The 288,358-nt window shown below is 45.5% G+C and overlaps 1 protein-coding gene across 4 annotated transcripts; it reads right to left on the bottom strand.

Moving 5' to 3' along the window:
- Positions 1-59,024: 59,024 nt before the first annotated feature.
- On the bottom strand, positions 59,025-230,321 carry IFNAR2 (interferon alpha and beta receptor subunit 2). Of its 4 annotated transcripts, none has more exons than XR_015299363.1 (9): positions 230,193-230,321; positions 161,026-161,128; positions 141,230-141,359; positions 129,754-129,935; positions 118,629-118,807; positions 111,167-111,335; positions 79,846-79,967; positions 59,384-63,068; positions 59,025-59,335 (listed from the first exon to the last, which is right to left on the bottom strand). XR_015299363.1 is itself a non-coding variant. In XM_086935319.1 (8 exons), the coding sequence occupies exons 2-8, from the start codon at positions 161,072-161,074 to the stop codon at positions 62,391-62,393; spliced, it is 1,509 nt and encodes a 502-aa protein (XP_086791445.1). In that variant the 5' UTR covers positions 161,075-161,128; positions 230,193-230,314; the 3' UTR covers positions 59,025-62,390. The 4 variants fall into 4 exon arrangements, 2 of the variants coding, with proteins under 2 accessions (XP_086791445.1, XP_086791447.1); XR_015299364.1 differs by lacking the exon at positions 230,193-230,321 and adding an exon at positions 230,090-230,160; XM_086935319.1 differs by having other exon boundaries at positions 59,025-63,068; positions 230,193-230,314.
- Between the last annotated feature and the right edge of the window lie 58,037 nt (positions 230,322-288,358).

Raw genomic sequence — 288,358 nt, 5'->3', positions numbered from 1 at the left:
ACACAACGAGGGAGAGGGTTCAGCCTGCCAAACAGCACATTACTCAGTACTTGTGGACACTGAGAGTATGGTTCAGCCTCCTGCTGTTGGGGAGGCTGAACCATAGGATAAGAGACAATGGTGACGAAGGCCCTTTTGCTGTTTTATTATTAAGAATTCCTGTACCTGTTTCTAGCAGGCTTTTGCGTGTCTCACATGGCCAGCATTTATTTATTTAAAGCTTTTTTATATAGCACAGATTTTACCCAAAGGTGTCAGAGCGCTTCACAATAGAACCAAGTACGTTACATGAGGAGATTTTCATACACACAGGTTACAGATACAAACGGAATAGTTGAAGAAGTAAAATAAATCACACAAAAAACCCACACTAGGATCAGGTTAGTCCAGGCATAGAATACATATTTACAACATTGTATTAATTCTGGAAGTGTCTGTGGAAGAGAAGAGATTTTCAGCATTACGTGAAGGTCTAGAGCCTCCAGAGATTTTAGGTTTATTCTCCAGGTATCGAGGGGAGAAAGTCTGCATACAGGCAGTCTTGTAGATTGACCTTGCTTCAATGGTTAGCCATCGAAGACAGAACAGTATGGACGTGATGTGATCACTTCTCTTGGCCCCATAAACAAAATGCGCCCCTGAATGGAGTACGGATTTAAGAGGGGAAAGGTGGGATTTGGAGAGGCCAGCAAGGAGAGAAGTGCAATAGTCCAATCTAGAAGAGAGAACCAGAGATTGGACTAAGGTTTTTAGGTCTTGCCCCAGAAATAAATGTTGAATTCCCCAGAAAAGACGCAGTTGATAATGTGGATTCCGTCAAATGGAATTGATGTGGGAGTGTAGATTGAGCCTTTTGTCAAGTATGACACCAAGGGATTTAGCACTGTCGACAATGATGGGTTTGTTGTTAGGTAAATTCAGCTTATCCATCCACGATTGAACAGGAGGAAGAGCGGGTGAGGTAGAGAGAAGGAGGAATTCAGTTTTGTAAAGTTTCAGAATGAGTTGATAAGCTGACATCCAGTTTTGGATAGAGTTGTGAGTAGTGTTGAGGATTGAGTTGTTGTGTGCGGAAGACACCTTAAGGTAGATTTGAGTGTCATCAGCATCGAGGTGGTAAAGCATCCCAGATTTACTTAGGAGATTTTCCAATGGTTCCAAGTAAAGATTGAAGAAAGTGGGTTCAAGGATAGATCCTTGAGGGAGGACTTGAGCTACCGCCATTGAAGACGAAAGGCTGTTAGCTATTTTAGTCACTTGAGATCTATCTGAGAGGAATGAAGCAAACCATTTAAGCACTGTGCCTTCCTAGCCCATTATCTGTTTTAAAGTGTTCAGGAGAGTATTGTGATTAACAGTGTCAAAAGCTGCAGAAAGGTCTAGAAGGATCAGAAGACAAGACTCCCCAGAGTCAAGTACACGTAGGGCATTGTCGATTACTTGCATCAGGGCTTTTTCAGTGCTGCAGTCTTGCATGAAACCAGATTGAAATTTGTCGGGAAGATTGTTGTCTTTGATATGTAGGGAAAGTTGTTTCGCTACACATCTTTCTGTGATTTTTGCAAGAAAAATAAGGTTGGTAATGTGATGGAAGTTGTTGAGGTCAGTCGCATTAGCAGAGGTTTTTTTTAAGAAGTGGGGTAACCTGTCATGTTTTAAGGGCAACATGAAGGTAGCCTTGGCTGAGGAAGAGGTTAACCATACTGGTCCAATAGGAAAGAGTGCGGGTGTAGAAGTCAATGGCGATGTCACTAGGTGACAGGTGGTTAGAGGGTTTTGTTTTGAGAATGCATTTGAGGATGGCCTCTACAGAGATGGCGTCAAATGTCTACCATATGACTAAGGATTTGCGCTCCTCTCGGGGGGGTGAGTAGGGTGAATGACCTGATCCACTAGTGATTTCACTTTTTCATCAAAGAATATAACAAATTCTGCTGCTTTCTTTGGAGGATCATCATGCTTGACGGTGAGGGAAAGAAGTTTGTATTTTTGATGAGGTCAAATAGTTTTTTGGGTCTGTTTATGGCTGAGTCAAGGAGGGTTCTGAAGTGTGAAGCTTTTTCATGGAAGATGTGTTTGTGGAATTTTGATTTTGCTGAACGCAGAGTAGAGAGATTCGTGATGGATGGAGATTTTCTCCATTGTTTCTCCAGGGATCTCAGATACTTTCGTTCTTCATAAAGGGATTTATTGAACCATGGTGCAGAAGGAATAGGCTTTTTTTTTTGGCTTTGAAGTGGAGTAACATTATCAATTTCGACTGCAAGATTGGAGAGGCATTGTGATGTAAGATCGTTGACATCAGCATTAGGGTCTAACATTGGAAGTGATAGCATAGCAGAATCGCAAAGAATGTCAAGATCAATATTTTTAGTGTTACGGACCAGGTAGTAGTGCTTTTAGGTTGGCTAAGAGTTACAGAGTGAGACAGGTGTAGAGAGAAAGGGACGAGGAAGTGGTCAGACCAGTCTACTTGAATAGGGTCAGCAATAGGTAGCATATCTGCTTTGGATATAACAATGTCAAGAATTGAGCCCTTAGAGCATGTTGGTCCATGCAGTGTTGGATAAGATCATTTACTGCGAGAAAAGTGGCAAGCCTATTGACAGCTGAGTCTTTCAAAGAGCCACAGCGAAGATTAAAGTCTCCCAGAAAAATCTGTCTGTCACTTTGAGTATATTGGTCGCTGGCAAAGTCTGTGAATTCCTCCAAGAAGGAGGAGCAGTCACCAGGCGGGTGATAGATGGCATGAAATCTGAAAAGAGAGCAGTGTTGCACTTGAAGCTCTAGAGAAAGGCTTTCGAATGTACGGAAGGAGCTGTTGGGAAAAACCTTGAATTGTAAGCAGTTTCTGAAGATGATTGCAACCTCTCCCTCAACTTTATCTGTTCTGTCATTTCTAAAGATGGAGTAGTCGGTGGGTAGCAGAAGATCAAAAATAGCATGAGAGGTGTCGTTGAACCAGGTCTCAGTGAGTAAAAGAATGTCAAGATTGTGAAAATTGATGGTGTCTGAAATTTCCAGCTTGTGTTTGATTGTAGATCTGCAGTTGTGGAGCAAACAGCGCAACTCTGACAAGACTGTTTTGGTGAAAGGGGCATTTGGGCTTTTAGGTGTGATAGGGATAATGTTCCTGAATGAGGGTGCCAAGGTAGAATAAACTGATGTTTAGTTCAGGCAGAGGAGATGGTCGGAATAGTGCACAGCGCAGACTTAACTGGAGAGGAGATAGGGAGAGGGATGGCGTTAGAAGTTTTGTAACTAGCAAATAAATTCTGAAGATGACAGATTGTGTGTGACTTTTTTGGGGCACGGAAGCAGGGTACTCCTCAAGAGTTTGGGGAAGTGAGTACTTGCCAGGGGGATTGGGTTGTTGGTAAAGGTAGATATTTTGGTACTTAGGAGTGAGATGGTAGCTTCAAGCTGGGAGATAGAGGAGATGAGAAATCCTGGTTTGTTTTCTAAAGAGAGTAGGGCTGAACACAGAATGTTAGGTGACTTGATGGGTTCCAGACGGAGTGCAATTAGCAAGGGAGGGCAGGGAGAGGTGGGGGTGAGGAAGAAGTATTGGGAATGAGTATTGGGGTGCAGGAGTAAAGGTTGGTGGAAGATTTATTTCTGATTTTGTATAGCGCCTGGTTACACTGTCAGTGTGTCCCCGCGCTGTCAGAAGAACTAGTTGCTCAGTCAGTAAGACAAAGGCGGGGCTATTCTTTAGGAAAGAGGAATGTTTTAAGTTTCCTGCGGAAGATGAGCTCCGATGTTTCCAATCTTAGGCTCAGGGGAAGAGAGTTCCATTTAAGTGCCGCTAAAGAACGAAAGGATCTCCCCCCCATTCTGGCTCTCTTGTGTCTGGGGACAGCTAGGAGGCCTGCTCCTAATGAGCGGAGTTGTCTGGTTGGCGTGTAGGGGCAGAGGAGGTTCCGAAGGAAGGCAGGGCCCTTGCCATGTACGATCCTGTGACCAATACATAGGACCTTGAAGTCGATCCTTTCATTGATCGGAAGCCAGTGGAGTATTTGTAGAGATTTTTAAGATGGTGGTTGGTACAAGTTATCTGTGCATCTGAGGTGGAAAGAAAATTATCTGGGCAGAATTTTAACAGAGGAGAAGTATTGCGTTCAAATTTATGAGGAGATGGGTGTGGGAAGTGGTGGGAGGGTGTAATGCGGGGAGGGGAAATAGGGGAGTCATAGAAGGGCAGGAGGTTGGGTGAGAAGAGAGGAGTAGGGACTGGAGAGCTGGAGGGGCTGGAGAGGTGACGTGGGCTAGGAGAGGTGAGTGTATGGGGACTGGCAACAAGCAGAGTGGGGGATTGACCTAGAGGGAAGTTGAAGAGAGAGTATGGTTCTACTAGGTCAGGGGGAGGGACAAAGAAAAGATTGCCATGGGGGGTAAAGGGTTGAGCAGCAGATGGGAGGATGAAGAGAAATGAAAAGGGTTTCTGCAGAATTCAGGGTACAAGGAGAGGGGAGAGCGGGTAAGGTACAAGAAAAGGGAGGGAATAAGGAGGAAGGTTCGCAGAGTTAACTGAGAGATCAGGCTGTTATAAAGATGGATTTAAAAAGGGGATGGTAAGCCTGGGGGTGGAGTGGGGTTACTTCGGAATTCCAGGAAGGTGCAGTGGGGAAAAGGAGAGTGCTGTGCTTCCTGGGAGAGCAGCCTGTTGGAATTTAAGAGGGCCCGGGGAAGAGAGAGGGAGTAAAGGGAAGAGTTAGTTGACAAATTTAAGAAGATCACAGTCCCAGGAATAGGGAGTAGGGAAGGAAAGAGGTGTCGAAAAGAGAGAGGCATTTGTCTTTAGCTTGAATCAGGACAGTACCATTGTTATAGACTGAGATAGTGAGAGAGTCATTGAAACAAGTAGGAGGGGGATGTTTAGCGGTTGCCTGTGCGGGAGAGAGGAGGAAGAGGTGACGTCGAAGGGGTTATTGAAGCTGGTGGTCCAGGAAGGGATGTCGTGAGTGAAGAAAATGAAGTCAGTTTTAATCCTCCGATAGTGACCACTATGGAAGTGGTCAACGAAGAGGGAATCAGGAAACCGTTCAATGGTGTTAGGTTTGAACCGTTTGGCTGAAGCTTTGGACAAGTTAGGGGGATAAATGATCTTGAAACTTTTAACCCCAGTCTTAATTCGATTGGTTGCCATAGTTGAAGAATGAGGAGGAAGAGCATGGTGGGGGGGAGGAGGACAGTGCCACTAGGGTAGCGACGGCAAGTAGAAGTACTAGCAGGAAAAGGCACATAACTCGGGGGGTGTAATTAATCAAGACATGTGAAAGGAGGGGAAAGGTATAGAAAACAACGTTGAAGGCACAGAACATGAATGGAGTGGCAATTAAATGCCGGGGGCCAGTTGTGATAGGATGCTGTCCCAAAGGATTCGAGGTAGTCATCTTGTGAGCAGTGGAATTGGACTACAGCACTCGGTCGAGTGCACTGTCTGACCCCAGACTTTCCTGTGAGCTGCACTACCAACCAGGAGCTTGTAGTAGGACTAAGAGTTGCCTCAGAATGTTGAGAGGAATAAAAAACAAAAAAAACAAAACACAAGATAGGGCCTTAAGGGAGAGTGAACTGCCTGTATAACAGAAGGGTCAATATGCTTCATTGGTGTTTAGCAGGCCTCCATTTGCAGGTCTGGCCACACCTCCGGACTTCTAGGGGCTCTTAACTGTATGATCCCCAGCAGGTGGCTAACTTTCCATGCTTCCTTAAATTCACTGATGGGAACTGAGGCCATATCCCTGTGGCAGAAGTGACTTAGTAACTCATCATTAAGTTACTCTGGTCAGGAACTGGGCAAGTCGGCCGCCATTTTAAGGTCAGGCAGACTAAGTAATTATTTGTAAGGGTATTCTGATAAGGAACGGGGCTGCTTGGCCGCCATTTTGGGGTCAGGCAGGCCAGAGCACTGGGTTGCTGTGCGCTCCCCCCATGCGAGCCCGCCTGTCACACCGGATTGGTGCCACCGAGGAACGATCTCCGACTCACCGCACTGCTTGCCGGGCAGCGCCGATCTGACGTTGTTCAGAAGCAGATCGGTGACATCAGATGTCGACGTTGTTCCGAAGCAGTTCGGGGAAATTAGGACAAAAACTCAAATCCCCAATGTTACAGAACTGCCACAGATCGATGCTGTGGTGGTGGGCTTCACCAGCGATCAGCAGCCTACAAGACGCTGTCTATGCCCTGTTCTGCAGCCGCAATTCCCCGCACCAGTCTGAAAGTCGCACCCAGCTCGGTCAGGTGAGGCATGCCAGCATGTTCTCATGATCTGGTATGCTCTTCTGGAATGTTCACATTTAATTTCAAATGCCAATAAAATGTTTTGAGGGGAAAAATAGGAAATACTCCATCTAAATGTTATATACAAGGTCTTTAGCTCTGGCCGTAAAAGGTCTTGATATGGTTGGAAAGATGTTGAGCATTTCATCTCCAAATAATAAAACATCTGACTAACTTAAAAAAAATCCCTCCCAACGGAGGTGCCAGAATGCCAGGGCCAGAAATGGCTGCACTACCTATAGGCTTCTTGGACCGGATCAGCATAATCTGTCAGCATCCTTTTACATTCTGCCCTTCTTCTTGTCCAACCTCAGAAACCTACAGGAGAGACTGGGCCACCTGCATTCAGGTATTTTGATCCTGATTCGAGGTGGTTACTGATGTAATCTGAAGCACAAGGCTGATGCAGGCTCCTGTGGTGCATGAAGATGGCAGTCAGGCCTGGGTGAGCTGGCTAGTGAGGGAGAAGGTGACCAGTGAAGAGGGCACTGGCTGATTGGTATCCTGTACCATGTAGTACAACATACCACCTGCTGCATGTAAGTCCAGCTGGAGAAGGTGTCCTGTGGGCGAGGGTATGGGGGACTGAACTGACCATCAGGAAGTTGTAACCTCTGAAGCCACCAAAGACACAGCAAGATGATCCGTATCTTGACAAATATGATACAGCATGGGTCTGTGGTGACGGAAAGCACCCCAGCCAATTTGTCGCAAGTGTGACCCTATCCTGATGGTGTTCAGGTGACATTGTAGCAGTGGTCCAAGTGCATAAACAAAAGTATGGGAACTGGCATGCTGAGTCCAATGGGGGCGTCGTCAGCTAGTGTGGGGGGCGGGGTCAGAGACGTGGTTAGAAGAACAAAATATTCCCTATTTTGTTGACCTTTTGACCTACAAGTCACTCCATATAAAATATGATACACATTTTCTGGTAGGACAGCTCAGTTAGTTAATAGGATCACTTCAGATGTCTCTAGGTGAAACCAGATAGTCACAGATTTGAATCCTGGATGGTGCACTGGATTAATCATGATGTGTATTTATAGCGTGAAAATGCCCAACCCTGTAAACATGTACCATTACTTTAAAAGTATAATACTCACAATATGAGGTAGCATACAGTATAAAAGAAGGTCACCAAATGTGCATGAATATTATTTAATTGTTTACTGTGCTTTCAAAGTTATGTATTTAGTATGATGCTGACTGCACCTAATGTAAACCTTTTTTATAGGTTTCTATTAAAAGGACAAATTCCGGATTCCATCAATAAAAGCCTGTATTGGCCCACAAACAGCCTTTATATTTGCTGATTAACCAACTGCACTCATTTACATTTCTTTCAGGCTCCAGGCACCCTGGCAAGAAGCCTTGTTTCTTGTTTAGCTGACTCTCTCTTCTCTCTCCTCACAGTGGGGGAGGCCCTTCTTCTCACCTTCCTTTCAATCTGCAGCAACCCAACCATTCAGGAACAGTTGTGTTTTTAAAACAAAAATAAAAAGTATAGGAACTGTTTTGGCTAAATTAATAAACCTTGGGAACTTCGTTCCCGCTCCCCTGCCCGCTTGGGCCTCTGCATTGTAGAAGTACGTACGCCTACCGTGGTTGTGCTGTCTATGACAATAATGGCAGGGGGATTAGCAAAATCACCGAAAAACATGTCAATGCAATACTTTCCTCCTTTTTAGAGACTCATAATCTTCTCCACCAAACCCAGACAGGTTTTCGCCCTCTCCAGGGAACAGAAACTGCCCTGATCTCGGTTGTGGAAAAGCTAGGAAAGTAGTGGAATCGGGCGGCACTGCAGTAATTCTGCTGCTCGACCCCAGTGCAGCTTTTGACACTGTTAACCATCAGATTCTAATCCAAAGGCTTCTCGCATTAGGTATCTCTGGATCCGCGTTGGCATGGTTCCAATCGTTCCTGGAGAACAGGTCCTTCCAAGTCTTCCATAATGAAGCTATCTTCAAGAGAACCCCTCTCTACTGTGGAGTTCCTCAAGGCTCTTCTTTGAGCCCTACTCTTTTTAACGCTTATACTTGCACTCTAGCGGAGGCAGTTCTCCCGTTTGGCATTCATATCGTCACCTATGCTGAGGATACGCAACTAGTGATTGGACTCAATACACCTTATAGTAACCCTCCTGATCCCTATAGATCCCTTCAAGAGGTAGCCTCTTGGATGAGAGACTCTTTCTTGAAACTCAATGGGGACAAGAGTCAAATCACGGTCCTGGGAAACCACTCACCGCTCAATGTGAAGGAGATTTGGCCTACCATCTTAGGTCCTGCCCCTTCGCCTAAACCCCAGCTTAAGAGTTTGAGTGTCTGGTTGGACCAGGACCTGTCTTTCAAATCTCAAGCTAGGAAGACAACCGCCATGTGTTTTGGCATCCTTCAAACTGCCCGTAAAATTCTCCCTATTCTTCCGTTTGAAGTTAGGAAAATCATGGTACAGGCCCTGGTCCTGTCCAGGTTGGACTATACCAATACGCTATACTTGGGGTCCCCGCTGGCCACCATTGCCAGACTTCAAACTACCCAGAACCAGGCTGCCCGATTACTGTTGAATGTCCCCAAAAAACAATCAGCCAGACCGGCTCTTAAGGCTCTACATTGGCTTCCTATCCAGGAGCGCATTAATTTCAAATCATTATGTATCGCTCATAAATCGTTCTATGATCTAGGTCCGCCTATTCTTAAGAACATTGTACAGCGGTATGAGCCTAATAGAACTCTCTGTTCCAACTCACTAATGCTGGCATCTGTTCCTAAAACTAAAAAAGCCAGAAGTGGAGGCCGACTGTTCTCTCTTAATGCTGCAAAACTGTGGAACTCCCTTCCACTTTCCCTCCGGGCCGAACCTAATCATCTTTCCTGTCGCAAATCTCTTAAGACGTGGCTATTCCCTTAATTCCCGCTGATCATCTGCCCTGGTTTCTACAAGCGCTGGGATGCCTTCGGGTAGCCATGCGCTATATAAATACGAATTCAATTCAATTCAATTCAATGTTAGGGGAATTTTCCACCATTTACTACAACCTACCTCTAGGGGTACTGCCCCGAAAGAGGCCATGCTGAACTACTTCGAGAAGTTGCCATTGTTATGGATAGAAAAAGCACTGACAGGATACCCGCAATAACCAAAAAAGCCAAGATCACTATGGTAGTTCCAGAAGCAAGGAAAATCTCTTGCCAACTGAATACCTGTTTAAAACAGTGCCTTAAGCTAAATAGTAAAGAGACAGAAGTATTAGTCATTGAAGCCTTCACACTGGCTTGAGCTTTCGTGGCCTGAAAACCTTGGTGGGCATCCCCACCCCCTCCGGCAGGTAGAAGCCTAGGTTTCTAGATTGACAATAAACTTTCCACGGAAATACAAGCCAGGAAACATGCTGGCAGCTGCTTCGGAATATCAAGAACTCTGAAAAAACTGTTATGCGGGTGTTACAGACTTTTCTCTCTATCTTTGCACTGGGGCCAAAGAAACAACAAATTTCTTTATCAATGTATTTGCTTTCCTTCACCTGGTCCCCCGATGGACCTTGCTCATCGCATTGAGGGGTGAAGGACTCTAGGGAGTCAATGTTGGCTACCTAATGAGGACCAGAAATTAGTAGCCAACTTATACATTTTTAGTCAAGTTCAAATTGTTAACTTTTAGTACCATACTGTATACATGCAAAATGGCGACAGGATTTCCGCATTTTCTAAAGAAACGCACCAAGATCACACAGACTAAAAGCACAGCTGCTGCAATACAAAACAATAATAGTAGAACCTGATGTTCTGTAAACAATTTGTGACTAGTTCTGCTAAAACATTTAGAATGTTTTATCTCTAACATACTGCCTGTGGAAAGAACAGTTAGGAGACTCATGAGACTCAGCCATTTAAAGATTTCAATTCAAGTTAATAATTTTAGTAAATATCATCAATGCATTATTCAGTCATTAGAAAATTAGTTGATGAATTCAAATAAGCCAAATACAGGTGTAGTATGCCACTGTATATTAATACAAAATCTAAAGGTAAAGTTCTCAGAGTCCCTAATTATAGTTAAATAGAGCAAAAATGTCTAGTTTGGCAAGTTCGGAAACAAAATCTGGAAAGGACATTTTTGGAATATGGTTCGGCCAGGAGCCCAAAGGAAAGTCTGCTAGGCAGGAGAATCTTGCCTTTTCAGGGGCAGAAAGAGTCAGTAAGTTCTCAGCAGTCTAAAGTGAGTCATCCAGCAAGCCAACCAGCTCTAAATCAGCAAAAGAGGTCAAACGAGACCGGAGAGCAAGGCAACCAGACGGTAGGTAAGAAAGAAGCCAAGGCATCAGGAAATGATCTCCTCGGTGCATTGCGATATTATAGTTCATCAGTCCGGCGGATGTGGCTCCCATTGTCACACCACCATTGTCCGCTTATGTGGTGCATAAGGGGCAACATGTGGGTATTCTCCCATGGTATGCATGGGAAAGGACTGCCCATCTCAGGCACACGGTTAAAACACAAAAGACTATTCATTGTTAGATCGTTCTCAGGTGCTCGTCGCAATCTCATAAAAATATGAATAATTTTAATACCTAATGTATCTAATCTCTTCAAGTCTCATGATAAAGAACAAAAGGTGTTACATGACTGGTAACTAGAACAATATACTTCTCACAGACCTCATGAGAAAGTGTAGGCCTGAAACGAAGTGAAGTTAATTTCATATTAACAGTAGTATAACAGGATTTAATATACATTTCATAAATAAGAAGTCAAGATTTTTTTTAATGCAATCGTTCATTCAGCTTAGATATCATAGATTTTCATAAGAGGCTTGACAAATAGGAAATACAGCCTGCTGCTATATTATTTGATAAACACAAACATGTAACATATATGCATACATTTATTATTCAATGTCGTTCTAGGAAATCTTATATCACTCTTACATAAGGAACATTTTTGGAAAGTTTCAACCTTTTAAATTGAAGCATGGTGGAATTACACCAACTTTTCAAAGGTCAATATTGTTTTTCAAAGTGACTAGAGAAATAGTGTCAAGCATTCCACGTTTAAATTCATCATTATAGATGTAAGAATTCTTAGTATTGTTTCATAATTGTATTTCACACATTTATTATTCTTAATTATTATATTTCAAAAGATTCAGTTTGGTAAGTAAATGTATAATATATTTAGCATGATCAAAACCTATACAAAAATCAACTGTTAGACATTTATTATTAGTAACATACTTTACATTTTCTTATTAATTCTAAAGTTTAAGCACTTTTGTACGTTGCATGTATTTTATTCTCTCATAATCATTGACATTTATAAAATTGGAAAGTTACAAGTCTGTGAAAAAGAGGCTGCAAGTTCTTCAAAATGCTGCGGCAAAAATTCCAAAGCACCTATTGGCAGCACTGGCTGTAGCAGCCCTGCACTGGTCGCCGGTGCAAAAAAAGATCGACTTCCAGGCACTTTGCTTTGTCCACCATGCCCAATTTGGGAGAGGCGCACAGCTCATACAGCAACTGCTCGGCCCTTATATTACCAGATGGTCTCTGTGGTCCGAGAATCTAAGGTTGCTAACAGTCCACAGAATAAAAAAAGGCAAGGATCGGAGGACTCTCCTTTGTCTACTTAGCTCCCAAACTCTGGAACGCCCCCCAATTGATGATCTCAAAAGGACCCAATCTGAATTCAGTCTTGGAAAACACCTAAAGACTCTTTTAGGTCTCCTTCCTGATTGTGCACTCGAGCGCTAGTTATCTGGCAGATGTGATGCCTTCAGCATTGGGAGGCCCTTTGGGTAGCTATGCGCTTTACAAGCTTGCCACAATAGAATGACGGGCTCCTTTTTGAACTCAGAGGTAATCATGTCACCTATCTTCAGGACTTTGTCAAATCTGGAGTTCTCTCTTGCCTAATTCCCCCTTTGGAGTTCTGCCAATATTGTTAATGGCCAACCAGGGATTTCCAACTCTTTTCAATTCTCCCAATCTCCCAATTAACAAGTCAAATGCTGCCCAGAAGTCAACAGAAATAACTTACCCTCTGTCTCTATCAATGTCAGGGCTATTGACTATATACTGAAACAATGGTCCTTTAAAACCACATTGTGCTATTGGAATTACAACTTTTATCTCAATTCATCCTTTCAGAATGTCAAGGATAAACCTAGCAGACGTTTTAGCACCTACATCCATGAAAGTTATAAGTCTACAACTTTTTGGATCCAAAGAATTATTATTCTTGTAGATAGGCTTTAATTATAGCCTCTTTCAAGCTTTCTGTGATATTTGCAATCAACGCTATGAATTAAAATACTAAAACAAAGAACTGTGCCCACCAATCAACATTTGTTTCAAATATTAGTGCTGGAAATGATCTGATACAGCTGCTGTAGAAAGCACAAGAGTCATAATGACTTATTTTGTATCTTTTATAGAAAGTCCACATAACCTCGTAGCCCTAAACATACACATATCCTGTTAGAGCAAGTTCACAGTAGCCTTTACTATAGGTTTCTTCAAAATGGTTTATCCATGACTGTTCTGAGATCATATAGTTTACTGTATTTTCCCTCCCTTCCATATCAAATTGAAATCATTTCCAAAATTTATTGGAAGATTACCAATATCATCTGTTCAAAATTGACACTATAAAAGTCCTCTTTTTGTCACAGACCTCAGAAATTAATCTCATTACTATTTTGCCAGTATGTGAATAATTAATAACAGCTCCTCGTCGATCCCAATAATGTTCAACAATTTAGAAGTCAGTTGTGGGGATGAAGATAATCATAGCTTTAAAAACCATTGGTCAGATCCAGAAGCGCTTTCGATTGGGCCATTTCTGGCATAAAGAAAATCTCTGACTGTATTTCCATGCTCAAATCCTTATTTGTAGGAGTTGTAAAAATATCTTCTCACCTTTTGGGCTTAAAATGCTTGCAACAAGCCTTTTAATAGAAGAGACTAAGGATGTAGAAGCTGATAGGTCTATAACGTCAGCGTATTCTGTCTCACAAACCCTCTGATCGCATGAGAAGTCAGGATTCTCTTTGAAACATGCTGCATCTTAGAATGAGACTTCCATTAAATCCATGGTCTTCATTTTAGACTTACATTTATTTTTATTTAATTTACTTATTTCATAATGAGTCTTTAGCAACACTACATATTTTAATAAACATTTTTACATTTCATAAAATATCTGTGTGATAAATCCTTTATTGCTTTTTATTTGCATGATCACATCAACCAATGCCCTTTCACACCCACTGTACAATGATATGATCTTGTGTTTCTCAGTTTAAAAAAAGATTTTAAACAATCTTTAAATGATAGCAGCAATTTACTGAGGGGGTATTTAACATTATCAATAGTGCTTCCTCATATGTTTTAGAGTTAAAATGTACCTTCTTCTTTGTGTAATCTTTGTCAACGTTCTCATGTGCACAGGCATTATCACAATATTACTTAATTAAGACTATCAAATTGGCTTGCCTGTCAGAAGATTACAAAATAATGCAAAAACAGTTTTCCAAGTAAAATGATCAACTCTGGTTCAATCTTCTCTGCTTTGAAGCTTAGTTGGTTATTACTCCTGTTTTAACCACATGCGCGCTGCTCTGATTCTGCTCATATGCTGACTTTTTAAAAAACGCACTTTACATGACGGGCTGGGCTCGTCATCAGTGTTTGAGGAGGCTACACCATGACGAGCCCAGCTCGTCATCAGCCTCGAAGGGGTTAACCATAGCAACTTTTGGGATCCCTTGAAACATTTAACTGGTACATTCTCCCCCAGTTATAATGCAGTGCTCACTACCAACAACTTAATTACTTATGGCAGAGCTAAGTTTTTACTTAAATCAACCCACACTACAAAATAACTTCAACTAGGAATCCACCAACACACTCCATCAGCACCTACCTTCCCAGGGGTGGTGGTAGTGGTAACCTGCTCATGCCACACAGTCATGGGAAAGGAGTGCTTTAATGTGACTCTACAAGCAACGCCTGGTTTGTTCATTATCAAGCTCTCTATACTTGATGCTTGACACTGTCTTAAATCTCCTGCCCTGCAAGCACACAATTGCAGCTACCTTCAATACCATGACCACCGCATTGTAGGATACACCCGAATGTCCATGCCAAATAATTTGTTATCAGTCGGCTTCCACTGGGCTTCCTGGAAGCTCCGAATAGCCAGAGGATGCAAACGGCCAAAAACCCAACCACAAGGACCACAACAGGCCTCCTGCTGTGGCACTCTTCCTACCAGTTGTGGATAAACATAACTGAAATGTAATTTAAAGTGTGATCCTAGGAATGTTTGGAACGTAGGCTATGGCTCTAGCGGCTTCAGCGACATGCAGCAAACAGGAAATAAGAATCATGGGAGGTACAAGCAAAAATGAACCATGGGGAGGGAGATGTGAGGAGCCTGTGACGTTTCTGGCAGTCCTGATTCAGTTTCAGTATGTTCATTGTTCTCTATTCTCCTCCTTTGATATGTACTTCATCCACAACTTGCATCTTGTGAGGATTTTCCGTCTTTGTAGTCTCTGAAGTAGTGAGGATTATCTTTATAACATGCTGCAGCTTGGATTGAGACATCCATTATATCCATGGTTCTCGGCTACATCATGGACAGCATCATGTATCCACCTCTATTCCCTCAGAGTCTTCTTTAGTGCTTCAAAGTTCTTTCTGTGTCTGTGCACATCCTGGCCAAAGTCGCACAAGATGAGCCCAGTTGCATATTAAAAAGGGATTGGATCATACAGTCTTGCCCCTTGCATAATGCCATCTCTGTCTCTCAAGTTCAATAGGCAAGCAATTATTGCCCTGGGGGAGCACCAGGCAGGGAAGGGAGGGCAGTTCCAGATCCTGTGTGCTGCCTCTATATTAAACAAAGATGACAGTGTTTTTGGCTTTAGGTTCATCAATATCCAATTTTCAAAGAAGAGTTTTATTTTTCCACTCCTCACCCTTCTCTGGCACCACAACTAGACCAACTAGACACAGACTTCCTCTTCGCATCCTCAACTCCCCATGCCAGGAGTTGTATTTCATTTGTACTTCTTTTTGAGGATTCCTGTAACTTCTTATCATCATCCACATCACTCATCAGGCTGCTATCAATATTTACTCTATTCATCTATTGCTGATCTCATTTCGTGTACAGGTGTGAGGATGTCACACAAGGTAGATACTGGGCTCTCCCTTTCCTACCCTCCCTCCTGGGTCACCACCCGTTCTTTCATAAAAGCATATTTGATGGCTGTGCTTCGGGTCCTCTTTAGAAGTTATTGCAGTTACAGATTATTTGAAACTGAGGCATTTTGTGGTTCAAGTACTCCCCAGGTAAGGGTCAGCACAAAGAGGATCCAATACTGCTCATACTCAGTCAGACAGGCAAAGTGGTACCATTCAATGCCTCTTACATTCCCACTGTGAAAGGAACCTGCACTGGTCAGGTCTACCTCTATTGGGGCAGTTCTTTAAATGCAAGGATTTAAGGGAGAAGACTCCTCAAGTGATCCATGTATATATGCCAAAATATTATGATTTTAAAATTTGAGAGCTTTTAAGCAATAAAGATAGGTAGGTTGAGCGAACACGTGTGGAAAGGGGATGCTGTATTTATGCAGACACCTCTGTTTAACTATTTTTAGTCTCCTTAAAAATTATATTATGTCTTAAATTGATAAAAACCCACGACCCCCCTCTTGTTTGTAACCCTCTGGTTTCATGTCTGCTTTAGCATCTCAATGCTCATTTACTTCCGCCTGCTCTTCTGGAAAGGCGTTAACACAAAACAGTGTTGAGGTGTACCAAATATTGTCTTCAATACAAAATGTTAGTGCTCCAGCTGTTCAGTAGAACTCTGTGGTGATGCTGTTGTTGAGTACTAGGGAGTTAGCTCATATCCTGCTGCTTGTGTTGAATGTAAATGTGTCACTTTGCATATCGGAATGTTCTAATGAAATGGGAGATGAAGATATATGCAAACTCATAAGCAATGTGTTCTCATTTTAGTTGCTTAGTGTTACTGTTCATTTCTAGAGGAAATGGTTTAGGTTCTAAATATTTTATTTGATTAAAAAGGGTGTTCAGTTGTTCCACAGTTTTGTCTAAAAAATTAGAATTCAGGCTCAACTTGCTCATGAGACCTTTGTGGTAAAGCTGTAGTTGATCATTAGGGAGTTATCTCTCAGGATGTTTCTGGTGTTAAAAGCACATGTTAGTCTGAATATTTTACGGAAATGGACGAGGAAGATATTTAAGAATGCTTAGAAAATGTGTCCTCATTTTAGTTTACTAGAGCGCTAACCATAATTTTCATGCCACAAGAACCCCCTAATCTTTGTCCATTCCCTAATGTGTGCCACAAGTGTATTATAAAATATGAATATAAGCACTCTATTTGGTCATTAGACCACTGTGGGAAGCTGCAGGGAGTTAATTGACAGGCTGTTGCTGGTGTTGAAAGTACAAGATACTGTCTGATTGCCAGATTGCCTTATTGAAATGGATATGCAAGATAGTTGAGAACTCATAAAAAATGTGTCCTCCTTTTAGCTTTCTAAAGCATTAAGCATAATTTTGATGAGAAACAGAACCCTCATTTTGTTCACTTCCAAAGGAAATGCTTCATATATTACATGGTTTGATTCCATCAAGATGGCTTCAAGTGTGCAGCACGTTTGTCATAAATACATAATGTTAACGCTCTAGTTGTTAGAACACTGTGGGAAACTGCAGTTGGTTAGTAGCAGATTAACCAACAGACTGCTGCTTGTGTTGGAAGTATATGTCTCACTTTGCATGTCACAATGTTTTGCAGAAAAGGATGAGGAAGATATTTGAGAATCAAGAGACTGTGTGACAAGAAACCTCTTATCACTGACGCATGTGCTCTTGTATCACAAAACTTTGTAATAGACCCGAAATGCATTGGGTATTGCCAATCATCAGCTTCAATTAACATGAAGATGTCATATGAATAAAATATGATGGAAAATGTATTTTGAAAAATAAAGACCTGTGAACTACGGATAAACATCGGATTACTTTTGTCATCATTCACAGTTTATTGTTGTGAAGAAACTTAACAGTTTCGTGATACAAGAGGGCATGCTTCAGTGATAAGAGGTTTCTTGTCACACAGTCTCTTGATTCATAAAGGCACCGCCAGACACAGTGCGACAGGCATAGCGCCAACTCTATTTATTGACAGAGACACTAACTTGTATATAGAGTGCACAGGGATAACATATGTTTTTGAAGATATTTGAGAACTCATAGACAGTGCAACTTCATTTAACCTTTCCAGAGCACTAACCATATTTTCTATAGCAAAAGGAACGCCCTCATTTTGTTAGTTTCTAAGGGAAATGATTTAGGTTCTACAGATAGGATTCCATAAAGATGGCGTTCGGGTGTTTTGTCTAAATATTCTGAATATTAGAGCTCTGGTTAATCATTAAAACTTTGCAGTAAAGCTACAGCTGATTACTAGCGAGTTAACTGACATGCTGCTGGCATTGAAAGTGCATGTATTGAGTCTGCCTGTCATTACTGACACGGATGGGAAAGATATCTGAAAACTCAGTCTAGAGCAGGGGCTCTTACCATTTCGACTTCTGTGGAGACCCATTTAATCATTACTGACATCCAGGGACCCCCATCGTGTCATTACAGGAAGCCGATGACCCCAGCTTAAGACATTTTAATGGCTTGAACCGCAAAGCAAACACAAAAATACAGAAACAAGCATTTGTCAAAGAAACACAAAAATTATGAAATATTTTATTTAATTTACAAACAAATATAAAAAATCTAACTTTTTATTTTAATAGGTCGTTTACATTTTTTTTTTTTAATTGAGGCCACCCATCATCCATGCTGTATTCAGTTTGATGCATTTTCATTGCTCCCATGAATCAATCTGAGGACACCAACTTAATTGTTAGCCTCCAATCAAAGTTCTTCACATTTACAGTTTTACATTTTGCCTCTTTATTTATATACACTTTAGTGATCAGTTAATATTATTTAATATTCTATACAGTCGCGGACCGCCTGAGTAGGCATCACGGACTTCCAGGTGTCACCAAACCACAGGGTAAGAAACACTGATCTAGAATGTTAACCATAATATCTATGACAAAAAGAGCCCCTACAATGTGTTCATTTCTAAAGGAAATGCTTTAAGTTTCACATCTTTGATTCCATAAAGATGGTGTTAGGTGTGCCACTCTTTTGTCATAAATATAGAATGTTAGCACTATTATTGTTCATTATAACACTGTAGAAACCTGCAGGCACTGGCGAATCAACTGACAGATTACTGGCGCTGAAGGAAGAGAGAGTGGGCAGGGATGTAAACTGCATTCTCTTAGTAAAGTCGTCAAAGATTTTTCCTAATTGGCCTAATTAATCTTTTTAGGTTGTAATGAAGCGCTGAAAGACAAGCTGTTGTTTTAAAGGATTTATTACAGAACATGTATCCATCCAGAATACAAGCAAATTAGCATTACGTTCAAAAGGTACAGCAATACAGCTGGTAAGATGAAATATCAGTTGGTTAAGGTGCAACAAGATACAGAATAGTAACAGCCACAGCAATACAGAAACTAAGTACAAGTAACAGGTGTTCCATAAAAAAACTCCCCTTCTGTCTCCTCAACATAAGTCAGTTATGGGATCGTCTATCAAGGGTCTCTAATTCGGGAGCATGGAAGAAGAAGGTGTCAGCATAGCTATGTCTTCAGTACAAGTCTTGAGATAAGGGAATGAGTGTTTAGCATAAAGTTTCACACTTGGAAGAATAAAGGAAGCTGAGAGGCATGTATCCCTCAAAGTCTAAAGGGAATCTGCTGTGACTCTAGCTGTGTGAACACCAACTGAAAACGACAAGAGTTTCAGCTATTCATATCTTTTCCCACACCACCAGGAACCAATTAAATCATTACTCAACTACATCTGCAACATCCTTCAGATTTCTCATCCCATTGAAATTCAGTCTGTGTTTCTCAACCTTGTACATTTCACATTCCTGATACATGATGAACAGAAGGTTTATTTTGCCAGTTTTTCCCTTCAAGCCTCTCTGTCAGTAGTCTAATACAAACAATACTCCTTTCTCTAGCTGTAGTCTCTACCAGTGATTACACTTCATAATGCGTTTAAATGCTTCACACTCATTACTAGGATTAAGGCACACAGTGAATGTAAAGTCACATATGAATATTTCCGTGACGGATCAGGGTGATCTGTAAAAGTTCACAAAATTATACTAAAAATATCAGAAGTGAATCTGCACCATTCTCAGACCTGGGGTCCTCAAAAAGGTTTTTGAGACCTTCATCAGCTAGTTACTGTCAGCAGCATATAATCTCTACTGCTGTACTAGTAGCCAATAGTGTCATCATACAGGCTTACCTCCACTGGAAGGAGGTCTAGAGACATGGTGGGATCTGTGAAGAAGTGTAGTGACATAAAATTTCCTCCTTCACCAAAAGTGTGTGATTTATGAAAACTAGGATGGAGATAGGATTAAAAAAGTGGTGAGATGTGTTGGGGAAGGGCTGTATATCCTTCACATCTAGTAAGTTGGTCAACATGTTTCAGCCCACTTGCTCCTCTGAAAGGTCATCAGCTTTCTTCACGACCAGGGTGTGCCAGATCCCTGATGGTTTCAGATGGGACAATACCCACTGAGACTAACAAGGTAAGTACAATTGCTTACTTAGTCTAGAGAGTATACTGCTATTTCCTGAAATACAAAAAGAGAAAGTGAGAAATACACATCTAGGTTCATGGGATTACTAACAGGTCATTGGTTTGTTATTTAAACCCCATATTCAGAAGAAGCTTGCTTTTCAAACCTAATGAGACACAAACAAGGAGTAATACCTTGAGTATATATATGCATAAAACACCCTGTCATGCACAGCGATGTGGAAACACAATGTATACTAGTGGATATCTGTGAAAGTAATAGTGTTTCTTAAAAATAATGGAGTGGTAAATAAAATTACAGTTGTGCTTAACAGAGTAGGCACTATATTTAAAAGAGTAGGCGCTATATTTAAAGTCACTATATTTCACATTCAATTGCTGGAACCTCATGAGCCTTGCTATATCTCAAGATATCTTGCTGCATCTCATTGCTGATATTGTTAGCCCAGACATAAATTACATCGTTAACAACTCACTGTCTACTGCCTACGTCCCCTCAGAGTGGAAACTGGCAGCAGTAAAACCTTTACAAAAAAAACAACTTCCCGACCCCACCACACTCTCAAATCTACGTCCAATCTCATTACTCCCGGCACTGTGTAAAATCACTGAGTCGACAGTAAACAAACAGCTGACACGCCTCTTGGAAGATAATGAAGCATGGCACCCCAACCAAGCTGGCTTTAGGACTCAACACTCCACCGAATCGGCTCTCCTGTTTACTACTGAAACTATCCGCTCAGCTCTAGATCAAGGCAAGAAGGCCGTCCTGATATTATTAGACCTGTCGGCGGCCTTCGACACGGTTTTACATGCTATCTTAATTGACCGGCTAATAACATCTGCCATTACAGGCATTGCCCTGGAGTGGATAAAAAATGTTCTTAGTGACAGGCGACAAGTGGTGACCTTGGGGGAATTCCGATCCAGTGAGAAGTCACTGTCAACGGGAGTACCTCAAGGCTCCAGCCTGAGTCCGACATTATTCAATGTCTATACCGCACCCCTGATACAGCTGATATCGTCCTACGGCATAGATGTAATAGCATATGCCGACGATACCCAACTGATCCTGGTCATGGACAAAGATAACCAGGTCTGGGAGGAAAAACTCAAGTGTTGCTTAACGGCCACCTTTGAGTGGATGCGGAAAACCCACCTAAAATGCGACACAGGCAAGACCGAGATCATGCCTATAGGCCCAAAAAACGAATTTATCCCCAGACTGTGGTGGCCTGAGAAGGCAGAGATACCACCCACACTACCTCCTCGGCCGCAACCTTGGGGTACAGTTTGACGCCGATTTATCTTTTAAACATCAGGCGTCAAAAGTGGCAGGCACTTGCTTTGGGGTGATAAAACTGCTCAGGAAGTTCTTTGACTTGCTGCCCCTCAAAGCTACGAAAACAGTCACGATTGCATTAGTTACTTCTCGCATTGACTATTGCAACAGCCTGTATGCCGGTACTAATAATGCAGTCACCCATAAACTCCAGATGGTACAGCATGCGGCGGCAAGGCTGGTTTTAAAATGGCCAAGAAAATCCTCAGCAACCAAAGCCCTCAATGTACTACACTGGCTGCCTATAACAAAAAGGGTCCTGTACAAAGTACTGACAATCACCTTTCGTGCTGTACACAACTCAGGCCCTCTATATCTAAGGAAAAAATTTGTAAAATATTGCCCAACTCGAGCACTACGGTCCTCAAATGCCAATCTTCTGACCATTCCAGGGTTCAGACTTAAAACCCGTGGGGGTAAATCCCTAGCGGTATTGGGTGCTAAAGCATGGAATGCCCTCCCCCCACCTTTAAGAGCACTGGACAAGGAATCTGATTTCCGCAAACAACTAAAAACCTGGATTTACAATCTTCCAGACTTAACCGCCAGAGCACTAGTGTGACTCCGGTCCTGGTCTCCTTAAGCAGTAAGGCAACTTTAACTTCTGGTTGTCCTTTCATTGGCGCCGAGATGCTCCTTGGGGCGATTGTTAGCACGGTATAAGTGGGCTTTACATTTACATTTACATTGATTGGAAAACAAAAACGCTCTGTACGAGTGTTAACTGAAAATGCTTTTGCAAAGGGCTCATAACCACTATTAGGCGAAAGGAAACTGCTTTGCAACTTCATAAAAATGTCTACTGATCCATATGTACAGTGATTCATATACACAGATGTATTAGTTAAAACAAAAATAGGAGTATTAGGCATGTTTCTATACATGCCGCCAAAATGCCTTACAACAAATCCGGTGTAAATGCAGACTGTGTGGCATTGTTTTTAGTGTGTATCCAGATAGACATGATGTGCAAATTGATGGTAATCATACCTTTACGGTTGAATATTAGGGCCCCATAGGTTGTGGGAAGGAAGTGGGTCAATTTGGAGCGTTCCCTAAAAATAATTTCTCATAAAAACGGAGAGGGGAAAGATGGAGTAGCTTTTGATTAACAACTTATAACAGACTACGCTGTGTGTATCAGTCTCCAGGGGTGTCTTGAAAGAGACTGGTACGTCCACTTACTCTTGAGCTGCTCACCCATACTCTGTTCACATCATCCTTCCCTACCTGAATGTTAAAGGGAGGTTGGTTCATAGGCATTTTTTAGGTCGAACCTGGGCAGCGCATGCACTGCTCTGCGAGCCATGCTGTATTGGAGCATGTACTTTAAGCCCCACCCACTCTCCGCCCCTATTTGTCATTGGCTTGTGTCAGGTTATATATTGTTTTGTAACGTTGAGCTCTAAGATTCGTGGACCGAAACAGATTTCCTGCCAATTCCCTGCCATTCCCTGCCAATTGTAGCGCCTTATCTAGATCCGCATCTGAATCCCCTAATTTCAACATCCATGAGGCCTTGACTTTATCCAGGTCATCTGGAAATGTAGATATTAATTCTTTATAGATCATGCTAATCTTAGTGCCCCCCCCACCCCAAAACATACTCAAACAAGTTAATTTTACATCCTGGGGTAATCCGAGGCCTGATACTTGATAGGGTTTGAAAGATTTGTACAAACTTGAAGCCTTCACTTGGCGGAATTCCACATTTACGCTGCACATCTTCAAAGCTCATCAAGTTGGTCCCCTCACAGAGGTCGTAAGTCAAAAAGGAATCCCTGGGTACCCACTCACTATACTTTCATACCACTCTAAATAAACAATCAGACTTAAACAGGGAATACTGGTTCAATACACTATGTAAATTAAATATTAATTTCCACACCGAAATTGGAACGTTCACAGTCTATTTTTAATAAAAAAACATGTACATAAAAAGTTTAGCGCTTTACAACACGATTAAAATTTCAAAGAAATTATTCTTTGAAAAGGGTAAAATAAAACAATTAATCATAACATTTCATTGCATATGTTGCCAAATTCAACTTGAAATTAAAAACAAAGAGAAACACAATTGTTACATTCAGAACTCATTCTTACCCCTTATTTATGTGGAAAAGTATCCGAATTGGTATATTTGTAGTACTCGGAATACTTCTTCAGTTTTTCAATTCAGGAAAATGGATGATCCTATTGGGGTATATCAGGAGGTTATTAGTATATACGGTCTATTTGTTTCATCTATTTCAGTAGATGATAACTGTTCGAACCGTTTACCTCTTTCACATATAGTGTGCTCCCTGTTATGGGGTATCTTCTCTGTTTTTCAAATCTTTGTGGTACTTAGCTGCATATCTATATGAACAGAAAATGGTATAAAGGTTTATATAACTCCCCTCTTTTAGAGTAGTACTCGGAATACTTCTTCAGTTTTTCAATTCAGGAAAATGGATGATCCTATTGGGGTATATCAGGAGGTTATTAGTATATACGGTCTATTTGTTTCATCTATTTCAGTAGATGATAACTGTTCGAACCGTTTACTGGTTCAATACACTATGTAAATTAAATATTAATTTCCACACCAAAATTGGAACGTTCACAGTCTATTTTTAATAAAAAACATGTACATAAAAAGTTTAGCGCTTTACAACACGATTAAAATTTCAAAGAAATTATTCTTTGAAAAGGGTAAAATAAAACAATTAATCATAACATTTCATTGCATATGTTGCCAAATTCAACTTGAAATTAAAAACAAAGAGAAACACATAAATGCCATTTCATCAAATCATAGATTACACATGGAAACAATTATCAGAGACCTATTTGTAAACAACCCCCTATATTTACTGTGGCCTATTGGTGTCTTTGCCACTACTGATCTCTGGATCCAAAGGCCTATAGTTTTTATACAGGTGTAAACAACAGTAACAATAGTACATGTATATCGGTTGTTCACTGGACCCTAGTTGGATTCTCTGTGTGAAAGAATGCGTCGACGCGTTTCGGTGCAGAACAAACGATACTGTGGCACCTTCTTCAGGACTTCTGTATTTGGGGTTACTCGCTTCAGTAAGTGGTGACTTGCACCCTCTCTGCAGATATACGGGGAGAAAGGTAGGATATCACTTACTTTGCACAAAATGTGTGAACATCACATGATCCTAAACTCTTCTCTTCACATACTATGCAATGACATCTTATTACAATATGTCTCCTACATCTTGTATCTCTTACATCTTGTATCTCTTAGGATACAGGTATACAGTTCCTAGTCTGTTGACCCACTAGAGAAATCTATCTAATTGTCTACGAGTATACATCATATTGTATTTACTCCATATTTTAAACTTCTCATTACATTAGTGTGTCTTGGCATCTCTAGTCCCTCCGTATCCATTTCGTTGTGGAAATTTCTAAGGGTAAATAGGGTAACTTATAGCAGACGCTCACATACTAATTGTTACATTCAGAACTCATTCTTACCCCTTATTTATGTGGAAAAGTATCCGAATTGGTATATTTGTAGTACTCGGAATACTTCTTCAGTTTTTCAATTCAGGAAAATGGATGATCCTATTGGGGTATATCAGGAGGTTATTAGTATATACGGTCTATTTGTTTCATCTATTTCAGTAGATGATAACTGTTCGAACCGTTTACCTCTTTCACATATAGTGTGCTCCCTGTTATGGGGTATCTTCTCTGTTTTTCAAATCTTTGTGGTACTTAGCTGCATATCTATATGAACAGAAAATGGTATAAAGGTTTATATAACTCCCCTCTTTTAGAGTAAGTTGAAAGATCTATTTATATGTTCTGACAGAGTTATATATACGTTGAAACATAGGATATAACCACCAAAAAGAGGGGAGGATCTGAAAATAAACATATATCACTATAAAAACAATAGTCTGCCCTAAGTTTACGCAATACGAGTGAATTATACGGTACTATACTGAAATAGATGAAACAAATAGACCGTATATACTAATAACCTCCTGATATACCCCAATAGGATCATCCATTTTCCTGAATTGAAAAACTGAAGAAGTATTCCGAGTACTACAAATATACCAATTCGGATACTTTTCCACATAAATAAGGGGTAAGAATGAGTTCTGAATGTAACAATTAGTATGTGAGCGTCTGCTATAAGTTACCCTATTTACCCTTAGAAATTTCCACAACGAAATGGATACGGAGGGACTAGAGATGCCAAGACACACTAATGTAATGAGAAGTTTAAAATATGGAGTAAATACAATATGATGTATACTCGTAGACAATTAGATAGATTTCTCTAGTGGGTCAACAGACTAGGAACTGTATACCTGTATCCTAAGAGATACAAGATGTAAGAGATACAAGATGTAGGAGACATATTGTAATAAGATGTCATTGCATAGTATGTGAAGAGAAGAGTTTAGGATCATGTGATGTTCACACATTTTGTGCAAAGTAAGTGATATCCTACCTTTCTCCCCGTATATCTGCAGAGAGGGTGCAAGTCACCACTTACTGAAGCGAGTAACCCCAAATACAGAAGTCCTGAAGAAGGTGCCACAGTATCGTTTGTTCTGCACCGAAACGCGTCGACGCATTCTTTCACACAGAGAATCCAACTAGGGTCCAGTGAACAACCGATATACATGTACTATTGTTACTGTTGTTTACACCTGTATAAAAACTATAGGCCTTTGGATCCAGAGATCAGTAGTGGCAAAGACACCAATAGGCCACAGTAAATATAGGGGGTTGTTTACAAATAGGTCTCTGATAATTGTTTCCATGTGTAATCTATGATTTGATGAAATGGCATTTATGTGTTTCTCTTTGTTTTTAATTTCAAGTTGAATTTGGCAACATATGCAATGAAATGTTATGATTAATTGTTTTATTTTACCCTTTTCAAAGAATAATTTCTTTGAAATTTTAATCGTGTTGTAAAGCGCTAAACTTTTTATGTACATGTTTTTTATTAAAAATAGACTGTGAACGTTCCAATTTTGGTGTGGAAATTAATATTTAATTTACATAGTGTATTGAACCAGTATTCCCTGTTTAAGTCTGATTGTTTATTTAGAGTGGTATAAAAGTATAGTGAGTGTGTACCCAGGGATTCCTTTTTGACTTACTGTCACTGTACCCTGTTCCCTGGAGATAGTGGGGTACCCTCTCTCTAGATACCCCTCACAGAGGTCCCCTACTCTTTTGATTCCTTAAGACTCCCAAGCTCTCCATAACCTATCACTACTAAGGTAAGGAAAGAGACTTGAGTTCCAGAGTGGTGTATAATAGTTATATTTCGGGATTACCAGCAATTTCTGAATAACTTTCCAGACCCTCCAAACGCTATCCAATACTTTATACCTTTTTTTGTTATAGAAGCATCTGTCTGTCGTACGCAAAAAGAGCCCCAAGGCTTCCCTACCTAACAGTAGTTCAAAAATGGATGGGGGACCAACATTCCCAGACGAGCTGTCAGACATATTAGTGGCGTAGCCCAATAGTATCGCCATGTGGCTAAAAATACAAGCCACAAGATAAAATGGAATATTCGGGACAGCTAGTCCTCCTCAAGCTTTCGGTAAAGACAAACATTTCAAGGATCGTCTTGTTTTCCCATACTGCCATATGTAGTTTATAAATACTGTCTCAATAGATTTTAACACACAATCCCCCACCATAAGCGGGATCGAACGAAAGAGATATAATACTTTCGGGAGCATAGTCATCTTGAGCACATTGGCCCTCCCTACTATAGACAGATGTATGGAGTATCATGTTTAACTCTATTGACATTGAGTTAACAAGTGGGACAAAATTCTCTTTAATAATTGTCTCCATTATGAGTCAGATCCTGACCCCAAGGTAAACTGCAGAATCCGTATATCTTTCATCCCGCTTTATAATATTCTTCGAGCAGATAATCTGGGTCTTGTTCTCATTAAGAAGATACCCCGAGCACTGACCAAACTCCGAAGTTATTCCTATAAGGGCAGACATGGCCATATCTGGTTCAGTAGTTGTTATAGCCAAGTCATCGGCATATGCCAGCAACTTGGTTTCTAATCCATTACAAACCACTGGTTTAATGTCCTCATACCCTAATATCCTTTGTACCAGAGGATCAATATAAAGGGAGAATAAAATTGTTGAACAGGGGCATCCTTGTCGGGTCCTCTAGAGTCTGTTTATATTGATAAGGAAAACAGAACTCTTCATAGAGTGAGGAACGAAAGAGATTACTGTAAGGGCGGAGTGTTGTCAAACGTGACTGATGTTCTGTTCAATATGGAAAAACAGTATTTCAAACTGTCAATCCCATGGAGCAGATTATAGGCAATGTAAAAAGACATCTGGTGCATACAGTACTCACTGACCAACTAGAAATGTGTAAGGAGGCAGAGTCGGAAGACGCCCTCTTCACAAATGGCCTCTATACTTTGGCAAAACCATGATAATTGTGCAAATCATGGCTGGTACTTATCGACTCAACATGGGCACTGGTACTGGACAGATCGTGGATTTTTATATAAGATTGCAAATGTCAGAATCTGTCTAATTTCTAGTCAGGATATGCGGTTCCACAAGGTACGGGGATCGTACTGAACACAGCGGGGGATCAGCGGATTTACGCGTGTTATGAAAAACCATTATAAGGCAATTTATTGGCCTTTATGCATCCCTCTGGTTCTCTTCTTACACCGAAAAACCAAAAGGAAATGATGGACAGAGCGTTGACAATACAAGCACTCACCCCCAGTCAACTTATCTGGGTTTAATCCATCACCGTTCTTTAGCCCACTCTGCCACCCCAGTTCAAACATGGTCATATGCAAATCAGTCTGACCCTGTGCCTCATGGGAACAGACCAGCCCGAACTGCCAAGCCATGCCTTCCCTGGACCGGAACCAAGCTACCGAGGACCGGTTTCTGGCATTTCAGCCGTCTTCAGCCCGGCTTGCTTGAATCCAGTGGCAAAGTGAGCAAGGGACTCACGTCTGAGCATACCCTGCCAACTTATGGCGAACAAAGAAAAACCAAGGGAAATGATGGACGGAGCGTTGACAATACAAGCACTCACCCCCAGTCAACTGATCTGCGTTTAATTCATGCAGATTCACCCCTCTTGATATTACAGGACTGGTATTCTCTGCTAAAGATCTGGAACATTAGGCAACATCGCTGTATCCACTATGAACAAATTATTCAGATCCAGAACCCATGCCTGAGTCTGCCAAAATGGGTCAACTATCACTAATTTTGTTTCTTCATTCACTATCTACAACACCTGTGAAATAATTGCAAATGGTGTGAATACATAATTGATCCTTTCCAAAACTGGAAAAAAGCATTCAACCCTTTTGCCTCCTGATCCGGTCTCCAACTGTAGAAAACCGACATATGAGCTTTCAACATGGTTGCAAAAAAATCTATGTTGACTGCACCCCATATCCTCTCCAAATGTCAAAACACTCACTTGTTCAACATCCAGTCTTTTGAGACGTTCAAAACCTCATGTTCCAGTCTGCCACCACATTCTTTACCCTGGAAGGTTTTGGTACTACACCACAATCCTCCTCTTCAGACACAACTTCCAAAATTCTCTTGCTAAATTTGGTCTTGTTCCAACTTGTTCACATATCTTGCAACTTTTCATTCTTGAGCAAAATCGACCAAGTCACTTGATATTTTGCCAGACTTCATATTGCAAATGAACCTGCCAGGAGTTTTGAGCAACTTATACGCAAACTTCTCCCTTTCTCTGACCATTTCCCTCTTGTTGACAATAGGCCACATCTTGCTCCCCAACGTTTCAAACTAGCGACTGACTATCTCTCAACAGTTCCAGGCGTCCAAATTCTACAACTACCAATCAACTCCATCAAACAATCCTGATTAAATTCTACCTCCTACCTTTAACTCATCCTTAGATGATACGCCTTCTATCTCTGCAACGCCCTATAATAAAAGGGAGCTGAAACAATAGCCTGAATTCAGGCAGATAGAGACCCTTGAAGTCTTGGTAACTGGAATAATGACACTGTCTGCCAATCTTCTTCACCTTATCCATTGGTAACCTCATGACACCATCCGAGATCTGTATTTGAAAACCTAAAAATTTCAAATGCTGACTTGGACCCAAACAAGATTTCACCCTGTTCACCACAAATCGAACATCGTCCAGAATTTTGGATCGCCAATCCCTTGTGCTCCTCTATTTGTTCCTTCATAACAACCATTATTAAGATGTCATCTAGGTAAACAATTTTAAAAAAAAACTCAATCTCAACCAGCTCACAACTGGTCTCCTCACCTTTGTGAAACACCAAGGAGCTGACATCAGTCCAAATGGGAGGCAAATAAGCCTCAAAATTTTCCTTGCCAACTGAACTGAAGATAGGCCCAGTACTCCAGAAACATTGTAATGGTTAGATAAGCATCCTTCAGATCCAACTTTGTACCTGCACAACACATCCCTTAATAAATGGATACCCAACATTTTTAAATGATTTTACACTACCCAATCGTTCAAACCAATGAGATTTATCACAAGTTCCCAACCCTTTGTCCTTTTCTTCCACAGAGAAATATTTCTCAAAATACCCTTTGCATTGTCCTCCACCATTTCTATAGTGAAAACAAAGCCTTCATTTCTTTGTCCACCAAAATCGCTCCCTCTGCACTAAACTGGAAGATCTTCAATCCAGACCCCCCACCCCCTTCATATCAGCAGGATTGTAATCTCCTGGCCTTCCCTAATCTTTCTGTTGAAATCTTTACAGACCTCTTGCAGGTAGTAAAATCTGGTTCTCCTCTTGACCAAACACCTCTGCCTATTCTTGGTCAGGGGTTGAAAAGTATTGCTCCCGTTTTAACTGACCAGTTAAAGTTATCTCTCAGTAGTGGACTGGTCCCTCCCTAATCGAAGCGGGAAACATCCTTTACGTTGCGGTGAGTACACCGCAATGCAGTTGCAACGCAGCTGTTACAACGCAAGTCGTTACATTGACTTGCACTGGATGGCGCTATAACCTAAGGAATAGTAAGATTTACTATTCCAACACCTTCCCTACTGTACGTAGACTGTTGTTGGAATAGTAAATCTTACTATTCCTAAGACCCACGCGCCCTCCAGCGCAAGTCATTGTAACGAGTTGCGTTGTAAAAACTGCGATGTAACATACTGCGATCATTTTGATTGTATGGATACATCACATATTCAATGGAAGCATGCAGTACTTAAACCGCTATTCAAAACAACCCAGCCCGGACCTCTGAGCTCCTGGAAAAGCATGTTAATCAACATCTTTCTGCCTTCCTTGAATCTATTGAAGTTCTCCACCCCACCCAAATGAGGTTCATACCATAGCATGGAAACAGCTTTGCGGGCAGTGGTAGAAGAGCTGAGATGTCGTCTGGATCAAAGAGGCTAGGCTGACATTATTCTCTTAGAGCTTAGTGCAGGCTTTCGATACGGTAGGGTATGCCACCCTCATTCAGAGAACATTGAATGCGGGTATCGATGGCATAGCAAAAAAATCACTTACCTAGAGAACCAAACCTTTCAGGTCCTTGATTGGTCCTGTTTTTCTGAAAGGCTTCACCTGAACTGTGGTGTACCACCGTGGTCTTCTTTAAGCCCCACGCTTTCCAATCTTTATATATACCCCCTGGCAGAGATTGTACGCTCTTATGGGTTGTCAAAGGATTCTTAGGCTGATGACACCCAGTTGGTCATGTTAATCTTCCCAGATCCAAGCTCAAGTCACCTCCAACTGACTCCATATCTTGTGGTTAGATGGATGACAAGTCTAGATTCAAACGTAATGAAGACAAAATCGAGGTCATGTTACTGGGCAATAAGCTGTGTAACAGGGCTTTGATCCCACCCCCTAGCGGACTGTCTGAGGAACTTTCAGACCCCCAAAAAGCTGGATAAAAAGCTTCTGAATACCGCTGGACCATGGAACACCAAGTTTGGGGTCCTGAGACTGTTAAGGAAAGTCTTTGACGTTCTTCCTTTTCTAGCCAAAAGATTGGTTGTCCAGGCCTTTGTAATATTGTGCCTCCATTATGACACTGCCTTATATCTTGGCTCACCTCCTTATGTTGTGATTAGGTTGTAGGTGATCCAAAACGCTGTTGCTTGCCTCCTCATGAACAGCCTGAGAAACCAGTCTGCCAAAAAAGCTTTGGCAGTGCTACATTGACTTCCGATGGAACAAAGAACCCAGTTTTAGGCCATTTGCATTCTGCATAGAGCAGTTCATTGTATGCCCCCTGCACTGCTAATATCTTTAATTTCCTTTTACATCCTCCGCAGGCTTGTTGGATCCTCTATGGCCCAATTGTTGAATGTTCCTAAAATACATAGATCCGGTGGGGAGGCCCCTCTATGGCCTATATGCAACACAAACTGTGGACCACTCTACCGTTAGAGCTACGCCAACTTGACAATGAACTGTCCTTCTGCAAGGCCTTCTGGTAGCCATGCTATATATAAGAATTGTTGAATTGAATTGAACTTCAGTGTCTAATGTAATTGATACTGTATGGTTTGCGACACAATCCTTATTATGTAACCTTGATTGTTTTTAAAATCCATAGATCTCCTTCCATCTTGTTATTGTTATTGTTATTTTTGATTAGTAGCGCGCTCAATCACCTACAGGCCTCTAAGCGCTCGGGAATCGATGGTAAACAACAACTTTGACAATACAGAGGGCATCCACTAGCCTAAGTGGCTCACAGGGCTCTCCTGAACAACAACGTTTTCAGCCCCTTTCTGAAACGTAGGAGGTTTCCTTCCTTACGTAGTGGCTCAGGTAGTGTGTTCCACAAATGCGGAACCAGCACCGAAAAGGCTCTTCCGCCCTTGGTGGCGAGTTTGTACCGAGGGCAGACTAATAGCTGAGAGTCTGAGGATCTAAGAGCTCTCTTTGGGCTATACATTGCCAGGCGATCTTTGATGTAAGCGGGTGCCATGCCATAGATGGCTTTATGGGCGATGCACAAGTTTTTAAATTCCACTCGCTCCTAAATAGGGAGCCAAGGGAGGCTTTGTAGCAGGGGGGATGCTTTAGTGTGTCTTGGCTGTCTGAAGATAAGACGGGCAGCATCATTCATCACCACCTGTAGCCTATTTATCAAGGTTTTTGGTAGGCCAAGGTAGAGGGCATTTCCATAATCTATGCGTGAAATCACAGTAGCTGCGACGATGGAACGTAGCATAGATTGGGAAATGATGGGCACTAATTTCCGTAGCCGTCGGATAATGTTAGTACAGCTGCCCACAACTGAGGAGATTTGGCTGACCATAGAGAGGTCACAATCCAATTTAATCCCCAGGCTCTTCACGTTCAAACTGGGTTTTGGGGCTGGACCTAACTCTGCGGGCCAATAGAGGTCACACCATGGTGAGGTGGCAGATGAAATCACCAGAACCTCAGTCTTATCTGGATTGATTTTTAGGAGGTTTCCTGTCATCCACTGGATCGTGTGTCTCAAGATATTCCGAGTGTGGAGTTGGGCGGTGTTTGTGTTGTCAACACTCAGCAGCAGCTGCGTGTTGTCTGCGTAGTTATATACTGTGCAGCCCATACTCGCCAGGGAGGCAATCAGAGGCTGCAGGTATAGATTAAACAGCAGTGGGGATAGGGCCGAGCCCTGAGGTACCCTACATTCTATTTCTCCCACTGTGGAGATTTCTTCTCCGAGTTGTATTCTTTGTGTCCTTCCTGACAGAAAGGACTGCAACCACTCGAAAGCCCGGCCTTTGATGCCAAAGTCCCTCAGCCTTTCCAGTAGCAGCGCATGGCTGACGGTATCGAACGCCGCTGAAAGGTCTAATAAAATCAGGGCGCTCGGTTTTTTACCGTCAGCCAAGCCTCTCAATTCATCCAGCACCGAGAGCATCACCAACTCGGTGCTGTGATGTGCTCGGAACCCTGCTTGTCGTTCGTGAAGCAGGGAGTGGGACTCCAAGTACGTGGACAAAGATTTAAGTACATGTTGCTCCAGTACTTTAGAGAGGAATGGTAGCTGAGAGATCGGCCTGTAATTTTTTAGTATTGCGGGGTCTGCACCAGGTTTTTTCAACAGCGGTCTTACACGCGCTTTCTTAATTGGCCAGTCTGCTTCCTAACTTTGTATGAATAGAAATAGGGTCAACACATACCTTGACATCATTTGGCTCTTCTTTCTTTATGGGAAATCGAGCCCTGCTTTGTTGTTCTTGCGGAAAATTTCTACAGATCTTTGCAGTCCATAATAGGGTCTGTAACAGTGTGCAAAGTATGCATGTGTAATACCTTGCCCTCGGCTGGAGAATCGACCCTGCTTTCTTCTGGCTGCAGCAAAAAAACCTTATCACCAAAAACATTCTTAATATGTCTTTGGACCTTTTGTATTCAATTAAAAGTCCCCACATAACAGACATATCTCTAAAGAAATACTCTCCAAAAATCATCCTGTTTCAAGAAGCTTCTACTTTCTTCCATGTCAATTCAACCAGTTTGGCAACAGTTTTCATCAATTAACTTTATCTTCTTTAAAAAAAAAAAAAGGATGCATTAGTGTTACCTAAAACACAGTACACTGGACTCAATGTTGGAGATCTCCCACGTTAATAGTAGCATCACCAAAATGTGCCTCCTCAACCATTTTATGTAGTTGGTGAAGGCAACCTTTTAAGCCTTTAGCTAATTCTTTCTGGGATCTCGTCCATACCTGTTTAAAATTACCTGCACTTTAGGATTGAATTCAGGAGGATAAGCCAATTTATTTGCCTGATTTGGCCTTGGACACTCAGATCACATCTGTGTCCTAACCCCTTGTGGAATCTCCCTTCTAATCCAATGTTCCAGATATTGTGCCATGTGTTGTGCAGGCTCCCATTGATGTGGAAAAGGATGCTGGGCCAGAGACAGGTCAAACCCATAACACTCACAAGGGTCCTTAAAACTATTTCTTTTTTGCTCTTTTTCTCCAACTTTCTCTTCTTGAATTCTTCCCAATTTGAGTCTGAATGAAAACTAGAGGAACAACCCGGTTCTATATCCCTATACTAGAAGGAACATTACATGCCACCACTTTGTGGCCCATCCTAACAGCCTTTATAGCCTTTTCTTCACTCGTTTCACTCTTCTTCACTCTGACCCCTATGTCTCTTGACTGCAGATCGCACCATAACATACTTTCTTTTATGCACAGCGTTCTTTGCCTGAACACTAGCTCAATGTTGAGTCTCAGATTCCCCTGCAGTCCAAAAGTTCTCCTCATGTTTACCCAGATCTCTCCTAGGTTTATTACTAACAGGCACAAATCTGTCCACCCAATCACCTAGTCTTTTCGCCTTATCCACCATTCTTAATGTATCTTCAATCTCCTTATCACCCCTTTCACTGAGATTCTTCTCACAATCCATGTTGTTATTTATTAATAAATTAAAAAAATATATATATTTCTCTAAAATAACAATCTTTAAAAAAAGAAACTAAATTATATATCTCCCAAAAGTATCAACCTTTGTTCCTGTCAGCAAAAGATCTAACTTGTTGATTGTGTCCGCAATAAATGTCTACTTACCCAAAATATGGCCGACAGAATGCACATAGAAATAAAAAGGGCTTTTGTAAATCCTTAAAATGGCCGCTGCAACTTCACGTAACTGTACAGCGACTGAAAAGGCTCAAAAAAGATTAACCAATGAAGAAGCGCTCATATGAACCTACCTTTCCTCAGCGAATGCAGCAACACTGACTTGATTATGTGCCCCCGGTAGCTCAAGGGGAAACTAAACAGGCATGTGCATTCTAATCCCACGGCAACAGTTCAAAAAACAACTGCCTGATCTCAAGTGCATGGTCCATCTATGGGAGACCGAGTGTGACCTTGATCTAAAACACGCTCCCCTATAGACTCATTGCCTTTAAACTGCGTTGGGCATCTACTGACTCGTATAGGAGCCGTACACTTGCCAAAACTCTTGATCCTGACAATTTATAATCTACAGAAAAAACACAATGTACTTAGTAAATAAAATCTAATTAAAATTCCTGTGATTACAGAATAGGGTTGTATCAAAGAGAAGATAAAAAAAGACTCTACCCAGCTGAAACTACTGTTCTTGTATTCATAATCCAATAAAATCAGAGAACCAGTGGTATAATTATCCGATGAGTGAGCAGCAACAAAAGAAGGAAGATCGCTGTGGGGTTATGTGGTTTCGTATGGATTTGAGAATGTTAGTATGTAGGATTTGTTTCTGAATTCTGCCCTTGTTGCTGCTGTATGAGTTGGCAATATTGGAGAAATGCATAATGTTATTCGACATGCCTTGCCATAAAATTTGTTTTAGATCTCCAGATGTAGCCCTGTGAGTGAATATCCCTGATGAGATGTGAAAACTGCTCCCAGAGCAGAGACAAAGGCCTGGGTGTGGGAAGATGTTTCAATACTGAGGCAGGAAGACCAGTTGGGGTGGAACCATGACTCAATTTGATACAAAGAGGCCTTATCACAAGCAAGTGTTAGGTGATATTGAAAAGGCCCTCTCATTGGTCATGCCAGTCAGTCTAAACTCAGTGGGGTGGGTGGGGTTGGATAAGATGACCCAGAACTGGTTTGGAGTGACCAAGGAGGAGCAGATTATTCATTGTCCTGTCCACCTCTCTGGGTGGGCATGGGTAATACTCTGCACAAGGGGACAAGGGTTTCATCTGCATCTTGAATTCAGGCACTCAAGGGCAGTGCTATGCTAAATTATTTGCAGTAGGGCAAACAAGAACTGCTACACTGTAGGTAATTACCTTTGGTAACTTTTACCCTAATTAGAAAGGGTGGAGCCAGGAGTCACCCTCACCCACTAGTTAGTGCCAGGCACAAATGTGGCGCCTCAATGTACTTTCTTCCGAACACTCTGGACCCGGGGAAGAACTGAAGGATTGCAGCTGCTGGTTGAGAACTGTGAGGAAACCTGAAGGGCCAGAACCTGCTTTCACTTGTACACAGGACTCCAAGGGTCAATTGGCTGACCTCCCTTGTAACCTAGAGGTCAACAAGGGCCCGACAAGCTGGAATAAGCTTTTCCTTGAAGTGCCCAGCTGACTAGTGCAATCTGAACCTGGCCTGGATCTTGCTGGTGGCCTCTGGTGGAGTGAGTATTGACCCCCCAAGTGCTGTGCCTGGGGTCTTGTACCCTTTGCTGTGGCAAACTAGACCTCCATAAAGCTCCACAACCTCTGGAGGTCCAGTATAGACCTGCTAAGCCAATCTGTTGAAGGTGTGATCTTGCTGTGCTGAACAAACATGCTTCTTCAGCTCAGAGCTTCTCTGCAGCAGGATATCCGGTTCAGCGGACCCTGAACACAGCCTTGCTGATCCCTAGCTCTGAAAAACAGAATTAGGGCCTGATTTAGATCACTCTGCCACAATAAAAATCCATTGGGATATAATGGGATTTATATTTCGGCAGATGGGATATAAATCAGGCCCTAAGTCTAAGGTAAAAACTTGACGGTCTAGGTGGCAAAAGTATCCAGCCAGCAAAAAGACTTCCTTTGGCACCACATTCTAATTTTCCTGCTCAGAGCTTTTCCTGCTTAAACCATAGGCTTTATCGGGACCAAGTCCAATGCCTATCCAACCTCATGAAGATTTCCCATACAGCCTGCAGCCTTCAGCCTGGCCCTGTGGAAAGATTTTGACTTCCATTTCAGAGGCTGAGTTTCAAGGTAAAACCTCCGACCGGGTCCAAACCTGGTTAGTGTATCTGACAAGCACTCCATCATGGTCAGCCTTAATTTGTGCCTAGGACACTACACTCCAACGAGTTGACTATCATTGTTGCTTAATGTTTTTGGTGCTATATTTACCTTAAATTTCAAAAATTCATATCTTCGGCTCCCCTTATTGAATTTTTATTTTTGTTGTCAATTTGTTCATTAACTCATTCTCTATTTACCCAATATAAAATGGGAAATTTTAATTGTTGCCTTTTTGACTTTTTAAATGTTTAGTTACTTTTAAATGCTTTAAAGATTGTTCTCTATGTTAAACCGGTCTTCTTTGTGGAATAGCTAACAGGGGTTGAACTTTAAATTACTGAAACCTTTAACTGGGCCTACTAGTATAGTGACATTATTACTTGCGGTGGTCTACCATCCACCCCAATAATTAATTCACTTTCTTACACTGGCGTTCAGCAGTGGGATCTAGCATTTATGTGTAGCAGTACCACTCAGCTATTAAGTTGGAAATAAAAAATGTCTAAATTAAACTGATGGACCAAATTTTGTTCTAGATTTTTATTTGGCATGAAGGCCTTAAGTATGCTAAACATAGAGGAGAGTAGGTAGAGGAAATCCCAGTGGAAGAAGGCATAATGCTGTGGTAGCATAAGCCCTTCAGTGCTGGGTTTCCACCAGATGGGGGTCAGCGACAAACAGACAGCAAAGGAGCTTCAGACCAAACTGACAGCCATCGCCCAGGAAGAAAAGAAGCTTGCATGGAAGAAAAAAAAGACTAGCTTGGTGTAAATATGAGCCAACCTAACTTAGTCCAACAAAGAAGGCCACCCTGAGTCTCCTATGGTATGATGTAGATGGTTGCAGCAATTATTAAGTGTTGATGAAGCGCAGCTACTAAAATTCTTTATAAATGGGGGGCGTGGCTTGGCGGGCGAAGATGGCAGTCGCAGCCTTGTAGAGCTCCCGCCGGCCCGGACTTAATCCGATCATTTATCCTGACCCCCGAGCCCGCTACTGGTACCCAGTGCTTGCTTTTGATCGGGTGGGGTCTCCTGCCTACTTTGGTGTGCCGATCCTGCATTTCTACCCTTCCTGTGATCGGAGGGAGGCGGCGACGAAGTGCGGCCTGGTGGCCGGCCGGAGGCCGGGGTCCTCGAGTTTCGCGACGCCTGGCGGTGGTGGCGATCTAGCGTGTGCGGGTGGCACCCGCCGCGCCGGCCTGGGCTCGTCTTATTGACTGCACTCGCCTGGAGGATCGAGACGGTGCCATCGGATCCTACCCGTCGGTTCTTTCCCTGTGTGGCCGACGAGCGGAGGCGGCGAGGCGTGGCCCCGCGACAGTCTGGAGGCGGAGGTCCCTGAGCCCCGAGGCGGCCGGTGACGACCTGGCAGACGGCAGTGGCATCGGATCTGCCCATCCTGGCCTGGCCCATTGCTGCGGCGGTCCACAGACCACGGACCCACAGCTTCTTCGATAGGTACTTTGGACAGCTGCCCGTGGGGGCGAGCGGGGGTGCGGCCTGTCCCGCCTGGGTGACGCCGGGACCTCGATTTTCGAGACGCCCGATTACTGTGGCCGGCCCGCATTTCTCCCTGGGGCCTCATCTGGGCCGTTCCGCTAGGGACTTGTGACAGTGTCCGAAGACACGGAGGTGGTGTCCGCCCTGCCTGGCGTGTGCCATGACCAGGGACAGGGGAGGTGGCCCGCCAAAACATGGCCCTATCGACAAATTCACTGGGCCGAGTGGTGGCGCCGGGGCGGCCGGTGGCAGCGGTGGCCCTGGGCCGGACAATGCAGCTCTACTGGCGGCCATCACCCAGTCCCGAGACACGCTCGATGCCAAGATCGGGGCGGTTGGGGCGGATGTCACGCTCCTGCGCCAAGACCTCCGCAACGCTGTGGAGCGGATTGCTGGGGCTGAGACCCGTATAACGGAGACCGAAGCGGACATTAGTGGCCTCAAGAAGCGACTGGCGGAGGTGGAGAGCGTTCAAAAGACGCTGGCGGCCCGCGTGGAAGATGCAGAAGGGCGCGCACGGCGCAACAACCTCCGCTTCATCGGTTTTCCTGAACGATGCGAGAAGGACAACATGGAGCGGTTCCTGACCGGGTGGTTGGAGAGCTGGCTCCCCGAAGGGGCACTGTCTACGTGCTTCGTGGTCGAGAGGGCACACAGGGCTCTGACCCAGCGACCACCGGAAGGCGAGCGCCCGCGGCCTGTTATCGCTCGGCTGCTGAACTACCATGACCGAGATGTTATCCTCCGGGAGGCAAGGAACAAGGGCTCCCTCGCCTTTGAGAATCACACCATCATGATTTTCCCGGACTACACGAAGATGGTTCAGCAACAGCGGCAATCCTTCATGGACGCAAAGGCTAAACTTAGGGGCCTCAAGATTCAATACTCGCTTCTGTATCCAGCTCGCCTGCGAGTCATATATCAGTCTCGGACCCATTTCTTCGACTCGCCGGAGGAGGTGTTCCGCTGGACTGATGAATAGGTGCGGCTCAGGCCCCATGTCCAGCCGGGGCTGGATCCAGGACGGTCCCAGGGTTCGTCGCCGGAGCGCACAGATCGCCCGAACAGGAAGGGCCGTCATCGGAGGTCCCGCTCCAAGAAGAGATCAGCCTCTGCCAGCGCGACGCGGCCGGGTGATGCCCGGGACTCGGAGCACTCCGACGCAGGCAGCTGAACATTGCTGGACCTGCATGCACTTTGTATGTTCCATCCTGAACTGCCCTGCTTTGGCCGGTGAGACTGTTTCATACTGTCCTTGATGTGCCGGTTAATTCCCTTGTGAGGACTTCAGTTGTTGTAATGGGGATGCAGTGGGGCTTGGGGGTACCACGTGTGGGCCTCAGACCCTCACAGATGTGAGTGTTGTTGGGGGGGGGGTGTGTGTGTCATTGCGGGGTTGTTGGGATCCATTGGTATGGTGGGTCCTGGGTCCTCAGTTTGGGACCCGGGTCTCTCCATGCCGCGACAGATACTTCAATGTTTTCTGAGGTATTGGGGTGGTGGGTGTGGGGCGTGGGGGGGAGTGTTGGAGTTGTACTTGTTGGGGGGGTTCGGGGTCGGGAAGGGAGCGCTGTGTTTGTGGGTTGGGGGGGGGGGTCCACACATGTCTGAGGCTTTGATTTTTGTCGGTTTGCGGGTTGCACCAGGGTGGGAGGGAGGGCCAGGTTTTGGACTGGGTATCGACAATGGCTGATACTGCGCTTATGTCTCCTTCGAAAACCCTGCGGGTGGTGACATGGAATGTGCGGGGTATCCTGGACAAGATCAAGCGTGGGGCTGTGCTGCGATGGGGGAAGAGGGAGATGGTGGATGTACTCATGCTCCAGGAGACTCATATGCTGGGCTCCAAGGCCCTCAGCCTCCAAAGGTTCGGCTATCAACAGGTTTACCATGCTGGCTTTGCGAGGGGTTCACGGGGGGTGGCCATATTGGTACATCGTAGGGTGGCCTATGTTCATGAGAAACAGTGGATTGATCCTCAGGGTAGATTTGTCTTTATTCAAGGCCTGCTGGGCTCCGAGCCGGTGGTTTTTGGAAGTGTTTACGCCCCTCCCCCCCTGCAGTGGGCATTGTCTGAGCGGCTGTTTGCACTGTGGGACGAAATCCCCGAGGTCCTGACCATGGTGGGGGGTGACTGGAATGAAGTCATGGATGTGAGCCTGGACCGCCGGCGACGAGTGCATGTGGTGCCTGCCCCCCTTCCCGCGGCTGCTCCCACCCGGTTGTGTGCGACAGTGCGTAGTCTGGGCTGGATTGATGTGTGGCGGCATTTCCACCCCGCGGAGCGGGCCTACACGTATGTGTCGGCGGTGCATGGGTCCTTCTCTAGGCTCGACTATTTGTTTGTGCCGGGTGCCTGTCTGAGCCGTGTCAGGGACGCAGCGATACTCCCCAGGGGCCTCTCGGATCATTCCCCTGTCCTGGCCACCGTGACCCTCCCCTCTAAACGGCAGCCATTTCGATGGCGCATGTCCGCCTGGCAGCTACAACGGCCGGAATACGTGACGCATATACGCCAAGCGATTGATCATTTTTGGCGCGAGAACCTGGTGGGGGGTGTCGATGCCATTGTTGTGTGGGAAGCGCTAAAGCCTACGATACGGGGCATCGATATAGCTTGGTGTGCGGCCGCTCGGCGGGAGCATCGGGAGGCCATTGTGACGGCCGCGGCCCGAGTGGAGGACCTGGAGCAGCGTAGCCGACTCGGGGGCGACGAGGGCGTCGTGCGACGGCTCCTGCAGGCCCAGCAGACTTATGCCTCGGTTCTATACGAGGAGGCCCGACAGGCGTGGCTCGCCACACGTAGCAGGGTGTACCAGTGGGGCGACAAGTCCTGCACAATGTTACATAGGCTTTGCCAGGCGACCTTCCAACCCCTAGAACTGCCCGGCCTTGCGGCGGATGACGGATCGGTCATGTCCGACCCGGGTTTACTGGCGGCGAGCTTTGCCCGCTATTACGCGGCACAATATGCTCCCCGAGACCCAGTGGTGGAGAGCGACATAGCCTCATATTTGGATGACCTACTCCCACGGGCGGTCCCGGATGAGACTAGAACGGCCCTGGAGGCCCCGCTCACCGCCGAAGAACTTGGAGAGGCCCTTGGCCAGCTGAACACGGGGAAGGTACCCGGCCCGAGCGGTTATCCTGCCGAATTCTACAAGAAGTTCCACGTTCAACTGGGACCCCATTTCCGCAATGCTCTGGAGGCGGCGAGGTCTCGGGGCGAGCTGCCACCTGACTGGCGCCACGCCGAGATTGTGGTCTTTTTGAAGCCGGGCAGGGCGCCGGATCGGCACGACTCTTACAGGCCGATCTCCCTCCTCAACATTGAGGCCAAGGTTCTGGCGAAAGCCCTTGCGAACCGATTGCTGCCCCACATTGCCGACCTGGTTCACCCTGATCAGGCCGGGTTCATGCCGCGCAGGGCTACCCGGCATAATATCCGGCGGGCACAGGCAGCGATCGACGCTATGGGAGCCGGGGATGAACAGGCTGCACTCCTTCTTGCGGACATGGACCGGGCCTTCGACTCGGTGAGTTGGACGTATTTGTTCACCTTGCTGGCCCGCCTCAATCTAGGGCCGGTCTTCCTGTCCTACATTCGCCTCCTGTACACCAATGTCACAGCCTCGGTCCGTGTCGCCGGCGCGGTCTCTGGGCGCTTCCGGATCGGCCGTGGTACCAGACAGGGTTGTCCACTCTCCCCCTACTTGTTTGCCCTGGCCATGGAGCCCCTGGCGGCGCGGGTCCGAATGGATGCCCATCTACGTGGCTTTGTCTGGAACGACCACCTAACTGATAGGATTGCACTCTATGCAGACGACGTCCTTCTGTTCCTTACTGATTTGCGGCGCTCGGGTCCCCGAGTCTTGGAGATTATGCGTGGGTTTGGCGAGGTCTCGGGGCTTCATCTTAACTTGTCCAAATCAACCCTGTGGGTTCTGCGTGGCGGAGTGGTTGCCGATCCTTGGGCCGCCGACTTGCGCGTGGCGACAGACGGCCTGAAATATCTGGGCGTCTTCCTCTCGACCTCGCGGGCCGTGGCCTGGACACGCAGTGTCTTACCGGTATGGGACCGAGTCCAAACCGATGTCAAAACATGGTCCAGGATGCCCCTTACAATCTATGGGAGGTCGGCCATCTTTAAGATGGTGGCGCTGCCGAGGCTGCTGTACCAACTCCAGAACTTCCCACACCCTATTGGCATGGAGTGGTTCCGCCAGGTGAACTCTGTGCTGGGCCGCTTCCTGTGGGATGGCGGAGCTGCCAGAGTGGCCCTGAGAACGTGCTTTCTGTCCACGTACTGTGGGGGCTTGGCCACGTCCGACCTCCTCTCCTACTACCAGGCGTCGCACCTCCTTGTCCTCAATGACTGGTGGTATGGAGATAGGAGTGATCCGGCCTATGCCCTAGAGAGACACCTAATGGGAGATCGTACGCTTCACACCATTCTTTATTCAGCTCGTATACGCCGTGGGTTGCCGTCGGTCACTAAAGTGGTCTTTGCCGTGTGGCGGCAGTCTCTGCGCCGTATGGGTTGGTGGGGCAAACTGACGGCCGAAACGCCGTTGTGGCACAATGGCATGCTCCCGGAATTGGCGGCTTTGGCCGGGTTCGAGGGCTGGGAGGCTATTGGACTTACACAACTGGGCCAGGTCATGTCGGGCACCGCCCTCAAGTCCTTTGAGGACCTCCGAGCGGAGTTCCAGATGTCTCACTCCCAGTTCTTCCGCTACCTCCAGCTGAGGCATGCCCTGGCCCCGAGTATCGCCGGCCTCGACTCCCTGCCCGAGTTCAGCCCCATTGAGGCGAAAGTGTTTATGGGTGACTTGGGTGACAAGAAGGTTTCTAAGATCTATCAGTCCCTTGTTACACACTGCTCCTCCACTCTCAGCTCCCTTCGGGAAGCGTGGGAGGTGGATGTGGGCGCCCTGGACGAGGATGATTGGAGGGAGGCACTGGAGTCCCCACGTGGCACCGCTGTTGCGGTTCGGCTCCGCCTGATACAATTCAAATACCTGCATCGTGCCTATTACACCCGTGAACGCCTGTGGAAGGCTGGTTTGATTGCGTCCCCGGAGTGCCTGCGTTGTGGGGAGGTGCCTGGCTCTTTGCTGCATACAGTGTGGTCGTGTGGTCGCCTGGCTGGATTCTGGAGGGGAGTATGGAGTTGCCTGGCTGAGGTCCTGGGATGGGATCTTCCTCGTACCCACCGATTAGGCCTGCTGCACGTTATGGAAGGGGTAGGGGGTAACGTTTATAAGCGCCACCTGTTGCTCCTGGGCCTGGTCGTGGCCAAGCGTGACCTGGCTCGGGCTTGGAAATCTGTAAGGGCTCCCCCCCTGTCTGCATGGAAGGCTGGGCTGGACTACTTCATGGGCCTTGAGAAACCAGTCTTTGAGGCGCGAGGTTGCCCGCGCAAACATTTCAAAATCTGGAAGCGGTGGGCCGACTACCGCGGCCTGTCCTTGGAACCCCCAGCGGAACAGGAGGAGGACATTTGATCGCAGTGACATTCCTGGCCCGAATGGCAAAGCCCTGGTTGCATCATACCTGATTCTTTTATGTGTACCGTCTTTATGTTGCCTCTGTACATGTGTGGTGGGGGGGGTGTTGGGTAAGGGGTGGGGGAGTAGTTGGGGTTGGGGTGGGCAGTTAGGACGTCTTTAAAGCTGAGCTTCATCATTTGATTCATGGATCAACGAATATATCACTGTGCATTGATACTGTTGTGGGGATCTTGGTATGTGAAGATACCACATTCTTGATACTCTTCTGCTCAATAAAATTGGTTTTGAAAAAAAAAAAATTCTTTATAAATGATGTCATAATCCACTATCACACTTACACTTACCAATCAATACCAGGCCCATAAGAAATCATGAGGTGAATAGATACTATATGTTGAAATTGAACTCTTTTCAATAAACAAAACCAGCTTGTCAATTTAAAAAGTTTATTAAAACATATTTAAGAAAACTTAGGTTTGGAACTTTACTAAGCAAGCATTAGAAAAAGTCATAAGAAAGATTTATTCAGCATTTATAAAGAGAGCTTAATTCAAGAAAATATTATTCATTAGCAGAAATAAGTGAAAAAGAGCATTTCCAAAACCTAACTAACTCTCTGTCTCTACCCTCATCGCCTGAAAACAAAGTCTTAAAAAGTTACATTTCTTACGTGTAATCATCGGACAGCAGAACACGTCCTTCTGGAATCAAGAGCGTAAGCCAAAAGTTTGCAGCTAAAGCCTATTCTTATACCCTAAATTAAGCTGAGCTAACTATTTTTCACATTCCATTAGCTGAATTCTGGCTCTCCATTGGCTAAATCACCTCACGCCACAGTAAACTGTGACATTTTCCACCACGAGATCAGGCTTTACACAGAGCCATTGTTCATGCACAGAATCCTGGCGACAGTTCCTTAGTCTGCTACATTTTGTATAGCAGTTCCTTTTTTAAAGATTTCACAATAAAAGTTTGTAGGCTTGCCATCTTTTTTCAAAATAAACTTTCTCCTGTGGCTTAGCATCAGCAGGCCTCTTTTAGAAGGCGTCAATTTTCTGCGCCACTTTTTTGCTTGCGTCACTGCGCCACTTTCAGCTTGCATCACTTTTTCAGAAAACTATTATTTAAACAAACACAAAAGAATAATTAATTCAGGTAAAATAAATCCTTCTGTTACCCACCCTTTCCCTGCTAGTAATTAACCCATTAATAAATGACAACTAGCAGAAGCAAACAAATAAAGCAACACATAAAATATCTACCATTCTTCATGTAATCCAGCCTTATGTTTCTGAAAGAGTAAAAAGATAATTAAATGATACACAGACAGACAAGCACAACATAGGACATACATGTAAGCACATATAAAAGCACATGCCATGAATGATCAGCTGCATATTAATAGTGACAAAGACAATAGGACAGACATAACAAACAGGACAATATTAATAATGTGTTACAAAAACAGACTTGCAAATGCAACAAGAGCACATGTAATTAGTTTCCCGCGTGTTCATGTGTGGTGCAAACTTAATCTAGGTTGTGTTAATTAAACAAATCATGCAACAGCTCATTAATTGATTAGTTCATGTTATGAGAGTATGACATCACGAGCTAGAATAAAATATTTTCTAAAGCTCGCTCCATCAGTGTCTGCAGGGCACACACCCTTCACGTGCCCCAATGCATTGTGTCCAACATTGTGGTGGAGGATAACACTGAAATATGGTTCGCCTCTAACGAAAAAGCATTGAGAATAGGCAGGGTAGGCCAACAGCACTAGTGCCTGTCCTGCGAAAATTAGTACCTGAACTGGGGAGATATACATTCCTGACTCTAGCAGAGAGGGTAGCTGGCTCACACACACATGTGAAGGATGCCCTGGAGCAGAACTTTGGGCTTACACCAGAGGAACAGAAGAAAAAGTTCTGGGACATAGACAGAGCTTCACAAGAATCCTGAGTGGATGTTGAAGATGTGCCATTGAAAACAAAGGAGGTCAGGGTGAAAGGCAATACAATAAATACCTATAATATGACATATAATAGGATCATGAAGGAGCACATCTTGATTTATTGTCAATCATAACCACATCAACATTTAGTGGAATCTAAGCTCTCTGGCCCCAGGCAGCTGGGAAAGGCAGCTGATATGTGGGTGCGCACTAGGGTGCCGAAGATGTCCCAGACGAATGTTCACAAGTAAGGGGCTCCATGCTCCAGTCCCTAGACTGGGAAAGAGGGGAGCAACAGAGATAAAAAAACAGGAGTCATCGACATATTGGCCTCCAAAGTCTAACCAGGTGAAGGAGTCCCATACCATTCCAAAATCAAAGTTGGTGGGTAACAGGGAATTGGGATAGAAGATGGCCCAAGGAAGACCAGGGAAGGACTAAAGTCACCTTAGTCTTCATGGGTGGGGTGGATGTAAGAGACCTGTCTGCCATATCTCCCAGCATGTCTATGTATAGGCAATGGCCAATCGTCAACGGGACCAAGGTGGAGGCTCCGAGGGACAAGAGCCAGCATGACCACAGTGGTGGACTAGCAGGTTGCCCAGAGCAGATTATCCCAGATGTTCTCCATAAGGTAGTAAGTGCTGACAATGAGGTTCGACTTCACCCCATAGCAATGATCTCCTTTGAGTGGGGAGGGGTTCCTGGCTCATAGAAGACAGCTGTGAGCCCTGCAATACCAGTGGAGTATCTCTTGGTAAACTACATAGGAAACTCTGCTTGGGTGGAGGGGAAAACGATGACTCATGCTGAAATATTGGTTCTGCCTGAGTGGGTTTGTGTAGCCACAAAGATTCAAGAAGCCAGTCAGGGAAGTCATGGGAGCCTGGAGTCTAGAGCAATGGCCCAGGTTCTCGCAACCAAGAATAATGCAAGGGGCATGGGAAGTCCAACTCAAAGCTTGCCATAGTCCAGAAGGAGTCTGACCCTCAAGGGGCATATCTGCCTAAAGGGAAAGAGGATCCTGCCTTCAGAGACCTGCCAGAACTCTCTGAGTTAGACAGAGCAGGAAAACCCTCCTGGCAGGTATTTTGCCAGGTGCCCAAGTTTAAAGGCCTTCAGGACCAGACTGGTGTTCAAGAACATGGGAATACCAATGGAACCCATGGGCTCTAGAGGGAAGAGGGTGTCATGTACAATGAGGCTAGGGATCTAAAACCTGACACAACCGGAAGATTGGTAGTCCCCAGCATTACTAAGCAATCCTCTTAAACTTGGACTATGATATCCCCTTGCCTGGGCATTTTGGGCAAACCAAAACGTGGGAGAGGTTGGCCAACCACTTTTACGGGCCCCAGATTTCAGAGAAGGTTATGGAGTTCTGTCACTCCTGCATCATCTATCAAGCCATTGGCAAGCCAGGAGGGCAACTCAGTGTTCCCAGATACCTCTTCCCATGGCGACAGACAATTTTTAAGAGGGTGGGATTGGCATTGTTGGGCCTGTAGTCCATAAACCAGTCTCAGGGATCAGTTGCATATTAGTGGTGGTGGACCAGGCCACTAGGCAACATGAAGTTATACCTGTGAGGAAGATAACTGCACCCATAGTGGCCAGGGCACTCCAGGACAAATGGACCAGGACTTACATTGTACTGAAGAAGATGGGGATGTCGACTACTTTGTGGACCTTGACAACCCCTCAGCGTGATCTATGTTAACTACTTGAAGTTCCGAAATTCTGAATGGACCTCAAGACCTGGCTGTTCGAATAAGCCTCTGGGAACTGAAAGCGCCTGGATACTCTGTTGGGTGATTAGTTGCTCTTTATAAATCCTGATTCATTAATTGAAGTTCCATTTTAACTGGGAAGACATGAGCATGTTGATGTCACTGATCGAGGGGAGGAGGTGGAATGGTGTGGTCTCCCAGACCTCCTAGTCCACAAAGCAAACAATGGTTTAGTGGTGGGAGCTATGCTCTCCCGTACACTGATGGAGCAGCAGCAGAGAGTATGTTGCCAATTGTTGAGCCAGTGGGCTAGACTGCCCTCCCTGATACTGCCACTGACCCAGCGGTGTGTTCATGACATTGACACTGGTGACAGCTTACCTGTCAGGAATAAAAATGTATAGGTTGTCAAAGTAAAGGCCAGCATCTAGGAGGACATTGCCAAGATGTTGTCCCTTGGGGTGATTGATCTCCCAAGTAGACCATGGACCAGCTGGTGGTGATGATACCCAAGGCCAACCTGAAAGTGTGACCCCAGAACAGCAGTTACAGAGGACTTAATGCCATCACCAAGACTGACCCACACCCCACCCTCAGACCTTATGAGCTTGTTGACTAGTTAGAGGCTGCCAAGTAGATATGTACATTTGATTTAACCTCCAGGTACTGTCAGATTGCTGTGACTGAGGGAGCTAAGGAGTAATCACCATTATCATCACCTGAGAAATGCAATTCTAGGAAATGCACTTTGGATTGAAGAATACCCCCACCAGCTTAAAGATGTTGACCAACTGGGCATATGCAGGTGCTTGAGACGTTTAGTGCAACATATCAGGGTTACTTTGCATGCCTCTAGTTCTACCTGGCAGGAACTAGCTTCAGACCATACACCAGGCAGGATTAACTGTCCATGGTAGGGCTTGAATCTGTAGTGTACAAGGGTTAGTTAGTTGCTGGGGGCATATGCAGCCTCTCCACCCTAAGATACAAACTATCCTGGTTCAGGAGCCTTCAAAAATAGAGATGTAGGTCAGAGCTTTCCTGGATCTGACATGGGAATTCAGGAGGTTTGTCAAGGGGAATGTATGTATGTATGTATAGGAATTTATATAGCGCACTACTTACCCGGAGGGTCCCAAGGCGCTTCGACCGCTGCGAAACCCTTCCTGGCTTCCCTGAGAGATGGTCCCTTAATGGGTATCTCCAGGGTGAGACCAGGCATCCCCGGCGGTTTGGTGGGGCCGTTAGTGAAGATGAGGCAAGCTAATGCCCAGAGTTGCCGAGTGTGATCGCTGATCAGAGTGGGCACCGAAGCGAGAGAATTATCGAGTCCGCTGACCCTAGTCCAGAAACCTGCCGCGCCGGGAATCGAACCCTGGTCCCGGGCCGTTCTCTGCTCTCGGGTCTGCCGCCTCTAACCAGTGAGCCACACTACTTGGAATGGCACCATTGTGACCACCCTCCTACAGAGCTGACGTCTGAAAAACCACCCAAGAAGATCACAGGGACTGGAGAGAATCAATAGGCATTTGGCACTCTGAAGGAGGCGCTGTGCCTGGCCCTAGCCCTTAAGATGCCTGATTTCAGCAAAGCGTTTACAGTCCAAAGAGATGCTTGAGAGCCTGATACAGCAGCAGTGTTGTAACAGCTGAATGATGAAAGTAAGTTCATTACCTTTATCAGCAAGCAACTACTCCTAGAGAGTAATATTGAAGTACATAGAGAGGCCTTTACTAAGGTTTGGGACTGAAGATTCAGAGACCCTACTTTTTTGGGACTCACTTCAAACCAACCACAGACCTCTTCGGTTGCTCATGCAGATGAGGAGAGAACCCCAAATGGTTGAAGAGGTCCATTTCCCTTCAGGGCGTGAACATTACAGTGGAGCAAAGGCCCGTAACTGGAACCGGAACTGGTGTTTCTCGTTCCAGATCTCCCTCCCAGCAGCACCCTCCCATATTTTTTCTCCTCTCCAATCTGGCCAGGCTGATCCTGTGATGTTAATATTCATACATAGTCGGTGCTACCTGAAAGTGAGCCTTTCTAAGGTACTTCTCCCTCATGGCACACCATGACAGTGTCACCAAAATGTCCTCCATAGAAGACCTTTGCAAATGATGGTTAGCATGAAAAAGTAGGTATCAGCTGCACATCTCAAAAGAGCAGTCATAGCTAGCCAAGAAGCTCACTTGCAGAATTGAACACCCCCCTTCACCTTTGGGACCTCCTGGTTGAGGTTTACCTTCTAGTACTGCAAAGGTGGTCCTTGTCCCGTACCAACTACTATTTCAGTTATGGTCCCAACTCCAGTCCCTTTAGCGGCACAAGAAAGTTTTACAATGGATCCTGCTTGTGTGAAGGAGTTTTAAATCAGGTTCAGTTGTATTTCATGGTCAGGACAACGCAATTCTCAGATGCACAATCTGTCTTGGCGTTCCTCGTTTCATGTGTGGCAGGGTATGTGGCATCTTGGGCAGTCCCTCAGGTTAGTTCCAATGATCCAATCTTCTATAACCGGGATTAATTAAATGAAAAACAGTTTGAAAATATTTTTGATTTAAGAGCCATCACAAAATCAGTCAACAGAGATATTTCAGTTTAGATAAGAAAACAAAGATTTAATTTCTTATCTAATTCAGTTCAAGCAGCTGAATGGAGAGACAAATAGGCTGGAAGAAAAGAGGGCCGTTATATATTATCAAAGACTAAAGGATGAAATGAAATATATCTTAGTAAGATAGCTCCTAGGCTCTCTCCTTGAGCACATCTAATCAGTCTCACTTTATGACTGTATCATCATCTGGCAGAAAGAAAAGGAAATAATACATAAAGGTCAGATAGTGGTAGACCATAATTTAGCTCTAAGCAAAGATCAGCTATAATAATTCAGAGCCTCCTGAACCCACTGAAATAAAGGTGGTCGAGGACCCCTTTCTCAAAAGCAAAAAAAACGTTACCGCAAAAATTGACAATGCCTCTATTTTGGCAAAAAAAGTCCACCATATCAGAGAATATTCTGTGAAACCGAACTGCTCTCATCCCAGGCTAACCACAGTACTCAGTAAACCCACTGGAAACTAGAGAGCTCAAGAAACATACTGGCTGATACCTTGAGCCACGGCCCTGGCATCCACAACAATTGCTAGCTAACACTTTACAAGTGCTTGTCCACACCTTATTCTCAACACCTGCTTAGAAGTTGAACACATTTGAGTGGATGTGGTTGTGATGATCATCTCTGTGGCCACAGGCAATTTCATTGATAAAACATATTGTAAAAAAAAACCAAAAAAACTTGGATTGCCCATAAAGTCAGACAAGACCAGATGCGTTCAGAGCTGTTGATGAGACATTGTTGACTTCTACTGGATTAGTTAATATGACTGGGAACCAAGGTCATGATGAAAAATTATGTTTTAATTTAATTGATGCTCTGGTATTTGGCATTATTTCTGGCATGCTACACATAATGCCACAATCAACGGGTCTGTGTGAAACTTAAATTACACTTCAAATTGGTGTAAAATCGCTTGCCATAAAATTGAAGTGAGGATTCTAACAGATCCAAAAATAACACAGTTTGTTTTTATGGCCACTAACTTTTTGGGTCGCCTCAGCAGGGAACCAGCTCCCGATTGAGCTACGCTCTGTTGGTAACTCATTGCTAATCAGGAAGAAACTGAAAACCTGGTCTTTGTGCAAATCTAACTGTCAGCCACCCAACATCTCTATGTCTGTGCCGGGACACTCCTGGGAGTAGCTGCTCACATCATAAATTGCTCATAACATATATGCCCCGGACCGACCACCACTTGCTGCTCTTTTTTATCAATCTCTTGCACACTCTTCCAGTCGTTATACCCACCATCAAGAGAGTGAGACCTTGGGCCAAACTAATAGAAGATACTTGGACCACAGCCCTAGTGAGTTTAGAGCCGGAACTTAACCCCAACCTAATGGCAAAGGAAATAATTTTTCTACCTGGATCAAGTCATCACTTGACATGTTCATCCCACTTAAAGCATGCAATAAAGTAAGGGAGAAATCCTCACCCTGGTACTCCCCCGCACTGCGAACATATAAACAGGAGTGTAAAAAAACTTGAGACATTTTGGAGGAAGGACTACATTGCTATTAGCAAACAGAAATATAGAGAAGCTATAAAACACTACCAAAGTGAAATAAAAAAAGCTCAGGCAGCACACTATGAGGAATACATTTACTTAGCAGCCAATACCCCTAGAGAAATGTTTCATATCGCAAAATATCTGTTAGAACTTCTTAGATCAGAAGCCCATCTTGTTGCCTCAAGCGAGCGATGTGAGGAATTGGCCCGCTTTTTCTTAGAAAAATAAAAATAATCTATTCGGCCTTTCTTATATCATCTTGCCCCAGGGATATTCTTGTAAGCACACTCTGGCCCGACACCTATCATATACTCATCGTACTTCCCTCGCTCACTTTAATCAGGCTCTCAGAAATTCTCCACCAAAGAAAATCCGGATCACCCGTGGATAAAGCACCACCCCTCGTACTAATTAAAGTTGGAAAAGTGATTCTCCCTCACATGCTCGAAATTATGAGCCAATCCTTGGTTAGTGGACTGGTCCCGGCACCTTGGAAGCATGCCACGGTGAAGGCGTTATTAACCCCTTCCGTGCTCCTGTCGGCCATTGGCCGATTTGAGCACTACCTCCCTAGTGTTGGCCGACGGCGTCCCGCCCACCTAATAGAATGTCCGCACTGAAATAACAGCCGCAGTTAAGGTGTTAAAACAACTAACTTGGATCCGGATGATCTAGGGAACTACCGCCCAATATCTCTGCTTCCTGTAATCATTAAGGCCTTAGAAAAGCATGTTTGAATTTCTGAAAACGAACGGTCTCCTGCACACCATACAAACAGGCTTCCGGCAACTTCACAGCATGGAAACTGCACTGGTGGAGGAATCTAAACATATCTTCGATCAAGGGGGTGCAATGGCTAGCATACTCCTAGACTTAAGTTTAGCATTTGATACAGTGAACCTAAACATATCAGAGGAGAGACTTAAGAGGAGAGGTGTCTCAGGGGAGGCTCTCAATTGGATTCAGTCATACATGGAGAATAGGACCTTTCTGGTTTTCTCAGGAGAAGCCACCTCTAAAGCCTTGGGACTTAGCTTTGGAGTCCCCTAGGGATCCTCTCCGAGTCCCACATTATTTAATGTGTATATGAAGCCATTGGCGGGTATCATCTTGCCTTACTGGACAAAAATTATCACCTATGCAGATGATACCTAAATGGTAATCTCCCTTAATGGCCCACACAACCACTCCTGTGACCTGTAAACGTGTCTGGAAGAAGTGGCCTTATGGATGGAACACTCCTGCCTTAAGCTAAATGGGGGAAGAGACCGAACTAATGCTGCTGGGCAACACCTCCGGCCTGGACCTTAAATAGATCTGGCCAAATTGCCTGGGTCTAGCCCCCTCCCTAAAATCTAAGATAATAAGCCTGGGTGCCTGGCTGGACAGCTTTCTCAAATTCGAAGATCAAGCGGTAAGAGTAACTGGAGCTTGTTTAGGTGCTATGAGAATGCTGCGCAAGATTCTCCCTCTCCTGCCAATAAGTACCAGGAGAACCCCGATACAGGCCCTGGTTCTATCTCGACTGAGCACCCATTATAATAACTACATACCCTGTATCTCCAGGGTGGAAATCTGGGTTACCACTTTGGTTAGTATATTGGCTTTGCAAATTGCCGTATAATACGGGATTTTTGCTGTTCAAGTTTCCATTCTCTGTGTCGGCATTCTCTTTGGAATTTGAACACAATTTCATTGTGTTTAGCCCAACCTCTGTATGGGTTTTTGTTCACAACTATTATCAGGCCATCGTAACCTCACCTAACATACTGGCAGTGTGAGTGCTACACTTTCTCTTTTTGTTAATACTCTCAATGCTACACGAGCATTAGTCTTGGATTATACTTTCCTCTAAATTTAGCGGTGTGTCATAATCCTTGTGTTCACATGTGCTTTGTTATTCTAATATACCACATTTCGTTTAGCCCAACTTTTGTAGATGCTCTTGTTTTTGATTATCAGGGTATTTCAGCCTCATTTAATAGATTGGCGGTATACGATCCCCTCTGCCAAATTGCCGCTGTGAAGCTCTCATTGATATGCAAACAATTGTCTAGAACTACATTTCCCTTGAAGCTCAGCAGTTTGTTGTAGTCAATGGACGGTATGACGGTGATATAGCACGCTCCTTGCGTTATCGCCGTCCTTACGTTGCAGACTGCAAAATCGATTGGAGAGTCTGGCTGCACCTACGTTTCCCATCGATACAAGGTTGGTGCTTACCGTATTACGCTGGGCCCAGCCTTCGATTACGTGCCTTGAGTTCGACGAGAGGAGTCTGAGACAGGTCTTCGGCTTTTGCCCTAATTCGGCACCTAATAAAACACCGCGCACACTGCTCGTGACAACCGGAGGTCGGGCCGAGGTAGCGACGGATAGGTGAGTGTAGCGGGATGCTTGGGGGCCCTTTCTAAACACACACGTTTGCTTGTGTGTCTCATGCTATTGTACACCGTTTGTGCAGATATAAGCATAGATTAATAGTAGTCTTTCGGTCACTCCTAGCAGTTTTGTTATGTTATGTTATGTTAAATTTAATTTCTATAGCGCACGGCTACTCCAATGGAGTGTCCCGGCGCTTTATATTGGCAGCTCATAAAAAGAAAAACATAACAGATGAAAGCATTCATTAACAGCAGAATGACATAACTAGAGGGTAAAAAGCCAAGTTTTTAGGCCCTTCCTGAAAGACAGCAGATTAGAAGTACTGCGTAAGGCCAGTGGCAGAGTGTTCCAGAGCTGTGGTGCCCTCAGACTAAAGGAGCGCCCCCCAATACGGGCCTTCTTTACTCGGGGAACCACCGCAAGAGACAAAGATTCAGATCGCAAAGCTCGGGCCGGGCGATAAAAAACAAGCCTACGCTGAAGATATTTTGCTCCCGAGCAGAAGAGCGCTTTATGAGCCAGGGTCAGCTCCTTAAAAACTATCCGCTTCTGGATAGGCAGCCAATGGAGCGACTGCAGAAGGCTGGACACTCTGGCTCGCCTGCGGAGGCCAAAGATGGCGCGTGCAGCAGAATTCTGCACGACCTGCAGTCGCTGCACAAGATAATCCGGGAGACCCAGATAAAGGACGTTGGCGTAGTCCAATCTGGAGCCAATCAAGGCTTGCACCGTAATCTTCCTGTGCTCTTCTGTGAGCAGAGGGAGAAACTTCCGGAGCATCTTAAGAATGCCGAAACATGTGCCCATAAGACCGAGGATCTGAGATCTCAGCGTCAGACCATTATCGATCTTGACTCCCAGATTTTTTGCCAGCTGGGATACCCGAGCTGGGGGGAACATATCAATCGGCCACCATGCCTGCCAATCAGGGTCCATGGTACAGCCAAAGAACAGCACCTCCGACTTGTCAGAGTTACATTTAAGGCTGTTCTGCTGAAACCAATTAAAAACAGCCCGAGACATTCCCGAATGCTCTCTCCATCGAAATCCTCACCTTTCCTACACGTGAAGAGGAGCTGGGTGTCATCAGCGTAAGAAACGATCTGGGCCCCAAAGGACTCCACCAGTGCCGCCAAAGGGGTCATAAAGATGTTAAAAAGAGTCGGGCTCAACACAGAACCCCGCGGAACTCCGACTCCCAATGGCGGCATCTCAGCGGAGCTAGGGGGGACCCAGACCGTTTGTCGACGGCCGGCTAAGAAAGATGTAAACCAGCTGAGCACCGTCCCCCTCAGACCGATGTTATAAAGTCTGGCGAGGAGCCCCTCATGGGGGACGGTGTCAAAAGCTGCCGACAGATCAAGCATGACAAGCATGGCTTTGCCTCCATAATCCAGAGCCTCCTTAATGGCCTCAGACACTTCCAAAAGCGCCGTCTCGGTACTTAAATTAGGGCGGAAGTCGGATTGAGTAGAGTGCAGCAGGTCGTTGGTTTCCAAAAAAACAGAGAGCACGCTATGCACGTGCTTCTCCGTAATCTTAGCCAGCGCTGGAAGGAGCGAGATAGGCCTATAATTGGCCAGCACCTCGGGGTCTAAGCCCGGCTTTTTGAGGAGGGGGATCACCATTGCCCGCTTCCAAGCCTGTGGGACCATCCCCTCCCTCAAAGAGAGGTTCAAAAGTGGATTAACCAATGGGTTTACCACATCCGCCATCTTCGCCAGAAATTTGGCAGGGCAGGGGTCTAACGGCGACCCCGATTTAAGGTTGGCCAGAAGTGCCAGTGATGCAGAAGGAGAGATAGGCGGAAAAACAGACAAGGCAGAATCCAGGGTGGGCGATGGATCTGACCCAACCTAACTGCTGGGATGTACTCCAGCCGACATCCCAGGGAAGGAGTCCTGGATCAGTTTAATCTTGTCCGTGAAAAACTTTGCAAGATCACAGGCCCACGACTCAGAGGGAGCGGTTTGAGAGAGATTAGATCTAGGTCTAATCTGAGTCCTTTCCTGCTCTCGTATTCTAGTGCTTCAGTTTCACTAAAAATGCCTGTGTAATATGACACGGTAACAGCCATATCATTCTACAAATATGGTAAATTATACTTGCATATAATGTCTTGACACTTGGAGTCCTAACATCCATGGCCTTTTTTAATATCTTACGGAATATTTTAGTAGACCACTATGTAGTTTTCTCACACATCATGCCAATGCTTGTGTCCTTATAAACCGAGACATGCTATTTAAGTACAAGTGGTGGGTCCAAGCTGGTCCACTAAATTCTAGTCTTTGTTCTTTATCTCTGTCCACAGAGCATTGCCTCACGCCCTGAGCTGTTACCAGGAGTGGTGAGCAGTCCACCCGTATGCTTACGGGTAAGGATATTGTTTAAATTCCGAATTTTAGCCTATCAATGTATAACTCATTCATTGAAGATGTTCTTTTAAAGAACAGACACTACATGTGCATTATAACTTCGTATTACTTTGTTCTGATCATGGTATACGATCATTTTCTTTTCTTCTTCAACAGGTTTAAACCAACATACCTGTAGTGCCTACTCACAAGTATTACACAGGTGACTGTAGGTTGTACTGTTCCAAAATATGTTTGTAATTATTCACTCACGATTCATTGATTGCAGTAGTAGTAATATCTAGGTCCTGAGGAAGACCACGATCAACACATGATCATGATTGGCTGAAACATGTAGACCCTCCTGATTTGACCAGCGCGCGTACATTTTATCAGACCACGCTTGCACTGCCCTTCACACCACGAGATATCAAATTATAAAAAAATTCTCCTGGTAGCCAATTTTAACATTTCACATCGTACATTGCATAATGCACATTCACTCCCACTTTTTTCATGCTCTATTGATCTTAGGAGATCCAGCCTCTGGGTTAAAATAAAACATCTGCGAGCTCCTCCAATACGAGAAAGGAGTTATAGCACCTTGGCTGCACTAGGCTTGCAGCCAAGAGGAGATCCCAGATGATGAAGCATGCCACTTAGGTGGGTGATGGGATTCAGTCCTCATAAATAGGACTTCCCTGGTTTGTTTATTTTACCTGTTGCTTAGCTGTCTGCACTGATTGCGCTTTCCACTCGACCCGCGGATTTTGTGTTTTGTCATAATCTGTATCCAGGAGAATAGGTCTATATTGAAGTTCACTTACGAATATCAGCACTCCTGCCCCACTGCCGAGGCCCCTTTCAAGTCCTGTGCATCACAAACACCACTGTAAAGTCTCACTGGCTACCCACCGGATCACCTGCACTGCAAACAGACTGTTGAACCCACAGACTTTGGACCTGCCAAACACGTTTGTCTCCCAAACTGCTTCTGTGACTCCAGTAGTGCGAAGCCTCCCTGCTACATGATTCCCTAATAAGTCTGGAATGTACCTTTGCTGCAACCCTTGTTTGGCTCTACACATGGCTGTATTTAAAGGGGCTAAGCTGCAGGTATGGAAGAATCAAAAGGCACTGTGCTTGCGGCCCACCTCCCGAACTGGCGGTCGCTCTAGCGTGGTCGTATTTTTATATATTTTCTGAAATAATACATTTTTTTAATACTCATTTTAAGACTTAGATTGCTGTGTGTATATCATGAAGAAGCTGCTTCTTAAGTGTTTAAAGCTGATCAAAGCCTTACACTGGGGAAGCTGGTAGCAAGCTGGAGGAGTTTACCCCTTGGTGGTTGGATGCATCTTGTGTGCTGGTTCTACAGAGAGTAACACCTTCTGTAGCTTTGTGCACACCATTCCCACTGAGAGCAGCATTTCAAACCTTAAAATGGCTGTACCTGTCTGACCTTCTTACGTAAGCACGTATTATGGCTGCCATTGTAGATAAGACTCAATACTAACAGTTCCCGTTAAATTCAAGATCTTTATAAGCTTTGAATGGCATTGCAAGCTTTCTTACTTTTCATGGTATTTTTGTGGTCACATTGTTTAACAACTGTATGATAGATTTGTTATGCAATGCATTGTATCTGGGGACTGAGCTGTTACTCACACTTTCTTACCAGGTGTGATGAAAAATACTCTTAATGAAACGTGTTTCCCTATCAGGAGTTCCTTATGCGGACCGGAAGGGAGCTCAGTCCCAGGTAATATCAAAATTATGATTTCTTTCCTCAACCTGCCAGGGACAATTTCTTTAAAATCTGTTGCAAGGATTATGCCTCAGCAGGATCGCTATCAGTTATACTGACATTTAACTCTCTTAATAAGTGTGCAAAGATGGGAGCACCTAAATCAATTAAAATCATACATGCCAACATCTGCAGTGCAGAAAGAGGGAGATAAAAACATTATTGGGGGATATGTTTTTCTTCACTGACTTGCATTGAAGTAGGGACACATTTAGGTGGTCGGCAGCTAAATTAAAGCAGCTTCAAAAATCAGGAATCTCCCGTATGAATTGGGTCTATTGGCATGTATGGAAAATGGAACTACCACCGTAGGTAGCTGTGGTGAATGAGGGACGCCGTACTATCAGAGGATTCTTGCAACCTACATGTCTACAATACTATAAAAGAATACATCTTTATTGTTGCAGGAAAAAGAACATTACAGCAGACAACATTTGAAAACGTCTCTTAAAAGTAGAATCATTATGAAGAGAACGAACTACAAACCAGCCACAACAAAAGAATACATTTTATTTACAATACAAAAACAATACTTGTTACTATACAGACAGTAGTATACAAAATGTAATACTTGTTTTTGAGAAATGTAAAAAAAAATGACTCGGTTTTTTAGGACTGATACATTAAGAATACTAATTAGCTATGTGGCATTAAAAAACATGTGTGCAAGCAAAGCTGGTAAAATAACAGATATTGGCTAAGTAGTGGGCACCATCGAATCTGAAATGAAATGACCTTTTAAAGAAAGATTTGAGAGATTTAAAGAACGCTGCTCCACTATTCTCATTCACAAAACTCTTGCTGATCATTATAAAAGTGACCAAATAATTTGCATCATTAACATTTTGCTTACCCAAGTATAAATTTGCCACTGCTCATTACCTGCTTTACTTATGGTCTAATAATGTTACACTTGCCAAACAGTAGAATCTGGCATTACACCCTAATTTTAGTTATTAAAATGAGTGCTGTGAATGTTCCTACCCACAGTAACACTGATGTATTCTTTTCACCTTTTCATTTGTAACTATACTCCCTTGATCAATTCACTCAAATAAGAAACCAAAATCTTTATAGGCACAACATACAAGGAACTTGTTAACTCAGACCTAACAGATAACTCTAACCTAATGAAAGATGTGCCCTTTCTCAAAAGTTTTTCGTTTCAATTTAGGTGCTTCGCAAATGTGTCCTTCGGTGGTTGACTCCTGGGCTGATATGGAGGTGATGACTGTATGGATGAGCTTACAATAGTGGGGTGTTAACAAATCACTGTCCAGATCCTTCACCTTGCATAAGGGTACGAGGCAGGGGAACCCACTGTCACCAATGATAATTGCGCTCGTGCTCGGGCCTTGTCAATTTGGGTGCATCAAGACCTACTATTAAGGGTTTTAGTGGGAGGGCGATTGGGAAGAATGCATCTCCCTCTACGTTGATGATATACTGCTTTTAGCCACATACCTCCACCACATGGTCGACAGAATACTACATGTCTTCCAGCTTTTCGGCGACTATTCCTGTTACCAGATCAACTTGGATAAGTCCCTTATGTTTCCCCTTGTGGGAGGCACCCATATCCTGTCATCGAGGTGCATAGTCCCAATAGTTCATGATGGTTTCCAATACCTAGGCATCAATGTCACACGGAATTTCTTTCCCTCAATTGGATGTCTGAAGAGTGATGTTACACACTGGCAGTCGCTCCCAGTGTCCTTGATGGGCAGGGCTGTCCTCTTCTAGATGTGACTCTTCCCCACCTACTCTATGTTTTCCAGAACGCCACATACAAAATACTTTCTGATTTCTTCAAGAAAGTTGACTGTGAACTGCAACAACTTTTGTGGGATGGAGGTAGTTCTAGAATTGCACTCTGCAAGCTCCTAAATGGGTATATGAGATCCAGATATACAGAAGTACTACTGGGCCGCCCAACTGATAACAATCAACAACTGGGTATTTGGGGACAATGTGGGTTCGGCATTCTGCATGGATCGTGAAGTCATGGGCAGCTGGAGTTACCCATCGCTACTCTATACGAGTGGACAAAAAGGAGCACGCCCGACTCACACTCGGGTAATGGTGATGGCATGGCAAGACGCCATTAGATTCCTGGGCTAGGAGGGCAGACTGACAAATAGGACTCCACTGTGGGACAGTGACGTACCGAGGAATTGGGAGCCTGAAAGGTTTCTCTAAATGGGCAATACTAGTGTTGAGCATCTGGGTGATGTGTGGAGAGGGCATGCTATTGTTCCTTTGAGGAAATGAGTATGAGATGATAGTCAGAGAGTTTTAGATACCAGAAGTTGGGGCATGCACTGCAGCACCACTGGTGGATGAACAATTGGCACACCACTAGAGAATCGCTTACTCTTGGATCCCATGCCAGATAAAGCCATCTCTCTGACCTATAGGAAGTTAATGAACAACAACCCATACCCTCTTAAAGAGCTATGGGAGGTCTTATTGAGAATGAGGACTGGGTGGAGGCAATACAGAGCCCCAATGAGTTTAGCATAGGGCCAGTTTCTGTTTAATCCAGTTGTGGGTACTGCATAGATCGTATTACTTTAGATAACTCCTGCACTGAATGGGAAGATTTGACATGGCCTTCTGTGCCAAGGGATGGGGTATGGTGGGCTCTTTCTTCCACGTATTGTGGGAATGTCCTGAAATCCAGCAATACTGGAGGGGGCTTGGGCAAGTTATCGTCCTGGTCACGGGACTTTCAGTACCATTGGAAGCTAGGTGGCTACTTCTGAACATAATGGGTGAGGGAGTGTGGCCCAAATTTCAGAGGCTGTGGCTGGCGCTTCCTTGTCGCTAGAGTAGCTAAGCGGAATATAGGGTGGGTTTGGGGATCGGATGGACCTCCACGGTAAACTGATTGGGAACTTGATGTGGACTTGTGTCATAGAGCAGAATATGTGGTGTATCAGGGTCAGGCTGCCAAAGGAAATGGGAGAATATTTGTGACAATTGACATCACTATAGAGGAAAAGAAGTAGGTCCCGCTTTATATGGGTGATGGTGGGGTTGATTCAATTTTGGAAACGTGGTGTCACTGTTCATGTGCATTGGAATTTTTTCATATAATCCTTGTGGACACCGTTGAGACGAGTATCTTTGCAATATTGTTTGTGCAAATGTGCTTTTCAGCCTGTTTGTTGTACAATGAGCTACTATTTATTAAAACAAATAATAATAAAAAACAACAGTACGGTGCAGCCTGTCTGCTTAGATATCTCACCCTCAGACTCTGCACAACAGCAGTGCGGAACCCAGACAAGAGATGCACTGGAGAAACAGAATCAATCTGGGCGCAGACAAAGGCAGCAACAGATGTCACAGTGGTGTAATTTTCAGAATCAATATATCAGTACAATATCTTAGCAGTGTATGTTTAGGAACAAGAGGTTCTTACATTTGTCTGGAGTGGACTTTAAGGGTGGCCTCATTTTTCACTGGTCATTGAGGAACTCTTTACCATGGCAAGCTTCCAAAGTCTCTTTATATACGTCTTGACTTTTCTTCTTAAAATTAAAGAAGAATTCTCCTCGAGTCTGCCAAATGGGATCGCTCTTACCCTGCATCAGCAAGAGACAGTTCTATTGCGCTGTGCCTTTGCTTACTGGTGGATCTGTGAAACCTGCAGGCTACGTATGATTGGTCCCAGAAGAGAGATCGGAAGGGGTGCTAATGAAAGAGAGTAAGAGTGGCTGAAAAAGAAACAAGTGAGGACAACATTATAATAGGCAAATGGAAGACACATTTCAAACCGAGGTACTGAGCTAACATATTAAACTGTAAACAGCTGTAATTTTTGTGAAAATAGTTTTTTGAGATCTTCAGCTCATCGCCTCATGTATCCAGAAACCTGGTTTTCTTCTTCAGCATCATCACTTTCATCTGTGTCCAGAGCATCGTTAGAAAAACAATCCTCAAGAACCTGAGATAATTCAGCCATTTGTACACCTAAGTTGTCTGCTAAAAAGTCAAAAGCAAGTAGAGGTGCACTAGAATCCTGTGAGCTTGCTGAAGACTCCTGGTCATCTTGAGAAGATGCTTGACTAGCCAGATTGTCCTTGGTTGGCTTCCCTGAAGTCCCTAGTAACACAGAAGCTAAATTGACATTGAAATTGTCACTGTTGTCCAACCGTGCAAAGGAACATTCCCCGCTCATTAAAGGAGTCGAGAGTTTGCTTGTTCCGCTCTCATCCTTGGCCGTGGATGGAAGCCCTTCAGATTCTGCCGCTTCAGTACATGGAGTTTCCTGGCTGCTCATATCAACCACTGAGGAGCCTGTGAATGTGTGTGATGTGGTAATGTCTGAAGTGCTGGTATCATTAGGAAGAGTGTTTATATCAATTCGACATGCATAAACTTCATGTACATCTTCTCCATCACTTTCATCTTCATCGATGCTGCATTCTAAGACTTTTTTCTTTTTTGCTATCAATTGAATCTCCACAGGACACACTTGCTCAGGTAACAATTTGAAACATACGTTTTCTTTCTTGGAAATCTTGGTCTAAGGAAGAGAAAAGCATAGGGTTAATAAAAACACAATTTACAAATAACAGGCACACACAGGAGCATATTATTTTTGTGACTCTATAGAGAACAGTAAGTGGACAATTCACCTTGCGACACACTTTATACACAAGTGTGCTACACAACACTTTCTGTTGTTTCGCCCCCTCCCCATTTCTTCTGCATACCTGTCTTTTATCAGTTTGCCACTCTTTCACGGTGCCAAAGAAAAGAGATGGCTTTTACGGGAGGACCGGGATGTGAGTACAGATGTTTGTGGTCCATTTCTTTCTGTTTTTTGGTTTTTCTGTTCACTTGCATTTGTTTCTCTTAACAGCGGTGGCATCCATAGCCCTGTATTCTCTCCCCGCCAGCCCATGGCATTTTGCTTCCTGCATCAGCCATGCCATTTACTTACATGGTGCAGTGCTTTTAGTGAGAATGGTGCCATTTAGGTTCTGTCTCCATCGTAAATATGGAAAGAACCGACCTGAATTAATAGGTATAACACCAAAGGCACCAAATACATGTTACTATTCCTTTAGACTTAACTTTAGCAATCATGGCGCGATGAAATGTGTGATTACATTAAGGAAGATGAATACTTTTGAGAACGAATTTCAGCCCAGCAAATATGGTATTACCTATTTTATAAACTGCAACAAAGAATTTCATGACTACATTATTAATTGTGCTTCTTATAACTAGTAACTAGAGAATTGCTCCCCTCAAATGTGTTTAATGGAGCACAAAAGTACCAATCTGAGTTTAGATTGTAAGTATTTGATGGTGCATCATTTTGTCGAGACATTGAAGCCTATCAAACTGCAGGGGACACATAATGTCAAGGCAAAAAGGAGGAGGGAACTGAGAATTAAAGTTATGTGAGAAAACAAATCTACTGGAATTATGATCTACATACTGAAAATATTATTCTCAATAGGGATCAAGACTTTTTTGCAGTCTTTCACATCTCACCAACAGATGTAGCAATATCAGAAAAGTTAATACAACCTTATATTATACTTGATGAATGTGAACATAGTTTAAAATCCAAATTTCATCTCAAACTTGTTACGTGTCAAAGAGGCTTTGGTAAGTTTATTGTTTCAATAAATCACACACACACGCACGCGCACACACACACACGATTTAGTCTTTATGTTGTTCTCCATATTTAAAAACAACTCCCATCAACATTTAACCAACTTCCCTAGATTTATGAACATTTTGACCTACAGAGTAGATTTCTCTTTATACTAGGCGGGGATCTCCAGAGTGACACCAGAGATCTCCGGACTCTGCGGAGAACTCCGCATACCAGTTATCTTACAGTGTGTGCATGAAAGCCTGCCTGAAGAGACTGTCGAGTAAAAACAAAGTTTTATACAATCAGGATTGCATGGGGAATGAAGGGCACAGACACCCTATCGGGAGCCAGGCACCTCCCAGAACAGGAAGTACAATGGCATTTAAATCGTAGGTAGACGTGCCTGGATCACAATAGGGTGGTCGCCATTATAGCTTGGGACCACCAAGTAGACTTTATTAATTTTATGTGCTTGGCTCTCAATTTTAATTTTGTTTAGCCTTTCATTTACTAGTAGCAGCACTCCACAGGTGAGCCTCTGGGTACTACAGGGGTTACTGGGCCCCGGTTAGAAACCCGATTTAGTTTACCCATTTACTTTTTCTTTTTGCGCTCCGGCGGCGAGGCTGGGCACGCCCCCCCTCCCTTAAAGGCGCGCCAAAGGCAACAACATCTGCACCCATCCACGCCTGGAACGGGCCCAGGGCCAGGAACCCTTGATCTTTCGCAGGAGAAAAAGAGGCCTGCATCAGATATTCAGGTAAGGCACTCTATGCCCTTCATTCCCCCTGCAATCTTGATTGTATAAAGTCCTTTCAGGCAGGCTTTCATGCCCGCACTGCAAGATAACTGTTCTAAGACCACCGCCCATTGTATCTCCTTCCAATAGACTCTTCTCCACCTTAGTAAAAAACGTTAAAGATCACCCTTATTAATGCACGATCCTTACCAAAAAATAAATATGAAATAGCACATTTTATAGACAATGCTAAACTTGGTGTTCTCTTCATTACGGAAACGTGGGGGGTTCGGTTACCAACTCTGATTTTGGGGTAGTATTCCCCCGGTTTCGAGCTGTTCAGATTGGACAGATCCATAAAAAGGGGCGGTGGCCTTGCTGTCATTTATCGCAGCTGAATAAATGCCCACAGCTCCGACATTCCTGCCACTGACTGCGAGCCTTTTCTTTTTAAATAAGGATTCCATCATCAGGAGATGTTCACTGGCATGCTTATCTATTGGCCTCCTGGGCCAAAAAATACATTTCTGCTTAATTTTCAATCACTGATGGAATTTGGTCTCCAATCTGATAATTTCACCATACTTGGATACGTTAACTTCCAGCTAGAATCCACCACTGATAAAATTACTCAAGCTCTTCTAGAGATGGCGTTAGAGCTTAGACGTAAAAAAAACTTGTCTGTGATTCCACTCACTCAGCTGGTCACACCCTTGATGGACTTATTTCAAATAATCCTGCCATCACTTTTCTTAAAACCTTTTCTCTCAGCTGGTCTGATCAGCGAGCCATAATGTTCAAAATCAAAACTGCCTCTCAGAGGAGAGGCCTTTTCTAAGCCAGCTAAAACTGTCACAGGCAGGGCATGGCATAAAATAGACACGGCGACAATAACCCATCATCTAGCACACAGTCAACCTGACATCGCTCCTGATGCTAATTCCTCAGCTTTTGCCTATACTTCCTGGCTGGAATCTGCCTTATCAAAACGTCCTGCAAAATATCTCGACCCTCCATAGTTAACATTTTTGCAACACTCTAGCCTTCACTTTTAAAGATAAGGTCAACCAAATGTTTAACATATTTGACAACTCGAAATCCAAAGATACTACTAAGTGGAGTCATCAGGAATTGGTTGGCTACCCCCGCTTTTGGAATTTACACCCACCTCTCCTAATCAAGTAGCCACTTTCCTACTCTCAAAGCCAGCAGAGACACGATAACTAGACTGCAAGTAAGCTGGTATATAGGAGAGGTCACTCTCACCAAATGACACTGCAAAAAACTTTTTTTCATTTTTATTTATTTATACATTTTCAAACATGAGTAGCAATAGAACAGTATATCATGAATACAGTTTGTACACAATACATGGCCTTTGTTAATAAAAAGCAGTACATAGACAGAACTTCACATTGGTTCAGGGAAATATCAGGGAAACAGAACGTATCCACAAATTTATTGTCATCAGTCTGTAGTATGAGTTAACATATAGGCAGTAAAGGGAGCCCAAACATCCCGCGGTCTGGAAGTGCTCGGTAGCTCCTCTGCATAGTAGGTGAGTTGATCACGACAATAGGCAACATCATGTACCCATTGGGCTAGCGTGGGCGGCGGCCTACCATCCCAGTTCAATGCAACTTTGCGCTTGGCTAACTGTATCAATATTGCCACAAGTTTTCGAGTACAAGACTTAAACTTAATAACATTACCCAGCAAGCACACTCTCATATCACATTCGATTGATTCACCCACCATTTCCGTTAAGGCTTTCACAACCTTACCCTAGAAATCTGCCACTCTTGGGCATGCCCAGGCTAAATGCAGAAAATCAGCATTATCAGCACCACACCTCCTACAGCAATGTGATTCTCTCAGACCATATCTATAAACTTGTGCTGGGGTATAATACATTTGATGAATATACTTATAATGTGTAAGTTTCAGGCTGCCATTAACCGCAAAACGACCTGTCAGCCCACAGCATTCCTACCACTCTTCTTCTGTAAGTGGCTGGGGTAAAATAGCGTTCCATTTGGCCATAGATCCCGCTGCACCATTACCTTCATCTAGTTGCAAGGGGGTGAACAAACGTGAAACTAATTTAATTTTAGTTTGCGTAGTGTAAATGAGTTGCAAAGCCCCCAGGGTTGATGGTTCATCTGGGAAGCAGGGATACAGGTTTCTCATGGCAGATCGCAACCTGCTATAAATAAATGTTAACATCGCAACATTCTCCCCATCTTTTACAAAATCTTGCAGGGGTATAAACGTCCCACAATGAAACACATCCCCCATACTCCGTATCCCAACTTTTTGCAGCATCCCAGGGAGCCCGTTTCAGACAGCGCTGTATGATGCAGTAATGGCATAGCTGGCGCGTACAGCGGAAGGCTCATCGCACGCCACCCCAGGTTATGCCATGCCCGGGCTGTCCATTGCACTGTGTCAATCTCGTGTGCTCAAACACCGAATGCCTATTGACAATCATTGCTTTTAAAGGTATTGGATGGACAGCCCCAGCCTCAGCCGCAACATGTGGCGTAAATGGCGGCGCATTTTGCCAGTAAAAAGCGTATTGTGCCTGTGCACATAGGTAATACAAATGCATGTCGGGCACTGTGAAGCCTCCCATAGTATATGGTTTCGTCAAAGTATCCCATTTAACCCTCGGCTTCTTACCACCCAATACTAGAGTAATCAGCAAGGACCGCAAAATGCGGAGTGAGATGAATATGTACAATTACAAACAAATACAGAAACTTCGGCAGCACCACCATTTTAATCAGTGCAACCCTGTCGGCAAATGTCAAAGGTAGTCTGATCCACCGGGCCACCTGGTCTTCAAGCTTAGAAACTGCTGTGCCATAGTGGAAACGCACTACTACTTGCGGATCCCTGTGCATCCAAACCCCTAAGTACTTAACAGGGTCTGCTTTCCATTCTATGTAGGTAACCTAGCTCACATGGCTTGGTTCTCTCTGTAAGTGAGAACACAACTGACTTATTCCAATTAATGACTAGACCAGAATACCACTCAAACCGGACATATTCTCTGATTAGGTGCTCCAGGTGTATCGCCAGTTCCCTCACATATAAAACCATGTTGTCTGCATACATGAACACTGCTAACAGATGCTGTAGAAAACGCAGTGCTGCACTTGCATGCCTCTGTCTTAATACACAAGTCAGCGGTTCCAACACTACCGCAAATAGCAGCAGCGATAGCGGGCAACCCTGCCTAGTACCGCGCCTAATCGGAAATATGTCAGATGTCTGTCCGTTTACTCGCACGCGGGCAACTGGGTCCATATAGAGCAATTTAATCCAATTGGTGAAAAAATAAGGCATCCCCATGCGATATAAGTCTAGGCAATCGAGTCAAACGCCTTTGCGGCATCTAACAGAACCGCGGCCGCTGGCAACTCAGGTTATAATAGATGCATTACTGCAAACAACGTTCGTAAATTGTGCGCCTTGGAGTGGGTGGGGGATAAACCCTGATTGGTCTGGCAGCACCATAATGGGTATTAACAGTCTTAACCGGGACGCCAGAACTTTCGCCAATATTTTTACATCGGTGTTCATGAGCGACAGTGGCCTGTATGAATCACAACGATCAGGTGCCTTACCCGGCTTCAGTAATGTGATAATTAACGCCTCCCTAAGCGTGTCAGGCAGTCTTAGTTGTTCAAAAGCCTCGCCGTACCTGGCCTGTAAATAGGGCACCAAAATATCTATGTATTCTTTATAAAAATCTGCTGGGAGTCCATCAGTGCCCAATGCTTTACCATTGGGCAGGGCAGCAATAGCGTCCTTTATTTCGACATCTGTCAGCGGGTGCATAAGGAAATCCTGTTGGCCCTTTGATAGCCACACTAAAGCTATATCCTCCAGCTATTTCGCTATCTAGTCTTCGTCAGCTGTAGGCCTGCGTCTGTACATATCTTTGTAATGCGTGACAAATTGATCAAGAATACCCTCAGTGTGAGAGTAGGTGGCATCACACTCTGCAATTACCAGCACTGTGTAATGCTGCACCCAGGGTTCAGTAATCTTAGTGGCTAGAGCTCGCCCCCATCAGACTCCCTCCCCATAATATCTAGCGCTACAGCGGCGGGACATGTACCTCACCTCCTGATCTGCTAGGTCACTGTAGTCAGTAACTTATGAGCGTATGGCTGCCAACGTATCATTATCTGGCACGTCTTCATATTGCCGCTCTAGTCTGAGTATATCTTGCTCTAACTTTTCGAGTCACGCAGGGACCTAAGAAATCCAGCCTGCAAGCCTATACATGCCCCTCGAACAGTCACCTTACAAGCCTCCCATACGGTACTCTGACTCTGCACTGAACCTACATTGTCAGTGAAGTAATTTTCTAATGCCTCACGTATCCCTTCCCTAAAAACTTGATCTTGCAATGCCGATGGCTGTAGTATCCACTGAAACTGAGCCGGCTTATATGCTGGTGTGTACATGGAAAGTAGTATTGGCAGATGGTTGGATAAAGTGCGAGGCAAATGCCACACCCTAGAGACCCAGGCATTAACGTCTTTTTTCGTTAACCAATAGTCCAAACGTGACCATGAGTTATGAGTATACAAATAACATGTACCCTCCTGTACCCCAGGATGCCTCAGCCGCCATACATCTGTGAGGAATAAATCCTGCATACCAGCACACACATCGCTTGTGCAGCTTTTTTAATAACAGGGGCCACATTGGAGTCCCGGCCAGCGTTGGGCTTAGCACAACATTAAAATTCCACCCACATATAATTGCAGAGGGCAGCAGCTTGTATACTTTATTCCACAGCAACTTAAACTCAGGAACGTCTGAATTCGGCCCACATACATTAATTATCGTAATCAAAGTGCCACACAGCTTGCCCTGTACTATGATATATCAGCCATTTTCATCAATGTCTTCATGCATACAAATAAAGGGGATATGTATTTTAACTAAAACCATCACCCCCACACATATGAAGAATACAAAGAGGCAAATCGCGCCCCAGCCCACTTCCTGGCAATTGTAGATGCGGCATTTCAAGTAAGGTGGGTTTCTTGCAGCAGTGCTACCTGCACGTTATGTCGATCTAGGAACACCAAGACCTGCCTAGTCTTTTTTAGATTATTAAGACATCTGCCATTCAAAGTAATCCAATTAATTGTCCCCTCTACAGCCATTACCTATTCTACTGAATTGTGTTCAGAACATTAGGGTCATCCCGCTGTGTACATATGGTGACAAGTAACAGCCATGTATTTTGTATTGCTCAATTGCATAGCAAAACACGCCTGTAAAAAACACCCGCGCCCACCCCAGCATCCCAATTACGCTGAGAAATCCCAAGAAACAAAACATATGAGTAGTAAGAAGAACCCCATCCCGCCGTGAGCGGCTAACCCACTCACAGAACAATAACCCAATGAGTATCAACATGGGGTGTACCCTCATGGAGGACACCAGCAGCCCAACGACCTCATCGGTGGTGTGAGGGGAGGTCAGGGCCATCTTTAGATTCTCTCCTAGCACATCCCACACGTTCGATCCATAAGTGACACAGTCAGAAACACAAGAACAGATCTCTATAGTGTCAACTCATCGAGTCCAACCTGTGATCTCCAGAATGCAACCAACAGTGCCAATATTTCAACTACAAAGTGCACCAACATCCTATTGGTTATGGCACGTCATGCAACTAATAGTACATCTCATTTAATGCACAGCTAACAAGGTATAACCAGTGAAATGCCACCCCCTCCTTTAACATCGTACCTCCCTAATTTTTCAGAATAATTGTATCCAACTTGTCCAATGCAGTCCCGATGCTTTATTCAGTCACCGCTAAATATGAGCTTCCCATAAACTGCGCGTGTGCCATACCTGCATGCACCAAACCTGTAAAAGAGACACATATAAAGACAACTACAGAAGCAAAGGACATCAATGAGTGCATCAGCGTGGATAGTTCTCCCACCAGGTCCATCAGATCTCATCATCTTCTTCAGCTCCAGCCTCTCTGGTTGCCACCTTTCGCTCCAATTGTTTAACAAACTGCATAGCGTCTTTTGGAGTGGAAAACCGTTTCGGTTTGTCGCCATGTTGAATCCTCAACTTAGCTGGGTAGAGCATTGCGTATTGTATTTTTAATGCCTGAAATTTTTTCTTTACCGATTGATATTCTCGCCGGGCCTGCTGTACCGCCGTGGTGAAGTCCGGGAACAGAGCAACGTCCATTCCTTGGCACTTAGTAGTACCCATTTCTCTTGCAAGTCAAAGAGCCGTGTCCCTATCGCGGTAATTAAGGAGTTCGGCAATTATCGGTCGGGAAGGAGCCCCTGGGATCGGACGCGGTGAAAGCAAACAGTGTGCCCTCTCTACCACCATCAGCTTAGAAAAATGCTCCACTCCCAACATAGTCTTGAGCATCTCCTCTACATACAGCTCCATCTTCCCCACATTTGTGGACTCTGGTAGTTGTTCCGTCTCGATCTGGCTTCTAAGTCCTCGTTCTCAGCTTGTATCACTGCAAGCAGTTTGCCCATTTGCGTGCAGGAGTCTGTGACCGATTCTACCTTCTCCTCCGCATTAGAGATCCACTGTTCAGCCTCCGCTAAGCGTACTCCGTGTTCATCCAGTTTGGAGGCCATATTATCCATACACAAATTGAGATAGTCTATTTTGCCATCTATGGTGTGCATGCTTTGCTGCATGGCCATCATCATGCGCTCCAGTTTGGTACCACTGCCCGCGTCCATCTCCTTCTTAGTATCCGATGCCACCTGCTTGGTAGTTTTTTAAGGCGCGTGGATTCGAATGATAGTTTTGGCTGTAACTGTTTGTCTGGCTTGCCCATCTTGGTTGTGAATGCACACCAGCGTACACTCCAGCACACTTGCTGACGTAAAAATACTGTGCACCACAATAGGCGGCTCCGCATCAAGAAGGCAGCTCCACGCTATACAGTGATTACTGGCCCCACAGACAGCCCACAGCGATATATTTAAGGTCTTCACCAAAGCATCCAATAGGTCACCAGTAGCACAGACGCTTCTGTCCCCACCTAGCAGCCTTGCACACGCCCTCAGCAGACAAAATGGCCGACAGCACAATAACTTGATTTAACTGGCTCCAGTGCTCATCATTACAGTGCTTCATAATCCCCCACAGCCTGCCATACTGAAGTAATGTCGGACTTCAGCTCCACCTGTCTGCAATTGCCACACAGACCCGTGTCATATAACTGCAGGCACAAGGCTTCGCAAAATGGCGGACTAGCACAGATCATGAAATCTCTCCGCGAGTGCAGCAGAGGAAGCGCCGCCTTTCACTTCATTATGGTGCCACTACCTGCGAGGTCGCAGCGCTCCCCGCAGTTAATGCCTTCACTTTATATATACACTACACATGAGTCCTCTCGTATGCAGTATGCCGCGCGCACACCACCGCAACGCCTCAGTCTGCTCGCCACCGGCCCGCAGACCCACCACTGCCTCTGGCGGAGCACCACGCCACCAACCAGTCCCGTACTACAGTGGGTGCGTGTGAGTGGCGTCCCCCCAAGTCCGTCTGTTACAGCGCTCACCCGTACTCGTTTTTCCACCGCTGATCACACCGGGAGCCGCATCAGCGCCGCGCCTCACATGGACCTCAGCGCGATAGCCGACCTCCACACCACCGTCACTCCGCTATGTATCCGGCCTAAGCAGCGACGATCTAGGAACGCTCCAGGCTCTCACAGCTTCCAGATTTCGCGCTCGCACCATCATTTCAGCCGCGACCACAGAATCCACATTTGCTGTTCAAAGCAGGCACAGGGATCAAAGCCAGTTATAACAGCCCAACGCTGGATGCAAGGGGGCTCAGGTACGTGTATGTAGAGCCCTGGATGGCAGGAGAGAAAGAGGATATTTGTCGGAAAATGGCCCGGACCAGCAGAGCTGTACTAAAGTGCGGCCATCTTGCTTCGGGCTCGCTAGCGTCCCCTCCACTGCAAAAAACTTTAATGCAGATGGAGACAAAGTGAGAATGACACAGACCAGGGCACCTACAAATCCACGTTCAGAAACTACCATCAGCAAATCAGAAACACCAAACGCTCTGCGCTCACCGACCACATCAAAATCATCACCAGCTGTGCCAACGAAATCTTTGCCATAGTAAAAAACTTCACCACTCCAGCAGCAAGATCCACCAGCGTAACCCACTCTCAAGTTGGCAGCCTCTAGGGTGGGGAGTTGGCAGTGTTCCAGTAAACCAATGCCATTTTCATAATTTTTTTCATTTTTTAAAGCAGCACCATTTCCCATAAAGAACATAGCTGCTTTAAAAAAAAATAATAATAATAAAAAAGCCTCCACTTTAAGAATACCACTCGGTTGGTGATCCCTTGCAAGCCACCAGCCTGATGTTTGTAGTCAATCACTAGAGGTTGCAAATAGCGTTCTGTCTATTTAATATTAATTAGCTTTATAATCCCATCAGAGTGGGGATTTTGTGATGCATTCTGATAGTATATAGGGGGCATCACAAAATCAGGACAGGGCACATGTTTTGCGACTGGTCTCTATGGTACATAAAAAGGCAAAAGGTATTGCTTCTATATCATGAAGCGTGTGAAAAGGCAGCTCTGCTTCAATGAAGAGGGTTTTGAAAGTTCCCAAATAGTAGGAGGATTTCGTTTTTGAATAATCTATCTTTCCTTAGAATCACATAATTGTGTGCTCTACTGTAATGTTTTTTAATAACCATGAGTAAATATTGTAAATATCGTTAAAGTTGTATCTGCTCCATGGTATAATACACATTACATTTTTCTTCTTCCATCATTGTATCTTATATTATGCAGTAAATGTGTTTTTAGTTTTGTGTTTTTAGGGACGGTGGTCAGTGGTCCCCTTATGAAGGGGATAAGCTTAATTGTTGGTACTTTGTGACGTGATATTACCACATTACATGCTAATGTATCTCTACCTTAAGATTGATACATCTGTTTGTGATTTCCAAGGTTTCGTGGTCCTGGGGCAGGGAGTAGGGAGTAGTCTGCGGGGATTGCTTGGCTGTGAAAGTATGCCCAGGGATGTTGTCTTCACAGGCTTCAGTGTTCACTTCACTCAACAATATATCTTCAGCTAAACAAACTGCCTGTTGGTGAAATTCCCTGACATAACTGTGTCGACCACGGACACTACTCTTCAAACTACATGGTATTGGTTAACAACCTGGTGGTTTAATCTTTGGTCACATAATTTAAACACATTGTAGCGGAAGAGTTGAAAGACAGTACAATAACCAATGTTTTTATTGTTTTTCAAGTGAACACAAAAAAACAAAGAAAGATTTCCAGGCCACAACCTTAACCCCTCGCAGCTGCACACCATGCAGACCACAGTTCAGTCAGACACCCAGTGCAATCCATAATATTCACTCCACTACTCCAGGTCCATTGGCGCTTTTGCAGAAAACCACGGGCCACACATATAGGCTGCTCCTGCTAAGTACACAAGTCCACCCAGACTCCCCATTCTGGCAGGACAGGGGGGCGTGGGGATGCTGATTTCCGCGATATGTCTCTCTTAGGAACCAACAAAGCCACCCTAATAAATGCATGCTTCATTTGAGGGCCACCAAGTTCGTCCATCAATCCCAGTAGGGTAATCAGAGGGGTAAGCAGGAGGGATTTGTCCAAAACAAAACAAAGTTCATGTTCTATCCCGCTCCAATAATGGGTCTGGCTAGGCCAAGACCACATCACATGGAAAAAAAATCAGCCTCTGAAGCTGTGCAGTGAAAGCAGGTCGAGTGGGGCAACCTACCAGCCAGATGTAACTTGACACATGATATTTGTAGTATGCAGATAATTATGTTGAACCAGGCACAAACGTGTCGATATAGCTACCTCCCTGGGGGCCGAATGGGCATCCTTCCAACACGCCTCATGAAACTCACACAGCCAAATCCTGCATTTCTGTTTCAATTTAGAAGACCTGCGAGATGGCACCCCTCCCAAGCCACCCAGTCATCAGCCCGACCTAAGAGGGCTTGACCTGGGATTTAGTGTGTAAGGTGGAATGTTCGCAGTAAGAGCATGTCGCAACTGAGGAGACCTGTGGAATTGGGTGTGGAAAAGTTGTAACCGGGAACTTAACTCCTGAAATTACAACAGGCGAGTCCCAGCTTAGACATCCCTCAAGTGGGTAATCCTGATCTTATCCCACTGAGATAATCTCTCCAGGGCCGCTGTGTGGTGAAGCCAATTGCCCTGCCAAAGGGGGATCCACGCGGTCAGCCTCCGATCACAACTTATAAGATGCACTGAAGTCCTCCAGGACAAAAATAGCACCCTAGTAACCTATTGTAGGGATGGAGAAAGCGGGTCCCCATAGAATACGTACAGGACCTTACCAAGACCCAGCACAGACAACTCCGCCCGATACGCCGGATCACCCCATCCCCACTTCAGCCAGCCATTCAGGACTATCACATGCCAAGCTAAATAGCAATAGAGATCAGCACCTCCTAGGCCGTCATCATAAGGCAACAGTCTGCAGTTAGAATGGGCAATCCGGGGACATCCACAGGAAAGCACGGACCGTGGACTCTAAAATATAAAACCAGACCTTAGGGAGGGGAAAGTTCTGAAATACGTAAAGTAATCAAGGTAGCACCATCATTTTGAAGAGGGCAACTTGGCCCATCATGTGAAGCGGGTGATGCTGCCACTTCTGCAGGTCTTGCTTCACAGAAGAAAGGAAGGGGAACAGTTTAAGAGTCCACGCCAACTCTGGAAGATTAGAAACATGAGGCCCCAGGTACTGAAAGGAAAGGCGACGGGCAGCAGTGTTCGTGTTCTATAAATGGCCAGTCGAGTCACCGGTAACAGTTAGGGACTTAGAACGATTGACATAGAGCCCCGAGGCCTCCTCATACAGCGCTGATATCTCCAAACATCTAGGACCCGAGGACTGCGGATCCCAACGAAAAGGAGCACATTATCAGCATACAGAGCTATATGCTCTTCAGGCTCAGAGTCCCATGCCCAGCCTCACATCCGCACATCACAACGGATAACACAGGCCAAGGATACTATATCGAGGGTGAACAGAAAAGGGGAAAGAAGGCAGCCCTGCCGGGTACCCCTCTGGATCGAAAAAGGAGTGGAAATTATCCCCTCCACCCAAAACTGTACCAGTGGGAGGGAGTAAAGAAGGCTGATAAATCTACAGAAGTGAGGCCACAGACTGGCCTTTCCAGAACTGCATTGATGACCCTTCGCATACAATGACAGGTGCTATGCCCTGGCATCAAGCTGCACTGATCAGGATGAATCAAGTATGGCAGGTTGCACCGTACCCCGTTAGTCAACACTTTGGTGAATAGTTTAATAGCAGTGCTAATGAGAGAAATCGTTCAGTACGCAGCACAAAGGTCAGAGGACTGACCTCGTTTAGGTATCACCACAATCATGGCCAGGTCCAGGGGAAAGGCGACAGCCTGCCAGGTGATGAGCAATCAAAAGCTCACTGCACTGCCGATAATACTCAACCAGAAGTCCATCCGGACTGGATGTTTTGCCCGGGGCCATATCAGATAGTGACTCCCCAATGCCCTCAGCCGTAATGGCCTAATACAGGTCCTGGTCCAGGAAGCGGTGAATCGAAGGCAATCGAGTATCGGCTAATTGCTAATTGTGGGCGAGCTCGTTCCTGGGGAGTCTGCTGCCGATGGCCAAAGAGGGCCCTGTAGTAGTCCTCAAAAATACACAATATCTGAGGAAGCAGTCTGGATGTGACCCCTGGCATCCAAACTACGCAGCACCACTCTGGAGGCGACCTCCCTGGTTGCCAGCCAGTAAAGCAATTTCCACAACTTATCATCAAACTGGTACACTCTGCGAGTTGAGCCCTCGAGCATTGCCTGGCCTGCCCGAGTGAGAGCTGCCTTGCCGCCTCCCGGCGAGCAGCCGACCACATGGAGATCGAGTGAGAGGATCGGAGCGTCCAGGGCAGTAGTCTGGGCACGCATATGCTTCTCCTGAACATAGATGAACCCCTGGGCATGGCACTGTATCGTGGGCTTGCTAGCTGCTGAGAGGGTGTAGAGCGGATGGACCAAGCCCTGATTTTCTCTGAAATACATTTGGAGTGCAACCTTGGTCCATCAAATACAACGTACTAAGGCACCACATAGGACATAGTCCTGATACGGGGGTGCCCAGATGGACCATTCATGGGCAATGGTCGAGATGCCCCGAGGAAGGATTCCAGCAATGGTTCCAGCTGAAGGATGTCTGTGGCGGGCATCCAAAGATGATCAATACGAGACCTGGTGTGGTGGGCCACCCATGAGTGTAAAAGGAACAAATGATGGACGGAATGCTGAACGGAAACATTCACCCCAAGTCATATTAAAGATCTGCGTTTTATCCATTGCTCTTTTGCTCACCATGCCACCCTAGTTTGGACACAGCCATATGCAAATCGGTCTTCCTGCTACTCATAGGATCAGTCCAGCCCGAACTGACTGCCAAGCCAGGTCCTCCCTGGACCAAAAACAAGCATCCTGGGACCGGTTTCAGGGCATCACCCCTCATCAGCCCGGCTAGCTTGAATCTAGTGGTGCAGTTAGCATGGGACCCACGTCTGGGCATACCTTTCCCAATTTGGGCGACAAAAGCAAAATAACAATGGATAAAACCCAAATCTTTATGACTGGTGTTGACTGTTTGCATTGGTCAGTATCCCGTCCATCATTTGTTCCTTTTGCCACCCTAAGTGTGAATGGTATGCTCAAAAAACAAGGTTTTAGAATTGACGATTACCTTCAGCTTTGCAGAAAAGAGGAGAATATAGGTGTCTTGAAGGGCTCGTAGCTTTTCTTTCAGCATATCAAAAAATCGCCTCTGCTGCTGGATTGCCCAGGCAACATCATGATACTCAGGTTTTGATAGGAAAGATCTTGCCGGCGTCTGACCTTTAGTAGAACAACATCTCTACCACGAAAGTTGGGGACTCGTTCAGGCATACCAGTGGCCAGAGAGGGCACAGCGAAGGGACCAATGGGCCATTTCCACCACAAACCTGAGCAGCAGGCACCCCTCTGATATACAGGGGTGCAACCAGTCCACTAGTAACCACTCAGCATCCGGGGCCTCCACACTCGCAGGAAACCCCACAACCCAGATTATTTCTGCGCCACCAATTTTCAGCATCTTCGGACCGGGTGTACAGAGCTGTCGCTGAAATAAGGAGTTTCGAAATTTTTCCTCGGACGAGACTCAGTGCTCGTTTCAGTAACACCTTGGGCAATACTATGCAGGTTTTGACGCAGGATTGAGACATGCACGTTGACCTCAGTTTGGTCTCCACCATCTCCTCGAATTCTGGATGGCCTGATGGATAGCAGCACAATTGGGCTGAGCTGGGGGTACTGTATTGACAAGGGCCAGCTACCTGCCCACCCGGCTGCCGTGATGAGCTGGTCAGATGAAGTCAATCAGATGAAGCATGGCCCGCTTGCCTGAGGACAGCACAAGCAGCCACGACTGGGGCCCTTACTGTGTGGAAACCAGGGCATCAACCCCACCAGCCACTGCCCAAGTGACCAACCAGGGCCAACAATACCACCCTTGGAGGGAGGGGGGATTAGAGGGGGGTATGCCGCAGTACGTCGGGGCGCAGCCGTCTGCCCCAGCATTCAACCCTGACCCAAAAGTCCACAGCTTTTTGAGGGGCCCATGCCCAGTGTACATCCGCAGGTCCCCTTGGTCCAGGCCAGCAGAACTGGCAGAACCCCCTCTGGGCCCCAAGTTGTTCTCACCAGCCGCAGCCCATCGGTTCCTTCAGGGCTTAAAGTTACAACCAGGGGATACTGTCATCCACCCCACCAGGGGCAAGCTGCAGCCAGTCACTACAGCAAGAGCACCCCCCCCGGCCTCGCACAGCTACGTGGCACAGTGTGAATCCTGCAGAGGAGGCCACCTGCACTCGGCTGAGCCAGGCCCCCAATAATTGAAGGCAAGTCCAGCAGTGTTCCAGCAGTCGCCACAAGCATGACCTTTGAGTTTTCCCGGACTACAGGGCACCAGCAGGAAATCCAGGCCTCCAACCCATCAGGGGGTGCACACCGCAGCGAGCATGAATGTCCAGGCTACTCATGACCCTAAGTCCCAGCAAGACATGCCTGCTCTCAGTGAGGGGCCGGCTTCTGCTTGCGTGGCCACTCACAGCAGGCCGGTGCCCAACAGCAGAAGGCGAGCACAGTGATGCATCCGCGGCTTCCTCAATTTCAGTGCGGCCGCCACACCCAACACCACCATTGAGGAAACAATCCGACAGCTGCTGGATTGTCAGCAGATTCCCGAGATGGCCCCCACCTCCACAGGAGCTCTCAGAGCCATGCCACACCGGACATAAGGAAAGGGATCTGGTTCAGAGGCATGGATTGCAGCAGATGAGCAAGGTGATTGGGACTGACCCTAGCCTGTGGCCACCATTGCTGCTGTTGTGGCAACGCCCCTGCCAAACTCGAAAAGGAGTTGTTCTTTTTAGAAAATCCCATATTCTTCTTTGTATAGTGTGGTGGCAATGGTATCAAGGATCTTAGTTTTGCGGGTCTGATGTCATCCGATTCGAACCTGACATAGCTGTACAGTCACTTCTACTGTTCAGGATAACATTACATAACACTAAATCTGTAAAATGTAACTTGAACATTATCCATTAGAGATACCTCAATCACTATATTTATCAAGCCAAACTAATTCCCCAAAAATAAAGAATGAAAACAAAAACTGAGAATCCACTTAAAAGCACGATACAAAGCTAGATCCAAATTCCATTTGAAATGGAGTAGTAGGGCAATAAAGTCAGATGTTACAAATGATACTCCCTTTTCATTGGGTTCCCTTACAAACATGCAGAACAGTGCATTACTCACCAGGGCTTTTGGCAAAGGGCTGTTATTGAGGCAGATAAAACCTGACAGAAACAATCCAGCAAGCAGGAGCAAGACTCCAATGGACAAACTTACTCCAAGTATCACTGCATGTACAGTAGAGCCTACAAATGAGGAGCAGACGGATATTAAATGCAGGAACAAATAACATTTTCTGACACAGAAGAATAGTCATGTTCATCACAAACCAAATTGCTAAACAGTTTTAAACAGACCTTTAAACAGACCTTCCTTCCTTTGAAACATTATTAAATAATGTTCCTAGGTACAGCCACTAGGGAACTCCACTGTATGCCAATGCTTTAGCTCACAGTCCTCTTCTTGGAAAACCTGTCATTTACCTAGGCCTGCACCATCTTCCTCTTGAGGTGGATTCATGAGGTTGAACACGCAACTATGAAGAATATACTTTAAAGAAAAAAATGCAATGGCTAAAGACAATACTTTGCCTCCTCAAACAATCTCAAGAATGTCAGTCCACAGATACTAGTCATGCTCTACCATACATTGATGCACATAGCCGGAGTGGAATGAAATGCCAAGGAGTCTCAGTTCACAAACTAAAGGGCTCACAATAACTGTACACATTTGACCCTAGCCCCATTTCAAACGTCGTCTTGTACCATTTTGACACTATCTTTTAGTTGAAGTGTTCATTTCACTCGGGTAACGATTAAGCAACAATAATATGGTTTCAGACAATCTATTCAGATATATCGGTTGACATTTCACTATTTTTTAGTTTGCAAACAATACATCACAGTAATTGCATCACAATTACCTTTATATCATAGGTGACATCAGGTTTACTTTACTTAGTGTATATATATATATATATATATATATACACACACATATATATATATGAGAACTACTCCGCCCAAGGAAACAACTTGGGTCCACTCGGGGGGAAAGCTTTTCCCTGTGACTGGCATCGCAGAGAAATAAATTAAGCAGGCGTAATCCCATCCGGGGGCCCACTGGCGGGCTTTGTTAGAATGACCTGAATTACGCGTGTAAACCCAAACCCACTGGAGGGAAAACAATGCTTAAACAAGCATTTACAATGCAATGGTTTCGCCTTTGGAAAAGTTAGAGCTATTGGCATTGTAAATGACACATTTTGTATTTATGTGTTGGTTTTGAAAACAGATAAATAAATGGCATTGTCCTTTACATTGCCATTAGCTTAATCTCTCGCAAATGTGAGACCTATTGTACCCTACGGACGAGCTCAGCAGACAGCAATTACTACCACACACACACACCCAGAGCCACACACACACACACACACCCAGATCCACACACACACACACCCAGAGCCACACACACACACACCCAGAGCCACACACACACACACCCACACACCCAGAGCCACACACACACCCACACACTCAGAGCCACACACACACCCACACACTAAGAGCCACACACACACCCACACACTAAGAGCCACACACACCCACACCCAGAGCTACACACACACCCACACACCCAGAGCTACACACACACAAACACACCCAGAGCCACACACACCCACACACCCAGAGCCACAGAACAAGACGTTTCAAGCAGCGCCGATATCCTGTTTTTAGAAACTTTATCGCTTGTTATTTTAAAAGTACAGCTAACATGTTAGCAACGTCATACCGGTACTCGACACCAATCCCGCTCGATCACAAATGACAAATACATTTACATTTATCCTTCATGTACTACATTTGCACCTCTGTATCCACACTATTTCAGTTTAATCCAAAAAATGAACAATAAAGTAACTATCGTGCACTGTTTGCCTTATTCGTGGCTCTTTCTATGTCCTATTGTAAAACACTTCTCCGTACGTTTGAAATACATGAGCATCGCCAAACAGGGAATGCTGGAGCCGTTCCATGAATCTCAGTTAGATAAACATATACATCAGTCAAGGCTCTTTGATTGGGAAGCAAGGGGTTAGCCGAATTTTGCCACAAAGACAAACATCACTTGATAGACTTTCAGGTACTGTGGTTTCTGCAGTCTACGGTTTAAATAAAAACGTCAACAACACTGGAGAATTCATTTAAAGAGAAGGCAAGTCTTGGCTTCTGCGTTGCATAATTTAGCTAAACATCATGATAAAGGCCCTTTAAGGGGTGATTGTTTATGTTCGATGCATGGGCAGCATGGCTCCTAAACAGGCCCTACAAAAGGAAGCATGACTATGGTTCATGAAGGGCACACTTTCATTTAATAACATACATCACTGGACAGGACAGGGGGGGCGAAGTGATGTTTCTATTGCAGCGTTTAGCTGAAGCACACGAACACATTTCAAGACACACACTTTAAAAGGAACAATGAAGGTACATCACAGATGGCAGTGCTTGTTGAAAACACATGGAGGTCTCCTGACATCTTTAAAACGGAAGCATGGGGGTGCTTACCGCCTTGCACAATTTAGCTAACCTCTAAAAAAATGAAACAAGTCATGCAAGCATAAGGCGGGGTGTTGATCGTATATTTCACAGTTTAGAGAATAAATTAGCATAATGAGACGGACAATTTAAATGGAAGGGTGAACGTGTATTGTGCCATGCAGAGAACACCCAAACATGTGAACATCAGCAAACAGACCCTACGGAGCCGGTTCTGACTTTGCACAACTTAGTCAAAAATCTGAAAATCTCTTGACACACCCTTTAATGGAACGGCGTTGCGATACTTAGCAAGTACCATAACATTAGTCTCTAGACAGGTCCTTCAAATGGAAGCATGTTTGCTGCACTTGGACTGCACAGATAACGTAAACACAGAACCAGCAGACCTCCCTTTGTGAAGAAGGTTTGAAGTTGCCCACGATTTCAGAGTTTATCAAAACTGCAAGAGCACAGACAGTCGGGGGAAGCGCAGAAACGAATCTTGGATTACACAGTTCATCAAAACACACATGACCATCAGCACACAGCGCGTTTGTGGACAGTTTAGTTAGTTAACGGACGGTAATGGTATGCCATTAGAGAGGAAGAAAGATGTCAATCAATCAATATATCAATCATTGCATTTATATAGCGCACTACTTACCCAGAGGGTCTCAAGGCGCTCGGGGGGGGGGGAGGGGGGGGGGATCTGCTACTGCTCGAACAACCAGGTCTTGAGTTGCTTCCTGAAGGTGAGGTGGTCCTGGGTCAGGCGGAGGTGGGTGGGGAGGGAGTTCCATGTCTTGGCGGCGAGGTAGCCTCTTTAGCACACGTATGGAGACCACTTGGAAAGCCCTCCCAAACTGTGTTTATCTCACACGTGATTCGCTAACCAGGGTGCACAGCAGTGAAACTAAACCGCATGCAACTCACTAGAACGGTCCTTTAAAAGTAAGCATGTAGTCTGTTACATGCATTTCACAAAGGACCCAAAAAAATGACAATCACTAGACACGTACTGTAATACAAAGCGCAGCACAGAGGAGAGCCGGATTGCACTCCTTAACCAACAACATAAAATTTACTATTCAAGGGGAATTGATAACTGCAATCAATGATGTTAGATTCTAATGTAAACATAACTACACAGATTCTTGGGAGGAACCAATGAGGTGGTTTCCGGTCTCCTTTTGTCTTAAACCATGGGGATTTTTAGACATGCTCTTTACGGTACAGTTAATTGGAAACAAGATCGCAGACATGTAAAAATAAAGCACGCCTGCGGTACGTGCAGTGTATCAAAAACCAGTGAACTTCGGAATACAGAACCTTCACGCAAAACAAGGTTTGGGAGTTGCCAATTTAACCAAAGATTTAAACATCCAATAGACAATGAGCACACCTAAGGGGAAAGGGTGTTCCATCATTGCAGTGTCTGTGTGCGAAACAGTTCTCAGAGGCGACGCTGCAGCCTCTAGTCGGTGGAACGCCGCAGTGTGCAAGGCAGAGTTATTTTTCATTATGTCTCAAGCGCCACATGCCTGCATGGAAGGACAGCGGGAGGGGGGGGGCGGGAAAGGCACGGACAGCGGGATGGGGGTGCAGGAACGGCCACAATCAAAAGCACTCACCTGGACCTGGACTTCCTCCGGCGGCGGTCGGCCGCGGAATGACCAAAAGAAACATGGACAACCAAAAAAAATACAGCAGAATGACGGACGCCTCTCTCTTCCAATGGCTAGCCTCCATTTATGGAGCTAGCCAATGGAACAGAGAGGCGAGAATAAGCCACATACTGGTAAACAAAAGTTTTCGCCTGCGCGAAACGTTGCTTGCGCAGCTGTTCGCCAGGCGAAACCTAAAAACCACAAGTCCCAGCGTGCAATTGAAATAAGGACCATAGTTTGGAGGCACACCAGAGGCCAAATAAATGAAGGAGTACGCAGGGGATAGGTGGTGCAAAGAATTGTGGGTTTACACACCGACCTCTGAAGAAGAAGCACGATTGCTTTGAAACGCGTCAGGCCAAAGGTTTATGTACCGGGATACGAAGACGCCCGTTTCATCTTAAATAAAGTTGTTACTTACCTGCCTTGGAGTGCGTTCTTAAGCGCTGGGCAAACTTGGAAAAAAAAATATATATATATACACACACACATATACATATACCTATACCTACATATATTCCTAATTGAAATCACTGCTGTCAAATTATTCAGCAGCACTTCCCCCGTAATTGCAACTCCAACAGAGGTGCTATTTGGAATTCAGGTGCTCATTCAATAATTATTTTGCAATCTTTATTTGGCAGCAACACCCAACATGGAACGTGTGTGTGTATATAAATATATATATATATATATATATATAAATATATATATATATATATATATATATATATATCAATCAAAACAGAAAGGTTGACCACAAGTGAAGGCGCCGCTAATGGGAAGTTAAAACCTTTGATTGAAGACTCCAGTGTTGCGGTCTTCCTCTCCATACCACATTCTTTAAAACTGCCTAACACGTTTCAAACACTGTGTGTCCTTGTTCACGGGCTGAGGAAAAGAGCACAAACAGACAGTCATGGTGAGCACCTGGTAATCTTCTCCAAGTCCCGCCCCCAGTGGGCGTATGCAAACGTGCATGCTGGTACTTGTTGTTTCACCACAATTCTTCCCAAGTGGGTGCTGTCAAGCCCCCCAGATTACTCCAAGTCTTGCCCCAGTGGGTTGGATAGGAGCCAAAGACCTGCAGCACGGTTTGTCACTGTCATTCAACACGGAACAACCCGTCCCTTTAGCGAGTCAGTTGCCGGATAGCTGGATCCGCATGGGTGGCGGCAGGGCGTCTTCGTGGCTGAGCAAGCCGCTAATATCAAAACAGAAAGGTTGCCCTCAAGTGAAGACACCGCTAACAGGAAGTTAAAAACTTTAATTGAAGAGTCCAGTGTTGCGGTCTTCCTCTCCATACCACATTCTTAAAAATGGCCCAACGCGTTTCAAACACTCTGTGTCCTTGTTCACGGGCTGAGGAAGAGAGCACAAACAGACAGTCATGTTGTGGGTTGGATAGGAGCCAAAGACCTGCAGCACTGCTTGTCACTGTCATTCAACATGGAACAACCCGTTCCTTTAGCGAGTCAGTTACCGGATAGCTGGATCCGCATGGGTGGCGGCTGGGCGTCTTCGCGGCTGAGCAAGCTGCTAACATCAAAACAGAAAGGTTGCCCTCAAGTGACTGACTCACTAAAGGAACAGGTTGTTCCGTGTTGAATGACCTGCACTTTGTTTTACCAGCACAAAGAGCGCAGTGACCCAGGAACAGGCACTGATGAGAGCCATTTGAAAGGCTTGAAACGAGTCTGCCTTAAGCGTTTCAAGGGACTGCTAACACCACACGCATAATATTTGAATAAAACCCTTGCCCTGAAATGCCGTAGTGTGCCGTGCTTTCTCCGATGAGGAGGTGGTACTGGTTCTGTGTGTTGTCAGCAGGCGGGTCGCTGACTAACGGCACACCGTCTCAGTCTGGTGCATCGTGTCGAGACCAGCACTTCTCTTTGGACATTTGCATGAACTGCAAAAACACGGAGCCCCCCTAGCGACTTGGACGGCCACCATGGCATGATATGCTGCATTGGGGAGAGAGGAGGCGACGCTGTTCGCCTGATTAAGGAGTTGGGGTGAGAGGCTTTTTGGTCATCCTGCTGGGCACTCGAGCTGGAGTATGGCCCATATCCAGCAACTGGAGACACCACCTGATGTGAGAAGAGGCTCTTTGACTACACATGCACCCCTATGGACTGCATCTACCAGCATGCATTGCTTAGCAGGCTGAAAGTGCAAGTTGTCAAGACACCGCCCATTGGAGGAGGAGCGTGATGACAGAAATAAGGAGCAAGTTTACACTCACCTGTTTTACCAACACAGAGAGAGCAGAGACCCAGGAACAGGCACTGATGAGAGCCATTTGGAAGGCTTGAAACGTGTCTGCCTTAAGCGTTTCAAGGGACTTCTACCACCACGCTCATAATATTTTAATAAAACCCTTACCCTGAAACTCCGGAGTGTGCGGTGCTTTTTCCGATGAGGAGGAGGTACTAGAGAGATATATATATATATATATATATATATATATATAGACAAAACACAGGGTCTTTTCTTTATTTATTTTTTTCAATGGAGAAAAAAAGTATTTGAATACCTGACTCGGAACATTGGTCATGTGACCAAGAGCCTGTGTGCTCGAAACGCGTCGTTAGTGCCCTAAAGAATAAAATACTTTAAATGTACCTGATCGGAGTGGCTCGTGCTTCTAGAAAATCAAGAAGAAATCTGATTATATATATATATATATATATATATATATATATATATATATATATATATATATATATATATATATATAACCTACTGGCGGTCGCCAGTAGGTAGTTATAGTTAGGACCTACTTTCCATAGGAAATCCACAACATTCTATTTGGAATAACTTTGGCGTTGGTGGACGAATCTTCGTGAAATTCTCCAAGAAAATGGCCTGCTCGTCTCCGCTCCTTCCCCGAAAGTTTGGGGGTGATTCATCAAGTGGGGGCCGAGAAAAAAGGGGGGTCTTAAAACGTGTTTTCCCCATGCAATTTCCCATAGGGACCTTTAGCCAGGGCTACAGCCCGAACGGCTGAGCGGAATTACAGAGAGGTAGAGTTTGGTTCGCAGATTGTGCTTTTTGTTAAATGGTGGAAATCCGTTCAGTAGTTCCTGAGAAAATCAAAAGTAAAATCATAGTGATATCTATAGACGAAGTATGTCATCAGTGATGTCATGAGTGATGTCACTAACCATGTCATGAGTGATGTAATATGTGACGTCATCAGCAGTGTATTGTGGGCGCGCAAGTTATAGTTAGCTGAACTAACTATAACGGGGGAATTTCAAAGGTTTAATATGAGGGAAATGTCCAGCTAACTATAACATGTGTGAAACCTATGGTTTTTCAATGAATTTGCAAGTTTTTTAAATGCTAATTCATAACTATAACGTGTGTGAAACCTACGTTTTTTTCAGTGAATATATATATACATTGGTAGCACAAAGCTACAGGTGCATGTCAGGATTTTGCAGCATCTTAGAGCTATTCTGCATAGTGATCCCACCTACCCGATGGCATGTCATTTTAAGAGAACACACAACAATGATGTTGCTTGTTTGAAATATTATGTGGTGGGGTCAATTTTAAAATCCCGTAGGAGGAGGATACCGGGATAGTCAATTTAGGCAGCTTGAAACCAAAATGATTCTTGAATTTGACAGTAAATGGCCTAATGGGTTGAACAATACGGAAGACATGTATAATTTCTTTTAACAATTCTTAGTGAGAGTTTATAATATCCACTGTTCCCCACATTAGTTTATCCACCTGTTTTACCTGGTCATTCTGCATACGTTTACAGCAGTATATTATCTTGAGGCAGATTTAAATTGGCGTTGATCACTTTTCCAGTCTTAATCAATAGGTTCCCTATTATTAGGAATACTATAAAATAAATTGATAACTCCAATAGTAGTTTGTATATATGATCAAAGAAAAAGATAAAAACAAAATGTATTTTTTCACCTCGTTATTTGCACTATTAACTGTTATGATGAATTTAATTTTTTTTTATTTATATGATTTTAACCATAGGATCCAGCAATTACTATTTTATTGTTAACAATATTTATACATTACATTTTATCATACGGTTTGCACTTTAAATAATGTTTTGCACTATTTTTGCACAGTTTTGCACAGGACTATGAATGCTGCTTCGTTATAAATGTTTGCACTTTAAGGAATAAGCCAACCGTTAGATACTGTCTAAATCGATTGATATGAAAATCATGCAATTGGCAATTCAACCTATATAGGGTTAGCGGCCAAAGTTACGGGATTTATCCCTAACAAGGGTTCAAATAAATGTATTTATACAGATAGGTCAATGACCAGAACTCCAGGCAATGCGATTTTAGGCTGCCACTCTAAATTTCACTAAGCTATGTATTTTTTATAATTTTTATGCATGATTTTGAATATTTATGTATTTTAAACTTTCAATTGTATATGTGAACATTTAAATTTTAGAGATTTATCTCTGCTTCTTTAAAATGTAAAAACTTTGCGTATTGAATGACAGTATTTCTTCACTTTCGATGGTCACATGACCGGTAATGTGATGGTTGGGGGTGTGCACCTTTGAAAATGTAAAAATTAAACATGGTTACTGTGACCCGTATGTGAACAAGGGCTCGTGGGCCCGAAACGCGTCATTGCTGCATCTTGCCAGATCCTGTGGTCCGTTATATATATATATATATATATATATATATATATATATATATATATCACATTAGCTTCTTCTCCTACGAGTTCGTAGATAAAGACACGCCACAGCAACAGTTGATTTTCCTCACAGTTTTATTTACACACCATGTGCAAAAGAAAGTGCATCAAATGGACGGTCTACGCGTTTCGACTCCTGCCTTCAACTGGACCATAGAGTCCCTTGGTCTAGACCTTACTTATATATGGTGATATGTGAAAGTACCCTCTACTGTTTCCATGGTCATCTAGACCTCCAACCCTGCATAGTAAAGTGTGGCCAGTACATACTCGTAGTCATTTTACGTGGGTATTTACAATTTACGTGAAGTACAAATTTAACCCTATATCCTAAATTAAGTATTTACAATCAGATCAAGTCTCTTCTATATACAGTGAGTAAATGTCATTTAAAAAAAAAATCATTTTTTGAGATCATTTCAGTGAAGTACTCCCATTAAATTGTATAACGAACACAAGACAATTTACGTAAAGTACAAATTTAACCCTATATCCTAAATAAAGTATTTATAATCAGATCAAGTCTCTTCTATATACAGTAAGTAAATGTCATTTTTTGAACTGTCATTTTTTGAACTGTCATTTTTTGAACTGTCATTTTTTGAACTGTCATTTTTTGAACTGTCATTTTTTGAACTCATTTCCGTGAAGTACTCCCATTGAACTGTATAACGAAAACAAGACAGAACGAAAAAGGAGGGACTAGTTACAACGATGTTTTACAAAAATTAATTATTAGGCTTCTACATTGTTTAAATCACTATTGAAGGGGAATGGTGATGGCTACGATTTAAAGTATGAAGTATAAAACAAGGTGAGAATCTATTCTAGATCATTGTATATCATATCAATTTACAATCGGTCTATAACCTGATATTTACAATTATATACATTTCTAGTTCATTCATCGCCATTTCCAACCATTTTATTCCCACTTATAGTATTAGAGAAACCTATTACTGTAAAGTACTATATATAACAAGTCCTCTTAAAATAATGTTCTTTTGATGTTTGTAAATGTGTTACTGCTCATCTTGCTCAACCATTCTTTATGGTCCATTCAAAAGTTACTACTATGATCTGATTGAATTTCTATAGTTTACTGATTTCGTAAACGTTTCGGGTATGTATTTAGTCCAACATTCTATGTTCCATGATGTATAAATTATCACTCAATTCCATGTGCTGTTATGGATATTGTCTATGCACTTTTATAAACTTTTATAAATGTACATGTAACTCAGCATCCAAATTATGGCCAAATGGTACCTCTGTTCCCATGCTCAAAATCATTCTGGATTCCAGACCTCTTAGTTGTACCAATTGATCTCCATCCCGTTCCGGGACTTTGCTCATCTTGATCCCTGAGTACTTTAGAAGGGCGGGGCTGCTCTGATGATGTTGAGCGAAATGTGTGGCCATCGGGTAGCAAGGGTCCTTGTTTTTTATGGCCTTTAGATGTTGAAGTATCCGCAGTTTTAATTTGTTCACTGTGCTCCCGATGTAATACTTTCCACAAGGACATTGTAGTCTGTAGACCACACATTTTGAGTCACAGGTGATGTGATCTTGTAGTTTCCATTCTGCCATTTTGTAATCTATAGCTTTTGATGTTCACTCCATGCTCACAGGCTTTACATTTGTGGCATTTCCAGAAGCCTGGTGTTGTTAGCCATGTCTGTTTTTGTTTATTCTCCTTCCATAGTACCAGGTGGCTCTGCGTTAGTATGTCCCTGAGGGAGGAGGTTTTTCGATATGTGATGCTCGGATTCTTTGTCAAGGTTTCTCTTAAGGTGTTATCTAAGAGGAGGACTTGCCAGTGTTTTTGTAAGGCTCTCTTGATGTTCATGCTTTGATTGTTAAAGTCCACTATGAGTCTGGTTATCTCCCCCCCTTGACTGTTCTCATGTTCCTGGTTGATTTTTGCTCTCTTGGTTTTTGGAGTTAGTAGCTCTTCTCTTTTTTTCAGATGCATCCTATTCTGTGCAGTAGATATCACTTCCAATGGGTATCCTCTTTCAAGGAATCTGGCACTCATTTTTTCTATTTCCTCTGTTAGGCCTTCCTGTTCGGAACAGTTCCTTTTCGCTCTTAACATTTGTCCATAAGGAATACTCCATTTCAGTCTGATGGGATGTCCACTATTTGCATGTAGAATGCTTTTACATGCAGTTGGCTTCCTGTGGATTTTCGAGCAAAGTTTGTTGTTTTTCACAAAAATGTCCACATCCAGGAAGATTAAAGAGTGGGAGCTGATTGTTGATGTGAATTTTAAGTTGTATTTGTTGGTATTTAGAGATCCGATGAATTTCTCCAATGAGTTTTGGTTTCCGTCCCATATGACAAACAAGTCGTCTATGAAACGACACCAGAGCTTGATTTTTGGCCCCTCAGGATTCTCTTGATCTTTTTGTATCACGTCACTCTCTCAAGCCCCCATTAGGAGATTTGCGTATGTGGGTGCAAATAATGTCCCCATAGCGGTCCCCTGCCTCTGGAGATATGTTCCCCCCAGAAACAGGAAAGCATTATGGGTCAAACAGTATCGGAGCATTTCCAGTAACATGTTTGAATGTTCCAAAAAATTCACAGATCGTGCTTTCAGTACTTCCTTCACTACTTCAATGCCATCCTCGTGGCGGATTGAAGTATAGAGTGATGCAACATCAATTGTCGCCATTTGATAAGATGGATTCCATTCACATGTGGTGATTTTTTGTAAAAAGTCCATTGTATCTCTTAGAAAAGAGGGTAGTTTTGTCACATAATTCATAAGAAAAATATCTATGAATCTTGATGTAGACTCCAAGAGGGATCCTATAGAACTCACAATTGGTCTCCCTGGTGGACATTCTAGTGACTTATGAATTTCCGGTAGAAAATATATAGTTGCCATGATCGGATTGTCTGTTTTTAAGTAACTATATTCGTCAAAATCTAATAGACCTCTGTCTTTCCAATTTAATAGCATAGAGTGGTATTCGCTTGTCCATATTTCCATTGGATTTGTAGTAAGTTTCTCATAATGTTCTTGGACTTCCAGCTGTCTATTTGCTTCCTCAATGTAGTTTGAAACATTTTGTATAACGAGGTTGCCCCCTTTATCCGAGGATTTAATGATTATTGACGCATCATTTTTCAAATCCATCATGGCTTTATGTTCTTCCGGAGAAAGATTTTGTTTCCTCATTTGTCCATTTTTTGTTGTTGATTTATCTGAGATTTTTGTTATTTCCTCGACCATAAGCTCTTGGAATAGATCTACTTTGTTGCCTGGCGGGAGTTGCGGACAGAATTTTGAGTTTCTCTTGAGTCCGCTATTACCTCCTAGGTTCGTGGCTATTCCAATGTTTTTGCAAAAGTTGATTTCCATTTCAGGAGTAATCGTGGTATCCTCTTGGCTGGTGGAGGGGGTTTCTTTGATTGATGCTAGAGTTATCATCGCTGTTAGGTCTTTTTGTGCGACCTTTGATGTAATTTCATTAGTTCTTGAGACAAATGTTTTTTTATTGCTTTGATTTTTCTCAGCGAAATGTTTTTTTAGTTTCACTTTCCTGCAAAACTTATAAAGGTCAATACGTGCGTTGGGTGCATTTATAGTTTTTGTTGGGCAAAAGGAGAGACCTCTATTTAAAAGTTTCAAATGAGTATCCGATAGTTGTTTGTTCGATAAATTTATCACTATGTTGTTGGATATGGATGTTCTTTTCTTTAAAGCTATTTTGGCTTTCCTTTGCCTCGCTTTGCTTTTACTTCTTTTTCCACCCCTTCTGGTTTTTGGTTTGTCGGGGGTTTCTTTGGTGGACGGTGTTCCCTTCCCCACGCATTGGATCTGCCTCTTCCTCTTTGTCGCGTGACCATGTGTGCTAGCTTGATCTCCCCCCGAAAATCCAATGGTGTTGCACTAGATTCTCCTTCAACAGAGCTCACTTCTGAGCTGTCTACATCCTCTGTCGGTTCATTGGTCCTATCCATAGTCTTATCCATGGCAACATGACTTCTTAGAGTGTCGTATTTTCGTGCGAATGTATAAATCCGTCCGTTCGTATAGTCTAATCTATCCCTAGTGAACTTATTTACCTTTCTCTTCTCCACCTCCATTTCATGTTTTGCCACCTTCTTTTCCATTGCCTCTTTACTTTCATCAGATGTCGGAATATCGGCGAGTTCTGATTCTAAAGCCGTTATTGTGCTTGTGATTTTTTCCAATTTCCTCTCTGCATGGATGATTAGGGTCCTCATTAGCTTGAAGGAGCATTCATTTGTATCTGTCTGCCATAATTTTATCAAATCTGTATCCAAGTCATTTAAGGTCGGCATGATTAGGATCCTCAAACCTCGCGGGACCCTTTTGAATTCAATATATTTTTTCCAAAGATGTTTTTTCCCACCATTTATTAATTTCTTGGATTCGCTGAATTTGTAGTTCTCGTATTATGGTGACAATTGTTCTTTCCTTTGTTTTTTCTCCTCCATCCCCTTTAGTATCAGAGGTCATTGTAGGTGGACTGTCGTCATTCAGAAGCTCACTCGCCCTCAATTGGCGATTCCTTGTTTTATCCGCCATTCTATGAACTATGCAGGGTTGGTTATTAAATTCTTGTTGATACACAATTTCAATGGCCTGGTGTGTATTGTGTTTCGTAATCTTGTTGAGGACAACCAGCTCCCTTATTCCTAAAGTATGCTGGACCCCAAAGAAACGTGTTTGTTGCTTCCTGTTGAACACCCTGTGTTCACTCGGTTTCCAGAAATGCTGCACGGCCCCTTTAAGGATTCCTTAATTTCGCCGATGACGTACTCTCACGGCTTCCTCTCCGGGTGACTTGCTAATTCTTCCCGCTTGATTCGGGTATATATATATTCAAAACCAAAGTCCAATAATGTACGCTCTCGGGAAAACAGGGCAGGACACCAATACTATAGTCCTAGTTTATTTACACAATGCGTTTCGGCAAGAAGCCTTCATCAGGTGATCAAGGATTCTTGCCGAAACGCGTTGTGTAAATAAACTTGGAATATAGTATTGGTGGCCTGCCCTGTTTTCCCGAGAGCTTACGTTATTGGACTTTGGTTTTAGTATTAATTGCCAGTACGCTCTGCCGGCGTGTACGCCACCCTTCCTGGGTACCAGCACTCCGGGAGGAGCAACTTGTTTTTTTGGGAGATGAGATATATATAATTATATATATATATATATATATATATATATATATATATATATATATATATACATATACATATACATATATATATATATATATATAAAGCATTATTTAACTTTTACTAGTTTTTTAAGCCTTTTTTTAAGGCAACACTTGTTCAAAGTCAATTGAAATTGCTTTAAATTAAATTCCAATTTTCTACCTAATATAATCTAAATGTAATTACCCATCCACAATCACAAAAAAGACACTTTCGACTCCTACATACAACCCATCCCTTAAACCTAAAGTTCCTGTACTACCCCACAAACTCCCCATCTCTCACCCCTAAAAATGTCTTACTACCCCTAAACACCACCAAACCCGGAACACTAAAATTCCATTGCGACTCCTATGCACTACCTATCCCCAAGCTATTAAAAGTGAATACTACAACTGTAGACTACTCGTACCTGATCCCTAACAATTATTTACTCTTTATATACACGAACTATCCCATTGCCCTAATAACGCCTTACAACCCCTATAACAACCCATCTCTTAACCCTAAAACTCCTTACTTTCCCTATACAATACCCATTCCTGAACCACAAAACTCATTACTACCCCTATACATTATCCACCCCTGAACCCTAAAAACTCATTACTGCACATGACTACCCACCCTGAGTTCTAAAAATTCCCTACTACTACTTAACAAAACCCTTCCCTGAACCTAAAACCCTTTTACAATTAATCAAATTTTTAGGTCTCGTCTATTCTATTCCGCAGGGATAAATAGACAAGAGTAATGTAGTTGAAACAAACTCTCTGACCAAGAGGATTCCAAGCCGGATTCCTCCCAAAGCATGTTGGGTACTGAAGCGTGACGCTTCGCCAGGCGCTCATTTTTTTTTTTCTGTATGAATTTTTGTAAATAAGTTGTGTTTTTTGTTTAAAATTATTCACTTGGGACACAAATTCACTGTTTTCAAATTTGTATAAGTGTACATAAATGTGTATATTGTCTATATGTGTAAAATCAGTATTTAATTTGGCTGGTATTCAAATATATTCTTCCAGTGCATATACCACTTACTTGACTTTCGTCTGTTTTCAAATCACCCACCATTGCCATTGTGCAGTAATATTACCATATTATTTGAGTAATTGTCCACAGGAACCTCTTCTCCCACTTGGCACACCACTTAATTGTGGTAAATTTGAACACGCCTCCGGCTGTAAGCGCACTATTACACACACACTGTACTTTGCCTACTATAAAACATTTCTTTTAATATTTCTCCGAATATTTGTTGTGACATTCTAGTCCAGAGATGTAATTTCACTAGAATACTCGTTTGCCATATAACAGTGTTTAATTAAGTTATAGTGCTTACCATTATAAATTATAATAACTTTTATTTAAGTATTAATTATTAAAAAAATGTAAAAACATTGTTATTTGTAATATCAATACATGTAAGTCACGTAAATACAACAGATATTGCATTACAAATTATTATTTTTATTATTTTATTTTGCGATTTGTAAAGCGCCTGGTGACCCGTAGGCATCCTCGCGCTGTATATCTGTGAAGACCAAAAAAAGGGGGAAGAGGTGAGGAACTATTTAGGGAAAAGGAAGGTTTTTAATTTTTTTCGAAAGAGGGCGTGACAGGGTTCCAGACGCAGGCTACGTGAAAGTGAGTTCCATCCTGCGGAAGCTTTGACCGCGAAACGTCGACCACCGGTGCGAGCCTTCCTGAACTTAGGAACAATGGCCAGATGTTCGCTATCAGAGCGAAGGAGTCTGGGGTCTTTGTAGGGGATGACCATGTCTTTCAAGGCGGCTGGACCAACTCTCTGGCGAACAGGAAGCCAGTGCAGAGCCTTAAGAGCAAGCCTGGCTGAGGCTCTGGGTGGAAGGTTCATAATGAGCCTCGCCGCCGCATTTTGGGTGCGTTGGAGTTTTGCCAAGGTGAACTCAGGTGCGCCGAGGTAGACGGCGTTGCTGTAGTCAAGCCGGGCTAAGATGAGCCCCTGAACCAGTAGTTTCCTGGATAGGGGGGGGGGAAAGAGTGGGAGGATCTTGCGAATAGATCGCATGAGGCCAAAACATGTTCCAGCTGTTTTGGCTGCCTGAGTCTTCATGGTGAGGTCAGGTTCAAGCCATACTCCTAATGTTTTATTTTCTTTTTTTGGTGTTGGGATTTCACCAAAAACGTCCGGCCAGACTGATGATGGGATGGAAGTCCATTTATTGCCCATGAGCATGATTTCGGTTTTTGCACCATTGAGCTTCAGGGAGGATTCGCACATCCAGGTGTGAATATCCTGGAGACAGTTCAGCAGGCTGTCTGGGTGGTTATCCAGATGGGATAGAGAGACAACGAGTTGAGTGTCGTCTGCGTAATTTACTATTTTTATCCCGTAAGGGGTCACGATATCTTCAAGGGGGGCCATGTAAACATTAAACAGGGTGGGACTAAGCGATGACCCCTGGGGAACACCACTAGTGAGTGGTAGTGGGTCCGAACGTGAGTTGCCGTCCCACACCTGGAAAGAACGGCCAGATAAGAAGGAGTCAATCCATGCGAGTGCAGTTCCCGCAATTCCTGCCCTGGCCAGGCGATGTAAAAGGACACGGTGGTCTACCGTATCAAAGGCAGCACTGAGGTCCAGGAGGATCACTGCCACTGATCCTCCTGAGTCTAGGATGCACCTTGCCTCCTCGATGACGGAGAGGAGAGCGGTGTCCGTGCCATGGCCGGGACGGAATCCGGTTTGGGACCGACGTAGAAGTTTGTTCGCCTCAAGGAATTGGGATAATTGCACATTCACTAATTTCTCAGCCATCTTGCTGATACATGGAAGAAGCGAGATGGGTCTGTAGTTGGCCATGTCATCAGGGTTCAATTGGGGCTTTTTCAGCAGAGCCTTGACAACAGCATTCTTCCAGTTAGGAGGCACCGTGCCTTGGGAGAGAGAGATATTGAGGAGTTCCATGATAGTGGGGACTATGCTGGGGGACACGGATTTTAAGAATCTAACCGGGGCCGGGTCAAGGGGGGATCCGCTTTTCATTTTGGCCTGAGTGGAAGTTACATCGGTAAGGGAAACTGCTCTAAAAGTGGACAGCCGTGGGTGGGGGCTGTTAGTGCATGCCTCCATATCCGTGTAGTTATGTGGACTGGTGGTTGGGAGGGAGGCCAGTATCCGTGAGATTTTGGAGTCGAAATAGGTGGCCAGGTCCTTACTTCTATCCAGAGGAGGGGAGTGAGATGAGGGTGGCACTGGGATATTAAGTAGTTCTTTGACTATAAGGTACGATTCTTTAGACAAATTGGTGGCATTTTTTATTCTATTGTCATAGAATACGGCTTTAGCTAGCTTAAGGGAAGATTTGTAACGTCTTACCGAGCTGTGGTACACGTCCTTACTACTATGGAGCCAGTCCTTTCTCCACCGTCTCTCAGCCTTTTTGCACTCTTTGCGGAGAGATCTGAGTTCAGTATTGTACCATGGGGCATGGCCCCTTATCCCATTTTTGTTCTCGCGCTTTTTTATGGGAATAATACTATCGAGGGAAGAGGAGATCCAATCTGTAAACTGGATATCAGCAGTGGAAGGATCATCCGTGAGACTGGGGGTAGTGGAGTCCAGGGCTTTGGACCAGTCCTCCGCCGAGAGTCTGGCCCACGTTCTGTCCCTGGTGTAAGTAGTAGGCTTTTAGGGTTTCCTGAATGCCCCTGGTAGGTGGGTCGTGACCAGAAAATGGTCCGTCCACGGGAGTGGTAGGGAATTTATGAATTGAAGAGAAGGAATGTTAGAAAACACAGGATCAAGCAGGTGCCCTTTAATATGCTTGGCTCCGGTATTGGCAAGGAGGAGGCCATGGGCCGCCAGGTCGCAGATTAGGTCGGATGCCCCTGTGTCTAGCGGGTCATCGAAGTGTATGTTTAGGTCTCCTGTTATTAAGAAGTTGGATGTCAGATGGGCCAAGGATGAGACGGATTCCAGAAGGGCAGCTGCAAAGGGGCCGAAGTGCCCGGGGGGGCGATACACCAGGAGGCCTGACAGGGAGCTAGTCGGGGATAGCTGGATCGTGAAGAGGCAGCTTTCTGAATCCTGGCTTTGAATCTCGCTGGTTCGACAGGAGAAGTGGTCCCGGTAGATAATGGCTAGTCCACCTCCTCTACCTAAGGGGCGGGGTAGGGACATAATAAGGAAGCCCGGGGGTAAAGCCAAAACTATGTCCGAGTTAGAATGCCCAGTAATCCACGTTTCGGTAAGGAAAAGTAGGTCTAAATCATGATCTACAATAAGATGATTAATGAGCAGAGCGTGCTTGGGTAGCGATCTGCAATTAAGTGTCGATATTTTAAGGCCTGGGGGTGGGACAGAATGTCTGGGAAGGTGTAGCTTTTCTGGTTTACAGCTATTACAGCTAGTAAAAGGACCATTGGGAGCGTGCATTACGTGACATGTGCTGTTTTTAGTGGGTCTGAGACTAAGAAGGTCTCGACGAGAGTAGCTTACCCTTGTGGCGGTAGGGTCCGGCATGGAATCTGGCCCTAGGCCCGGTCGTGCGCGGACGGGCGCAGACGGGCTTGCCTTAGGCGCGCCTTCGGCGCTCCGGCTGCGCTCGTCCGCTGCGCTGGTATGGCCGGCACATTTGAGGGGGAGGGGGATGGGCGTGGCCTCGAAGTGGGCGTGTCTACCCTTCGAGCCGCAATGGCGGGTGGAGGGGAGTTTCCCTGTCTCAGCGGTCAATCGGCTGTGTCAGGGGGATTTCAGGAGGGTTGCTAGGCGCCAGTAGCGAGCGCTATAAGTGCAGGTGAGTGAGTTCTTAAAAACAGTGAGAATAATAAGCTTTTTTTAAAAACTACAGAGATACAGACAGTCCTCCGGCTTCCGCCTCAGAGGTCGACAAGATTGTAGCAGCGCTAGTGATCAGCGGTTAAATACCACAGCGAGTGGGCGTGGCCTCGAAGTGGGCGTGTCTACCCTTCGAGCCGCGATGGCGGGTGGAGGGGAGTTTCCCTGTCTCAGCGGTCAATCGGCTGTGTCAGGGGGATTTCAGGTATCACATTTGCAAAAGTTATAACTATTGGCAGAGTAAATGACAAAGCTATTAATTTCGCTATTTTCAAAACCAACACATAAATAAAAAATTTGTCATTTACAATACCAATAGCTCAAACTTTCCAATTGCGAGACCTATTTCACTGCAAATGCTTGTTTTACTCTAAGTATTAATCCCCATAAATGTAAATATTCCAAATGAAATTATTTTAAACTTAAAATCCATTAAATTAAAATTTTAAAATACTATTACAATTGCATAGCCCTCAGAAACCTCCTCCTTGCTAAACTGCCTCTCAGTGGCACTCTCTGTTTCCCTTCGCCAGTCCATGGCTGCCGTTGCTGGCAACAGGATCAACGATATCGGTGTCCCAATCGGCAGTAGAAAACTGCTCTCCTCTCTCCCCACTGCCTACTAAAGTCGTACGCCGCAGCTTACCGTAGTCCTGAAGTCTTCCGACACCAGGCAACACTCGAGCTTTATATATGGTTAGAAAAAGGGGTGGGGTAAAAAAAAAAAACTTGCATTTCCCATAGAGATTTTAGACACAACTACAGAGCAAACCACTGAACAAAATTATACCAAATTTGGCAGAATGGTAGCTGTTGGTACAGAAAGCACGCTTTTGTTATTTGGTGTAAATCTGTTCAGCAGTATTGGACATATTAAAGGAAATCCAATTTTTTATATCTTGAGGAATGCTTGCGAATCCATGTGTCAGCAGCAGTGCTGTGATTGGTTGGCCGCAACCTGTGTAGAAAGTTGAGGCCGCCAGTTTATAAAGCGGGACCCTGTCTCGGGGAGGGAAATAAAGCTTAAACTGTGCAGAAGAGGTCAGGGTAGGTGTACCCAGACCCTATGGGTGTTTTGTAGAGGTGGGGGGTCGATTTCGGTCCTGGAGACCCTATTCCCTGGGGCCTAGCCTTAAACAAGTAGGGGAGGGGGGTCACGCGGCCCGGGCCCCTTTCGGCCCCTGGAACCTCATCCCCTGGGCCCAGGCTAAAAACATATGGGGGAGAGGACCAAGCAGCCATCTCCCCGGGCAGAATTTGGCCCGGGTGCCACATTCTCGGGTTGTAAAGGAGTGGGGGTGAGTGGCCCCCCTTCCCTGGGGCGAAGCAATATAACAATGGGGGAGGGAGGCCCGGCCATCTCTCCTGGGTGCAATGGGACCGCTTGGGGGGCCTCAAGGCCCCCGCAATCCCTGCCGGCTCCCTGCATCCTGCGGGAGCAAGCATTGCTCTTACAGACAGGGAGCTGCTGAAAGGCAGCTCCTTGTCAGTCAGAGCAATCTTTTCATCTATTTCGCTGCCACTTCACAGTGGGCAAGTAAACAGACGAAAGCTCTGCTCTCAGCAAGTAAGAGCATTCCTCCGCTCTTGCTTGCTGGAAGCGAAGTGTTCGCTGTGACTTGGCGGGACATAGCAGACCATGTATCCCTTTGTGGTTTATGGGCTCTCCCCGGGAAGGTTGTCCGAGGGGCCCTCCACTGCAAACAATTCAACCCCGGGGAGGTGGTGGACATGGGTGGAGGAGGTCCGCGACTCCCCTAACTTATTTAGAATTAGCCCCTGGGAGGTGGCTTTCCCTGGAGCATGGGGGGAGGGTTAGTGCGCGCGGCTCCCACTACAAAATATAAGCCCTGGGGAGGTGGTGGTCCCCGTGGTAAAAAAAAGCCCAAGGAGGGGGGTCTCATGTGCCCCCCTCCTTTAAATATAATGGATGTCCGCTTGCCCCCAGGACCCGGTCCACCCGGCGCTAAATAGTATAGAAGCGTGGGACCCCGTGCTTCTTTTTTCTTTGGCGACAGCCCCAGATCCAGCTCAACGTCCGCCGAATAATAAAAAAAAAAATGCTTTATATGAGGCAGAGGGGTCCTTCTCTTTCTTCAACTTTTTTGGGGGGACTGGGATGAAGTGGAGTACCATGATGGCTGCCTACACTTTTCAGCACAGGGACTGTTGGATCCATGAAGGATCTGAGTCCCTATAATATATATATATATATATATATATATATATATATATATATATATATATATATATATATATATATATATATATATATATATATAAGCACAAAGTTCCCCTCTACGAGATTTGCGTTCGCGGTCAAAGCCTCCACGCCATCCACAAAAGGAAAAACGGACCACCAAGTCAGCAAAGTTCTTGTTTTATTAATCCACAGAAGCCAAACCAGTGACGCGTTTCAAGCACAAGTGCCCTTGTTCACGCTGTATATATATATACACACACACACAAAAAAATCGATTACTCAAAAACTACTGAGCGGATTTACCTCCAACAGCAAATATAGGGTTCTTTCTGGAATAAGAGCTACCTTTCTGCCAAATTTGGTGTAATTCCGTCCAGTGGTTCATGCAGTAGTCGCGAGTAAAATCTCTATGAGAAATAACATGGGAAAGACACTTTTTCTCTCCCCCGCTTGAAGGATCTCCCCGAAACTTTCAATGTGCAACAAGAATCACAGGAGCACTTTTTGGGAAAATTTTGTGAAGATTCATTAATTGGCCAAAGATCTAGACAAATAAAAATGCTTTACCTAGGGAAACTAGGTCCTGACTATTAATACCTACTGGCAACAGTCACTAGGATGGATGGATGGATGGATGGATGGATAATATATGTATATATATATATATATATATATATATATATATATATATATATATATATGCTTACTCTCAGCGGCTCATTTGCGGCGGAACCTCCCGTAGTCTGGTGGCGCGTTTTACACTGGCAGAGCCCCGCCAGTCCGTCAATTTCCCAAAAGTATCCAAGTTAAAACGCACGCTCAGAAATCAAGTGGTACACAGTGTTGCTTTATTGCTGTTACGCGTTTCGGAAGCCTCTGCTCCCTTGTGTGAGCAAGGGAGCAGAGGCTTCTGAAACGCGTAACAGCAATAAAGCAACACTGTGTACCACTTGATTTCCGAGCGTGCGTTTTAACTTGGATACTTTTGGGATATATATATATATATATATATATATATATATATATATATATATATATATCAAGATTCTGTTCCCAGTTCAGACCACAGAAGTAACGGACCGCCACACGATTCAGCAGAGTGTCACAGCGAACTTTTATTATCCATTTTGACAGCAGTTCAGGTAGGCATGACGCGTTTCGGGCAAGGACTGCCCTTGATCACATAACGGAAATGCAGATTGTATCACCTTAAATAGCGCACACACTCATTTTTTTCTTTCAGTAATCACACCACGTGTTCTAGTGATGAGTCGACATAGAAAACAGACTTTTTCAGCGTGTTAAAGTGTCCTAAATGTGCACAAGGAATTACAACTTTGCCCATATAAATATGAGTATAGCAGCATGATACATATTGCACAGAAAATAGAAATTCTTTCAAATGTGGGTCTGTATGCAACCGAAAATATGACCGCTTAAATGCGTATTGGCGTGTACCCATATCAAGCCTTTGACATCATCCTTAAAACCGCAAAATACAACTGTCGTATCTGTAAATAGTAATCCAGTTAATGAAGCCAATTGCAATCAATAAATAACATATAAATATGTTAAAATAGTAGAAAAATATACCTCCGATAAAAAATAGTCAAATGGTAATTTACATAAATAAATATTATGTTAAAATGATATTGCAAAAAATGGCAATTAATCTAATAACTGGATATAACGTAGCTGTTGTGTGGTCAAGTACATACATTGGCTCCTAAGAGTGACACGCCTAAGGGTCCCGTTGCTGATAAAGAAAGAGTGCTATTTATAAAGTGCATAGTGCTGACATAATATGGTTAGGGTGGCATCTCTACCCTCAAACCACTGGTTTTCTAAAACCATAGATAACCAAATATGTGCAAAGTTGACTTCCCATTATATAAAGTGCTGAGTGAGTTAAGTGCAACCTAAATAGTATAAAAGGTTTAAAAACAAAGTGATACTCGGGAGAGATATACAATCATAGATTCAGTAAACGTCGCTCAAAGAACATAGTAAATTTAGTTACATCTTGTGTTATAGTTATATAGACACCTGGAGATTTAATGAGACCAAAAGTGACAAGACCAAATGAATTGGTGGGTCGGGTGCAGGAAAAATAATTATTATAGCAGGAAGGTATGCATGTCCTCCCTGTCATTAAGGTCATTGGGATGCTTGGAATCGAGATTAAGAATATATCTCGTCTCCAACTGCCTTAAAGCTTTATCTCTGTCCCCACCACGCTTGGGTACCGGTGCCTGATCAATTACAAAGTAAGTGAGACAGTTGACGTCTTTGTTATGACTCACTTTGAAATGCCGGGCTACCGGATATGCCGGGTCACTATGGATGATGGCACGTATGTGTTGTAGGATGCGCATATGTACAGGATTTTTTGTGCTGCCAACATAACGCAAGCCGCAGGTACATGTGAGAACATAAATAGCGTACTCAGTGCGGCAGTCGTATTTCCCTCTGATGGTTTGTGCTTTATTTTTAAAAGGGGTGTTATAAGTGGCAGTGTTGGCTCCAAAGTTACATGCCCTACATGTGGCACATTTACGAAATCCATTACTGGAGGGCATCCATGTTTTTATGCTGGTAGACCCAGTGGAAATCTCTTTGGATAGGAGATTCCCTAAGTTTCTAGACTTCCTAAACGTCACGCTGGGATGTTCTACTAGCGTGGCTTTCAGAATAGGGTCTGTAAGAACAATGGGCCAATTCTTTTTCATGATGTTCCGTATTTTGCGCTCCTGTCTGCTATATGTGGTGATTAGTCTTGGGGAACTGTTATCATCTGCTGCGCTGAGATCTAACTCTGTGGTGCTGGGCAGCAGGGTGGATCTGGGTCTCTCATTAGTTTTATTCATGGCTTTGTCGAGGATGTCCTCGCTATACCCTCTTGCTCGCATGCGATCTAAGCATGTACGGCTACAGATGTTAAATTGTTCCGGCGTGCTGCAAATGCGTTTAAGGCGCAGCAATTCACCATAGGGTATGCTGGCAATTAGGTGGCGTGGATGAGCACTAGATGCGTGTAATATTGCATTTCCAGCCGTTGGTTTTCTATACGCTGTAGTGGTAAGTGTCTCATCAGTTATTACTATTTGAACATCTAAGAATTCAAGCATAACATCACTTATGTTAGATGTGAAGTGTAAATTGAACTCATTGTCATTCAAAAGTTCCACAAACTGTAAAGCACTCTGCTTGTCACCTTTCCAAATAACAAAAACATCGTCTATATAACGAAGCCATGAAATCACATTATTTTCAAATGTCATTTTGTGTTCCTTCTTGAGGACCTGCTTTTCCCAAAACCCTACATGCAAGCATGCATAGCTCGGAGAAAAGCAGGCCCCCATGGCCACCCCCTGCTTTTGTCTATACAGTTCCTTTTCAAATGAAAAGTAATTGTTGTTCAAGCACCATGAAATGAGTGAAATCAACATTTTGTTATGCATAGCATATTCAGCAGACCGTGTATTCAAAAAATGTTCCACACCACGTAAACCACAATCGTGCCTTATACTTGTATAGAGAGACTCTATATCAAGAGTTAACAGAATCCATTCCTTTGACCAGGTTATGCCATTAAGGTGCTGTAAAAAATCGCCAGTGTCTTTAAGATATGAGGGCATCGTTTTTACTAGGTCCTGTAAATAGAAGTCAATGTATGAGCCCACATTTTCCGTCATACTTCCTATCGCCGAAATAATTGGGCGACCAGGCACCGGAACAGTGTTTTTATGAATTTTTGGGAGTAAATATAAATAGGGCAACCTTGGATGGGCGTTGAACAAGAACTTATGCTCATCATTTGATATTAGTCCATCTGATTTCCACTTTGATAGTTCTTTCTTTAAATTTTCCTTTGCTTTATTGTATTTACTCCATGATGTCAATTCATAACACTCATTATTATTAAGTTGTCTCTTGGCTTCCAAATCATACTGTTGTTTTGGCCATAGGACCACATTGCCCCCTTTATCAGATTTTTTAATAATAACAGAAGCATCTTTGGCTAGTTTATCTGTTAGTTTATTCAGAGCAATTTGTCGTTGATTGAGGATGACCTTTTTGTTACGGTTGATGGAACAGTTCAATTCCTTAATTTCCTCTATGACGCGATCATGAAAAACGTCGATTGCATCCTTTGGCATTAGAGGAATGAATGCAGACTTGGGTTTGAAAGGGCTTTCCCCTGCGCCCTTCTGTAGTAAATTTAATTCTTTTACTTTTGCTTGTGTGGGTGCCTGGGAATTCAATTCATCTTCGTGATTCAAGCCATGTAAAGCCCATAACGCTGGTATTTCTCCTACTGATAGGCCAGAAGGGTTAGAGGCTTCCTGCTTGTGTTGTTTGTCTTCCCCTAGATCTTTAAGGGCATGAAACTTTTTAAGTTTTAACTTCCTGATGAACAGAAATAAATCCACCCGTGTGGATGCATAATCAAAATTAGTGTTAGGACAAAAATTAAGACCTAAGGAAAGCAGCTGTTCTTCAGCTTTTGTCAGAGTTGTAGTGCTAAGATTAACTACGGTGTTGTCATTTACTGCTTTTTCTTCCGCCAGTAGTTTTGCCTCTTTTTTGGCTTCTCTTTTGCGTTTTCTCCGGGCGGTTTTTCTAATGGTGTTCCGCCTTCGTCGGCTTGCTTCCTTTCTTTTCTTGGTCTCAAAGTTTTCAGACGGTCCTGCACTAAAAAATCCACCTCTTCGCCTAAGCCTGGGATAGCATCAGTGGGATCCATGCTGCCTGAACTAACTGAGCTCAGACTGGATTCGCTTGTGACTGATATTGTGTCTATTTCTTCCAGATTCCCAGTTGCTGCAGTCTGCTTAGTTTCCAAGATGTTAGGTTTGGTAGAGACTTTTCCTTTCATTTTCCGGATGTTCTCATACTTTTTTGCAAAGGTGTAGATTTGGCCTCTTTCATAATCCTCCAAGTCTCTGGCGAATTTGTGCACTTTTCTATTTTTTATTTTTTCTTCATATTTTTTTAAACGCTCCTTAATCTCATTCATTTTTTTAGAAATCCAGTCCTGGTTTTCCATTTTGCTTAAGTCGTGTTCCATCTCCTCAATCTCTTTTGCGAGGGCTAACCGGTCAATATCAGCGTATTTAATTAAAATCCTGATTAGGTTCATTGATTGTTGCAGGTTACTTTCCCCCCACTCTAGTAACATTGCGGGGTTGGGGTGCTCGAAACTAGGAGCTAAAAGTATACGCAAGCCCCGCGGAACCCGATTGACCTCCACATATTTAGTCAGGGATTTACTCTCCCACCATTTCGTTAGCTCACTACGCATTTTTTTCTCCAGATTTTTTAACAACAAATTTGCATCTTTGTTTGTGTCTTCGGCAGGTTCATTCTGCGTTTTTTTCGATACATTTTTATCTTTGTTTTTGACCACATTGTCGAAGAGCGCATCAGCTTCCTGCTCTCTCTCCCGTACTGCGTTGCTCAACATGATGCCAGTAACCTTTGGTTATTGTTGACTGCAGTAATACTAGCCTGCACGTGTGCGTGCAACTTGGCTTTCTTTACAAAAAAATGGAAAAACACGCTGTGTACTGCCAAATCGTAGCCCCGTCTTGTGTATGCTTTCTTTAGATTACTCACCGGCGACGAGGTCAAGCCTACGCGGGTCCTCCGACTCAAGCGTCGGCGTCCTCGAATACCGGTTTTCGTTCTCGTTGTAGCTCACAAGGGGTTCAGCCAGCCTGAAGATTTCCTTCCGGAGCAGCAAGAGTAGTCGGGTTGAAGGCGGCTTCCAGCTCTCGAGGCGGGGTCCAGAAAAGCGAAAGCAACCAGAAACTTCCGCATTTGAAATGGAGCAAGATTCTGTTCCCAGTTCTGACCACAGAAGTAACGGACCACCACACGATTTAGCAGAGTGTCACAGCGAACTTTTATTATCCATTTTGACAGCAGTTCAGGTAGGCATGACGCGTTTCGGGCAAGGACTGAGCTTGATCACATAACGGAAATGCAGATTGTATCACCTTAAATAGCGCACACACTCATTTTTTTCTTTCAGTAATCACACCACGTGTTCTAGTGATGAGTCAACATAGAAAACAGACTTTTTCAGCGTGTTAAAGTGTCCTAAATGTGCACAAGGAATTACAACTTTGCCCATATAAATATGAGTATAGCAGCATGATACATATTGCACAGAAAATAGAAATTCTTTCAAATGTGGTTCTGTATGCAACCGAAAATATATATATATATTTTTTTTTTTAACAGAGTTTTATATAGCGCAAACTTGCCCCGAATCGGGTATCAGAGCGCCTTACATAGCACCATTTGCATTACATGAGGACACATTCATTTTTGTTAGGCACAGGGAGATTAAGTGATTTGCCCAGAATCACAGAATGTTCAGCGTCATTGCCGAGACTCGAACCTAGTTCCCCAGATTCGAGGTCGACTGCCCTAGCCGTTAGGCCAAATCCTCCCTCATATATATATATATATATATATATTTTGAAGCACTTTCCCGACTCCTCCCACTTCCCAGCCGGCAAAGAGAGGAGAGAGTCACGGATACCAAATTCTTCGTGGTAAAAATCAGGTCTTTATTGATTCTTCACAGCTCTGACGCATTTCGGATAACAAAGTATCCTTGTTCACATGCGGAAACGCAGTCCGCCTACTGTTTTTATACCCTTATTTTTTGTGTTTATTTCCTTGGGATACTCCTGTGTCATGTGATCAGTAATAAATATAAAAACATACTGTTGGTGCATATGCTCTTCTTTGTTTTTATACTTATTATATTCAAAGTTGCTTAACCTATCAAAATCTTACACGGTTTGACCCGGCAGCACCTTATTCACGAGTTGGGTTTTGGGGCACCGCCACTGTGTTATGTACACTAGAAAAAGAATGATGCAGGATTTGTTGTTGTTCCTTTAACAACATAGTTTGAAATACAACACTGGGAGGCTCTCCTGATGAATCCAGCACCGTCTCACAATAGTGCATCGTTGACATATATATAGATATATGTATATACACAAATACACCTACCTACCTACTAGTGATAGTAGGTTGGTATAGCTAGGATCAACTTTTCTCATGGACGTTTTTTTGTTTTGCTAATTACTTTGGCCCCATTTGACGAATCTTCACAACATTTTAAAATTATTCTCCAAGTTAGGCCTGCCTGCTTTTAAAATTAAGGAATGAGGGCCATGCTGAACTCCTCCTCAAGCCACTATGGGCTCTGGGGACTCCATTCCCGGGCCTTCTTTTATTTAAAAAAAAAAAAGGGGAGAGGGGTGCACACTCGCTCCCGGAGCCAATAGTGGCCCCAGGGACCCCATTGCCCAGGGCAAAATCATATTTTAATGGGAGGGGGAATAACCCCACCCACCCTTTCCTTAGACACTATGGGTCCCATGGACATCATCCCCCAGGGCCTTCTTTTAATTGTAAAGGGGAAGGGGACGCGCAGTCCCCCTCTACAAGCCTATAGTGGCCCACGGGACCCCATCCCCACAGGCCTTAGTTGCATCTGGGTGATTGCCCGGGTGGACACCGACCAAACAGTATGTTGGGTGCAACAGGGGGAGCCTCAGGGCCTCCACTGGCTCCCTACATGCACTCAACCTGGGTTCTGTGGGAGCCAGCATTGCTCCTGCCTGCCAGGAGCAGCTGTTTTTGTTAGCTCTCACCAGGCAGGAGGAATCAGATTTTCCCTGACCGCAAGAACGTAGGCAGGAAAACAAAAGACTGCTTCCACCCGGTAGGAGAACATTTTAAGTTCCAGCCGAATGGGAGCAGACATGCCTTCCTTGCCCCGTCCCCTTTGATTTGAAATCAGCCCTGAGGTATGGGGTACCTGGGCGTCACAGGGAGTGGGGGGTAGTGCGTGCTCCCCTTAAACCCCCACCCCCATTTTTACAATTTAGGCCACAAGTGATGGGGTTCCTGGATCCAATTAGAAGCTAGAGGAGGGGGCCACTCTTTAAAATATTCAGCCCAGAGGATTATTCCTTAACAATCGCAATTAAGGAATCGCAATAGCCTACCTTGATGCATGTGCCCCTATGAGCCACATGCATCAAAAGAAATACGGTCGCGGACAGAATTTTTGCATTTGGGATGCATCATCCCAAATGCAAAAATCGCAATTTAAGTAAGCGCTAAAATAGCGATTACTTAAATTGCGATTGCATTTAGGGAATCATAAATTGCGATTCTCTAAATGCAATGCATGATGCCATCGCAAATAGCGATTTTGCTAATAGGGGTCACAAATTACCATCAATTTGAACTTGATGGTAATTTGTAAAAAAAGTTCCATGTTACACACACACATGCCCTTGGGGCATGTGTGTGCGCAACATCTGCACACATGCATATTTCAGGGGTGCAACAGGGTGTCCTTTTGGTATCCTTGCACCCTTGAAATTGCATGTGCAATTTGCGAGTACCTATTGGGTACTCGCAATATGTATGAAAATAATTCTCCATATATTCTTATGAACTAGTCAGCATGTTTCTTTCCTATCTAGTCCAAACCACCATCAATGGCAATCCATCAGGACCTAGAAACTACCTCATGGAAGGGGAGAAGAGGTTCGGTTGATGCCTGGCTAAGCTGAAGGAATTCAGTAAGGACATTCGTTTTTAACTCCATGGTAGGGAGATGGACGGCCAAGCACGTCAGCAGCTTTACTAGTGACTGTAGCAAATGATGTACTTTCCTCAGGAGTTGGGTGAAGTATTCAATCTACTTGCCTCTTGCAGGTCTACATAAGAGTTATCCTCCTCATACGGTACAGCACACTTGCCCCCATCACCTCCATGGTAGTCTCCATATGTCTGGCTCTGGTCTGAATCAAAAAGTTGATGCAGGGTCTATGTGTGACTATTCAGTAATGATATAGTGTCTGTGCCAGAGGGACTAAGCATTGGCTGCACCTGAGATTGGGGCACAGCCTATGTAAAAACAAATTTGTGTCTGAGTCACATACTACAATATGCTGTGTATTTTCCTCCGACGCCAGATGCGTTGGTGCAAATGTCGGGGTCCAAGGGGCTGGCACAACTTTTGGCACAATACCTGAAGTCAACATGGATGTCAGTTCAAGGTACAAAGAAGAAGATAGGACAGATCAGCTGGCACTAACTCGATTGGAGGCTCCTGTGGATCCTTGGGGCCTGAAGCTGCACCAGAGGAAGATGGAAGTGTGATTAAGATGCAGAACAAGTCCTCTCTAACGGCTTTAATCTGCTGTGATATCAATACCAGACCCAGAAACTTGGGGTGAGTCAGGAGCAAGGTTGCAATCAGCTCCTTAGTGGAATGGGAGTGAGATTTTTGGAAGCACGGTTATGTCCTCAAATCCTTCCCTGGAGATCCAGAGTGGCAGGAAGGGACAGAGTCCTGCAAAGATCTGCTGCTGGAATTTTGGGCACTGTCTTCGGAGCACTCTCAAGTTCAATTGGGAGCAGGGTTTGCATGGGCTCTTGTCGCGTTTTGTCACATAGAGCTTCACTTCACATTCTCAGATGGCTTTTGGATTCATCTGGGCACAGTTGCTGCAGGTCTTGGAGTCGTATGCTGTGCCCAAACACCATAAGCACACCTTGTAGAGATATGGTGCAGACATGTTTGCGGCATTCTCTACAAGGTTTAACCCCTGTAGTATTAGTGGGTAGCATGTTCCATTTCACACTGGAAGAATTTAGAACATATTTTTAAGTAACAATTTTGCCACAGTATGAAAAAAACAGCGGAGCTCCAAATCGACATCTGAAGGTGTGGAAAGAAAGGAACTGATGTCAGTGTGCATAGGTGGCACTTATATATGCTCCACTTGCCAGTTCTAGAGTAGAACAGCACCACCTACAGGCACGCAGGAGTCCTGCTTTTTGAATTTTCGGATCCAGTCTAGAAGAAGGAGGAGCAGGAGGCGGAGGAGGCGGAAGAGGAGGGGGTGAAGGAGTAGGAGGAGGAGGGGGGAGAAGAAAAAGAAGGAGGTGGAGGAGGAGTAGGAGGAGGAGTTTATCTGCCTTTGTTCAGTGCGGTCTACTGTTACGGATCTCTTGGCTAAACAAGCTTACAGCAAGTCTAGTTTCCGATTGCTTTCAACAACTGTCATTCTGACTAGGGCTTTCAATTCTCCCACTTTATTTCTGTTCGTTTACAACATAATGAAACTCCCCAATGACATATGATTTCAAACCACAGGCTTCCCAAGTCTGTATTGTGATGCTTCAGCTTAGAAAAATAGTACACGTGTTTTTGATTGTGTATGTATAATGAATATTAATCTCCACATACCCGTTGTACTGCTGCTGAAGTCTGTAACAATACACTTTAAGGGAGACGATTTTCTTAATGTGCTGAGATTTGATGTAGCAGATGTTACAACCGATATGCAATAATTTGTATGTGGCAGGAGATTGTCAACAACTGTTGTGAAATTTTCTTCATGTGCAACTCTTTTGATCTATATAAAAAAGGAATATTTAACTTATAAAATCACAGTAAAATTCTGTATTGGTTAGTAAGTTCCACACAATATTAATATATAGTATAACTACGAATTGAGCATTTGTGGATACCAATGAAATTAAACTTACGAATTATGATATTGACTGCTATACTCCTTGTACTACTGCCATCCTCCAAACTATTGGGACGCTCCGTCTGTGACGGAGAGTGGAGCGGAGCACTTTTTGCCCGGTATGAAATGAAAAACAATCTAAAAGAAATATGCCCACAGCTCTTCCCTAAGGTCCCTTCTTTTTCTCGTTCTATGCTCATCTTGTTAACTGTGCTGACACTAGAGATTGTAAATTTGCCATCTGGAAAAAAGAGGGTTAAAGAATCAAGAGTAAACCTTGAGTAAAATCTAGGTACTTACTTGCAAATATAGCTCTCGCATTATTGGATTTTTTTTTAACAGAGTTACCTGTATTTCTGAATCTTTCTCAGTGTTCGACTTACAAACCCATAGGAGGAGTCTAAATGCCTTTTCGGTGAGTAGGACGCTACTCCGGAACCCTTAAAGGGTTAGTGGTGAATTGGTATTGTGAAATATGAAAGTAATTTGAGAGGTGGATATATTAGTCAGTTATTTGAAGAGGAGGGATAGAAGAGGGAAAAAGGTTTCCATTTATATAGCGCTTGCTACCCCTGATGAGATGTTGAAGTGCTTTTTCAGTGACTAGCAAGCTACTCTGGAACCCATAAAGGATTAGTGGTGAATTAGTATAGTGAAATATGAAGATTATCACAGAGCATTGTAAGGGGTATAATGCAGATCTAGACACAAGATGTATAAGTGTTTTCAGCTACCATGAAGGTATAGAAGACTCTGTTAGAAATGGGGTTACCAATTCTACAGGGGGTAGCATGGAGCAGAGCGGGCAGGCCAAACTTCAGAGGAAATGTGTGAAGCATCCACAAGAAAAAATGGGAGAAGTAAAAAAAAGGGTTAAGGAAGTCCATTAGTGTCCAGCTGAAATAAAAAGAATGTCAGGAAATGCATAAAACATAGGATCAATATTGCAGGGCAAACTCAGACCTTCATCCTTGGCCTCACCAAGAAGTACGCGGTAGGCGTAAAGTAAAGCATTAGACATAAAATACAAATTAGGTATGAAGGCATAGCAACGCAACAGGGCCTGCATCTCCTGTGAAAAGAAACAGGCGGCACCCCGCATTAACAACTGGCATAGGGATAAACCTTTCATCAATCAGGAATCCACATATCATTAGAGATCAGGCAACATCACATTAGGCCAGAGAGATAACCATCTCATTAGGTAAGTATGAACATTTCATTCAGGGCTGCCTGGGCTGGCATAATCACATCCACCATGGGGCATCAACCTGAGCATCTGGGCACAAACAACCTCGTGGGCCTAACTCACAGTGGAACTTGCGTTAGCATAGTGTCGTTAACAGGGAACGCCACAAGAGAGGCAGGACTCAGGGTCACATATCTCATGGGACAGGACTACCCCTGCCCATCATGTCAGGCACCCTGCATAGGGGGGCTCTTAATTTACCCAATAGTCACCAAAGGGGCCTCATCCGTGTCCTTGCCCAGTTCAGGATGCCTTATCTTGTTAATTAGGGTCAACGGGGCCCAACAACAGTCTTTCCGGGGGGGGGGGTCGATCTCATTCCCTCCGCCCGTCGGCCAACACTAATCCTGGGGGCGGGCACCGACCCTGTGCCCAGGCACACCCCCAACCCACTGCAGTTTACTTGAGGCCCCACTCACCCGGCTCACGGGGCAGCCACCGGCCGTCTTCCAGCAGGGGACACACTGGTATGTGCCTCGACTGTCCCCTGCTCCTCCAGGACCTTTGCCACTCAATGGCAGGCTGGCAGCAGGCGCGGGGCCCCCATTCCACCGGGGGGGCCCCGGCAGCACTCCGGCTTTCTCCAGGCGGTTTGCTCGTGTGGGCCACAGACCAGCGGGGTGGGCTCCCGCGGCGCTATTCACTCTGCAAAAGGGCACAAAAACGCAGGGTAGGCTCCCGCCCTATTTACAAGGCTGAGAGAATCTGGCATGGTAGCGCTTAGGAACACAAAAGCAGCCTCTTCCAGCTGCACAGCGCTAGCCAGCACACAGCGCTTCTCCTCAGCACAGCTCCTCATACAGCGCTTCTAGATCACAGCGCTTAGCAGGCAGCACTTATCCAGGGCCAGGCAGCGCTTCTAACAGTCCAGCGCTTGACTGAAGCGGCGCTTTGCAGGCACACACAGCAGGCAGTACAGTTCAGGCAATTTAGGACTACCCAGGGCTTCTGCAGAACAGCGCTTCCAGGATTATAGCGCTTTGGCACGCAGCGCCTCCTCCAGGCCCAACACTTCCAGGCACACAGCGAAAGGGGGGCGGACAGTCCCAGCAGCAGGCCCAAGGTAGCACTTCTCACCTCCTGGGTGGCGGGGTCCAAGATGCTCCTTCCCTTCTGGGCGCTTCTTTGCGCGGCGCTTACGTGGCGCAAGGTCCCGGCAGCTTCAGGGACCTAGGGGGGCCCTCCTTCCTCAGGGGCCCTGGGGACAGAGCAATAGGCACTACTGGGCCAGGTCAGCAGGTAGTGGGGGCATCATCAAAACAGGGTGGTAGGCTTTTACCATCTCCACTGCAGCGTGGCCCTCCTCCTACACAGCAGCCTGAACTCCTGAAGTGGGGCTTCACAAGCCCTGGGGACAGTAGGGGGTCCTAGATGGGTGCAGGGTCCAGCACACAGGCCCAAGTGGCGGTATCCCCTTGCAGCAGGTCCCCTCACATTCCTGTCCCAGCTCTGTCTCTGCACATAGTGGCACATCCACTTTACTTATACCCTACTCCCAGACAGTGCCAGAGCCTTCTAGAATTCTGTGGCAAACTGGTTTAAGCTGGCTCAGGGGGAGGAGTGGAGCACCCTGGGTGCCAGGCTTCCCTCCAAAAGCTAGGGCTGGGTACCTAAGAACTAGACTGCTAACCTCCTGCAGTCAGGTGGCACAACGCACAGCCTTGGCATCCATCTCAAATGCAATACACAAATGCAGCATTTCACCAGGGTACATGTTTACAATGGGGGGAAATAAATGTACACACCATTGCATTGCATTTACCATTGCACAGGGCTTCTCATACCTCACATGGCCTATTCAGTAACCGTTACCATGGGGGAGACATCCTACATTAGGGGGGCGAAAAGCGAATACATTTGGGAAAAGGGGCCAAGTCCAACACACACAATGTCCTGAAGGACATTCTGGCAGAGTGCTTCAGCCAATAAAAAAAACTGCGAGGGACAGAAAAGATGATGGACCGATTAACAGATTAAATCTTTAATCTGTATCTGAAGAATTGCTGTTTCTTCCAAGGTACATACTGACGATTGTACCCAGGGGCAAATTAATTATCCCTCTATTGGAAATCTATCAGAGAAAGTGCCTCCCTTCTTTGACCGATGCTTTCAGGATAGGTGGATCTTGGGAATTCCTCACTCAACACCCTACTTTATCGACCACCAGGAGCTTGGTTTGGAATAAATGGAGGACAAGCTAAATCTTGCCCCACTAGTATTATAGTGCTTAATCTGGCTGAATGTTGAGGCTGGTGTTAACTGTGCCATTATACCTGTTTGCCTTTTATGCCATCATGGTCCCAATATCCCCTGGCTTAGATATATTTGAGAGACCACTCTTGCTTTAGGTTGTCCATACATTTTTGAAAAACCTGTAAACATTACCAAGAAGGACAGAGGGTGGATTAAGGATTGTTTTCTAACCCACAGAAGGGCACATAGAGAAGGGAACGAAATAATGAAATCAACAGAGACTAACTACTGTGCCCTCCAAACCACTGAAGCAGTAGCCCCTTATCTCTCCATCGCACAGAATACCTGGGAACGGATCTTATTAATGCGCTTTAGAATATGCTCTATTAGATGGCTTTTGTGCTGCCCTCAGTGTCAATTTGCACCTGCTGCTATATAATTTTGTTTCCCTCCGATGAAGCGTCACCCCAGACCTAACTACAATTTGTATGTTTTTGCAAGTTTTATGCACCTTTTACCAAAAGGCTTTTACTCCCTCTTTTACGTAAGCACAAATTTAGTAGATGCAGAGCTGCGTTGATTTTTCTCCAACAACTTGAATGTCCCCTCACTTGTAAAGGGTGGGCTCCCCCCCCCCCCCAAAAAGCACTTAGTTTTCGCAAATCTATGCTGTTTTAATGATTGATTTTGTGGCATTCTCAATTGACTGTGATGTCTCTTATGTTCTTTTCAGTACTCCTTCAAACTGTTATATAATGTTTTATTGCATTTTTGTCATGTGTCTTTTATGATCTATTTTCATTACATCAAATAAAGATTAATTTGAATTCTATCTAAAAATGTATAATGTATGATTTGAAGTCTAGCGCTAGAGGCAATCCGCTCTGTCTGCATACAGCATTCCCGCCATTGCTCATCTGTGAGTGGTGTACCCAGCTCTAGTTCCCAACCAATGTGGGTGCATCCAGCTAGGATTGGTGCCTCGAGTTGAGCCGTATGATACAAGATGGAGACCAGATGTCTCAGGGTGGAGGTCTTAAGCAGCATATGAAGAGGGTCTAGTGTGGGTAGTTCCTGCGGGCTATGCCGTAACCAGATTTAGAGGAATAGTCCAAGTAGAGTTGGCGGTCTCTTTGTAAATAATTGTTCGCTGGTAATAAAAGTGCCGTCAGAGTAGAGACCACCCCATGTGGAGATCCCGACCTTTTGAAGCATCTGCCTGCATGCTGTGAACAGTTCAGTCCGAGGGAGCTGCCCATGTTCCCAAATGGGAAGAGGGAGGTATCGGGCCATATATCCCGCTACGTGTTGTAAAAAAGGGGTAAGCGTGTACCAATGTATCAATACAAAAGGGGATGATGGACGGAGCGCTTGAGCAAATCAAACACTCACCCCCAGTCAACTGATCTGGGTTTAATCCATCACCATTCTTTAGCTCACTCCGCCACCCCAGTTCAGACATGGCCATATGCAAATCAGTCTGACCCTGTGCCTCATGGGAACAGTCCAGCCCCAACTGCCAAAGCCATGTCTTCCCTGGACCGGAAACAAGCATCCTAGGACCGGTTTCTGGCATTTCAGTCGTCATCAGCCAGGCTAGCTTGAATCCAGTGGCAACGTGAGCAAGGGACTCACGACTGAGCATACCCTGCCAACTTACGGCAAACAAAGCAATACAAAAGGAGATGATGGACGGAGCGCTTCAGCAAATCAAACACTCACCCCCAGTCAACTGATCTGGGTTTAATCCCTCACCATTCTTTAGCTCACTCCGCCACGCCAGTTCAGACATGCCATATGCAAATCAGTCTGACCCTGTGCCTCATGGGAACAGTCCAGCCCGAACTGCCAAAGCCATGTCTTCCCTGGACCGGAAACAAGCATCCAAGGACCGGTTTCTGGCATTTCAGCCGTCATCAGCCAGGCTAGCTTGAATCCAGTGGCAAAGTGAGCAAGGGACTCACGTCTGAGCATACCCTGCCAACTTACGGCGAACAAAGCGATACAAAAGGGGATGATGGACGGAGCGCTTGAGCAAATCAAACACTCACCCAATGTATGGCGTAGTGCTCTTGGGCACACAAGTGGTAGAGCACCATATCTGGTGCTTTGAAGCCCCCCCATAAAAGGTCTGTGTGAACATGTCCCAATGAAGAGGTGCCTGTTTCCTGGGATATTCCATTACAGCCAGTTCCCCAGCTATGAGGGCAATTTCCTATAGACCCAAAGGTTTCTATTTGTGATTAGAAACTCTTCAATTCACTGCCAGACACTGTCTGCCCCCTTTATACACTCTTGGAGGTTCCTGCTTGATTTTCCTTTCTTGATGTCGGGTAATGCCTATTGAGGAAAAATGAAGTGCCAGTCCACATAAAAGAGTGCTGGGGGCCCCACCGGCTCAAATTATTCACTGCACATATGGTCCAGAAAGATGATGGAAGGGTTGATGGGGATCTTGATTTTCAAGAGGAGGAAACGAAGCATTTAGCCAAGGTCATGTGTGTTGTGCAACTATGGCACTAAGACAACACATTAGTGATCCTTGTATGAAAGTTACAAGGCTAGAACTGAACAAGGAAACTCAGCCTAGAATGGCCAACATACATCCTCCTACAGCGGTCCCAGCCAATTCACTTGAACACTTTATTAATTGGTTTGTGTTAAAAAGAAGGTTACAGTACTAATCCCAACAAATAACGCTTGTGATAGGGACAAATGCAAGCTAAGAAATGGCGGAGGCTCAAGGAGCTGTTAGCATGAAACGGGACAATATATGTGCATTACAATTTACTTGCTAGCGTGGTGAATTACAAATTCATAATCTCCAGTCTTGTGCTTAGTGCTCATGTGGAGTTCACAAATTAAATACTATGGGGGTTATTGAAGGCAGCTACTCTATAGCTACTACTCTTCAAAGGTGGCCTTGACATTTAACATTTTTTTTACCACAACCTGCATATTTTTCTTAGGTGTGTGTGTGCGTTCTACTGCATCACGCTGCTATGAGAAATTGGTCCCGAGCTGATCTCAAATGGCATCTTCAATGTCATTCCAGATCAGCTCATGTTTTCCTAGAAGACCTTGCCCTGAGGCCCCTGAACAATGCTAATAAAGAGTAAATGAGGTTACAAGCACTCAACCGTGCCAATCTGTGGAATTTAAGCAAAGCAAGAACTGGAATGGGCTGAAAATAGAATTTTGATAGGTGTTTCACTAATGACGAGATTGAAACATAACAAAAGCAACGGAGTAATCAAAGAAGGCGTAATACTAACACCTGGTTTAATGTTCATCGTTTTAGCAATCTTAGCTAGACAAAATGTTAACTTACCAGGATAGTACCAGACTATGTGAAGGCAGCTTGTAAAGAGATTTATCTAGCTGGTGCACCAAGTCGGTGTACTGATTTACCATCAGTAGCAGCATACAATGTTACAAGAACTAAACCAATAATGAAACTGCCTGCATACAGTGATGTGAAAAAAAAGAAAAGATCCTCTAATGATTCCATATTGTTTCATATCAATATACATCTGACTTTCAACTAGCCATCTCCCAGTCTTAACAGTAGATTGGTGTGGCCTAGATGAACACCAGATGTATTTTAATATGTAAAACCATAGATTTGTAAGAGGGTTTACTTTCTTCCCATGTCTCTGAAGCAGGTTTCACTCTTTAAAGCATTTAAAGGACCAAGTGTCAGACATTTACACCAAAAAGACATCACACGTTACCTCCTTCGGAAGTCCAGGTCCCTGCAGCGTTATTGTATAATACAGCAAATTATATTCATCAATCAGAGATCTCATCTTGCTCTTGTCCTTAGACTTCAGGTATGATACAGGGGACTGGAGTGTGATGTTAATGCAACCTTCACAAGCAGAAATGTGAACAGCTGGTGGACCCAAGAGTGCTGCATGAAGAAATGATTCACCATGTTAAATGTCTTGTTATAAATCACAATTTCAACATGTATAAATACGCAGCTGCTTCTATGGAAAGCACGGTTTCAGACCGGCACTGGTTTCTCTCCACGACGCTTCCCCCTCAGTTCCTCAAATCTCTACTTCCCTATCGATCTCCTACCTCAATACCCGCTCCCTCATTCGCCATCAGCTTGAGGTCTTCCAACTACTGCATCAGAGCTCTATCGATATCCTCCTCCTAACAGAAACCTGGATCACTGAAGATTCAGCCCCCGGCATTCTTGCTGCAATCCCCTCGGGATATTACATTTTGCATGCCAACCGGCCGGCTGTGAAGACTGGTGGCGGAGTGGCGGCTATCATCCGCTCTGAATATACCTTTTCTGAGATCACGATAAGTCCTATCCCTAAAACTGAATACCTGGCACTAAAATTCACCTCCCCTAAATCGTCTTTTGTTTGTGTCCTCGCATATAGACCCCCTGATCCTATGCCTCACTTTCCCCAACTCTTCTGCGATGCTATCGCTCAACTAGCAATCAACCACGCCAATATCGTGGTGATCGGTGACTTCAATTATTGGCCATTTGATGTCCATGAAAGCCAATCGTCGAAGGAATTCACTGACCTTTTAAAAGGCATGAATCTCTCCCAACACATTCACACCCCCACCCACCTGAAAGGTCATATTCTTGACCAAGTTTGGACATCAAATCTCGACATCTCACCTCCTTCTGTTTTCCCTTGCTCCTGGTCTGACCACTATTTCATCACCTTTCATTTACATCTGCACACTTCGTGTCCTCCCCCCCGTACTAAGAATATCATGGTTCGAAACTGGAAAAGGGCCAACTTGCCTGAGTTTCATGACTCTCTGGCCTCTACTGCACCCACGTCACTGACCTCACTAGAGAATCAGGCTGACAAACTTGAGGAATGGTTGTGTCAGGCCAGCGACAAAGCCGCTCTCTCAAAAGAATTAAAGCTAAGCGCCCCCACGACGCACAACGTTGGTTTACTGACCAACTCAAAGCGGAAAAACTTGCCCTGCGGCAAACCGAACGCCGCTGGCGTTGCCACTACGACCCTCAGCTTAAACTCGTTTACATCGAGACCTTAAAATCTTATAAACAATCAATCTTGGCAGCCAAGACGGCATATTTTTCACAAAAAATCTTGAACTCCAATAACAAAACGAAAGATATTTTTTCAATCGTAAATGAGCTCTCACTGCCAGATAGAGTCACCCCCCAACCTCAGCCGACCCAAACCCTCTGTGATTCGCTCAATTCTTATTTCATAGAAAAAATAACAACTATAAAAAATAATATTCCGACCCCGGCATCTCCTATTCCTCCTCCTCTTCCCCCTATAAACACTAGTACCTTGACAGAGTTCCCACCTATATCTCCACAGGAGTTCGCCTCTCTCCTTCATAAAGTTAGCTCGGGATCCCCAAATGATTGCTGTCCTCCGCAGGTTCTGAAAGAAGCCTTTCTTGCATGCCCAGGCCCCCCTCTAGCATTACTTAATAACTCTCTTGCCACCGGGGAGGTCCCATCTTCTTTCAAGCAAGCTGCAGTTTTACCCATCTTAAAGAAACCCAATGCAGATCCCACTATTCTCAGTAATTACAGACCCATCTCCCTCCTTCCCTACTTAGGAAAGATCCTGGAGACCTACGTTACCCGCTGCTTGAGCTCTTTTATAGAGAAATCATCCTTTTTAGATCCCCAACAAGCGGGATTCAGATCCCTCCACTCCACCGAGGCGGTCATAGTTGCAGTCATGGACACCCTCAGGAAAGGTGCTGACAAAAATATCTCTCAAGCCCTTGTCCTATTAGATCTCTCGGCGGCATTCGACACGGTCGATCACACTATCTTGGTCGACCGTGTCCACAACGCCGGTATTCAGGGTGTGGCCCTTGACTGGCTCAGATCTTTCCTTCACCAGCGTTCACAGTCCGTTCACCTCTCCACTTTTTCCGCACCCTACACTTCCCTTCCCTGTGGTGTTCCACAGGGCTCTGCACTATCTCCTCTTCTTTTTAATTTGTACCTCCAACCACTTTTAGCCTCCCTCCGCAACTCCCCGGTCACAATTTTTAACTATGCGGACGACCTCCAGTTAATTTTCCCCATTGATTCCCTCCCCTCCTCCCGTACCAACTTTCAGTCCACCATGCTGACCATTGCGGAGTGGATGTACCACAGCCATTTAAAGCTGAACCCTACCAAAACTGAGCTCGTCCTGGTAGGAGGCCCCAATCACCCATGGAACTCCACCTTCTGGCCAACATCTCTGGGGTCAGCACCCTCTCCCGTGAGCTCAGTTAAAAGCCTGGGGGTGATCATTTCGGAAGATCTATCAATGAGACCGCATATCAACGCGGTCACTTCTGCCTGTTTCTTCCACCTCAGGCGGATCCGTAAGATCAGCAGGTTTCTTACCAAAGAAGCCCTAACCCAAGTTGTCATCGCGCTTATCACCTCCAGGCTCGACTATGCCAACATTTTGTACGCAGGAATTCCTGCATGCCACCTCCACCGACTTCAGCGGGTGCAGAATCAGGCCGCTCGCCTGATTTTCCGCCAGCCCAAACATCAGCACATCACTCCCGTCCTCCGCAGTCTTCATTGGCTTCCTGTTTCTAAACGCTGCACTTTTAAACTGGCATGCACTACCTTTAAGGCCCTTTCGGACGCAGCCCCCGCATTCATCGCTTCGGCCTTGTCCCGTCACATCCCTATTAGAGCTCTTCGCTCAGCCTCACTAAACTTCCTCGAGGTCCCCAGTTTCAAAAGAAAAAAGCACGGTGGCCTGAGTTTCTCTGTCCTGGCCCCCTCCACTTGGAATTCCCTACCACCTTCTCTCCGTCTCTGCCCAAAGTACGACTGCTTCCGCAGACTTTTAAAAACCCTGCTCTTCCAAGCCGCATATGACTAACCCCCTCACTCTGGACCCGCTACCTGTCAATGAGCGCCAAGAAACCGACGGTGATAGTGCGCGTTATAAATAATTTTAATAGAATAGAAAAATCATTTTTACATTTCATCAGCCTTTGTGTTCATTTTACATCATCAGTGAACATGGTTAAGCAGGTACACCCTTTTCGACTGCCAAGCTAAAATAGAAAAAATGTCCATTACGAGTGTGCTTCCCATGGTACTGTACCCTTCTGAAAGAAGGTAACAATCTAACTAAAGATATCATGGTGAAACCCGCTCAAAAAGATCTTTTGAAAGCAGTATTCTGGTGACACAAATTGACAAGAATGTACAATTTACAAGTACATATTTGTTCCCTATAACACGTAGATGAGGCACTCTGTACTTTAAGAAACTAGAATCATCAATTTCACCTTTCAGACTGTGTCATATTTTGCCAAGAAAGATTTTGTATTTTGAGGAGAACCTACAAATGTAATTGCTGGGATTTAGTAACCATGCCTGAATGGTCTTTCTCAGCTCTATCTCAATCTACTGGACTACGGATTCCAATCCTGTTCTGTTGCTAAACCTTTTTTATGTAGAGCCCAAGCTGATCAATGTGTAAGACAGTAGCATGATTGGTTGTTAAACCTAATTAGTCTTTCTCTAAGCGTGTGACTCAAATGTAGATATAATAGCAAAGACAAATGGCTACTACTACTATTTAACACATAGAACACTAATTAAAAGGCTGTGGGCAGCTGACAAAGATGAGTGACTAGGTCTGCTTCCAGGTCACTCATGGCAAACCCAGATCTACTGCTGCCAACACTGTCCAGGAGTCCTCAAACAGAAGCTGCAGAACAGGATATTGATTATCAGGAGGTGACGAGTTGTGCATTTACAGTAATTTTAATCTTTTATTTTACTAAGAGTGATCTCAAAAGTGCTGAGCGCCATGAAGGAGGTGATGAGTTGTGCATTTACAGTAATCCCAATTATTTATGGTGGCAATAGGGATCTCCATAATCCTGGTACCCTTGCAGCCAGCTGAGCCAAGTGTGGTCCTCATGAGTGAACTAAATTAGGAGATGCTGCAGACCTCTGTATCTCATAATAATTTAGATTCTTCTCCTTGTAAAATTTAGTTTGAGGGTTGAAGCCATAGTTGCTAAAGTTTCTTTTGCATCTTAAATGCAGGCCTGCCCATAAAAAACGCACTAGAAATACCCTGGTCACATGAAGTGACTAAGAAGAGGAATTCAATCACCTTGCTAAGCTTAGGGTCACAACCAGAGGAGCATTATGCCATTCACTGAAGGGCAAATCTAGGAGCACACCAACAGAAATGGCGTTGAAAGGTGTCCCAAAGCAAGGCACATATGACGTTGTTTCTTCTGGTGTCCCTTCTGTTTGGGACAGTTACGGAAACCATAATGTAACGGGACGGAGAAACTTTTTAAATGTACACCATGTGCTACGGGCAAACTCTCACGGACTTTAGTAATGTTGATACTTGAAATTAATTCCCAATGTGGAAGTCAATTTCCAGTACTTGCATACACTGAAGACAAGTCCTACATGACATCAGACATGGTAGACTTATCACATCACCTCCCTTTTCTCTCATCCCCTCAAACTTCCAGCTCCCACCTCGAAGTGGTCCCGCTTTGTAGATGGGTATGGTTTGAGCCAAGAATGTCTGCCCCATTAGCGGACTAGGACATTTGGTGGACCGGTTGCTGCGAACAAGGTAGAGTCACTGCCTCTGCGAAACTGACAAAGTTTATATGACTAACACATTACTTCACTTGAGAGAGAAATACACGTCTGATTTGAGTGCCCCGTAGTAAGATTGGCAAGAGCACAGCCGCCAGGCTCCTTACAAGTCTTTACACTTACTGCCTCCAGTCCTGAACCTTTCACCTACACATCATTCATTTCAGATGCGTTAGTCTAATTCGTTCAACTAAAGCAAAGTAACACTACAAGGATCATACAAACACCCAGAACTGGAAACCGTGTACTTAATAACTGGAGGGGGTAGTCATCATAACGACACAGCATGTGTGCTTCTAGTATACATATATCGTGCAATTTTTCATTGGATTCAGTAAATTTCTAAAATTCTTGATCAGAAATGCACCGAATTAGACCAGATTGAGGAGAGGAATACTTCTCAGAAGCTTTTGTGGTGGTCATGTGACACAGTTAGCAGATGAAAGTAAGTACATGAAGGTCAAATATATGGAGGAAGGTCATGGAATAATAACAGAGTCTGGGTTGTTGGTTCCGGAAGAAATGGGGGGCCCAATGTTGGGAAATTTGTTTGTGATCTCTTTCAAGACGCTTTCCCAGAGCTTACTTCTTGGGACTGGCCCATGGTAATCGAACGTGCACACCGCTTCCCTTTAGTAATTGGGAAGCCAAGGTAATCTGAGATAGAATGGCCCAGAGCAATTCTAATTCGTTTTAACAACTTCTTGGCCAGAGAGGCGGTCTTCGGCCTTGCTAGGCCTGATAAACCGAGGTCTGCAAAGGGTTGCAGTTTCTTCGTGCTGCCAGATTTTTGCCCTGCCACAGTTTCTAAACGTAGGCATCTGCGGCAATTGATGGCAGGTTTCCAGGAGAAAGGAGCGACTGTGTATCTTCAAAACCCGGCGAAGTTGAAAGTAATGGTTAAAGGACAAACAACATTTTTTGTTTCCGAGATTTTGGCCAAGGAATATTTGATGTCACTATAGAATGGGTATATGTGTTTAATAATTATGTCGCTTTTTTATGGGGGAGGAAAAACAAAAAATTTTCTGGAGACAGTAGTTTTTTTTTCCGGGGTTCTTTTGGCCTGATACTGTTGTGAGTGAACACCAGCAATCTGAAGAAAATGGATTACGCTCAGATAGTATTTCTCTTTTTTTCCTAACCATCAACAGAAGCAGAGGGGCACCTAGGGTTCCCAGGGACTAATTGTCCCAATGTCTCATGTGGTGGGATGGGTGGGGGGTTGGTCGCAGACTAGGGGGTGGTGTTGGTGGTGGGGATGGTGCTGGGCGGGTGAGGTGTAAGACAACGGTAGTTCTTTTTGAAAGTACAGCAGAGCAGACCAATTTATTATCATGTTTGTGTGATATGAGTCAAAACAGAGAAGCTTCAATTTTGTCACTTTTGCGGCATTATAATGGATAAGAAAATAAAACTGTGTACACTGAATATTAATGGCCTTAATGATTGTAAGAAAAAAGGGATCTTAACTAAAATAATTCAACTCTTACAAGTAGATATGTTGTGCCTACAAGAGACACATATTTCTTGGGATAAGAGGAATTTGCTAAAACATTTAGGTTTGGAACTTCTAGTTTGTTCAAAGCAGACTGGGATAAAAAGAGGAGTTGCTATTCTTATGAAACAGGGGTAAGGGAAATGTGTTAGAACCTTAGCGGACAAGTGGGGAAGATGGGGGCTAGCAGAAATCAATATTGAGGGAAATAGGTTTACCGTTTGTTCCTTGTATGGGCCGAATTTAGATGATAGTGAGGTAATGAACTCGGTTAACTTAGAGCTTGCTGCCTGGTGTCAACCTATAATCTTTTGTGGCGATTTAAATGTGCATATTGAAGCTGATCTCAATGTTAGGACAACCTGGAAGTATAATGGTCGCAAGACTAGGACTTATAAAGCACTTAGGGAACTTGTATTAGGGAATGGGCTGATTGATGTATGGAATAGGTTGCGATCTTCTGAACCGGGTTTCACTTTTTTTTCGGTCCCACATCAAAAGTTTGTTCGTTTAGATTATTTTTTTATTTCTCCGGATCTTTTAGAAATAGCGAATATTGATAGAATGCCACAACTGGTTTCAGATCATAACCCTGTTGTATTAGAAATACAATTATCCTCCCAAAATAAAGGTCTTAGTAGACAATGGTCATTTCAAAGGAACTTGCTGATGGATAGGGACTATCTACAGCATACGGCCAAAATTATCAACGAGTTCTTCACATGTAATAATGAGACAGCTTCGATCCAAATAGTTTGGGATACTTTTAAGTCAATAATAAGGGGAGAATCTATGAGTTACTCCACTTTTCAGCAGAAACATAAACAAAATAAATGTAAGCAAGAATTGGATAAAGTGATGAAAGCAGAGCTAAAATTAGCCTCTAGTATTAAAACAGGTCAGGTTATTGAAGACGCTCAACGTATTTTAACAATCGAGCGTTCTGTAGTGTATTCTTATTTAGCTGATCAGGTAGCACTTAAATACAAACAATATGAGACCGAATGCTATGAACTAAATGAACAAACGAGCAGAATTCTGGCACAAAGACTCAGACAAAAGGCTGTTTTTAATGACATTATAAAAATCACGGATCAAGAAGGGGTAATTCAGGAATCTAAAGTTGGGATATTAAAGGTGTTTCGTGATTTTTATCAGCCGTTATACAATAAGTCAAATGATGGTACAAACAGATCAAGCGATATGTTAGTATATTTGAGAAACCTTGATAAGTCTTTACTTTCGGAAAGAGATAAGGCTGTATTAGCTGCTCCCATCACCTGGGAAGAGATCAAGTCAGCCATTTTAGGTCTTGCCTTAGGCAAAGCGATGGGGCCAGACAATATTCCATTGGAATTTTATCGCACTTTTCGTAACATGCTTAAACCAGAATTACTTAAGCTGTTCCAGCAGGCTTTTCAGGGTCATCCACCTGACTCTTGGTCCTTGGCTACTATAGTAGTGTTTAAGAAAAAAGGAAAAGATGGTTCTGAGTTAGGATCATATAGGCCAATCTCTCTTATAACCTCGGATAGTAAGATCTTTTCTAAGATTCTTGCCAATAGACTAGATGATCTCATGCCTACCCTGGTCTCTAAGATCCAACACGGCTTCATTAAAAAAAGGGATACAACTGACCATGTCAGACGAGTTATCGCTTTGCTAGATTGGGCGCAGGCCACGGGATCCCCAGTCGGGGTAGCCCTGCTGGATGCAGAAAAAGCATTCGATAGGATCGACTGGGGGTTCCTGTGGTCTGTGTTGATATGGAAGGGATTCCCTATAGAATATATATATGCTATAAGGGCGTTATATATTAATCCTAAAGCTATAATTCGGGTTGCTAACGAGACCTCTGAGCCTTTATTGATAACAAGGGGGAAAAGGCAAGGGTGTCCCTGCTCCCCCTTGTTATTCGCATTGTACATTGACCCTTACTTGAATAGACTAACAAAAGAAATTCCTCCTGTTAAAATTCACCAAGTAGAATATAAAGTTTTTGCATACGCCGATGATGTCGCGAATGTCACCTCCAATATCCAATCTGCGCTACCTAAAATCATAGAATTAGCCCAGGAGTTTGGCGAGTCGTCAGGATATAAACTGAACATTTTGAAAACGCAGGTGATTCACTCTAACGTGGGCAGACCGGATGGCATGACGCTTTTGCCCGAAGCTTCGTATCTCGGGGTAACAATATCTCCCAAAGTAGAGGATATTGTACGGCTCAATACAGACCCTATGTTAGATTCTGCTAATAGGACTCTTGAGAGACTGAATAATTTACATTTATCCTTGTATGGCCGCACTAACGTATTGAAAATGTTAATATTCCCCAAATTTCTTTATTTGTTTCGTACTATACCTTTATTGTTCCCCTCTGTGTTTTTTAGTAAATTAGACAGAATTGCCTCTAGATTTCTCTGGGGTTACCGGAGAGCTAGAAGATCTCTTAAATGGTGTACCCTACCTAGGATCAGGGGTGGTTGGGGGGGTCCCGAATTTTCGGCTATATTATTGGGCAGTTTCCTTAAGATTTATCGGAGTTCTAATTTTTCAAGATTTTGATATGGATGAATCAATTAGACCATCAATTTACGAATTGGTTCTGGGGATTGAAGCACGACAATGCTTGATGAGATTAATAGAACCCAGTTATTATAAAAAAACAAAATTTAAGATTATGATATCAGTGTTTCAAATCTGGAAACAGTTTAAAAAGAGATTTCATTGCTGTATAGATCTAAATTATTATACACCTCTCTTGAATAATCCGGTTTTGCCTGAAATTTTTAGAGGCCTTACTTTGCAGAGATGGCACTGTCGCGAGGTTTGTCTATTAGGAGATTTATATCCGGCAGGGCAATTTGCTTCATATTCTTACCTGCAGCAAAAACATAATCTAACAAGAACAGATTTCTTTAAATACCTTCAAATTCAGAGTTTTCTGGAGGCAAAAAAACGTATTAAACACTAATATGATGGGAAAAATAGATGTGTTAGAAAGCTGTAGGAAAAGAAGTAAAATTGGTGTAATCTATCAGTTGATGCTAAAAAGAACTCAGGATAACTTAAATGAATATACGGAGAAATGACAAAGAAGCCTCGGAATAGGGAATGTTGATTTATCTAGACCAATCGAGTTGGCTAGTAGGGTTTTATTTAATGAACCGCTTAAAAGCCAACACTTTATGTCTATTTTTGATTTATATTACACCCCAGCCAAGCTGGCGAAATGGAAAGCCAAAAGTGGGGATAAATGTAGCCGGTGTAGTTATTTTGCTGCTGATCTTAACCATATGTTTTTCAGTTGTCCCAAATTAATTCAATTTATCATGGATGTACAATGTTTTTCAAATGATATCCTAGGGATACCAATTCAATTATTTGCGGAATTAGTAATATTTGGAATGCAGGCGGATCAAATTGCTAGAAAAACAACTGAAGAAGAAGGCTTTCTGTTTATATGTATGTCTGTATTTCGATATTGTATAACTTCTCGCTGGCTAGATGCCGATCCACCAACTTTTCATCACTGGCAGTCCAAATTATTAAGTATTTATCAACTTGAAAATGTGGTGTATAAACTAAAGGGGCAGAAAAGAAAGGTATTCGGCCAAAAACTCTGGGCTCTTATCTACAACTGGATTTAAATATTTTGTTGTAATTTAATATTATAATTTTTCTTTTTCTTGTTCTTTGAACTTCCCGTATTCTCTTTCTTAATTCTTCTCTTTTCTCTTTGCTCTATCTCCGAAATAATGCTTTGCTGGAATCGTTTTTTTTTTCTTTTGCTTCTTCTTATTTTGTTAGCTTTCATGATGAATTGTACTATGTATTATGTATAACTATTCGCGGTTATAAAATTCAATAAAAAAAAAAGAGAGACTGGGTTGTTGCTGGGTATTAAACATCAGACGTTTAAAAAACAAAAATAGCAAACGGAATCCCAATATTTCACTTAGGGAAATGTTTTAACTGAATGTTGTTTAGTGATGCAGTGGAAATCCGAAAGTGGCCCTAGGACAGCTCTAAAGAATATGGCAAGTTATGTTATGTTAAATAAGCTCATAAAGCGCTTGTGTACCCGGCGATGTCTTGGCGTTAGGTGGAAAGGCAGCCTCATCTAGGCTCAAGAATCAAGTGGCACGGTATAAGAGGTAAGTCAAGCTGAGTTAAATAACCAGGTTTGTAAGGCTTTCCTGAAAGCCAAGAGATTGATTATATGTTCAAGATGAGGATGCAGGGCATTCCAAGAACGAGAAGCGCTATTCACAAAGTGAATGAAAGAAAGAGGTACTCTCCACCAAAAGTGAAATCCAAAAAGGCAAAACTAGATGTTTCATATATGACATTTTCTTACACAGGCATGACTATCCTTCAGACCAATTACTGCCCTTGCGTGTGTTATCGACGGTGGGATCACCTTCCTTTGAAGCAGATTTCATATGAGGACACATTGGTGACGTCTGACAAGCGCAACTGATTATACTGGATACTGTACAAACCAATAGGAACTAATTGTGCGCGAGATACGTTTACTCTGTACAGGGCACATATTAATTGTTCAGACATTGTTTATTGTTTGCAAATGGAAACGATACACTGAACTGTGGGTTATACAAAGAAAATTAAGGCAGCAGGCATTAGGTCATCACAGCAGGTCCCACGAAGCACTAGAAAAATGCTAAATCACATCACAACTTGTGAAGAGAGAACTTACTCTGTTCACGTGGTCTCAACTCAACCATTGCCTCCGAGTCCTGAGAGTCATTTCCCGTCGATGACAGGCACCGCACTTGCACTAAATAGGATCCAAAGGTATTTGTGAGTTCATTGGTCAGGTCACAACTCCGAGATGACGTGTGTGAGCAGTGCTCAGGAACGTGCCACTTTCGGTCTCCACTACAAATGAAAACAAAGAAAAGTAACCCCGTGCAGCGAGTTCACGGTTTTCATCCTCACTTGTTAAGGACACAAAACACCTAACAGCTTCCACTAACAATAAAGTGTCAACAAATATGATAAATAGAATTTCAGTTATATTTTGAACATGCCAAGAAACCCAAAAAACAATGCAGTGCAATATGTATTTTCAATGGGCACAAGGCACCTATCTAGCATTCACGGAGCTTACAGAAACGGCAAAGTAAAGCAAACTCATTCCTAGTGAGATAAAAAAATAAACAGGCTTGTTCTTTCGATGACATAAAATAAAACCTTGTTCTCGTTTACAAAAGGCTTGCGAATAACAAGCATTTACAATGCAACGGTTTTGCATTTGGAAAAGTTAGAGCTATTGGCATTGTAAATGACAATTTTTTTATGTGTTCGTTTTGAAAACCGATAAATAACTGGCATTGTCATTTACAATGCCAATAGCTTAATCTCTCGCAAATGCCACACACACCCACAGAGAGCCCCCCCACACACACAGGGCCCCCCCACACACACACCCACAGAGCCCCACACACACACCCACAGAGCCCCCCCCCCCCACACACACCCACACAGAGCCCTCACACACACTGCGAGCCCCTCCACACACCCACACAGAGCCCCCCCACACACCCACACAGAGCCCTCACACACACTGCGAGCCCCCCACACACCCAGACTGAGCCCTCCACACACCCACACAGAGCCCCCCCACACACCCACACAGAGCCCCCTCACACACCCACACAGAGCCCCCACACACCCACACAGAGCCCCTCCACACACCCACACAGAGCCCCTCCACACACCCACACAGAGCCCCTCCACACACCCACACAGAGCCCCTCCACACACCCACACAGCGCCCCCCACACACCCACACAGAGCCCCTCCACACACCCACACTGAGCCCCCCCACACACCCACAAAGAGCCCCCCCACACACCCACAAAGAGCCCCCCACACACCCACAAAGAGCCCCCCACACACCCACACAGAGCCCCCCACACACCCGCACAGAGCCACCCACACAGAGCCCTCCACACACCCACACAGAGCCCTCCACACACTGCGAGCCCCCGTGTGCAAGTTATACACTGTTGTTAGGGATGAACCGCCCGCATAGGTAACCAACAGGTGTAAAAAGGACTTCAAAGGTGACAGACTGGGGAGAGAGATGATGATGTAGACGTGAGAGAGAGAGAGGGATTGTGCAGATAAAAGAGGTGTGAAAAGGGTTGTACACAGCAAGAAGTCTGAGAGGGAGTGTGTAGATAATGGGTAGGTTTGGGTGGGAGAAGCTCTTTGTGTAACATCAGGTGTACAAGGGATTGTACAGGCAACAAACAAGTGTGAAATGGGCTGCAATGATGTACACTGGTGAAAGGGAGTGCTGCAGACAATAGCGAGGTGTCACAGAGGAACAGCAGACAGTAGGTAGGTGTGAGATAGCTGGGCTGTGAAACTAACTCAAAGGAGGGAAAGGGTTCTTCACAGGCAAGAGACAGGTGTCAAAGGGTGTAAAATACTTTTGCACAGAGCAGGCTGTGAGAGATGGGGGAAAGCAAGTCACAATGCACTTTATTTCCAACAGGCTTGTGTTATCTGCAGAAAATGGTCAGCACCAAAGGAGATCAACATGAGGCCAAGTGAAGGCACCCAAGGGGTGCAGCAGTAGATTAACCACCCAAGAGGGGGATTTAGAAAGTACCACATAGTCACAGTACATTAAGAGCACAACACAAAGCCTTGTCCGTGCCAGAAAGTAAGGGGTATAACTAAATGCATACATACCACTAACGCCAATTTCTGTGGCTTAATGTGCAGTTTTCATGCCACAAAAACTATAACTGAGCCCACAGTATTATAATGGACAATGCATCGCTTCCAGTTCACACTGGTCATTGTATAATTATGTAAGGCGGGTGCCTATTTTGGAGGCGAACGTAGCAGACAATCTGTAACAAAACTATTTTTTAAAAAAATAAATTTCATATGCATTTCTTGCCGCTGAGGTATAAAGATGCTTGAAGAACAAGTATTGACAAAACCAACAGAATTGGCCTTTGGGACTCATTGATTTTGCCACTGGTTTTTAGCAATGATCTACAGCGTGCGTGTGGTTGTGAGTGTGTAAGAGGCGTGCGTGTGGTTGTCAGTGTGTGAGGGGTGCGCGTGTGGTTGTGAGTGTGTAAGAGGCGTGAGTGTGTAAGGCGTGCGTGTGCCTCCAGAGTGCTGGTCTGTGAAGGGTGCGCGTGGGGCTGAGGGCGTGCGTGTTGTTGTTAGTGTGTAAGAGGTGTGTCTGTGAGTGTGTAAGAGGCGTGCGTGTGGTTGTGGGTGTGTAAGAGGCGTGCGTGTGGTTGTGAGTGTGTAAGAGGCGTGCGTGTGGTTGTGAGTGTGTAAGAGGCGTGCGTGTGGTTGTCAGTGTGTGAGGGGTGCGCGTGTGGTTGTGAGTGTGTAAGAGGCGTGCGTGTGGTTGTCAGTGTGTGAGGGGTGCGCGTGTGGTTGTGAGTGTGTGAGGGGTGCGCGTGTGGTTGTGAGTGTGTGAGGGGTGCGCGTGTGGTTGGGAGTGTGTAAGAGGCGTGCGTGTGGTTGTGAGTGTGTAAGAGGCGTGCGTGTGGTTGTGAGTGTGTAAGAGGCGTGCGTGTGCCTCCAGAGTGCTGGTCTGTGAAGGGTGCGCGTGGTGCTGAGGGCTGCTGTGAGTGACTGCTGCAGCATGGGTGTGTGCGTGAGCTGTCAGTGGGGCCAGACTGCTAGAATGAGAGCACGGTGTGTTTGGGGTGCTGTGGGGAAAGGACGGCCTGTAGTCTGGAAGAGTCGGAGATGCGAGAGCTGAGTGTAAATGGCCTCCTGTGGGGCACTGGCTGTCATGTGCGGGGCGTCAGTGAAGCCCCGGGTGTGACCAATGCACGTGTGTACCTGCGCCAAGGATCCAGCGAGATGTCTCGAGCAAGGGCACCTGGTACAAGCTGAGCCCTGATGAGACGTAGTCCAACCGCAGTGACGTCACTCCTAACGCGCACATCTTTTCTATTGCAGTGACGGACGTGGTTGACCTGGACCTCGGCCTCTCGGGCTGCTCCGGCGGGATAGTCACAATCACCGTGCTGCTGGCAGTGGCGCTCTTCACGCTGGTTCCGGCTCTCATTGCAGCACTGGTCGTTGGGCGGGAAAAGTCACCGCTCCCCTAAAGATGGCATCGGCCATCACAGTGACTGACAGACACTTGCAGCGCATCCCTCGCACCCCATGAATGGAAATCACGTGTTGTGCTTAGGGGGGACGTTTCTTCCAAAAGCACCCTCGCTTCAGAGCATTGTCCCAGCAGATTCATGTAGATGACCTTTCAGCTTTTGTGGTACAGAGCAATGCTTCAAGACGCAGTCCGGTTCATTGTCAATGGTGGGGTAAAGGTTTACTTATTACCACATATTTAATTGTATATTGCAGCTGCAAGGGATTCTTCTGATGCAGCACCCGAGCAGTGCACAAAACTGGCCTGTACATAGTTGAAATGGTCCTGTCTTCCAGCGCCAGATTCTTGATCGGACCTCTCGCTTGCTGGGGGAGGGGCAGGGTTGTATGACGGAGGCCCCGGTGACCTCTCGACATTCCTGCTGGGGTGGGGGGTTGTATGACAGGAACTCCCGTGTCCTCACTATAGATATAGAAGATGATCTCGTATGGGTAGAACCTCAGGTTACCATATCTACTTTGCTAAATGTACAAACTGTTTATATGTATCTACCCACGAAATAAAGATGTTAGTTACTTTTACCAACTCCTGCATATTTCACCTTATTTTACACCGCGTTTCTCGATCATACTTTATTTAGATACATATTTAGTAAGCCTATGGCACAGGTCTGCTGCCAAAGCCTTCCGCATCTGGATGCACTTTAGTATCTGTCAGAATGAGAAGCAGATATTACAGACTGAACGGGGCTTTGCGTAAAGATCATGCTGCAGAGGGTTAATGAGCACCGTCAGCGGCTTTGAGTAGTGACATTAAGGGCAGCAGAAACTACTGCGCAAGCCAAATGAAGGGATGGTCCGCAAGAGGCACCAGAAAAAAAAGGCCAGTGTCCTAGAGTAGTCATCAAGAACGTCGTTAATATAGGTGTATACAAGTCAGAACTGCCCTTTAATATACGATATTTCATTTAATATTCCATTGACACTAAAGAACGTATAGACACAGAGCAGCACAGATCGTTCATTAACACTAGAAACTATATACCCAGATTGCTGGGGGGGGTAATTTCTAACTGATTAAGAAGAGTTCAGAACATTCAGCGCCGACACCGTATTTCAATTTGCTTTTCGAGCTCGCACCATAGCATTTCGCGTGTGTTCAAAAAACCGCAGAGTGCGGAGGCCCCGCCCAATGCCTGCGACAACCTTGCTTTGGCCGGGAATAAACGAGCCCGCCTCCAAACCTGCTACGGTTCTTCCCCATAGTAAGTCCGGGCTAACTAAACGGGATCAGTGGGTACCAACACAAGCACCCTGTGCCGTCCCCACTCCGTTGCTTCAAGCCCCGCCCCTTCGGGACAACGCCATACCTTTGTTGTTCATGTTGACCAGTACGCTCCCCACTTCGAGTACGGTGCTTCCCTTTCCTGGTGTTTTTCGCTTCCCGACTCCCTCGGTATCTTTCTCTCACTTAACTCCGTGGCCTTTGTCTCTCTTCCGGTTTTGTGATTAACTTCCTTGTTGTGAAGCTGCCGTTATATATACCGCCTACGTCACCACCGTGACGTCTTGACGCGATGAAGCAACATTTATGAAAAACTGAAAAAATATATTTTTTAAACCAATGTGATAATCATAAATGCTTCAAAGAGTCTGATCTTGAATATTGATGCGTATTCTGGATTCCCATAGGTTGAACTTGTACGGTAATGTAGCCGGAAAAAAACAAAAAAAAAAAAAAAAAAAAAACCGCCTGTAGGAGAGTAGGGTCTGCAATCCTATGATCACCCAGATTTTTTGCTTTTGTTTCACTGGTTTACGACTTTCTCTGGCTGTGGGCCTGCCAATCAGACCCACAGCCTGGCTGTTCTCTTTCTAAATTACAACATGTACCCTAGGTGCATTTACCAATTGGTACTGGGCCACCTTATCAGACCCTGTAACTCAGGGCATAGGTGTACCCAGGGCCGCCAGGGGCTGCAGCATGTATTATGCCACCCCTGGCTGGCCTCCTAAATTTGACACAACTGGCTGCATGACAGCTGGGGCAAAGTCGTGTAATCACCCTTTGCTTTAGGTATAGTAGCCCTATATCTAACCATACAATGGACACCCGAGTTCCTATCAGTCACTCCTATGGCAGGCCTTGACAATCCTGAAGGCAGAGTGCGTGGGCTCGTGTGAACTGGGTTCTGGCCCGAGCCGAGCCCGGTGGCAGCTTGCGGAACCAAGACCCAATGGCTGTTCCATGATAACGCGTACCATATCAGTAACTTCGGTAACGCGTTATCAAGACATGTCGAGTAAGGTGTCATACGAATCGGGATACTGCCCCCTCACCAATTCTGGCGACGAGGTTAGCATTCCGCCCTTCTAGAGGGACACGACATGCACGTAACTGTGAACCCCGGTTAAAGTTAACTAAAGCCTCAGCTCCACAAAATGGATGCTGCCACCACAGACACAAGTCTGACCTCCTGCTGCTGGGAGTCCTTCCAGCGAGGAGCGCCTGGACAAAGGGTTTCCTGTCGAGGGCGGTGTTCGCACCGTCCCAGACAGGGTTTGTGTATTCTGGGTAGGTAGGGCTTTTGCGAGAAGGTGACTGCGGAGTGGCACCCCGGTGCTCACTACGCATCTGCCGGTCAGAACCAGTTCCAGGGGCACCAGCCCTGGCCTGGGGAAAGTCCGGCAGGAGAGAGGTGTGTAACTACCCCCCTTCCTGGTCCCACCCTTAGGGCAGGACCTAGTCATGTACCCACCCCTTTCTTTAGGATAAAGGCCGGAGCGGGGACCCTTCCAAATTGGATCATCTTTGAATCAAGAACTACTTTCTACGAAAGGACATTCGAGACTATTCTCAAGATTTCTCCCTTGTGACTAAGGAGTAGTCACCCTGCATCCGCGGGCACCATCTAAGAACTCTGCGGTTTGCTGCAAGTCCTTCCTCAGGAATCCGACGGCCCAGCTCGACGAGAACCGGCTTCCCTGGCACCTCTGACCTCTACCCACGTCATCAGCTCAGCTGTGATCTGTGGGTGCGACGAGACCTCGAGGGACCGGCCATCATCAAAACCTGCACGCTTTCTTAATCAGCACGACCATCGAAGTAATTCTCTGGTGAGTGCTCTGGGGTCCGAGAAGCCCCAACCCTGAGCCGCTCCAGCACCGAAGTGCAGTCTCCCAGCATCTCCACGATCTGCGTGGGGCCCTTCTGCTCGCTGCTCAGCACGTTGTCCGGTCACTAGCCGCTGGCTTGTGCCCTTCTGTGACGACATCCAACAACCAACGCTGCTGGTCTGGTTGCTCCAGACTGGCCTTTGCTTCCATCTTTGAGAGAAGCACCCCGGACCCTCCTGGTCCACTCAAGACGCCATTTTTAGGCCCACCATGTGGTCCTGAAATCTGCCAAGGCTTGTTGCCCCAATCCTGGGCCCAGCGACGCCGACAGCATCATCCTTCGTGGGACAGCTCGCACCTCCATCCTGGTCACCGACAACGCCTCCTGGTCCGTGAGACTGCAGAGCCTAGCGTCGCCCACTCACCTAGTCGAGGTGACGGCCAACTGGTGCCCTCCTGGTACCCTCTGACTACTGGCTAGTAGTACGAACTTGGTCCCCTCTGCTTTCAGGTGTCAACGATCCCTGATCCAGGCTTGGATCTCTACGAACTATTCATCACTGGTCGCCGGCCAGCAACTCCTTTTCTTCCGGCTCCTGGCTCGTCAGCGAAGACCCCGACGCCTGTAAGACTTGTGCAGCCGCAGCCCTCGTGGCTAGGTAAACTCGGCATTTCGGTGCCTGCATAGCCTCTTTACTCTAGGGTCCCGAGTCCCTCGCTTCCGACTTGCCTTATCGGGTCCGCCCGAGACCACTAAACTTTCCGTGTCCTCGGACACTTGTTTTAATTGTGCACTTGAAGTATTTTCCTAAGAGATTTGGTTTGTGCTTAGTACCCTGTCCTCATAAAGAGTACAGGGCTGTTGTGATCTTTAATAAATAACTGTTTATTTTCATAACACTTGTGTGGTGTCCTTTCACTTGGTGTTCAAGGGGTACATGTGTGGTAAACAGCTGGCTTAACACGCCGTCTCGAGTCTTTAGCCTTAGACTGCTCGTATCCACGCTACTAGGATAGCTGGTCTATAGGTTGACTTACAACCAATCACCATAAGGGTCGTTTGGAACGATACATAGCGGTCGCTAGAATAGCGAACGCTGCATATCGGGCCAACTTCTCACACCGCCCACCGCCGAGATGACGCGCACAGAGGGGCGGAGAGGGAAGAAATCGCGAGAACGCCCACGAATCTGGTCCGGCCCTGACTGACAGATCTCTGTTCCAATGGCTAGCCTCCATTTATGGAGCTAGCCAATGGAACAGAGGGGGGATTCCAAAGCCACTCTACTATTCTTATTAGGTTTTCGCCTGCGCGAAGTAGCTCCGCAGTGCACAGCTTTCGCCAGGCAACACCTAAAAACGACAAAAATGAACAAATAAATCAATGTGCTCCTTGGGTTCACTCTCACATTTCAAACAAATTCATGAATTTTCACGAGTCACAAGCGTTTTGAGGCTAGCTGTTGCTACTAGGAGAACTCACCGGCGGAACAAGCATTGGCAAAGCCAAATTACCTTTCCTATGAGAGCCATTAATCGTCTTAAAGTGTTGTGCCTGCAGCTTTGATGAGCACAATATAGTCTGCCCCTTATTAAGAGAATCAAGGAAGCCCGATCCCTTTAACCCGAACCATTTGATCCCATTTATCTGCCTGCCTCTCGAGATCATATGGCTGCATGGTGAACAATTCGCTGTGGATCCGGCTAATAGTGCAACCTTCTTCGTCCCTCATCATATCCATAATGATATCTTTAGTTATCCCTTTTGGACCCCCAGTTTTCTTTACAAAAAAACTACGTTTCTGTAGGTATTTAAAGAAGTCTTTCCCATCGACCCTATAACTAGCTTGAATCTCAGTAAATGACTTAACTCTGGTTATAATGAACATATCCCCAATCGTCTCCACCCCTAAGTCCCTCCACCGTTTCATTATTCTATCGTGAAAAACTACCAGAAGGAACAGATTCATAAAAAGAGAGGAGTAATAATGTATTCTTCCTATTCCTATCTTTCTCTTCAACATCCCATTTACCGGACACGCGGCCAAAAGAGTCTTAAACCTTACCTTCTTGTAATAGCTAGGCTCGTAAATCTTAAAAAATGTTTTTAGCCTCTTCCCCTACCAATAACCCATTGATATCCGGTACCCTCCCCCGGTTCGGGGCATCCAAGTGGTTTCTCCCAACTAGTTCACACATATATTGCAGGGCCGATGCTAGGTGGTATAATCTGAAATCAGAAACAGCCCATCCTGCTCTCTCCCTGGGTAGAGTTATAAATTTCAGGGTCCATCATGTCATCCCATATGCCCATATAAATCTATTGACCATCCCTTCAAACTTCTTAAACCATAATATCTCGAATACCAGAGGTATTGATCTAAACAAGAAAAGAACTTTGGTAGGAAAACTCATTTTAACAACATTCCAGCGGCTGACTAGTGACAAATGGTACTTCGTTTTTTTCAATGGTACAGCATTTTCCAAATTGGAGAAACCCGCTTCCTTACACCTCTAATAAATATATATTTCCACATGTGCACTCAAGAAACGCACCAACTTCTGCCCTTGACAGAAGTAGTTCGCATGTGTTTCTGTAGGGGAGAACTTACATGCAAAGGGGATATTAATACCGTCACTTATTTTGAATGTAGACCACTCAATCACCCCAAACCTGCCTCTAATAATATATCTGCAAATGCACCGTAATGGCAGAATTTTCAATGGATGCCCTCTGTGAGGGTATATTTCTGCAAGCCCCACCAATGTATAAGTACTTTTTGGGCTCCTAAGAGAAACCATGCCTGTTGAGAGGTTTCCCGCACCTGAATCGTAGCTTGAGAAGAACCGTAAACTATATTTTCCATTCACTTGGGAGAAGCCTGCAAAATACTTGACATGGGTCACAAATGGAAAATTTAAACCCGAATCAACTTGTGAAAATCATGGATGTTGGGTACTCCCAAAATAAGTACTCAATCCCAAGCATCATATCTATGAGTAAGACCCACTAAATATCAAGGCCTGCCGAATTCGAGCTACTGATTGCAACGCCTGAGAGGTTTCACACCATGTGGTGCCTATATAAACTCAAGGAGAAAAAGCAGCCGATGGAGTAGGTCAGCTAAGGACTGGTCTTTAGTATGAGCAGCTACTTTATAGAATGTTTGGATCACTAATAGAGTGACAGGAGGGGTCTCAGGTTGATCCAGTCGACCAGGGACCACCTAGAACTCTTTTAAGAAGAACATAATCCTTTTGCTTTAAAGAACTCTCCCCCACCGGAGGCACCCTTTGGTGGCATGCTTCATCATAGAGTTCCTTCCTGTTTCGTTGCAGAACGGGGCATGCTACACCCTATGAGATGCCTGGGAGTGAGTGGGGGTAGGGTTACTCTTGACAAATACATGCCTGGTAGCCCCAACATATTAATCTGGGTGCCAACCAGTATGACTAAGAACTGGAAAAGTTAGAAAGTCCTTGGGCTGTAGTTACCCCAACTTCTTCTTACGGTCAACATGTTTCTGGCAATTATCTTATCAAATGCTCGTGGATTTCTTCAGGAAACGATTACACTACCACAAACCACACGTATTCCTTAATACTGATGTAACTAAGTTACCATACATACTTGTTAAGCACACCTGAACCACCTACACGGTGTCCGTAAAAGGGTACACATTAAGGCACTTAATTGTGCTCCATGGATCCATGGAGAGGAGACATGCCTCTTGTCACACGGAGTCAGAGATCCCCGCCTGGCCTGCTCACCTAAAATACCTCTATCCATGCCTGCATCTGCATCTCCCTTGTGTACCTATGGAGCACTATTAAGTGCCTTAATATAAGCATGCCACCAAGGGGTAGAGAGTTCTTAAAAGTAAAAGGATTCTTTTCTCTTTAGGTTGACTGTAGGAGGTCAGATTGGTCCAATTGAGTAGGGCTCTATAGTTTTTGTAAAGTTCTGTGTCAGAGGAGGGTTAGCCCTTGCTCTACAGCACCTCTTCACGCCCCTTAATTTGTTTATGGAGCTATTTAGTACTGTCACCATTATGGTGTCCTTCTCTTGAACACGGTGGGCAATCAATATAAGTCGGTCTCAATGAAAGGCGATGGTTAGTGAGGGGATCACAGAGGAACTGGGAGAGGGAGGGCAAGACAGGGATAGGCGAGGGAAGGTTGCTGAGACAGGGGCAGCGAGTAGGGAGGACATTGCATGCATTAAGAGGCCAAGAAGTGGTAAAAGAAGAACAGGGAAGGTTAATTCATAGTACACAGCGAAGAGACAGGCAAGCAGGAAAGGGATTCACATGGGAGGAGCGCACAATTGAAAGGCACCAGGAGCAAGGAGCGGAACAATGGCGGGGTGGGTAGAGAGGCTAAACTAGGAGTGGCATCCAGTAGACTGCCTTGAAAAACCCAGGAAGGAGTAGTATGAAGAGGTGTCTTGAACTTACTGATCTGTTTCATCCTATGATGGAGCTCTGCTCTGTACACCCACAAACACTTTGCAAATATGCCCTAGGTTTATCAAGCAGGTAATTCTACCAACAACTGTCAGCTTTATTTGAGAGAAACAATTCCAACACTGAAACCCATGAACATTTTATTTCAGAAGTACTTTCACTAATAAAGGCGTTGGGACCTTAAAAGGATTTTTTTTAATTTAAAGGACAATTATTAACACTGGGCGTTACACCTCTCTGATTGAATACTCCAGTTATTTGAATGCAAGATTCAGTCAAGGGCTATTTATCAGCTGGAAAGTTACTACTACAGAAACAAACAGAAGTGGTGACTTCTTATAGGCAGCAACTTGTCAATTTCGTGGGAGGGAGGGGGACAGGGAAACAACTATTACATGAGCAAATGCGCGGCCGACAAGAAAACAAAGAGCGTTCATTGCAGTTTACTGTGATGGAAGCCCCCTTTAAGTGCATTCAACTTACAGGCTGTTTGTGTACTTCACTCTGTACACGGAAGGCGTGCAGGAAGGATTCCCTGGACTCCATGTCAAAACGTGCTGGAAATTCTCCGACCTCCAAGTGACGTTGCTTGGTGCTGGGAAAACGGCCAGGGCTGAATGAAAACGAGAAAGACATATTCGTCTCTGCTAATTTTGGATATTACAGGGTAATCACGAGCATGCATTGCTATTTACTAAATTGCTTATCGGAACAGTCTTCCGTTACTGAAATGCAAATTAGCATCAAATACAGACAAATGTGTATAAAAATCGCATGCACAAAATGAATTAGTCTCATAAGGCATCTGGGGGGTCTGGTCACTGATTGGTGAAGCCATCTCCAAACCATGTGATGAAATTCGCATTTTGGTTTTAAAGGTTTGTGTTTGAATGATGTGTGATCGCTGAAAAAGAGCAGAGCAGCAAAGGGTTCACAGCTACTGTATTTAATCACAAAACTTGGGCTCTAGGCTATCCTGCTACTCAATGTGAAGCACTTCCGCACCTCGTCAGGATTATTAGAACATAGGAATGTTGAGCGCGCCATTGAAGACAATAAGGTGCTCCAGGCTTCTAATGGCTGATAGAAGCCCGGTGCGTCAACACTCCAATGTTTTTTTACAGCAACAGCTGTGAACCAAGGCCTCACTGAGCCCGACAGGATTTCAACCCCAACGGACTCTGTGAGTCTTTTGTTTTTCAAATCAGAACATTTTGCCACCTAGGGATGGAATGTTCCAATAGACTTGGAGCCCTCTGTAGAGGGTTCTACCGGCCATTAAAGGCTCGCTCCCATGTAAAAAGGCCCTCTCCTTTGGCTAGGGGCTTTGACACTAGAGTTTGCCTTTAATGGCCGGTAGAGTCCGCTTTGGCGGGCTCTAAAGCTATATTAGAACACCGGAATGCTGAAACCTCGATTAAAGACAATGAAGTGACTCTGGGCTTATAATGGCTTGTATAAGCATTCTGCTCCAACATTCCAATGTTGGTCCCTCTGTTTCCCTCTTTTTAATTTATAACATTCTACCCATAGGGGGTGGAATGTTCTAATAGCCTTATAACCCTTCTGCCTCGGGCTATAAAGGTTGTTAAAGGCCAACAACCTTCCTTATAGGCCATTTGGGTTCAGGGTCTTAAACAACTGGTACAGCCCTCAGAAACAAACGATAAGGCTATAGTAAGTGCTAAATAAACATATTTTTTACAATTTATTTTTGTTTATTTGAGTTTTATATAGCGCTGGCTAGACCCGGATGTATCAGAGCGCTTTACATGAGGAAGTTACATAATACAAGACAATTCAATAATCCTGTGCTGCGCTCCGTGAGGCGCGAATGTACTGACTCATTATTGTAAATGGGAGGGATCACCTGGGTACCTCATAGCTCACAATAGCAAATGCTGGGACAGAAGCACGCATGGGGCAACAGCCTTTTGTCTCTGCTTTCAGTCAGTCAGTTAAAAGTCTTTATTTCGATTAATTAAAATCATAAAAGCAGCATCAAAAAATTCATACATACATACAGGTTAAAAATTTTAAAAATTATATACAGACGGATAGGTATACTGGTTTTTAGCAGCTGTTCAAACATATACAAAGTGTATACAATTCATGACTTGTGCATAATATGTGCAGATAGCAAACTTTGTAGCACCACTAAAACTCTATGCAAATGGATAATTGTGCAAAGAATTACCAGTTTTAGGATATATACACTCCTAATTACAACTCAGAATTTGTTCAAGAGTAAGGTCTTGTATCACCTCTATTGAGCACTCAGAAAAACTGGATACCCCCTTCTCCTTCTACTGCATCTTGAAGTAAACAAGTCTTCCTATTGCTTTTGTTAATCCTCACTGCTGCCACCAAGAAACTAGCTACACTAAAAATAGTGTGCACGCTACTCAATAGCTGCAAGTGTATGAGGGCTGGCCTCACTTGCAAGAATCCTGCTTCTCTTAGTATGGGCAATAGGAATTTATTACGGGCCACAGAGTACTTTTCACAAAACATAATTAAATGGGAGTGTATCTTGAGTGGAGAAATTGTCACAGGAGCATGGTGCAGAATCTTCTGGTTTAGCCCAATGCTCAAAAGAACCCAAAGTAAGATGTATTAAATTAAACCTAAATCTTGTCAGCAAAAAGCGATGGAAAGGTTTTGTGACAATCCTTAAGTAAGGTTCTAATGAGGGGGACGACTGCAAGAGGTAAATACTTCTTACACCCTTTTTTTTTAGCTCCTCTTCCTCTCTATCTGCCTCCAGCAAGATTCTGAAATTATGTTTGAACCAAACCACATCCTCTTTCTTAATACTCTCTGGGGCTGTGTATAGATCAGGTCGGCCCAGTCTGGCACTCGCCGCTCTAACGTATGCCAGCCATGGGATTCCCTTTGCCTTCTCCAGTGCCAGACAGTCTTTAAGAATCAGATGATTAAGTGTAATTTCCTCGTTAAGCCACGTTGATGCCCAACAGATCATGGGCGCTATCTTTAGGTGATCTGTGATGTAACCTAGGCCTAGCTCAGAATGTATGGCAAGAGTTGGGGTTGACTGTGGAACCGATAGCAAAGATCTAAGAAATCTATTTTCCACAAGTTGGATTTTGCTAACAGAAGCGTAGCCCCAAATAGAAGCCCCATAGGATGCGATAGCGCAGCATTTAGATTTGTATATTTTTTTTTTGTAAAATTTTTATTTATAGTATGCAAGGTGAAAAATAGAAAGGGGGAGGGGAATAGTGCAAGGGAAGCGAGAAAAGAAAAAGGAGAGAAAGAAACAGGCGACATTCCGCCACATAACCCCACACAGGGGGTGCAGAAAATATTAACGCAAAGGAAGGGGCAATAGGGAATCAGAGCCTGCATCAAAAGGGCGGCAACCAGGTAGGGCAGCAGAAGTTCGAACGATAAGGCCTGCCCATCACAGTGTCCGAATTGTGCCTGGTAGTTCCAACAGTCGGTGCAATGTCCCCAGCTCGGGAAGAACAACCCAAGCCCCGCTATAATCATAGTGTCCATTCTCGGGAGCACAGCAAGTCGCAACAAGAGAAAAACAACTTCCCCAACTACCACCCCTCCGCCCCCCTTCCCTCCCCATCACCCAGCCCCCACCCAGTGGTGGCGACCAGCATTCATACAATCAGCAACAGTCATACCGGTAATCAAATTTGGAAGAGATGAAGTGCCCGCAGCGCTGACGGGCAAACTGCCGAGGGCAGGCCTCGGGACAAAAACCTCACCAAGGGGCCCCAATTGAACATAAAGTTTTTAAAATTCCCCAGGAAGATATCTGAGAGCCGCTCCATACTCAAAAGGCGCCATAGCCGTGCATGCCACAAAGAGACGGCAGGGGCAGACAGGCTCTTCCAAGCAGCTGCCAAAGTCAGCTTGGCCGCCCCCAGGCATAGCCACATAATGCGCTTATCAGCCCTAGTCTGGTGCTCAAGCAGTGGGTCTCTAAGGCCCAGCAAGACAAAGTCCATGGAGTTTGGGAGTGGGTAACCCAGCACATCTTTGATGTGGGAGAGAATCTCGGTCCAGAATGGCCGGATGGTGGGACAGTCCCACCATATATGGCTGAAGTCTCCCAACATCCCGCAGCCCCGCCAGCACCTGTCTGAGGTAGTTGGAAATATTCGGTGTAGTTTAGACAGATACAAGTACCAGTCGAACAGAAGCTTCATATGGGCCTCCCTGAGGTCGGTAGAGTGGTTATGTGCTGTCACGTCCCGCCACAAGCTCCTCCACTCGCTGTCAGAAATGTCCCTCCCCAGTGTATTCTCCCAGTGATCTTGATATCGAGGCCGGGGGGACATCGTAGTGTCTAACAGCAGCTCATCAGAAAAGAGATCGCTCCCTTCATGGTGGATGTGCGAAGGATAAAGGTTTCGAATTTCGTCAAGGGTCTGGTAGCGGCATCCACCACTCCAGGCGACGTCGCCCAATGCAGGAGCTGAAGGTGTCGAAAGCGCTCCGTCGGCAGAACACCATAATCCCTCATACAATTATGGAAAGTGAGGGGTTCGGCACCATGGAACAGGTGGGTGAGGCCCCTACAGCCACCCTCCCTCCAGGTCTCAAAGGGACCCTCCATCAACGCCGGAGGAAAGGCCGGATTGAAGTGGATCGGGGTGAACGGGGACGGGAATGTGGTCCACCGGTCATCGCTACTAACCGTGTCCCAGACCTTTAACACCGTGCTGGTAGGGGTGCTAATGTACGCGTTTCTGGGCCGGTCCACCTTAGGTTTCCAGGCTAGGTCCCAGATGGAACGACCCGCAACGCTCCGATCCATGTGGAGCCAGTGTTTCTCCGAAAGCTGTTGGGACCACTCCACTAGGACTCTCAATTGGGCAGCCTTGTAATACAAATGCATGTCCGGAAAGCCCACTACCCCCTCCAACCGCGGGCGTCGGAGAACCGTAAACGGAAGTCGCGCCCGACCGCCTTGCCAGACATACTTCAGCATCAGGGTCTTAAGCCGACGGAAGTAATCTAGTCCTATCGGGATAGGCAAGGCCTGGAAGAGGTAAAGGAGCTTGGGCAGGAGAACCATTTTGAGTGCATGAATCCTACCCAGCCACAAGATAAATTTGGGCTTCCACCGGTCCAGTTCCGTACGAATCGACGTCAGCATCGGGGGGAAGTTAGCCTGGAACAAGGCACCTATGGTAGAGGTCAGCCGCACGCCCAGGTAAAGCAAAGAGGAAGACGTCCACGAGAGCGGAGTAAGCAACCGGGTAAGCAACCGGATCTGCTGTACCTCCCCCGGCGGTAGGGTCAAATTCAAGATGTAGGACTTGTCGAAGTTAACTTTGAACCCCGCCACCATTTCATACTCCGAGAGCACCGAATGGACATGGGGTAGTGACAGCGCCGGGTCTCGAAGGGACAACAGGACGTCATCGGCGAAGAGTGAGATCTTATGCTGCTCACCCGTAAAGGGGAGTCCCAGGATCCGCTCATTCTCCCGGATCGCAAGCGCCAATGGTTCTATGCTAAGGGCAAAGAGAAGGGGCGAGAGTGGACAGCCCTGGCGTGTTCCTCGGGAATGACGAAAACTCCCGGATCTATGGCCGTTAACCAACACTCGGGAGGTAGGGTTATTGTAATTGGCCTCAAGCATTCTTATAAATTGGGCCGAGAACCCGAAGGCCACCAGCGTTCGGTGCAAGAACCCCCAATCAACGCTGTCAAAGGCCTTCTCCACGTCCAGCCCTACCAACACTGCTGGTATGCGGAACCGCTCCGCTTTTTCGATTAAATGGACGACGCGCCGCAGATTGTCATGAGTTTGTCTACCTTTAATGAATCCCGACTGATCAGGGTGGATCAGAGCAGGCATCAAGTCTTGCAGTCTGCTCGACAGGATGGAGGAGTACAATTTAGCGTCCAGGTTAAGGAGCGCTATCGGACGATAAGATGCACAATAGGTAGGGTCCTTACCTGGTTTGGGGAGAATAGTAATCATGGCCTCGGCCATGGTGTCCGAGGTCCTACCGTCAGTGGCCATCGCGTTGAAGAGGGAGACTAAGTAGTCGCAGATGTCAGACGCAAACGTCTTGTAGAACAGGGCCGTATAGCCGGCAGGCCCGGGGGCCTTATGCAGTTTCAAGGCCTTGATGGCATCTAATACCTCCTCCCTAGAGATGGGGGAGGACAACAAATCATTCCATTCTCTGGAAACTCTCGGTAGAGGCAGACCGCCCAAAAACTCGGATTGAGCCTCCGGGTTAAGAGACTCGCTCGAATAGAGCTCTTCGTAGAAGCGACCAAATATGGCCGCCTTGTCCACGTCTTTATGCTGGACAGAGCCCGTATGGTCTCGCACACCCCCGATGTAATCCCTTTCGCGCTTATCACGAAGTTGCAGAGCAAGGTGGCGCCCAACCTTATTGCCCTGGGAATAGGAGACACGACGAAGGCGCAGAAGGGTGAATTCCGCCCTGTTGTTATAATGGGCCTTTAGTTTCCCTCGCACCGCCGTCAGGGGGCGCAGGGTCACCCTGGAAGGGTTCGCCTTGTGCGCCTGTTCCAAGGTGGCAAGCTCCGTCTCCAGAGCCTCCCTCTCTTCCCGCCGAAGTTTATTAAGGTTCGCGTTAAGGGCGAGGCACGTGCCCCGCAAGGAGGCCTTGCACGCGTCCCATGTGTTATATACCGACGTGTCAGAAGGCGGATTGAGGACAAAAAAATCACCAATAGCCTTCCTCAGTGCCTTACAGGACACCTCATCCCTCACCAGAGCAGCCGGGAAGTACCACCTTCGCCAGCCATCTCCCCCCGCGGCCCAATGCAACCCCAGTACCACCAAGCTATGGTCCGACAGTGAGAGCGGAAAGATATCAGTCATTCGAATATCCCCCCTGAGAGCTTGGCTAACTAAAATGTAGTCTATGCGGGAGTACGAGCGATGGACGTGAAAGAAGAAAGTATAGTCCCTGGCCTGTGCGTGGACAAAGCGCCAGCTATCTACCAGCCCCATTTCACCCACTTGACGCTGTGTTTCCTCCGAGAAGACACCAGTATCTGCCCTGCGCGCCCCAGAACTATCCAAGTCCCTGTCCCACACCATATTGAAATCCCCCAGCAGTATTAAGTGCCTATCCACAAAGTCCCCCATCTTACCCATCAAACATTGCAAAAAGCCATTTTGTCCCGCATTCGGAGCATACACCACAACAAAGGTACACAAGCGACCATACAGCGTCCCCTTCACCATCAGCCAACGACCCTCCTTATCAACGCTCACCCCCAGGGGTTGAAAGTGGAGGGAGGCTCGGAAGAGGAGGGCCACCCCTCTGTGCTTCGTGGGCGCGGACGCCCTGTAGATAAGGGGGAATTGCCTATGGCGAAGCCTCATTTCGTCCCTCCTAGCCAGGTGGGTTTCCTGAAGAGCAACCACATCTAGGTGATGGTCCGAAATGTACTTCCAAAGTTTCTGCCGCTTCTGTGGTGAATTGAGGCCTTTCACGTTCCAGGTGCCTATACTAACAGGCATAATGGGGACCTAAGACTCCACGCCATGTATGTGCCAAGACATCCACACTCCAACCTCAGATCACCGTCGCATACCGGAACCCAATCACATTGAGGACAACCACGCATAGGTAGCCAAGGAAAAATCCCTAGCCACATCCGTACAGGAGGGACCAAACGCACTCCCCCCCAGCACCCCAGGAAGGCCTCCCCTCCATAAAGCACAAGAGCTGAAGGAGGACCATCATAGAGCAAAGGAAAACATGCAGAGAATAATAGCACCAAGGTCAACAGCAGCACACATCCACCACTAACGATCGCCACCACACCACCCCACCCCCCCAACCCCAACCCCAACCACCCTACTACAGTACCCACACTCAAAGCACCATCTGTCCCACCCCCTTCAACAACCCGAGAAACAAGAAAACAGAGCACAAGGCCCGTAACCTGAACCAAGCACTCAGCAGTTCCAATGGGCCACAGGTCACAAGGTCCACATCAGACTGGAATCGGGGTGGGGGCACCAGTTCGGGGGCCCCCAGGGCCATGGCCAGGGTGTCTTCTCCAAAAGTACCATAATACCCCAGGGCCGTAGCGACAGAGACTCTCCGGCGCCCGACCATCGAGGAAGTCAGGGATCATGCCGCTCCAGAGCTCTGCTGAGTATCTGCAAGCGTGGCCAAGGCCACCGAAGCCACCGAAGCCACCGCCGAACCCCTCTCCTGCAAGCTAACAGAGTGGTCCGGACGTAGCCGGTCCGGGGAAGAGCCAACCCGGTGCCATGAAGAAGATCGACGCCGTCGTCGCGATGGTGAGGATTGTGCCGCCTGAGAGGCAGGGTCGTCCTCCAGCCCCAGCAGCTCCTTCGCGGCCTGCAGGGAGCGGATCTGTGCCAGTCTGTTCTGCCACCGGAATATGATACGGAAGGGGTGCCCCCAGGAGTACGAGATGTTGCGCTCCCTCAGAAAAGCAGTCACTGGTCGGAATTCTCTCCTCTTTTGAAGCGTGGACGCCGCCAGGTCCTGGAACAGCTGCGGCCGATGGCCTCGAAATTGCAAGGTGGTGATGGCCCTAGCCTTCCGGAGGATGCGTTCCTTCGTCTGAAAGTCATGTACACACGCGAGGATGTCCGGGGGGGGGGCCACCTCCTCGCCTAGGCAGGCCAACTCTGTGCACCCTATCCATCTTGATCTCCTGAACGTCTTCCTCATCCAGTACTTGCAGAAATAGGGCCTGCACATATTCTCTCAGGTCTCCAGCCACACCCTCCCAAGGGACCGCTCTGATGCGGATGTTGTTTCTCCTGGAGCGGTTTTCCAGGTCCTCGGCGTTTGCTTGCAGGTTCAGGTTCTGGTCAGTAAGGCGAAGAACATCTTGTTGTAATTGGTGAACATCATTCGCCATACTTAAGTCATGATCTTCCAAGGTGGCCACCCGCTCACCAATGCCGTCCACATCTCTCCGGACCTCCCGTAGGTCCGACGCTAGCTGGGCGCGAAGCTCGGAGATATCCTCCTTGATAGAGGCAAACAGCTCCGTCATGAATGCCTTGGTGGCGTGCGCCTCCTCGTCTGACTGTCTAGTCGAACCACTAGCTCCGGGGGAAGATGGCGGCTGCGACGTTTTAGATGCTCCGTCTTTCACCGTCCTCCCCTTGCGTGGCAAATTTGACATCGCGGCGGAGCCGTGGAGTCAAGGCTATTGGGGACGAAGGCCGCTCAGAAGTACCTGCGTCGCGGGCGGCTGCTGCCCGAGTAAGATGGCGGCGTAGGAGCTTCCCGCCAGAGATCCAGAGCAACGTCAGTAAGCCCGGAGTCCCCGCCGCACACAGCCGGGCCACGAACGCAGCCACTCGATACTTGCAGAGCACAACTTAGTCCATGACCACCGGGCAATGTGGGTCGGGCAGTTAGTCCGTAGGGCAGAGCAGGTCTCTGAATCCAACCAAAGTCCAGACCTGGGTTCACCGCGCAGGGCCAGCAACTCCGAGTCGCAGTCGGTGCAGGGCACGGGTCCACACCAGGTGTCAAGTCACACACAGGGACGAGGAAGACACTCCGTCTCAGCAGTGGACGCTGAGGGTCGGCGTCACGCTTTCCAGAAGCAGCCGCGGTCAGGTCACACGGCCCCGCTAAGGATCCGGGGCCCACCCTCCACGTGGTCGGCCGTCCGCCGAGCTTCTCGGTCCTTCACAGCAAAGTGCTCGCACTCATGCCAGTGTCCCGGCGGAGAGGAGGGACCCCGGTGGCGAAGAGGGGCAGAGGGCGACCGCCACACCTCGATGCCACGCCCAGCCGGCGCCGAGTCACTGCACTCCAAGGCGGCTTCTCCCGTACGCAAGGCCGGTGCGTAACAGGCCCGATGACGAAGTGCACCCAGTGGCGTTGCACGGTCACTCAGGGACTCGCCGGGAACACCGGACCACTCCGCTCGATGCCGCTGGCCCCTGCGACCGTTTCAGAGCCGATTGGCACCCTGAAGGCGATGCTGTACAATGCTTAGCAGGTCGGGCGCCGGAGCGACTCGAAAGCACGTCTTACTCCGACGCCATCTTGGCCACGCCCCCGATTTGTATATTTTTAACATTGCTTCTATGGGTCTGGCTCCCAGTTTTTTTGCAAAATTAAGGAGGGCTGACGTGGATCTTATGACAGCATTACTTTTCTGTTTCTCCTGGGGGAGCCCTGCTTTCAAATCTGCAATATGTTAGCACTGCTCTGCTGCCCATTAAAGGATCAAGGGTCACAATGCCACATGAAGTGACCCATTGGCAATGCAACATCAAGAGAGCGTGCAGAGATGATCCACGGGGCCACAATCTGACATTGGCACCAGACAGCTTACAGTTTGTAAATAGTTGCTGCCTTCTTCAGCAGTTTGCTACCATTCCAAGAAAGGGGATATATGCACAGTTCATGTCACCTTGTCCTTGCGAGTCACAAAGGTGCGATTCGCACCTGCAAAGTTCATTGCCTTTTTTAGCACGAATTGGCACTTTGCAAGAGCAGAGTCAGTTGGTACCTATGTGAATCCAAGGTAAACTTGATGTTACTCTATAGTAGCTTTGCATGCACTCTCATCCACTTTAATTCTAAAGAATATGTACTTCCCTTTTTAAAGAGCAACAACAAAGTAACAGCAAACAAAATGCATACACCATAAAGCAGAATCCACCTACATTATTACAAAAAATATCAACCATGACGTTGAGCTCTGGACCTTGACCTCTGTGCCAATTTACTGTAAGCACTGTGCTGCAAAGCCAGCAGCAAGACACTTGATGGAAAGCGGTCATTTTAAGAATTAATTAAGATGAAAAACAATGAATTTTTCTTTATTAATGCCGGCCAACAGAACAGAACAACACTCCTTCACAGATCCCACAGATATGCTGCTTTCTTTACATAATCTCCACATCCATAGACACTTTACAGAGCGATCTGTTAAATTGTCTTAGGTTATGCCTTCTCTGCTTCTAGGTTGACCAGAATACATTGTCTGTTGAGAGGTATGCAACTTGAAGGAGTCTATGATGTTCTTGGGACTGCCCTTTCACCACTTATTGGTTAAGTAATAGACCCTCTACTGAGGGGGTCTTTGGAATGTACTTAGGTTATGCCTTAACAGTTTCTTGGAGGACCCCATATACTCTCTACTGGGCTGTATGAGATCTTACTTGGGTAACAGTACTGAAGAGTCAATCAATTTCCTTGGACTCCCCATTCACCACTTATGGGTAATCTTGTAGGCCACTCTAACAAAGGGGTCTCCTGAAATCGAATGAAGGTAGACAATAACAGGGGAACTAGTACAAATTACTCATACAAAAATTCTCTACCTGTATGAATCAATAGGCACTATACGTCGTAGATATGTAAACACCCAAGAAGCTGACCTACTGACAAAGGCATGCTACAAGCGAAATATCAAAAGATATCATAATTTATTAAATAAGCAATAAAAAGAAGATAAAGCACACCCCAGACTACGTTCTCTCAACCGTTCAAACAACCAAACTCATACCCACACATACTCATACGTCCTCAAAATCAGGAATCCAGTCATACTCAAAGCACCAAAAGCAAAACATTAATAGAGGGACCAGAGTAACCAACTAATGGTAACATTGATAATAATGTTTAGAAACAACACATGTCACTTTTCAGGATACTACAATTTGTGAAGTCAACCTTCAGATTCAGATCAACATATTGAGACACTCTGGTCCATGTGTTAATGTTTTGCTTTTGGTGATCACAATCTGACCAAAACTGGGCAACAACCCCTGCTTTTTGGCAGTTACCATTTATTCTCCCTCCTGAAATCAGACATTAAGATTCTAGCAAGCATTTTGGTTAGCCCTAGTCTGATACACGATATCCAGTTGGGATTTGTCCTGGGAAGATCTTCCCATAAATATCTTCTCTCCGTAATCCATCTCCTGTGGCTCTCCAAAGACTCTCCAAGGCCACGATCGCCCTCTCCCTTTGACGCCGATGGGGATATCTGTTCCAAGACCTCCGCCGACTGGGCTTGGGGATAACTTCATCACGAATGTTCACTGGCTCTACACTGTGCCTACTACTCAAGGCAACTGCAGCAGGTTCCTGTCGGAAACTATCCCAGTATGTAGTAGAACTAGGCAGGGTTGCCCCCTCACATCCCTGTTGTTCCTTTAGGCTATGCAACCTCTGGTGGAGGCTACCCCCCAATCTTACCAGATAGCAGGTATACCTATCACAGTAGGCAAAGCAAAGATCCTGCTGGGAGCGGAAGACATTCTGCTCATGCTCACAGACCTGGAAAGGTCACTCTCAGCCCTAATGTCCATCATAGACACCTTCTTTGGGATCTCGAGATTTAAAATCATTTGGGACAAGAGTTAAGTGTTACCCATATCGCGTAATGATGAAGGCAGCCATTATTGGATTCCCATTTCGGCGTAAACAGTGATAGTTAGGCATACTTACCAACAGGGGCCCAGAGGTAATAATCTTGGATACCCTAAACCTCCTCATTGCCAAAACAAACGATGGCTATCTGAAAAGGCACCATCTCAATCTATCACCGTGGGGAAGATCGCAATCAGTAAAAATAGTGGAACCTCGCCTGCTTCATCTATGTTCTAGGAATTTTGCCCCTCCTTGTTCAGGCACCTATAAAATGAGTGATATAAAAGGGTAAAAGATCATTCACTTGAGGTGACATGAGGCCAAGATTATCCTTTTCTAAGCTGATAGGGCATTGAAGGAGCTGCGGACTGAGGCCGACTTGCATAGAATATTATCATGCTCTGTACCTGGCACGGTTGTCTTACATGTGGGAGGTTGCTGAATCTCCTGTCTGGGTTCGACTGCAACGAGATAAGACTTACAGTGGCCGTGGTGTGGAAATTCTTTACCGCCTCAAAACGCCCGCTACACTGACGTCCAACCCCATGGTGCACGCAATATTGAAGGTCTGTAACCACTCCCATAAGCGCTTGCACAGTTACGCTCATCTGCACCTAAAGGTAACCCTATGGAATAATACCGCCTTCAGGTGGGTGGTCAATCACTAATGTGGAAAGAATGAGAAACCCCATGGCTATTGGCTAGGGATGACATTATCCAAGACAGGGAAAAGAAATCCTATGCTACCTTATGGGAAGAGTTACTCGGACCCCACTCACAACTATGGCGTGAGTTGGAACTACAGTAGTACCTTCGGGACAAGACCGTGGAGTATGTCAGCCTCCCTATCCAACATAATTTAAACCTATGAGGAATTTACAGAGGAGTCATTTCATGGTTCTACAGTATGCTGGTTCAATATTTACACTATCACCCCTACTGTCCCTTCTCCTCTGCACCTCCTGGCATGATACTCTTCTGGTGCATTACACAGAAGAGGAATGGAGACCGGTGGTAGAGAATGTAGTTACACAGGGGGTATGTGAGGCGAGAATGAAATTTTTTTAAACGATCCAGAACAGGTATAAACCCCATCAGAAACAGGCAGCCTTGCGTCTCCTCCACCACTCACAATATTGTACAGGTGCCCTGCCAGACTGCTATACAACTCATATCCTGTGTGACTGCCCTGCTATCTCTTACATATGGTCCCAAATAGGCAGCACTCTCAGTCTTGCAATAGAACTGCCCCTCGCGCTATCAAGAACATTAATCATGCTACACATGACTTGTCTAACATCACGAATCATGAACGAAGTGTCCTGCGAAGGCAATGACAACGTCCAAATTCTGTGCCCTCCGCCACGGACGATCGCCACACCTGCCCACACACGACAACTGGTTGACTGAAGTGTACAGTGTGGCGTCTTATGAACGACTTGTTTCTAGACTCCAGGATAAAGTCTGCCTGTTCGATGCCACTTGGTATTCCTTCCTGAGACCGGAGGAGAATACCTATTGACCACTTGATTCTAAATGACTACTCATGGTCCCTTCTATGCCACACTGCGCCCTTTGGCGATTTCCTCTCTCTCTCACCCCTCCTTTTTTGCAGATTACAAAGGGCTATGAAGCCAAGCAAGTCCATAACCCTCCCGCCCCTGATGCCACATGTACTCCCTTCCCCCGCCGACCCCCCCCCCCCCCCTCCACCGGGCCTCTCGCCTTGGCTCTGCGCATCTTCTTTGCTCGTTACCGACTCCAACTGATACTATTATCTCAAGTACCCCTAATAGGCTACACTGAGAAGAAGCACAAATGTAACTGTACCTGCACAGATCCAGTATCTGTTACGTAATGGTACGTTGCAAAAAGACGAGGAAAAACACATGTACTTGGTCCATCTCCAGGGACAGAAGAATGGAAGGGACTTCTATGGGAGCTAAGAAAGCGAAAGATTGCAAATGAGAGTGACAACAAAAACAACTAATGGTATACTGTGGGTGGCGGATTGTAAGCCCAGAGAATTGTACATAATATGTCTCGTAGGACAGCACATGGGCTCTGTTGACGAGACCTAAAACAAGCATTGGTAAAGCTAAAAGGTCTTGCCTATGTTTTTAGCCATGTTGTACACCAGCAAGGCTGCTGTTCATCATGGCTAAAAGCGGGTGGCGTAGAGGAGAGAGACGTGGAGTATCGTAGAGTGGAATGGTGAAGAGTGGAATAGAGTGGGGTGCCTTAGAGTGTCGAGTATTGGAGTCACAGTGGAATAGCGTGGAGTTGCATAGAATGGTGTACAGTGGAGTGGAGTGGTGTAGAGTTGAGTGGACTGGTGTAGAGTGCTGCAGAGTATAGTGGCGTAGAGTACAGAGGCGTAAAGTGCAGTGGCATATAATTCAGCAGAGTACAATGAACCATGGTTGAATTCAATGGAGTAGATTGCAGTGGCGTTGAGTGTAGTGGTGTAGAGTAGCGTGCACTAAAGTGCAGTGGTGTAGTGGTTCAGAGTAGAGGGGCAGAGAGTAGAATATAGTGAAGGGGCATAGAGTGCAGTGGAGTGCTGTAGAGTGCATCGGTGTAGAGTGGAGTGATGAAGAGTAGAGTGGCAAAGAGTGCACTAGAACAGAATGCAGTAGTGTGGAGTAGAGTAGAGTTCATTGGCATAGAGTGCAGTCTTAAAGAGTAGAGTGGCATAGAGTGCATTGGTGTAGAGAGGCGCAATGGTGATGAGTAGAGTGGTACCGAGTCGAGTGCTGTGGCATCGAGAGGAGTGATATAGAGTAGAGTGCTGCAGTGCAGAGTAAAGAGCAATTGCCTGAGTACAGTGTACTGGTGGAGAGTGCATTGGTGTAGTGTTGCAGAGTGTGGTATAGAATTCAGCAGCGTGCAATGCAGCAACATAGAATGCAGCGGCGTAGATTAGAATGGAAAAGACACACAGATGACGGACCGAATGCAGAGCAAATCAAACATTCGCCCCCAGTCAATAGATCTGGTTTAAATCTATCATTCATTTGCTCACCATGCCACCCCAGTTTAGATCAAGCAATATGCAAATCAGTCTTGACCCTGTGCCTCATTGGAACAGTCCATACCGATCTGCCAAGCTAGGTCCTTCCTGGACCGGAAGCAAGCATCCTGGGACCGGTTTCGGGGCATCACCCCTCATCAGCCAAGATACCTTGAAGCCAGTGGCACAGTGAGCCCCGGACCCACGTCTGGGCATACTCGGCACTCTTAGGGCAACAAAGCAAAAGACACACAGATGATGGACAGAATGTAGAGCAAATCAAACATTCTCCCCCAGTCAATATATCTGGATTGAATCCATTGTTCTTTTGCTTACCATGACACCAGTTTAGACCCTGCCATATGCAAATCAGTCTTGACCGGTGCCTCACACCTCATCACGAGGTCATAAACTAAGTGGCTTGTCTTATCGGCAGGAGCGTCTCCTCCGCCATGGCGGGGGACCGTCACCCCCGACCACCACTGCAACACACACACACACACACACACACACACAAAAAAGATAAGCTTGTGATTGTCTTATTTTTTCTACAGGAGTCCTGTGAGCATGGTATGGGGGATTACAGGCACCCAAGGGAGTGGTATGCACTGTTATCAATATGCATGACGGTTTGGCATGAGAGCAGCTTCAGGACTAGCCGCAGGGGAGTTTCTGCCGGCACTGGAGCCACAAGAGGCGCAGAAGACGGCAATGCGGACGGCTGTGACTTAGCTATAGAGCATGTAACCTGCATTTTCCATTTCCCCACGTCTCTCTCCGCTTGTGTCTGAGGGATGCTTTGAGAAGGGATGCCTTTTTTTCTGACCCTCTTCAGTCTTTCAAACATTGTGTACAATGTGCATAAGCTGCCTCGCAACTTAATTTTGCTCTTACCTACACACAAGGCTCTGGAAGAAACTTAGGTAGCATCCATGTACATACCTCTGTAAGGGTAGACTGTATTGTACTCTCATTTACCCCCAATGATTTGCCCATTTCACCAACACTCCTTACAAACTAGCTTTCCAAATCCACACTGCTTCTGACAGACAAGTTCACTTGCATGAGACACAATCAAACAGACCTATTACCCTTGTGCTGCTCAAATTTAAAGATTAAATACATACTTACCAATTTGAAATGGGAAGCACACATACATGAGCGGGCTTATGAAGCACTTCGTGCAAGACCACCAAAGGAGGAAGTGCAGGAGCTTTACAAAATAAATGTGTTCCTGATAGCATCCCCCCACAATAACTGCTATTCTGGCACTGGCCATGCCAACGTGCTTTAGCTCAGGCCCTTCTTGTCCAGTTCAACCTCATTGCATCAGGATCTCAATTGCAGTCTCACCTCAATCTTAATTCAACCTCATGTTATTTAAAATGAACATAACCTCACACTCTCTTCAACCTATGATCACCCTCAACCTCTCAACCTACTTTAATGTTACCAAAACTCAACACCACCTTACCTCAGCCCCACCGTGTCCTTTCCTAAACTGCTAACCTTCTTGCCTCCCACCCATCACTTTACCTCTACTCATTTGATTTCACCACTTCTTACCTCATCTCCTCACATTAATGCCTGTTAGGCTTAACACATTTAGGCCTGTGTCTGTCAGGGATCACAATAAGGTCTGCTGTCTTAAAGTCTCTGTTCTGCTTTCAAATCCTTTAAAAATACTTCACAGGTTACCTTACTCAATAGTTTGCTCTTCGGAGTACTGCAGCACTTCACAGGATAATAACAATGTTTCAAAACAGTAACTTTAGTGGGGAAATTCTGTGAGAAAAGTCTCTTCATGAGGATTAGCAAACTCATATAAACCAGTTTCATAGGAGAATGAACAGTAGGGCACCTGGTAAACTGAATGACAATATCCTCCTACACACAGACTGCTGTACATAAAAATGTTGTTCAATCATAAAATATACCTATTACAAATTTGATTTGACACATCTGGGTGCTGAAGGAATGGATACATCCAAGCATTCCTGAAAGAAGGCCATAAACTAGAGCTTGAGGGAAACTGCAGACCGCCAACACTGAGGGGCCTTCCTGGGACGGATATGTGGGGGTGGCATTGGCACTTGCATTCCAAAGGGCAGGGTCTAGGCCCCACTAAAGATAGTGATCAAGCCTCCCAGGGTAGGATGGCAGACAGGACAAAATTTAGAGAGGTCCTGTGCGTTTCAAAGGTGGCCTTTTGTAATGATCTCATCTTCAAAGGCCATTGCAGGTATAACTACTAGGGCTCTGTCCTCAGGAGTTGGAGACGCTTTTGGGGTTAGAACCATACTTTGCTGGTTCGACGCTGGGACACCGACAAGGGGAACCACTGGGTCTACAATTGGATTATCCGCAGACTTGTGGTGGTGCTCCAGGAAGGAGACAATCATTTGGTGGATTTTGCCTGAATGTGTCTTGTCTGCAGCTAATTGCCCACTGTCGTGGCCCGGGTCCCTAAGCACTCTCCAAGGGCCAGTTGGCTGGCCTTCTGTCCACCAGATCCCATGGGCAGGAAGAATATCTCCATTTCCATGAGGTCTTAAGGACCACGGAGGGTGCAGCGGAAACGGGTGGAACTGATAGTCGGTTGGGAAAAGGACCATCCCAATGTACACCTCAATCACACTGTGCAGAACAGCGTGCTTGCAAAGATTAGCGTCCCACCTGGGGTGCCGAAACGTGAGGAGTTTAAGGAGTGCAGGGGAAGCTTGCCGAATCCGAGGCACCCATGCTTGCAACTGGAAACCTGTGCTAGCTCGCACTCCGGAGTGTGTGGTGTCCGAGGTGTGTTTGGGGACATCTGCCAAGTCCGCGTGACCTGAGCTTGAAGCCTAGACCGTCTCCGACCTCCAGATCGGGAAGGCAGTGCCTGACATCGCAGCTTCCGTCTGAGGTCACTGGCTCCCTCTCCCCGGACCCACTCCACAAGGTACTCTGTTGCTGAGAATACAGTGACTAGACAAGAGGGGTCTCATTGTGCCTTGTGGGCACCCATGGTAGGCTGCCTGGAGCAACTGGAGCTCGCATCTTCGTCTGAGGGGAAACTTTTCTCCAATTTAGAAGCACAGTAGCTTTTGGTGTCACAGTCTTTTGCCTAGGGAGGGGATAGTGATTCCGCACTCGTGAAGGTGCTCCTGGGTGCCTGAGGACCTAATCTGGAGGGACAAAACCAAATAACTGTTTTCTTCCGCTTTAGGTGGTCCCGACAATCTAATCAACATGTTGCCAGCAAGTGCAATGTGTATCGTTGGTTGGTGTACTGTGAGTGGCTGAGGTGCTGGATCACGAGGCGTAGTCAAAACCTGTGACTTCTTGACCATTGGATCTGTACTGGGTATGCAATATTGGGAATGTAGTGTTTTATGCTAATGTGTTAGTGGGAAAGTGGAATGCCTCTGAATAGCCTGCATATATGTTTGTTGCTTCTGATGGGGGAGGGATTGCTTGGATCGTGAACACCTTGGAGAAGTACGTGCATGGGTTTCTGTTGCTGCCGAGGGGATAACAAGACAAGTGAATACTACGACTAGTACATATATGTTCATGCAGTTCTGCTGCTAATGGTAGTGTTCTATGATTGCATATATTCATTCTGATTTCAATATGTGTGTAATACAAAGACCAGTGATTTTATACATATGGTCTGGAGTCTTTTTGTACAGTACTCAGTGTGCTGCGAGGGTGGTGTTGTGCCAATACTTTACATTTTGACCCGGAGGATAAGGCTGAATGCTCTGTACCAAGCTACCCAAGGGTAAGCACAGGTTATCAGACAAATGTATCGTACTTATCCTACCTAGGATGTTGCAGTTTGTCTAGCTTCGAGATGTCCTAGTCAGCCAGAGTTTGTTGGGCCTAACAACAACAAAAGAGGATTAACAGTATCAGAAGGACAGAGTAAGGAACTGGATATCTGGTGACAATTTGATGTTCCCAAACTCTAAGCATGGAGGAGGGAGGAGATACAAATCACAAGAACTAACACTGACATCATATCACTATGATAGTGAGCAAACAACATACATGAGTTCCAGCACCTCTTGTTGAGGGTGAACAAAACTGAACCACACAATTGCAGACAAAATGCAAAGTGAACTGTCAACTGAAGAAAGTAACTGCAGACCCTCAAATGGACTCTTGTAGAAATCTACTAATCTTTGGCCTCCAATAAGGAAGTAAGCCTGACACTAACAGGTGTTTCTGGACACATGGATCCTGAATGTATCCACATAATTTTCCATGAGATGAAGAAATGAGAACACTTTCCTCCACATCCAGTGCTCAGCGGGAAATCCGGGGGAGGGTAGTTGTGGGTGGGCTTGCAACTGCCAGTGCCAAAGCTCTCATTCCTCGCAACTCTCTCTTTACATCTGAGACTTGTAAATAATGTATTAAGGAACAGGAATGGCTTGTGGGATAGGGAAAGGAAGGCAAGCCGCATGGAGATGCAGACAGTGAGAAGGGGAGCTGCAGACATTATAATGAGAAGTAACAGGCAGTGAGACAGGTGTTTTGTTCTTTAAGACAGTCTGTTGTACCTAAAGGGTGCGAACTGTTGCGTCTATGCAGTGCCATCTTTTAGTATCTAGATTAAGGTTACTGTGCAGAATTATACCAAATGCTTATCAAAAAAACGAACTTCGCTACGGTCTACTATATTTCATTTAGCGGGACAGTCTGCAGTTAACTTTTGGTACGCTAAAGAACTGCTCACACATTTAGACAGGGACACTCTTTAGCACAACGAGTTTAAGGCATCAACTTAAGCTGTCATTTACAAAAAATATCTAATAAAGAAACTTGAATTAAGGTTTCAATTACATCAATTAAACCTATGCAGATACTTTACTCAAAATTCAAATATAATTCTAAGTACTCACCTAAAGTTATTAGATGGCCAAAACAGACCAGCCATTTCAATGTTGACATCCCTACAGCAAAACATATCTTAATGATTTACAAGCAATCCCTTTATCGTCATAACTGCAAAAAAATAAAAAATAAGGATAACATTAACATTCTGCAAACCAGTAAAAGAGTACCCAAAAGAGCAAAATAAGGTTAGAATGAAAAGAGGTATTATCTGATACATTTACAATCCTTCAGAAAAAGCATTTTCTAAAGAGGATCACGCTCTCCTAATCATAGAAAATCTCATCCCTTTTTTTTAAGCTTGAGTTTCCCCTGTAAAACATGCAGACCCGCTTCGACTGTCTGTTATGGTTTCACAGGTTTCTGTTTTGAAAGCAAGATCCAACCTACGATCATGCATTCAGGTGAAAAAGTTAACTTTTTATTCCTATAAAATAATTATCACATACTTTCTGCTTCCATACAGTGCAATAAACCATCGTATTGACTGAAATGTTCTCCGTTCCAATGTAAACATGCTGCATGCATAAATGTGCCTGACCGACGCATAGTTGTAAGGCAGGGGCGACACTTTGGTCCAGTAGTTCCAAATCCATACTACATTTTCAGGATAACAGCTGACAGTCTAAATGTTAGAAGGTGGTTCTGACACTCTAGACCGCCCAGATTTTTCGCTTTTTGAGCTCCTATTAGTTGAGCTTTTACTGTGAGAGAGCCTTATAAGTTGGGACTAACCCACAGTGAACTCATGATGAAAGAGACTGCATGATGGTTTACCCCTGTCCCCCTAGCTTGACTATGCCGCTGCCCAGCAGCAGGAGTAAGGCGCATGGGGCTGGTTGCATGCAGACACATGTGTCCATGAATGTGCACACGTGTACAGGCTGCGCAGGGGAGATTCCTGGAGTGCGCACCCCAGGAGCAGCTACAAAGTGAATGGTGTGGCAGGACTTATGCAGAATTGGGTAGTGACATGGAATAGGCTTTATACACTGGGAAGAAACATGCCAGGGAAGGTCAGTGTGTTTTACTGTTTTCACTTCATTATTCTCCTATGGGGATGTGGAGCCCATGGGCTAGATTAACTTTCCTAAGGCCTACAGATTCCAGACACGCACTAAAGTCCACTGTAATGGTTATGAGAAGAAGTATTCTGCAGAGTCCAAAGTCGTATTTCTACTGCTTTTGGGTCAACCAGAAATGTTATATTTCTCTCAGTCAGCTCATAACCAGGGCCTGGCTGGGGGCTAACTCTGCCAGGCTGATTTAATAACCTTCCTTTCCAAGCCGTGGCCTCAGAGGCACAGCCCAGCACAACAAGTATTCCAAGGGAGAGGGCCTCCACCCCAGGGAGAGAAGATGGGTGGAGCTACAGGTTCATCCATCAGTAGTTGACGCCTGGTGCCAGGCACCAGGCCCCTCTGGACAAAGGCAGCCTGGGGGGAAGGGGCTCTCAGAGACCATGTGGCAGGAGACCCTGGACGACGCCATTTTGAACAAACCTAGAGGCCTGGGCTGGAAGGAGGGAGCAGGGGCAGAGAAGTGATGTGTCGCTGTGTGATAGGGCAAACAGACACTTCCTGCCAGCCCGCTCCCCAACTTCTTAAAAGAACTTGCACAGGAAGAGGAGCTCTCTCTGTGGTGTGGTCTGCTGAGGCAGAGGGTGCTGGAGCCTGGTGCAAAGAGCAGTTGGAAGGAGGAACCCTCTGACTGCCCCAAAATCCTGAACAGCGCCAGGAGAGGAGTTCAGGATCAGTGAGCAGAACCCTGGTAAAAGGAGGAGAACCTGGTGAAAGGCTGGTGCAAGGAGCCAGTGAAGTTTGTTCCCTGACGAGCGCACCCACTTTCTTGGACACAAAGGAGGGCAAAGGGGAGTGCTCCCAGAGGCTGGGGAGCGCCACCAGGAGCAAAAAGAGGCAAACATTGTGAAAATCGGCCTCCTGGGGAGCGAGATATGCCCCCCAGAAGGTAGGCGACATTTGACCTCTCAGGGGACCGGCGACGAAGCGCGTGGGGCTCCGCCGCCGGTCTGAACTATGCACCCGGGGTGGCTCAGGTACCGGAGGCTGCCCCAGGTGAAATAAAGTCAGGGAGCGCCGTTGCGCCCCCCGTGAAATTGCCCGAGAGGGGCCAGGGGCCTATCCTTGCCCCCGTTGCGATGGCCTCTGTGTCTGCCCACCAGAGCGGGCAGACCAGAACTGCAGTGCCGGCTCCCGTGGCAGCACGCAAGGGTGCTGCCCGTGCGGGGAGCCGGCGGAAGCCACCGGGAGTGGGCTCCCTGGGTGGTTCCCCAAAGTGGGGACCATGCGGGGGTCCCGGGTGAGACCGGGAGCCCGGAAGAAAAGAAAAAAGGAGGTGCCAGGGGCCCAGGCCCCCAAAAAATGACAGGAGCAGCTGGGGGTGGGCTCCCTGAATTGCCAGCACCTGCCTGGGAGTTTGGGTGGGACTGGGCCCCCCAACGAGCCTGGCGAAGTGGCAGGGCCCGGGTCCCCGCGAAGGAGTGCAGGTTACGCGGCTCTCCCCAGCACCGTGGGAGAGCCGCTGTTCTGATATTCACCCTATAATGCCTTACAAGACATGGGGCATTCTACTGTTTTGGGCGTTTGGTGGCCCCCAGAGGAGAGGGGCCACCCCAATTTGCTGGAGAGTGGCAAGGTGAGCTGCAGGAGGATCACAGCCTCCCCCAGCACAAAGAAGATTAGTCCCAACCTAAGTTTCTAGGGGACTTGAAAGAATAACCCCTCAAGGGCTCAACACACCCGGCAACAGCACCCAGTGGCTGGAACTTTTGTTCTTCAGCTGTGAGTGCCTTAGAGACTGCGCCAAAAGGGATGAAGAGCTGAGGTGGGGATGTCCTGAGAAAGGCATTACCTGGAGGTGAAGAGGTGTTCTTGCACGAGAAATGCAGTTACTCATGTTTTTTCTTTTTTTATAGGGACTGAAAGTCACAGGTGTAATGTGAAGTACCTGGGTAAGGTGATGTCATAAGCAAAGTGGGGTTATGTTGCCAGACATTCCTGCTAGGGTGTCTGGCTGTATATGCGTAATCCTGTGATTCCATCTGTGATGCCTTTAGGGGCTATAATTGCAATGCATTCTAATGATCGACAAATGTGATGAGTACTGTCAATCTAAAGTGATGCTTAAACATGTATTCTTGCTGCTGCGCTTAGGTGGAGAACCCAGACTGCTAGCCCTTAAGATGTAGAGGTGTATACGTCATGGTCAGTAGGAAATGCTCAGTCAGGTTTATGTGTCACCAAGGCAGGGTTACCTATATTAAATGCTTGTTGAGATAATGGGGTGGGGCGTCACTGGGATGGTGCCAGTGCGCAGGGCCCTCACTCCACTTCATGCTCAACTCACTGCATTGGGGGCAAGATGATGTGCATACATGGGAGTGGTGGTACTAGATACCCCCCCCCCACCCCCCCCCCACCCCCTTTGCGGAAGGGGTGGAGATGTTACGCAATGTCACAAAGTAATTCCAACAGCGTATGTATATTTGTAAATTGGTGCATAGTATTGAGTTTTGTGTGTGTTTAATAAATGTACTCTTACTTTTATAAAGCAAAGTACAGACTGGACAATCTATTATTGAGTGTTATTTCTGCGCACCTGCAAATGGCGATTACTAGTCCACACCATCTCCCTTGAGTAAGCCTCAGACTGCTCTGCAACGCTACCCTCTGAGAGACAGGCGCTACAATTGGGTGTTTGGTTCCCAGTGAAGGACAGATGTAGTCATGTTATTTATGCAGGCCTCACAGATACTGCCTCGTTTTCCAACAGTAAACAATTCCCATTTGGAATCCCTGTATGTAAACATATGTTGCAGCTATTATGGAACTGGGCACAGTGGGCCAACTGGGACATGCTTTCTGCAAGGAACATCAGTGTTCACAAGCCTTCCTAAAGGCAAGGCACTTTACGTTTCCCAGAGTTATGGCCTAAAGGGAATGTTAAAACATTGCATATGATAACATTTGACTGCTACTTTCATGGCAATTTGAAGGAAGCAACAGTGATGTTTAATCATTACCAAATAGCAAGCAGAATTCATGTTTGAAAGAAGAGTCTGTCCCATTAAATCGGCTCCTCGATTCAACCCAACGTTCAATATCCTTCAAAAATGTAGTTTCATGTATGAAAGAATGTATTGCGCTTGGCAAAAACACAGTTATTCATATAAGGGCGCCAGGATGAGCTAAAGATAAAACAAAATATTGCTTTGGGAGCTCACAAACTAACAAGTGCGTAATGTCTACATCACTTGGAGGGGATTCCTCATAATTTCCTCAAAAAAGAGACGCATCAGTGTTCAGCAGATTTCACGAGGTACGAGAGAAAACCTGACCCACATGGATTAAAAATGGTTTTCGTTTCATTACATGTTTTTCTTCTCTTTTAGAAAAAAAGAACCTTTTTATGCTACATGCATAAACTGTGTTTCTATTGCTTTTGAGATCGCTGAGAGATTCCAAGAAAAATTTTATGGCAAAGCCAACATTAATGCAGGTCGTCATGATAATGTTAACTTAATCAAAAGGACTGATTGCTTTGACATGAACCTTCTTTCCTTTGTTAACGAGGTAGAACATGATAAGAGTCTGTCCTCGGATTATCATATTAGGGGGTACTTACTGGTAGCTCGGTATGGACATTCAATTAGAGAGAATGAAGAGAAATTGTGGCTGCAGCTGGCTGAAATCAAGGTACAAAATACTTTGACACCAGCACTATCCCCCCCCAGTGTCAACAGTTCTCACTATAGAAATTGGTAGTGGACAAGGCTGGTCTGGTGCAAACAGGAGAGGTGTCTGCCAAATATAAAATAGTTGTGATTATTACTTCATAAAGTGGCCGGAGTCCGTAATAGTGAAACAATATCTGTCAAAATACACCAATATTCAAGTGTCCATTGGAAATTCACACAATGCAGAACCAAGCCAACTGCTGTCCTCTGTTGGCGTGCTGGCAGCATAACCATTATTCGAGGCACCTCCGTGAACCATGCGTTATACAAATTATCCCTAAGAAAACTTAAATTTTAGCTGCAATGACTTCGAACACATTATCAGAATAAGGACTATACCAAACACCTTAAACATTCCTGAAATGTAAGTGAAATTAAAGTTGCTGAAGAGTCAAATTTCAAACACATTAGTAATTTCAAAGATATTTTAGGCAAAACGCAATCCATTGTAGATGGAGGGCTTGTGCAGCCGCATTCTCGACAGGAGATAGGGCAGGGTGGGATGCAACACAGAAAGAGGGAGGATGTATGGGGGCAACATGGACAACAGAGTGTGTGGGGGGGGGCTCTGTGACACGAGCAGCAGTGTCTGTCAGAACCCTATAAATTTTAGGTCTCGCGACCTATCAATGCGCGCAAGCGCATTGAGCGGAGTGAGAATTCATGTCAGCAAAATACAAGTCAAACCAAGGGCTTTCAGCCCCGCGGTTTTCTTGCAGTTCACGTGTATCATGTGAGCAAACATGCACGCGCATCGCATGCAAGCCCAGCCTCTCGCATTCCCAGGCTCTCCCGCCCCCATCCGGCATCAGGCACTCCTCCCACACCTCACGGACATCTGTTCAGCACGCGCATCGCATGCAAGCCCAGCCTCTCGCATTCCCAGGCTCTCCCGCCCCCATCCGGCATCAGGCACTCCTCCCACACCTCACGGACATCTGTTCATTTCTCCTCCCCCTCCCCAGCCAGCTTCCCCCAGGCTCCTGCTGCTTCACACCCTCATTGCCGCTCAGCCCCCTCCCATGCCCGCCGTGTCAGATTTCTCCTGCCCCCTCCCCTTCTCTGCCTTGCCTTCCCTCCGTGCTCAATACCAGCCTTTGCTTTGCTATCTTTCACCCCATTCACCACAAAATTCACAGTCTTTTGCACTTAATGAAGCTTTTTGGAACTCTTTTGGGGGAATTGCTGCTGTCTGTGCATGTTCTCACATTCTGCTCAGTAATACCGCACATCACAACATGATTCCTCCTCCCGTAGCCCCGCCTCCTGTGTATTTTAGGAACAGCTTATCCTTACAGGGTTTCACATGCTGGGCTCGCCTCGTGTCACAAGGCAAGCTTTAACATGAATGGAAATTCTCACAGGCCCAGCCAAGCCCAGGCCTTGCGCGTCCCTCACGCCTGCAGGGCTTGGGAGCAGAGTTTCACGGTGTCCCCAAGATTTTTCCTCATTGCCGCTCGGCCCCCTCCCATGCCCGCCGTGTCGCATTTCTCCTCCCCCCTCCCCTTCTCTGCCTTGCTTTCCCTCCGTGCTCAATACCAGCCTTTGCTTTACTATCTTTCACCCCATTCAACACAAAATTCACAGTCTTTTGCACTTAAGGAAGCTTTTTGGAACTCTTTTGGGGGAATGGATGCTGTCTGTGCATGTTCTCACATTCTGCTCAGTAATACCGCACATCACAACATGATTCCTCCTCCCGTAGCCCCGCCTCCTGTGTATTTTAGGAACAGCTTATCCTTACAGGGTTTCACATGCTGGGCTCGCCTCGTGTCTCTGCTAGCCAAGCATGAATGCCCAGGTGATAGGGCCATTTGCTCCGGAAATCAGTCATCACAAACAACAACTGTTAGCAAATTTTTATTAAGTGGCATTAATCAGACTTATAATACTATATTACTCGCAATGAGGTTTTCGAGAGACAACGTAAACAGTGCCCGAGCACACTCCTCACCTGCCACCCGGCTAATTGTGTCCCATCCCAAGGCAACATCAATCAATGCCCCGTGCTGATACGGTGGCTGTCCCAGAGTTGATGTGTCATGTGCTTAGGCAGCTCATTTGTGCTGACAACCGGGCCGGACCGCTTGGCTTTGGGGTTACTCTTACAGGCGGGCGTCACCTCTGCACTTCTGACCGCCACAGCCTATATTACACTGCATATTTGTGGGGCAGATGAGGACGCCATCTCTGCCCTCCTGGTAAATCGGGACAGCTTTGATTGCGGCACCGGAATACAAGCTCCTCCCCCTTGCAGGCCAAGAGCAGCGTGTTGGTTTTCCCCACACATCCGAGCATACAAGACTTCCCAATACTTTTACTCGTCTTCAATAGCCGCCCTACCTAGGGGGCAGCAGTGCCTCAGAGCTCGTCTGTAAACCACTGCACCAGCTTTCCGCAGTTTTGTTGCACTCAAAGCAGAGGCCTGAACCCGAAGGGGGCTGAAGGGGCCGGCGCAGTAAATGGTGCCAACGCCCTGGAACAAAGGTCCTAGGGAGGGGACACAAACAATGGACAGGATGTGACGCACCCGCCCCCAATTAGCACACAGGAGAGGGGTGAGGTGCAAAGGGTGACACAACTGCAAGAGTGGGCCGATGGGGATGCCGAGCATTTGAAATATGCCCACAGTGCATTTATGAGCCTTTTAAGGTAGCCTTCATTCTAGCTTTCATTGGTGCCTTTACGGTAAGCATGCTAGTGGCTCCATCTAACAAACATTTTCAATACAACAGGTCTCACATTTATGGTACTTAGAGATATTAGCATTGTAAATGGCAATGCCTCTTATTTATGACTTTTTTAAAACAATTAAATAAAAGGCATTGTCATTTACAATGCCAATAGATTAAACTCTCCCAAATGCGCAACCTAATGCGTCCTTTAAAAACAAGCACTGGCGTTGCCAATAGGTTTCGCATTTGGAAAGTTGGAGCAATTGGCTTTGTAAATGACATTTTATATTTATATATTGTTATTGACAATGCCAATAACAATATATAAATATAAAATGTCATTTACAAAACCAATAGCTCCAACTTTCCTACTGCGAGACCTATTGGCAACGCCAGTGCTTGTTTTTTTTGGCATGGCGGTTCAAGAAAGACAACAAAAGGAGGGTGGACAGACGGGTGGGAGGGGCAGCGGGAGGTGGGAAGACCGGTGGGAGCAAGAGAACAACATGGAAGGCGGCGTGCGGGGACAAGACAGAACAACATGGAAAGAGGGAGAGTGGGCAGGGCAAGAAGTAACAGAACAGAAGGAGGGAGGGCGTCAGGAGGGGGTTCAGGGAACATGGATGAGGGAGTTGGGAGGGTGGATGTTTGCGGGTAAGAAATATGGATCACAGAGGGAAGGCAGATGGGGCAAGCAACATGGATGAGGGAGGGAGTGAGGGTGAGTGAGGAGAGGTACATGAGGGAGCAAGCTGAAAAAAACACACTGGGAGAGTGGTTAAACACAAAGAAAAGAGTAGCGCCTAAAATAGTCAAGGTTTGGCAAAGCCAATAGGTCTCGCCATTGTGACTTATTGGCTTTACCTATGCTTTTTAGCCTCACTTGGATGCCGTAAAGCATGGTTCCAGTAAAAAAAAAAAACAGCAAACAAAAGCCATAAGTGCAGAAGCCATTGCAATTCTGTAGGGATTTTTTTTTAGTTCCTGACACAAGTTCGATCAGTGACTGAAAGAGAATAAGAAAATAAAACTTGCCAAAGTGTTCTATTTAATGGGGCAGGGACAGTAAGTAATGTAGGGGAACCTGGAAGGAAAACTGGAGAGGGTGCTGGGTACCCGAAAGCAGCACAGGAAGGAATGGAAAAGCAACAGGGGGCTAGGGCTGCAGGGGACAGGACAACAACACGGGGGTTGGGAGAATACTCGATTTTAACAGGGCACTTTGCAAAAATTGATGCCGCATAATTCAGGACACAGTGACAATTAGATGTGCGATTTCCACTGGGGGCGGCTGGTGCGCAGCCACGTCGTCTTCACCCTTTGGGGGGAGCATACTATGGTGGGGCTGGTCATTCCCATGCGCATGCCACTTTGCACAATTTAAAATGCGCTTGAGGTGTGTGGCGGCTGAGAGGGACCGTGCGGCCCAGGACGGACTAGTGCGGCCTTATTTTAATTATTGCCAATGCGAACCTTTGCGGTCATGGGTAATTGCACAACCCATAATTTCATTGGTTTAAAAGGTTTTCCCTTTTGTCTATAATGCAATGTTATCCTGTTTTTATTGTTTGTGTTCGGGCATGATCATTACCTGCTGGCTGCCACTAGCACACCTTTAGATTGTATTCTGTTCTCGGATTAAAACTGATGGAAGCTCGGCCACAGCATAGAAACTCATGGCTGCGCTCGTAGTTTGGTGAAGGAATAATCTTCACCAGGTTTTAAATGTTTTTCATTGCAAGAGAGGGTTTTGGAGAGGAAATAAGGAAGTTAAAAGGAAACACATTGCAAGGTGGTTTCCTGTGGCTGGCGAGGCATTTTTCCGTGGCAGCTAGCTTACTTGGAGGGAGCCCATGTGACTACACCCCGAGTTAAATGCTTAGAGAAGTAAAACTGCATTATCGGCACAGACTTCAAACAGCAAATACAAATGGAAAGCATTTTACAGGGCTTATACATCTGCGTCAATTATCCTTCATTAGTAATTAGAGGACACGAAGAACAGGAAGTCATTCTACGAATAAAGCAATACGAACTTGTTTACAGGTACTATTTAGTATCACAAAGAAGTTATAATGTGCGAGGTGGCCTTTTTCCCCAAAATGTGGGTACAGCACAGTGTATGTTTTCAGGCATATGCCTTCCTGTACTGCTTGGTCTCATCTGGCCTTGGTATAGTTAAGGTTCACATGCAGTGCTTAATTTGTAAACAATTACGTGCCAGGGCCCTTGCTAGAAGGCTACTGCAACTTAAACTATCCACTGTTGCTGCCAATGACAGTACCAAGACAACTACTAACCCTCACACTTTTGCAGGTATTACAATTCATACTATTCCCGGCCCCCAAAGCTCGAAGAATGGCTTGCGTGGCTGTTATTAATCTTTGTTACCGTATATTGAATTAATGGCCGGCTGCTGTTGTGATCATCCCTATTTCAGCCATCTGCAATGCCATGGGGCAGGCGGTCATACGTGCACGTGCTGACAATTTAGTTCTGGTGCCGAGCACCTGAAACCAGAGGCTCCAATTAAGCATTGGATTGGATATTTCCTTTTTTCACAGGAAACTGAACATTTAAGGGCTCATTATCAGTTGCTTATATTTATTCAGTAGGGATAATTTAGAAACACATAACATACCCTTTGAGTATACCAATGGTAATGGGGTGACAACTCTGGCTGATGAGAAATCACTAAGCCAGTGATTCGATTAATTAGATTATCTGGGTAGGATTAATGTTCACATTTGACCCTTCCCCATTTGCTACACAGCATGGGAGGGGCATTTAGACAGACAAGGGGCAAGTTGCTTTTCTGCCGGAGTGTCGTAAAGCACAGTGTCGTGGAGTAGAGTGGGCTGTTATGGAGTGGCGTAGAGTCATGGAGTGGTGTAGAGTAGAGTTGAGTGGAGTGTCATGGAGTTGCATAGGGTGGACTTGCATAGTGTTGTAGATTGTCATAGAGGTTGTAGAGTGTGGTAGATTGGAAGGTTGTAGAGTGTATTAGAGTGTCATATAGTTGAGTATTGTAGAGTGAAGCAGAGTGTCATAGAGTGGAGTGGCATAGAGTGTTGTGGAGTGGTGTAGAGAAGAGTGGAGTGGCATAGAGTGTGTTGCGTAGAGTGGAGTACAGTGTTCTAGAGTAGAGTGGTGTGGAGCGGAGTAGATTGTTGTAGAGTAGAGTGGCATAGAGAGTAGTACTGTAGTAGAATGAAATGGTATAGAGTGGAGTAGTGTCGTAGAGTAGAAAGGCATAGAGTGGCCTGGAGTGTAGTGCGTAGAGTAGACTGGAGTGTCGTATAGAATATAGTGGGGTAAAATGGCATGAAGTGGCATAGAGGGAGTAGCAGAGAGGGTCGTAGAGTGGAGTAGTGTCGCAGAGTGGCATAGAGTGGATTAGAGCATCATAGATTGGAGTGTTATAGAATGGATTAGAGTGGGCTAGAATGAAGTGGCATAATGTACAGTGGTGAAGAGTAGATTGGCATAGAGTGCAGTGGCTTAGAGTGCATTGGTTTTGAGTAATTGGCATACAGTGAAGTGGCGTAGAGGAGAGTGGTGTAGAGTGGTGCAGTGTAGAGTGGTGCAGAACAGAGTGGAGTGGAGCGGTGCTGAGTAGACTACAGTGCGTAGAGTGTAATGGCGTAGAGTGGAATGGAGTGACAGAGTGGAGAAGAGCGTCAAACAGTGGAGTGTTGCAGAGTGGAATTAAGTGGCCTAGACTGAAATGGCATTAAGTACAGTGGCGCAGAGTAGATTGGCATAGAGAGGATTGGTTTTGAGTAAAGTGTTATAGACTGCATTGACGCAGAGTGCAGTGGCATAGAGTAGAGTGACGCAGATTAGAGTGGTGCAGAGTGGAGCGGAGTGGTGCAGAGTAGACTGCAGTGGAGTAGAGTGTAGTGGCATAGAGTAGAGTGGCGTAGAGTAGAGTGGCGTAGAGTTGGGCCCATCATCGCAGTAGTTGTAGCGCGTAGCTGCAACATGGGTGCACCAGTTACCTCATATCAGTCCTTCAGCTAGGCGGCCTGCCTCATAAATTAAATTGTGCGCTTCTGAGCCTCTCAATTGTGAAGATGGGTTGGCCCTCTCACCCGTTTACCAGCCCAGCATCATCGTTTTTGTTGTAGCACATTCTGATGACCAAGTTACAGATAGAGCTACACTACTATAGGCGCAGCAATTACATGTTATGTTACGTTATTTATGTTTATATACTGCATCTATGGATAATAAGGCCCACAGCCCAAATGCCATGTCTGTGCTTAGTTAGATGTAAGCAAATTGTTCTATTTATTGTGTTGTGTTAGACGGTTGTGTGTGTTCCATGCTATTGAAAAGTGCTCTTCAGGGCCACATTGCAGCCAGCTGTATAGTATATCTGCGCTATGTGGGGTGTATGCAAGGTCTGTCCAGTGCGTTCTGTTTGATGCTTCGTGTGTTTTAAACTACTTACAATGCTCTTGGGAGCTGCGTGCCATCCAGCTATATGGTATTTCTGAGCTATGTGCTATATAAGCTCTACCCAGTGTGCGCTATTACATGTCTGTGTGTGACGTACATTATCGAAAAGTGGTGTTGGGTGCTACAGTGCATCACAACAGTCAGCTGTACACTCTGAGGTGCACAGTCAACATACCTTTGTAAACTGGTTACCGAGGCTTAGTTTTTTCTGGTTCCAGTACACCCTGGGCCCCACTCTGCCTATTCCTTGCATTTGAAATTTACATTTACTGCTGTAGTGTGAGAATACATTTCATGAAAAGGAATATAAAGTAGGGTTGCCAAAAGAAAAATGTCAGCCATGTGTTTAAGGAGCCTGGAAAGACCTCGTTTTGGCATAATTTGTAACATGACTTTTCTGTCTTTCTTTCCTTTAGTTATCAGTCATGGATCTCATCATTCAGGCAGCCCTAGAACACAAAAAAATGTTTTCTATTTATATTTGCTGTTCGTAGTATGCACTGATAAGTGCTGAAAATACAGCTTTAGATGACTGCTTATTTTTGTCGGTGGGGCAAAGTGGTAGGTGGTGGGCCGGGCAGCTGGTGGAGGCCCCCTCCATGTGCTTTGCAGGGGGACCTCAAGTTTCGGTAATGTTATATTTGTTTGTCATGTGGTTCATCACTTTATCAGTACTCGCATGTTTCACTCATTAGAATGTTGCATCCTTATGATGCATTAGATGGTTCTAAGATGATGTCATGCCTGTGGCATCAGTGAGCTGTTGGTCCAGCTGTGTCATGAAGATGTTCAGGTCTTTCCTTGATGAATAAATCTACTTGAAGAACATCATTGGATTGTATCTTTTATTTATCACAACAAATTTGGCGACGTTTTATTTTGCCAAGACAGCTGGATGGGAATATTTTATCAAGGAAGATAGTTATCCTGGACTGAGGGAAAAGAACCCAACTCGTTGAAAATTACTGCTCGTTCAAAGAAATTGGAAAAGAAGAAGCTGAATTTCATGGATATATGAAAAGGAAAAGGCGTGGAAGTTCGTTTTAATGGTATTCTGTGCTGGTAAGAGACATTAATCTTTGTTCAGTATTCTCTGCGTTTAAAAAAGAGAAAGATGAAAAAGTAAATAGACATATTTGATTATATCACGACATTTCAAAACTTCTGCAAGTCGTGTTTAACTTATTTTATAAAAAAAAGGAGAGAAGAACTGTAAGAAAATACTGAAATTCTAAAGCACCGTTAATGTTATCAGCGCAGGATGTGTAGAACATCGTCATTGTAATCAGCGCAGGAAGAGTGAGGATTTTGATTTGAAAAGAACTGCCTGACGTAATAACAAGTGTAATTCATTTTGACTAAAAGAGCAAGTCAGAGCAGAGGCAGCTGTATGTCATTGAAGAGATTTATTTAATTGCACAGAAAACGAGGAACGGTGAAAATAAAAGCATGGAAATGTTTAAACCACAACTGATGTCGAAATTGTAATGTGAACTGCCAGTTATTCATGCACTAGACTTAACGGACAGAGTGTGATTAATTATTGATTTGCCTGCTGTTTAAGTATAAACACAGCACGAGTGGTAAAGCGCTTGAGAGGCGCGAGGTGGAGCAGCCCTGTTGAGAATTTAAACCCTTCACTGCGGCGGCTATTCCACCGCAGTGCAAAGGGGGCGGGGCGGCCGCATGCTGGTCACGGAACTGCCGGTCACCAGCCTCGGTTGAGCTGTGCTCATGACGGAGCGGTTCTGTCATGGCCCGCCCCGCTCAATAGAATGCTCAGCGCAGGCGCGGAATTCGCGCCGCGCATGAGCGGCGAGCGGGCCATGACGGAACCACTCCGTCATCAGCACAGCGCACCCGCAGCTGATGACGGAGCGGTTCCGTCATCAGCGTGCAAGGGGTTAAAAGATTACAGGCAGCGCATGTGTAATTAACCTCCTGGCGAAGGTTAAAAGTAAACAAAAGCAGAAGCAGCCAGGCGCATGGGAGAGCGCGAGGTGGAAAGGAGTCTTCGTACTTTAACAATAAAACACGCAGCTCGAGGTTAATGCGCTAGGATTCTAAATGTTAAACAAAGTGCGTGATTGATGTCAAGCAGCTGTTCCGCTTCGAAGATTTAGTCGGAATGAAAGCGCGATTGTAGGAATTGGGAAAATACCAAAGTTTAAAATAAAAAACACGGCGAGGTGGAGGAATAAAAAGAAATTACAGTGCTATATCTGAAACGAAAGGAAAGGAAATGTGGAAGGTGACATGACAAAATATGTTAAGGCAGGAAAAATCTGAAATGCTTTGAGACCACATAGTAGCACAAGAATACTTACTTTTGAGGAGGGTGAAGCAATAATAAGTAATATCTAAACCACACTTCTTAAGACTGAGTTTGGTGAAGCAACAGAACACATTAAAAAAAAACATAACAAAAGGAAAAATGAGTCTAAAAGATTTTTCTCCCATGAGCCGTCTAAAGTAGTCACATCCTGGGAGATTCGATTAATTTCGCACTCTCGAATCTCTTTTTCTAACTTTGAGACCTGACTATAATTCAGTCTTCGTTTCTTTGCACCCTGAGCTCCCATTCTACCTCTCATAAACGCTTTACACGCTTCCCCATACTGTATCTTCCTTAGCTGAGCCCACATTTACTTCTAGAAAAACTTGTATCTCTTCTTTGAGAGTTTCTAGGACTTCTGCATCAGCTAAAATTGTCCGATCTAATCTCCAAACTGAAATAATTTCATCTGCTTCCAAACTCAAATTTAAACTCACCCCAGAATGATCTGATAGATGTACCCCTATATGATCTACACCTATAACGCTCTCTTTCAGTCTGTTATCGATCAGAAAAAAATCTATCCGTGAGTTGTGTTTATACTTTTTATTATAGAAAGTAAACCCTAGCTGTTGTGCAAATTTAAATCTCCAAATATCACAGAGTCCTAGTTGCCCCATCATTGACTTAACTTTGGCAATCATTTTACTATTCATTATTGCTCTGGCATTACCCGCTCTATCCAGCTTACCGTCTAATACTGTATTGAAATCCCCTGCCATGATGACTTTACCTGGAAAATCCAATAACTCCAATTCAACTTTCTCTAAAACTGTGGGGTCATCTATATTCGGACCATAATAGCCTACAACTATCAGCACTTCACTCGACAATCGTAATCTACATATCACCCATCTTCATCTACTACACTATTTTCTACTACTATATCGGATCCTTTTTTAATCAAAATAGCTACCCCCTTAGTAACCAAATCTTGGGATGTATAGGTAGCATGTGCAATCCATTTTTGAGTACTAAATATCTCTTTGCTTTCCTTTTGTGTTAAATGTGTTTCTTGCAAGATGATGACCTGCGCTGGTGAATCTTCTAAATATTTCAAAATCAGCAATCTCCTAGATTTAACTCGGAGCCCATTGACATTCCATGTAAGGAACCTTAGCTCCTTATCTCTAGTCTTGCTCGTCATCCTTATCATACTTGTCACATACTACCCAAATTTTCTTTCTGTTTAAGTCACAGCAAGACTGCTCATGAGGAATGTTTTTTTTAATTTTCTCCCTTGCCCCTGTCCCTCCCCTCTCCCTACACTCGCTTCCCTCCCTGGAAAACCCAACCATTACTCCCATGGCCTAGGCCTGTGGATGTCTCAGTGGTGGTGTCTTTTCTATTATTTTACAGAGTATTATGGCCGATATTCTACTTCTATTCCTTTACATTATGAATCACATCCAAAAAAGCATCTACCTCGTCCACAGTACGGAATGTATACATTTTATTGTGCCACATAACTTTTAGAAAGGCGGGAAATTTTAATTGAGCCGTAGCTCCTAACTCTCTTAAGGGTGTTAATCGCTTTCCCATCTCCCATTGCCTGTTTGCTGTAGCTGGTGACAAGTCTGACCTAATGTCAACTGATACTCCATCTATCACAATAGATTTTTTCTTTAAAGCAAGTGACAGAATTTTTTCCTTTAATGAGTATGTCGCAAAATTAATCAAAATTTTTCTTGGCTTAGCCCGGTCTGGATTCAACCTAAAAGGATCTCTATGTATTCGTTGAATATCACGAGCCAAATTTTCCTCCGTTTCCTCTAGTGCTAACTCTTTCTTCAGCAACTGTACTACAAAAGTCTTTATATCTGTCCCCTCTTTTCCTTCTGGAAGTTTGAGAATTTTTAGGTTATTGCGCCTTTGCATATTTTCCAACCTTTCTACCCTTTCATCCATTTGCCTATCTTTAGAATATAGAGTCTCTATCTCCTTACGGTTATCTAGAACTCTTCCCTGCACCACTTTCATTGCGGATTCCATCTCTCCTGCACGTGCCGTTAATTTATCTATCTTATCCTCTAACAGCGCACATGTAGCACTAATACGCTCTTGATTCTTTCTAGAGGCTTCAAAACCTAAATGGATATCCTGTTCAAGTTTTCTTAAGAGTTCCATGACAGACACATCTGATGGGGCAGATCTCTCTTGCTGTCCTGAGCCCAACTCGACTATGGAGAACATTGTCTTTTCATTGCTAAGGGTCTCATCCCTCCTTGTAAATATATCTTCTTCCGCCTTCTCTTTCAATTCAGCAGAGACAGCAAGTGAACTTTCAGCTAACGTATTTAATGTGCCTGATGTCGTAGATTGGAATATCTGCTCCATAGATGCCTCTGCACCACAACTAGCCCCCTTATCCGCCTCCATCTCTATATCCAAAACCTGAAATGGGTTTGGTGTTGAAAGAGTTGACCAGTCCTGTTCGCGTTCTTCTTCTTCCATAGATTTTGATGTATATTCAATTTTTTCTTCAAGCTCTACTACCTCACCGGCCCTAACTTTAAGCTGAGGGGTAGAGTCAGGTTTCAACACCAGCACCTTAGGGACCGGCTTAAAATAGAGATTAAGTGAAGGAGCTATTGGGGTCTTAAACCCAGCCTTTTCTTTTTTTTGTCTTTTTTTCTTTTCTCTCTTTGAAGGTGAGGCCTTGAATTTATTTGCTGTGGGCTTAGGGAAAGCTTTTTCCTCTGTCTCAGCGTTTTTTGCCTCCCCCAGTGTGCTGTCGCTTTTATTTAACCCCACAAGAATGTCTTTACCCAACCTCTTGCTCCTTAACTGGTATCTTGTAGGATTACCTCCCTCGTTCACCCCTTTGCTTACTTGTTCCACACAGGTCCCTTGCGATATTCCTTTGGGATTGAAAATAGTCGTGGCAGCTTCCAGCCCTCGACCCCTTCCTCCACTTGTTGGAGTGCCGATTTTCGCTAGCACCCGGCGTCCTCTGCTGGCACCCTGCGCCGCTCGCTCCCAGCTCCCGGCCGGCAAGTAGCGCGACTCCGCCCCCTCACTCTCAGTCTCGGCGGTTTGCTGGACTGGGTTCTCCGCCATCCGCCGCTGCTGCTGCTGGTCTCCTGAACCCAGCCGGCAGACGGCCTCCAGGATCTGCCGGTAACTCGCCGTGACTTCCACCAGGTCTGCCTTACACCCGGTACGTGCAATCCCTCAAAAAAAAGCGCCGACAATCGACCTATCTCGCAAACTGACACCACCACTATCCCGACATCCGCGACCCGCTGATTAGCCGGCCGCCATGTTTTCCAACTTACTGCGATACTTACACAACGAGTCAAAGAGAGATGGGAAGCTAGTCAGTTGGCACATTTTTCATACGGAGAGGGATGTGGCAAGTTACTAGCATGGAAAGCCAAGAAAGATGTCGTACGGAATCATATTAAAGAGATTAAGAAACCGGGCACAGATCATACTATTACAGAAAACAAACAGATTGTAGCAGCATTTCAGGAATACTTTACGAATGTGTATGCAGAAGACCTTTGTCCAGATAAGGATGAGATTGAGACCTGGCTACCTCTAATAAAACCATTGTCAGATGAGGATATGCTTGGGCTCAATAAGGAAATTACTCAAGAAGAGCTGATAAAAGTGATCAAAGATAGCAAAAGAGGGAAAGCCCCTGGACCAGACGGTCTACCCGCAGAAGTGTACAAAGCCCTAGGAAATACGTTGGCCCCCACTCTGTGCCACTTGTATAATAAAATTTTTAGGGGGGAAGCGAAAATTCCAAGTTCTTGGAACGAGGCAAATATTGTTTTAATACTCAAACCAGGGAAATCTCCAAAAAATATGGATGACTATAGGCCGATTTCACTTTTAAATTGTGATTATACATTTTTTTCTAAAATTTTGGCCGACAGGCTAGGTAAAATCATCCATAAATTGATACATGAAGATCAAAGAGGTTTCATTAAGATGAGGTATTTAAAAGACCTTACCTACTCTTTGATAGGCATGATAGATTTAGCCTCTAAGTATGAATATCCCTTGGCAGTGATAGCATTAGACGCTGCCAAGGCTTTTGACCGAGTTAATTTTGTATATTTAAAAACTCTCCTGCAATATTTCAACTTAGGAGATAAATTTACGCAATCCATTTTTTCATTATATTGTGCCCCGATTTCACGAGTACTTATAAATGGAACTCTTACACTTCCTATCAGGGTAATGCGGGGTACCCGGCAAGGATGTCCCTTATCACCTTTACTTTTCAATATATATATAGAGCCTCTTGCTTGTAAAATTAGAGCCTCAGAAGAGATACCCCCTTTTGCTGTGATGGACTGGTCAAAGAAATTAGGTTTATATGCGGATGATATTATAGTTTATTCTACTAATTTAATTAGCTCTTTGGAAAATTTAGTAAACACAACAAAAGACTTTGGTAGGATTTCCGGCTACCAGTTAAATCAAGAAAAGACTGAGATAATGACTTGGAATCTTAACACAAGAGGGGCAAAAACTACAGCAGAAATGAGATATCTTGGTGTCAGGATTACACAGAAGATTGAGGACTTGGCTAAAACTAATCTTGATAGAGTGAAAAAAGAGGTTGGTGATATGCTAAAAAGCTGGATGAACATACCTTTGTCAATATATGGGAGATCTAACCTTGTAAAGATGGTGATTATACCAAAAATTACTTTTTTGTTTGAGACTATTCCGTTGTGCTTTAAAAAGGAATGGCTGGCGAAAATACAAAGTATGATAATTTCATTTATTTGGGCGTCAAAAACCTCTCGAATTTCATGGAAGAAAATAAGAAGAAGTGTAAATAAAGGAGGATTGGCGGCTCCAGATCTACAAATATATGCATGGGCTTTTTGTTTAAAAAATTGCAGGATGTTATTGGGTACCCTTGTTCATTCTCAGATCGGCGGACTTTTTGGGATAATGCTGAAGATATCAGGTTATCACGAGTTTGGTTACTTATATAAGTTTGGAGATCCCAAGTTTTTTAAAAAGGTGAAACTCAAGACTTTGAGGGACCTGGCTGAGATTTGGTATAAAATAAGAAAAATATCTAAGATCCCTTATCTTAGTTATATGGCTCCGATATGGGAATCGCCGGGAGCTCCTACCTGGACAAGAGATGCGTTAGCTGTAAATTTGATAAAGGAGCCCGCCTTGCAAAGATGGAAAGATTTATTTCAAGATGGAAATTTAATTTCTTGGAGTTCCTGCCAACAAAAGTGGGGCCCAGTTTTTTCGAAATATAAATACTTACAGATTCAAAGTTGGGCAAATCAGGCAGAATCAGGGATTGGACGGGAAAATGATTTTGAACTAAAGTTGGAGTCAATGGGTTTTAAGAAGGAAGTTGCTTGCTGGTATTGGCGAATATTGGAATTCGAGGATGGAATATTTGATTTACCAGAGACCCTGTGGAAGAAAAGCTTACCAAGGATCGCTACAGAAGACCAATGGCAAGTAACTATGAGCATGCTATACAGAATTGTCAAACCTGCAAACCTAAGGCGAAATGTTTTATTTACCATTCACAGGGCATACTGGTCCCCGTACAGGCTCTCTAAATTTAAGGATGGAGGAATTGTCGAATGTCCAAAATGTAAAGCTCCAAATGTCGATGACTTACATATGTTTGTATCGTGTCCGAATATCAAACAATTTTGGATTGACGTGAGTAACTCTCTTTCCAAATCATTGAATCAACCCATCGAGGTAAGCCCTGAATTAATTATTTCTGGGAGATATGATTTACAAAACAGAGTTTTGGGTAACAATGTTAGACTTATTTTTTATGCTATGTTGTTAGCACGCCGAGAGATATGTAAATTATGGGTCTCACCACTTAGTTCTACTGTATTGGATTGGATCTTAGCCATGAGATACATGGCTAAGCTTGATATGTTAGATCACTCTAAAAGAAAGAGGTTTTTGGATACCCTTCCTGCTAAATGTTGGTTAAAGTTATATTTATGTCAAAAGTCCGATGATTAAGCCCGTGCCTGTCTCGCTGGTATATGGAGCATCCGAGGACGAGGAATAGAGATGGTGGAGGATACACATCTTGGGTCAGGTGGGCAAGAAGGATAGTTGAGAGGAGACCAGACCCAAAAATATGTGTTGTCTGCGCCCCATTACTCTAAACCAGCCTAAGAGACAATAACAGCCCAGTGGTGGATTAGTACAAAGTTATGGGCGGCAAGATGGCAAATGAGGATAAAAAAAAAAAAAAAAAGGAAAAATGAGTAAATAGCTGGATGAATACTCACTCTTGAGGAGGAAAAGCAAGAACATTTTTGAAGGGTGCAGGCTGGGGAACCCTCAATCTTCTTTCAAGGAAGTAAATTTCAGTTCTGAAAACAGGATTTTGTAACCTGTGTTCTCATTGGCCAGTTGTGAACATTTCAAACAAGCATTCTAGGATTGTGCTGCCATCTTTTGCTTAGAAGTGGTACTGCAAATGCTATAATGGATGTAAGTACTGCAATAGTAATTCCACCAGCTTTCTTGATGTCTCCAGGTGAGCCTAATATCGAATGGGAGGATTGGATAGACAGCTTCGAGAACTATTTGGTAGCCCTAGATGGTACTGAATTCTCTGCTTCAAGAAAGAAAAAAAGATGCTGGTCAGTTTTTGGGGTGGTGAGTATCTTGTGCAGTTTGTTTTAGGGAAGTAAGTGTCCCAGTGCGATGTATTTAGGGTGGTTGTGCCCTATGGTGGTGAGTTTTGGGGTGGTGAGTACCCTGTGCAGTTTGTTTTAGGGTGTTAAGTGCCCCAGTGCGGTGTAGTCAGGGTAGTTAGTGCCTTCGGTGGTGAGTTTTGGGGTGGCGAGTACGAGGCAGGCCCAAAACTGCTTCGAGCAACCTGTAAAGCGTGATTCACCGTGTGACAAACAGTCTGTGATTGAGAAGTGTTTTTATCAAATTGGAGATTGGGTGAAAGTAAAACTTGGTGGTTATTGCAATTTGGTAAACAAGTTCAGAATGAAGGGTAGGTATGATAATGAACAGTATTCACTATGGATGCTGATGAAGGATGGGGGATTTTTGAATAAACAAGGTGGTGAGTCTTTGCTGTGTGATGAGGCAATTGCATCTGATAGTGATGTCATGCCTGCAGAGCAGGGAGATGGGTCTGGTTCTTCACGCATTTTGAGAGATGCCAGTGAGAGAAGGTTACCTGCTTATTTGATTGATTATGTTTCTTGATTTTTCTTTTGTTTATTTGTTATGTTTCAAGCTTTTATTAATACATTTTATTTTATATTCGTTGTGTTGATAAAGGGGGAGATGTGTTATATTTATATGTCATGTGGTTCATCACTTTATCAGTACTCACATGTTTCACTCATTAGAATGTTGCATCCTTATGATGCCTTAGATGGTTCTAAGATGTCATGCCTGTGGCATCAGTGAGCAGTTGGCCCAGCTGTGTCTGGCATGAAGATGTTCAGGTCTTTCCTTGATGAATAAATCTACTTGAAGAACATCATTGGACTGTATCTTTTATTTATCACAACAGTTAAGCCACTGCTGACAACGAGTAGTTGTGAGGGGACAGCGACACCATCACCCCCTATTTGAGGTATTCAGTCGCAAGCTTGCCGTTTTCATCTCATGTGGAAGAGTACAAGAAAACACGGACCCAGCACCGCTAGGCAGTCCTTGGAGGACTGACAGGCTGATGCAAGTACCACTAGAGGATTTCTTCATCCGCTGTAAGTCACTGTGCGCGCGGCCGGCTTTGGCAATAAACTGCCTGCGAAGTCATGAGGAGCTGTTCATCTTCACAATACATTCTTACCAAGCTCCTGCTACCTCTGTTAGGTTAACTATTTGCAAGTGGCTTCGTAGCAGGTGGAAATAAGCAGCGCTAATGACAGTTGAAGTTGGAAGCATCCCTAAGTGGGGAACGCCGTCTACGCAGGGTGCAACTCAAGGAACCCGGCATGGCGCGCTGGTAGCATAACTATTGTGCAAGCATTGTGAATATCGGGTGCTGTCATGCTGCACGGCGTTATTGAAGTGAATTTGGGGATTCCATTACAAGGCTTGAATATGACAAAACATCTTTACTTATAGCTCTAGCAGCAAAGTTAAACACACCATAACACGGAAGAAAAAATTAGAAGTAGAAGCATGAAGGAGGTCAACGGTCTAGATCGGCTGTGACCGCATGTAAGATCCACCAATCAGGGAACAGTCTGTGGAATAATTATCCCTGCTGAGTAGCAACTGTCCTCTTCTCTGCTGCTCTAGCAGAGATAAGCATATGTTTACTTTAATTTATGTCACCATATATTGCTAATAGACATTCTGTTGTAAATCTTGTATTTAACTGTCAGACTGAACTATGCGCTTTTTCCTTCTTGAGTAAATATTCTTAGCGCCAAGCACATATACTTTCAGGCACTTGCCTTTAACTCTCAGGGGTACTGCATGACTCAGCTCTCCTCTCAGCTCTCTACACACAGGAGACGGTGAGCACTGCGCACCTGCTACAACAGACAGTGTGATTCTATGTCAGGACCGGAGGCTCAGATTATGCTTCTCATTCTCAAATCTCAGCAGCCATTCAGATTACAGTAAAAATAAATAACACTACAATACCCATGAGCATACTGGGTATCACCTGACAACCATAGAGTAACCACTATAAAAGGTCCACAAGAGAATACCAAATGCTCTTTCTTTGCGGCTCCGCAGCCAGTCAAGTGCTTTACCTTTCCATTTTCCATATTTCAATGTCATGTTGATTTGCAGTGCGTTTGGCATGGCTTCTTAGCTTTGTACTGCGTCTGTGTTTCATGCTGCAGGGCTCGAACAATCCAAAAAATGGTACTTACTAGTCCTGCAGGACTAGTACCTTAAAAAATGTCCTCTACCTAACTGCAACCTACTTGACCTCCGTCTCTGAAAGCGGAGCAAATGTGACAAGATAAGATTTAAAGGCATCTTTATTGCTCATTAAATTTGTGAGCAATAAAAATGCCTTTAAATCTTGTTATCTTGTCACATTTGTTCCATTTTCACAGACAGAGGACAAAAGTTGGTTTATTTTCCTAAGTAGAACCTAAAAACAGCTCGACCTTGTTAAATTTAGCTCGACTATGCGAGCGGTCGAGTGGAATTTGAGCCCTGTGCTGCTTGCTGTATCAGTGCTGCTTATGCTTTGCGCGTTGTTGAGGTGACGGCTTCCGGTCTTCGGCTTTAATTGTCGTGCGGCGCTCTGCACGCTTGTTATTTTTCTTTGTGCGGCGTTCAAACGTGCTTACTGGTTTGTCTTTCGCCCGGTGTTTGATGCAGGGAGCGTGTAATCACCTCCCCAGTTCGGGCGCTCCAAAGAAGATCAAAGTAATCAAGAAAGAGATTTTTTATGCTCTAAAACTAAACAAACATTCTCTCCGCAGGCTGCCAAGAATTGTGGGCTTTCTTTCAGCATCCATTCAAGCAATTTTTCCTGCTCCTCTTCATTATCGAGTACTCCAATGCCTCAAGGCTCATCATCTTCAAATGGGCCTTCCTTACTCAGCGTTAGTTTCCAAAGGCACAGGAGTTGGGAGTGGTGGCTCGCCCAGATGGAGGCCTGGAATAGAAGATAGATTTTTGGTCAGGCCCATAATTTCATGTTAGAATCAGATGCCAGCAGATCAGGTTGGGGAGCACAATGCGAAAATGTTATAAAAGAAAGAAAACGGTCCCCAGAAGAAATGCAATATCATATTAACTGCTTAAAGCTGCTTGCAGTTCCTTTACTGTAAAAAGCCTAACTTTGTCAAGAGTAAATTGCGGAATTCTTCTGCAGATTCACAATATCTCCGTGGTATGTTACATAAAAAACTGGGCGAAGTAAAGTCCAAGGATCTGGCAGTTCTTGCCAAAGATTTCTGGCACTATTGTCTAGAGAAAGGAATTTCCCTCGAAGAAGAATACATTCCAGGACTTTCCAATTCAGTGGCGGATTGGGGTTCCAGATTCCTAGTATACAACAGCGATTGGTCCCTTCATCCCCAGGTTTTTCACAAGATTCTCCATCTTTGTGACCCCCTAAAAGTAGATCTATTTGCATCTCTCCTCATCCACAAGCTTCCTCAATTCTTCAGCTAGAGACCAGATCCGGTGGGAGAAGTGATGGGAACTTTTCGCCAACCCTGGCACTCTCTTCAAGCATACGCTGTTCCTCCTTTTTTTTAATGATCCTTCTATTGCTCCTTCACATCACGAGAGACTGGGCCACAATAATAAAAGTAACTTCCCTTCTGGCCCTCGCAAGTGTGATTCCCTCAACTTTAGAACTCTCTATGGACTTTACAAGAATAATTCCCAAGCTTCCCAAGTTACTCTTGAACCCTCAAGGTCATCCTCACGATTTGATCATCAAAGGACATTTGCATCTGATGACATAGAACATTTCAGGTCAGCCAAGCATGTCTCAGGTCTTCTGTCAGACGCACTGTCAGTTATCAACGATTCCTGGGCTCTTTTCACTCAATCCGGTTATAAACACACCTGGGCATCCTGGTGTGAGGAGAGAGAGGTTAATTTCATAGCTACATCTCCAGTAGACGTAGTCAATTTCCTTATTAACCCGTTTGTGGCTGGGAAAGACTATAGAAAATCAATTCTTACTGCTCAGCTATTTCAACTGGACATGTCCACATGAAAGGAGAAGCGGCAGGTAAACATTTTTTAGTATGTAGAGCTCTGAAATCAATCAGAATCAAAGACTCCCCAAGAACCGAAATATTCATTTCTTTGGGATGTAAATGTTTATTCTTTCTTGGCCTCATAATGAATCTCTTTCTTTGAAACAATTGTCTGCATAATTAACAATGCTAGTGTGTTTGTTATCCTTTAGATGAGTTACTGATGTTAAGGTACTTGATGTAGATAATAAATCATGTTCTCCACAGGGGATAACATTTTATCTTACTAGACGTCCAAAGACAAATCCATTCTAAATTATGTACCCTACTTTCCATGAATGTAAGAAGTTGTGTGTGGTCTCTTGCGTTCGTTGATATGAATCTCAAACTCCTTATTTCCGCACTTCAGCAGTATCCCAACGGCTGATATCTTTCATTAACCTTATGCCGCCATGTCTCTTTCTAATTTGACCAGGTGGATTACATGGATCATGACAGAGGCAGGCATAGACATTACCTTGTTCGGCGCCCATTCCGTCAGAGGAGCTATGGCATATAAATCCTTTATTTCAGCAGGAGTCTGGAAGATATCCTTAACCCCTTCCATGCTGGGCCGATTCTGCTCGTGTGCTAGGCTTTTAAAGAATGAATGGCTTTATGACGGCCCCCAGCCGTCATGAGCACACGAGCACTGTGATGCATGACGGATGGGGGCCGTCATCAGCATGGAAGGGGTTAAAGCAGTCAGACTGTCAGAGAGAGTCCAGCTTCCGAACATTCTATTTTAAACCAAATGATCATGTTTCTTCCAATGTTATTGCGCAGCTTTAACCTTGTTATAATCAAGACTCTGGTCTTGGAATAGAATGTAAATTTACCCCACTGACGTGGCAGGCAGTTTGGATTCTATTAAAGACAAGGAGGTGAAGATTATCTCACCCTACCTTCCCCATAAGTTAATACTTTTTCTTCCGGCTTGAATGCGGTCGGCAGACCCCACGCGGTCATAGACGTTGACTTTTGCGGATGGATACCTTTCAAGATTGGAATGTTTCAAGTTTTATCTTTTATGTTTCAAGTCAAGACATAGCAAAAATGGATTGTTTGGATTGCGCTGCTATCATGGCAAGTGATGACGGTTGCCACTCAGCCAGGATAATTATACCAAAGACTGTTCACTGACTGGTGGATTGCACATGATGTCGCAGCAGATCTAGACATTGGACTTCCTTCATGCTTTTGCTTGTAATGGTTTCTTCCATGTTATTTTGGGTTTCTCTTTGCTGCTAAACCTATAAGAAAAGAAGTTTAGTCATAATCTTGTCCTCCGTGTCTTTAATAGAACTCAGATCTCCTGTCACGTTAGTGGAGGAGAGCTAAATTCTGTGACAGCACACATTGATCGGAGCTGTTTGATCATGTGTGTGTGTGGAGTCTGTGAGTCCTGCCCCTGAACTCATCGCTCCAGGGTCGTACAGATCCCCATATTCTAGATCGGGTGCTTGCACAATTCATATGGTGCGCCCAGCCTCTAATATAAATATTTCATTCTTGGGCCGCTAAAAGTATTTTTATCGCACACAATGCGAATTCCTTGGAAGCAGGCTATTCCAATTTCCCTTCTTCAACGAAGCTCTGAGTAATCCTTTTGCTGCACATGCTCAGTATTGAATTTTTCCTGGTTTATGATCTTCACTTCTTTTTGTTATGTTATACATAGTTTTTCTTTTATACGGTTGGTAAGGAGAGGTGTTGTAATTACCTGTCTGCTGGATTGTATTGTACCAATGCATAACATTCCCTTTATGCTTCCCTGTTTCCATGCCCCTCCCACTCCCCTTATCTCAATGGAACCTTCCTTACGGCTCTAAGTGCTGGCAAATCTGTTATGATGCTATTTGGTCCGTTGCTCGGACTGAAGAGCTGGTGGTGTGACAATAAACTTACTAAGAACCACGTGGCATCGTATGATCTTTGTGAGTTTGACTGCCTGAATGCATTGAAAAAATTGAACTACTCCTTTGAGGTCTTCGTTTATTTAGCATTAATTCTGGGTACCTAGTTATTTGTTAAAATACAATACTTTTATAAAAGGAGGTCTGGTCTTGAAGCCCAGATGAGAGCCCCTCTGTGCACAAGCCCTTTAACCATCTGCAGTCTTGTTCAATAAACTTGCATTCTTCGTGATAATAAAAGTAAAGTGAACCAGCTGGATTACTTCATAGTGATTCACCTGGAAGTAGCCCAAATATGCTTATAGTAATGGGGCTCTTTTGTTTCAAACCTTTGAGATCTGGAAGTGGCTGTGCAGCACAGGCTTGCGTCGCTGCTGAGTGGCTTTGTGGCATCCTCAGCCAAGACTTGTTAGCCAGAAGTACTGTTCTTAGTGTCATCGTTGAGCCCAACTTTGCGTTGTTGGTGAAAGCGAAGCAAGGAAGATGTATGCTTCAGGGAGTGTGTAATCAGTTCCTACAGTGCGAGAGCTGTGATCTGTGCATTCAGCTCAAGGAAAGTGTGCTCTCTCCTTACTTTGAGATTAACCCGTTGCAACACAAAGAATGCCTACTGCATGGTAAACGCAGAATAACCCGAGAGGTAAATTGTATTGTAATTGCATTATATAGCGCTTACTACCTCTGACGAGGCGTTAAATCACTTTTTCGGCAACTAGCACGCTACTCGGGAACCCATAAAGGATTGGTGGTGAATTAGTATAGTGAAAATATGAAATTAATTTGAGTGGTGGATATGTTAGTCAGTTATTTAGATTGAGAAGGGTAGTGGAGGGATAGAAGAGGAAAAAAGGTTTCCATTTATATAGCGCATGCTAACACTGATGGGCGTTGAAGCGCTTTTTCGGTGAGTAGCACGCTACTTCAGAACCCATAAAGGATTAGTGAGGAATTAGTATAGTGAAAATATTTAAGTAATTTGAGTGGTTGTGCATTTTAAAAACACAATTTAACATAAAATGTTGGTCTGTCAAGAATGAGAGAGAGAAAAATGGCGATGAGGTGTGAAAACGCAAAATAGAACCCACCCATGCTGCCCTCATGCAAAAAAGAAAGAGTAATAGAAGTAAAGGGAGGAGGCAAAGCAACATGGGGAGGGCTGGGCGGAGGAGGAGGCAACACAGAGGGTGCAGGGAGGAAATGGGGATAAAACACATGTACAAGTGCAACAGGGAGGGACGCGGGGAGAAGCACTCGGGCAACAGAAAGCAATACAGAGTGCTGGGTGAGAAGTACACAGGGGGGACAGTTTAAAAACACATGCCCACTCCTGGAAAGCTTCACACATTGAAAACAAGCATTTGCAACGCAATAGGTCTCGCATTTACGCAAGTTTGAGTTATTGGCATTGTAAATGACATTGCCTTTTATTTATTTTTGGGGTTTTTAAAACATAAATAAAAGGCCTTGTCATTTACAATTCTAATAGCTTGAACTTGTGAAAATGTGAGTCCTATTACATTGCAAATGGTTTTTTTCCTTCCTCATTGGGGGAGTGGAAATAGCAGTGCTGCTGGTTTGGAATGCCCCCAGAGAATAATCACCCGCTCGGCTGCTGCAGAGCCATGAAGCAGTGGCGTAACGAAAGTCTAAGGGGCCCCCCTGCAATGTACACAGAGGGGCCACCCTCTGGATTTATTCCGGAGCTCTCAGGCCTGAGTCCTGTGCGGAGGCGGCCCCATGCAGTTCAGGTCCCCCCCACACCGCGGCAGATGCGGGGGCATGTGTTACGCCCCTGTACAAATGAGTTGTTCACAATGATTCAAGACAATAGAAATAACAGCATCTCCGTCAACTGATAGATCCGTGCACCACAGTCTAAAGGTCCCAAGGAGAGCACATTATCTCTTTCGCTCTACCACCAACATAGGAACTCACTTTCCAGTATAACAAAGCACCCATAAAAAACCGTTGTTGGCACGATTTTCTCCACACACCCTGCCAAAACAATGATATTACCTCCCAACAAAGATAAGAGCCACTAAGAACCACTAAGAACCATGTAGAATTGAGAAGAAAGACTAGAGCTAGTCATTCAGATGTGGCCACCAGGGAATACATGTAAGACTTTTCCACAAAGATAAGAGACAGTACAAATACCAGTAGCTTTGTCTACCCACAGATGCCACTACACCACTTTTGAAGTCTCATGGTGGAGCTCATCAACTCTATAACTGAATAAATATTGCAGCGCCTCGCGACACTCTGTAAAGATGTGCCCCTCCTGCATGAAACTTAATTTGACTTCCCCGTTTAATTTGGCCTCCCCTTCAGTTTTCCTCTTCTGCCATCCTGGCCCAATCTAGCTTTATCGCCTGTTTTACTCAATCATCCTCTGCTAAATAGCTTGTTTTCTGCAATTCCGGCACCATATACACCTTTTCCGCACTAAACCATAACAATCTCCTAATTTCCGTATAATCCATTTGCACATTTCTCCCATCAATTACACTAACACACACATGTTTGCACTAGCAAAAACTGTTAATTGCTTAAAATATTACATTTTTTCACGTAATTCTTATTTTTGTTCTTTTCTAATTTTTAAATTTGAACCTACACTTTCAATGTCATCCTAATCCAAACTCCATTATTCTCAATCACAAATAACCTCGATTTATTGGATTAAAGGGTGTATGTCACAAGCACAAGATTAAACCCTACAAACTCAGACCACAAGCATCATAGGATAATGCACACATTTCTTTCATAACAGCACAAGTTGAAAACTGAATTTACGAATTAACATTGTGTTAACCACTATCCCTGGGTTCCCAGAGTAGCTTGCTACTCACTGAAAGAGCTTCAGCGCCTTATCAAGGGCATAAAGCACTATATGACTGCAAGTCCGCTAAAATCCCTGTTCACTTTCTGTAGTATCTTCTCCTCATCTTTCTTTCCTCTAGCTCCTCTGTAGCAAATAGGATAAGTTTGAGGGGATATGTATGGGTGAGACAGGTGGTCAATCATGTGATATCACATGAGGTCAAAGGGTGCTTGCTCTCACTTCCTCAACTCTTGGCATTTTGGTTAATAAAAGTATTTTGCTATTCTGTATGAAAAGCTCCTAAGTATTATCATCATCCAGCGCGTTTCAGCCTCAATGCGCAGTCAGTGATATCAATTTCCTGTACTGGGGAATTAGTGTACGGGGAAAACAGGTCAATATATAGCTCATAGATTTTTTTAACAATAGTATCATTTCCCAGTACTACAGGCCACTTCAATGCTCAGCGGTTGTATGAAGTCAAAGGATCAATGTGAGTGTGTTCAGGACAATCTTTCCCCATACGCGATAGATTAAATAGCGACATATTAAGCTTCAAGCTTCAAGCTAAGCGGAAAGTGGTCACTCAACACAATCCTCCAGATAAATTTTAGTAAAACACTGGCATGCCGACTAAAGCATATACTTTCAAAACCAGCAACAGCTCATCCCTTAAATCCCTTAGTGATCAACTGCAGCTTTAACACTGAGTTCTAACAAGCTTCTTCATGACAAAAGTGAGGCACTCCTGAACACCATTTTTGAAAATGAGCTTTCCTGAAGAGATGGCTCGAGCAAATGAGAATGTAGGTATTAATGCAGGCCTGAAACTAGAGGTGTAAAAATGTGTGGGGAGGGTAGGGGGAGGTGTGGGTTTTTACTAATTTGAGCATAATGCATTTTAAGAAAGTCTAAAATTAAAGAGCGCAATATCTACATAAGTACAGCATAAGCTTCCCACATATGTTTACTCAGCCTACCCATCTTCTCATTCACTTAACAGCTCACTTATTTTACAACAGTAACATTTTGGAGATATTGAGTGTATATATATATATATATATATATATATATATATATATATATATATATATATATATAAATAATATATGCACATATGAGATTAGATTGCTTGCCTAGAAACAGACAAATCGAAGATTAAAGTGACTTTGTGGTTTGGTGTACTAAGAAGATATTGGCTCATGCTACAAAGACCCTCGAATTTCACTGGAAAAACAAAGGTTAAAGTGATTTTATAGCGAGGCCTTAAAATAAGATAAAAACTAACATTTAAAATGTTTAAATCTCTGAAATTCACCAGATAAAGCTTACTGCGCCAACTATGACTTGTGCCCCTGCCATGCACTGCTTAGGACCTCACATATTGCATCACTCATGACATGGTAAATGGCATCATTGATTAAATCACTGATAATATCTTGTAGGAAAATTACATTTTTGATTATTTTTTTGGGGTCACCCCACTTTTTGTGAGGTTTTATTGCTGGTTTTTGATTGTCCACCGGGACACTGCTGCCCAGTGCACAGTGTATGTGCTATGACCCCTAAAAATATGCTGACCTTGAGATACACTCAATTGGCATATTTACCTAATCTGAAAGTCCCTAGTATGTAAGTTAAATGTCACTAGAGGACTGCACTACAGATTTTGCCACCACCAAAGTGACAATGGAAAACATGACTGGAGGTCTAAGTCCTGTGCACACGTATAAGGGTGAAGGTTTTAGTGTAAAAACCAAACGTCAAGAGATTTTATCTAGCAGAAAAAATGCAGGCCAACATCAGGAATAGTATAAAGGAGATTTATTTATCAACCCAGATCAATACAGAAATGAAAGACCAGCTGACACGTGTTTCGTCACAACGTGGTACAATTGTGTCTAGTAGTTTTTATATAAGAACAAACTCCTGTCAGGGGGTCAATTCCGCTCTGGTGGCAATGTCCTAGCAGGGTGGGGAGAGGTTGCCGATGATGAAGCATAACACAAATATGTGTGTGAGGCTTCCTCTTACATAAGAATGATCTTCCCTGTTGTCCTGAAAGTATCTCCGTGATGTCCCTACTTTGGACACGGCCTTGTTTAACCAAATAGATAAAAAGTCAACTGACTTTGTTCGGAAGCTACTGTATCTGTTGCGATTGAATGTATCTGGACTTGGAAGGACGTATGGTGGATGCACCTTCCTCCTCCCCTTGTATTTTAGAAGTTTGCCCATCTCAGGAATGTGCATAATTGTGAGTCGCAACACACAGTTATGTCGCCAGCGTATTCCCCATGAGTTTAGAGAGGGCAATGAATTAAGATACCTTTACATATTGCATCTAACTTGTCACATTTGCTGTGCTTTAAAGACAGTGATCAAATGTCAGGTTATGTCATCTGACAAATTGCTGCTTATTCTTTTAACATGCGTATTTGAATAGGATCAATACAAATCAAAGCACTTTCAATTGATGATGCAAAAATGATAACTATTTACTGAAACCAAATTTCCACACATTATCAATTATGTGCTGTATAGTTTTTTAGTAAAAGTGTATGTCTGTGCAAATGGAGTGCTTTTACGATGGAAAATGTGCTGCCTGTAAATGCGCTACCGCACAATGCTTTAGTAATATATTTGTTATAGTGTGCTCCAAAATGCACCGGTAGCTACATACTACACCCTTACTGCTCTCCTGCTGAATACATTTGCTACACTTCATATGAAACTTGGATTTTTCAGACTCCCTATGACTTCAAGAATGTAACATTGATGTCATCACATCAACTCTGAAAATTGTTCCAGCACCACTGGTGCAAACCTGCAGACCTAGGTCCCCAAGTCCAGTTTTAAAACAAAGCCTTGCAAATATTCCCAAGTAAGACTCTGGGTGAACCTTCCAGTCTTTTTTGTTGTGCATTCAAAGACAGAGGTCAAATGTTAGAGGCTGTTTTCCGAGGGTGCCTATTTCCGCCGGTTTCAAGCACCCGAGCTGTCCCTGCCGCTCAGTTAAGTGCCATGTGCACTGCCTGTCGGGAACTGCAGTTCCTCGTGTGTTTTCAATGCGCTTCTTTTGCCGCACCAGCGCTTTAGTGACTACATAGGCTGTTCTGGTGTTTGTTTACTTCAGCCCATGACACGGTGATGATCGTGGTAAGTGACAGATGCATGTCCAGTGTCTTCGGCAGTGAAGCAGTCAGGATCCTATTTACAGCATCCCTCCAGAGCTCTTCGTTAGGAACACCTGACTACAGTTGGAGCCTAGAAGTGGAGACTGTAATATCCTCCGGCGGGGTAGCTTTTCAGTCTACCCACACCTGGAGGTGACGCAGAAGCGCTGGCGCATGACACCAAGCGCGATTATAAAATAAAGAGGCGTGGCCATGCCCCGGCAGTCGGGACCAGGCTGCGAAAGTAATAATAGCGTTGAGTCCTTATTTCCAACCCCCGCGGCGCTCAGTAATTACCGCACTGTGGGCATTATCACACTGGCGGCGAGGCGGGACAGGCTCACACCACGGTCTGTGTACAGCTGCTGATCTTGAGTGGCGGGTGCTGTATGTGAAGGCCCTGCAGCCACATTGCGTCCCAGTCTGCGGCCTACCATTGCAGCCCTGCAGCCACGTGAAGAGCCAGAGAGCCAGCTCCATCGTGCCTGCCTGCTGTCACTGTGTGCAGGCCTACATCCACAGACAAGTCCAGCCTGCTGCTACCTATGACGGCCCTGCAGCCATTAGGAATACCTGTGTGGAGCAAGTGACCCACCTTCTGCCCCAATCAGCCTGAGCCCACGCACGTGGATGACCCCAGCGCCCTGGAGGAGAGTGGAGTGGAAGTCAAGCTAAATATCCATAATACGCAGGACATAAACCCCAACTGCACCACTGTCAATCTCGGCCAGGCGGCTGCCACCCATCCTGTAGAGAGGAAGTGCACGTGCCGCGAAGTGTACCCACAACTGCACCAGGATGGCGTTGATCCCGGCCATAGAGTTCTTTGTCGTGGATGGTGCCCCCTCCTTTCTCGCCCCTCGATGGCCGGACTGGACTGATCGTCTCCAAATCTATTTTGAAGGGGCAGGCATAGCCTGGGACAAGCGCCAAATAACATTAACCCACGGGTCGAGCTCCATTCTGGCTGCATTTCACAAAAAATGGTCTACAACACAAACACCCTAGGAGCAAAGCATGCAGCAATAGTTCGTGCAGGTGGATGTGCCTGAGAGGAACCAGGGTGCACAGTGCATCCATACAGGTCCACCCCACACAATTAAACTCCACACATTTCCATTCCACATCACATAATTCAACAAACCACATAATTCACCTCAATAAAACAATTGCACAACACACCACATATATTTAATCCACACAACAGAATTCCACATCATGCCACAAAATCAAAACAGCACACCACATAATTAAACTCCACTACATACCACTCCAAAAAACAAAATACCATTTCACATAATTACACTCCATGCCACATAATTCCAGCACACTCAATACCACATAATTACTATCCACATAAATTCCACTGCACACCATGCCACATAATTGCACCACACAAGTCCACGCCACACAATTTCACAACTAACAATTCCAATGCAAACCACATAATTCCACTCCACACCACATACATCCACTCCACTCCATAACACATGGGTAAAAGACATTGGCATTTACAATAGCTCTAACTCTCTCAAAAGTGAGACCTATTGGCTTTTCCAATGCTTGTTACTCATCAGGATTCAGGAAAGACAGTTTGGGATACATGTAATTATCAATGAGGACTAGCTGGACCTAGTCGGAGGGTGAGGGCTTTATGAGGAAAACTATGTTTTTCCCTGCATGTTGACGTACCTACCTGAGTCTACCTAAATTTCTTAACTGTTCCTCCAGCTAGTCCTCATTGATAATTACATATAAACTGGGGATACGGTCTAGCCTACCTAGTCCTCTCTCTCCCATTGATCTGAGCAGTTTGGGATACATGACACGTACTGGCCATTAAACAGCAGGAACTCTCGCCTTTGACTTTCCTTAGCCAATAACTAATATCAAAAGCAAGCCAATTTTTTCCAGTCCCTTACGGAAAAAGAATCTGCAACCACCAGAGTACTCATTCACTGGTCTTTCTTACTCAAAGGCATGACATCTTTGTAAATAAGCTTCTGGGGCTGTGCTATGTAAAGGGTGCACTACTCTGGTCTCTGTCCCAGCGCCTTTAACAGGGTGTGCCAGGTGCAGACCTCGTCAGTGCCCCTTAAGGCAGCTGTTAACTTGAGCCTGAGTCGTGGGCAGTGCATCAGTGGGAGGGGTTATTTGAAGCAGTCGGCCTGTCTTTCACGTTGAAGGCAGGAACACAGCTTGCACTTGAAATAAGGAAAGAGTATTATAAGTTTTAACCCACCTGGAAATGATACATGCAGATCTACCCAAGAGCAATATGAGGTCTGAGATCCACTACTGAGGAAACCAGTAAGTGTTCTAATAGGTCCATCTGAAAGAGATATATGCTAAGATCATGGCAGCGCCATTATGCTACCAGGGGGTAATGTACGGTGCCAGCCACAAACCCTAGAGGCACTGCTAAGACACTATTGAATGGTACACTAAGTTTACCCAGGATCAACAGCATAATCTACTACTAATTAATAATACTAAATAATATAATCAAGTCTACTCATGTGCGCCAGAAGCACTAACCCAGATGCAATGTAAAGCCACAGTAAAATGCTATAAAGGCGAGGACAGGGTAAAATAGACATTATGATTGAGGGTCTCTGTGTGCTTTGAGTGAAGCCTGAATTTGAGAACTAATCTTCTGACTGACCAATTCTCAAAATTTCAGTTATTTAAAAAAAAATCCTCTTTTGAGCGAATTTCTCACTTTTTTAAGAATCTCAAATAATCCGAGGAGAACTCCTGGGTCGCTTGGACAGTTACACGTTCTGAGGAGTGAAGAAAAGGTTATATAATATGAACACACGTGAGGTACCATTTTTATCGGGAGACTTGCGGGAATGCTGGGTGGGTGAAAGTTTGTGTCTCCCCGCAGATTCCAGAACTTGCAATCACAGAAATTTGACCAAAATGTGTTTTTTTTTTAAACAATGTTTGAAGTTTGCAAGGGATTCTGGGTAACAAACCCTGCTGAGAGCCACACAAGTCACCACATCCTGGATTCCCCTCGGTATCTAGTTTTCAAAAATGTACATGTTTGCTAAGTTTCCCTAGGTGCCAGCTGAGCTATGGCTCAAATTCCACAGCTAGGTACATTGCAAGAAAAGAGTCCGTTGTCACTGGAAAACAATTTGATGTGTTAATGTTGCATTTTGGACCGTTTCCCTTTGCGGGCACTAAGCCTACCGACACAAGTGAGGTACCATTTTTATAGGGAGACTTGGGGGAGTGCTGGGTGGGTTGAAGTTTGTGGCTCCCTGGTGTCTAGTTTTAAAAAATGGACAGGTTTGCTAGGTTTCCCTAAGTGTCGGCTGAGCTTGAGCCCAAAATCCAGTTAGGCACATTGCGAAACAAGCATTTGCAATGCAATAGGTCTCGCATTTGCAAATTTTTAAGCTATTGACATTGTAAATGGCATTGTAAAAGGCAATGCCTTTTATTTATCTGTTTTCAAAACCAACACATAGATAAAAGGTTTGTTATTTACAATGCCGTAGCTCAATACCATTGCAGGGGAAAGACACATAGAGCTCTGCCAGTCCACCTCGATCTTACCCTATTATTCTTGTACTGGAACGAGCACCTGAGTCCACTGTTTCACCACTCCTACAATTCCAGTAATGAAACAAGAACACCGTACTATTCTAGTGCTGACGACCCACCGTGTGCTCTGCCAGTGCCCCTCAATCCGGAGCCCTGCTATTGTACTGTGAAGCTAATTCACAGCTCTGCCAGTGTGACTGAATCCTGATCTGCGCCATCCCTGCCATGCCACAAAGACCCACATGCAGCTCTCTCCGGTGCCTCTCAATCCTGGACTGCAGCCCCCCATTTGATTCCAGCTCTGACACCACACACTGTTCTTCAAATGCACCTCCTTCCAAAACGTACACCCCTGCCGTTCCATTATATACAGCTACCCAAGTGCACCTGCAACTGTGAACCCATACACTGCTCTTCCAATGCACCTCACTCCTAACTTACACCACCCACTCAATTCCACCTAGATGAAATATAGCTTACCCCACCCCGCATTCCATCACATACAGCTCCCCCAGTCTACTTGCAAATTGGACCCCACACGCTGCTCCTCCAATGCACCTTCTTCCAAACTTACCCCACCCCGCATTCAATCAGATAGAGCTCCCCCAGTGTACCTGCAGCTCTGAGGCAACACGCTGCTCTTTTGAGGCACCTCCTTCCTAACTTCACCACCCCTGCCATTCCACCACATACAGCTCCCCTAGTGCACGTGCAGCTCTGATACAACACGCTGCTTTTCCAATGCGCTTCCTTCCAAAGTTACCCCACCCCGCCCCAGTGTACCTGCAGCACCCCCATTTTATTCCAGCTCGGAGACCACATGCTGATAGTATACCGAGATCAGTTACAGAGAGTAAGTAGATATGATCCGGATGTTAATTACTTTATCAGTGCGTTTACGTAGTGTCACAAATTATGACTCGCTGTAAGGCACATAGCTGCCTTCCTGTTGAAGGGGTTGTAGTTTAATACACAGTAAAGTAACCGTTTTTAGGACTTAAAATAAGCACAAATTCTTACTCAGGCGAGCCTTACCTGTTCTTCTTGGCAACGGCGTGCCTGTCTGTATGTTACAGGGACTTCTTGCAGAGGTGTAACTTTTGGGATACAGAGGCTTCTTAGTGACCAGATGCACAGGTCTATTTCTTGTGGTGCAAGAGCTCCTTGGCAGTTAGTGATCACAGCTCCGGGTCGGGTACTCACAGAGCGCCTGTCTGCTCCACGGAGCCTAACAGAAGGAGAGGCGCTGTAGCCCGTAGAGCAGCCCGGCCCAGCCCCTGGTTCCTGCTTCTGCCGAAGGAGGAGCTGATGTGGGAGGAGGAACCAGCCGGAGCTAGCGAGTGCCTATGCCTGTGTGTTGTGAGAACCCACATGGATAAGCCTTGTCAAAGAGCACCTCTGTGCTCCACCCGATGCTAGAGGCAGGCAAGGGGGTAACGGTGGATGCGCACCACAGGCTCCAGGTTGAGCCGCAGGATGTGCTGTGCCTGGTGCTGTGCAGCTGCCAGGCTGGTCTTGCACGACATGTCCTGCACGTGGATGCAGGGGAAGCTGGCCCGGCAGGTGCCGGGTGGCTGCCTCCCAGATCTCCTCCAGGGAGCGGCCCAGGTGCAGGTAGGTAGTGGGGGCCAGCGGGCTTATTAGGGGGCTGGACCGGCGGGTGCTGCAGCTGCCACCGCTGCTCGATTGGTGCTGCCCGCCCCGCGCCCGGCGCGATGCCACTTTCTGGGGGCGCCCATACACAGTACCCACGTTTCCTCTTGGCAGGGTGCTTGGTCGAGTCTTCGAGGCGCGAGTAAGATGCAATTTAAAACAAGGTGTGCTGTTATAGCCGGAAAGGAGCACTTCGGTTCGCGTTGACGGGCCGTAGAGCCAACACCGGAGTGGGGGGGTGGGGTGGGAGGGGCGGGAAAGTGAAAGTAACGCTGCATGAGGCTTGCAAGGACGGAAGGGGGATAGGACATGGGCACATCGCGCTACGTGCGTTTTCACGGGAGAGTTCACAACCTCCATTCGCCCTGTGCGTACCCATCTCCTGGCCCCCTTCCGAGGCAAGTCGTCAACAATAGATCTCGCTGGCGACAGCGGTTCGCGCTGCGTCGCCAGGTGCGAGACCTAAAAAGGATAAGCTTTCATTGGAAAAATGTGATGTGTACACATTGCAATTTGGGTATTTTCCTGTCGTAGACACAAGGCCTACACCCACAAGTGAGGTACCATTTTTATCTTGAGTCTTAGGGAAACACAGAATAGTAGAACAAGTGATATTACTATTTGTCTTTCAATGCATTTCTTCCTTCCAAATGTAAGACAGTGTGCAAAAAATAAGTCATTTTGAACAATACCCTCTAATTCATATGCCAATATGAGTACCCACAAATTCAGATGCACAAATAACCACTGCTTCTAAACTCCATATCTTGTTCCAATTTCAGAAATACATAAGTTTCCTTGATACCAATTTTTCACTCTTTATATTTTACCGAATTAATTGTTGTATACCCGGTACACAATGAAAAAACATTGCAAGGTGCAACTCAGTTAATGGATCTGTATACCTCAGGTTCTTGGTGAACCTACAAGCCTCTTATAACCCCACAACCAGAAGGGTCCTGCGGACGTAACGGTATGTAGCTTTAAAAAATCTACCATAGTTCGAAGAAGTTACAAGTGAAAATGTAGGCACAAATGGCTGTTTTTCAAACTCAATTTCTAAATTCTTTTATTTCTATTGTTACTTTCCATAGGAAAACCTAGAAGGCTCTACACAAATTACCCCTTGCTGAATTCAGAATTTTGTTTACCTTTTATTGGTTTCAAACCCATTTCTACCACTAATTGGAAGGAGGTTGAAAGCACAAAAAATAGGAAAAATAGGCTATGTCCCATTAAAATGCCAAAACTGTGTAGGAAATGGTGGTTTTCTGACAAAAGTCTGCCTGTTCTTGAAAGCTGGGAAGATGGTGATTTTAGCACGACAACCCCTTGCTACCATTTGCAGGGAAGGAACCAGGTGCTTTCTTCTGCAGCACTTTTATACCCCCCCCCCCAAAAAAAAAACATATAGGTGTATTTTGCCTAATGTCTCATTTCCCTCTAGGGGAATCTACAAACCCCTGGTACCTTTAGAATAATCAGGATGTTGGAAGAAAAGGACACAAATTTGGCATGTATACCTTATGTGGACAAAAAGTTATGGGGGCCTAAGCGCGAACTACCCAAATTAGCCAAAAAAGGGCGTGGCAAGGGGGGGGTCAGCGAAAGGGTTAAAGGAAAACCGCTGCAATACAAACATAAACATGAAAGGCTTTCCTTTAATTTTTTAGGCAGTAGTAGTCCGTGGGACCACTGCCTGTACTAAATAAAAAATCCCCTCACATTCAAAGAGGGAAAGGAGTCCCTTAGGGACCCCTTCCCGTTTGCGAATGGGATACTGCCTCCTCTACGGAGTAAGTAAATTGTGAATGTTTTGCGACCACATTCTGGTCACAAAGCATTCATAAGTACCAGTGCTATTTAAATACCAGGGCTAAGGGAGCCCTGAATGCTCCCCTTCCTGATACCGAATTGCAAAAGCAAAATGCACTTTAATAACTAGTTACCAAGTCACATTTTGCCTTTTGTACATGGCAAAATACATTTTACCTGTCGCAAAGGACCCGATGGGCTGTTTGCGACCAGTAAAACGCTTCGCACATCTGGCACAGAGTGTATACACCTTTTAAATGAGGAAATAGTAAAGAATACTTTTAAAAAATATTAAAAATAATATACAAAGTTGTAGTCTTGAGGCAGTATTAAGCTGACAAAGTGTAAGGAGTTAGGGGAGCACCTCACTCGGAAGAGTCTCACAGTCAGCTAGAACAATGAGCCACACACTCACACTTTAATAAAAGCTTGAGTGAATGAAATCAGACTTTTTAAAATCACATTCTGTCTTCATTCCCAAATCCTCCTATTGGCCTTATTTTAGAAAGTGAACCCAGCGATATCTAGGACAAACATTTAGTCATCTTACAGAAACCAAGGTCGGTCTATTTTTTATCAGGTTTATTTTTAGTTTATTAGACAAATTTCCGGTTCACCTATGCTCGCATGGGGTGTAGTTTAGAAATGAAAACTCGCACCGTTTCAACTTTCCTCCTGAGATTCGGTAAGGTTCTGACTTGTTCACAATATGCGACAAGCAACGCGTTATAAGGCATAACACATTAAAAAAATACTTGAAACTAAGTCTACAGAATGTGAAAACGTCATCTTTTTGGTCTCAAATTGTCTCGATTACTGCCTAATATACCGGCCCTTCCCCCATTACTGTGTATAAACAAATGAGATTAAACAAATCGATAACAGTAAAACAAAAAAAGGCATTTAACGCCTTCACTGCTGGCCCGTTTCCGCCCGTGCTGTAAACAAATGAACAGGGGCGGGCCATGACGAACCCCAGCCGTCATCAGCACACGAGCACCGCAGTGCATGACGGCTGGGGTTCGTCATCAGCATGCAAGGGGTTAATATAAGATATGTTATTTTGTCTCAAAATTGGACGTGTGCACACACACTTCGACTCAAGTTAGCTGGCAATTTCTGCGCGGATGGCAGACATACAAACAACATATAGGAATCCGTTACGGTATTAAAAAGAATTGTAAAAATACATGTACAATGCAGTTGAAAACAAGGGTTCTGTCAATCTGTATTGACAAATGAATCAATAATTCAGTATTTCATGATAGTTGTCATCTGTCATCAATGTAGCTCCCTGCTCTGCTTCGACACGGACCTGTCTGCAAAAGTATCCAGACCATTGCCAAAATCTCGCTATGGAAGGTTATTTGCTTGATCTGTTTTGTAATTACTCAGAATGTATTAATGGCCCCATACATCTTTTTGATTGCCCAGTACCTGCGTATTCTCTAGCCGAGTCAGTCTGCTCTTGCCTTTAAGCGATTTTCAAAGTTAGGCCATCTCTTCTCACCTATACTGTCTAGAGGTGGGCGAGCCAACAAATTAACAGGAAGAGGGGAGCCAAAGCCGAGCTAAGAGTCTGGCTCGGATCTTAGAGCCCGTGCACGAGCCGAGCCCTGAAAATGTTTACTATGTAAATTATACAACGAACAGCACTTAATATATGATAAAGGCTCTTCAATTTGTTTTTTAAAGTATGTGATGATGAAAAAAAATGTTTTGGTGAAAGAAAATATTTTCCTAAGATCACACAGTTTAAGAGACAAATCCGCTTTTTATTCAAGTTTTTCTGGTTTCACTTTGTGCACATCCGCCACTAAACGAATATCTATTTGTCTTTTCTAATTCTAAGGCTTTGTTTCTACCTGCTTGTGCATTTTTCTACAGTTTTTTTATATAGCACGATCTCGACTCCAAGCACCTGTTACATTACGGAAGGTCACTGTTCAATGTTTGTAGGAACGGGGAGATAAATTGATTTCACACAAATCACATAAGCAGACGCCGAGACTTAAATACGGTTCCTTAGTACCAAAGCCGGCAGCTCTGGCAGTAAGGTCAAAACCAGAATACAGGAAGGTAGGCAGGCAATCGTCACTTGCAAGCTTGGCGCGATATGGGTTTGTGGTCAGCCGCGGCCGGCAGAGGGAGTACCTGCAGGGTTGTGACGTGGTGAGGGGGAGGGAGCGGTAGTAATGTATGGATTACGGAGTTTTACAGGTAAGTAAACATTTAAATAAATAAAACGAATACAGTAGTTGCTCATATCTCCCCCTGACCTTCTCGGCCCCTCCCTCCATTGACATAATCCTTGATAGAGCACTCTGTTCTATCCCCGACCAAGATAACCCATCGATTGATCCCAACGGTACTAGTAGTCCTCATATCTCCTCAGCCCATCTTTCCAAGGTGGTAACTCTTGCGCCGGATCCCAATCTCAACCAGGTATCATCAGCCCTACAGCAAATCAAATCGGACATCCGATCCCTACACGATCTGATCTTACAACAACCCAAATTCTCTCGCAATAAACAGGAATACAGATCTTGCCCCTGATCCAAGAATTATGGTCACAGTCAACATCTCAACATCCACCTGCAAGTTCCCAGGCTCAGGGCTCTCCTCATTGGAGCACAGTGACGCACCCTAATGCCTCATCCCCCCACCCCCTCCGACAGAATGCTAAACCCTCTCTCTACCATGGAGATAGACGCCCTCCTTCACTCATACAAGCTTCCTCCTCCTCCACCGATAACCGGGCACTCTGCCATCGTTCTCACAGAATCACAAATTCAACCTATCCCTATCGACACACACAGAGCCCCAGACTCATACCTAGAGGCATAGTTGAGAATAATCTCACTAGAATCCCCCTCACTTGCGATCCCATAACAGTACCTATCAAGACACAACTAAACTGTATTCTCCTGAACTGCAGATCTGCTTACAGACATGCCGCCGAGATAGCGGACTTATTACTCACTAACGAACCTGACATTCTGATCCTACCTGAAACTTGGTTAAATGATACCTCCACTACCATCATGGACATCATGGACATTTTGTTAACTCCTAATTATGTCATCACTAGACTCAACAGAACCGACAGACCTGGTGGTGGAATGGCCTGCCTACATCAGAGCAGCCTTACAGTGTCCAATTCCAATGCCCCAACCTTGTTCTCCTGTGAATACCTCTGCCTAAACATCGCCAGTAATAACACACAAATCTGCTCCTTTCCCACATTTTATCACACTCCAGGAGATAACCTCACATTCATTGAGCAACTCATGGATATTCTGGCGTCAAATAATAGCCATCAACATAAGCAAATATTCCTGGGAGACTTCAACCTCCATTGGGATGATCAGAATGACACTGGGGTAAACAGTCTTAAAGCCTTTCTCGCTGACCTCAATCTCGAACAAAATATGTAATATCCCTAATCACGACAAAGGTGCAATTCTCGACCTTGCAATTTCAAATGCGGATTTCACATTACTTGACTAGATCATGCCTTACGATTGGTCTGACCACCACATTATCACTTTCCAAGTCTTAGAAGATGTTAAAACGCCTCCATACACAACCCCTGAGATCTAAGATCTGGAAGAGAAACTTGAAAAACCTTCGATTCTATCCCTATAGCTTTAACTAACCCTAACCCTCTTTGCCCCTCGGATGACCTAAACGATGTCCAAGATCTAACCAATCACTTCTTCCATTCAATGACCAATCTTTTTGACAACATTGCTCCGCTCCAATCAAAAAAGAGCCTCCACAAAAGACTCAAAACCCTGGTACGACGGGAGGTTAAATGAAGATAGACGCTCCCTCAGATTAATTGATCGACGATGGAGAGGTGCTCCCTGAGCGGAGCACCTTAAGCTCCTTAGACTCTCCAGAAACTCCTATTTTAGGAAAATCAGAAAGTCTAACACTGACTTCTTCAGGTCGCATCTTGACCAAGCTAAGAATAGACCCAAAAAGCTTTTCGACCTTATTAAATCCCAAACTAAGATCATACCCATTCTCCAGAACACCATCCCTCCTAAACTACCAAATTGTGAAGAATTTGCATCCTTTTTTGCCTCCAAAACAGAATCCATAAAATCAGATTTACGCAAGAACCTCTTATTCATCTCAGACACAGATAAGAATCTATATGCCGACCCGGCTGATGCGCAAACTAACACCCTCCCTAAATTCAAACTCAAAAACAACACAAATTGGTCCCACTTTAACACGTACAGTGAAGACTCTATACTAAAGACACTAACCTCTCTGAATCCTTCCAACCATTTCACAGACCCCCTCCCGGCTAACTACTTAAAACATTTCATTCCCCTGCTACTACCTCTCTGGACCAAGATAGTAAATACGTCCCTTCTTCAAGGAATCATTCCAGACATTCTGAAAACTGGTCAGGTTTCGCCGATCCTAAAGTTGATAACAGCTGACCCCTTGGACCTAAATAACTATCGGCCGATTTCCAACATACCGACGCTAGCCAAACTCTTGGAAAAATGTGTTAACCTACAGCTGAACAAACACATTGATAAATTCAACTTGCTTAACTAATTTCAATCTGGTTTCCGAGCAGGTCATAGTACAGAATCGGCCATGACTCACATAATTGACAACACTATAGAAAATCCTGGACCAAAATGAAGCTGGTCTACTTATCCTACTAGACCTATCGTCTGCTTTTGACACCGTCAAACACGACAACTTGCTTGAACTCCTTAAACAAAGAATGGGTTTGTCTGACATTGTATATAATTGGTTCGCCTCCTTCCTTCAAAACAGATCCCAAAGATTCAAAGTCAACCAATCCCTGTCCAATCCTTTGCCTGTAACTCTTGGGAGTTCCACAGGCTCTTCTCTCTCTCGGACCCTTTTCAATCTTTTTATGGAACCTCTTACTGAGCTTCTTAGCTTCACCAAGATTAATTTCCATATGTATGCCGACGACACCCAAATCTATATCAAGATCCACTCACTCGAGGAAATCAAATCTCTCAACTCCACCTTACAAAAAACCCAAACTTGGCTGGCCGAAAATCATCTGAAAACTAAACTTACTCAAAACAGAATTCCTCCTAATCACCCCCCCTACCAAAACTCCCACTATCCTTGATTGGCTGAAGCACTTAACAGCTCTCAAAGGTCAACCACTCATCGTTGATTCAGCAAATCACTTGGGATAATTCTTGACAGTAATCTAAAGATGCAGAAGCACATCAGCGCCTCCACTAAAGGAGCCAACTTCCACCTGAAGACCCTGCGAAAATTGAAACCCTTTCTACCAGCCTCTGATTTCAAACAAGCTGTTCAAGCCCTAGTAATACCTAGAGCGGAATACAGTGTTGTAACCCTTTGCGGCCTCCCAAGATGGTCGACAGCCCCATTAAGAGCCACTATCAACTCTGCTGCAAGACTCATCACTGGCTCAAAGAGAAACTCACACATATCGCCTGACTTTAAAGCCCTCAACTGGCTACCATTTGAAGCTAGAATTCATCTTAAAATCGCCTGTATGACTCTCAAAGCCCTTCACCACAATTCCCCACTTTACCTAGCTCAGAAACTGGAGTTCTCTGCTGACAGCAGATCCTCAGAGTGCCAAGACACTTCTTCTAAAACCACAACAGTTTGCCAAGAAAAAAAACATACTCTCACTCATTCTCTGGTATGCCTCCTAGGATCTGGAACGCTTTACCTATGGAAACAAGAATTAATCCGTCACCTGCCGCCTTAAAAAAAGAAGTGAAAGCGATCCTCTTGGCTCAATTCACGTGATCCTGTCCGTTCGCTTCCTTTTGTTTTATTGTTCCCATCTATGTATTTATCCTCAACTAGCTGACATTTGCTCTGTCAAGATAACTGACTTCACATGCTTAAGTTGTGTACCATGTTTGCACCTATCGTTTGTTTTTATTAAATTTTTTGGTTTCTTTCTTACACTTGTCTGTAAAGCGCTCTGATACTCGTAAGAGTCTTGTTCGGGCTATATGTTGTTATGTTATGTTAAGTGATTTGTAAAGCGCTCAACTCGCCCTGGGACATCTCGGCGCTAACTAGACGAATAGGAGAGGAGCACGGGGGATGAAAGTGATTTAAAACTAAAAGGCTTTCAGTGATTTAGAATCATTCTAGCTGCTGTATTTTGCACTACTTGCAGTTTGGCCAGATGGGATATAAAACTTTTAAAATGAATAAGTAAAATAAAATAAAATAAATAAAGCCTATTTTCAGCACTTGTCTGTGCATACTTGGAACAGTAAATATAAATTGAAATCATTTTTAATTGTGTTCTAGGACTTCCTGAATGATCTATAACTGATAATTAAAGAAACAAAAAGACATAAAAGTCACATTACAAATGAATGCATACTATTTTAATTATAACCCTATTTAGTGTCAAGGCGAGACAGGCTCTTCAAACAACAAATAGCTGGAATTCTTCTTTTGGTAACTCTACTTTATATTCCTTTTCATGAAATGTATTCTCACACGATGGAAATGCATTCTCACACTACAGCAGTAAAAGTACAAATGTAAGGAATAGGCAGGCAGAGTGGGGACCCAGAAAAAAAGCCTTGTTAACCAGTTCACTAAGACAGGTAAATATGCAAATGGTCTTTAAAGACCTGAGAAAACTCGGGCGTGCTGGAGATAAGACTCCAGATATTGCCCAGCCGAGCTCACAGCAGCTCGGGCAGCAACAGTCCAGGCTGAGACACACATCGGGGGAAGAGGGGGACTGAAGCCCTTTCAGCCCTATGGGCTTTCAGTTTCTCACTCACCTCTTATCAGTGCTTTCAAAGGGGCTACTTCTCGCCGGTATGGGCACTTCTTCTGTGTTCTCCCTTTGAGTACCTGAACATCTGCTAGTGCTAGGAGGGTATCGGTATTCCCTCTGGCAGCTGGGCAGGGCCGGCATTGGGCATGGGCCAGCAGGGAGCTGCCTAACAAGGTTATGTAAACAGCAGCTCATCCATCCCACTTGTTCTCAATCGGTACTTGTCAAAGAATTAATGCCCTTTATGTACCTCAGCGTAATTGTTAGCAGCCCAGCAACCCCCTGCACTCCTCATCTTCCTCACACCTCCTGCCGTCACACAGCAACAACCACCCACCCATATAACAAACATTTCTTTCCGCCCAGGGCGATGTCCCCGTGAATCTGATTTAGGGCAGGTCCTGCAGGTGGCTCAAGCTCGGAGGTATGGATTGTGAAGCTCAGGAACTACAGCAAACAAGGCTTTCAGAGTGACACATGCCCATGCACCACTCTGACAATCGATAGCCAGATTATTCCAGCACAAGATGCTGCTGCAGCCTTACACTTTAACCGACAGCGCAACTGAAATGATATGTGGCCTTACACCTAGATATCCCGACATTGACACAGTCGCGCTGCGCTGTCAGTTAGATTGTAAGGCTGCAGCAGCAACCTGGTGCTGTAATACTGCCAGAGGGCCTAGTGCCCTTCGTCCAAGTCCAACTCATGTGTGCAGGGCCTAATTGGTCATTTTTTGCAGTTTTATATAGCACAAACTTAACCCAAGGGCATTAAAGCACCTTTCATGAGAAGCACAAGTTCTACATGAAAGCATACTTTTTGTTTTTATGGTATGGGGAGGTCAAATCCCAGCGTCAATATCCTTCATTTAATCTTCTCATGGAATAAAAACTAAAACATATGCTTTCATATAAAACTGTACTTCTCATGTAAAACACTTTAATGTCCTCGGGCCAAGTTCACTCTATATAAAGCTGCAAAAAAGCACCAGTTCAGCCTTGCACATATGAACCGAACTTGGCCATGGGGCGTTAGGTGCATTTCATTACATATTTAATTGACAACGGTTTGTCGACTGTCACCATAATTGGCAGGCGTGATGTTTTACAGGAAGCTGTTGTGGGGGTACAAGCCATTGGTGGGAGAACTGAGAAGGCAGATTTTGGAGAGTTGGACAAGGGAGCAGGGCAATGCCCGATCACGCTGGATATTTTGAAGCAGGTTATACTCATGCTGCGGAGCATTTGTACGGATGATTTAGAGACTCAATTTTTCTGTGATTATCGCATGGCTTTTTGTCAGGGCTTTCCTGGTCAGGGAGGTCGTTGATTCTGAGGCAATGTTGGGGGTTAGTTGGCTCGATGTGCGGATTCTTCCGGAGGGAGGTACAAGTGTGGCTTACCAAGTCTAAGATGGGTCAGTCGGGCTGGGGCACCTGTATTAAGTTCAGGGCTTACCCAGATGTGCAGGTGTGCCTCTGTGAATGGTGGCTGCCATTGAGTAGGCACAGTGCAGGAGGTTTTACAACATGCTGACGGGCCCAGTTAATGATGTTGCAGGTTTTGGGACTGTTGAGGAATGCTTTGGCGGCATTGGGATACCGGGCTCAGGATTTTGGTATGCATTCACTCAGCCTGCTCCTATTTAATATCTATGTGGCCCACTGCTTTCTCTCATAGCCAACTAGGGTGTGAAGGCGATATCATACGCTGATGACACCCAGCTGGTGTTTTCTTTTAAAGACCAAGCGGACAACGCCTTTAAGAGCTTTAAGGGTTGTCTGACAAATTATCTCCCTATGGATGAACAATAACAAATTGAAGCTAAATGCAGAGAAAACAGGAGGTACTATTTTTGGGAAATAATCTCCCGCTGCCTGCGGACCTCTAGTGGCAGCAGGAATTGGGCCTTCCTCCCACCCCTGCAGACTCTGCTAAAAATCTAGGGGTAAAGTGGGAGATGGACCTCTCGTTTTCAGCTCAGATCAAGCAGGTGTCTTCTACCTGTTTTGGCAAACTGAAAACCTTACGAAAATTCATTCATCTACTACCTGAGGACTGTCGCTGAGTCGTAATACATGCCACGGTGACGGCTAGATTGGATTACGCGAACGGTCTTTATGTAGGTTTACCTGCATATTTGATTAAAAGACTGCACATGGTCCAAAATGCGGCTGCGAGAATGATTAGGCGAGTAGCATGCCGCCATCATATCTCTCCGCACATTAAGAAGCTCCACTGGCTGCCCGTGGTCAGGAGAATTGAATTTAAGGCTCTGACATTTGCTTTCTGCTCCCTACATGGTAAATGTCCGAGCTATTTGAAACAGCGCTTATGCAGCTATAAACAGAATAGGCTCCTGAGATCTAATACCCAAAACCTACTATGTGTTCCGAGGTTCAAGAAAGCACGGATTGGAGGTAGATCCTTCACAGTTAAGGCCGCTAAGCTATGGAATGCCTTGCCAAACTTCCTGCAACAGATAGAATCTGAGCCACTTTTCAGGAAATCACTGAAATCTTGGCTTTTTAGCCTAAAACTGAATGACTAGGTATCGTTAGGAGTTTTTGCTGCACGCACTTCTGTTACGCTTCAGCGCCGGGACACCTCTGTTTGAGGTAGCTGTTCGCGCTTTACAAATGTCGTTATTATTATTATTATTATTATTGTTATTTCTTTCAGATTGGAATGGCAACAGAAGCTGAGCGCAGGGGCCGGAAATTAGACATGTTCGGAGATGGTGGTCATATTGTTATTAGCGCTATTTGCGATTGGGATGCGTTTTCCACAACTTGCATTAATGGCATTGTTTTTCTTCCTAGGTTGCATTGCGGGCCCGGGGAGAGGGCAGATATAGGTATGGATATGTGGGCAGCCCCGGCATGCTGAAACCAGGAGAGGTGGAAACAACTTAAATTTTTTAACACAGTGGTGCAGCTAAAATGGTTAAGAAAAGGGGGCATGCAATGGCGTGAGTTATTAACCAAACTGAATTTGTTGTCCAGGGGAAGCCCCTGCCCAGAAGTGCTGCTCCTGCATGTAGGCAAAAATCGATTTAGTGCAGATGAAAGGACTGGTGCTTGTGAAATGCATTTAAGCGGACTTGCTGGAGCTTAGAAGTTTATGGTCTGGTACTACCATAGTGTGGACTGAGTTCATGCTGAAGAGAGCCTAGCGGGGGAAACAAAACCTGGGGCTATTAACAGGGCAAGTCGGAAAGGGAACAGGGATCTCAAGAGGTTTTGCAAGGCAGAAGGGCTGGTTTTTCTCGAGAATGGGGATATCAAATATGAAACTGGAGTTTTTTTCCGTGATGTTGAGGTGCATTTGTCAATTTATGGGGATGAGTTGTACTTGATGCAGGCGAGAAACGTGCTGGCAGGAATTATCCATCTACCCGTGGGGATGTAGATTGCTTTCTAAACCAAACAAGCATTTACAATGCAACGGTCTCGCCTTTGCAAAAGTTAGAGCTTTTGGTATTGTAAATGAAAAACTTTTTATTTATGGGTTGGTTTTGAAAACAGATCAATAAATGGCATTGTCATTTACAATGCCAATAGCTTTAGCACTCGCAAATGCGAGACCTATTGCATTTGCACACACACACACACACATCCCTACACCCAGACACACACACACACACATACACACACACACACGCATACACACACTGCGGCTCAATGGACAGATTTTCTTTTTAAATAACAGTCTTGGTGCCTATTGCTTGGTGGGCCCTATGACGTCTCAACTTTAAAGAAGTTAGAACCCAGCACAAGAAGAAAGCGTCCGGAAGCAGGGCGTGGGATGCAGTGGCCTGACAAAGGAGGCTGCTCGGAAGCCTTCAGCCTCGGGAGGAAACGGCACTGGGAGGAAGTCATCGGGGCTCCTGCGGTGCCTCCGCTTGGATGTCAGCGTGCTCTAGGGTGGGGCTTCTCAGTGCTTCCTCCAAACACCAGAGCTGCTTGGTATGACAGCAAGGGGCAAGGGTTTGGCAGGAACCCAAAGACCCCTTCCGGGACACACAGGGTGCGAGCAGAACAAAGGAGAGATACTTGGCAGTGCCCACGTGCAGACGAGCCCCAGGGGCTCAGTATCACTACTACGAATAAAGGCTGGCACCGCCCTGCATCCTATCCCCAGCCCTGACAGCCACAAGTGCCCTAAATGTAGTGTGTGAGGAGGACCCACGAAGGGTTGTGCGCCCTGCCATGGGTGATGTACCAGAAGCGCTATTCCACAACCTCCCCCCGCCCCCAGGGAATGGAAAGGAGCCCTCCCCAATCCGTCCTAGGACAATGCCCGGCGAAGCGTGACTCTACCCAGTGCGCAGGGGAGGAGCGGCCCTGCCTGTACCCCACCTCGTGCCCCGCAGTTTCCCCGCATGGGACTCACCCAGGATGACTGAGGTCCGCACCGCATCCGAGACGCTCTGCTGCAGCTCGGCCACCGTGCCCAGCTACTGAGGCACTTGGTGAACTTCCTGACTTTACACATGGTGCTGGCCGGCCGGGCTGGGCGAGTCTGGGGCCGCAGGAGCTGGGGGCTCTCAGGCTCATGCTGCCTCCGTTGCTGTCTGCGCTGGCTCCGGCTGAGCAGGTCGGGGAGGCGGAGGAGTTCCGGGGGGGAGAGGTCAGGAGGGATGACGCACGCATCGCTCAGGCAGAGCCCGCTGCATGACCAGCACGGCGCTGCCAGCGGCATCCTCGTGGCCAGCGTGCTCCGAGTGCGCCCACAGCACTCAGGACAGGGACGGCTGCACAACGGACACCTGTGGCAGGGGGCATGTCCGAGCGAGAACCCAGGGCGCAGACTCCGCTGTGCCAGCCTAGCATCCCTGCCGGCATGCACGAGCATCACTCAGCACCACAACAGCACTGTCCTTGCTTGCAAACAAGCATTGCCATAGCCAATAGGACTCACATTAGGAAAGTGTAAGCTATTGGCTTTGTAAATAACAATGCTATTAATTTATATATTTTCAAAGCCAACACATTAAAAAATTGTCCTTTACAATACCAATAGCTCACACTTTCCTAATGCGAGACCTATTGCATTGCAAATGCTTGTTTTAATTTGCCAATGAGTAAGATCACAGAACATAGCAATAAGAGATCATGGCATTGATGATTCAGCGTAACAATTGAAACATGCGATGCAACTCACAGTTGCACAGCAGTCCACCCCACACTTCTACACTACAACAGTCTAGTATCGGAGGCCTGAGAAGACATCTCTGTGTACCTTTAAAGTGGTCACAAGTGACCATCCACCTGACAACAAGAACTAAATGCCAAAATAGAATAAAAGGAACAAGGCTGAAAAGATGCTGAATTTAAGGCGACAGAGACTCTTAATGGCACCTCGATACCCCTCAGATGATAGGCGAGAGCTACCAATTCTCATATCACCACAACAATGGTGCTGGGAAAGGCACCACAGTCACCAGAAGCATGAGGCATCGGAGTCTGGAAGGACATAAGCAGGGTATTAAGTGGGATACAAAAAGTGTGTGTATGTGTTGGGGGCACTCTAAAAGTAGCGTGGCCTGTGTAATTTGGAGCTGGGCTTAAATAGGTAAACTACATTTTTGTGATCCTTATAATGTTGCCACCCGACCAGTATTTTGGTGCAAGATTAAGTGAAACGTGCGAAATTCAAACATGAACGACATAGGCTTTGATGACAGGGCAAGGTGATGATGGTATGGAAATATGGATGAGAGAAGGGGCACAAGATAAAACTGAGAAGGCGACAGTAACATGGACACTGGACAGTGAAAATACTGTCACTGGGACAGGCCAGAGAGGGACACGTGTACTATGAGACACTGGAACTCACACAAACACCCCTGATACAAAGACTCAAAAATAGGGGGAAACCCACAAGCAGCAAAGAAAAATATGCAAAATAAATTACCAAACAGCACCAAGATGGCTTGCAAATGGCGAGCACTGTGCTACATAAAAAAAGTGCAACATTATAACTTACTCTCTCAAACACACTAGCACTAGTAGTACAACTGGAACATTGCTCGCTTACACTAGAAATGGAACATGGCTCACTTGCAACAGAAGAGCTACCTAACTCACTGGCACCAGAAAGGATAGGCTGATCGCTGGCACCAGAAATGGAACATTATTTACATACACCAATAATTGTATATGTGATCACATGCACAAGAAATGGCACTCTGCTCACATGCATCAGAAACTACACAATAGTGTGCAGCCTTGATGACATATTCACCCGTGGGAAGCACGACTAGATCAACTGCTCACACACAGCTACCGATAGTGGGACGCACAAAGATCACATATTTTACTCACCCACACTCGCCTCCCCGATTGTGTAGGTCTTGCCAGAACCCGTTTGACCGTAAGTGATCACGGTAGCATTGTAGCCCTGAAAGAAAGACTGGACCAGTTGTTGCATGCATGCTGAGTACACGGCCACCTGGTTGGGGGTCTCAGCCCCTAAGACTTGGTGGAAACGGAAAGTGCGGTCCCGTCCCAGAGTGAGCTCCTGTGGTCCCACCCGCAGACAAGGCTGGTGTCCACGGAGCACCTCTACGGGCAGCAGCGGCCGCACAGACACCCGCACTGGACTGTCATCTGCTGGAAGCTTCAGACCCATGGCGGCGTAATCAATAACCAAGGGGAAGAACTTTTTGCATCCCCAACTAGAAGAGAGATGCCGGCCCTTGTACCAAACAACACAGTCGATGAACTACCAATCCAGCCCTGTAGACATGGAAGACAGACTGAACCAAGAGGACGACAAAGAAGGCGAACACACTAGAAGACAGACTATTTGTGCTATCGAAGCTAGACAAACTCAGGCTCAGGACGGCGGATAAACCACGCCATCGCTGCAAAAGACAGATTAAATCAGTTTCACGTTTTGGCCATTTGAATTCTAAATAATTTAAATGTTGTACTTTAAATCTGTTGACACGTCCTGCGCAATATACAGATGATATCACATCACAGGAATAACTGATGCGTATTTCTAACCCCAGCCAAATTCTAATTCTCCCTGTAGCCTGCATCTGCTTCCAGCTCTCCATACCATCAGCCTCCGCCCCCCGTTTCTCTCCCTCCAGCCCCGGTATCACTCGAACCCCCTACACCGCTCTCCATTCACTCCTCGCCATCCTTGCCTTCATCACGACCGCCCTCCCTTTCTCTCGATATCCCCTCCACCATGCCTGTGTACTGCGTCACCCCCACCAAGAGCCCCAAGTTGTCTCCGACCCCCCCGGGCTATGACAGCCGAGTCTGTACCTGAGCAGCTTGGCAGGGCCTTCCTCACAGCATCGAACACAGACAGTGGGCGGGCGGGCGGGAGGGAGAAGGCAGGACAACGGGATGGAGGGCAGGGGATCACAGCATCGAACACAGATAGTGGGCAGGCGGGAGGGAGGAGGCACGGACAGTGGGCGGGCGGGCGGGAGGGAAAAGGCAGGAGGGCGGGTGTTTAACAAGATGTTAAGAAACCTCCGACAACCTTCAGGTGTATAACGTAATCACAACACAAGACGAGGTAGGCTCGGATGAACTTAAGAGTTCATAGATGGGTTAGACAGCATCGAACACGGACAGTGGGCGGGCGGGAGGGAGGAGGCACGGACAGTGGGCGGGCGGGAGAACTTCGAGAAGGCACGGACAACAGGACGGCGAGAGGGAGGGTGTGGGGGGCGGGGCTTAAAAAAGTCAGAAACGCCCACGATTCGCGTTCTGAACGGGAAAAAGTGATTGACAACGATGTCTTCCAATGGCTAGCCTTCATTTATGGAGCTAGCCAATGGAAGAAGGGGCAGGTTCAAGTCCCCCATACTGTTCTAACATTAGATTTCGCCTGCGCGAAACGCTGCTTGCGCAGCTTTCGACAGGCGAAACCTAAAAAGTGGGGGGAAGAGAAAAATGTTTTTTTCTTGTGGCAGATGGTTACACAAGTTGAAAGTTATAGCAACAAACGTTGGTCATGTTCAGACCCACTCGAGGATTCAGGGGCTGGGGGGGCACAGTTTCTGAATGTGAATAAGATGGCAACAGAAGTCTATGCACAATGGTTTGATGCGGAGAGTTTAAGTGAGGAGAGTTGTGAAGAGTTAACTTGGGGGGGGCAGAATGGATAGTTATTAAGATGTATAGTGAGGCTGGGATTTAATGGTTTGTATGTAAGGCGTAGAGCCATGGTTTTATGTATAAAGTTTGTACACTTGTTTCAGTAAAGCGGCCCTTTCCACACTATAAGGGTGCTGGTTGTTCTTGAATGCGCCATCCTGCCCGAATCAGCAGCGTCTAGTGAGCACTATTTTGCAAAATCATTTTTCCAGCTCGCTAAATCTGCTACTGTCCTTTTCGCCTTTCTGGGCTATGAGCCCTTTGTGCCCCACTCACATGAATGTCTCTTTCTGTCCCAAGGTTACCTTCCTTAGCGCTCTGGTCTCAACGCTTATGTTGCTCTTGAGGCATGTGACATCCATATTTCCAGCACTGACTGGTCAAGAACTTTCATGCCTCAACTCCCCCACCGTACCCCTTTTCATTTTCACTAAGATTTTCCATGTCATCCTGATCTCTGTGCCCTTGCCGTATACAGGAGCCCTGTTCGCTCTATCCACCACTCAGAGAACTTGGGAGACCCTATCCAACATCCCATTACCCCAGTCTTAGAATCAGCCAGCTCTGTCTTTGTAACCCAGCCCTCCTAGCCCCCACCCTGCTGGCTTGTATTCCTTGTAGTCGCATTACAGAAGAACCATACTCTCTCTCCCGCTGATTTACCAGACCCTCTCCAGCATGCCTCGGTGTCCTACCGCCAATTCCTTTACTGATGCAAGTGCTGCTGAAATGGCCACTTTCAACCCTGTCCTGCCCAGTGTGGCTCAGCGTTGGCTCCAACTTTCACAGACATCCTTGTACTCTGTTGTGCAAATAGCCAGTCCCCTCAGTCCTCGATACTACTGACTCCTACCATTTCACTACTACTGCCAATCCCTCAATGGTTCCTGTTGATAGTAACCTCTTGTCGTGACTTTTTTAGACATATTATTTTTCTGCAACAACTGTGTGTGTGGGTGGAGGACGTGCTGTAAGGGCCAGAGCTGCTGACCCTGGAACATGGGAACCGGGCTTCATTCTTGGCATCGGCTCAACATCCTGTGATTCTGGTGAAATCACCAAATGTCCCTGTGCCTACAAAACTTGAATGTGTAAATATACATAGAAAAGTAAACAACATACTCATATGTTTAGTTATTAAGGTTAGTAAATATATATATTTTTATACTTTCCCTCAAAATATTGTGGCAATTAATATTTTGGTCAATGATCTTTTGAAGTTTCATATTAAAATGTGGATATTCTGGCACAAAACTCATGTTATGATCTTGCAATGACTGCATATATCTGACTAGTAAGACTGGTGGCTGGATCAGCACAACACAGCATCTTACATCACATCTCTCGGAACAGTAAGATGACACTGGGTGGACACTTTGCTAAGCTGGTGGAGACTAGGATGCAAAGAGGGTGGAGAAGACAAGGCACTTGAGCTGCTGTAGTCGATCTGTTGACCAAGAAGAGGTGGATAGCCTATGTGAAATGGAGGAGGGGAGAGTTGGAGAAGTTGACACAGGAGCAGAAGGAAGGGGTTTGCAGTAGAGTTGAGAGAGAAGCTTGGAAGAGGAACCTTTGGTGAGCGTAGAGAAGGAGGCAAGGAATCCGTGGTATGAGGGAAGAAGAAAACGGCCATGGGCCATGGAGTCTGTGGTGAGGCAGTGAAGGAAAAGGGTGCATCATGGAAGCAGACGTGAACAGGGAACAGATGGGGCAAAGTGTGGCACCTATAGAATGACAATCGAGAAGGGGAACGGAGAGGCTGAGGGAGTAAAGGAGAAGGGGACAAAGCCTATATTGTGAGACTCGAAGGAACGGACACTAGAGCGCAAGGTGGAAAGGGTATGTGAGAGGAAAAGAAGCAGACTTGGAGCTCATGGCAAGAAAACAGTGCATGAGGTCATAAGTTTCTGCAAGAGTTTGCATGGGTAAATTTTTTTATTGCACAGTTAATTAAAACTCACAATTTAAAATGCATAAAAGAGTTTGCATGGCTCTCGCTGCTGCAGTACGGGCAGTGAAAAGGGTGAAGCAGGCTGCAATAGACAAATAATGCGGCTATGTCGGATCATACGATTTATTTAGACTGTAGAAGGGCAAGTGCATTTCTGTAGCTTGTTCCCATTGGTCAACTAAACGTTTTCATGAATTCCACAATCTTGTCCCAAGTAGTGTACTTCACAAGAAAGGAACCTTGCGCGTAAACATTCCCACAGAAGCGACTGCCTCTCGCTGACCACATCGATTCAGATATGTAAGAAGTACAGGGTAAAAATGGGCCACCTACACACAACTTGAAATAAAAATAAATACAGTTCAGTAACACCACTGTTCAAGGTACTAGAAAGGGGCTTGGAACAAAGCTCACGTTCAGAGTTATGCACTCGAAAACTGGGACACAACTAAAAAGGGCAAATTGCATGTGACTTTTTTTGTTGAAAACAATGCCAAAACTCTAAGATCCATCATGTGTTAATGTCATGGTCCTGGTGTTGCTGGTTTGGTAACGGCTAAGGCAACACAATTCTGGTTTTTAAAGTTTCATTCTTTTAATTAAAAAAAGTATAGCTTGTAGAGAGAGGACTTAGGCGGGGTAACTTCTGGTCCTATAAACCTCCCCCTCCATTCAAACTCTGCAGGCTACCACTTCTACATTCTTGCACATGGAAGCGTCATTGCATAAAAGTTAAACACAACACATGTCCATTTCTAAACAGATGAAATACAACAACTTATTGGTTTGAAAACGAATGCATTTACCCTACAAATGTTTATCAAATCTTGTAGGAAGTCCTTTAGTGCGAACAGTCTTTCTGACAAGCTCTCCGTTTACCACAATCTCTGTTCTTTACTTGCTGTTCACAAGTATTAATACGCCATCATCTGTCCAAGCAAGACTACAGTTTTGGATCACACTTCGTAAGAGCTGGGATTTATAAAATATTGGAATGTTTTATCTTGGAAGCAAAGTACAACGATTAATGAGGGCCAGGAGCGGCGAAGCCTCTCTTTCAGTAAACTCGTCAGATTTTCACTACCAAATTCAGCCATGGATCGGAAGAAATCATTGCCTAACATTGTAAACATAACGGTACCCCTTGTTAGACTCATCCGCGTGCCCAGTTAACTGGCCCTTCTCGTACTGCATACATAGTGCCAATATCGGCCCACTCACCAGCCCACTCGCAGCAACATGCATGTGGCAGAAATAAGCAGACAAGACAACTTTTTGTTGGAGAAAAGTAGCTGCAGGTTTATTAGCATATACACATGCCAACAAGGTGGGTTATCTTACAGACGATCCAAAGGCAAGCCGCCCCTCGCGACCTACCACCTGATGGGCCAATTTGCAACGTGGCCTTATCCAATCGTTGCTTAGCGGTTGTGGTGAGGAGATAGCCCCTCCCATATCCGGTGAACCATTGGTCCACCCTCTTGCTCACGCCCCCCCCTACGAGGGGCGGAGCCTTCAAGCGACCCCCGGTTGTACAGGTTTCCAACCGCCCGTAGGATAGCTGGGCGCCGTCGCACCCCCAGGGTCCACCGCACAGACTTTCTGGGGATATTAGGCCTCAGCATCTTATTGTGCCCCTGAAGAGGGTACTCCTGGGTACCTTTCCGCCTCTGGATCGCCCTGTAACTCTGCCACAGCCCTGGGTGTGCCGACTGTCGCAGCCAGGGCCCCCCACCAAGGCCGGCATACTTCCTACTATTTCTAGTGTGTTATTTCTAGCGCCTCACCCTTAACCAACCAGAATCGGTCCAAGATAAATCGGGCAGGAGTGTCAGAATATCCTCCCAACGCCCCTAGCGCTTGGCGTAAGGTCTCCCAAGTCTAATGACGCCCTGTCTCCTCTGCCCCTTGAATTACACACAGCGCAGGACTTCCTGCGTATTGGCTCCAGCGCCTCCCCTGACCCGCGCCTTGCCTGCAGAGATGGAGACATGACTGACCACTAAAATTTACCTGTCCCCCACTGGTGGCAAAACCCACCGTAAGTTCAATGTGGTCATTCTTATCAGGTGCCGTAGAATACTGCAATGACCAGTGCAATCCATAGTAAAAGGACCAAGGTGCACCCACAAGGTGTCACGGTCAGTGTTGGGGGATTGAGAGTATAGAGTGCTGATCATGATACACTGCAAGACTTGCAACGTGTCAACCTACGCTGCTTGCAGAACAAGCGCCTGGTCACAGAAGCCTGGACCCTGCTGACCACTAGAGACCCTTATATGTACACCGGGGTGGTGTCGAATAAAGATAGTGTGTCACAAGGTTCCCAATTGGTGGGTAGGAGTATCCGCTGGAACCCGTCTGAGAACATGTAAATACAGTTACACGCACATAGTCCAGAATACCCTTGCCTGAACATCAGAGACACCTAGAGCCCGCTGCCCCCGCAGAGCATGGCGAGGGAAAACTGGCCCAAGCCCCTAGACTGTGATTCGAACACTATCACACCCACAGGCTCTAGCTAAAGATTGGCTACCCATGACCTGGCAAGGAAATGACACTTGCACAAGTCGACCCCTTGTGCCTTGCCTTCGTAGGACCCTATGAAGCTTAAACAAGCAGCCTATACAACTGTATATAGATGCAGTGCAACTAGGGGAACTAATACTTCTTCCTCTTACTACCTGGTATGTGAACACTGCAAAAGGAATCCCGACTTTCGTACCTCAAAACAACCGAATAGATGCTGTCTGTTTGAAAAGCTTACCCAGGGACCTGGCCAAGGGCCCTTCAATGCGAGTCAACCCCTGAAATAGAACTTAGACTGTGAAAATTGCCTGCCCCTTGCGGACCCTACACGTAAAAGGAGCTAAAGCAATCGCAAACCTGGCCGCATAAGTGCCCACATGTGACCCACGATAATAAGCAAGTAGCGCCAATAAAGAATCAGCCTGAACCACAGCAGAGCCAGAGCTGAGCGGTAGTAGTGGGATCAGGTTGGAGGAGGTATGTGTGACTAATGCAGGCCCAACATTCTGTGCAAATAGACAATGTATCACCATGGTGCCAATTTGCCCGAGATAGAAAACTGGCAATGCTGTGAAACAACTATGTGAGTGTCTCGGCGTGGGCCAGGATGTATGAGAAATGTGCGGCTCATGCAGGCCCATCTAATCTGCAGGGCTACCCATCAGTCAGGTGATGTTTTGAACTTTGCCTGGTATATGGCAGAAATGCCATAGCCTCCGACCGTAACCTTAAAGTAAGAAGATACAAAACGGTTGCCTACAAGGCCATAACGCACTGAGCCTGTGAAGGCCGACCAAGTGGGACACATGTGTCTAGGTGAAAGCTTACCAGAGGGCTTACTCCAGGCCCCTCCACTTTGTGTCAACCCCAGATGTATAAAATTGACTATAAACAAAGTTGTCTGCCCACGTCCGTACCCTTTAAGAAGGTAGATCAAAACAGTTGCCTACAAGGCCATAAACGCCCCAAGCCTGTGAAGGCCTCAGAACCAGGTAACCCTGTCCCGAGAAAAGAAAAGGCTGCACTCCAAACTAGGGCGTTCAGATCCAGGACCCCACACCCTGTTCCCAGGTGTTATATTCCTTGTACCTGCTCCGCGCCCTGGCAGGCCAGCCAGATAGCGTGGAAAGGTCTACATAGGACGAAACCCAAGAGGGTCTTGGACGAGGGAAAAAGGGCCAGTGAAAGCCCAAAACCAGCAACAACGGTAAGCAAAATCTACCTAGTCCAACAGGATAAAGACCTATATAAGAGCGCCTGTTGTTGTAGAAGTTACACATTCCATCCTCATAAGGTGATGCATGATAAGCCCCGTCTTCCGAAATGTTACGGAAAATACCATTACAGAATATAGCACAGGGGGTTCATGAAACTGTGTCCACGGAATACTCAAGTTGCCCTGACTCGGACGCTAACTCATACTCACCAAATCCCACAGTAATTCTTCCCCGGGGTGGAATAAAGCGCATGCCCCCTTCTTAAAGCCCCAGAGACAGATTAGAACGTCAGGGCAGACACTGCATCCTAAGTGGGTGACTACATAACACGTGGCGAGCTGAGATGCTGTGTTCCCAACCCCGGTAGACCCACCTGCTGTCCCTAAATGGCACAGAGTGTAGAGACCAACCCTGTCCTGCTTGCTATCCCACCACCAGAGAGAGGGAAAGGGGCATGCCTGTATCATAGAGTTGCTGGCGGGCGTATGTAATAAGTAGTTCACGCGCTAGCCCTGCCCTTATCTAACCATGCTTGAATATTTTGCGCGCTGACGACAGTCAAGTACAAGCCGGAGTAACTGCCCCTTAATAGAGACTAGTGGAGGACAGGGACATACCCCCTTCAAGTTGCCCAATACCCAGTCAGCTGCGCCCACAGTCCCACAACCCCAGTGGGTAAGGCCCTCTTCTTGGTAATACGTCAGGTGACTCCCCCAAGGGGGTAGGCGTTTCCCAGCGTGGTGCATGCAACTTGGGGAACACAACAAAGAATATAAAACGCTACAAAAAGGAAATCAGAGGAAACTGGCAGGGGCCAAATGGCTCCAATCTACAGAGTCCAAGCCTGCTTGTCAGTACGAGAACTGGTAGACCACCTAATCATAATGGTACAGCAAACGTAGTGCCGCCAATCACTGTCAAATACCTTTCAAACTCGCAAAATAAATACTCTAACTATGGGAGTGTCCTCCCAGGGGTTCCAATGTAAGGGAGACTGCCAAAAAGATGAAAATCCTTCTAAACGCTGAACAGAAGAACCTAATACCAAACTCAAAACGACTCCATCATCGACCACCGATGGAAAAAAGTCTGGGAAGGCCCACCGGGGGTAAAACCTGTGTCCAAGGGGTCAGACACCACCCCCTGCAGTGTATGCAAAGTCCACTGCGCCAGCAAACCCACCTACAGGTCTGTTCCTAATGTGAAGCGCACAGACACCTTCTAGAGACGTCCACACTAAGTGGGGATAGTAAAGATAAGGGTGCATGATGGTCAGCTGCAGCGGGATGCCCACTGCCCCCCCGAGTGCGAAAACATATCTATCTGTAGTTCGTTCTGGTGACCCCCCGCGGGGGAAGGGCAGGTCACCAGCGCTGCTCCTGCAGGTGAGACAATACACATCCAATAAAAGCCCTGCCCCCCCTCACCTACCAGAATATATACTCGCCAAGGAGGCAGGGGCCCACGATGCCCCCTATGCTACCACGTTCAAGCCTGATGACAGATAAGAGAACTGGTTTGTCCATGATATATTCTTGGAAGGGGTAGGGTGGGACAAACACTAGCGTAGTGCAGAGGCAGCAGAGAATACGAGTCTAGAAACCGAGTCTTGTTGGTATGCTAGGTCAGCGGATGACCCTAGCACTGATGTGTGTTATATTAATAACATCTAACGTGTCCCCTTACCATTCTACCTAGGGACACCTCCTCATCCCAGGGCAATATGCAGACCTCAACGTTACTCTCCCTTAAAGACACTTCCTTAAAATATGCTCCTTCTCGGAAGAGATGGAGACCCCAAGAAAGGAAAGTTCTATTCACCTAGACTATGGAAGAGTCTTCCCAGTGACATGTCGATAGAGATTCTGCCTCTGGAAGCAGACAAATTCCTACTACCTAATGTGGGTACTCTTTTGTAAAAAACAAAGCTCACTTTATTTAGTGACACACTGATCCTGCATATTGCTTGCTTCCTGTACTTGTACCAATGCCTACGTCACTCTTATTCTGGTGTTAGACAGCTGCCAAGAGATGCAGTCAAAACCTCTACGTGGACAATGTATTAATGAGAAAATTGCACCCTTAAAAATATAATCCCCTGAAAAGTCCCGATAGCTGCTGCCCAAATCGGAGCCCAAGAAAGACGCTACTCCAAGGACTTGTTGGACATATTCAGGTGCTTACTGAACGTGCTCCCAGGAACGGAAATGTCCCTAAAAGGAGCGCCTGACACCTATTGTTGACGTCTGTGTAAAATGAAGGCCATAAAAGTGTGATTACGAGAAATGGGCACTGCAGAGGGCTGCAAGGCGGGATAGCTTCGATCTTTGTTCCCCTGCAATCCACTGAAAATCTAGCACAGCGGGGAACTGCGTGCGAGACACACTGCTCTGCCACTTAAAGGACCGTGGCCTCAGCGCCGACACTTAGCCACCCTATCTGATAAAAATGAAGGAAACAACATGACGGACATGGCGGCGAGTCCGAAACAAAGCCCTCTCCTGCACCCTACACAACCTGGAGGCGGTGGCTCCACCAGTGAAATTGCCCCGCCGTGCTGCCGTCTCAGAAACCTGGACTAGCAACAGCAGCCCATTAAAGCTCGCACCACGGGGTGAAGCAAATGCAGTCCCCATACCTTCGAGGGGAAAAGCAACCTGGCTGGCCAGCAACGGCAGTGCCGATAGCACTAGAGAACGCCAACATTTGAGGCCGCATGCGCCTGCAGTGCCCCCATGCACGACTAACCGAGCCCCACCGCAAAACAGTCAAAGGCCCCAAAACAGGACACCGAGGACTCGAGACGCTAGGAGCTCTGAGCTCCGGAGGGGACTACAGCTGTAAGAGCCAACAGGCTCTTTCAGCCAAGCCAGTGCGCCCCCCCACCCCCCACTGCATCCGACTAGTTCTCCCGCCCTGAATCGAGTCGGATCGAAAAAGCAGAGGAAAGAGGAGTCCCTGTAAAAGCGGGCAGGCAGGGAATCTGCCGCTTACCAAAGGGGAGCCTGCCCAGGTCGAAAGGCAAACCGTACAACAAACCCCGCACCCCACGAGAAGGCCAGGGGGGGGCGAACCCTGGAGTGCGAGGGCTTGGCTTTGCTAAAAGAACCTAAAGTGTTTCCGAAGAGAATATAGACCATTGACGCGAAGTAGCAGAAAGCGGCACGGAAACAGCAGTCCTAGTGAAAAAAGGCCGGCACTACTCACAAGAGCAAAAGTAGCTCTCTCCGCTCCTGCTGTAGACCGCGCATACCGAGATGACCGTACCATGCCCCTGCATGTGAACAAAGGTAATACAGACACACCCACCACTCAATAGGAGACTTAAAGAGGCAACTCCGCAAGTCAGCAGCCAGAAACACTTGCACATGAAATTCATAAATAAAACCGACATGCATGTCCCCGCAAAATGAAACAAATAATCAAAACAAGCCGTACAACGGGCCCCATATCCCACATGCAAAAAACACAGTTGATGGACAGAATGCAGAACAATGTCTTACATTCACCCCAGTACAAAGACGGGGGCCTAAATCCATTATTTTTTTGCACTCCACTCCACCCTAGGTCAGACAATGGTTATATGCAAATCAGCCTTGAACCTGTGCCTCATGGGAACAGTCCAGCCCGAACTACCAAGCCATGTCTTTCCTAGACCGGAATCAAGCATCCAAGACCGGTTTCTGGCTATCAGCCTTCTTCAGCCTGGATAGCTTGACTCCAGTGATGTGGAGTGCCTGGGACTCACGTCTGAGCATACCCAGCCCACTCGGGGAGAAAATTGCAAAAAACACAGTTGATGGACAGAATGCAGAACAATGTCTTACATTCACCCCAGTACAAAGATCTGGGCCTAAATCCATCGTTTTTTTTGCACTCCACACCACCCTAGGTCAGACAATGGCTATATGCAAATCAGCCTTGACCCTGTGCCTCATGGGGACAGTCCAGCCCGAACTACCAAGCCGGGCTGAAGACGGCTGGAATGCCAGAACCCGGTCCTCGGAAGCTTGTTTCCGGTCCAGGGAAGACATGGCTTGGCAGTTCGGGCTGGACTGTTTCCATGAGGCACAGGGTCAGACTGATTTGCATATAGCCATGTCTGAACTGGGGTGGCAGAGTGGGCTAAAGAACGGTGATGGATTAAACCCAGATCTTTTGAATGGGTGTGAGTGTTTGATTGATTCAAATGCTCTGTCCATCACCACCCCCTTTTGTACCATATCCCACATGCGCCGGACATCTCGCAGTAAACTGCCCTTAAAAAATGGCCGCACCGGGCGCCCTTACCCGCATGCGAAGGACATCACCAAGTAGTGTCCCTAAAATGGCCGAATACCGACGCCATTAACCACGTGCGTCGGACATCGGGAAACAAACTGACCTAGAAAATAGCCGCCCTGGGCGCCATTACCCCTCTGCGCCGGACATCACAACTAGAGCCCCTAAAAATGGCCGCACACGAACGCTATTACCCACTTGCGCCGGGCATCGGCAAGTGTGTAAACGCAGCCAACAAAACCCCAAAACCAAATCCAGAGCCTAGAGCAGCCCCGTTCCACGGCACCGGAAGCAAAGTTCGAGGCGCCTGTCGTCAACCTGTAGAACACTTCTACATAACTTACAATTCGGGGCCTCGCTGGACTAACCTATCGTACCGCATAAGTGTACCAATAAAATGGCCCCCACTACCTCCTGTCCAGCACACCAGTTCAACACTGGGAGACTGTTGGCTCACGGTTGTCACATTTGATAATGCACAGTTTGTTACCTCTTGTAATAGTTGGCTCACGAATGTCAATGATGCCTCAATTAATGTGACGTTTGCTTTAGAATTTTGTTCACCTGAAATGTTCACATGTATCAGTTTGTTCCTATTGTGAAACGCTCTGACACCTTCGGGTCAAGTCCACGCTATATAAAACGCATAAATAAAATAAATAAACTGTGCCTACCAAACCCGACACAGCCCGACTGCGTGTCACCTCGACGCAGTCACATCTCCGGCCACCTGAGGAACCTGCACTGGCTCCCCGTCAACAAGAGGATCACGTTCAGGCTCCTCACCCACGCACACAAGTCTCTCCACAACCTGGGCCCCAAGTACCTCAACGACCACCTGACCTTCCACATGCCCACCCGCCAGCTACGGTCCGCTAGCGTCGCCCTCGCCGCCGTACCACGCATCCGAAGAGCCACCGCCGGAGGCAGATTCTTCTCCTACCTGACGGCCAAGACATGGAACTCCCTCCCCATCCACCTTCGGCTGACCCAGGACCACCTCGCCTTCAGGAGACAACTCGATACCTGGCTGTTCGAGCAGTAGCGCCCCCCTTCCCCCAAGCGCCTTGAGACCCTTCCGGGTGAGTAGCGCGCTATACAAGTGTTATGATTGATTGAAGGTTGCCGCTAAACTTGCCAAGATACTACTTGAAGGAGAAGTGTAAATAGCGCTTGAAGTAACAACGAAGTAAAGGAACTCACCCCGCCTCCTCTTGGGGGGAGGGGGGGGGGGGGGCTCAGGAAAACGAGAACCCTAGCTCCCAAGCACAGCTAAGGGTAGCAGAAGCCGCAACAGAGTGAAGCAAAGCGAGAGGGGTTTTCCAAGGAAAAAACACGCACATGAGGAGGACCCTGAAAACACCCGCACTCCTAACGCCCAGGCCGCCAGCGATACCCCGTGGTGAAAACGCCTTACCGCACCCGGAGATTGCACATGCACGCGCAAACAGTAAAACATTTGGCCACCCAAAGGTTTTCCTAATACTGTGGCCGAAGCCTCAAAGTCTGCAGTCCCACTTCAATGAAGCCTGGCGCTCCCAGATAACCATCCCTAAAATAGGAATATAACCTCGCCCTACAATGCTCTGCTCACTGATCAAAGTCTGTCTGGTAGCATGACAACATTACCAGGCAGGCAAGAGAGGAATCCCGCTGACCTCACTCCCACCAGAATGCCTGGCCAGGTATCGGAAGTCCAGAGAACACCTGCGGTAGACTTCTTGCTCAGTTACAGAGTCAGCTGAGGGGACGAGTGAAGAATGCGCAAAGTTACAACAATTAAAACAGTTTAAAAATACAGCGAGTAACGGGTATAATGTGCAATACATCCATACGAGCAAATATAATGTAAGTCTCTCCCGGCACAAGCCTCGGGAGGACTTCGCAGCAGGATCCCAGCAGTCCTCGTGTACGTTCGGGCGCAGTCGCCGAGCCCTCCGGCCCAAACACAAATATTGCTGCGGAACAGAAAGCACCGACATACATATAGGGTGACCAACTGGCATTGGTGCAAATTCAGGACGGTGAGTGTAAAAATTCAGGACAAAGGGTCAAAATTCAGGACACAAATTCAGGACAGGAGGTCAAAATTCAGGACAAAACTTCAGGACAATTAGATAAGTTTTACAGACACATCAGAGGTCGCGCATAGTATTTAAGTAAGCCCAGCCATATCTAGACATATTCAGCCATTTGCAAACCTATCCATCATGTATCCTTCCATCTTTCATTTCACTCATCCATCCCTTCATCCATCCTTTCACTCATCCATCCATTATCCATCTATCCGCCCTTGCACCCTATCCATCTGTACACTCAGCCACTCACTCTTCTACCCATCCATCCATTCACTCATCCATCCAGCGATTTACCCTTTCACCTTTCCAGCCATCCTTTCACCTACTCATCCATCCACCCAGTCACTGATCCTTCCACCCATCCACCCTTTCAGTCATCCATCATCCTCCCTTTCTCTCTCCATCAACTCTTTCACTTAGCAATCCTTCCTTCCTTCCATCCATCCATCCATCCACCTACCCTTCCTTCCTTCCATCCATCCATCCATCCACTCACCCACCCACCCACCCATCTACTCATCCGCTCATGAATCCATCCATTGACCCTATCACTCATTCATCCTTTCTCTCATCCATTTATCCTTTCACTCCTTCACTGGTCTATTCATCATTTTGGCCATCTACCTTCCCTTTCACTCACTCATCGATCCTTACATCCACCCTTTCACTCATCCGTCCATCCATTCGCCCTTGCACTTATCAATTCATCAATCCATCCATCCATCATTTCACTCATCCATCCACCCACTCACTCATCATCCACCTTTTCACTCATCCATCCTTTCACTCATCCATCCACCCTTTTACCCATCCAGCTACCCTTCCACCCATACATCCAGCTATTTCAGTTTTCTCTCTTCCATCCTTCCACTCACTCATCAATCAATCCATCCCCTCCCATTATCCATCTATTCAATCTTTCATTCATCCATTCCCCCTTTCACTAATTCATCCTGCCATCCCTTCACTTACTCACTCGCCCACCTTTTCATATTAATTTTGAGCTGAGCCTTTTTGAGAAGAGGCCCATCAAGAACTTCACCCTCGCTGCAGGAGACATTCCAGGACTGGGACAGAAGCCACCCAGGGCAGAGACAGGATCCACTACAGGAGGGGACAGGAGCAATCACAGGCGGAGGGGGGGGGGGGGCAGGAGCCACCACATGGGAGGACAAGAGCCATCACTGGAGGGGGAACAGGATATGCCAGGGTGGACACAGGGGTGGGTATGCATTAAGGTATTCCATATGATCTTAGTCTCTTCCAGGGTGGGGGAGGGCTCCTTACCCCCTCCTGGCTAAGACAACGAGAAGACAGGTTCTGTTTCCAAAATGTTAGTTTTGCCCCCCTCCCCCCACACGGATGTACAGTACTGAAAGGAGATACTCCAAGAGAACTGATTTAACTGATTGTCCTCCATATTTTGTTAATCAGTGTGAGTGTGATTGTGCCATTTCTCTATTTTATTACAATATAGACTGCATGTTTGATCGAGGTTTGTTTACAATTTAGAGACAGTAATTAAGCTCTGAAGTGAACCACGTGCTGCCTCGGTGTAATCAGGGCCGGTTCTAGGATATTTGGAACCCTGTGCAGAAAGGGAATGTCTCACACCAATTGAAAATACAAGACGCATTCAGGGCTGTTTGCATCTGAATACATGCCCCTGCTCCGAAGCTGCCGCCCCTCCCTCTGTCACCTTCAAGCACCTCTTAACAGCTCATCAAGGGCTGACGGTGTGAGGGTTGCCATCCCGCTGTGCCTCGCCAATGCTGCTGGTATCTGAGCCTTTGTACTGCCTCGGAGTCTGTTACACCCGACCTCAGCAGCATCAGCAGTCAAGAAGGGAGGTGGGGGCCAGCTGTGTCGGTTGTGCGACCAGTTAAAATTACGGACAAATGGCGTCCGTTAAACAATCCTTCACGGACAACGGACAGACGGCCGAAATTACGGACTGTCCGTGAAATTTACGGACGGTTGGTCACCCTACCGACATAAACCGATCCACACCCCGGCATCAGAGCTAAAATTATTAACAACCCAGCGGTCCCACATACCACAGCTCACGCCAGGAACCGCTGGCGTGGAGACCTCAAAGTGGGGGCAGCGGCGTAGTACAACGTTTAATGAGAGCCAGCCTCTCTTTCAGTAAACTCGTCAGATTTTCACTACCAAATTCGGCCAAGGATCGGAAGAAATCATTGCCCAACATTGTAAACATAACGGTACCCCTTGTTAGACTCATCCGCGTGTCCAGTTAACTGGCCCTTCTCGTACTGCATACATTCAACACCCTCCGATTCACGCGCGAGATTCCGGAAGTGCCCCTTACCTCCAGTCCATGGAAAGATGGTAAATGTAAGAGGAAGTCAGACCTGCTTTCTCCTAAAATCATTTTCTATACGAGAATGAAAACAGAAAGCTGATTTCACACTAATTGACAGGCAGAGGGGCGGTCCCCTGAGAGTGCCCGGGGCGGTGCTTCCCAGTAAACCCTGTAATCGTAACTAACATGACCCGCCCCGAAAAAGAGACCCACCCATCCCCGACACCGCCCACACTGTTACACCGGAAGAGAGTGTCGCGTGCCCCGGAAAATGTTCTGCGCTCCAGCCTTGTATGAGGCGGCACCGTTTTAGTTCCGATGGTTTTACCCAGGTTATATTTCTGTTGGTACACATGTTAGCAAAGTCATCAAACCCAGGTGTTTTTCTTCTTATTGGTGCATACTTAAATCAGCAACTATTGGCAGAAAACGCTTTAAAATGTCCTAGAGCTGTTGTAAAATGTAAATTTATAGTTAAAGTTAAGGAAGTCAGCAGATTCATGTTTTAAAAAAACAAGCATTGGCAAAGCACTACTGTCACGGATACAAAAGCCATGTGTTTTGGCAACGTCTTTTAGCAATGTTGTATACATCAACGTTGTTGTGCAGCAGGCACGGTTCTAGAGGGTGGGCCGGGTGGGACAGGCCCACCCAAACACGAGCCTGCCCAGGTCAAACAGGATTACTTTAGAAGCCATCCCAGAGTTATTGGACGATCATCTAACTACTCTAAAAGTCATTTTCACATCATCAGACATCATCAAGCTCTTAAAGTCATCAGCAGAGTTTAGAAACCTGAGCCTGATGATTTGAAGATGACTTAAAAATGAGTATCTGATGACTTCACAAGATGTGATTAACCCTGACGATTTCAGGATGACGTTCAAATGATTATCTAATGACTCCACAAGGTGTGGCTGTTCCTGGTGATTTGAGGATGACTTGAAACCGAGTACCTGATTACTTCACAAGATACATTGCTAATGGTGATTTTAGGATTGTTTGGAACTGACTGTCTGATTACTTGACTAGCCCCATAGTTTTCTAATTAAAAAGACTTGTTCATGATAATTTGCAGACGATTTGTTGATTGCTTCAGGAACATGTTTAACATTTTAGTTTATTTACTTTTAGAGACGTCCAACCCTATGGAAGATTTAACAATCTCCTTTTTACTGCATAATGAGCACCATTTACACATTACTGCATTTTCAACTCAGCAAATAGTCCTACAGTGCACGCATTAGCAAAGACTTCCATGCTCGAAGACCTGGGTGCTATACAGATAACAAAACACAAATTCAGTTTATTTGCAAACAGTTGATTTTTATATATGCTAGCTCAAATTGTAAAGCCACCTGAATACATAGCTATCATTATTACACATAGACCTTCTCTCCTCCCTCCCTGGCTCTGCCCGCCTTGGGTTTGCCCTTCAGCCATCAAACGCCGCGAAGCCCAGGAGGCAGGAGCTGATGAGCAGTGAGGCGCTGTAGATACGCTGGAACAGGAGCTGGTGAGCAGCGAGGTGTGGTACATACCCCAGGGCAGGATCTGGTATGCAGTGAGGGGCTGTAGATACCCCGGGGCAGGAGCGGGTGAGCAATGAGGGGCTCTCTGCCCCAATTATTGTGCCCCCTATTGTTGTCGCCTCTGCCCATACTCGTCTCTGTCCATCCTGTGTTCCGATACTGTCTACCCATAGTCTTCAAGTTCTGTCCTTTGTCCTCTCCACCCACGTTCACTTCTACCTCTCACTTTTCTGTGCTCTCTGCCCTATCCTGACTTCTCACAGTACTCTCGTACTCTCTGCCCTATCCTGACTTCTCACAGTACTCTTGTGCTCTCTGCCGTATTCTGACTGTACCCTCGTGCTCTCACCCCTATCCTAACTTCTGACAGTATTCTTGTGCTCTCTGCCCTATCCTAACTTCGGACTGTACTCTCGTGCTCTCTGCCCTATCCTGACGTCTTGCAGTACTCTTGTGCTCTCTGCTCTATCCTCACTTCTGACAGTACTCTCCTGCTCACTGCCCTTGTGCTCCCTGCCCTCTATCCTTTGTGCGCCCTCTGTTACTTGTCACATTCACTCTTACGCCATCTGTCTCCTTCAATCTCTGCCCTCTGCTCACTGCCCCCTCCTCCCTGTTCCTCCTTGTTTATTCTGCCCTCAGACTCTCTTGCATCTTCTCTCTCTGCTCACTGTGCCTGTCCTGTCTGCCCTCCCCTTGTCCTCCATGCCTGTTTTACCCTTGGGGTCTCTTCCATCTCTCCTCTCTGCCTCCACCCTTTATTCCCTCAGGGTTCACTGTGCACTGTCCCTTCACGTGCTCTCTGCCTCTAATTACTGTCCCTGTCCTGTCTGCCCTGCCCCTGTCCTCCGTGCCAGTTCTACCCTCGGGGTCGGTCCCACCTCTCCCTTCTGCCCCTTGGCTCTCAGCCTTCACCATTTATACCCTCTGGGTTCACTGTACATTGTCCCATCACGTGCTCTCTGCCTCTGCTCACCGTCCCAGTCCTGTCTACCCTCCCCCTGTTCTCTGCGCCTGTTCTACCCCTGGGGTCTCTTTCACCTCTCCTCTATGCCCACGGCTCTCTGCCTCTACCCTTTATAAACATCTCTCATATCTGCCTCTACCCTTTATACCCTCAGGGTTCATTGTGCACTGTCCTGTCCCTCACATGCTCTCTGCCGCCTTCACTTTCTGTCACATTCACCTTCACGCTGCCCTAGGTTTCTGCTTCCTTTCCTCCCTGCTCTCTGCCCCGACCCCTCTCTGGCGCCAGTGGCCCTTTGGGGCCCCAGTGCATATTTTCCTCATCCGCAGAGTTTCACCCTCAGCAAAAGAGAGAACAAGCATTTTCAATACAATAGGTCTCGCATTTATGCGAGTATGAGCTATTGACTTTGTAAATGGTAATGCCTTTTTTATGTTTTAAAAATAAAAGGCATTGTCGTTTGCAATGTCAAAAGCTCAAACTCATATAAATGCGAGACCTGTTGCATTGCCGATGCTTGTTTAAAAATCGGGGCAGGTGCACGAAACAGACAATTTATAGCACTTCCTAACCTTCAAACGGGTGGTATAACTTATCTCAGCACAGTGGGGAGCAATGATGACGGGGACTGCATTTATCCAATTAGAAAGGTTGTCAATTTGAATGTATACAGAAACAGGCGAAAAAATTAAGCTGATGGGGAGAAAAGTCTTTTTTTTCTCCGTTCTTCTTTCTCCTTTTGTTTCTTTTTTTTCTTCTTTTCTTTTTATGTGAATCGCTCACTTTTCTTCCCGAGGCAGAAATGCGATAATTTTTAAGGAGTGAAGGGAAGAGTCTGTGTGTGATCCTGCGACGGGGGGAGGGGGCGGTGGGTGTGTGAACATGTACAGCCTCGCCCTCGGGAAAAACAGAGGGGTACGGTCTGAGGAGAGAACTATGTTGAGTTGCCCTTTGAGGGAGAGAACAAGTCATATACCACAGTGCCTAAAAATGCATTAATTTTTCGTTTTCCCTAGCGCTGACCGGGCCATTTCAAGCGTCTGGGCGCTGTAAAAGTGTATAACAAGTTATTGAGCATATCGTCATAAGCATATAGCAGCAATCATACATCGTTTAAGTGTGTATTTTACTATAAACAGTTACTAATACTAATACTAATTACCACTGAATTTCGGAGCTCAGGCCGGAGTTCCTGGCTGCATAAATGTCCCAGCCCCTCCAGCCTCAGAGCAGCACACAGCGCTACATTTGGGCTCGTTTTGGTAGGATTGTGGCAACCATACCCCGCAGCAGTCCCTGGCTGGACCGGAAGCGGAAGTTGAGTTGTACAGTCCGTCACTGTCCGTGGCCGTGGAGAGAGAAGAGTAACGTGTTTCTGCATCGGAGTGTGTTTAGAATGGATCGGGCTCAGAGGGAAAGAAAACCATTGCTGCATTTAGGTGGTATTTTTTGGGTGGGGTTGGGGATGCGAGTGAGACGTGGGAACTGGAAGTAAGGTGGGTGTGATTTCCCGCCGCCTCCACTTTTGGGTGATCTGTAAGTGCCGCGCTTTTATTTAAAAGGCGGGAGCCCGCGCCTTTCTTTATTGTGCATCACTGTAATGTAGTGCTTTATGTGAGAGAGCTGGAGGTAGGATTCCGCCTCTCAGGGAACTTAACGGTGTGTGGTGTCTTTGCTGAGATATGAGAATAGGATCCCGTAATTTGTGGGCTTTTGGTATGCTGCTGGACATTAAATGTGGGAATTTAATATTGGCAGTGTTTCTGAGCTCTCTTCGCAACATCGGTACAGATAAATTTTGTACTCTATTTACAAAAGCATGAGTGGTAGAGAATGGATGTGGGATTTTGGCATGGTCTAATGGTCACATCTGCTGACTTTCAAACGGAGGGCCCGACATGGCGTCCTAGCGTCGGCTCCTGTGATTCTGGGCAAATAACTTAATAGTTGCGAACCAAGTTGTGCTTGAGGTACTTCTGCATAAAAGTTGCTAAGATCGGATGAGCTGTTTTAGTTGCCCATTAAAACCTGACGATTGGCTGGCTCATAACACGAAGAAGACAGCTTCTGACGAGTCTTCTCAAAGGGGATTTCCAGGCTTTTGGGAGAATATGGCGCCCCAAATAAACCCCTGCAAAGTATTTTAAAGAGCATTAATCAACCTTTAACGTCGTCATTCCACAGCCGTTTGTCTGTCATTTTATGTATTTTACCTTATTAGTTAATTTGCTCAGGGAAAAAATATGAAAACGTCATAATTCTCTCTTCCTATTTTTCCTTTCCTGGTGACGTTTTTATATTTTTTCCCTGAGACAGTTAACTGATAATGTAAAACATATTATTCATGGCAGAAAACTCACAGGGAATGAATCTCGATTGTGTGTCTGGCAACAGTGATGCATTAGGTGAAGCCTAGCAATGATATAGGCCTGCTCCTCCCTGAAAGTTATTTTATTTCTACACATACATATTATAAAACGGAGGCATACGTCCTTTCTCCATCTCCACGCTATTTTTTATTCTTCCTTCCCATTTCACCATGCTCCTTTCCAATGTTCTAGTCTTTCGTGCTCTGTTCTATGTGCTCTTTCTTTCAACTCTCCCCTCTGAAACTACTTCTCACCTTTCTTGCCCACTTTCCCTTTTCTCCCTTTTCACGTTTCCTCTTGGGGTCTGCTGTTTCCCTTTCATTCCCTTTCCACTTTTAATTATCTTCATCCTCCCTTCTCGCACTGCAATTTCTGCTGTTACCAGTTCTCTTCAATCTTCTCATTCCTTCTGTACCCTGTCTTTGGCTACCGCTCTGATATCTTCTCCTTCCTACCGCTCCCATTTATGTTTTTATATCTTGCAGAGGCAACGCGTGCGCTGTCTCTGCGAGAAATCTTGTATTCAGAATATTGGCTTTGAACTACACCTATTTTTAAGGACTTTCCTTATTACATGTAATGTTACTTAGACACTTTGTGGCACTATTTGTTCCTTTAAGCTAGAACACTCGAGACCACTTGTAGCTTACCACCACTGTTTTACACCAGTCACTCTGCTTTACTCTACTCTACACAACTGCATTCGGCACAATGTCATCCCACTCTACACAACTACACTACTTCATCCAGCAGCAAACAATGCAGCGCCACCCAGGCAACCCACTACTCCACACAATTCGCCTCCGCTCTATGCAACACTAATTCAACCAACTGCACTCCACACAATGCTTCACAACTGCACTCCAATTTACTCCACTCTGAGCCATACAGCACCACTCAATACAACGCCAATCCATACAGCCACACCACGCAACATAATTACAATCCACATACCATTCAACACCACATAATTCAACTCCACCTAATTTCACACTTCTCATTACCACATAAATCCACTCTATACCACATAACAATCCGCATAAAACACTCCACATAATTGCACTCGGCTTAATTTCACTATATCACACTGTTCCATGCCACACTATTCAACTCCACTCACATCCAACTCCACTCACATCCATTCCACATTCGATAACTAAAAAAAAAAAACATTATTCCACCACAACACAATTCCACTACACAAAACATACATCCACTTCAATCCATAACACATAGGTAGGAAAGATTTACAACGCCAATAGTTCTAACTCTTTCTCGTTTTTTTTAACACACATCTGAATCTTAGCTCCTATCTATTTCCTCTTTTTTGCCACCAAACAGGTAAAGCTTTCCATATTGTCACCGACTCTTAAGAATGCCACCACTTGCAGTAAAGTTAGATAATGGCTGTAGTGGACTGGCCCACTGTCCTGTCCCAAGCTGTATGCTGCAGTGGATGGATGAAAATGCGAATTACACAATAATAGATGAAACGGGTTGGCTGAAAGGCTCTGTAGCGAAGTGTATATATGTGTATGTATATATATATATATATATATATATATATATATATACACACACACACACACATACATACACACACACAGGATCTTCACTTCATCGGTGAGAATAAGCGAGCCACTCCGGTTGTAAGGGTGCAGGTTCTCGGTTGTAATGGCACAACAAAAGATAAGTTTTGACCTCTCTCAGGGGTCTTGGTCACATATGTAATTTTAATAAATTCTAAATGTCTTGTCCAGGGTTCTTCAAAATCAGTCATGGAGGGCTGGAACAATGCCAGATTTGTAATATAACTACATGTATCTAAATGGGGGGGATGCAAAAAATATATAGCATGGATCTTGCCTTCTAGTACAGACTTTGAAGAACCCTGGTCTTGGTTAATGCCCGCAATAGAATATAACTGATTCAGGTAGGCTCCTTGCCTTGTATTGAAATCACATTTGGTGGCAGGGAGTCCTGTTAGTGTCAAGGGTGCCATTCAAAATGCAAATAATTCTGCTGTAGGGTACCATATGGGGATTTCTTACATTTAATGTCTATCACCCAAGTATACATTTTTTATACTATACTTCCTTCTTTTAAGAGCAATGTCTTGCAGTTGTTACTATTACTCTTTTATTTTTCTCAATGTTCCAATCTCAGAAGGATGGTTGACTGAGTTTGCTCTAAAACTCAATGCCAATCCACATCACTCTACGCTTCGCTATTCTATTCGATAACACCACTCTACTCTTCCACTCTGACACCACTGTTCTCAATGCCCCTCTACTCACAACTTAAGACCACTGCATTTCATGCCAATGTATTCTACGCCACTCTACTATATAACACTGCAGTCTACAACAGTCTACTCTGCACTTTCTGCCACTGAACTCTACGATACTGCACTCTTGTGGCCACATGCATCATTGTAAGGTTTTGCGATTCCTTATTTGCGATTTTTAGGGAATTGCAAATAAGGAATCGCAAAATGAGATGCATGATTTTAATCGCATAATATTTGCGATTCGGTAAAAATCGAAATTTTTACTGAATCGCAAATATTATGCGAATTCTAAAATGCAATTTCGCAATTGATTCCTATGGGCCAGAAGGCCCATAGGAATCATGGGAAGTCATTGACATTGTGTGAATTTCAATTAGCGATTCGCCAAATGTTAATGCATTCCATGGGTGCAGGGGGGGGGGTCCAAAGGACCCCCCCCTGCACCCTGAAATGTATTTTAAAGTGCATGTTTCACACACACATGTCCTAAGGACATGTGTGCCTGTAACATGACAGTGTTTAAAATGCTATTTTGAGCATATTAATACTTTTTCGCAAATTACCACGAGGTTCACCCACGTGGTAATTTGCACCCCCTAATTGCGAATATAATTAACAAAATACCAGTCTATTATTGATCACATAGGTGAAACCTAATGCGTTTACCAATGCTTGTTGGAGTAATCTGTTCCGCAAACAAACTACAAAACTACTTATTTCCTAACTTCTTGTGTATGGCAAAGGTTTACACATTACTCTTCCAGATATATTAACAATACATCCGCATATTGAAATAGTCATGCTGTAAGTAATACAGCCAGAACCAATCCTAAGGTAATACATCCCCATCATGAAGTCATGTGTGTATATATATATATATATATGTATATGTGATATATACAGACCAGACTTAAAATAAAGCTATGAGTCAGGTAGGCTCCTTTCCTTGTATTGAAGTCACATTTTGAGACAAGGAGTCCTATTAGTGTCAAGGGTGCTGTTCTCATTGCAAATTATTCTACAGTGAAGTTAGGGTACCATATGGTGATTTTTCCTACATTAAAGGTCTGCTATCACCAAACTATGATTCATTTTTTATACTATACCTCCATCTTTTAAGCGCTATATCTTACAGTTGTTGCTATTACACGCTTTCCTATTTCTCCATTTACCAGTCTCAGAAGGTTGGTAAACTAAGTTCTCTACAACTCTATGCCACTGCACCTCACTCTACTCTCTGCCCCTCCACAACATTCTACATTTTGTCACTATACTCGATAATACCACTTTGTGTCACCATTTGACTTCACCACTCTGCTACCACTACTCTCAACGCCTCTCTAGGCCCCTGGACTTCTTGGCAATGTATTTTACAGCAATCTACCATATACCACTTCACTCTGACAGTCTACTCTGCCACACTGCACTCTCTGCCACTGAACTCTACGCCACTGCAATCTAAGCTGCACCACTATTTTACTCTGCGCTCCTGCACTCTTGATTCTCAGCTCTACAAGACTGCATTCTATGAAACTGAATGCCACGCTACTCTGCACGACTGCAGTCTAAGTCACTGCAATCTGCATTGCTCTACGCCACTCTAATCTATTCTGTACCATTGCACTCTACACTACTCTGTCACTGCAATCTGCTCCACTCTGCTCTACACCACTCCACTCTATGCCACTCTTCACTGAAACAATCTACTTTACACCACTGCAATCTACTTTGCACTCTACATCGCTCTACTCTGCGCCAATGCACTCTACACCACTCTATGCCAGTCTACTCTGCACCACTGTTTTTTACACTGCTTCAATCTAGGCTACTGCACTTTAACACACTATAAGCTTTGATATTCCACTCGGTGATGCTCTACTCGACTCTTTGCCACTCCACTCTACAACACTACTACGTGCTATAACGCTCATCAACACTACTCAACAACGCTCTACCTAACCCCCTCCATGCCACTTTAGTCCAATCTATTCTAAAACATACTACTCCGCTCTACTCCATGCTACACCACTCAGACACTCGATTCTACAACACTTTACTCCACTCTCCTACACGACTCCACTTTATGCCACTCCACAACAATCTAGTCTAAAGACATTGGCAAGTCACATGGTCAAAAAGGCAAAACCTATTGGCTTTGCCAATGCTTGTTTTTGTAACCATTATTTGCTCTGCTAACAAAGTAATAAAACTGTATTTCTTAACATCTTGTGAACAGAAAACAAGTATTGCTACTGGAGGTCATCCTAGAACAATACTTCTGCATATTGACACGGCCATGCAGTAATACAGCCAGAACCCATCCTGCGGTAATACATCCCCATTATTTAATTAATCAACTAGTACGGTTCCAGTCACACACTAAAGTTATCCTTGGATCATCCATGAGTAATGCAGCCTCATTTTGAAGTCATCACAAAATGATTCTGTAATAATACAGCCCCATCCTGAAATACTCAAAGGATCATCCTAACGTAATCCAGCCTAATCTGAAATCATCATGGGATCATTCTGGAGTAGTACAAGGTCATCACATGTTTTCAACTGAAGTAATCAGGGACCCATCCTGGAGTAATCCACCCTAATCCTGTAATCAGCATGGGATCATCCGGCAGTAGTTCAAGCTCATCACATCTTTTCCACTGAAGTAATCAGCCCCTAATCCTGGAGTAGTTTCTCTGACGACTCTAGATAAAGTCATCCCATTTAAATAAATAACCCTGTGGGCAGACTTCAGGATGGCTTCGGATGACATCCCCAGTTAATTGCAGAGATAGCCTGGCTGAAGTCATCAAATGACTTCAGAATCACTCCAGGATGATCTTCCTTTTTGACTTGGGTGGCCCACCCAAACATGAGCTTTGGCCCTCGCAGTGAATCTGCCACTGACGTACAACAACAATAAAAACTGTTCAGATAACTGGTGATTTACGATACTGCTGCAGAGCAACCATTTGTCTTTTGGTAGTTTTTATATGCAGATAAACTGAATTTTATGGAAATAGCTCAGTGGGTTACTACCTCTGTCACAGATTTCCTTGTGTTACTTGCAGTTCAGAAGTTACTATCCTAACATAGGACAGTGACCTATGAACTGTCATCAAAGAGCTAAATACAAACTTAGCTTTTTTGTGTTGTGATATAGTTAGAACTTCTCCATTCTTTCAACATTCTAATGATACTAAAAAGAGTTTGTTTGGGCAGTGAAACATTTTTATCAATAAAGCCAACACCCAACCACTGGAGTACTCTTTAAATCCCGAGTTTGTGCTTCCCCAGACCAAACCCTTGTAAAATATACTAGCCACCAGTGTGGATGACGTGATTTCTACACCTTGTAATGCTCATTGGCTTATGTGACATTCCCGGTTGGCTGATTTATTGTCTCTGTATAATGTGTGCGTTTATGTAAAGTACTGTGACACCCTACACTCGTATGAGTAGCGCTATACAACAAATGTAATGGATATGAGAGAGGGACAACGGCGAGATGAGGGGCACTAGTGGAGGGTGACAGTGAGGGAATCGAAGTAGGAGGTCATGGGGTGGGGGGCTACTGAGAGATGAGGGGTGCTTGTGGAGGGTGGCAGTGAGGGAAGCCGAGGAGGAGGTCACGGGGTGAAGGCGAACTACAGAGAGTTGAGGGGCACTGGTGGAGGGTGGCAGTGAGTGAATTTGAGGAGGAGGTAATGGGGTGGGGGTGCTATGGAGAAATGAGGGGCACTAGTGGAGGGTGGCAGTGAGGGAAGCCGAGGAGAAGGTTATGGGGTGGGGGGGAACTACAGAGAGATGAGGAGCATTGGTGGAGGGTGGCAGTGAGGAAATCTGAGGAGGAGGTCATGGGGTGGGGGGCTATGGAGAAACGAGGGGCACTAGTTGAGGGTTGGAGTGAGGGAAGCCGAGGAGGTGGTCATGGGGTGGGGGAACTACAGAGAGATGAGGGGTGCTGGTGGAGGGTGGCAGTGAGGGAATCTGAGGAGGAGGTCATGGGGTGTAGGGGAGCTAAGGAGAGATGAGGGGCACTGGTGGAGGGTGGTAGTTGGGGAGTCTGAGGCCATGAGGGGTGTGGCTACGGAGAGATGAAGGGCACTGTTGGAGGGTGGTAGTTGAGTTATCTACCGAGAAAGAGGTAAAAAAAAGGTCAAAAAGACTTTTGCACCAGCACTAAAGCAGGCTGATTAGGACAACTGTGGAGCATACTTTAACATGCATGCTAATTACATTTACTGCTATATTCAATGGTTCAAGTTTGAAGGTGATTTTACTATTGTTTTTTACTGGGAATAATGAAAGTGGAACTGAATGGTAACTGATATGGGGCTGGGGCCCAAGGTCAGCTGTGAAATAAGGTGTAATGGAGAGGGGTGGTAGAAAAGGAGATAATCAGGCCTGTAAGGGAGTGCGCTGCAGAGTCAGGGGTCAGGTGAAGGTAGTAATGAAGAGGGTTTCTCCCTGAAGGCTCACACAGAGGGAGCCCGAGTAGTGCCACTTGCTTGATACTCCTACCTTAGAAACCTCATCTTCCCTTCAAAGGGACATTATATGGAAGAAAAGCACTTTTTGAGAGTGATAACATTTAGAAGGAGACTTTGAAAAGAGTGTGTTTTACTGTGCCTTGTAAGACTAAGGAGAGAAAGGAGGGCCCAGAAGCAGGCTTGGCTAGATATATAAGCAATAAATCGGGCCAGCTGATGCCCACCCAAATGTACCTTTGGCCCACCCAAATAAATATTCCTGGAGCCGGGCCTGTTGTGCAGGATGGCTGAAGAAGTTAGAAAAATAAAGCACAATGACGTGGCCAGCGCCCTACTTTCTGATATACAGCACAGCCATACTGCTGTACATTCTTCCCGTAACACTCTTCTTTTGGTTTCAAAAAAGTCTTTAGAATTGTTTTTTTTGACATGAGATTATTTTGAGCCTCTGAGGGACATTGTTGCTTATTGTGCTTTGTGGCAATGCCCATAACTTGATTATTTTGGCCTCCCTCCCCTAAACCAGCACAATGCTGTTACATGGAGAAAAGAGAGAGTGCACGAGGGCCGACCACATAGTCAGGCCCGCAGCTTTGAGCAAGCCACCCCTCCCCTGCCCTCGAGCAGAACCAAACCCACCCACCCCCAACCAAACCTAGTGAGAGAAGCAGAAATATAAAATGGGATTTATAATACCATATCTTTTTTTAATAATTTTTTATTTATGACAAAACAGTAACATTACAAACATCATGGCATTCGCTCATTCCATTGCTCACAACATTACAGTACATTATTCGATTTTTCTTCAAAAGAAAATGTTATTTGTAGACCACCTTACAACCAACTCAGGAGTTTCTTATTTTACATGCATGGGGGAGGGGAGAAGAGAGGGCGGAGTGCAAATGTTACCTCTATACACATTGCATTTGCCCCAAATCTGTGTGCATTTCTTCAGGCATCCAGAGCTGTACACACAGTTTTTTCTCTGAACATGCACCAATCCTTGACCTTTTTTCCTGCATTTACTGTTAGTGTCTCCTTTGCCCCCCACATTCTTGTGATATTTCTTTTGGCGACCATGAGACCCAGAGACCCACGTTTTTTCTTAACCATTTGAGTCTGTAGGTTCCCAAATATTAAGTAAACATCTTTTGACCTCTAGATCCAGACTCATTCCCAATGTCTCTGTGATACTTTGGAGCACTCCTATCCAGTATTCTTTGATCTGGCTACACTCCCATATTATATGTATAAACATGCCTTTTGCCCCACACTGCTGCCCACAACTCTGGTCATCTCTACAGCCCATCTTGACCTAGGCTGGACCTGTAAGGTATATTCTGTGTAATATCTATAGCTGGATGAGTTTGAGCCAGGAAGAAATAGCCAACTCCTTGAGGGAGGCCAGTTCGTCGTGCCATTCATCATCCTCCAGTTCTAGTATCTCAGTTTCCCACTTCCTACGGAGTTGTATGAGGTGGTTAGGTGTATGGTTAATTAACTTTTGGTATGTCAGGGAGATTGCTTTTTTAGGCATATATTCATCGAGAATTCTGTTTTCCAGTGGAGAAGACTCCGGATGTATAACTCCCTTTGGGATATGTGCTTGTAGGACATGTCGTACTTGTAAATATCCGAACTGTTCTGTGTTGGATAATTCAAATTCTTGCTGCAATTGCGAGAAGGGGATTAGTTCCCCTCTTTTCCACAGGTCCCCCATCCAAGATATTCCTATTATGTCCCATTTATCAAAGCCCTTTGTCTTTTTCAGTGTACCCAGTTGTTCCAAATCCCACAGCGGGGTGGCTTGTGTGATCTTTTTTGTCCATCCCATGCGCCTATTGTCCGTATGCCAGACCTAAACCGCGTGTCATGTGAGCCCTGTCAATTGTTGTTTTGCAGGCCTGGAATACAATGCCCCATTATAGTCCCTCCCGGTAGAAGCCATTTGTTCATTCTGTACCCCAAGTCATCCCTGGACCGTTACATGCAATGATTAATAGCTGCTAACTGCGTCGCCCAGTAATATTTCTTGATGTCTGGGAGCCCTGTACCCCCTTCATACCAGCTTCGTACATGTTTTTGGAAAGCTATACGGGGCTGTTTACTCATCCACAGTGGCTCCCTCTGTTCCTTCTCTATGGCCTTGAAATAGGTGGCTGGGACTGGGGAGGGCGAGTTACGTAAGACATATAAGAAGCACAGGCGAGACATCATTTTAAATAGTTCAGCTCTACCCAGCAGTGACAAAGTGAGAGATTTCCAATGCGCGACATTCTTAAGTCGTTTCAACAGTGGTAGGAGGTTATTGGTATAATACAGCCTTGGATCACTAGTGATATAGTTGCCGAGATACTTGAAGCCATTTATGGCTTCCGTAAATATACATCCCTTGGTCAAGGGTGTAAACTTTCCATTTAATACATAAATCATAAATTTACTCCAATTAATCAAATACCCTGAGTATTTAGCAAAATTAGTGAATATATTGAGGACCCTATTTAATGACATCTTGAGTGCTGCCAGATACAACAGTATATCATTAGCATAGAGGGAGATGCTATTATAAAAAGTTTATTGTACCTCGGCACTCAGATATTTGTTTCAAAGAAGCCAATGCTTCTAAGGGAATTTATTCCCTGTCTTGGCCTGTTTAGAGAGTCAAGACCGCCAATTGCTCATATGCACAGCACCAATATTTGACCATATAGAGAGAACATCCGAAACATAAAATTGCTTTGATGTTTTAATATTTTGTTTTGCATAGATAATATCTGTACAGTCCTTTGTAATAGTACGTGATACAAAAGTTGTTACTGAAAGTTCTTCTGTGCTGGAATCCCAAAAAGAAAAAGGATGAAACAGGCAGCCGACGTGTTTCGTTACTGAAAAGTAACTTCCTCAAGGCTTTTAAGATTCGTGGTTGGAAATGTCAAGGCCGGTCTAGAATTTTTCATAGGTGAATGGATTGCAACACCTTGATTTGGAAGGTGGATTGCCTCCCAATCCTATGAGTAAGCTTGCTGTACCCCCAAGCGTCATAAAAGTGTAAATCAATAATGAATCTTATTCCGAGGCAATGGGGACTGTAGTATGCCCTGATTACTTGTCTTTAGTTGTTGTGGTGGGAGCTATAATAGGCCCTTCGAACGCCGTCTCGCGGCACAGGAGTCTGGGGTGTTCCGGAAGAGTAACTTGGGACGGCCAAGGGAGATGCAATCCTCCCAATCTTCAGACAATCTCAGGCCTCTTATGATGAGGTTCTTTCGGATCCATGCAGCAAGGGGCTCCAACTCCAACGTTAATGCAAAAAGCAACGGAGACAGATGGCAACCCTGCCTTGTCCCTCTTCGGAGAGGAAGGATCTAGGATTTTTTTTTGTTTACTACCACCTGCGCTAACGGCCAGTGTTTAGGAGTCGTATTCAACCTGTGAAATCAGGGCTGAATCCCATTTTTCTCAGGACTGCAAAGAGGCAGGGCCATTCGATCGTATCGAATGCCATGGTGGCATCCAAGGATACCACCACTGCATCTTCTCTCAGTGTGTCTAATCTTCCCTTTACTCCATGTAATTGACAGAGGTTTAAGCACGTGTTTCTAGTAGGCATAAATCCTGATTGGACGGGGTGCACCAGTTTTGATATAACGTGGATCAGGCGGGTGGCCAGCAATTGTGCAAGAATTTTAAACTTTGCGTTGAGCAGTGAAATGGGTTGATACGACAAACATATGTTTTTATGTTTGCCGTCTTTGTGAATTTCCACCAGGGTCCTTGGGTAATTTGCCCACTTCACAGCTTTCCTGATACATATCTTTGGGATAAGGGGCGATTTTATTGGGCGATAATTTATATAGTTCAATCGGTAGGCCGTTGGGACCCATTGCCTTACCCGATTGAAGGCTTCTGATAGCTAGTGCCACTTCTTCCCTAGTTAAGACACTCACTAATAGTGCCCTATCCTCTGTTGATAGATTCAGGAGTGCTATATCTGACAGTAGGGTTATAATACCATTTTATGTGTCTGCTTCTCGCACTGCAAGAAAGCAGTGGGGCGACACTCCTCCGCCCACATGGAGGAGTCGCCCCTGTTTTAGTGGTTTTCCTTACTCAACACTTTTTCTGTGGTTTTTGAAGGAGCTCTACAAATCATATTGAAATCCCATTTGATGGCCCAAATTTACTAAATGTCAGGCAGCACAACCCAGTGTGAAAAACTGCAATGTTGTTTTTTTGAGAACAGTAAAAAAATTGTGGGGCACCTTATTTACAAAGAGTGACGCATTGATGATGTCATTAACCATGCTTGCACAATCAATGCTATGTTAGTGTGAAACTAACGCCCTAATTATTATGTCGGGCGGACTTGAGTCCACCACTTTGTTTTGGTGTGGGAACCAACCGATCACAGGGCGGCGGTTCGGAACACCTTATTTTGATGTGACCACACATGATGCGGTTGCAAATTCCCATTTCTCTAAGGGAGTTTGCGTAACCCTGCTCGCCCCCCTCCAAGTCGCTTTCCGACAGGCTTTCCATGTGCTTTTTGTGAAGTAAGAGGCAAGTCAGTTGTCAGGTGTAGCCTATATGTAGCCCAGATTCTTATTGTAAATAGAACAACTTCATCAGCTATTAAATGAAAAACAAGAGAAGTTTTTGTGCAGTGCACTTCCTAAACATGCGTATTTGAAGGCACACTCATGTGATCCACCTCGACAACCGCAGTAACGCTGACTCCACTGCCCTCCTATACAACCTCGCAAACCTCGGACTGAAGCAGCTCATCACCACCCCCTCATACAAGGCAGGACACACCCTCAACCCCATCTTCTCAGGAGGGAACAAGATCCGGTTCAGCCACATCTCGCAGCCCCTTTGGACAGACCACCACTGCGTACACTTCTCTGTCAACACCACGCCGCTCACAAGCCCGCGCCATGCCCACCATGGAGGAACTGGTTCAAGGTCACAGAAGAGAACCTCAACTCCACCTCATCCACGACCCCCCCTCCGCCACGACTGACGCCAACGCTGCAGCCAAGGAACTAGACCACTGGGGGCAGAGCTAGCCAGCGGAGAAGATGGCCGCTTAACCCGTCGGCTCCTCCGCTAGAAAAACTATCCTGTAAAATATCCTGCATTGCCGGTGCCTTACTCGAGCCTAAACGCTACCTAACAACATCGGAGCGTTGGGAGCACAAGATCTGAGCCCCTCGCCCGAGGTCGGCGAGCGGAACTGCAGTTAAGAACCGGATCGCGCTTCCGACCGGGCCGGCGCCTACGCGACTCCCCGGTCTCTGCGTGGTGACACGGGCCTGTCCTACGAAGCACCGCATCGGACCCCGACAGAGACCATCAGTGACCCGAGTACGCTGCTCCGGTCCTACGTGGAGGGAGACCGGGACCTCTGGTGAGGAGCGGCGCTGCGAGGGAAACGAGCTGGCAGTGCAGAGACAGCCTGGTGGCCTGACGCGGCGAGACGGCCTAACTGAGTCCCCAGCTCTGGTTAGGCCTATGGAACTCCTGAAGTCGGCGGGAAGGGCTCGCTGCGCGGCTGGGACCTCCTTCACCTGCCAGCGAGCATTGTACTCTGCAGGACGCTTGGTGTCCGAGCCTGGGGGGCTAACAGTGCCAGGATACAGCGCAGGATCGCGGGGATCGCCTTTGGGGCAGAGCAGCCATTGAGAGCACCGAGCAGGAAGCATAATGAAGTCACGAGCGCTGCTGGGATAATAACGCTCCACTGAGGCCTTGTGTCCCGTCCTGGGCCTAGGGCCCCGCATCACATGGACTAGCGCTGCCCGGCTGTGCGATCTGGGCGACTCACGGCGACGGTCCCTTATTTGTTGTGATCCTGGTATTCCCCCTGTGTGCTGGAGTGAGAGCTGCGCCTCATGCAGGGCCTTACGCTGCGGTCCACTGTGTCGAGTGGGCATTAGTACCTTTGGCGAACTGTGAACGTTGCCATGGCGACGAAAGGGAGACGACACTTGGGGTTGCCTCTTGCTCTACCCCGCCTGTCACGCTACGCCGGTAGGCCGGATTTACTCCCACGGAGGGTGTTTAATAAGTGGGCTGCACAGTAGCTGAAGGGCAGGAGCTCACGCGGGACACAACAGCGGAAGGGGAATCAAGCCGTGGGGTGAACAGGCTGCTTGGCCGTTGCGCCACTCCTTTACCCAGGGAAATATCTACAAGGGAGGTCATACCACACTAGTGCACTAAAAAAGAGGCTCACACCAGCTTCAGCTCTGAATCACGACTGCAGTGGACCGCGTGTACGCTACCTACACTAGTTTAGGACTGGTGTTACCAGAAGAGCGGCAGGAGTTCTGGGCGGACTGAGGTCCGGGGACTTGGAGCCGATATGGGACGCCCGGATCGCACGCAACCCAAGCTGTCGTTTGATACCAACAACAACAAAAAATCCAAAGCCACGGACCCACCGTCCAGCGACACGACTGAGGGAGCTGGGAAGTCAGGCGCAGATGACGTAGCCGAGCCTGACATTCGCTGTATTCTCATGGCCATGGAAAAGAACTTGCAATGTGGGATCGCCTCTCTGGGTACAAAAATGGACGCCATCACGTATCGAATGGATCGGATGGCGGAGCGTCTGGACAAGCACGCTGAGCGCCTTGACATGTCAGAACGCCGCATAGGGGAGGTGGAGGAGGTGCAGACGACTCTGGACTCAGAACACAAGCAACTGGGTACAGTGATCCAGCTTCTGCAAGATAAAGCCGAAGATTTGGAGGCGAGGTCACGCAGATGCAACATCCGCATCACAGGCCTTCCGGAGAACACCCAAACGGGAAACATGGAACTGTTTGTGGAATCGCTGCTTAAAAAACTGCTTATAGATACAGCTTTTTCAGGAATGTTCGTTGTAGAGCGTGCACACCGCATGCTTGGCCAAAGACCGAAGCCTGGAGCCCTGCCTCGGCCCATAGTGGCTAAATTACTCAACTATAGGGATCGTGACACTGCACTGCGACTGGCACGTGAAAAACAACCGCTCACTTACGAGGGAAGCACGCTATCCCTGTTCCCGGACTTTACCACCAAAGTACAGGAAGCGAGACGCCAGTTCGTTCCCATGAAGCGACAACTACGGGACCTTGGGGTTGATTACGCGATGCTGTACCCTGCCAAACTGAGGGTCAACAGACAGGGTAGATCCACTATTTTCACAGACCCGAAGGCGCTCCAGAAGGCTATGAAGAGCTGGCGCAGGGACACCCGCGGAGCAGACAACGACGGAGGACTCGAAGAAGCTGCTGGGGGGTCCATGGAAGAGCAGGACTAAGGCAGAGCTACACGAAAATGTAAGGTATTTGAACATTGCAGTCTGCGCAGAGAGGAGGTACTGTACTAATCTGCTGGCAGTGACGGCCTAGCTAGGAGTGAGGTTCGTACAGGGATTGTGCTGCGCTGGGACTACTAGCCCGGAAGGGGAGCCATTGATCACGCAGTGGAGACAAGGAAGGGAGCGCACTCCCAAGAGAGACAGTTCCACACTGTTACTCACACTGAACCTTGCTCTTACACTCTAGTTGCATGTGACACCCTGGTTCCAGTGATCATATAGTTACATAGCATATGCCTTGACTATTCTACTGTACTATTTCCGCATTAGCCAATATAAGGTATGCCAAAGAAGATAGGTGACGAGGCAGGGAAGAAGTAGAGAAGAAGCCACTTAGAGCCGGTTCTTTACCTTTACCGGAAGGCACTGGCAAAGACATATTTGCTACTATATGGAGGCGGAGGAGCGGGCGCGGTGGCTGACACATTGGATAGACACTGATATAGTCTCACTATGAGCGAGCTACCTGCACCCCTTTGTGTGTACCACATTTCCTTAAGTAGAAGTGGTTTATGCTATTTGTTGATGGTTTTGTATTGGATGATTGGGCTGTTGGGAGGGTGGGAGGGGTGAGTGAGCTGGGAATCCGACTGACAGAGGAGGGGGGAGGTGGGGAGGGGAACGGGTCGGGGAAAGTTGGTGGTTATTTGGAAGAAGGGGGAGGGTTGTGAGGGGCGGGGATGCGGGTCGCGGCCAGGTTGAGGTTAGGCTTGCGTGGGTGGGGGGGTTGGGCACAGCTGCAGGGTTTATTTTTACAGTTGTTTATGCAAATAGTTGACTGCATTCTTGTTTTGTATGTGATGAAGACTTCTATTGGCGGAGACGCTGACAGACATGCGCGCTGTTTTTTGACAGAAAGCGACGCGCTTGCCGACATACTCCCGCATTGCCCCAGTAATGACTCAGCACAGGTGCGGCGATGAAGCCGTCCCTCCATGCCCCCCGTCCCCTACCATGACACAACAACTACAAGACACTGACTTCATTACTCTATTGACCTGGAACGTTAGGGGTCTAAATGACCACAGGAAGGTCCGGCGGGTACTTCAATACCTTTCGAAACACACAATTGACATCGCATTATTACAAGAGACCCATTTACGCACTGACAGTCCGACACTACACTATAGAGGGCTACACAATCGCATTCACGCCGCTGGTTTCACGTCAAGCGCCAGGGGAGTGCTTACTTGGGTAAACCCGAGGTCCTCTGTGACATTTACACCAATTGACACTGATTCCGAAGGAGGTTATGTGATCACGAAATGCACCGGTAAGGGTATGACATTCCATGTGATCAACACGTATGGCCCCAACTTTGATTGCCCCTCATTTTATATGACGCTTGCCAGTAAAATTAGAGACTTGGGAGAAGGACAGATCCCGTGGGGTGGTGACCTGAACTTGACGCGACACCCGGCCCTGGACCGCTCAGACGGGCCTAGCAGGCGACCTTCTGCCTCCTCCCGCGTCATAGATGCAGAAATGACCCGACTGGGATTACAGGACGTCTGGAGAACTAAATACCCATCACAAGGGGGATACACACACTACTCATCACAGTATGACATCCACACTCGTATTGATTATTGGCTCCTTTCTGCGCATCTCCTCTCCAGAGTTCAGGCATGTGTGATGCTTCCTCATACCTACTCAGATCACTCCCCGGTGCTGATTACCCTCCGCGTTACGGCGCGTCGTCCTCCCCCCTTTTCATGGCGATTACCTCCATATTCGCTGTTGGACAACGCTTTCCGTGAAGAGCTGGCTACTGCCATCGACGACTTGTTTAGCAGGTATGAGGGTACGGTGGACTCCTTCCTTACGGTGTGGGAGACCTTTAAAGCGTGCATGCATGGAGTCATTATTTCCAAACACGCTGGGGTCCTCAAATCCAGTCGTGGCCATCTATTGCTCTTAGAGAACAGTCTGAAAGACATAGAGGCACGTCGTTTGCGAGACCCGAGCGAAAATCTAACGCAGGAGCTAGCACAGACAATTCGAGAGTACCACGACGAGGCAGACGCTGAGGTGAAGCATCTCGGGAAGTTGGCCATTGCTAGGTCGTATGGAGAAGGTGAGCGCCCAGGTGCGGTTCTGGCAAGATGGCCAAACAAGGCAGGCAAAATACGACAGCACCTGCTCTTAGGTCTCCACTTACTGGGGACGAGCTGGACGAATTTCAGGTTGCGGCCCGTTTCCGAGAGTTTTATGCTAACCAATACGCCTCTAGAGGGCCGATATCGGAAGAACGTATTATGGAGTATTTAACACATATTCAATTACCTTGGCTCACTAACACTCACCGTGAGTTTCTAGCGCGTCCGTTTGAGCGGGAGGAAATTGTCTGGGCGTTGTCATCTATCAGGGCAGGCAGCGCACAAGGTAGCGATGGATTCCCTGCCTCCTTCTACAAGACGTTTTATGAACTACTTATCCCTAAATTATTGAGACTTGTGGAGCAGGTTACGGAAAACGGACAGATGCCTCCGACGATGCGAGAGGCGGTCATCATAGCTCTCCTAAAACCTGGCAAGCCTCCGGAGGACTATGCCTCCTACCGACCGCTATCTCTTATCAATGTTGACGCGAAGATCTTCGCAAAAATCATTGCTAATCGTATCAGCCCACTGATACAGACGCTTGTAGCCCCTGAGCAGGTGGGATTCGTCTCCAACCGCACCTTGACCTATAATTTACGTACAGTGTTTGCAGCATTCCAGCACACGCGACAGCAAGTATCGGCGGTAGCGGTCTTCCTGGATATGGAAAAGGCGTTTGATTGTGTTGAATGGCCTTTTCTATGTGTGGTGTTACAACGCATGGGTGTTGGGGAACTTTTCATACAATTGCTGAACACACTCTATACATCTCCAACGGCGCGCGTCCATATAGGTGCGTTCACGACGGAACCCTTCAATATTGGACGTGGTACTAGACAGGGCTGCCCCCTCTCTCCCCTCCTTTACGCTTTGGTCACGGAGCCCCTTGCGTGTGCTCTACGTGAGTACCACAGGCACCGCGGTATCAGTTTCCCCGGGTACAATTTGATAGTGTCCACGTATGCTGACGATACATTGCTCTACGTGCGAGACCCGGAGACTAACCTCTCGCGAGTGCTGAGAGAAGTGGTCTTGTTTGGATCGCTCTCTGGGATTAGCGTGAACTGGAACAAAACTGTTATGTTCCCACTCACCCCAGCCACGAGAAGGATGGAATCGGACTACCCTATACAATGGACCAATGACTCGGTCAGATATCTGGGCATACGGCTCCACACAGACGCGGAGGTGGTCATACGAGAAAACTATGGCATAGATATCTCCAAACTTGAAGATGATGTCGAAAAATGGATTAAACTTCCTCTCTCAGTGATGGGTCGCATATCACTGCTGAAAATGATCGTACTCCCCCGTTTCCTGTTTTTATTTAGCAATATCCCCATGGTATTGTCTGGTGCGTTTTTTAGACAGTTGCACACTTTGGTGTTGCGACTGGTTTGGGCTGGGAAGCAACCCAGAGTGGCGTGGGATATCCTTATACGTCCTTATGAAGACGGGGGCCTACAGGCACCTGATCTGGAATTATATTATCGCAACGCTCAGGGCGCTCACGCGTATGGATGGATGCACGGTCCCGCCAACGCTCCTCATATACTCATCGAGAGAATAGTGGCTGACCCTACTCCATTGCCGGCACTTATGGCTCAGCCCCGAGATCGACGTACAGGAATATTAAACTCGTTGAATTCTGTAACACACGCCTACTAATTCTTCACCGTGCCAATTTGTAAGCGTGAGGGCACAGGCTTGTGTCTTACTCTAAAGAATGTAAGGTATTTTATTGATTGATTAAGTATATAGTAAAGATTCGTGACCTCTGTCCGGCTGGACATGTCACACTACACAATATAGTTTCCATTGTATCTATATTTATTGTTTCCCTGTATTCCTTTTTGTATGGGACCACTGTTGTTTTGAAAAATATGTTCCCCGAGGTCCTGTGCTGACTCGTATGGGTGCCCTTGTTGCTTTTGATATGTAATTTGTGCAATTGCACGATTGCAAGGGCAACTTTTGTCCTTCCACTTCGAGGAGTGGGTCACTTTCCTCCCTGCCCTTCCGTAGGTCTTATTGACATACCTCACCCCTTCTTCCCTCTTAACACAGATATACTGACATGTCTGCCCCACCCCCTCTATACTCGAACGAGTATGTTGACAAAATTTGTGCTGGACGGTCACTTTTCACAGACCAAGACGAGACTACAGTAGCTGGTAGCTCAAATCTCTTTGATGACTTAGAAAAACAGAACCTTTTACTACTTCTTCACCTTGCCAATTTGTTAGCATGAGGGCACAGGCTTGTGTCCCACTCTAAAGAATGTAAGGTATTTTATTGATTGATTAAGTATATAGTAAAGATTCGTGACCTCTGTCCGGCTGGACAAGTCACACTACACAATATAGTTTCCATTGTGTCTATATTTATTGTTTCCCTGTATTCCTTTTTGTATGGGACCACTGTTGTTTTGAAAAATATGTTCCCCGAGGTCCTGTGCTGACTCGTATGGGTGCCCTTGTTGCTTTTGATATGTAACACACGCCTGGCACTATCTTAAAGATGCACAGGCTTGCCCGCTGCTGTATGCACCGGGGGCCAGACTGGAGTGGTGCTCGTGGCTGGGACCATACAGAGATAGGGGTGTCCTGTCATCACTTGCAAAATTAAACTTAACTACCATGGGAGATCTGTTTATCAATGGCACGGATCGCAGGTGGGAAGAAGTGGATACGGGAGACGGACCAAGCGCTTCGCCACTGGCTCGATTCCAGTTCCACCGGGTGAGACTAGCGCTCAGGGCCTTATTAGGGGAGAATATAGAAGAGCCTCCAACGATACTGGGGTACGAATATGTAGTCACGGCTAAGTCTCCAGCTCATTTAATATCGCGACTCTATCATGACACACTAGGGGAGAAAACAACGCATTATGCAAAACCCAGATTAGCGTGGCAGACAGATATAGAGACTGATCTTCCAGAGGACAAATGGAGATATTGTTGCGCTAACGTTAAAAGAGTATCCCTTAACGGCCGACATCGGCTGTTGCATTTTAAATTTCTTAATAGGGTGTACTTCTCCCCCGAGTGTATGTTCCGATATGGACTGCGCGATGCTCCCAACTGTGAACGGTGCTCAGAGCAAACTGCAGATTTTTTACACCTCGCCTGGCTGTGCCCGAAGATTGCAGATTTTTGGCACGCGGTCTACGCTGAGGTGAATAGGGTCACTGATTTATCGCTGTCCCCCTCACCGCTGCTTGCATTGCTGGGTTACTCTAAAGATGTTGCGCCCGAATTTCGCAGACTGGTGGATATAGCTTTCCTTGTGGCTAATCGCTGCGTAGCGATCACCTGGATGAAAGGGCCTACCCCGACACTGGCCAGATGGTCTAGGGACATGCTGTATTGTTGTACACAAATGGGATTGTACAGTGAGTTATTACCCCCTCGTAATCGGCCAAAGAACTACTGGGCACTGTACCTGGAGAGAAGGTCTGTGGCGGATGAAGGTGACTCTGGAGACACGCGTTCAGAACTGGGGATGGACAGTGCGCGGGAACACACACCACAACGCGATGGGGTTGTGACAGAATAGACATAATAAACGGACTGATATCGGCGATAAGTGTGAGTGTTCGAGTATTGACAATTTTTGAAATCTAACACAATGTCTTGAGAAGCCATGATTTATGTTCTTGATTACAGTTCTTTTTTAGGTGCCAACGTACTGAAGGGTGGGATGCGGGTGGCAATGATGGAGGGATACAAACTGATACCGTTTATGCTGCCTTCACTGAGGGATTGAAATATGTGACAGATGGACGATATTGATGTTGCTGAGAGTGGTGCGCATATGCTAAACTGTAACAGTGCTATTCTTCTGATATAAATGTCAGCGTTTTTGCCAATTGTATGTAACTTTTTGAAATGCCAATAAATAAAGTTTAAAAAAAAACTAGACCGCTGGATCACTAACTGCGTAGATAAGCTCGCACCCCTCCGCAACCACAACAGACAACGTCCCCAGAAGACCACTTGGTTCACAACCGACCTCCAAGAAGCCAGATGCCTCGCAAAATTATGGAGAAACAGCAAAACCACCAAAAACAAGACCGCCTACAAGAACGCCTTGACTGAAAACCACAAACTCATAAGATCCACCAAGAGGACCTTCATCCAGAGCAAAATCCTCACCAACTCCAGCAACTCGAAGGAACTTTTTAACATCATCCAGCAATTCACCAAACCCCCCAGCAAAGCCATGGATGTCACACCCTCCCAGGACCTCTGCAACAAGCTCGGCTCCTACTTACACCTGAAAATCAAGACCCTCTACGACAACTTCAGCGAACAGATTCCAGAAATCACCATCCCCTCCAGCGATGACAGCCAGCCCACCATCACCATCTGGACCCCGCTCACCACAGAAGATACCACCAAGACCATGAAGAACACCCACTCAGGAGCCCCCACGGACCCCTGCCCGCCTCACATCTTCCACATAGCCTCTGCTGCTATAGCACCTGAGCTACGCAGCACCATCAACATCACCTTCGAAGCTGGCATTTCCCCTGATGACTGGAAGCAGGCAGAGGTCAAGCCCCTCCTCAAGAAACCCTCTGCTGACCCTACGGACCTGAAGAACTACTGTCCCATCTCTTTCCTTCCCTTCGCAGCCAAGGTCACAGAGAAAATTGTCAACGCCCAGCTAACCACCTTCATCGAAGAGAACGCCATCCTCGACTCTTCCCAGTCAGGATTCCGCAGCAACCACAGCACTGAGACCACCCTCCTTGCCACCTCCGACGACATCCACAATGTCCTCGACTAGGGCCACACCACAGCCCTGATCCTGCTAGACCTCTCTGCAGCCTTTGACACCACCTCCCACCGCACTCTCGCAGACCCCCAGAAAACAACTGCAGAGTACCCCAAGGATCATCGCTCAGTCCCACGCTCTTCAACATTTACATAGCCTCCCTTGCTGTCATCGTCAGACAGCATGGATCAGCATACTATCTTATGCCAACGACACCCAGCTCATTCTCACCCTCATGAAGACCCCCGAAGACACCAGACTCAGCTTCCATGAAGGAATAAAAGACGTTGCAGCCTGGATGAGTAGCAGCTGCCTAAAGTTCAACTTGGAGAAGACTAATGTCCTCATCCTTAGACCCTCCCCCACCCCTTGGGAAAACACCTGTGGCCCCGCGCCCTCGGAAACCCACCCACCCACCCCCACCGACCACGCCATCCTTGACTCCTCCCTCACCATGACTTGCCAGATCAATGCCGTTGCCTCCACCTGCTTCAACTTCCTCCGCAAGACCTACAAGTCTATCCCACCCGAAGCCAGAAAGACCGTCACCCACGCACTCATAACCAGCAGATTCGACTACGGAAACACCCTCTATGCCGGAATCAACTAATCCCTGCTATACAAACTCGAGACCATTCAGAACAGCGCTGGTTGACTCTTTCTCGGCACCCTACGACATGAGCACATGACCCCTGCGAGACCTCCACTGGCCCCCCGTCGAGATGAGAGTATGCTTCAAGCTCCCACCCATGCCTACAAATTACTACACAACCTCGGACCCAAATACCTCAACGAAAGTCTTGTCCACGTACCCAAAAGAAATCTCCGCTCAGCCAACCTCGCCCTAGCAGAAAACCCACGCATCCACAGAACCAGAGCAAGTGAAAGAGCCTTGGAACGAGCTCCCTGTCAACAACAGAAGTTCTCCTACTGTTAAGGAATCAGGTCTAGTCCGCTTTCCATGGCCATACTTCACCATCACATGACCTGCCCTGCTGTGTTTTTAGGACGGCCCCACCTTTGATTCAGTGCTTAGTATCTTTTTTTGCATTGGGTTCCAGGTGTGGGGTTGTTGTGCTGAGCTCCCGTCTGAATTAGGTTCACGGGCTCGTGTTCCTTTCCGAGTCTTTTCCTGTTCCCTCTTTGAGTTACTGTGCTCTACCTACAGCCCCGTCCCCTCCCTGTCGTTTTGTTTTCCCTGATTTCATCCCGAATCCTGCCATTTGCTTTTGAAATATTGTCTGGACTTTCCGAGGGCTACTGGGGCTCCAGTCCCCTCGGACACTCACCGCAGGAAGAAAAGTGTCGTCTGCGAGGGTAATTCGTAGACGCTGCAAGGATCTGGTGTGGCGCGTTCGGCTTCCGCGTTTGGTGTAGGCAGTCCCCATCGTTATGGGCTGCTTGGTCATTATCCGATGCGCTGGAAATCGCACAGAACGCGACTGATCCCGGATGCGGTGTTTGGGTGTTGTTTGTATCGTGGTTGTCCAAGACTCTTGAATAGTAACAGGAGGACAGTCCTTCGGGGGTTTTTTGTGCCTACAGAAAGGCTTTCCCCCCCCTTTAAATAACCCATGCACTGAAGTAAAGTCCCAGAAGGAAGGATTAAATTACCGTGACATTTACCTGGTCTAGGAATCGCCTCCAGCAAACACTGTGCTCTCCCTGTTGCTGGACCTCCCGGAGCTGATCCTGTACAGCCAACAAGTAAGGAGGGCAAGTTTTCTATATGGTGGAGTGTGGTGATGGAAAGGGAGGGTGGTTATTAAGTATGTATTCGGACCTAGAAGTAATTGTGTGTATTACTCCATAGGTACAGAAGCGTGGAGGTGGTGGCAAGTGAGGTCCGCAGTCCAGGTCTGGGTGAAAACCTTCCGACATCCATTCCCCTTTTTTTGTTTTGTTTTCCTACCCCCTGTCCTAGGCTCCAGTGTTCTCTCATGGTTATATACCGCATGGGTAACATTTGAGTCAGGGTAGTGGATTGGGCTATACTACGTTCCTGCAGTGTCTGGGCCGGTGGAATCCAACAAAAATCAAGACCCTCTATGACAACTTCAGCGAACAGATTCCAGAAATCACCATCCCCTCCAGCGATGACAGCCAGCCCACCATCACGACCCCGCTCACCACAGAAGATACCACCAAGACCATGAAGAACACCCACTCAGGAGCCCCCACGGACCGCTGCCCGCCTCACATCTTCCACATAGCCTCCGCCGCTATAGCACCTGAGCTACGCAGCCCCATCAACATCACCTTTGAAGCTGGCATTTCCCCTGATGACTGGAAGCAGGCATAGGTCAAGCCCCTCCTCAAGAAACCCTCTGCTGACCCTACGGACCTGAAGAACTACTGTCCCATCTCTCTCCTTCCCTTCGCAGCCAAGGTCACAGAGAAAATTGTCAACGCCCAGCTAACCACCTTCATCGATGAGAACGCCATCCTCGACTCTTCCCAGTCAGGATTCCGCAGCAACCACAGCACTGAGACCACCCTCCTTGCCACCTCCGACGACATCCACAATGTCCTCGACTGGGGCCACACCACAGCCTTGATCCTGCTAGACCTCTCTGCAACCTTTGACACCACCGCACTCTTGCAGCCAGACACTACCACGCCGGCATACGGGGAACTGCCCTCAACTGGATCCTCTCCTTTCTCGCCAGCAGAACCCAAAGGAGAGCACTCCCACCCTACCTCTCCCAACCCCCAGAAAACAACTGCGGAGTACCCCAAGGATCATCGCTCAGTCCCACGCTCTTCAACATTTACATAGCCTCCCTTGCCGTCATCGTCAGACAGCATGGATCAGCATATTATCTTATGCCAACGACACCCAGCTCATTCTCTCCCTCATGAAGACCCCCGAAGACACCAGACTCAGCTTCCATGAAGGAATAAAAGACGTTGCAGCCTGGATGAGTAGCAGCTGCCTAAAGTTCAACTTGGAGAAGACTAATGTCCTCATCCTTAGACCCTCCCCCACCCCTTGGGAAAACACCTGTGGCCCCGCGCCCTCGGAAACCCACCCACCCCCACCGACCACGCCATCCTTGACTCCTCCCTCACCATGACTTGCCAGATCAATGCCGTTGCCTCCACCTGCTTCAACTTCCTCCGCAAGACCTACAAGTCTATCCCACCCGAAGCCAGAAAGACCGTCACCCACGCACTCATAACCAGCAGACTCGACTACGGAAACACCCTCTATGCCGGAATCAACTAATCCCTGCTATACAAACTCGAGACCATTCAGAACAGCGCTGGTTGACTCTTTCTCGGCACCCTACGACATGAGCACATGACCCCTGCGAGACCTCCACTGGCCCCCCGTCGAGATGAGAGTATGCTTCAAGCTCCCACCCATGCCTACAAATTACTACACAACCTCGAACCCAAATACCTCAACGAAAGTCTTGTCCACGTACCCAAAAGAAATCTCCGCTCAGCCAACCTCGCCCTAGCAGAAAACCCACGCATCCACAGAACCAGAGCAAGTGAAAGAGCCTTGGAACGAGCTCCCTGTCAACAACAGAAGTTCCCCTACTCTGTAGATCTTCAGGAAGAGCCTCATGATGTGGCTTTTCTGGATAACCCAGAGCTGCACCCCTCCGCCACCCTCACCCCCACAGCGCCTTGAGAACCTTGTGGGTGAGTAGCACGCTTTAAAATTGACTTATTCATTTATTGATTGAAAAAGGAGGCTCTGTGGCAACATTTGGTGGCAGCTGATCTATAGTCACAGGGTTCTGGCATTTAAACCAGCACCCCAGTGGAGAAACTGCATACTGGCTCTCACTATGCAACCACTGTAATGTATCACAGCTGACCCCCAGACCTTTTTAGTGAAGGAGGTTTGAGTGAGGTTCAGCTTGGAAACACAATAGATAAGATACCCCAGTTTGGTGTACCTCTATAGCTATGTCCCTGCAAAGGTTGTGGGGTACTTCACAAATTTAGGGCATTCTGCAATCTCCCATTCCCTGCATCAACCCCTGCAATGATCTCTCCCCCCTCTTTTTCAGCCATCGAAACGCCAAGTGTATGTGTCTGGTTTGTATTAATAACACTTTCAGATAGTCCACGAAAATCAAGTCTAAAAATGAGGTATTTTGCAGGTCAGTGAACTCACACTAGTATCTGGCTTTAGTGGTTTCAGGACCAATGCCCTTGTCAAAAAGATTGCCTAGATGGTCTTGAGTCCCATAGGCCTTGATCAACTGGCTTGAGGAACCCTTTAACAGAGAAACACTTTAAAACGTTATGGGCAGTGCTGCTCGAGCTCTGCTGACCCCTGGTTGAACTGTACTCTGACCAGTATTTTACATGTATTTTAATGAGTGCGCATCTCTGATGCCCTATAGACACATTTATTCAGGGCGTGGCTCCTTTTGCTTCAACCAAACGGATAAGAGGAGAATGAGACGAAGAAGGGTGTCCAGGTGGATTGGTAGGCTAGTGTTTTCTCACCCAACCACAAGTCTTCTGCATGAAGTTCCAAAACAACATTCCTTCCCCATTGGATTTAGATAAACATGAGCCTGGGCACAGGTGCTGCTGTGGTCCAGGGACAGGATGTAAGCAGAGTGACTTCCTTTATTTAAATCATTTATGCATCACCCATGTGGAAAAATGACAATCACTTATTTTAACTCACAATATATACATGTATAGATGTGTAGACACCACATTCTTGCTGCTAAGTAGCACTTTAAAATAATAGGTGTTATTCTCATTCAGCTCAGTGGTACTCATTTTATCAACCAAAAGGGCAAAAAGCCATGTTGCCGACGATGCCAGTTAAACATGCGACCTTTAATTTGCGAACAGATTTACACAATATGAATATTAACCTTCTGAACTATCTTAGGCCAGTTTTTTAATGTGTTTTTCTGAAATGCACTATAAACCTCATTTAGTGTTTGATGGATTGGCAGTAAGTAATGCTGCTTCCACAGCGCAGAGAACATCCCTGCCATCAAGTTGGAGGGCAATTTGTTGGCTTCCCCTGTGGAGAAAGCACTACACGCCAGGGACCAAAGTCACCTATCTGAAGGCACAAAAAAAATATCATGCTCTATGCAGATGAACCCAAGCCTTCTTCTACATGGATAAAATTATGACTGCCCAAAACTGCCAGAAAATCCTATTCAAAGTTGTGACAGAACTATCTGCGCCTTGTGCGTTATTGCCACCCCCTCCCTTCTACTACATCACTGCAACAAACTTGCGCTGTTTTTTCACAAGAAAGTTGTGTCTTTCCACTGCGAGCTTGAGCTGGAGTCCTCCCCTCATGACAACCACATCTTTCCCACCTCTCAACTTTCTGAACAAGACTGCTCTCCTTGACCTCACATCTATTGAATCCTGTCTAGTTATGGCCTGGCTCCCACTTGATCTAATCTCTATGAAAAGCCTTCTGGGAAACATCAAGTCTGACTCCCCACTTGACCCTTTCCCTCCACCTAAGCTCAGATGTCTGGACGAGTCTACCCTTGAGGAGATTCTTAATCTTCTTAACTCCTCTCTAAATCTTGGCCTGTTGCCCCGTGATTGAAATCATGCTCTTGTGCCCCATTGCTGAAAAAGACTGGCTTGGATCCCCTCTGCTGGTCAAACTACAGGCCCATATCTCTTCTTTCCACCGTTTCCGAAATATTGAAAAACACATTCATTTTCAACTTTCTGCGCGTGTAACAGGGCATAAGCTATTTCATCCATCACAGTCTGGCTTTCCTCCTGGTCACAGTACTGAATCAGCTCTGCTGGTGGTCACGGAGGACCTTAGGCAGCAGCATGACTGTAGGTCACAGCAGCGCTCATCTTGCAGGATTTGAGCGCTGCCTTTGACACGGTCTCTCACTCTATTCTGGTGGATCGCCTCGAAAACTCAGGAATTGTAGGTGTAGCCTTGCAGTGGCTGATCTCTTTTCTGAAGGATCGCTCCTTTCAAGTTTTCTCTCACAATGATGAATCTAACTCTGTTGCCTTAACATCTGGCGTACCGCAGGGCTCGATCCTGAGTCCTCTACTTTTTAATCTTTCTGTTTGCCCCTTGGAGGACATTGCAGAAAAATCTGGGTTGACCATCTTTTCGTACGCAGATGATACACAGATTATTTTTTCTCTGTCACCTGCTCAACATCAGGAACCTTCACAACTCAAACTTGGTCTGCGGAACATCTCCTTGTGGATGTCCAGAAATGCTTTAAGACTGAACAGTTCTAAGACTGAGGTTCTAATCCTGGGGAACAATCCCGAGCTTTGGGGAGCCAACCATTGGCCAGTCTCTCTGGGACCTTTGCCTGCTCCGGTCCCCAAAGTTAAGAACTTGAGCTTTAGTATCGACAGCAAGCTTTCCCTTGTTGCCCAAGTGTCGGGAGTCACATCTGCCTGCTTTGTGACCCTCAAGTGGTTAAAGAAAATCCTCTGGCTAATTCCACCAGCCGCTCAGAGAACTGTCTTGCAGGCCTTGGTGATCTCCAGACTTAATCATGGTAATGTACTGTATCTGGGTGTGAACAAGACCTCCGTAATGATTTAAATGCCACCAACTAATTTTCTTTTACGTAATTCTTTCATAGCGCTATTCATTGCAGTGTAGGGCGTCAGAGTGCTTAACATCACACACTGAGGCACAATAAATCACACAAGTGTGTAAATAAATGTGCAGAAAACACTACAAAATACAAGGAGGGTTATAACTAAGGTGTTGAAATTGCACATCATCCATACTTGTAGACATTATATGTTAAGAGTGAATGGTTGGGAGAAACACAGCATCAGGACACAAAATGTAACACAGTGTGTGGTTGTCTGTACTAACAAGACATTATTACTTATCAAAGGCACAAAGGCAGCCTTCTCTGCAATCTTAACATTCTAACAGCCAGAGAAAAAGCAATAAGGATCCAGACCCATAACTTACAGTTTGCATGCAGCCCCTTGATGCTGGTAAACAGATCACTGTGCTATATAGGAAAGCTTGTAACTAAGGAATGAAAAATTTCCTAGTTTACGAGAAGGAAATATTAAATTCTAATAAGGACTGGAAGGCGAGGATTATGCATATATTCCTCCACTTTATTTTGCATAGCAGATTCAAAGAACATCGTAAAACACAAGAAAATACAGTAAAGCACAAAAAAACGACACATCCCATGAACACGGGGGGGGGGGGTAGTCTCTATGGTAACACAGTCCCAAGCCAGTCCACAATATAATCCGAAGAGGTCCCTTCCTTTTTCTCTTCTTCACTGGAGGATGTTAGCCTGGTATTACTGTCTCATTTGAATTTTTGATCATTCCCTGTAATAAAGAAACAGTTCCATTATCCAGCTCTTGTATACTGAAACCATCATAATACGCCTGAGAACAGAAGCAATATAGAAAAGAAAATGGCAAAGCACCAAAGTCCATAACATAGGCAGCATAGCAGAAATAACATGGCAAATTATCAAACGCAATGATAGTGGCAGCAGAGCAATAACAACACATGTAATACTTCGATCAACAACAAAGCTTAAGAGTTACTAAGAACGTCAAATCCCCAGGGTGGAAAGAAAATTAAATTAGTCCCAGGGAGGGATAATCCTCGCTTCCTAGTCCTTAATAGAATTGAAGCTTTCCTTCTCGTAAGCTACAAAATTTTTCATTCTATTGCAGGACGGAGGCGAGGATGGTGCAAGTTCAAAGCTTAATTACTACTAGCGATGCTGCCTCAGAGATAGGCTTGAAGTAAAACCTCTTAAAGGTAGTGTCAGAAGACCAATCGGCTGCATTCATAATGTCTTCCAATCTACCACCCACCTGGACAGCCTTAGATGCCACGGCCCCCGCGTGGAATGAGCACCAAATCTACTCACATCCACTCCTGCTTCAGCCATAACCCATCGTACCCACCTGGCGATGGAAGGGGAAGAGACCGCTTTGAAAGGTTTCTGCAGGGCAATAAGCAACTGTCTCTCCCCAGGGGGCCGAAGGTCTGAGGTCATTTCCTCGTAAGCCTTAATGCACCTCACCACACATAACTTAGGCTGATCCTGAAAAGAAGGATAGGATACTGACCTGGTATTGGTTTTTGTTCTCCGAGCAATGGTAAACGTAATGCCTTCCTGGGTAAAAACCCTAGCCGTAACGTCCAGAGCTCTGACACCTGACACTCGCTTACATGAAATGAGACAGAGGAGAATGGTCAACTTAGCTGACAATTCCTTGCGGGAAAGATATTGATTATCTTGCCAACCCAATAAGAGCCTTAGAACCCTGTTGACATCCTGCAGGCCCAAATATCCAGGCTCAGGAGGTTTTGACAACCGGATGCTGCGCATCAGATTACACACCCAGGGGTGTTCCCCCGCTCGCCTATCATCGATCTCACTGTGACCCGCGGAAATGGCGGAACGGAAAGAGTTAACCGTCCCATAAGCCAGGCCCTCCTGGGACAATTCCGCCAATTTCTTTTAAATATGTGTAACTTGTGCCCCCATGGAATCCACGTGTCTTTCCAGACACCAACAATGCCATCGTCGCCAAGCCAAGCGATACCTCTTGATCGTTCCTGATGCCCATGCCTGCTGGATGAGTTGTGCAGCGTCTGAAGAAAGTTGGTCGTTTTTCCAACGTCCCCTGAAATCCTCCACGCCATGAGCTGCAAATGGCCCTGAAGCACCAGAGGATGAAGGCCCCCTTGGGATCCTTTAGAATTGAAGGGAATGAGGGCAGTAGAATTCGGCAATCCCACGACAGCTCCAACAGTGTCGGGAACCATGCCTGAGCCCTCCAGATGGGAGTGACTAACACAATAAACGCTGTCTGACGAGGAACCTGAGCTGCCACTCGGGGTAACATCATGAAAGTTGTAAACACATAATGGATATTCCGTCAACCAATCCTGAAGAAAAGCATCCACCGCTATGGCCTCCAGATCCGGTCTCCAGCTGACAAAGCGAGGAAGTTGATTGTTCAACCGCGAGGCGAACAGATCCAGACTGCAAGGGCCCCATCTGGCCATCAAAGCCAGGAAGACCACGCGATCGAGTCTCAAGTCGCTGGAATCGGAGAAATTTCTAGAGTGCCAATCCGCCACCGTGTTCTGCAGACCGGGAAGGTACTCCGCCGAGACTGAGATCTGCTTCGGAAGGCAATAATGCCAGAAGTCCTTCACCAGGTTGGGTAAAGCCCGTGATCGAGGACCTCCCAGGCGATTGATGTACTGCACCGCCGAAATGTTGTCCATCCTCAAGAGGATGCAACAAGAGATCATGTCCTTGGTCAGGGACTTCACCGTGTCGGGTCTTGTCCGGTCGTAAGCCAAATTCCACAGGAGCGAAGACAAATACCCCCAACTTCCAAAAAACAGCACCCAGAATGCAATAGTAAACACACTCCTGGTAGCTGTTCTCTAAAAGTATGGGGGAAAAACCCAAGGAGTATCCACTCTGCCCATACGTGGGTAACTGCAAGGAGGAGGGAGGTCTGTCAGGTGAAACCGGTACTGTAAGAAAACAGTGGATGTAGTTACAATAATATGCGATGTTCAAAACATACTAATCTAAATTTAACATTGACATGTGTTCAGTTCGCATGCTTCCCTTCCCCATATGTAGTCCTTCCCAGCCGAAAATAAATGTTGTCCGTAAGGAAGAAATGCAGGCTGAGGTCTTCAAATCAGGTCACAGAAATGAGGGACTTACAAGAGAGGGTACACTCACTTACCAAACACACCCAGGGGAAACACCTCCAAAGAGACTGCCAGAATAGGTCCTAAAGAGAGACTGGCAAGACAAAACAAATAAGAAAACAAGGAGTTGGATTTGAGGTGTTCCGGCCGGCTTTCTGGGGACTAAGAGAGCGGAGCAGACACACACTCAAGAGGAGTGCCGTCCTGCTCTGGAGGAAGCTACAGAGCAGAACAGTCACACACTCGAAGCGGGCTGTTGGGAGATATGCCCGTCTTGGTAAAGAAAGCGGAACAGCCTCACACACGTGTGAAGATACGCAGGCTGAAATTATTTCAGTAACAGGGCAAAGAAAAGTTCACGGAGCTCCGTGTTAAAACTAAAGACATGCGGGGCAGACAGCCAGACAAGGCAAGAGATGCGGCCAAATACCAGGAAAAAGGTCTGCAAGCTGAAGTGCAGCAATATCGTGACTGTCAGGAAAGTGAGCGGAGTCTCAGAAGCGAGGACGCCACACGAAGAACAACCAGGAAGCAAGAAGGGGGCGTGGACGTTACAGGAACAGTAAGCCAAGCAACTGTTTGGATCAAGGCACGTACCTTTACGTGGGATAGGGAGCGTCTCAAAAGAACATGACTTTAAGGGAAGCCCGATCCTGAACACATATCAATGTCTGCGTCGCCATTGATGATCCCTAACAGTACCCCCCCAAAGGTCTTCTCACTGGGCGTGGTTTGGTTGGATGGAGAGTATGAAATCTTCTGATCAATCTAGCAGCATGAATGTTTTCTGCAGGTTCCCAAGACCTATCTTCAGGGGGATAGCCCACCCAATCTATGAGGTATTGCAGTTTACCTACGTCGCCGAGAGTCTAGTATTTTATGTACTTCATATTCTTCTTCTCCGTTGATGATTATGGGGAGTGGTGGTTTATCAGGTTTTTGAGGGGGTGTGTATTTCTCGATTAAGGAGCAATGAAAAACAGGGTGAATTTTCATCTGTGAGGGTAACTGCAGTTTCAATGTAACAGGAGTTATAATATTTTGTATGGGAAAAGGACCTATGAACCGTGGCTATAATTTTTTAGGACCTTCTAATCTCAAATTTCTTGTGGCTAGCCACACTTTCTCTCCTACTGTGTATGTGGGTTCTACTCTTATGTGTTTATCTGCCTGTTGCTTCATAGCTTCTTTGGCTTTACTTAATTCTCCTTTAGCTAATTCCCATACTATTTTGATGTTCCTATGATGTTCTTCAATTCCAGGGATGTCATCCCCTTTTTTAGGGAAGAATATAGGTAACATCCGTGGATGTTGTGCATAATTAAAAAAGAAAGGAGAAACTCCGATAGAAGAGTGTTTGGTGTTATTATAGGCAAATTCTGCTAAGGGAAGAACCTGAACCCATGTGGATGAGAGACTATTTAATAAACAACGTAAATACTGCTCTATTGTTTGATTTGTCCTCTCAGTTTGACCATCTGTCTGTGGGTGGTAGGCGGTTGAAAGTCTATGGTCAATACCTAGGACTGAACACATCCCCTGCCAGAATTTGGACACGAATTGAGGACCTCGGTCTGAAATAATAATAGTGTAAACCATGCAGGCGTACTACTTGTTCTAAGAAAATGTGAACTAGGTCTTTAGAAGATGGTATCTTTTTCAAGGGGATAAAATGAGCCATCTTGAATAGCATGTCTACAACCACGTAGATGGTGTCATAACTTTGGCAACAGGGAAGATCTGTCATGAAGTCCATGCTAATGGAATGCCATGGCAAAGATGGAATAGCTATAGTTCTTAATAAGCCAGTAGGTGCACAGTGAGATGCCTTTTGCCTCGCACAGGTTGAACAAGCTTGAACAAAAGCAAATACATCTCTCATCATATTTTCCCACCAGAACCATCTTTGACAAATATGAATAGTCTTAGTACTTCCAGGATGTCCAGCTAAAGAGCTAGCATGACACCATTCCATGATCTGTTGCTGCAAGGAGAGAGTAGGTACGTATAACTTTTCTTCATGGAAATATAGCCCTTCCTTAATGGTATTTAATGGTTTCTTTTTCCACTCATCCTGGGGAATACGAGCACATTGTTCTCTTAATTCATCCAGAAAGTTTTTACTGTTATGGTCCTCAACACCCATGATCTTATGCTCAGGAATAATAGGGAGAAGGTTTTTTTTTTTACACAGATGTAGTATACCCGAGCCGTGATAATGCATCTGCTTTACCGTGTTGAGGTCCTGGACGATAGGTAATGATAAAATCATACTCACTAAAAAAAGAGACCCATCGCATCTGTCTTGAAGTGAGAGCTCGTGCTGATCTGAAGAACTGAAGATTCTTGTGGTCAAAAGAGATAGTGATGACATCTGAAGAACCTAGTAGGTGATGTCTCCATACTTGAAAGGCTAGTTTAATAGCCAATAATTCTCTTTCTCCAATGGTGTAATTCTGTTCTGCTGGTAACAGGGTTTTGGAGAAGGAGGCTATAGGATGCAAATGTCCCGAATTCTTATCTCTTTGGGAAAACACTCCCCCCACAGCGTATTGTGAAGCGTCTGCTTCCACAAAAAATGGTTGTGTATTATCCGCTTGTTTGATAATGGGAGCAGTGGTAAATTGGTTCTTTAACCCCTTGGGCACTGCCGCGATTCTGCGTCTGTGCAGCGCTTTTATCAGCACACAAACACTGTGATGCATGATGGCTCAGATGCCTCGTCCATCACCACCCCCTTTTGTACCGCTTTTTTTCGCCATAAGTTGGCAGGGTATGCTCAGACGTGAGTCCCTTGCTCACTTTGCCACTGGATTCAAGCAAGCCGGGCTGAAGATGGCTGAAATGCCAGAAACCGGTCCTCGGAAGCTTGTTTCCGGTCCAGGGTAGGCATGGCTTGGCAGTTCGGGCTGAACTGCTCCCATGAGGCACAGGGTCAGACTGATTTGCATATGGCCATGTCTGAACTGGGGTGGCAGAGTGGGCTAAAGAACGGTGATGGATTAAACCCAGATCTGTTGACTGGGTGTGAGTGTTTGATTGGTTCAGATGCTCCGTCCATCACCACCCCCTTTTGTACCGCTTTGTTCGCCATAAGTTGGCAGGGTATGCTCAGACGTGAGTCCCTTGCTCATTTTGCCATTGGATTCAAGCAAGCCAGGCTGAAGACGGCTGAAATGCCAGAAACCGGTCCTCGGAAGCTTGTTTCCGGTCCAGGGAAGGCATGGCTTGGCAGTTCGGGCTGGACTGTTCCCATGAGGCACAGGGTCAGACTGATTTGCATATGGCCATGTCTGAATAGGGGTGGCAGAGTGGGCTAAAGAACGGTGATGGATTAAACCCAGATCTGTTGACTGGGTGTGAGTGTTTGATTGGTTCAGATGCTCCGTCCATCACCACCCCCTTTTGTACCGCCATGGCTGGGGGCCGTCATCAGCACCGAAGGGGTTAATGAGCGAAAGGCTTGTTCTGCTTCCTCAGTCCAGGCAAAGAATACTCCCTTTTTTAATAGCCTAGTTATGGGAGTGACTAATTCAGAGAAGTGGCAATGAATCTTCGATAGAAATTGGCAAATCCTAGAAAGGACTGGATTTCTTTGACAGAAGTGGGGCTAGGCCATTGAATCAATGCCTCAATCTTTTGTGGATCGATTTGAATACCTTCGGGATTGATTATGAACCCCAAGAAATCAACCTGAGTTGTATGAAAGGTACTTTTGTCCAATTTGGCAAACAACTGGTTCTCCTGCAGTTTGCTCAATATTTTTTTTACATGGACAATATGGTCTTGTTCGGTTTGTGAATATATGAGAATATCATCTATGTATAATATAACAAAAATGTCAAGGTATTCTCTCAGTATGTCATTTATAAAGTATTGAAAAGCAGCGGGTGCATTGCATAGGCCAAATGGCATAACACAATACTCATATAACCCGAATTTTGTTTGAAATGCAGTCTTCCACTCATCTCCCTGTTTAATTCTAATAAGATGGTATGCTCCCCTGAGGTCTATTTTAGTAAAGATCTTGGCCCCTCTAATCTGATCCAGAAGGACAGGGAGGAGAGGGAGTGGATATTTGTTTTTAATAGTAACTTTGTTTAAGGCACGATAATCCAGGCAGGCCCTAAGACCCCCTTCCCGTTTATCAATAAAAAACAAAGGCGATGACACAAGTGAGGTGGAGTGCCTTATGAACCCTTTCTGTAACATGTCATCCAAATAGGTCTTCAGATACTCGGTTTCAGAGGGAGTAAGAGCATATACACGACTACTGGGTAGTTCTGCACCGGGGATCAAATCAATGTGACAAACGTAACTGCGATGGGGTGGGAGCTTAGTGGCTTCTACTTCATTAAAAACAGATTGGAATTCTGCATATATTTCTGGAACACAAAAGGCTGCAGCTGCTGTCTGAAAAGCACAGTATAATGGGTTGAAACCTTTGCTGGCTTCGTGATAACAATGAAGCAGGCAGTAATGAGAATTCAGGGTCACGGTCCGAGCTGCCCAATCTGTCCGTGGATTATGGACCTGTAGCCAAAGAACTCCTAAAATAGCCCCAAAATTCGGGGCATCAATAAGGTCAAATATAATTTGTTTGGAATGTCCATTACTAAATACCAAAATTAAAGGCGGGGTCTGGTACGTTATTAAACCAGATGATAATTCAGAGTCATCAACCGCTCTTATCGGTTCTGGATGATCCTTGGGAAAAAATGGTAATCCAATCCTTTTAGCTAGCTGAATATCAAAAAAGTTACCAGTGGCTCCCGAGTCTAACAAAATGGACATATTATGTCTACTCTGAGATGTGTATATCAAAGTGATATTCAAGGTAAAGTGTTTCACTACCTTTTGCAAGAGGTTCTTAGCATTTGACATCTGATTTATCTCGATACTTGAAGAATCGATCTCTTCTTTCTTCAAGCATTCTTGTTTTCCTGAACCAAGGAACCACTAGCCGCATTTTTGGTAGATACCCGGGGACGAACAGGGCAATCTTTAGCGTAATGCCCCCCTTTCCCACAATACAAACAAAGATTGTTTCTTCTTCTTTTATCCTTTTCCTCCAAAGACAGGGGACCTCTTAATCCCCCAATTTGCATGGGCTCTGAATTATCTTTGGGTCATTTTTTCTCAGAACGTAACATTGTTTTCCACTAAAGGAACCGCCCATTCAGCGGCATTATTTCGATAAAAAGTTATCATAAAAGCTACACAATAAAATACATAGGTTCATTTGAATAAAAAGGGAGAAAAAGGGGAAGGGAAGTACATCGATTTAAATACAATTAGTTAAAAAAGTTTCAGTTTTCATATAAAATAAACATTTCATAAATAGTTAGTTAAAAAAGAATTAAACAATTGCTTTAAGCCTTTTAGTTCTAATAATCCCAGCCCATGAAAGGAACTTCGCAAGAGTGCAAACATACAAGGTGCGACAGTCTGACATTAGAATGCGTAAAGCCTCCTCGTGGCGCCTGGTCCCCAGCTGGCGGCACAAGTGCTTGAGCCATTTCCTTCTTGGTAGGGCATACTCCCGGCATTCAAACAAAAAGTGTGCCACTGACTCTGGTCTGGATATGCACACTGGGCAGAACTCTGTGGTTTGAGCTGGTGGTTTCCACCGGGATGTAAAAGCATGCAGAGGAAGAGTTCCTGTTCTAAATTTAAAGTAAAGGACCCTATCAAATGGTTTCTCAATGATATCTAAATAGAGTTCCCGAATTGGTAGGTCCTTGAATTTCAGGAAATCCTCCGTGAGTCTGCCCAATGAGCAGTTGGTACTCCGTTGGGTCAGTATCCAGTTCCAGTAAAGGTTCTTAAGCGTAGCCTTTGGGGGAGAAGATCTATTTGTCCAGGCTTCACTTAGGCCCAAATTAAACAAAAGAGCTTTCATGTCTCTTAGCCAGTTGATTCTATGCCACCCTGGTGATGCCATAATTTCAGAAAGCCCTTGCGCGTATTTGGCGAGCTCCGGAACTCGCCACAAGCGCCCCCATAACAGAAGGGGCCGAAATTTGGCTAGATCTTCAATGGGCACAGCATCCTAAATCGAGCATTAATGGGACAATGGGAGTGCCTTGAGAAAGTGACATAATAGCCCTGCAGAACTTCCTCTCGGATCTTGGCAGTTCATTGGTGATACATGGGCCCCATAATTCTGCCCCATAGAGGGCAGAGCTAACCCCCTTTGCTGTGTAGATCTCAATGACAGGGGCTATAGGTCTAATTACACAGGAGCGCTGTTCTTTCAGAAGAGCTCCTGTTACCCTCTTGTGGGTTAGCAGCATTTTGTCTAGATGAGGGGCCCATTGCATGTTATGTGACAGACGAATCCCTAAATAGTCGAATACTTCTACCCTCCCCAAAGGTACAGCATTCAATTTGGGGGGGCATACAGCTTTTTTGGGGGGATTCATCACAAGGTATTTCGTCTTGTTGATATTAATTACCAGGCCCCGATCTGAACAAAAGGACTGAAAGTTATTACAGAGTTTTTGGAGGCCCATTGGGGTTTTGGATATCAAAAGCGTATCATCGGCAAAGAGAAGGGTGGGTATACGCTCTCCCGCCAGAGACGGTTCATCTGAAGGGTCTTTCCGAAGGTGCTCAACCACTCCGTTGATATATAGAGAGAAAAGGGTGGGAGCTAAAATACAACCCTGGCGGACCCCTCTCTCGACCGGGATACTGCTGGTTTTTTCGCCTTCTGTGCCCCATCTTATCTGTGCAAAGCTGTTTTCATGGAGCCTTATGAGTAGCGAAAGGATGTAGTGTGGCATCTCCATGTCAGCAAGGACCCTCCAAAGGGTCTCCCTAGGTACAAGGTCAAAGGCAGTCTTTAAATCGATAAAGGCGAGATAAAGACTGCCATTGCCTATGACCACTACCTTCCAGTACACCAGCATCAATCTAAAGGCTTGTTCGATTGTGCCAGTGCCTGCTCTAAATCCTGCCTGATAATCAGAGAGGATATTGTAATACCTGATTTTCACTTCGTAACCTCCCTACTTCTGCTTGAAGATCTACTAGGGCTACAGCTAACTCTTCAACTGTGGGGCTTGGAAGTATGTTATGGAAACCCTGTTCTAAGGTGATATTGGCATTGTCGGGATTCATCTTCGCTCGGGTGGAAGAAAATTTGTGGGCTTGGCTTTCTGTCGGGTCTTGTCAAGTCGTAAGCCAAATTCCACAGGAGCGAAGACAAATACCCCCAACTTCCAAAAAACAGCACCCAGAATGCAATAGTAAACACACTCCTGGTAGCTGTTCTTTAAAAGTATGGGAGAAAAACCCAAGGAGTATCCACTCTCCCCATACGTAGGTAACAGGGCGAGGGAGGTCTGTCAGGTGCAACCGGTACTGTAGGAAAACAGTGGATGTAGTAACAATAATATGCGATATTCAAAACATACTAATCTAAATTTAACATTGACATGTGTTCAGTTCGCATGCTTCACTTACCCCATATATAGTCCTTCCCAGCCTAAAATAAATGTTGTCCGTAAGGAAGAAATGCAGGCTGAGGTCTTCAAATCAGGTCACAGAAATGAGGGACTTACAAGAGAGGGTACACTCACTTACCAAACACACCCAGGGGAAAGCATAGAGGGAAAAAACACCTTCAAAGAGACTGCCAGAATAAGTCCTAAAGAGAGACTGGCAAGACAAAACAAATAAAAAAACAGGGAGTTGGATTTGAGGTGTTCCGGCCGGCTCTCTGGTGACTAAGAGAGCGGAGCAGACACACACTCAAGAGGAGTGCCGCCCGCCTCTGGAGGAAGCTTCAGAGCGGAACAGTCACACACTCGAAGCGGGCTGTGGGGAGATATGCCCGTTTTGGTAAAGAAAGCGGAAAAGCCTTGCACACGTGTGAAGATACGCAGGCTGTAATTATTTCGGTAACAGGGCAAAGAAAAGGTTACGGAGCTCTGTGTTAAAACTATAGAGATGCAGGGCAGACAGCCAAACAAGGCAAGAGATGCAGCCAAATACCAGGAAAAAGGTCTGCAAGCTGAAGTGCTGCAATATCGTAACTCTCAGGAAAGCGAGCGGAGTCTGAGAAGCGAGGACGCCACACGAAGAACAACCAGGAAGCAAGAAGGAGGCGTGGACGTTACAGGAACAGTAAACCAAGCAACTGTTTGGATCGAGTCACGTCCCTTTACGTGGGATAGGGAGCATGATTTTAAGGGAAGCCCAATCCTGAACACATATCAATGTCTGCGTCGCCATTGACGATACCTAACACACCGCAAAGGACCCCGCCAAAAGCTCCAGACAGTTGATGTGTAACCGGAGTTCCTCCCATAAGTCCGGGGCCGATCCGAAAATCGCCCGACCGTTCCAGGCCGACATGTGGTCGATACACCATTGAAGTCCGGTCCTGGCCTCCTCCAATAGCGAGATGATCTCCGACTAGGTGAGACCGCTCAGAAGATGCTGAGCCTTCAATCTGTGAAGAGCCCTGTAATGCAACGGGCCAGGAAAAATGGCTTGGATCGATGAGGAGAGTTAGGCTACAATCCTGGCGAGCTTGCGCAGCAAAATCTTGTCCCTCTGTAGAACCTGTGATAGTTCCTTGTTCACCTTCGGTTCCGGTAGACTTAAGGACGCCGAGCCGGAGTCTATCAGAAAACCCAGAAAGACTATCTGCTGCGCTGGACGTAGTTCAGACTTCTGAGAATTAATTACAAAACCCAAGTCTTGGAGTAACGCAATAGTCATGGTCACATTGCGGGTGAGATGAACCAGAGACTGATCCAAAATCAGGATATCGTCCAGGTAGATAATCATGCTCACCCCCCTTCGACGAAGAATCTCCACCACTAGGCGCAACAGCTTTGTGAAGCACCACCGGGCCGATGAAAGGCCGAAGGGCAGTGCTTGAAACCCGAAAATCTGCCCCTACCAAGCAAACTGGAGAAATTGCCCGTGAGGGGGAAAAATGGGAACCGTCACGAACGCATCCTTCAGGTCGATACGTACCATCCAATCCCCCGGAAGGAGGAGATCCCAAAGTAAGTGTATCCCCTCCATTTTGAAGTGGCGGTAAACCAGCCACTCGTTGAACTCTCTTAAATTGATGGCCGGCCTGAAGCCTTTGTCTTTTTTCTCTACTAGGAAGAGGTTGCTGAGAAAACCATTCGGGTGAAGTACTGACCTGCAAACACCTCCCTTCCATAGAAGCTCCGAAATCTCGGTCAAACTCTCTTCCTCTGCTGAAAGGGCCTTGGGCGCACTGATTGAACGGGGGTGCCATAAAACTCTATATGAAAGCCCCTTACCGTCTGCAATACCCACGGGTCTGAAGTTATGTTTCCCCAATTGTGAGCAAAGAGAAAAAGCCTCCCCCCCAGATCTCGAGGGGAAGAAAGGGTAATCCTTACCAGAGGGACCTCCATGGGCGTTCGTGCCCCCTCTGTTGTTGCGACCTTTCCCTCTTCCTTAACCTCTACTGGGGTAGAAGGTTCCCTGATGACCGTCGTTCCAGCCATCGTTCCGTCGTTGCTGACCTCTATTGGAGGGTCCTTGCTGCTGGGAGCCTCCAAGTGTCCCGCGAGAAGCTTCCTGGCCTTTTTACCTTCCCATTGTGAGCTACTGGGACCCGCCGTCGCCAAACTAGGGTCACTGAACACCCCTAGGACAGCAAGGCAAGGGTGAGCCTAAGCTGTCAAAACTTCCTTCCAGGAGAAAAACAGACACCACAAGGTGGCGCTGAAACACACCGTGTGTGAGGAGACAAATCACCGCTAAGCGGTGTCGAGGAGAGGGTTTGTTGGGACGCGAGCCAGCAATCAGCTCAGCGCCCGCGTTCCCAGTCGCGCTCCAAAGTCCGCGGTAGCGCTAGCAGTAAGCGGCCTATCGGGATCCCTGGAGTGTGCGCAGCGCGCACTTCAAGGTCCGCGAAAGCGGGAACCAACGCGCTCGGGCAAAGCCTACTGCGCGCAATAAACAAAGAGGGCAATGAACACACTGTTTATTCTCAGAAAAAAAAGCTATGCAAACAATAACCAGCACGTCAGAAAAGCGAGGAATGAAATGAAGCCACTTAACTGACGAGCAGTGAAAAAAGAGGAAAAGGAAGGGACATCATCGGATTATATTGTGGACTGTTTTGTGACTGTGTTACCATAGAGACTACCCCCACTGTGTTCAGGGGATGTGTTGTTTTTTTGTGCTTTACTGTATTATCTTGTGTTTTACGATGTTCTTTGAATCTGCTATGCAAAATAAAGTGGAGGAAGATATACATAATCCTCGCCTCCGTCCTGCCATTAAATTGGAAGCAACAAAATCATCTCAATGTCAGAAGCACACATATATATAAAGCACAAATCTGTAATCTGCATGTTACACGATGTGAATTGCAGCAGGCACATAAATCCTCTATGCTACTTTATGAGTCAACACTGTGACTGGACAAAAGACAGAACTCTCCCAGAACTACCTCACCCACCAGAGTTATCTAACCGCTATTAAAATCCCCTCATAACTGCTAGAGACACAATGATCTCTGCAGCAGGTGTCTTAACACTAAGATATTTTAGAATGGGGCCTCTTTGTGACCACTTAAATAATCTAGAAAAATCTACTGTCACTTATGCTCCTGTTGCCAATTTCTTTGCAGCAGACTATTTAAAAATAAATGTATAAGGTGACTGTCAGACTCTGCTTTTGAGGTCTGCCACTCATGAATTCTACTCCTTTCCTCTGCCAGTGTGTGTGTGTGCACACGTGCGTGTGTGTGTTGTACATATATTTTTGGAATTGAAACAGAAATGCCCTTGTATTTTTCACTTTCCCTCAACCCGTTCACATGTTCAAAAGCATTTTCAGTAGTGAAAGCATCATAGAGAGAACATTTCTTTCCCAAAATAAAACAGCTTCCAAAATTAGATTTTCTCTTTGGTGCTACACATTTTGTTAAGTATAGGGAAACTCTCTTGAATCAGGAGTTGCTCTTATTATGATCTAGGCCAGCAATGCTGGTTAAAAATATCTTTATTTTGCTTAATGTGACATTGCATTTGTAGTGCTTCATGTAGTATTTTGTGAAACCCTTAAATAAGTACATTGAATGAATACATTTGTTACCCATAGCTCTTACTGAGAGCCATTAGATAGAATGTTACATTCTAAATGTGATAATTCACTGCTGTCATGTAGCAACTGTGGGTTACAGATTTCGCCCGACATCATAAAGAAATTCCAGGCTGCTTTGGCTGAGCTCCGAGACAGCTGGCAGAGCAGCACTGGAATGAAGGGAGCACAGTTTCTGAAGGAGAGGTAAGGGAAGGCACAGAGAGTGGTGGGGGTGGGGGACAGGAGGCCAGGTGTGTGTATGATGTAGCGCTCTAGTGCTCCGAGGGTCTCAGGTTGAGCCCCCGGAAGCACTACCCACAATGTATCACCTTCTGGCCAGGCGTGGCCAGAAGGCTTTAAATAAAGGGACCGAAGTGGCACGGCACTTCCGGTCCACACCAGAGTAGCAGAGTGTGTGTGTGGCTTATTTCAGCTCCGCGTGCTGCTCAGCGCCTGAGGCCTAGGCAGATCACCTCCACCCCCACACTGGCGACGAAGGTGGGATCATCGCCCCAAATCAAACATCATCAAGCCGCAACACCGCGGACCCGAGCAGCAATTGCTCACCCGCACTGGCCGCCGCTCCGGGGCAAAGCAGAAACAGAAACCAGCCCGCCGCCAGCGGAAACAATCTCCTTACCGGTAAGCAGCGTGCACCAAGAGCTGCGTGTGGCACCGGCAACGGCAGCGGCAGATCGGCCCCCGCGCGAGAGCGCACCAAAGGCGGAGAACCGGCAGCAGGCCCAAGCAACGCGCGCATGCGCAGATGTGAGGCGCTGACGTCAGCGAGGAGGCCCGGCCCTAGAAGAGCGCGAAAGGAAAGGGAAAACCTCGGCCCTAACCGACGCGGGACCCAGCGATTGCGCGAGCAATCCAGCGGGGCTGCCAGACACACCACGTGGAAGCACCAACAAGCATTGGCCCAGCAAGCGCAAATAAGCACAAGCAAGTGCAACCAGCAAACAAACAAGTACTGGCTCAGGCAAACACAAACAAGCCCAAGCAAACACAACCAGCAATTGGTGAAAAGCATTCAAAGGGAAGACACTACCTCCTAACACCAAAATGACCACAAACCCAGGGGGAGCAAGTGGAGGTGCCGGCCAAGCTCAGCAAGCAGGACCCCCAGCACCAGCCGTAAACCTCAGAACACAGCCGCCAGCACCGTCAGCCCACTCACAGATACAAGCATTACCACCCTTCAGTGAACTGATAGACCCGGGCACAGCTGCCCCTAGGTGGGCCATATGGCTGGGACAGCTCAACAACTACTTCACCGCGACCAGGGAGAAGGATAACGAAGTGAAAAGATCCCTGTTGTTACACTTTGGGGGCACCGAGCTATACAAGTTATTCAAACACCTACCAGACACAGGGGATGATGACGACTATGACGCAGCGGTCACCGCACTGAACGCACATTTCGACCCCCAATTAAACCCACACTATGAGCGATTCAAGTTCCGCCAATCTAAACAGAGAGAGGGAGAAACAATGGACGCGTTCCATGCGCGATTAAGAGACCTCATAAGCACGTGCACAGACGATGACGAAAAGAAGGAAGTAACAGCACAACTCATTCAGGGTTGTCGCAACAAACACCTGAGGACACTAATCCTGAGACAACCACGCATCACTCTTGAGGAAATATTAATCCTTGCCAGATCTCACGAGCTGTTGGATGCACGCGCGACGGCAATGGAAGCAGCCCTGAACCCACGAGCAGAAGCAGGAGCCGTGGTGAAGACAGAAAGGGTAGACGCAGTCCGCAGCACCAGCCGAGGAGGCAGAGGAAGATGGCCGACCAGGACGCCACGCCGAACACCGTGTGGATACTGTGGCAGTGACGAACACAACCAAGATGGATGCCCGGCACGTGGCAAAACTTGTTCAAAGTGCAGAATACCTAACCATTTCGCAAGCGTGTGCAGGGGTGGCACCCGAGGAAGAGGAACGCCCGGAAGAAAGCCGATCACAGGAGCTGTGAGACAGCTATCACTAGAAGAGGCAACGCCGTCCCGATCAAACAGATCGCCGAGACAAGCTCGTTTCGACGAGTCCTCCACAGAGGATGAAGATGAATGCTACTATGTGTCGTTCGTATGCGAACTAAAGAAACGACGGAGGCCCCAGCCAAAATGCCAAATACATATCGATGGATCTCCAGCAACTGGCGTAATTGACACGGGAGCCACCGTAAATGTCATGGGAATCCAGCATTATAAAGCACTGAAGCCGAGGCCCAAGCTAGTTCCCTCGAAAGCGAGAATACTAACATACGGCAGCCAGGAACCCCTCCCGCTGCGCGGGAAGATGGTAGTCCAAGTGAAGGCGGAAGACAATGAGGTGACGACAACTTTCCATGTCATAGACAAAGAAGCAGACCTACTTGTAGGAAGCAACACAGCGGAAGACCTCCGCCTCATTGCGTTTGCAAACGCCGTCAAGGCTCTCCAAACGGAAGACATCCTGGAAATGTTCCCTACACTATTTGAAGGCCTCGGCACCATCAAACGTCCGCCGATCAAATTGCACATCGACCCAGCCATTCAACCAGTGGCACTGAGACACAGAAGAATACCATTTCACCTGCGCACCGCCGTCGAAAAGGAACTCAACCAACTCGAGAAACAAGGCGTGATCGAGAAAGTATCGGGGCCGACACCGTGGGTGTCCCCGATGGTAATAGCCGAGAAACCACGACAACCCGGCAAAATCCGCATCTGCATAGACATGAGGATCCCGAACAAAGCTATCCGGCGAGAACGACACCTCACCCCAACAGTAGATGACATTCTGACGGACTTGAACGGGCCCAATGGTTCTCTAAGTTAGACCTTAACGCAGGATATCATCAACTCAGACTAGCGGAGGAGAGCCGCTACATCACAACCTTCTCAACACACCTGGGGCTGAGACGATACAAGCGGCTGAATTTCGGCATTTCATCCGCAGCCGAGATCTTTCAAAACACAGTTAAAGAGATCCTATCCGGACTAGATGGAGTGCTGAACGTCAGCGACGACATCTTGATTCATGCCAAAACGTGTGAAGAACATCACCGAAGATTGAAAGCGACCCTCCACAGGCTCACGCAATATGGCGTCACGCTACACAAAGACAAATGCCAATTCTTCAGAAAATCAATAGAATTCTTTGGATATGTGTTCAATTCAGACGGAGTGAAAGTGGACCCCCGCAAATCCCACGCCATCAAGAACGCTCCAGCACCATCAACCGCCTCCGAAGTAAGGAGTTTCCTGGGGATGGCACAGTACTGTGCTAGGTTCATACCCAATTTAGCCACAATCGCAGAGCCTCTAAGAAGCCTAACGAAGAAAGACAGCGCATGGAAATGGACGGAAACGGAAGACAAAGCATTTCACAAAATCAAAGAAGCACTGTTGGACAGCACAACAATGGCATACTTCGATACGGCAAGACCCACCGAAGTATTGGTAGATGCCAGCCCGGTAGGCATGGGAGCCCTCCTGTCACAGGAATCAGAACCCGGGGTGTGGGCCCCATTGGCATTCGCAAGCAAGGCCCTGACGGCGACCGAGTCGCGATACTCGCAAATTGAGAGAGAGGCACTGGCAGTAAAATGGGCCTGCGCCCACTTCCATCTCTACATATCTGGCCACCCGTTCAGAATGGTAACAGACCACCAACCGCTGATTCCCCTGTTCCGAGGCACCGCACCTCACCCACCACCAAGGATTGAGCGTTGGGCAATCCAAGTTCAGCAGTACCAAATGGACCTTGTGTACAGACCTGGGGCGAAAAACCCAGCTGATTTCCTGTCTCGCCACCCCATCATGGAAGAGTCCCACAAGGCCGACCAAGAAAACCCGACTGAGGAGTTCATCAATATGCTATCAGTAGGAGCATGCCCCTGCGCACTAACCGCTGATGTCATCATCTCACACTATGACAGTGATGCGGTTGTCAAGAGAGTAAAAGAGGCAATACACTCCGGAGCGTGGGCAAATTTCCTGAAAGACACAACTGGGTGGAACGAGGCGGACAGAACACGCCTGCAACAATTCTGGAGGATCCACGATGACCTCAGCTGCGCTGACAACGGCCTGCTACTGAGAGGGACTCGAGTGGTCATCCCCAAGGCACTGCAAGAGAAAGCGACCGCCCTAGCGCACGAAGGACACCAAGGCACACGCAGAATGAAAGCGAGGATGCGAGAGAAAATATGGTTCCCCAACATGGAGGAGAGCGTTGAAGCTTTCGTGCGAGAGTGTCGAGCATGCCAAATCACCAGCAGCCAAGAAGTGCCAGCCCCCATAATCCCGGATGGGAAAGTCACAGTTGTAATAATGGACAACTACACTAAGTACCCCATTGTAGAAACAGCAGCATCGACCAGTTTCACGAACATTCGCCCCATCCTCAGCAAGGCATTCGCCTTATTTGGCATTCCGATGGTCATCAAAACAGACAATGGGCCCCCATTCCAGGGGAGCGAGTTCAAGGAGTTTCTAAAGAACCTAGGGATCAACCACCACAGAATCACCCCTCAATGGCCACAAGCCAATGGCGAGGTGGAACGCTTTATGAGGACAATAAACAAAGTGTTGCGAATATCATCTGCAGAAGGGAGTGACCCCGAAGAAACACTACAAGCATTCCTGAGAGAGTATCGGAGCACACCACACAGCACCACCATGCAGTCACCATGGGCGTTGATGCTGGCCGGACCACGGAGAGACCTACTACCCATGGCCGACAATTGGACTCCTGCACCATACTCGCCGGCGGACACGCAAGAACGGAGAAGAAGGACCAATGAGAAAGCAAGTCACAAGAGGAGAGCCCAAAAAAAACCTAAGTCCAGGAGAGACCGTATTGATCCGCACAAGACGGCCAGGGGCAAGTTCAAGACGCCCTTTGAACCAGAACCCTGGATCATCAAGGAAACCAGAGGAACAGCGATCACTGCCTGCCGAGACGGGGAAGAGGTGACTCGCAACATATCCTGGTTCAAGCCAATAACCCCACCGAAAGGACAGGACTCAGACAATGGAATACCTGCGGCAAGAGAAGTAGACTAGAGCACAGCCACAAACGACAACACGGGCCTGCCCACAGACGCCGCAGGACAACCACCTCTGCCATCGCCGGGATCCCCTCGAGACCAGCTCCCTCCAAGAGGCAAGTGGCGATATGATCTTAGATCTAATCCACGACCAAATCACAGACTGGCTGATTTTGCATGTTGAACTGATTACTATGTTTTTGAAAATCCAAGTTGGGAAGGGATGTAGCGCTCTAGTGCTCCGAGGGTCTCAGGTTGAGCCCCCGGAAGCACTACCCACAATGTATCACCTTGTGGCCAGGCGTGGCCAGAAGGCTTTAAATAAAGGGACCGAAGTGGCACGGCACTTCCGGTCCACACCAGAGTAGCAGAGTGTGTGTGTGGCTTATTTCAGCTCCGCGTGCTGCGCAGCGCCTGAGGCCTAGGCAGATCACCTCCACCCCCACATATATATATATATATAAATTTATTTTTCACTGAAAAAAACATAGGTTTCACACACGTTATAGTTAGGAATTAGCATTTAAAAAAACCTTAGAAATTCACTGAAAAAACCATAGGTTTCACAAATGTTATAGTTAGATGGACATTTCACTCATACAAAACCATTGAAATTCCCCCGTTATAGTTAGTTCAGCTAACTATAACTCACGCGCCCGCAATGCACTGCTGACATGGTCAGTGACATCACTCATGACGTCACTGATGACATCTCAAATGACATCACTGATGATATCATCCAGTGAATGTGTGTCTTTCTGAAAAATAAATATTTTTATATATGTAAATCTAAAGGTCGATGGAAGAATAAATGGGTAAATAAGTGTCTGAATGGATGTTTTTTTTGTAAATTTGATTGTATAACGGACTTATTAAGTGTATCTTAGTGAATACATGTATTAGCGAGTAATGTTTAAATATGTAAATATCTGTATCAGTGTCTCACTTTGTGTATAAGTGGCTGCATGGGTTGGTGAATAGCTACACAAGTGTCTATATGGGTTATTATTTGTTTTTTGAGTATCAGAATGAGTGTCTGTATGGTTTGGTGGGGGGTATTACTTAGCGCACAGATGCATGAATGACTGACTCACTGTTTGCATGTGTTTTGAAGACAGCATGTGTGCAGGACTGTATGGGTGGGTGAGTGTGTGTATGCGTGTGTTAGTGAGTGAATGACTGCCTCAATAGTGTCTTTATGAGTAAGTACATATGTTTTAAACTAGTATATGTGAGTATTGATGTATATAAGTAAGGATATATGACAGTGACAGATTGGAAGAGTTCCTGTATAAATAAGTATGTGTTTCTATAACTGATTGTTTAAGAGAGTAAGTATGTGTACGTTTCTGTAAAAGTAAGTGTAGTGGTGTGTGTATAGCTGTATATCCATATAAATGGATGTTTGATAGTTTATTTGCATGTGTGAGTATGTGTGTCAGTAACTGTATGGATGAGTGTCGGTGTATAACAGGATGTATAGGTGTATGAGTACATATGATGAGTGAGTACATGTACGAGTGGCTATATAGAACTGTTGGTGAATGAGTGGATGTGTACGTAGATTTTGGAATTACTGAATAGGTTGTTTTAACTGGTATTGGTATCTCCATTTTTTTGTAAATTTTAGTTTGTATTTTTGAATGTGTGTATCAAGGGTTATATTAGGGTGAGAGGAGGTCTGCTACTCTTTCACAAGGATGATGTCATCAGTGATGTCATCAGTGATGCCATTTGAGATGTCACTGACCATGTCATGAGTGATGTAATATGTGACGTCATCAGCACTGCATTGCGGGCGCGTGAGTTATAGTTAGCTGAACTAACTATAACGGGGGAATTTCAATGGTTTTGTATGAGTGAAATGTCCAGCTAACTATAACATGTGTGAAACCTATGGTTTTTTCAGTGAATTTCTAAGGCTTTTTAAATGCTAATTCCTAACTGTAACATGTGTGAAACCTATGGTTTTTTCAGTGAATATATATATATATATATATATATATATCTCCAATAAATCAGCGCTAGATCTCCACAGGATGAGGCGTCTCCCCCGCTCCTCAGAAAGACGCAGACACGGTCCAAGTATGTGCAGTTCGTTTATTTAGTGCAAGCACATCGCATGACGTTTCGGCTCCGAGGAGCCTTGTTCACATGGAAATATATATATCCAAACACAATCCAGTCCTGGAAAATGATCACACTGGAGCCGTCGCCACAGGTTTGAAAACGATTTAATCCTTGATTTTACAACGGGATACACCTGACGCGTTTCGCTGTTGCAATCACAGCTTTGTCACGGGTAAAGTTTTCTGATTCAGTGCTCATATTTAAAGAGACAAAGACCACCTTCATTACAATAGATATAGTAAAGAGACTCTTGTTGATTATACAGTGCATATGTTTAGCAAGATAATATATATATCCAATAAATCAGCGCTAGATCTCCACAGGGTGAGGCGTCTCCCCCGCTCCTCAGAAAGACGCAGACACGGTCCAAGTACGTGCAGTTCGTTTATTTAGTGCAAGCACATCGCATGACGTTTCGGCTCTGAGGAGCCTTGTTCACATGGAAATATATATATCCAAACACAATCCAGTCCTGGAAAATGATCACACTGGAGCCGTCGCCACAGGTTTGAAAACGATTTAATCCTTGATTTTACTACGGGATACACCTGACGCGTTTCGCTGTTGCAATCACAGCTTTGTCACGGGTAAAGTTTTCTGATTCAGTGCTCATATTTAAAGAGACAAAGACCACCTTCATTACAATAGATATAGTAAAGAGACTCTTGTTGATTATACAGTGCATATGTTTAGCAAGATAATGGAATACATTATTATCAATCAAAATAACTCATGATGCATTTTTATAAATGATTAATTTTCAACATTGTTGCTGTGAAGCCCAAGTGGGCATAATTACAAACAAAACGCTGTCTTGATACTACAACCAAGATTTCAATTTATATCAACGTCAAGCCATAATAGGCTGAAAATGAAAATAGAATCCTCGTACTGGAAATGACTCAATCATGACAACAATTGTCCAGAGTTGACATTTTAGTCGCGCTCAAGTGAGCATAAATGTATATTCACTTCCAGATCTTGCATTTTGTCACATGCGTCATTCTGCAAGAGAAACAACATATATACTCTATTTAATACCAGGGGAACTGCCTCATAGTGAATTAAAACCAATCAATTAAAAGCAATCTAGAAGGAGCATGCGTAAGGGTCAGACAGATTCCATGATTATCTAAGGTGAATTGACATTTCCTCGTCAAAATTTAATCCCCCAGGTATCGTGGTGTTGTACTTGATAATCATTTTGGACTCAAGTTTTCTCAATTCAATTAGCCGGATCCCACCTCTTTCTCTTAGGGGTATTGAGTCCAACACACAGAATTTCAGGAGTTTTTGGTTTTGGTTGTGCTTTTCATGGAAGTGTCGGGCTACGGGATACTGCTTATCATTATTGGAGATGGCTCTCAAGTGTTCAAGCACTCTTAGTTTGGCTTTTTTGGTAGTGCTGCCAATATAGAAAAGATCGCATGGACACTTCAGCGCGTACACTGCAAACTCAGTGTCGCAAGTGAAATGACGTGCGATCTTAAATGGTAATTTGTCCTTTCTAAGCTTTACCGTTTTGCAGTTTTGACTATATTTGCAGGCCTTGCACTTCATGCAAGTAAAGAACCCTATTACTGGATTTTTCTTCAAAGGCTCTTTAATCAGGTTGGTCATCAGGGTATCTTTAAGGGATTTGCATCTCCTGAAAGTAATTGATGGATATGGTCCTACGTGTTCAATCAAGTCCTCATCGGTTTTTAAAACCTCCCAGAACTTGGTTAAACTTTTCCTTATCTCCCACGCCTGGTTGTGATAAGTCGTTATAAACCTCAATTTGTTGTCAGACTGTCTCTCATCTGTGGAGTTAGTTATTAAAACATCCCTGTCAAGATTTCTGACTTTATCAACAGCCGTTGATATCATGTCATTACTGTAGCCTCTTTCTTTGAATCTTTGGCTCATAAGGGTTTCTTCTTTTAAATAGTCTTCATTAGAGCTACAATTTCTCTTTGCCCTCAGTAACTCACCAAAGGGAATACTAGAGACTAGGTTCCTATATATATATATATATATATTCAATGAAAAAACCATTGGTTTTAGGCCATATATAGTTAGGAATTAGCATTTACAAAACCTTATTTTACTCGCATAAAACCATTGAAATTCCATATATAGTTAGAAGCGCTAACTATATATCGCGCACCCGCAATCCACTGCTGATGATGTCACATATTACATCATTCATGACATGGTCAGTGACATCACTGATGACATCACTGATGACATCACTGATGACATCTCAAATGACATCACTGATCACAACATCCAGTGATTGTATGTGTCTGTAAAGTTTAAATATGTTTCACATATTGAAGAATGAGTGGATGTATAAGTGTCTGGATGAAGAATTTAGTAGGTGCATGACTGACTGTATGAGTGAGTGATTAAATGTGTCTCACTGAGTGCATGGGTTAGTGACTAAACTGTCTTAATTTGTGCATCAGTATGTTTGTTGTTGTGTAAGCTGCTGCATGTGTTGATCAGTAGCTATAAGAGTGGCCATATGGGTTATTGATTGGTTGCCCAAGTATTTGAATGGGAGGCTGAGTGTGTGTGTGGGTGGCTGGGAGGTGCGTGACTCTGTGCATAGATGTGTAAGCAGTTGATTCACTAGGAGTATGAGTTCAAGAGTGCATGTGGAAACAGCTATATGGGCGGTTGACTATGCATGGGTGTGTTGGTGAGTGAATGGATTTCTCATTGCTACATGTGCAAGTAAGTACGTATGTAAAACACAATACATGTGAGAGTTGAGATATATAAATAACTGAACATAAGAGCCAGTGAATGTGTGAGTGGCTGTATCGATCACTGTGAGCTTGTATCAGGGATTATATAAGAGAATAAATATGTGTTATTATATGTTTGAATAAGTAAGATGTGTATAACTTTATAGTTGAGGAAATGGAGGTGTGATTGATTCTTTGCATGACTGACTAGGTGTGTGAGTAACTCCATGGATGAGTGACAGTCTGTGAGTGTCTGTTTATACTGAGTGTATGTAAGGTTATATTAGAGTCTGAAGAGGTTCATTGTATTATCACATAAGTGATGTGATCAGTGATGACAAATGAGATGTCATCAGTGATGTCATTTGAGTTGTCATCAGTGATGTCATCAGTGATGTCATTTGAGATGTCATCAGTGATGTCATTTGAGTTGTCATCAGTGATGTCATTTGAGATGTCATCAGTGATGTCACTGACCATGTCATGAATGATGTAATATGTGACATCATCAGCAGTGGATTGCGGGTGCGCGATATATAGTTAGCGCTTCTAACTATATATGGAATTTCAATGGTTTTATGCGAGTAAAATAAGGTTTTGTAAATGCTAATTCCTAACTATATATGGCCTAAAACCAATGGTTTTTTCATTGAATTTTCAAGGTTTTCTAAATGCAAATTCCTAACTATATATCCACTATAACCTATGGTTTTTTCTGTGAATTTCATTGGTTTTTTAATAGCAAATATGAAAAGCTTTAAAATGTCAAGTACGTGATAGATAAAAACATTTTCGTATTTATGCACGCTGATGTGCTTTGAACGCTGCACCCCCCCCCCTCCCCTCTTTTGTCTTAGTAGTACTCTCTCTTTGCAGATACTGAAGGGTAGTTAACGCAGGCCTTTACCACCGTTGTAATCCGTCGTGCCTCCTTGTCTCTCCATTTGATTGATTGTTGTCCAAGCATTTACTGTTTTAGAATTGGTTCTCTTTGGATCATTCTCTATTTACAAACAAGCACAAAGTCGCAATACTCTGTTTAGTCTTTGCAGATAGTGAAAAATCGTGTAAAAAAATAAAAGTAATCGAGCAAAATCAGTAGGCCACTAATTGGATCTCTTTTTGACCTCGCTAAAATAGAAATATTAGGAACAACCCTTCATGAGAAATACGAAAATAGTGAGATGAACTGAGCTCCACACCATGAGGGCTGCAAGACAGCTCGGCTCCATCACCCATCCCGCACAAAATAACGACAAACCCTATGCAAATATTAAAAATATAGACAACACACCAGCAAAGAAACAGGGTAAAACATTTTATTAAAAAACTATTTACATAACGTTGGTTTATAAGATGATGTCAGTAGTGGACCGATGTGTGAATAGATCGAAAACAGCACAAGGCTCCAAGATCCGGATGGCAAGCTCCTGGATGTTGGGTGCCATAGTTTAGAGTTCTGAATTTCAGCCTTTTTCAATGCCTGTGCTTTGTTGAATCAAAATGGCGGCTTGACACAAAGCTGACTCAAGCGTTGCTACTGATGCTATGCAGACCAAAACTGGTTTTCAGTTT

This window comes from Lissotriton vulgaris, chromosome 8 (assembly GCF_964263255.1).
Source record: "Lissotriton vulgaris chromosome 8, aLisVul1.2, whole genome shotgun sequence".
Lineage (NCBI taxonomy): Eukaryota > Metazoa > Chordata > Amphibia > Caudata > Salamandridae > Lissotriton > Lissotriton vulgaris.
Note: the sequence above shows the minus strand (reverse complement) of the source record. Positions and strands in the feature narration are given on the sequence as shown.

Coding starts and splice junctions, on each gene's coding strand:
- IFNAR2 (XM_086935319.1), bottom strand. CDS start 161,074: ATGTCAACATTGAAATGGCTGGTCTGTTTTGGCCATCTAATAACTTTA. Junction 111,336..118,628: donor GACCTGGACTTCCGAAGGAG/GTAACGTGTGAT, acceptor TTTTTTATATAG/ATCAAAAGAGTTGCACATGA. Junction 63,069..79,845: donor GCCCTTTGCCAAAAGCCCTG/GTGAGTAATGCA, acceptor TCTCTTCCTTAG/ACCAAGATTTCCAAGAAAGA.